Genomic DNA, 288,358 nt, shown 5'->3' with positions numbered 1-288,358 from the left:
AGGTGCTGGGAATTGATTTTGGTGATATTTTTTCTCCTGTTGTCAAGGTAACTTCTATTAGATTACTTTTATCTGTTGCTGCTGCTTTTGATTTTGAGGTAGAACAGATGTATGTGAAGACAACATTTCTTCACGGGGATCTGGAAGAGGAGATCTACATGAAGCAACCTAAAGGCTTTGTGGTGAAGGGTAAGAAAGAACTGGTATGCAAGTTAAAAAAGTCTCTGTATGGGTTAAAACAGTCACCAAGGATGTGGTATTAGAAATTTGATACATTTATACGGGGACTTGGCTTCACCAGAAGCAAATCAAATCATTGTGTGTATTTTAAATTAATTGGTGATCGTGTTATTTATCTGGTCTTGTATGTGGATGATATGTTGCTGGTTGGAAATGACAAAGAAGCTATCCAGGATTTGAAGACCCAATTATCCTCCAAATTCGTCATGAAAGATCTTGGTGCTACAAACTATATTTTGGGCATGGAAATTAAAAGAGATCGGGCAAAGACGAAGCTCTGGTTAAACCAAAGGAAGTATGTCGAGACAATATTGCGGAGGTTTAATATGCAGAATAGTAAACCGGTGAAGGTTCCTATTCCTGTAGGTGTGAGGTTATCTGCTGAACAGTGTCCCAAGACACAAGAAGAGGAAGAGGACATGTCATGTGTTCCATATGTAAGTGCAGTCGATAGCCTAATGTATGCAATTATCTATACTAGACCAGACATTGCACATGCAGTGGGAGTATTGAGCAGGTTTATGTCAAAACCAGGAAATGAGCATTGGACAACAGTGAAGCAGGTTTTCAGGTATTTGCGTGGCACTAGTGATTATGGTTTGTGCTACCAAGGAAGACTAAGATTGGATAGAGTGTTGGATATTCGTGGCTTTGTTAATGCACACTGGGATGGAGATTTGGATCAGAGAATATCTACAAGTGGGTATGTGTTTAACCTATTTGGAGGTGCAGTCAGTTGGATAAGTAAGAAACAATCTGTAGTGGCACTATCAACTACAAAGGCAGAATACATGGCAGCCACTCATGCAAGCAAGGAAGCAATTTGGTTGTAGAGCTTGTGTTCAAGTATGGGGTTAGTACATGAAGCTATAAGGATACACCATGACAGCCAAAGTGCAATTTTCTTGGCAAAGAACCCTGCATATCATTCAAATACAAAGCACATTGATGTCCAGTATCACTTTGTGAAGGATATGATAGAAGATAAAAAGGTGTTGTTGGTAAAGGTGGACACTTTGAAGAATACTGCAAATGCATTGACAAAATTTATGAGCTCTGAGAAGTTCTCTTGGTGTAGAGAAACAATGGGCATTTTAGGGCTGGATAAATGACTAAGCTCTCTTGTGCCCCCCCTGTGGAAAGAAAACAACAAGTGGAAGAATGTTGGGCTGTGTTATATTCTTTCCATGACTAGCCCACGTAGTTAACCAAGGGTTAGAGGGAGGGAGGTCACAAGGGGTTTGAGGGGCACCCGTAACCCCACTTTATGGGGTCCAGGGCAGTACCCCAGAAAATTTTGGTTTTGGACACTATGTTAGGTTGGGCAGACCCACCTATGGTTTTGTGCATGATTTTTGCACATGTTTTTGGACGCGATGGTTTTCGATCCATGGTTTTGGAAGTGATGGTTTTTCGGTCCATGGTATTGGATGCTTCGGCATGTATAAATATATATTGTAAAATTGAAAGGAACATAATGAAAAATCAAGCTGGTAGTCCCAGTTTTGGGATCCAGGGGAAAATCTTTGTGTATATGTGTTTTAAGTGTTATGCTCTCACATTGTTTATTTTATGTGTTTTAGAATTCATATGCAAGTAATTACTGTACGGGGTTAAAACCTACAGATTTAATAGTTAATATTCTATCAATAAATGGGGACCCTTTATAAAAAATCCTCCAAGAAAAACTTAGCACTTAGCACTTTCTTTTTTAATTTTTAGAAATAAATTAAGATATCAAGTCAAATCCATTTAAGACTAGAAATTCTTGCTTGTATCGCATATCGTTGGACCAAGTGTATCAAAGGTTAATTAACAACCAAGATCCATGAATTGTGATTGAAGGGATCACCATAATAAACTTAGGATATCATTAAAGTTTCTATTTAAAACTAAGACTTAAGGCATTTCTTGTGAAATGAAGCACCTATCACAATCACATATCGGCTTTCACAAAAAACACAACTCACAAGGGTTGTTGGAATATGTGAACTGCGATATTATGGTAGATCAAGCCAATACTTATCGCATTACGGCACTTTAAATAAAGTCAACCTTGTGAACTACAAAATTTTGTGGAGTGTGATAGAACCCAGACCCGAAAAAAATAATTGTTATAAACTACAAGCTAAATTCGACGCTTAGTAAAAAGACACTTTACGCAATAATTATTCATTTAAGCAGAGTGCGCTTTAAACATTAAAAGTATGTCACTCACCTCGTGTCTCGCAAAATTCTAAACAACTCCAGAAAAACGCACAACCAAAAATGTGATATTGTGATAATCTTATTGCAATCGCATAATCGGCATTTCGCACTTAAAGTTTTTCCCTTCCCATTTGCGATGCGGTAGTTTAAATGAGTAATAAAGGCAATGATGAAAGATCTTAGTGCGTATTTAATAAGTTTAAAGGCATTTAGGTTAAGAGCGGATCGACGTAATTTGATATATTTTCATCTATGTTTGGAATAAAAGCTCATTTCTTGTCACCTTTCAAGGTTAACTGTATCATTTAAATCTCACTTTCATTATCTCTTTGTGTTTATCCGATAACTTCTATTGCTCCATTTTAGGAAACCTCCGCAGAAAACATCGTTAGAAAGAATGGCGAAGAAGGGAAAGGCGACTACATCTAAGAAATATGACATGGTACCACTTTTCCCCGATACCAAATGCAGCAAGGGCGGAGGAACCACGGCATGGGAAGCCATGTATAACCTGTGAGAAGAAGAGAAGCCCAGACCACTAGTAACAAATGCCACAGCTGATGCTCATGAGTCATCTAACACCTCCTATTTTGAAACAACATGTTCATTCTTACATCGAATAGTTACGAGACCAAATATAATCCCATAAAAAGATATGGTAAAATGGGTAATTAATGAGGTAGACATCTTAGACAAAACTTTCAAGAATAAAAGACAACAAGTCATGGGGTCTGTGTCTGTTGGGCAATTTAATTGCTTAAATTTCTTTCATTAAATTATCAACCAGGGAAACTCGTAAGCTTGTGATGATGCCAGCAAAATATATGTAGGAGTAGGCAACTAACTCTATGTCTAACTAAATGATTTATGATTCAATATAATATGCAAGGGAAGAGGCTCCTAATTGAGGAGGTCCTGGTTGTCCTTCCCTACAGTATTATAGATTGAAAAGAAATCATTGATTACATAAAACTAGAAACTTGAAATAAAGACAAGAGAATGAATTTTATTGTTGTTCAGATTAAAATAGAGAGAGAGACTAACTTAGTCCCTTGATTGTCCCCTCATATACTGATCCAAACTAAACTAAGATTCATTCATAAGCATAAGAAATGAAATAACTTGAAACTTAAAAGCAAAAGAATGAATTTCAACTATCATGCAAATCAAATAGAGGGAGAGCCTAACTTAGACCCTTGGTTGTTCCCTCATATGCTGATAAGATTTTAATTTAAAACTCATTCATCAATCACAAACAAATCCTAAAACATCTAAGCAATGAAATAAGATCTATTATGAAATAAAATGTTCCTTTGATCCTTTTAGAGTGAGCTCAATTCTCCTAAGAACAAAGTGACAAGCTATTCCATAAATTCATATACTACATTAACACAATTTATATCTAAAACTATATAATGGAAATTTATGTAAAATGAAGCTTTATTCTATTCCATCATAAGTTGGATACATGCTCCAAGAGTCCTCCCCTTTGGAATGGAGGAGGTACTCCTATTTATACAAAAACGATGATAACAACCTCATAAATGTAGACCCACTATTCCCTCCTTTGACCCACATATTTCTCAACCAATGGTGACACATAATCCTATCCTCCATGAGGTTCATGATCTTCTCAAATTCAAATTTGAACATAGAGTGCCACATAAGGATGCCTTGGAAGCTTCCTTTGTACCTACACATGCCAACAAACTCATTCTAATTGTTAGGTATAAGTATAAGCATATTATTTTCTAAAGTTTAACCATAAATCCACTTTAAAATGTTAAGAATTAATAAACTTTGGAAAAGCATAGATATAAGCCAATGATGAGGTAAATGTAATGATGTGGAGGTGGAATGGAGGTGACATGAAGGTAATATGGAAGTAATGTGAAGGTATTGGTGAATAATGGAGTGAGAATAAGGACTATTTTGAGGATTTTTCATCCACTATTCTAAACTTATTAAATACGCACTTATTAAATAGTGGTATTTTCAACAAGGAGTAACAATTAGTTTTCTTCAAGGATTTTTCCCCCTTTCTTTATGAGTGCTTTTGTTATGGATGCAATTTCTTTTTGTTCTCAGATTCCCAATATGGGGTGGAAGTGGATTGTACAGAACCCTCTTCCCATCCATATATACCATAAAAATATGTGGGAATATCAATTCCACCCCCATTTTTATAAAATCTGTCAGGATGTTATGCTGCATATTCATAAAGCAGTTTTTTTATAAAATGGCTCCTAGGTTTTTTCTAAAGAGGCCAGAGTAGATAGCTTGCCAATAGTCAAATGGTTTGGGGAAGAGACATTCACCTACATTAGATTTTTTGGGAGCATTGCTTCTCCACATGTCCTCCCATATTATCTCCCCGATAAACTATTGGTCAGAGAAATAGCCTACCAGACAACAGGGGAAGGCGCTTTAACAAGAGGACTGAAAGAACAGAAGAAATCCATTTGGAAAACCTTCCCATTATAATGTGGTGCTTTTGCATTACACGATTATGAACATGCAGTAAAGGAAGCAGAGATTATTATGTCTCTGAAATTTGCTACAGTTCCAAGAAGGAAATACGACCCAAATCACATTGCTAAGGAATTTACTACTATGGTAAAATTCAAACAATTCACCCATGAAGAGGATGCCTTTGATGACCTCTTCCAACAAGCAGAAACATTTTCATAAGTCCTACATATGGCATCATTATTGTTAAGCCCAAAGGATATTAATTCTTTTCATGTGTACAGGAATAAGAGACTATTAAAGGTCCCATTGGACCTACTGCAGATTGAACTAATAAGAGAGCCAACTCCTAGCGTAAGCTTGGAGGGAAGTTCAAAAGAAAATTTTGAAGAAGAAACCCAAGAGAAGTCGACTCATCAATTAGAGCACTCATAACGATAATCTCAAAATGGGGGAGGAAATACAAATAAAGAGTCTGAGAAAGACACAGCTGGAAGTACAGAGGAGACGATCGAGCAGGCCTTGGCAAAGAAATAGGCAGAGGTTGCTTCTACTTCAACTCAGTCAGGTAAAGCTCCAGTCATTGACCTGGAACAAGAATGGGAGAAATTCAATAAGAAGCTCCATACAGACACAAATCTTGAGCAAACATCTGAACTGCAAACCCCCAAGCAAACCCAACATAAAGCAAATCCAGAAACAACAGAGGAAGGAGCTACAGGTACTCAAGATATTGAGATTATTCCTGTTATTCCTACTTCTGAAATTGTCTTAAGAATTGAGGAGATACCTCCATTAGATATATTTTACACTCCTACTCATAAGGTTATAGTCAAAATACAAAGGAAGAAGAGAAAACTGGATGCCATGGCTGTTACAACTCAGGAAAATGAACTAATAGATATTGTGTGGAAGGACATGCCTATCGACCCATCAGAGAATCTCACAAATTTTTCACAGTTCATAGGAGCTTATGCCATAGCAGCCATTGACAAAGCAACAGAAGTCCAAATTCTGCTGAAGGAAACGGAACAGAAAATTTTGCAGCTAGAACAGCAATTAGCCCAAGAAAAAACTAAACAGCAAGCAGAATTACAGGTAGCCCAACTTCAAAGAGAATTTGAGCAGATGAGGGTACAGCACCAAGCCAACTTATCAGAAAAGGATTCGCAAATTCATCAAATGAAAGCCATGATAGATAAATTCAAAAACAAACCGAAAATTGACACATTCATCAAAGAAGCAGTCAATCTCAATTCCCTATTAATGCAGCAAGAAGAAATATTCCGCCAAAAGATCTTGCAAATAAATCCTTACTGCGAGATCAATGATAAATTTACGAACCAAGTAACAGATATGAGGTTTGAGTACGAAGAAATCCACAAAAAGGTTTTTGAATTTATCACCTAGCAAGAATCTGAGGATGGAAGAAAGGCTTACCAACCAAAACTGGAAGAGTCCCACAAAGATATTATGTTTACGGATTGGGATTCTCAGTTGAAACAGACATAAAGGGCAACAACGATAGCAGCAGGAGTAGCAAAGAGCATAATAGAAGCCATAAATGAAAATCTTCATGGTGCCAACCTTGTCAAAGAGTGTGTACCATGGCTTCTACCGAATGTCAAACAACTAGAGTGGCAATGGAAATAGACAGCATAGGAAAAGGAAGAGGCTATTAAACAGCTAACCAGGTTGAATTGTGAGACATACTAGCAATTTCTAGTAAAACTACACAGCTATTGGATGACTCTGTGGTTTTTAACAACCTCTACATAAAAGATGGTGCTAGCGTTGATAGATGCCATATTTTATGGGCAGTTAAAATCTACAATCAACCGCCTCAGCACAAGCCAATGATTGATATTTGCAACCTCAGAGATCAAGTTCAAAGGAGCTAGTCATTAGTTTATTTTACTTTTAATTTTATTTTTTGCTCGTTCTGAGGAAGGTTGTTTGAAACCTCAAGACATTACAATTTTGTACTTTTGAGAAGGTTTTAATGAAATGAATGGAACAGGATCTATTTTTCTTTGAATATCTAGCATGCTCTACTGAAATGCACTTCTGTACTCTTAGAATGTGTTGGATTGAATGACATTGGGTCAATATTGCTAAAGCACATGAGCATGACTTATCATATATGGTACTTTTATCTTATGATTATGTTGTATTTATGTATTAAGAAATACTTCTTCTCTCGATTGTTTTATGTATGAAATGTCAAAATTATAGTTTTGCATTATTGCACTTCTCTCAACTGTTTTATGTATTTGAACGATTTTTATATGCGATATATTTCTCTCAATTGTTTTGTCTAACTATTTACCCAAAACAATTATCGTTAAACAATTTCATTTATTTTGGAAGTTGAATGATATTTATTACCAATTTTTGTAAGACATCATTGTAGATCACATATCTTATTTTATTCTCAGGTATATTTATATTTAGATAATGTTAGATTAAGATATATGCATATGTTTAATACTTAGACTAGATTATACCTAGTTGAATCATTTCCCATTACATCTCATATCATCCCATCAACATTATCAAATCAATTCTCTTTGGGAAATTGGTCCCATTATCCCCAGTCGGAGCCACTATACCAAACAGAAAAGGAGTTGCTTTCAAGGTTCGGACTAGGTGGTTATCCCCCATGTGGTCACAGCGATTTTCGAGGCTTCAACATTTTGGTTCTAGGAGGGCCTAACTATGAATGGCAAGCAAATCTAAATCAGAAATCCATTCTAAGAGTAAAACTCCCTCACCATCACCTCCAACTTCTCAGTCACATTCTAAATCCCGAAATCCTAGGCGTTAAGTTGTGAATAAATCTTTAGAATCCACTATTGTTTTTCCAAATAAATCAGATCAATCTTCTTCTACAGAAACTCTCAAAGTTCAGTCTTTAATCCATAAATTACAAGGGATTTCTCTGTCTCAAGAAGAATCTTAATTATCCCAAGCTAGTGTTTCCTCTCAAAGGCTAACTAGATTGCAGAGCAAAAAAATTTGGATTCCCCCATTTGAATTTCCTCTACCTCACCCTCGAAGGAAAACTAAGAAAACACAATCTAAAACTCATACTGAGATTCTCTCATCATCACCTGAAACACCTTCATTCATTCCATCATCTTCCCCACTAGATCAATCATCCACCTCACAACTCTAGATCATGATTTACACTGGTACTGGAGCACAAGCCTTCTCTACCCAACCACCTTCAACCACTAAAACATATTCCTCTACACAGATACCCATAATGGCTGAAAGACCATGTAAATCTAGGAGTTGTTCGAATGGCAGGACCATTACATCCATTACCTGCACATCCAGAAAAATGGTTGCCAAAATTCAACCCTGATGATGGTCTTCCTACTGAAGAACACATAAATAACTTCATGTTGTCCATAAATCTTAATGAAGTGGTAGAACAAGATGAAGTTGTAAGATTATTCCCTTATACCTTACAAGGATCAGCAAGATCATGGTATTTTTCATTACCATCTGGTTCCATTAATAGTTGGGATGCCTTTCAAGAGTAGTTCCTAACCAAGTTTGGAGATGACCGATCAACAGCTACTCTTCTCAATGATCTCTCCAACTTAAAAGCTGAACATAGAGAACCAATTAATGACTTCAATTCACGTTTTAATAAGTTATTGAACAAAATCCCAACGGCATCTAAACCTAGTGATGAACTTCAAAATGAATGGTACATTTCTTCTCTTCCCTCAAACGCAGTTACTTTTGTCGATAGGGTTGCCAAACCAAATCTGGCAGAAAACATGAAAGAAGCCATAGCTGTAGAAAAACGCATTTTAGCTTTAGAAAAGAAGAATGCATTAAAAGAAAGAAAATCCAAGAAGGTCAGTTTCAGGGATGAATCCAAGAAGAAATCACCTAAATATCCTTTTAATCTTGAAGGTCTACAAAAGGTCCTTAAAACCATGTTCAATGAAATGGTCGACATTAAAAAGTAGGTAGCTAAGACTTCTTCAAGGAAAGCTTACAGACCTTACAAAATAAATCCTTCCTCTGATCCTAAACCTCCAAATACAATATCAAATGCTAAATCAAATTTGGAAGAAGAGGAAGTCTCAATAGCTGAGGAACAAACTGATGACGAAGAGGTAGTTGAATTACAAGGAATGTGGGATTTCATTCTTCCTAATTAATAATCACAAGAAGCATTACCTGTCGCAACTAGGAGCAAGAGCACTATTGATTTTCCACAAACAAATAAAAAATAGAAATCATCAACTCCAGCTCTCAAAGATAAATCAATAGGTAAGAAATATTCTCCCAAATCCACTCAAACGACTCCTCAATCAAATTCTTCACCTTCAGCCAAATCCCTGCTAGTATCTGATGAAATGGAATACAACATCATCGAAGATATGAAAAATAATAGAGCTAATATTACATTCCATGAGCTTAGTAAGTTAAAACATCAACAGTAGCTATTTCTCAAAGAACTAAAAGCAATCCCCGCTTCTCCTCTTCCCACTGCTGTAATCCCACGGGTTGCTCAAGAAATGGGTAGGCCTCCTACTACCTCATCAGACAAAATGAGTTCAACTGATATTTCTCTAATAGGTGGAAGATCCAAATCCCATACACCCCCATTTCTTTTGACTTTTGAATTTTTCAATACGAATTTGCACAATTGTTTAGTAGATTATAGAGCTTCATCCAACATTCTACCAAAAACTATTTGTGCAAAATTAAATGTGGAACCCCAAAAATCTGGTGTTCGCATTGTGACTTTAGATCGATCTCAAGTCGAAGTTATAGGAAAACTCAATCAGGTCACTATTAGACTCTCATCAAACCCGAAAGTATGTCAAGTGATTGACATTCTTGTGGCCAATATCCCGGAATTCTACAGTTTGATCCTTAGAGACTAGTCTGTAAAGCTTCATGGTTATTTCGCAACAGACTAGTTCCATATGTGGCTTCCTTATAACGGTAAGCCAAATCAAATAAGGTTGACCGTGAGAGACATGAAAAGTATATTGTTACAGAACTAGAGGGAGAAAATGAGCTCGTCACATACAGCAACAATATCATTGAAAATTATTCAGTTGAATCATTTCTAGGCAATTTTAATGAAAATACTTCACCCTTTTTGGAAAATTATGTTATATCACAAGTTGAAAACTATTCTCAAAAAGATTCTTCTAAGTGTATAAATTTTGTAGATAAACCTATAGTCAATTCTTTAATTTGGAAAAAAAAAATGATGGATCTAAATCTAACGATGGAGCTGGAGCAGGTTGCATATTGGTTAGTCCTGAAGGGGAAAAACTATGTTAGCATGAAGACTTGAATTTGAATGCACAAATAACACTTTCAAATATCTTCAAGTGTTTAGAGATTAGGAAATTGTAGTTAAACAAGTGACGAATACTATACATTGTCTCTCTGGACATTTGAAACATTATCAATCACGAGTCCAGGACCTCACCCCCCATTTTACAACATTTAACATTTCACCGATTCCAAGACTTCAAAATGCAAGTGTTGATCTTTTGGCTAACGTTGCATCCAAGCTCATTCCACCAGGAGATTATAGTCCTGATCTCTTTTCTATTGAATTAATTTTTAGGCCTCTATTCCCGACAATATCACCAATTAGCAAGGTTTTAATAATGATCCGGATATCATAAATTTTCTAATATTTGAAGGCTCTTATGATGACCAAATAATAGATGAAGATCAGCATGATAGCCAGCGTAAGCAGGAAACAATTGCAAATTTCATACCTAAATCTATGGTTAAGTTGGAAGATTTATATGATCTTAAGGACAGATTCAAGAAGCCTACTAACTCAAAGCTTCAAAGTTCAACTTTGAGGTTTGAATTAGTTAATCTTGGAACTGACCTTAAACCTCAAAATATTAATCTGGGACTTGGTCTTACATCTGATGAAAGACTAGCCTTTATTCATTTGTTAAGGAAATACGAAAATGTTTTTTCTTGGAACTATGAACATCTTAAGACGTATGATACTTCCATCATTCAACATACCATTTCTATGATATCCAATGAAAATTCGATACAACAGAAGTTGAGAAAGATTCATCCGAATTTAGAAAATCAGATCAAATCTTAATTGAATAAGCTTCTCAAGGCCAAAATATTTTTTCCTGTCATGCATTCAAGGTCGGTTTTTAACCTTGTTCCAGTCAGGAAAAAGAATGGTGATATTCGAATATGTATAGACTTTAGTAATCTCAACAAAGCTTGTCAGAAGGACAAATTTCCATTGCCTCATATGGAACAGATACTCCAATCAGTTGCAAGATCTGAACTAATGTCTTTTTTGGATGCATTTTCAGGTTATAATCAGATTCTCGTACATCCAAATGATTGGCTAAAGACCACATTTCGAACCGAATGGGGAACATATGCCTACCAAAAGATGCCATTTGGGCTAATGAATGCTGGTGCAATATTTCAGAGAGCCATGGATATAGATTTCAAAGGTTTGGTGAGTAAGTCAATGGTAATTTATTTAGATGACATAACTGTGTATTCAAAAAAGCGCAGTAATCATTTAAAGGATTTAAAACAAATCTTTGAGTGTTGTCATAGATATGGAATTTCTCTAAATCCCAAGAAATATTTCTTTGCTTTGAGTGAAAGAAAACTTCTTGGATTTATTGTATCTAAAGAAGGAATTCACATTGATCCTCATAGGATAAGAGAAATTTATGAAATCTCTTTGCCTCATAATAAAAAATCCATGCAATCTTTCCTAGTTCAGATAAATATTGTCAAGATATTTGTCCCTGACTTTTCACAAATTGTTTTACCCCTCTAATCTATGATTAAGAAAAAATTTGTTTTTAAATGGGAGCATACTGAGCATGAAGCTTTTAACCTTATCAAACAAACAATCATAAATGCTCCCTCTTTAGCAACTTCGAATTTTTCTAATCATTTCATTTTATATACCTTTGCTTCCGAGAGATCATATGCAGTTATATTGACACAAGTCAATTATGACAAAGCCGAAGAATCAATTTCTTTCTTCAATTCCAATTTGCAAGGGGCTGAATTAAATTATTCATATGTTGAAAAACAAGTTTTTGTTGTTTTCAAATCAATAAAACATTTCAGACCCTTTCTTCTCAAAACTCACACTAAGGTAGTAGTTCCATTCTCAGTAGTGAGAAATTTATTAATGCAAAGAGAAGTAGGTGAGAAAAGAGAAAATTGGGTAACATCACTACAAGAATATGACATTGAGATCAGAACAGCTAAAATTGTTAAAGGTCAAGGTTTTTGCATAATGTTAGCAGGAGCATCGAACTTACCGGCACTACAAGGTTGAGGTGATGATATACAAATATGTGAGGTAAGCCTCACTGATACTAAATCTAAATATGTTGATATCACCTTTTATTTGAAAAATGGATATGCCCCTATGCAACTCAGTTACAAAAGCAAAAAAGATTTGAGGATAAAAGCTAAGAAATATGAAATCATCAATGATGTTTTGTTTAGGAAGAATTATGATTATGTTTTACTTAGATGCCTTGAAAAATCTGAGGCAGAAAAAGTTTTGCAGGAACTCCATGATGGGCCAACTAGTGGAAATTTTGGAGGAGACACAACAGCACATAAAATCTTGCATGTTGGCTATTATTGGCCAACCTTATTCAAAGATGCACATGAATATGTAAGGAAGTGTAAAATTTGTTAAACATTTGTTGGAAGACAGAGGAAACCCGCTTTACCGTTACATTCGGTTAACATTGAACAACCATTTGAACAATGGGGACTAGACATAATAGGTGAGATCATTCCTCACTCTTCAAAGCAGCACAGATATATCCTTACAGCAACTGATTAGTTGACCTGTTTATTATTACCAGATTTGGTCTACCAACTTCCCTCATGTTTGACAATGCATCTTATTTCACAGTTTATGCTATGACAGAATTTTCTCTTAAAATAGGTTTCAAACTTAAATATTATGCTAACTATTATCCTCGGGGAAATGGTTTGACTGAATCTACAAATAAAAATCTCATAAGGATCATTAAACGAATTGTTAGCATAAATCTTTAACATTTGCTCTATGGGCAGATCGAATAACATAGAAGGCCTCAATAGGCACTTCTCCTTTTAATTTGGTCTATGGGAAAGAGATTGTTCTCCCTACAAATGTAGCTATTCCCTCTCTAGCCCTGGTTCAAATTATTGAAGAAACTCCTTCCTCTTCTATGCAATTAAGGAAATTGTAAATCCTCGAGCTCGAAGAAGAAAGAGACAAAGCTATAATCATACATGCACATCATCAACAGTTAGTCAAATATTCATTTGATGCAAATTCTGTAAGTCCTAAATCCTTTCAACTCGGAGACCTTGTATTAAAGTCGGATAAATCACACGAGGAAAAAGGTAAACATACCAAATTCCAAAGAATGTGGCTTGGCCCATTTCAGATTGCAGAACAAATCAGCTCATCAACCTTTTTATTCTAAGATTTATCAGGCAAGAGAGATTCTCTACCTGTTACTGGGTAGATTTTGAATAAATATTTTTCATAGAATATAAACTCTTCTATCCCTTGTACACTATTGCCTTTACCTATTCTAGGAAAATAAAAGTTAAATAGTATTTACTTTTGGCCTTTCAATAAAAATCTGTCTTATATTTTGATTTTTCATGTGTATAAGTAGAGATTGTTGAGAAGATAATTTTCACATTTGAGACATAAGCTAAGTTCTATTTCTCTGAAACTTGCTTGTTTTCCACCAAAATCATTTGTCCTTTGTAAAACGTCAACTTTATAAAGAGACCTTTGTTCTACCATTAGTCAAGAAAAATATCTTTAACAAAGCAAAGGCTCTCTACAGATAAGCACCTTTAACTCTATAATTGTCATTGAGAAAATATTAAGGAGTCAATGGTTCTCCCCATCTAATAAACTTTTCATTTTTTAGAGTGTAATTCTAAAATATGCTTGAGCTTAAAGGATAAGAGGTCTCATCAAGAGTCAACTTACCATGTTCATAGGAAATAATAAATTGATATTACCAATATTGTATATCAAAACAAGGTAATGGCTTGAGATTATTTTAATCATAAGACAAGGGGTCTCATCACGAGCCAACTTGTTCAGTTAAGTTACAATCAGTGAATGGCATTGTCAATTTTGGCCACCAAACCAAGACAATGACCTTTAAGTACAAAAAATGAAATTTTTTAAAGAAAAAATAAAACTATTTAGAAAAGAAAGGAAAAAGAGTAAGTATATGAATCTGAATTTATCGTTAAAAATTGCACTCTTATCTGGATGGGATACTGAATCATTGATGGTTAATAGGTAACCCTGTCAAGGCTATGGACACCTTCTCACAGCAGAGGCTTTACCTGTGACAAATGAGTATATCTAAAAGCTAATCTGCAAGAGCCCCCTTCTTTATCTTTAAAACCAAGTAAAGACTGATGTAGACAAATGAATTTTCATTTTGAAGAGGATGTCAAATGGATGGTAATTAGGTGGATTTTGTTTTCTTATTCAAAGAAATGTTACTTATATTAGATGTCATGTAATTCCTATTTTATGAACTATCTTTATTTTGGAACTTTTAGAAGTTTCAAAAGACTAACAGAGATAACTGGTTCTTCCAGTGAATCTCCAATTGTTGTGTTGTTCAAAAACCCCCCCATTTATTTATTTAATAGTTATTCTATCAATAAATGGGGACCCTTTATAAAAAAATACTCCAAGAAAAACTTAGCACTTAACCGCTTTCTTTTTTAAATTTTTAGAAATAAATTAAGATATCAAGTCAAATCCCTTTCAGACTAGCAATTCTCACTTTTATCGCATGTCGTTGGACCAATTGTATCAAAGGTTAATTAACAACCAAGATCTGCAAATTGCAATGGAAGGGATCACCGTAATAAACTTAGGATATCATTAAACTTTCTATTTAAAGCTAAGACTAAGGCATTGCTTGTGAAATGAAGCACCTATCACAATCGCATATCGGCTTTTACAAAAAACAAAATTCAAAAAGCATGTTGGAGTATGTGAACTACGATATTGCGGTAAAGAAAGCCAATACTTATCACATCATGGCACTTTACTTAAAAGCCAACCTTATGAACTACAAAAGTTTGCGAAGCGCGATAGAACCCGGACCCCATAAAAGTAATTGTTATAAACTACAAGTTAAGTCCGATGCTTAGTAAAAAGGCACTTTACGCAATAATTATTCATTTAAGAAGAGTGCGTATGTTGCTCACCTCGCGTCTGGCAGAATCCTAAACAACTCTGGAAAAATGCACAACCAAAAATGCGATATTGTGATAATCTTATCGCAATCGCATAATCAGCATTTCGCACTTTAAACTCGCCACCTTAAAGTTTCTCCCTTCCTATTTGCGATGTGGTAGTTTAAATGAGTAATAAAGGCAATGATAAAAGATCTTAGTGTGTATTTAATAAGTTTAATGGCATTTATGTTAAGAGCAGCTCGACATGATTTGATATCTTTTCATCTACGTTTTGAATAAAAGCTCCTTTCTTGTCACCTTTCAAGGTTAACTGTATCATTTAATTCTCACTGTCATTCTCGCTTTGTGTTTATCCGATAACTTCCATTGCTCCATTTCAGGAAACCTCCGCAAAAAACATCGTTAGAAAGAATGGCGAAGAAGGGAAAGGCAACTGCATCTGAGAAATCAGACATGGTACGCTTTTCTCTAATACCACATGCAGCAAAGACAGAGGAACCATGACATGGGAAGCCATGTATAACCTGTTAGAAGAAGAGAAGCCCAGGCCACTAGTAATAAAGGCCACGACTGATGCTCAGGAGTCATCTGATGCCTCCTATTTTGAAACAGCATGTTCATTCTTACACCGAATAGCTGCGAGACCAAAGATAATACCATACACGGATATGGTAAAATGGGTAATTGATGAGGTAGACATCTCAGACATAACTTTCAAGAATAAAAGGCAACAGGTCATGGGGTCTTTCTCACTAGACAATCTACGACTAATGTACCAGCTACCAGAGCCTCAAAAGCTCTATAACAAAGAGTTCCTTAAGAATTTCGCCAAGGAGAATGAGGACCCATTGGACGTTACATAGACCTGGAAGTCAAGTGGGGGAAAACTCAAATGGGATAAAACTGGTATGTACTCAATAGCATCCATCTCTTCCCCTCATAGTTTCGCAACAGCAATGATGTGTAGCTTATTTGGTAGACCCGATAGCACCAAATTTTCCATGGAGTGGCTCTTGTTAATAGATGCAATAGTAAATGCAACAATTATGAACTGGGGTCAGATTTTATCAGACAATTTAGCAAAGGCCATTATGGAATATAGAAAGAAAAGAAGTGTTTCTACAAGGATTTTTCCCCCTTTCTTTATGAGTGCTTTTTTTATGGACACAATTTCCTTTTGTTCTCAGTTTCCCAATATGGGATGGAAGTGGATTGTACATAACCCGCTTCCCATCCATATATACCATAAAATTTTGTGGGAATCTTAATTCCACCCCCATTTTTATAAAATCTGTTAGGGTGTTATGCTGCATATTCATAAAGCAGTTTTTTATAGAATAGCCCCTAGGTTTTCTAAAGAGGCCTAAGTAGATATCTTGCCAATAGTCAGATGGTTTGGGGAAGAGACATTCACCTACGCTAGATTTTTTAGGAGCATTGCTTCTCCGCATGTCCTCCCATATTATCTCCCCGATAAACTATTGGCTGGAGAAATAGCCTACCAGACAGTAGGGGAAGGCGGTTTAACAAGAGGACAGAAAGAACATAAGAAAGCCATTTGGCCAACCTTCCCATTACAATGTGGTGCTTTCTCACTACACGATTATGGACATGCAGTAAAGGAAGCAAAGATTATTATGTCTATGGAATTGGCTACAGTTCCAGGAAGGAAATATGACCCAAATCACATTGCTAAGGAATTTACTACGATGGTAAAAGTTAAACAGTTCACCCATGAAGAGGGTGTCTTTGATGACCTCTTCCAACAAGCAGAAACATTTTCACAAGTCCTACATATGGCATCATTACTGTTAATCTCGGAGGATATTAATGCTTTTCATGTGTATAGGAATAAGAAACTATTAAAGTTCCAATTGGACCTACTGCAGATTGAACCAATAAGAGAGCCAACTCCTAGCGTAAGCTTGGAGGGAAGTTCCAAAGAAAATTCTGAAGAAGAAACCCAAGAGAAGTCGACTCATGAGTCAGAGCACTCAGAATGATAATCTCAAAATGGGGGAGGAAACACAAATAAAGAGTCTAAGAAAGACACAGCTGGAAGTACAGAGGAGACGGTTGATCAAGCCTTGGCAAAGAAACAGGTAGAGGTTGCTTCTACTTCAGCTCAGTCGGGTAAAACTCCAGTCATTGACCTGGAACAAGAATGGGAGAAATTCAATAAGAATCTCCATAGAGACACAAATCTTGAGCAAACATCTGAACTACAAACCCAGCATAAAGAAAATCCAAGAAAAACAGAGGAAGGAGCTACAGGTACCCAGCATATTGAGATTATTCCTACTTCAAAATTGTCTTAAGAATTGAGGAGGTACCTCCATTAGATATATTCTACAATCCTACTCATAAGGTTGTAGTCAAAAGAGAAAGGAAGAAAAGAAAACTGGATATCATGGTTGTTACAACTTCCAAAAATGAACCAATGAATATTGTGTGAAGGACACGCCTATCGACCCATTAGAGAATCTCACAAAGTTGTCACAGTTCGCAGGAGCTTATGCCATAGCAACCATCGACAAGGCGACAGAAGTTCGAATGCTGCTGAAGGAAAAGGAACAACAAATTCTACTGCTAGAAAATAAATTAGCCCAAGAAAAAACTAATCAGCAAGCAAAATTACAGGTAGCCCAACTTCAAAGAGAATTTGAGTAGATGAGGGTACAACACCAAACCATCTTATCCGAAAAGGATTCGTCAAATGCAAGTCGTGATAGATAAATTCAAAAACAACCTGCAAATTGACGAACTCATCAAAGAAGCAGTCAACCTCAATTCCCTATTAATGCAACAAGAAGAAATATTTTGCCAGAAAATCTCGCAAATAAATCCTTACTGCGAGACCAGTGATAAATTGACGAACCAAGTAATTGATATGAGGTTTGAGTATGAAGAAATCCACAAAAAGGTTTCTGAATTTATCACCTAGCAAGAATTTGAGGATGGAAGAAAGGTTGACCTACCAAAACTGGAAGAGTCCCACAAAGATATTTTGTTTATAGATTGGGATTCTCGGTTGAAACAGGCAGAAAGGGCAACAATGGTAGAAACATGAGCAGCAAATAGCATAATTGAATCCATAAATGAAAAACTTCATGGCGCCAACCTTATCAAAGAGTGTGTACCAGGGTTTCTACCGAATGTCAAACAACTAGAGTAGCAATGGAAATAGACAGTGTAGGAAAAGGAAGAGGCTGTTAAACATCTAACCATGCTAAATTGGGAGACATACTGGCAGTTTCTAGTAAAAACACACAGCCAGTGGATGACTTTGCATGTTTAACAACCTCTACACAAAAGATCGTGCCAGCATTGATAGATGCCATATTTTTTGGGTAGTTAAAATATGCAATCATCCAATGGCCTCAGCTCAAGCCAATGATTGATATTTATGACCTCAAAGATCAAGTTCAAAGGATCTAGTCATTAGTTTATTTTACTTTTAATTTCATTTTTTGCTCATTCTGAGGAAGGTTGTTTGAAACCTCCTCGACTATTTTTGTAATAATCTATTTTGAAGCAAGTATTTTAGTATTTAAACCCCTCTCGTGCATTTAGAGAGGGGTCCAGAAATTTTATCAAAAACAATTTTCAAGACATTACACTTTTGTACTTTTGAGAAGGTTTTGATGACATGAATGGAACTGGATATTTTTTTCTTTGAATATCTAGCATGCTATACTGAAATGCACTTATGTACTCTTAGAATGTGTTGGATTGAATGAAATTGGGTCAATATTGCTAAAGCACATGAGCAGGACTTATCATATATGGTACTTTTATCATATGATTATGTTTTATTTATGTATTAAACAATACTTCTTCTCTCGATTGTTTTATGTATGAAATGTCAGAATTATAGTTCTGCATTATTGCACTTTTGTATGATGTTAGCTCTGATTTCATTTTGAATACATGAACGATTTTTATATGCGATATATTTCTCTCAATTGTTTTGTCTAACTATTTATCCAAAACAATTATCATTAAACGATTTCATTTCTTTTGGTAGTTGAATGATCTTTATTACCAATTGTTGTAAGACATCATTGTAGATTGCATATCTTATTTTATTCACGGGTATATTTATAGTTAGATAATGTTAGATTAAGATATATGCATGTGTTTAATACTTAGATTAGATTATACCTATTTGAATCATTTCCTGTTACATCTTATATCATCGCATCAACATTATCAAATCAATTCTCTTTGGGAAACTGGTCCCATTATCCCTTGTCAAAGCCACTATACCAAACAAAAAAGGAGTTTCTTTCAAGTTCCGGACCGGGTGGTTATCCCCCATGTTGTCGCAGCAATTTTCAAGGCTTCAACAGGACTTCATGAGAGTTTTAAAATCCTCCCACTTATTTATTGGAGGATATCCCTCCAACTTCAGGGTTTCTTTATGGATTTTCCACCAAATCAAGAGATGGTCCTCTAATTTCAAATAAGCACATGAAATTTTAATTTCCTCCTCTATATTATAAACACTAAAATAAACCTCTAAATCTTGTAACCAATGATTTAATTTTAAAGCATTTATATCACCTTGATATGGCTTTATATACACCTTTTCTTCTATCTTGAAAATAGATTTTGAATGGTTCATGGCACTAAAACTCATCTGCTCTTTTTTAGGTTTTTTAGACTCCTTTGGTTCTTCTTGATTCCCTAGTTTCCTCTCTAAACAAACCTTTGTGTTGGAACCTCCATCTCCGAACAACCTAATCTTATTGGTTAGAATTGTCATAAAGAGACTCACATTACAATTTATATTTGAAACTTGCTCTTCCAACCATGCAAACCTCTCCTTTGTCGAATCTCAAGAGTTATCATAAACTAATCCATCAGTCGCGGTTGGAGTTTTATGACCTCTTCTTAAACATATCTAATCTCATGCGAATTCCCACAAAATACCCAAAGAAATCTGCGCTAATATCAATATGATATGTAAACTAACATGGATATTCCATTGGGAGGTTCGTCACAATAGATCTCATAAAAATAAATTAAAATCTAAAGTAAATACTATGAGGGTTAATTTTCCTTAGATTTTTGGATTGATTTTTTACAACTTATGCATGTAATAGATAAAATGTGAATAATAGAGAACAATGAAATGAAAATTCACAGCAATGGAACAATATGATTTGGGAAACCCTTTCAAGAGAATGTCTGACTAGACGGTGAGACTACTCTACTCTCTTTTGTTTACATGGAAGTGATACAAACACAAAGGAGAAGGCAGTCTCTCTGGATTTATTTGAGACCTGTAGTAATGGGTTGTTACAGAACACAAACCCCCTTTGTTTTGCTCTCTCTATTCATTCTCAGCGACGTTGCTCTACTATAGTACAAAATTCACTTGAATATAATGAAACTCCTTTTCCTCCTAGTGGCTTAGTGATAAAACAGTCTAACAACCAACTAGGATGTAACATGCCCATCCTACCACCAAGACTAAGAGGGTCACCCCTAGGCAGGTCCAACTCTCATTGTGTGGTCATGGGAAAAGAACTATAAAGCTTTGACCCCTTTTTCTTATTTTTTTCTATGCACAGGCAACAATGGTCGCCTGCCTCCCACTACCATGCAGGGGTCTTCCATGGGCCCACCTGACAATTGGTTAAGCGGAAGGGTCGGGAGCACGAAAAATTCCCCATGCACAACTACCATCCAATGTTCCCACCCCTGACCTCTGACTAAATTAGAGTTGGCCTATCTCATGAGCGCAAGACTCTTCTCCTCGACGGCCCCACCTCCAACTTCAAACCAAGTCGAATAGGTATGGGAACTTGCCTCCTTCACAGCAGCCTGACTTTTGACCAAGTTGGGGTCAACATGCCACACCTCACTCCCGCGCCCTTTCTTGCAGGTACACTACTCGACTTCTGACCTAGTTAGGGTCGGCATCACTCCTCTTTTGCTATCGCCATAACATTAGCTTTGACCTCCAATCTGTCACTGGGATTTATATAATCCTCTTGGTCTGCGTACTTGGTTGTGTGATATTAGCAGTGAATCTGGGGTTGAAACGATTATGGTTTATCTCCCCGGGGTTAGGATAAGGTTTAGGAATTCTACTCATTATAAGGTAGATATGCGCTTCTTCGTGTCAAGGTAACTTGCTACCCATGCCATGGCGTGATTAAGGGACTCTACCCCTATCTCCTGTAATGCAACTTAGGAGAGTTTCTCTTATCATTCCTTTAATACATCTCCTTCCCACGTTGATCATCTTGATCCAGCTTTCTCGACCAAGGCTTTGGTCCATAAGTTCTACGGACCTCCAGAATAGCTGCAGATCTTGACCCCGACAACAAGAAGTCATTAACTCTTGACACGGTGCTACCCCTACTAAGCTAGGGTAATGAATTTTGTAATAGGTTTTGGCCCCTCCTATTTTCCTCGTTCCTGAACAAGGAATTCCAAGCATGGAGGTTCTGGCACATTCTTGGTCACTAACCACCATGGGCTTGGTGTGAACTCCTGAAAGGACTTCACCTCTCCTACCACATACCCACAGTACCCAAATCTTCTTCAAGGTTGCAAGCAGTTCCAAGGTGTTATGCAGAACCTCTTGCTTCCCCACCAACACCATGAGGATGCTAGCGAAATATCACCACTTTGTTGAGGATGCAAGGTTGGCTAAGCCTTCCTGCGATACCCTTAGGCTAACCTCACGCTTTAAGGGAGAAATGCCTCCTTCGGTACTCTCATGGCACACTTTGAATAGATGCACAACTTTGAGCTGAATATCAAGGTTAACGGGGAAGTTCAACCCTTCCCCACACAAGTTGGTTATATGTAATCTTTGTGTGAATAAAATGGGTCTCTGAATCCTCTGACTCCCATCAAATTTGTTCCACAGCCCTAAGATTTTTTCCATTTTGGCCAATGGCTCATTATTTCTTTTGTATAGTTTAAACATTTTATTGGACTATCATTCAGGAATGTACTTACTTCAATCTCAAATTATTTATTGTTTATTAGTATATTATAGGCCTTATATCAACTCCAACAACACCTTTTGCACAGTTTTCTACTTCCTGCTCGAAAGCCATGATTTACGTAGTTTATTTAAAAGCATTGCTCATTCAATGATCAACAAAAATGCACAGATAAGCTCAAATTTCCATAATTGTTATAGTTTCACATAGATATCATCATCTACATAGGCCATAACATCATACAATGGACACAAGTCTAGGAAACATCATGCAATAATCATTTATCCATATACAAGGTAATAGGCACAAGTCCAGAACTAAGATAAAATCATGCAATATCATTTTTCAACAAGTGGTAACCTCTAAGGGTAAGTACTTATCTTTGATTTGTAGGGTAACTAAGTCGGGGACAAGAACTCTCCACCAAACTATAGACAGCTGCAGCCACAATTACTTGTTGTCATCATCCCCGAGCCAGATTCTAGAGTCTGAGGGGGATGCTTGCTTAAGGGGATGAACATTAGCTACCAAAAACACAAGGACTCCAGAGGACCTCCTACCTCAATCCCAACAGTTGTCTGCCATCTTTTTGTCAACGTAGAGGGTCCAGAGGTGCTCCACCTCACTTAATCATGCACACAATGATTCACTCATTCTAGGAATCCAGAATCCACTATAACCACGATCTCCAATAAAATATTCATGGTGAACTGAACCACGATGGTCTCTTCCCAAGTTGTTATCGGGCACCAGAGACAATTATCTCAACCCGTGGCTTCCATGGCACCCAAGTTGTTACAAGGCTCCAGAGATTTCATCCCAACCCATAGCCTCCAGGGACCGAAGTTGTTACAGGGCTCCAGAGACCTCTATCTCAACCCACATCCTCCAAGGACCCAAGTTGTTACAGGGCTCTTGGATCTTATCTCAACCCACAATCTCGAGAGACCCCAAGTTGTTAAAAGGCTCCACTCTTCTCTTCTCTTCTATTTTACACTCTGTTAACTACCTACACAAGATGTTTGTGGACATTCTTCTTGGTTTGATCTATCATTTTTCCACTTGACTGGGCTCCCCCTTCTCCTAATGAATCCCCTTTCCATAGGTGTTTTCTTTCTTCTTCCTGGTATCTGTTGTCTTGGAATTCGTTTCTCCCCTTACATTTCCTTTCATCCTCTTTTTCTTGTTGCCATTCCTTAATCACATGGGTTGTGTACTCTTTGTTACAATGTATTTAATTTGGATAGTTTTCTTCATTAAATTCCTACACCAACAACCTTTAATGGTTGTCCAGAAATTATGTTTCTTTATCTACACAAGAACCATAACTTCCCAAGCAAGCCATCCTCTTCCCCAACTCTGGAATCTGTGTCCTTGACTCGATTTTCCCCTTTCTTTCTTTTTTTCAGGTCTTTTCATCATATTTACAATGCCTTTTATGAGATAAACTTAGGTGGGGTTTTCATAGTCCCCTCCCCCTTGCGGGAACATCGCCCTCAGTGTTCTTCCACTGATAAGCCATATCAAAATTTCAAAATGTAAAACATATTGTTCCATGGAGCGTTATATACACAGCTCTATATGATATTTACAATTTATACATGCTTGCTTTACCCAGCAAACAAGAAATGGAAATTTTCTTTCATGGCATCAACCATTTCCCATGTAGCCTCCTCTAGCCCAAAGAGCTTTTGCACCTCGACTTGTTCTATGGCTCAATTCCAGAGCTTGAGACTCCTCCAGTCTAGAATGCACATTGGTTCTGGCTAGAAATCCCATTCCAGTTCCACCTGTAGCACATACCAATCAGTCACGTGAATATAATTCAACACATATCTTTTAATTAAGGAAACATGGAAAACATCATGAACTTTAACTGATGAAGGTAAAGCTAGACTATAATCTATTGACCCAATCCTTTCAAGGACTTCAAATGGTCCACAATACTATGGTGCCAATTTGGCACACGTCCCAATTCTCAGGGAACTCCTTCTAGGTTTGACTCTTAAGTAAACATGTTCTCCAACTTGGAACTCTTTGTGCATTCTATGTTGATTTGCATAGCTTTTCTATCTATCCTGTGCCACCTTCAAGTTTTTATTTATGTTTTGAACCTATTGTTCAATATCCCTAAGCATATCAGGTCCTATATGGATTTTGTTAACTGGGTCACTCCAACTAATGGGAGTGTTACAACTTCTACCATACAATGCCTCAAAGGGGCTCATCTTTATGGACTCTTGGTGTCCATTATTGTATGAAAACTCCACAAGTGGAATATATTCTTCCCATCTCTTGGGATGATGCATCACATACATCCTTAACATGTCCTCAAGGATCTGATTGACCCTCTCTATTTTCCCATCTATTTGTGGATGATAAGTTGTATTAAATGTTAATTTTGTTCCCAATCCTGTAAACAGTTCCTTCCAAAACCTAGAAGTGAACCTAACATCTTTATCTGACACAATCTTCTTGGGGATGCCATGTAGTCTCACAATCTCCTTTATGAAGATTTGTGTTATGTCACTAGCAGAATTGGTGGATTTGACTACCACAAAATGAGTTATCTTGTTAAGATTATCCACCACTACCATGATTGTGTCATGTTGCTTAGACATTTTGGGAAATCTGGTAACAAAATCCATAAAAATTACCTCCCACTTCCACTCTTGAATGGGGATAGGTTGCAACAATCCAGTCGGATCCCTGAACTCAGCCTTTACTTGTTGGCATTCTATGCACCTCACCAAAAAAGTAGCCACTTCCCTTTTTAAAATTCGGCCAATAATAGGACCTTTTGATGGTTGTAATTGTCTTTTGATAACCTGGATGACCCGAATAAGGCTTATTATGAAATTCCTTCATTATTAGCCCTTTTACCTCGCCATTGTTAAGCACATAGATCTTGCCTTTGAACCAGATTAATTCATCCTCAGGGAGGCTATACTCTTCATCCTCACCTGCTGCAACATTTTTTCTCTCACTTGTTGATATTTCTCATCCTGAAGTCCAGCAGCTCTGACTTTTTCTGTCAAATTCGTTGTACCAAAACTTATTGCTTCTAAATGAGTTTCCTAAATTCTTCAGCTTAGAGCATTAGTGACCTTGTTTTCCTTACCATTTTCCTACTTGATTTCACATTCGAATTCACTGAGCATAGCCATCCATCTTGATTTCCTAGCATTCAACTTTAATTGTCCAAAGAAATACTTAAGTCCATAGGGTCTGTCATGAGTGTAAATTTCCTGCCAAGGAAGTAATGCCTCCACATCTTCAGAGCATGAATGATGGCAACCAACTCTAAATCATGAGTGACGTAGTTCACCTCATGCTCATTTAACTTCCTGGATTTGTAGCATACCGCTTTCCCTTCTTGCATCAAGACTCCACTGAGTCCTTCCTTGCAGGCATCTGTACATACCAGGAAATCATTTTCAAGATCCATAATTCTCAATACTAGTGCATTGGTGAGTAACCACTTTAGTTGATCAAAACTTTCTGCACATTGTGCAATCCACTCAAATTTCTTCCCTTTTCTCTACAATGTTGTAATGGGATGGCCTACCTTGGAGAAATTTCGAATAAATCTCCTATAGTATCCTGCCAAACCCATGAATGACCTAACTTCATCCACATTCCTTGGATTTGGCCACTCCCTTATAGCTTTAATCTTTTCAGGATCAACTATGATTCCTTCCTTGGAGACGATATGTCCCAGATAGTGTATCTGTGACTGGAAGAAGTCACACTTGTTGAGCTTCACATATAGCTTGTGTTCTCTCAACAATTGTAGTACTGCAGCCAAATGTTTCTCATGTTCTTCTTCTGACTTTGAGTACACCAATATGTCATCGACAAACACAATGACATACTTGTCCAAATAAGGATACAACATGTTGTTCATTAGGCACATAAATGTAGCTGGGGCATTGGTAAGTCCAAAGGGTACCACTATAAACTCATAGTGCCCATATCTTGTTTTGAACGTGATCTTATGAATATCGTCCTCCTTGATTCTCACCTAATGGTACTTGTATCTCAGGTTGATTTTAGAGAAAATTGTTGCTCCTCGTAATTGATCAAAGAGGTCATCGATTCTTGGAAATGGATATATGTTCTTAATAGTCACTTTTTTTATTTATCTGTAGTCAATGCACAGTTTAAGAGTTCCATATTTCTTTTTCACAAATAGTATTTGTGCTCCCCATGAAGACAAACTTGGTCTTATATAGCCTTTATCAAGCATTTCTTTCAACTGCAATTTTAGCTCAACCAGCTCTGGGGTGCTCATTTTGTATGGTGCCTTATACATCAATTCTGCTTGAGGTACCAACTCAATAGAAAAATCTACCTCTTTGCAAAGGCACAATCCAGAAACTTCCGCTGGAAAGACATCTGCGAATTGCTGCAAAACAGGGTATCTTTGCAGCAATTTGGCTTCCTCTCCTCCTATGCCCTGGTCGACATTCTCTTCCTTGGTAATTTGTACTGCAAATAACATGCATCCTTTTCTACCGTTGCGTTTGGCCTGCATAGTAGTAACTAACCTTACCGAAACGGGCTTTTTCTTGCCCTACAGCACTCTTTTCCTTCCTTTCTTATCCAGGAACTCAATTGTTTTCTCGTAGCAATCCACTTTGGTTTGATGCAAGTACAGCCAGTCCATGCCCAACAATATGTCATATGTTCCCAATGGTAATATATTCAAGTGGGTGGTTGTGGGCATGTCACTAAGCTCGAATGCACATGACCTTACCCAATGGTTGATCCTTCGCTTTGTTCCAGTTGCCAACTAAACTAGCCAAGGTTCTTCATGCAATTCTCTGACTAGATTGCATTTCTCAGTAAGTTATGGGCTAACATAGCTATAATTAGAACCTGGATCAATTAAAATGGAAACAACTTGTTCTTGCAGCTTACCTTCCATCTCAATGATGGACGCCTGATGATCTGCTTGGTGGTTATCCACTGCGACATAGATTCTAGGCATACTGATATGAAAATCACCCTATGAGTGATCTCAGTTAAAGAATTATTAAATGAAGGTATTACAAACTCATGTGCTGGTGTATGTCTATGTTATTTTAGGCAACGGATCGATCGGATTGCAAAATAAACAGACACTGGAAAATGGAAAACAGCAGAGAAACACAGTAAGCAAATACAAACACAAGAAATTAATAAGGAGTTCACCCTATCCTCCAGGGTTACATCTCCGGTCCAGCTCTCAGTGGTGGCCTTATTTTATTGTATCTTAAAGCATAGAATTACAGTGAAAGAGCTAAGTATGAGTCTCCTGAAACAGAATTTGCTTGGTGGGTTGGTTCTTGGATTCCCCAAGCCACTAGAGTGCACAAACTCTTTTCCTCACCAGCTCTTTGACCTATCTGGTCTTTAATGGAAGGAGCCCAGTGTGGTGCTCAGTCCTGACAGATCCTCTCAGGGATAGCTTGAATCTCTCAAGCTCTCTGGTGCTCGATGCTACCTTTGGCCAACTCGACCCTTTGTCTTCTTCCTGCTTTTTTTTTGCTTCATTGTCTTCTTCGCTTTTACTCTCTCTGCCTTTTGTTTCCTTCTTTTCTCTATTCTTCCTCTCCGTGTCTTCTGCTTGTCTGTTCATGGCTTTAAAGCCATTCGATCTCATGGTTTTTCAATTCCCCTTCCAACTCCATCAGATCGCCTACTACAGCTTTACTTGGAGTTCCCTGTCTTAGCGTCATCATCAAGCTCATAGGGAGTGGCCACTTGTCCTCCTGCCAACTGTGCCAGCTTGCTTCGTCGGTTCAGTTTTCCAATTACGTTGTGGAATGAGTCATCCGCCACCTTGGCAGTCAAATCGGACCTCAAATTCTTATAGATTGTGGCTTATAACCCTGTCAATTCTAGTTTCCCCATCGGGCGTGATCTTAGTCGTTAGATCTAGAGCCCCCAGATCCGACACCATTCGCTTATTTTGCACGGTTGACTTGCTCGACCGCTAGCGCGCGATGAGCAGCAGTTTTCTCTCTCCTCCGCTTGCCACGCATCGGGCGTTGAGTGGAATCGCTCCGTTTTCGCCAAATCTGCTTACCGCCCAAGGGTGCCCCTGATAAATACCATTGGTTTTTGGAGCGCGGGTCCCGCCTTAGCCTTTAGCCTTTTCCCCACGGTTTTCCGGCTCCCATGCGACCGAGCGCTCGGGGCCTCTCCTTCTCAAGGGGTTTTTCCCAGCGATGCGCGATTAAAAATTGCCTCCTTTTCCCAAACCAGGCTCCCCAGGGGCTAGTTTCGCCTCCTGCGCAGTCTCCATGGGCCTCGATCAGCGCGCTTTGACCGAGGTCCTCATCGTTCCATGTTGACTGCTAACTGCCATTGTTTAGAGGTGTTTCTGATCGTTGCTCTTAATTCTTTGAACCCTGTCCCGACCTGATACAGTCATGGTTCTTTGATAACTCCTCTTGGATCCAATTCGGATCACGCCTTCCCACTGAAAAATCTTTTGGACCACCAAAAGTTGGTTTTTCAAGCATCGACTAAGTGAGGGTACTGTTGTCTCACTTGTCCAATCTCAATCCACTTTGCACTGCTTGGCTTTGAACCTTTGAGCCCAATTCTGAGGCACTCAAAATCTCCTCTGCGCGTTGTACTCACCTTCCTGTCCAACACTGTGTCTTCCTGCAATTCATTAATATATTCAGGTAGCAGGTCATCAATAGAAGGCAATTGACTCTGATCTTCAGGATCCTCAATCATTGAAAGTTCAAACAATTTCAAGCACTCTACATTTACGACTAAGTAGATGTGCATGTAAGTTGGTAGATCAAGGCGAAAAGCATTTTCACCAATCTTCTCAAGTATTTTGAAAGGTCCATACCTAATAGGCTTTAGATTTTTACCTTCACCTTGCATCCTATCCTTGTTGATATACAGCCAAACCTGGTCACCAACTTCAATCATTGACTCTTCACTTCAGGATCCTCAATCATTGAAGGTTCAAACAATCTCAAGCACTCTGCATTTATGACTAAGTGGATGTGTGTGTAAGCTGGTAGATCAAGGCGAAAATCCTTTTCACCAATCTTATCAAGTATTTTGAAAGGTCCATACTTGATAGGCTTTAGCTTTTTACCTTCACCTTGCATCCTGTCCTTACTAATATACAGCCAGACCTAGTCACCAACTTGGAAACTATGCTCCGTCTGATGCTTGTCATGCCTAGCCTTGTATTTGGCTTGGCTCTTTTCCATTTGTTCTGTACTGCCTGGTGGATCTCCTGGATTTGTTCAATGAACCTAGTTTCCCTGTCCACATCATTGTGTCCCTCAACTGTGGTATCTTTACCAAAGACAAAATCCAAAAGAGACCTTGGTGTGAAACCAAAATAGGTCTTAAAAGGAGATCTCTATGTCAAAGAATGTTTTGCTATGTTGTAAGCATGCTGCACATAACACAAATGTTCATCCCAAAGCTTAGGATGTTTGTTGCAATATCCTTTGAGTAACTAGATCACTGTCCTGTTAATGACTTCTGTTTGGCCATCAGTTTGTGGATGAAAAGTTGTGCTTTTCTTTATTTTGGTGTCCATCAGTTCCCACAAACTTGACCAGAACTTCCCCACAAATCGGGTATCTTGATTAGATACAATAGAAGTGGGTAATCCAAAATGAACCCATACATGTTCAAATAACAGTTTTGCAGTTTGTTCAGCGGTAGTTTGCTTATTACAAGGTATCAAAATACACATTTTGTTGAACCTATCCACAACAACATATAGATAATCATGACCTTTCCTAGATTTAGGTAGTCCTCCAACAAAATCCATGGAAACACTTTCCCAAGGGTGAGAAGGAACTGGCAGTGGAGTGTACAAGCCTAGTTTTCTGTTGCTAGGCTTGCTTTTAGCACACATAGCACACCCTCTTACATATCTAGAAACTGTCTCATTCATTTTTGGCAAATAACAAAATCTTTGCAGTTGTGCAACTGTTTTACTTACCCCAAAGTGACTCGATATCAGAGAAGTGTGTGCTTCTCTAATTATCTTTACTCTCTCAGTTTGTGGAATGCAGAGTTTCCCACAATGATATAAGAGTCGGTCCTTCACATGGTAATCCAATTCTTCTACCCGTTTGCCTTGAATCAAAGTTGCATATACATCTTTAAAGTCTATATCTTGAGCATATTATTCAATGTAGCTTTCGTGTAGCACAGAATTATGCTTAAGTATAGTAGATGCATTTATAATAGGTCTAGATAACATGTTTGCAATGTTATTATGTATGCCATTTTTATATCTGATGACTAAATGAAGCTGTTGTAGAAAACCCATCCATCTGTAATGTCTTGATTGCTGCAACTTAGTTTTGGAGTGTATATATTGAAGAGGTTGATGATCAGTATGTATTACTATCTCTTTGCCCATTAAGTAATGTTTCCACTTTTTCACACTCTGAACTAATGCATACAATTCTTTATCATATGTAGGATAGTTAACTACTACAGGATTAAAAGTCTCAGAATGATAACATATGGGTTTACCGTGTTCTTTCAACACTTCTCCCATGGCATAATCACTCGCATCTGTTTGGATCTCAAATGGTCTTTGAAGATCAGGCAGTGCTAGTACAGGTGTTGTACTAATCTTTTCTTTCAAGGTGTCGAAGGCTTTTTGATGTTTGCCTCCCCGCTAAAACACCTTGTTCAATCCTGTTAAAGCATGTAAAGGAACTGCAACTGAGGAAAAGTTAGAAATGAACTTCCTCCAATATTGTGCTGCTCCTAAGAAGCTTCTCACCTCTGTAGCAGACTTGGGTTTAGGCCAGTTTACAATGACTGCCACTTTAGAGGGATCTATTTTCAATTCACCACCCCCTACTATATGACCCAAATAATTTAGAAATGTTTTTCCAAATTCACATTTTGAGAGTTTAACGTGAAGTTTTTTCTCTTTTAAAAACATCTAATGTCTACTTAACATGCTTTAAGTGTTCTTCCCACGTTTTACTAAAAATCAGAATGTCATCCAGATACACAATAACAAAATCATCAAGAAAAGATCTGAGTACATCATTCATTAATCTCATGAAAGTAGAAGGAGCATTAGTTAAGCCAAAAGGCATAACCAGCCACTCATACAATCCCTGCTTTGTTTTGAAAGCAGTCTTCCATGCATATTGTTCTGCAACTCTGACCTGATGGTATCCACTGTGCAAGTCTAGCTTGGTGAAATAAACAGCTTCCTTCAATTGATCTAAAAGATCATCTATGCGAGGAAGGGGATAACGATTTTTTATTGTTATCTTATTCAGTGCTCGATAGTCAATGCACATTCTCCACGAGCCATCTTTCTTTCTCACCAAAACGATTGGTGACCCACATGGTGATGTGCTAGGCCTAATGAACCCTTTCGCGAGCAACTCCTGCACCTGCTTCTTGATTTCAGCATTCTCTAAAGTAGATAATCTGTACATTCCAATGTTAGGCAATGGAACATCTTGCTGCAAAATAATATCATGTACTATTTCCTTTTTGGGTGGCAGACCTTTAGGTTCTTGAAACAAGACATCATATTCTGAAACAACCTTTTCTAAATCAACTTGTTGTTTAGCATTATAGCCCTCAAATACATTGGTTTTATCAGGTTTCTTTTCCTTTACAACCATCAGTAAGAATTGTTTGCGTGAATTTATCATTCTTTTCATTTACCCTGAGTTTATGAGAGTATAATTACTCTTGAGCTTATGAGCTCTTACAAAGTATTCGATTCCATCTTTAACAAGTAGATACTTGTTCTCAGCTCTATAGAAAATATCATTTCTATCATACAAGTAAGGACTTCCTAAAATAATTCCACATATATCCAAAGGAATTATGTCTAACTCCACCTCATCTAGAAATGTTGACTCAAAAGAAAACTTGAGTTTGCACTGTCTAATCACTTGTAGTTGTGCTTTATCATTCAACCATCCTAACGGGTATGGCTTCTTGTGAGGTGTAGTTGCTAATCCCAATTTCTTTACGATTGCTTCAGAAATTAAATTTACTTGTGAGCCACTATCAAACAAAGTATCAATCTTTTGATATTTGGAAACAACTCGAATATGGAAAAGCTCATGTCTTTTTCTCTCATTCTCTTCATAAATAATAGATTGAGTAGAATTACTAATAGATGCTTCGGAATTCTTACTTTTTATACCTGTGGTTGCAATGGTTGTTTCATCTCCTGAGTCTGACCCCAAATATTTCTGAATAGTTGCAGCAGTCTTCTTCTTCTTGCCCTCGAACTTTAGGTCTCAACTCTGGATGCAGAACCCAACAATGTTCATCATCATGCCCGTCCTTTTTACAATGAGTACATGAAGCTTTGCTTTTCTATGCAGTGTTAGCCTTCCTTGCTTTCCACTTCTGCTTTCTTTTCTCCTTTCTCTTGCTTGCATTGGGTTGGGAGGGTCCCCCAACTTCTGGATTTCCATTCTTTTCTCTAGCTTCTAGATGAGTAGCTTGTACAGATACCTCATCTATACTAGTGGGATTAAACATGAGGATGGTATGCCTCATGTAGCTGTGTAGACCACCAATGTACTTCAACAGAGTTTCTGGTGAGTCTAATGAGATTCCTAGAATCAATGCTCTCTTTCTAAATTCTTGAGTGTACCCTTGCACACTTTGCCCTTTCAACTGCCGAAGAGTTTTCCAACTCATCATGGCTTGTTGCATGTAGGCCAATGGATAGAACTACTTTTTGATTGCAGAAACAAATTCACTCCAGACAGAGATAGTCTTACCATGTCTTTTCATATCAGCTTGGGTTCTACCTTCCCACCAAACCAAGGCAATGCCTCCTAGGCATAGGCTTGCCAGCTGAATCTTGCTCTTGTCTGAGTCAATGTTCTATACTCTGCAATAAACATCAATTTGTCTAATCCAATTGTCCAACTTTTCTGCATTTAACTCTCCATCATATATAGGCAAATCAAATTTAACATCTAGCTTGATCAAAGATGCTTTCTTGTTATGCACAGGGCTATTAGGAGGTGTGAGGAAGCTTTCCTCTTTCCCTTTTCCTTTGGAGTGGTCATGGAAGTGAGACTCATCTTCTTCTTTGTCTTGTTTAGAGCCTGATGAGTCTTCATCCTTATGTTTTCTAAAGTCCCTATACATTTCTTCTACCATGGACTTTATAGCTAAGAAACTTTCTATGAATTGAGGGTATGGTCCTACAGAACCTTCCTCTGACATTGTCTTCCGAGGATATACTCTCCCAATTTCAGGATTAGTTTCAACCAACTCTCCTCCTAATTTGAGCTTTGATCTAGTGAGCATTCACAGCTAAACCAACACAAGCTTGTCTAACCTCAGCAGCCTAAAGCTCTGATACCACTTGATCTGAAAATCACCTTATGAGTGATCTCAGTTAAAGAATTATTAAATGAAAGTATTACAGACTCATGTGCTGGTGTATGTCTATGTTATTTTAGGCAACGGATCAATCAGATTCCAAAATAAACAGACACTGGAAAATGGAAAACAGCAGAGAAACATGGTAAGCAAATATAATAACACAAGAAAATAATAATGACTTCACCCTATCCTCCAGGGTTACATCTCCGATCTAGCTCTCAGTGGTGGCCTTCTTTTATTGTGTCTTAAAGCAGAGAATTACAATGAAGGAACTCAGTATGAGTCTCCTGAAACAAAATTTGCTTGGTAGGGTGGTTCTTGGATTCCCCAAGCCACTAGAGTGCACAGACTCTTTTCCTCACCAACTCTTGACCTCTCTGGTCTTTAATGGAAGGAGCCCAGTGTGGTGCTCAGTCCTGACAAATCCTCTCAAGGATGGCTTGAATCTCTCAAGCTCTCTGGTGCTCGACACTGCCTTTGGTTAGCTCAACCCTCTGTTTTCTTTCTGCTTTTTTTTGCTTCACTGTCTTCTTCGCTTTTGCTCTCTCTGCCTTTTGTTTCCTTCTTTTCTCTGTTCTTCCTCTCTGTGTCTTCTGCTTGTCTATTCATGGCTTTAAAGCCATTCAATCTCATGGTTGTTCGATTCCCCTTCCAACTTCGTCGGATCACCTGCTATAGCTTCGCTTGGAGTTCCCTATCTTGGCGTCATCATCAGGCTCAGAGGAAGTGGCCACTTGTCCTCCTGCCAACTACGCCAGCTTGCTTCGTTGGTTCAGTTTTCTAGTTACGTCGTGGAATGAGTCATCCGCCACCTTGGCGGTCAAATCGAACCTCAAATTCTTATAGATCGCGGCTTATTCCCCTATCAATTCCGGTTTCCCCATCAGGCACGATCTCAGTCATTAGATCTGGAGCCCCCAGATCCGATGCCATTCACTCATTTCACGCGGTTGACTTGCTCGACCGTTAGCGTGCGATGAGCGATGGTTTTCTCTCTCCTCCGCTTGCCATGCGTCGGGCGCTGAGTGGAATCGCTCTGTTTTTTCCAAATCTGCTTACCGCCCAAGGGTGCCCCAGATAAATATCACTGGTTTTTGGAGCGCGCGTCCCACCTTAGCCTTTAGCCTTTTCCCCACGGTTTTTCAGCTCCCATGAGACCAAGCGCTTGGGGCCTTTGCTTCTTGAGGAGTTTTGCCCAGCGATGCGCGATTAGCACTAATCGCGCATCAAAAACTGCCTCCTTTTCCCGATCCGAGCTCCCCAAGGGCTAGTTTCGCCTCCTGCACAATCTCCATGGGCCTCGGTCAGCGCACTTTGACCGAGGTTCTCGTCGTTACACGATGGCTGCTACTGTTTAAAGGTGTTTATGATCGTTGCTCTTAATTCTTTGAAGCCTGTCCCGACCTGATACAGTCATGGTTCTCTGATAACTCTTCTTGGATCTAATTCGAATCACATACTCTAAGCTGCCTTTCCCACCATGCTTTCCTCCTGAGCATTGTAAATAATTGTTCCTTTGTCTTGTTGGTGTGGACAATATCTACTTCTGTGATTCTCACCACAAGTCCAACATTTGAGTGTCTCACGGCCTTCAAACTTGGGTGATGTTGTCATTTGTTGCTGCGTCGTTTTCCTAATAGCAACGTTGGCCTTCTGCTGAAACTATTTCGTCTAAGCTGGATGTTTACCTTATTTTCTTTCTAAGCCTCTCCTAGGCCAATTTCTTGTTTCCAGCATTACCCTTGGCCTACCAATTACTTCTAGTATCAGGTCTGCATTAAGTTTTTTCATAGCGGTGTCCTAGCTTCTTGATAGCTTCAATCATGGTTTGGGGTTCTAGTAACTCAATTTTTTCCTTAAATTCCACCGACAATCCACTGATGAATCTTTGGATTTTAGATTTTTCATCCTTAACATATGGCACATATCTCAATAACTCTAAGAATTTGTTGACATATTCATTACTGGTTAATTGACACATTCTTAGTTCATAAAATTCTATGGCCTTGCCACCATTATAGTGTTCATACAAGCATTGTTCTTTGAAGAGATGCTCAAACCCTTCCCATGTCAATTCTCTTTAAACAATGCCCCTTACGTTTTTCAGGTCCCCCCACCATATATCAGTGTTTCCTTTCAAGCTATAAGAAGTTGTTCTAGCTTTCACGTTCTCAGAATAGTCATGTATCCTGAAGAATTTCTTCATTCCCAGTAGCCATGATTTTGCGTGTTCTTCTTTTTTCATGTCCCCTTCAAATGTAGGTGGTTTGGCCTTCTTGAATTGTTGAAAAAATGCATCAAGAAAAATCTTAGTTTAATTTGTCCTTGCATTAAATTAGGAATTAAATTGTAATTCCAATTCTGATAGCAACTTGTAACAGTTAACTAAGTTAAGTTGACTTAGTCGGCTCAGTAAATTCGAGTTGGGATTCATCTAGAGTCATGTAGAGTGATCCCTAAATTCTAGGGGCCCGGGTTGAGTTTTGATTGAGTTGTAATTATTTAATTCAGTTTAACTAAGTTAAAATCAGTTAAACTAGTTCCAACTGATGGAGAAACTAGTGAGGGTTCAAGTGAATTAAATTGGGTTTAATTCACATGCAGTGATCAATCATATAACTTATAATTCACTCATAAATAACCTATGCATGTCAGTTCTGAGAAAGACCAAGTTGAAATTAGAGTTCAGGGACAATGTACTATCAGTTGTAAAATCATCTAAATTAAACCGATGGTGCATGCAATCAAAGGAATTCCTATGGATGGATGGTGCAGTTATGAATGAGGAATTTCCCAATTAAATATGAGATAATTCCCTAGTAAACTGCGTAAGGAAGTAGCAACTTGGAAGGCAGCAGATTTGGCTAATTATTTGCTTGAGATGGGTTGTGAAGCAGTGAGATAGGTTGTACTTGTGCAGAGATTTTTCGAGTTGGACAAGCATTGTATTTTCTTCTCAGGTCTTCTGATTAATACAATATACAAATAGCAAGGTTTTTTAGTTGTGGCTTTCCCCATAAAATTTGTGTTATGTGTGATTGAAATTCTTCATTTTTCTGCTTCGTGATTTCATCGATCAATTTTTGTTTCCGTTGATGAGTAGATTAGTTCAAGTCAATTGTTTTAGCATATTACAAGCTGCAGTTTGAATCTACCAGAAAATTCTACATGGTATCAGAGATGAAATCATTATAGAAGAGGAGAATACGAGTTTGTTTTGCGAGAGAAATCGAATTTGTAGTATCACACTTCAGATCGAGTAGGATGTCATTCTACAGATTGGTACTTGAGTATGCCCTTGAGGGTATCTCGAATTACATAGCTTGGAAGGACAGAATGGAGGTAGTGTTGGAAGACAACTGGCTAAAGGAATTCATAGATAATGATATCCTGAAGCCTCCAACATCTGATGTTAAATATCTGGCATAATGGAGAAAGTGTGTAACAAAGGCAAGAAGGATTATCCTAGAAGGAGTTCGAGATCATATTGTCCCAAATCTCCATGGCAAGGAAACTCCATTTGCAATGTGGAAGGCCTTGACGGACCTGTTTCAAAACAGCAGTGACCACAGGAAGTTGGCACTGAAGGTCAAGCTTAGAAAGATCAAGATGGAGAAGGGTGATACAATACCAAAGTACTTGACCAAGTTCACCCAATGTCGGGATAAGCTTGGAAGTGTCGTGTTACTATTGCGGAAGACAATCTAGTGAACCTAACACTTCTAAGACTTCCCAAGAGTTGGCACAGCTACTAGGACTTAGTTAATGGGAGGGAGAAGCTACCCGAGTGGGAGCAATTGTGGTCCGACTTGGCACAGGAAGAGATTCGACGAAACACCAGAGAAGGATCCTCATCCAAGTATATGAGGAGGAGAATTGTGCCTTAGCCAGAAAGGCGAAGAAAGGGAAGGGGAAGTCATCCCATTCCAAATCAAATTCTAGTCAGGGCGGAAAGAAAGACATGTCAAAAATTAATTTTTTTCACTATCATGAGCTGGGACACTATGCCACAAAGTGTCTGCACAAGAAGGCCAGTAAGAAGCCCTCTTGAGGAGCAGCAGGCGAAGATTGCTCTTCACAATTCGAACTAGATTTTACCCTCATCACTTGCATGGTGACATCGGTGATGGGTAGTGTGTGGTACCTAGATAGTGGAGCCTCATTCCATATGACCGGAAACAAAAAGCTCTTTAGTGGCTTGGAGGAGAAGGACCTCCAGATGCACATCGAGATGGGAGATGATGGGAGGTATAGCGCGACCGGCATTGGGATTGTTACCTTTTAGAGGGATTCTTGTTCTCCCCTCACATTAAAAGATGTCATGTATGTTTCAGGTTTGAAGAATAACTTGGTTTTTGTTGCCATGTTGGAGAACTGAGGCTACGATGTGATATTTAGTAAGAGAAAGGCTTTCCTTCGTCACATAGCCTCAGGACAAGTGAAGTGGATCGGGGTTGGGGTGAAGAACCTCTACAAATTGGATGTAGAAGACTATGATGCTTTGAGCACTAAAGTAGAGAAGATGCAGAGCTGAGACATCAGTGAATTGTGGCAAGAAAGATTGGGTCACTTGCACCACAGAGCTTTGAAGATCATGTAGCAAATTTCTACAAGACTTCCCAAGGGTACACTAGAGCAGAGAGAGACATGTAAAGGGTGTACATTGGGGAAGTACACCAAAGTTTCCTTTCATGATAAAGACAGACAAGCGCAAGCGATCCTTGATCAAGTCCACTCAGATGTGTGTGGACCATTCTCGACAGCTTCCATAGCCAAGCGCAGGCATTATGTAATATTTGTTGATGATTTTTCTCCTAAGTGTTGGATTTTCTTCATGCAGAAGAAAGATTGGGCGTTCGCTAAATTTTGTGAATTTAAAGCACATGTTGAGAAAGATACTGGCGGGAAAGTTAAATCTCTCAGAAGCAATAACGGTGAGAATATGTGTTGAATGAATTCAAGAACTCATGTGCATCAGATGTCATTCGAAGGGAGTTGATAACACCTCATAACCCATAGCAAAATAGGGTGGTTGAAAGGAAGAACATAAGTATTGTGGGAGCAGCATGAGCGATGTTACATGATCAGGGCCTACGGTTGCAATTGTGGGCTAAAGCATGCAACAAAGTTGTTTATTTTCATTACAAAAGCCCTCATCGAATTCTCGGAATGAGTACGCCCGAAGAAGCTTTTTCAAGTAAGAAACCAGATGTGGCACACTTCAGGATCTTTGGTTCATTAGTCTACTGTCATGTTACCAAGGATGCACGGAAAAATCTAGAGCCAACAATTGAGTTGGGCATATTTGTGGGGTACATTGATACACCTCACAACTATCAGGTGTACCTGTCATCCAACAAGATGACAGTGGTTCGTAGAGATGTGAATTTCAATGAAGATAAGGCCATGAGATGTTCCCTTGAGAGGGAGCTTCAGTTACATGAAAATGAGGAGATTTTAGCTCCAAAGGAGGAACCTCGGGATAATGTGGAGCAGCCACATGTAGAGGAGCAAAGAGTGGAAACACCCACTAATGCAAAGACTTCTAGAGATGGAAGAAAGCGCACCATAGAGGCTGATAGATTGATGCATGATGCTAGAGAGAATGTGGGAGCACCCACATCACAACGTAGGCAAAGGAGGCCACCAGATCAGTACACTTGCTACATGGCTCTGAAGAGTGAGAGTGTAAAGATTGAGCCATCCTCATTCGAGGAAGCAGTGCAACAACCAGTGTGGGTTGATGCCATGGTTGAGTATGACTCCATTATCAGAAACAGTGTTTGGGAGGTGGTCCCCAAGATCAGTAGACAAGTCAGTTGTGAGTTCCAAATGGCTTTACAAAGTAGATCAAGCAGCATATGGGAGTGTGGAGAAACACAAGGCCAGATTTGTGGCCAGAGGGTTCTCTTAGGTGGAGGGAATTGATTATGATGAGACCTTTTCTCTTGTAGAAAGGTACTCATCAATCAGATATATTATAGCATTTTCAATGCAAATGGGATGGAAGATACATTAGATGGATGTAAAGACAGCATTCATGAATGGCATGATTGAAGAAGAGGTGTATATTAAGCAGTTGAAAGGATTTGAGACCTAAACAGAGAGTCGCATGTGTGCAGACTCAAGCAAGCGTTGTATGGAGTGAAACAAGCACCTTGTGCTTGGTACACTAAGATTGACAGCTATTTCACTGGGTTGGGCTTTACCAAAAGTGAAGCAGATGCGAACCTTTACCATATTGTGGTTGAAGGTAAATTTTTGAGTATAGTACTATATGTCAATGATTTGATTCTGGCAGGTGATGAGAAGATAATAAAATCTTGCAAAGAGGATCTTGCAAGAGAGTTTGAGATGAAGGACCTGGGGCTCATGCATTACTTTTTTGGTATGGAAGTATGGAAAGGGGATGAGGAATTGTTTGTCTCTTAGGGTAAGCATGCCAATGATCTATTGAAGAAGTTCCACACGGAGAGAAGCAAACCCATGGAGACTCCTCTAATAGGTAACTGGAGGAAGGAGGATGTTATTTCAGGTGAAGTAGTGGAGTCTACTATTTATAGACAACTTGTGGGTTCACTTATGTATTTGGTGAACACACGACTAGACATGTGTTTTGCAGTTAACCATCTTAGTCAAGCCATGGTTAAGCCAACCAAAATTTATTGGAAGGCAACTAAACATGTGTTGAGATACCTCAGAGGCACCACTCAGTTTGGTCTTTGGTACAAACGAAGAGAGGGATTGAAGCTTCAAGGCTTCACATATGAAGATTGGGTTGGGAGTCCATCCAACAGGAAGAGAACATCAAGGGGAATCTTCAGCATTGGGTCAGCAGCAGTTTCTTGGTATAGCAGGAAGCAGAGATCAGTTGCACTCGGTTCAACAGAAGCAGAGTACATGGTTGCTAGTCAAGCCGCTTGTGAGGCTATCTGGATGAGGAAGAACCGTGTTGGGTTGTTTGGTCAGCAGATGGATCCTCCAGTGATTTACTGTGAAAATTAGAGTTGTATCAAACTCTCTGAGAATCCATTTTTTCATAATCAGTCCAAGCATATTGACATCTGGTATCACCATCTAGGAGATTGTGTGCAGAGGAGAATCATGTTTTTGGAGTACATTCCTAAAGAGGAGCAAGATGCAGATATTTTGACAAAGGAATTGTCAATATGCAAATTCAAATTTCACAGAGGAAGGATCGGGGTATTAGATAATCCCTTTCTTGTTAAGATGGAGTGTTGAAAAAATGGAACAAGAAAAATCTTAATTTAATTTGTCCTTGAATTAAATTGTAATTCTAATTCTCATAGCAACTTGTAATAGTTAACTAAGTTAAGTTGACTTAGTTGGCTTAGTAAATTCGAGTTGGGAGTTTACCTAGAGTCATGTATAGTGATCCCTAAATTTTAGGGGCCCAGGTTGAGTTCTGATTTAGTTGTAATTATTTAATTCAATTTAACTGAGTTAAAATCAGTTAAACTAGCTCAAATTGATGGGGGAACTAGTGAGAGGTCAAGTGTGTTGGGTTGTGTTATATTCTTTCCACAACTAACCCACATAATTAATCGGGGGTTAAAGGGGGTAAGGTCACAGGGGGTTTGAGGTGTACCCATAAGGAAAATTTTGCTTTTGGACCCTATGTTAGGTTGGGCAGACCCACCTATGGTTTTGTGCATGATTTTTGCACATGTTTTTTGGGCGCGATGGTTTTCGGTCCATGGTATTGGAAGCTTCGGCATATATAAATATGTATTGTAACATTGAAAGGAACATAACGAAAAATCAAATTGGTAGTCCCGGTTTTGGGATCCAGGGGAAAATCTCTGTGTATATGTGTTTTATGTGTTATGCTCTCGTATTGTTTATTTTATGTGTTTTAGAATTCGTATGCAAGTAATTTTTGTACGGGGTTAAAACCTACATTTGGTATCAGAGTTGTTTTGGTTTCAAAGGGATACCTTTGTTGATGATGGGTTTCACTCGGGCCTGTGGTAGACCCTGTTCAGTGGGAGATCTGTGAGATCGATTATGTTGGTGAAAGAAGATAGCGAGCAGTGGAAAGATAGAGATCGAGAAATTTAATGGTCAGAGTTTTGAGTTGTGGAAACTCAAAATGGAGGATCTGTTGGTGGATAAAGATCAATGGATCGTGGTAGATCCGGGTACTAAACCAACGGATGTGTCCGATGAAGAATGGAAGAAGTTGGATCAGAAGGGAAAGAGCACAATACGATTGTGTGTCTAAGATTCAGTATTGTTGAATGTATTAGGGGAGGCTATGGCGAAGGCTATGTGGGACAAGTTAGGGACTTTGTACCAATCTAAGTCTCTAGTGAATAAACTATTCCTGCGGAAAAAAAGCTATATAACCTGAGGATGAATGATGGAGACTCGGTGACAGAGTATCTGAACGCATTTAATATTGTGGTAAGTCAGTTAGCATATGTTGATATTAAAATTTCAAATGAAGATAAGTGCATCAGTTTTTTGTGTTCTCTACCAAATTTGTGGGATATTCTGGTTATTGCAATAGCTAGCAATGCAACTGCCTTGCAATTTGATGAAATAGTCTCAGCCTTGCTGACGGAGGAGATGAGACGGAAAAATACGGAGAGCCAGAATGGTGATGCCTTGTCTGTACAAGGATGATCCCAGAACAGAAACAAAAATAATTCATCGACTGGGAGATCTAAATCTAGAGGGAGATCTAAATCTCCAGGAAAACCTGTAAAGGTGGTGTGCTGGAAATGCGGAAAGGAAGGCCACTTTAAAAGGGACTGTAAATCTAAAGCTCCTGACAAAGGAAAGGGATCTGATGAGGCTCCTTCTGCAGAGGCGAAAACCACCTCAGATGAAGGTGGGGATGTGTACTTGGCTTCTTCAAGTACACATGTAGATCATAAGGCATGGTTAATTGACTCAGGTGCATCATTTCACTTCACTCCCCATAGAGAGTGGTTCTGCGAGTATGAGAAATATGATGGTGGTGATGTCTTCTTAGGGGATGACAGGAAGGCTAGAATTATTGGTCACAAAAAAATAAAGTTGAAATTGCAAGGTAGAAGGGTTAGAACACTTCCGGGTGTTCTGCATATTCCTGCATTGGCCAGAAATCTGATTTCTGTAAGCAAGCTGGATGATGCAGGTGTAAAAACAGTGTTCGAGAAGGATACCTGCAAGATGGTTCGGGGAGCACTGGTATTGATGCGTGGAGTTTGAATTGGAACTCTATACAAGCTGCAAGGTAGCACTGTTATTGATGGGTGCAACAGTTCTGTGGTTCCTGAAAGTGGAGCAGAAAATCTAGTGGTCTCTGGAGAGAAAAGCATGTTGTGGCATCAAAGGCTTGGACATATTGGGGAGAAGGGCCTTCAAATACTTTATGGTAAAGGTATGAGTAATAGCTCTCTGGATTTTGATTTCTGTGAAAATTGTGTATATGGGAAGCAAAATAGGGTGATTTTCCCATCTAGTAGTAAGAGGGTGAAACAAATATTATAGCTTGTGCATAGTGATGTGCTTGGACCTGTGAAGGTTCCATCACTGGGTAAGTCTGTGTACTATGTATCATTTATAGATAACTTCTCAAAGAATACATGGATATATTTCCTTAAGAAGAAATATGAAGTCTTTGACAAGTTTAAAGAATTTAAGGCTCTGGTGGAAAACCAGGCAAAAAAGAAGATAAAGGTGTTGAAGAGAGATAATGGTGGAGAGTTTTGCAATAAGGAATTTGAGGAATTCTGCAAAAATTGTGGTATAGCACGGCAAAAAACTACTCCATATACACCTCAGCAAAATGGAGTTGCATAAATAATGAACAAGACGTTGATGGAAAGGGCAAGAAGCATGCTCAGTGGTGTCGGGTTAGGACAGGAATTCTGGGAAAAGGCGGCGAAGACAGCATGTTACCTGGTCAACAGATCACCTTCATCAGTGTTGGAGGATAACACTCCACAAGAGGTATGGACTGGTAAGCAACTCTCTCTTTCACATCTGAAGGTATTTGGATGTGATACATATGTACATGTTCCAAAGGAGAAATGAACCAAGTTGGATAGTAAATCTGAAAAGTGCATCTTTATTGGGTATAAGGATGGTTTAAAGGGTTATAAGCTTTGGAACCTAATAACAAGGAAGGTTGTGTATAGCCGAGATGTGGTGTTCAGAGAAGTGAAAGATGTTATTAAACATGAACTCCAACCAAAGGAACCTGAGAAGATAGATTTTGAGCTAAAGGAGGAAGAATCAGACACTACAGCAGAGGAGGAATCAAAAGATGAAGAGCCACAAACTCCAAGTTTGAGAAGATCAGTTCGAGAAAGAAGGCAGTGAGAAAGGTATAGTCCATATGCTTTTTGTTGAAATTTTGCTTTATCTATTACTGATGATGATCCCAAAACCATGAAGGAAGCAGTGGATTCAGAGGATGGAAAACTCTAGAAAGAGGCCATGGTTGATGAAATGGCATCTTTGCACAAAAATAAGGCTTGGGATCTGGTGGAGTTGCCGGATGGAAGGAATCCCATTGGCAGCAAATGGGTGTTCAAGAAGAAGACAAATGCAGAAGGAAAGGTGGAGAAATACAAAACTTGGTTAGTAGCAAAAGGTTATTCCCAGGTGTCGGAAATTGATTTTGGTGATATTTTCTCTCTTGTTGCTAAGGTAACTTCTATTAGATTACTTTTATCTGTTGTCGTTGCTTTTGATTTTGAGGTAGAACAGATGGATGTGAAGACAGCATTTCTTCACAGAGATCTGGAAGAGGAAATCTACATGAAGCAACCTAAAGACTTTTGCAGTGAAGGGTAAGAAAGAACTGGTATGCAAGTTAAAGAAGTCTTTGTATGGGTTAAAACAGTCACCAAAGATGTGGTATCAGAAATTTGATACTTCTATACAGGGACTTGGCTTCACCAAAATCAAAGCAGATCATTGTGTGTATTTTAAATTAATTGGTGACCATGTTATTTCTCTGGTCTTGTATGTGGATGATATGTTGCTCGCTGGAAATGACAAAGAAATTATCCAGGATTTGAAGACCCAATTGTCCTCCAAATTCGACATGAAAGATCTTGGTGCTGCAAACTATATTTTGGGCATGGAAACTAAAAGAGATCGGACAAAGAGAAAGCTCTGGTTAAACCAGAGGAAGTTTTTCGAGACAATATTGCAGAGGTTTAACATGCAGGATAGTAAACCGGTGAAGGTTCTTATTCCTGTAAGTGTAAAGTTATCTGTTGAACAGTGTCCCAAGATACAAGACGAGGAAGAGAACATGTCTCGTGTTCCATATGCAAGTGCAGACGGTAGCCTGATGTATGCGATGGTTTGTATTAGACCAGACATTGCACATGCAGTGGGAGTATTGAGCAGGTTTATGTCAAAACCAGAGAAGGAGCATTGGACAGCATTGAAGCGGGTTTTCATGTATTTGCGTGGCACCAGTGATTATGGTTTGTGCTACCAAGGAAGACCAGGATCAGACGGAGTGTTGGATATTCATGGCTTTGTTGATGCAAACTGGGCTGGAGATCTAGATCAGAGAAGATCTACAAGTGGGTATGTGTTTAACCTATTTGGAGGTGCAGTCAGTTGGATGAGTAAGAAACAATCTGTAGTGGCACTATCAACTACAGAGGCAGAATACATGGCAGCCACTCATGCAAGCAAGGAAGCAGTTTGGTTGCAGAGATTGTGTTCAAGTATGGGGTTAGTACAGGGAGCTATAAGGATAGACTGTGACAGCCAAAGTGCAATTTTCTTGGCAAAGAACCCCGCATATCATTCAAAGACAAAGCACATTGATGTTCAGTATCACTTTGTGAGGGATATGATAGAAGACAAAAAGGTGTTGCTAGTAAAGGTGGACACTTTGAAGAATACTGCAGATGCATTGACAAAATATGTGAGCTCTGAGAAGTTCTCTTGGTTTAGAGATACAATGGGTATTTCAGGGCTGAAAAATGACTAAGCTCTCTTGTGGCCCCCTATGGAAAGAAAACAAGTGGGAGAATGTTGGGTTGTGTTATATTCTTTCCACAACTAGCCCATATTAATAGAGGGTTAGAGGCGGGGAAATCACAGGGGGTTTGAGGTGTACCCGTAACCCCACTTTATGGGGTCTGGGGTAGCGCCCCAGAAAATTTTGGTTTTGAAGCCTGTGTTAGGTTGGGCGGACCCACCTATGGTTTTGTGCATGATTTTCGCACATGTTTTTTGGGCACGATGGTTTTCGGTCCATAGTATTGGATGCTTCGGCATGTATCAATATGTCTTATAACATTGAAAGGAACATAATGAAAAATCAAGCTGGTAGTCTCGGTTTTGGGATCCAGGGGAAAATCTCTGTGTATATGTGTTTTATGTGTTATGCTCTCGCATTGTTATTTTATGTGTTTTAGAATTCGTATGCAAGTAATTTCTATATGGGGTTAAAACCTACAAAGTGAATTAAATTGGATTTAGTTCACATGCAGAGATCAATCAGATAACTGATAATTCACTCATAAATAACTTATGCATGTCAGTTCTGAGAAAGACCCAGTGGAGATGAAAGTTTAGGGACAGTGTACTATTAATTGTAAAATCATCTAAATTAAACAGATGGTGCATGTAATCATAGGAATTCCTATGGATGGATTGCACAATTATAGTGAGGAATTTCCCAATTAAATATGGGCTAATTCCTTAGGAAACTATGCAAGGAAGTAGGAGCTTGGCAGGCAGCAGATTTGGCTAATTATTGGCTTGAGTTGGGTTGTGAAGTAGTGAGATAGATTGTACTTGTGTCGATATTGTTCGGGTTGAACAAGCATTGTATTTTCTTCTCAAATCTTCTGATTAATGCAATATACAGATAACAGGGGTTTTTAGTTGTGGCTTTCCCCATAAAATTATTGTGTTGTGTGATTGAAATTCTTCCTTTTTCTGCTTCGTGATTTCATCGATCAATTTTTGTTTTCACTGATGAGTAGAGTAGATTCAAGTTAATTGTCTTAGCATATTACAATCTGCAGTTTGAATCTACAATAAAATTCAACATGAATTCCTCAAGCATGTAATACTTTTCATTGTGTCTCGAATGGTGATGATGACAGTGAGAATGGTGATACCTCCAAGCAATGAAATTAGAAGGTTTGTTTGAATGATGTACTTGTGTGCTAGTTCCTCCCCTAGGGATTCTCAAAGGCTCATCCCCAGGTGTCCTCACTCCCTTGTCAGTGTCTCTTTCTAGACATGCTACCATCTAGCGTGTTGGTATTCTCTTTTGTTTCAAGAAGGCTTTTCTTGTCTCTTTGACTAGCTCTCCTTTAATATTTCCTTTGCCTCTACTAATCTGAAATACTTTGCAGGATGATTGCACTGATATTAGCTTGCCTTTATTGAGCTCTTACCAACCTCTCATTATTGGCCTTAAAGCTTCTCACCTCATCGCTTAGGCTTCTTAAGGTGTCCATTCAGTCTGGGGAGTGATTCCCTTCCCTTTGACCAACTGATCCTTCTTATTCGTTAGTCCTAGCCCTGTCAGTTCATTGTGATTGATCATAACTATACTCAACCATCGCAGTCCTCATGGTTGTGTTCCCTTTAAATTTTTATGGTGCTTTCACAATGTTGTCAACCACACACATTGTTAGACACATAATCACAAGTCTAAGTATGGCATGTATGATTCTGCCACGGAAGGCTATGTTGCAACAACCAACCCAGTGAGTGTGAGAACATAATCATAATTCATATGCAATAATCATTTAAACTTGTAATCATAATAGTCAAGAGTAAATCCACCAGAAATAGCACTCGGTAATTCAGAACACCCAACAATCACTTAGCATATTTCACTATAATTACTTCCTCGCAATTAAGCTCATCTAGTCCAAGTGTTGAACTTCGGTCTAATACAACTCTATAACGTACCCATCCTACCACCTAGAGTAAGAGGGCTATCACTAAGCAGATCTAGCTCCCATTGTGCGGTCATGGGAGCATAACAATAAAGCTTGGACCTTTTTTTTTTCCTTTCTTCTCTACGCACAGGGAACAATGGTCGCCTGCCTCCCACTACCACGTAACCGTTTTTCATGGGCCCACCTAACAGCCGGTTAAGCAGAAGGGTCGAGAGCACGTAAACTTCCCCCATGCACAACTACCATCCGACGTTCTGACCCCCAACCTCATACTAAGTTGGAGTCGGTTTATCTCATAAGTGTAGGACTCTCCTCCTTCACAGTGACTCGACCTCCAACTTCCAACCAAGTCGAGGTCGGCATGCCACACCTCACTTTCGTGCCCTTTATTGCAGGTACATTTCCCGACTTCTGACCTAGTCGGGGTTAGCATCACTCCACTTTTGTTATCACCATAGCATCGACTTTAACCTTCGACCTCCAATCTGTCCTTGGGACTTATATAATCCTCTTGATCTATGTGCTTCGTTGCGCAATCTCAGCAGCGAATTCAGGGTTGATACGCTCAAGGTTTATCTCCTTGGAGTTAGGTAAGTTTTAGGCATTCTACTCATTATAAGGCAAAGATGCACTTCTTTGCATCAAGGTAGCTCGCTACCCCTGCCATGGCGTGATTAAGGGACTCTACCCTTATCTCCTGCATTTCAACTAAGGAGAGTTTCTTTGATCATTCCTTTGATACATCTCCTCCCAATGTTGATCATCTTGATCTAGCTTTGTCGACCAAGGCTCTAGTCCAGAAGTCTCACGAACCTCCAGAACAATGGCAGAGCTTGACCCCAACGGGAAGAAGTCATTAACTCTTGACATGATGCTACCCTACTGAGCTTGGGTAATGAATTTTGTAATAGGTTTCGGCCCATCCTAGTTTTCTTGTTTCCGAACAGGGAATTCCAGGCATGGCAGTTTCGACACATTCTCAGCCATTAACCACCATGGGCTTGGTGTGAACTCCTGAAAGGACTTCACCTCTCCTGCCACATGCCCACAGTACCCAAATCTTCTTCAAGGTTGTAAGCGGTTCCAAGGTGCTATGCAGAACCTCTTTGTTCCCCACCAACACCATGACGATGCTAGCGGCAGATCACCACTTTGTTGAGGATGCAAGGTTGGTTAAGCCTTCTTGCGAGACCCTCAGGCTAACCTCACGCTTTAAGGGAGAAATGCTTCCTTCGGTGCTCTCATGGCACACTTTGAATAGATGCACAGCTTTGAGCCGAATATCAAGGTTAACGGGGAAGTTCAACCCTTCCCCACACAAGCTAGTTATATGTGATCTTTGTACGAATAAAATGGATCTTTGAATCCTCTGAATCCGTTCAGATTTGTTCCAAAGCCCTAATATTTTGTCCCCTCTGGCCAAAGGCTCATTATTTATTTTGTACAGCTTAAACATTTTATTGGAATATCATTCAGTAATGTACTTACTTCAATCTTAAGTTATTTATTGTTTATTAGTATATAGAGGCCTGAGACCAACTCCAACGACCACTTTTTCACAGTGCTTCCTACTCGAAAGCCCTAATTTACGTAGTTTATTTAACAACATTACTCATTCGATGATCAACACAAATGGAAAGATAGGCCCGAATTTCCATCACCGTTATATTCTCACAAAGATATCATCATCTACATAGGCCATAACATCATACAATGGACACAAATCCAGGCAACATCATGCAATAATTTTTTATCCACAGACAAGGTTATAGGCACAAGTCCATAACTAAGATAACATCATGTAATATCATTTGTCAACACGCAGTAACCTCTGAGGGTAGGTACTTATCTTTGATTTGCAAAGTAACTAAGTTAGGGACAAGAAATCTCCACCCAACCATAGACATTTGCAGCCACACTTCTTGTTGTCACCCCTGAGCCAGATTCCAAACTCTAAGGGGGATGCTTTCTTAAGGGGTTAAACATCAGCGACCAATAACGCAAGGACTCGAGAGGACCTCCTACCTCAATCCCAACAGTGATTTGTCGTCTTTTGTCGACGCAGAGGGTCAAGAGGTGATCCACCTCACCCGAGCGTGCACACAGTGATTCACTCCTTCTAGGAGTCCAGAATCCATTGTAACCACGGTCTTCAATCAAGGCTTCTTGGTGAACTGCTCCATGATGGTCTCTTCCCAAGTTGTTACAGGGCTCCAAAGATAGCTATCTCAACCCACAGCGTCCAAGGGACCCAAGTTGTTACAGGGGTCGAGATTTCATCCCAACCTACAACCTCCAGCGACCCAAGCAGTTACAGGGCTCCAGAGACCTTTGTTTCAACCCACAACCTTAAGGGACCCAAGTTATTATAGGCCTCTAGGGATCTTATCTCAACCCACAGCCTCCAGTGACACCAAGTATTTATAGGGCTCCAGAGACTAGCAGCTCAACCCACAACCTCCAAGGAACCTGAGAACCGATCCCCTTCTCTTCTCTTTTCCTCTTTTGCACTCTATTAACTACCTCCACAGGATGTTTGCGGACCTTCTTCTTGGTGTGATCTATCGTTTTCCTACTCAATTGGGCTCCCCCTTCTTCGAATGAATCCCCTTTACATAGGTATCTTTCTTCTTCTTCCTGATACATGTTGTCTTGGAATTCACAACTTCTCTTCTCCTGCCCTTAGTCCTTTTTTTCTTCTTGTAATTCCTTGAGCACATGGGTTGTGTACTCTTTGTTACAACTCATTTAATTTGGAGAGTTTTCCTCATTAAATTATTGCACCAACAACCTTTAATGGCTATCCAGAAATTCATTTCTTTCTATGCATAAGAACCATAACTTCCCAAGCAAACCATCCCCTTCCCCATCTCGGAATTTGTGTCCTTGACTCAGTTTTCCCCTTTGTTTTATTTTTCATGTCTTTTCGTCATATTTACAATGCCTTTTATGAGAGAACCTCGAATGGGGTTGTCATATAGGGGCAAAATTTGACCCATTCAACCCTCAACGTGTATTATAACTCAACCTTTCTAGAGTCCCCATGTGGTTAACCCATTTTCCATGAGTAGCAAGTGTTGACCTAGCGTCCTCTTGAATTATGGTGGTCATAACATGATAGGTCAAATTCCAAGAGGCATAACTTATTGCATCCAATGTTTGGTTGACACAATTCTTGCACTGTTGGAAAGGTCTTTTAGTGTAAAGAAAAATCACGAGGTCTGACACTTAAATGTGAATTTTTTACCCCAAAAAACATCGTTTAATTTCACATTATTCCTAGAAGTTTGCATACCCAAATTCTCCAAACTGAGTCCCAACGCTGAAACTACTCCTATAAGTTGACTCCTCGAATTTTTCCACTCTAAAAACATCGAAATGAATGACAAATTCTATAGTGATCCAATCTAGATTAGCTCATAGGATGGGCCACACAGATCCCACAAGAGAACAATTATAAAATCATGCTGAAAAGCCTTACCAAGAGTTGCAATCTAATGCATCCAAAAGGAAAATAGTACAAATCAAACATAACACCTTAATTTATCTTAAGAGGGTCACAATAATTAATATAATAAGATTCAGGACTTTGAAAGCTCAATGTATTGTAGGGGGGCTACACTAAGCTATATAAAAAAAATGCACCATGAAGTCTAGATTTGTATACAATAGTAAAGATAAAGGTTCTTGTATAAGAAGATTGAGGATTATGAAATCAAAATTTATATATCAATGGAAAGGATAAACAAAGGTTCATGTTTTATTCACTACCCACATATTTCTTTGACACTATTAGATGTCAAATAGCATTCAATGTAACCCTAATATTGGACTATGATATTGAGCCTATTCTTCACCACTCTTGCATGTTGAACTTATTGTTGAATGCATATGCTATCATAATCCAGAGTTTTGTTCTTAAGTCCTTGCAATTGTTGTGATCTCACTTATAATTGAATATTAGTTTTCAAGCTTAAATATTGCTCCTCCCAATTGTAATGTTCAATGCCAATTAAAGAAAATTTGAAAGATAAACAGTTACCTCAAAATAAATGCCATCAAGTACATGCTTAACAGCGTAAGCTAGTCTTCTAATCCCATATAATGGATTAATAAAATATGGCCTATAATCCCGAGTTACGATTAGCTTCATCTTTCATTGATAACATATTTTCGTATTCATTTTATAATATTAATATATGATGTAAAATCATGACTTTTTAAAGTGTACTTCTGTAACAAATTCTATATGGTCAAAAAAATCAGAAAGGGTAGTTCTTGCTAAATCAAGGAGAGAACCAGTTTGCTTACACAAAGAAGTTACTTTGCTTACATAAAAGGATAAAAAGGCTAAACAATGTGGATTAAAAAAATTAAATTAAATTTATCAAGACGAATTGACATTTCATCAAAAGCCTTTTATATAAATGATTGTAAATAATGTTGATGGATGCAAAGACATTTATAATCATTGCACATAATCTCTTTTGAATATTTTTAATAAGAGTATGTTGGAAATACTAGGGGAGATGAATCAGTGTTTCTTTTGCAATTGTTATTTTACCAGTTTTTAGATCACTTATAACCAGAACACAAAATGAGCATATAGAATAAATGATTTTATTAATCAAAAATAGCGAGGACTTCTATCATCTTCTTTACAATCAATTGTAATAGTCTGAGTCCTCCTCAGGCTAATATTCATCTTAAAGAATGTTGGAAAGCCTTGATAGGAGTACAAGGATTGTCTATGGCAAATGAAAGTGAATTCTTGTCTGTAATTATTCAAACTTCCTTTCAATTAACAAATACAGTACATCCTAAACTAAAACAACCGGTGTTGAAAGACTGTGTGACAGTCGGGATAGGAAATGCACAGATTGAAGGTGTGCATTATGACAAAGAAACACTACCCGATCACTGGTACATCCAATATAAGTCTTTGGCTTCAGATAATGCAAGTAGTAAAATTAAAAGATTGGCTCTTGAAGATGGAGGGGTAAAAATTATTCCAAACCAGTCTATTATTCCAAACCAGTCTATTTACCCAAGAATTCCTAAGCCAATAGTCTTGCCAGAAAAACATGTATTACCAGTAGAAAGTCTAGTCCAAAGTGGAAGAAAGTCTTTTTACAGACAGTTGACCATACCAAAAGAACAGCCTTCTACTTCCACAAGTACACCTCGGTCTGAAAAAACAGTTGTATATACCTGAAGAAAAACCATTTTTAGCTGTAAATAAAATGTTTAGAACTCATGTACATACTTTTCCACCTATGGAAGAATATAAGTATGCTAAAAAAAGATTTGCTAGAGGGGGAAAATGGCCACCAAAAACAAAACTTTTTGTCTCTTCATCATTGTCAAAACAACCCGCTACAAGAGCAGACTGTGCACCTTTACTAGAACATGACTCTCAAGATCCCAATGATTTAGAGTAGGTATATCAAGTAGGAAATTATTTGACTACTTGGTGTTCTCATGCCGAAGATGTTCTAGATAATTTAGGACAACAAGCAGAATTGATAAATGCAAATCTAAAATTGTTGTATGAAGAGCAACAGGAAGAAAAGAGATAACGAGAAGAGAGAAGAAAAAGAAAAATGAAGAAAAAGGCCAAGAAAATCCCTAAATTTCATGTAGATATGTCAGCCCCAAACCACTGGGATTTAGAAGAAGAAGCACCAGAAAATAGGGGGTGACCGTCCAACAGAGCAATTCAACAGAATATAAACAAGATGAAGCTGGTATACAGAACTTACTTCTTAAAATCTCTCAAATAGGGGGTGACCGTCCAACAGAGCAGCTGGTATACAGAATTTACTTCTTAAAATCTCGCAACTTTCTGGAAATAAAAGTCTGACTCTCTAATTCTTCTCCTCAGGGAACATGCACGAGTCTTAAACGACCTTTCTCCACGGGTCTTTACTCGAGCGCCTTATAGTTCAACCTCTTTCGGCTTTCAGAAACTATCCTCAGACGTGCAGAATTGTCCTCAGACAGACGGCCCAGTAGGCTTCGATATTAATAAAAAGCAAGAACAAAATACAAAGCTTATTACAATAGAAGCGTCTCAGAGTTCATTACAACACACATGCTCTCAATCGAACGATGCCTTGAACTCCAAAGAACTCATTCTTAAATAGACCTAAAACGAATCTAAACTTAGCTAAGACATGACATAAAGTAGAAATAATTGAGGGTCTTGTCGGCATCTTTTTCCACCGACGATGTCTACTTAATCTTTCTTTTGCACAATAGATTCTTGTCACAACATGTGACCAACACTGTCGCATTGCTGACAAGAGATTCTTTTACCAAGGTCCCATCGAACTCCTAGTTTCCCATAAATCTTCTTCAGACGATCCGGCAGATGGTTCGTATTCATCGATGAGCTGTTGATGGTATCTATTCATAAGTCGGTCATACTGTTCTTCGATTCCTTCATTTGGATCTTGTGCATCTGTCATTTCTTCTTTTTCTTTTGGCGACCTTGTCATACGGCGAGATGCTGCAGATGACGATTCTCCCTTTATGATATTTGTTTTGATCTTGTGAAGTCCTGGCTGTTGTGGTGTATGCATCAATTCTTGTTTTTCCCACTTGTTTAAAAAAGGAAGAGCACTTATTTCAATATCCAGGAAAGAATCTTTAAAAGCATTGCGTGTTGCAGGTGATCTTTGTACTGCCAATTCTACACCATCTAATGATTCCCATTTGAATATCTGAAACATATTGGTTGAGCTCTCGATAGCGTGTTGAATCCATAACCTGCAGTTTTCACTCAAACAGTCTCTATGCTGCCATCCTAACTCAAAAATCATTGACGTGCATATCCTTTTGGATATCATCAAGCTAATAATGTGGATGACATTATTGTTCCAATTTGGAGATAAAACTGAGATGGTGATTAATGCCTTTTGATTAATTGCAAATTTTAAAACTTTTGGTTGTCCTTGTAGACTATCCATTTTATTAAGAATTTGAATTTTCTCTACCAGTCTTAAATTTCCAAACTCGTGGAACCATTCAGCATGTTGTTTGATTAACTCTTGATTGTTACCAGTTTCAGAATTACCAATCCTTTCATGACTGAATACTTGAGAAAAAGGATTTGGTTCTATGCTGTCTCTAATTCTTAAACTATGAAAATCCCACTGATAAGCATATGTCTTCAAATACTATAAGGATCTTTGTATGCACTGGGATACTCTGGTAACTTGGATTTTTCTGCATTTTCCTTCTTGAATTCTCCAATCAAGTTTTCATCAAGGCCTAAAGATATGCCCAAATTCTTTGACTGCCATGCTTGGCATCTTCTAATCCACCAATTTCTCCTTAGTCTGAGACCGACCACTTTCTTGATTTCATCTGTCACACAACTTGCATGATTTTCTAAAATTCTAAATCTGTCTACAAACGTGGCAAAATTATCATCTGCAGGGCTTTTGCCCGGAATCTCAAAAACTGAATATTTACAAGTTATGAACATTTTACTCATGTCTCTGGTTAGAACGTCTGTCAAGAAATTTGAGTTGCCTGGTATCCACTCAACTTCAAACTCAAATTGCTGAAACCAGATTTGCCAGGCCAAAATTCTGCCTTTTGCCAGTTGTCTTGAAATCTTTGCTGACAGAAAATACTTAAAATTTTTGGAGTCTGTTCTGATTAAAAACTTAACCGGGGTTAGATATACCTCAAACCGCTGAATTCCGTTGAAGATAGCTAACGTCTCCTTTTCAGCTATGAAGTAGTTTTTCTGACTTGCTGTAAACTCCCCAGAAGCATATCCACACAAATTTTCTTCAATCTCTCCTTTACTATTTCTTCTTTGCTCTAAAAGTACAGCTGACCAAAAATCAAGTGAAGCATCAGTTTGTAAAATTAATAAACCGTCACCTGGTGGTTGAAGCTTTGGTAGATGCTGACATTCTTCTTTGAGCTTCTTTACTGCTTCAGTAGCTTCTTCTGACCATCCTCCGTTGGTGTATCTTCTTATAGGAGTTGTCTTTTCTGAGAGATTTGGGATGTATTTGTGCAAGTAATTCAGAACTCCAATAAATCTTTGAATTGCCTTTTTGTCCTTCAGTTCATCAGGAAACTGTGTCAATTTAGTTAACACATGGGGCTGCATTTGAATAGAACCATTTGCAACATTTATCCCCAAAAAATCAATGCTATCCTAAAATAAGGACATCTTAGTTCTTGACAAAACAATGCCATGATTTTTAACTTCTTCAAGAAAAATCTCTAGATGTTTCAAATAAGTATATACATCTGGACTATGAATCACAATATCATCTATATATGTAACTATAAAATCATATTTAGCAAAAATTTAATCCATCCTTCTTTGGAAGAAGGCTGGAGCGTTCTTCAAACCGAATGGAACAACTTTCCACTGATAGAATCCTACTGGACATATGAAAGTTGTTTTATGTCTGTCTTCTGGTTGAATCTGTATCTGATAGTAACCTGACTTCATATCAAATTTACTGAACACCTTACTATGCTGAATTTTTTGCATAATCACTTCTGGTCTTGGCAATGGGTAATTAAAATTATGAGTAATGGCATTAAGAGGTTTATAGTTTATAACCATCCGTGGTTTACCTCTTACTATCTCAGAATGATTTCTAACGAAAAATGCAGAACATGCATAGTGAGATTCACTAGATTCTATAAGCTGCATCTTTAGTAATTCTTGAATTTGATTCCTCATTTCTTGTTCATCAGCTGGCGTACAAGGAATCACTTTTCCTTTTACTCCATTGTCATGTAAGGTGACTATTTCCTGCATCGGACTCTCAGTTTCCCAAAACTGTTGTGGGTTGTCGGAACAGCTTTTTAGAAGTCTCTGGTAAATATCTCTCTGTTTTGTAGACCAATTTTCTTCAATGCATGCCGATTGTTTATTTATCTTTTCTGCTCTAGCTTCATAAATCTGTAGGACTTCTTGCCAGTCATCTGAATCTTTAGACGGCCTTCTAGTTCCTACTTTCTTTTGGCTATTCTCGTGCCTAGCTTCAAAGTTTGCAATACTTAGCCTAGGCACAGATATAGCTTTTTTCTTCAAATTTATTATCAGCTTGTCTTGGCTGATAGTTACTGGGAGCACAGAGTTTATAAATGGCATGCCTAACATCAAACTTGCTGAAGGGTCATAGTGCTGAATTGCTGAGATTTTTACAATACTCCCCCCAACTTTTAAAGAAATATTGTCTACATAGTGTGTGAGCTGGACAGATCCTCCAATTGTTTCTGAAACTAGTATATTCTTTAATGGTTTCCAGAGAGGTTTGAACAAAGATGGTCTATCTAGATTATTTGATCCTCCAGTGTCTCTGCTTCATTTCTGACTTGTACTTCCACTGGAATATAAATCAAGCTTTCTGTTTTGACAATCTTTTTTAGTAATGTGTTTTGTTCATTTCATGTAATCTCTGGCAAAGGTATACTAGTTGATGGTGCAATTTTCTTTTCGAATGGACATAACGAATTTAATTGAGGCAAAGGTAATGCAATTTGTTTACCTTTGTTTGGTCTTTCTGCTTCTTCTGGTTCTTCCTCTGAATGGGGTTCTTCCTCTGAATCATCTTCTGTCTCACTTGATGACTCAACAGTTGAAGAACTTTCAATTTCACTATAGTGTTGTTCACTAGAAAAATCATCATCAGAACAATTCAAACAAATATTCATTTTCTGTACAGGCTCTTCATCTTCATTATCTGAAACTTCTGTAAGAATATATACATCAGAAATCTCTTCATCCGATTCTACTACAGACCAATCATCTTGAAATTCTTCAATATCTATACAAGCTTTGAGTTTACTGGATGATTTCTGGGGACACTTTCTGGCAAAATGTCCTTCCTTCTTACAAATGAAACAACAATTGTTGTTCCTTGGAGCGGTTCTTTTTTTTAAATATCTGAATTTTTTGAAAGGTCTCTTCGGGTTCGATACTCTTTTGGGTTTGTATCTACCATACCTTTTGTATTTCTTCTTCTTTGATTTAAAAGGCGTCCATGGTAGTACAGTTTTGCAGACATCTGAGCTTGGGGTGATGTCATGCGCCTTCTTCTGCCAACATAAATATTTGACTTTTTCTGACACTCTAAACAGAAGATCAACCCAATAAACTTGATCTAAACTTTTCATTTGAACCTCAAGATCTTTCATTATCAGATCTCCTAAGTTTCCTGGTAATTTTGATAAATAAGAAACTTTTTGAGCAAGGTCATTGAACAGATTAGCTTTAAAGACTCTAGCCATAAAATCTTTACTGAATTGATCTAAATATTTTAGATCTTTTAGTTCCATACGGCTAAGGTCAGTCAATAGCTGTTTCTTTTCATCTTTTGGTTCTGGCATAAACTGAGTTTTCAACAACATTTCTAATGTAGCTAAACCAGCTTCCATGACCGCTATTCTCTCTGCTTCTGAACCTCCCATCCACCAATCAAACACAATTCCTGCCATCCTCTTTTCTGCTAGAATGATGATAGACACATTGTCTAACCTTGTTGTGACCTGCATTTGATATAAGGCTCCTATCCAGATTCTAATAGACTCTCCCGGATTGGATGAGTTATCTAGATCTAGAATGTAACCACTAGAATTTGTAGCAAACAGATCTTCTTCGATTCTAGGATACTTAACAGCTTCTTTCAGGATGTGAGCTTTATTTTGATTTTTTATTGATGGCATAATAAAGGATGGAAACTTTATTGCAGCTTGTTCTAAAGTCATGACTTCCTTCTTAGATTCAAAAGGTTTTTCTGCCTTGAACGTTCTAGAAGATCCACTGGTTAATTTTCCAGTGTCTCTAGAAGTCCCTTCTCCATCACTTGTTTCTGGTGCTTCTTCTTCTAAATCCCAGTAGTTTGGGGCTGACATATCTACATGAAATTTAGGGATTTTCTTGGCCTTTTTCTTCATTTTTCTTTTTCTTCTCTCTTCTCGTTCTCTCTTTTCTTCCTGTTGCTCTTCATACAACAATTTTAGATTTGCATTTATCAATTCTGCTTGTTGTCCTAAATTATCTAGAACATCTTTGGCATGAGAACACCAAGTAGTCAAATAATTTCCTACTAGATATACCTGCTCTAAATCATTGGGATCTTGAGAGTCATGTTCTAGTAAAAGTGCACAGTCTGCTCTTGTAGCGGGTTGTTTTGACAATGATGAAGAGACACAAAATTTTGTTTTTGGTGGCCATTTTCCCCCTCTAACAAATCTTTTGTTAGCATACTTATATTCTTCCATAGGTGGAAAAGTATGTACATGAGTTCTAAACATTTTATTTACAGCTAAAAATGGTTTTTCTTCAGGTATATACAACTGTTTTTTAGACCGGGGTGTACTTGTGGAAGTAGAAGGTTGTTCCTCTGGTATGGTCAACTGTCTGTAAAAAGACTTTCTTCCACTTTGGACTAGACTTTCTACTGGTAATACATGTTTTTCTGGCAAGACTATTGGCTTAGGAATTCTTGGGTAAATAGACTGGTTTGGAATAATTTTTACCCCTCCATCTTCAAGAGCCAATCTTTTAATTTTACTACTTGCATTATCTGAAGCCAAAGACTTATATTGGATGTACCAATGATTGGGTATTGTTTCCTTATCATAATGCACACCTTCAATCTGTGCATTTCCTATCCCAACTGTCACACAGTCTTTCAACACGAGCTGTTTTAGTTTAGGATGTACTGTATTTGTTAACTGAAAGGAAGTTTGAATAATTACAGACAAGAATTCACTTTCATCTGCCATAGACAATCCTTGTACTCCTATCAAGGCTTTCCAACATTCTTTAAGATGAATATCTGTCAGACTGATAGCATAATCAGGATAAATTGTTCCATACTGACAACCAGACATCAGATTTCCAAGTATTGTTCCTATTCTGGCATGATCATATTCATTGTGCCTTGAATCAAACAATTCTGCTATGCAGGGAGTATTTAATCCATGTCTAAATAGAGGAGCCAAACCAATCCTTATAGCTCCAAAATGTAAATAATGAAATCTTCCTTCTTTAGCATATTTTCTAAACTTTTTTATTTCATCTTCTGAGAATATATTTAACCCTATTATCTGTACATGTGGACCTTTAATTCTGATCTTAACTTCAACTTCTTTGAAGTAATATTTCTTTGAAAGCTTAAACATCATTGGAACCGGATAGACTTCTTTAGTATCTAAGGCAGGAGGGTTCCAGCTTTCGGGATCTTCAACTCGTTCGTGTTCATTTATATCTGTCTCAACAGATCTATTTTCTACTTCTGATATAGATCTTTTATCTATGGTAGAAAAGGATCTCAAAAATCTAGCCATAATGGACTGATACAATCTATTCCAGAAATCGATTAAAGGAGCTTTTATCTACTCAGCACAATGTAAAACAAAGATGCTTTTCAAAGGCTTCCTGGCTTTCTTCAAATTCTGTCTATAGAATGTATTTCGTCACAGGAATATTTTTTTAGGAACGGGATATGGCTTTGATACCAAATAGGGGGTGACCGTCCAATAGAGCAATTCAACAGAATATAAACAAGATGAAGCTGGTATACAGAGCTTACTTCTTACCCTATGAGGAGTTAGAAGGTGTGTGATAGCTCGTTGGAAAGAGCTCAATGTCTTCTACGAGCCTATGCTAATTTCATCCTTAAATAAGGTCAATTCACCATCAAGAAAATTTTATTTGTGAACTGTCATCATTATTTTATCCATGGCAACCTTTAGTATTCTATGTTTTGGATAATGCTAGGGCTCCTTCTTCATAGACTTAGGCCTTCAAGCTTATTAGGATTAGGGCATCTTCAACAAGGCATTTAGGGCTTCATGCATTCATGTTAGGGATCTTAGGGCTTCATTGATTTACATTATGCAACAATAATCTAGAGCTATGCATTGTTTAGATAGAGCTAGGGTTTCATGGGCATTTTAGCAAGGCTAGGGCATCATGAAGCTAGGGCTTGTCATCAAGGATTTCTTCAACTTTATTAATTTCCCTAGGGTTGACTTCATTAATGGCTTGACATCATATTGACTTAAGTGATTCTAGGGTTAGAGTATCATGGACATATGCACATAGGAATTTCTCCTAGGGTTTGCATAAAGAGAGTCTTCAATGAGGTTAGGGCAACATCACAAAAGGGTTAGAACATTTTCCATCTCCAACAATGCCATATTGACATCAATAACAAATGATCCCAAGGCATAATGACTTTAGAAGTACATCAAGGCAATCTCCATCCTCCAAGTACCAAAGTATATTTTTTGGTTATTGTTATTCTTGTACAAATTTTGGGCACATGGAAAAATATTATAGGGCATACCACAAGGACAAACATAATAGCCCCCATCAACTCCCTAAAAGCAACTTTGCAAGAATAAATCATGCCTCCTCATCTATGTACAGAATGGAATGCTTCAAATGTCATAACATCGGACATATGGCTCGTAATTGTAACTTGACTTGGGTCCCTAAACAAGCTAAAAACATGACTACCAAGCAAGAAAAGAAAGTTACACAAGTATGGAGAAGGAAGCAACTTGGATCAGAAAGCCTCTTGAACACTCAAGTTACATCTTTGGCAGATATGATATTCCAAGTTTTTGATGATGAAATTCCGCCAAAAAGGAGACCATGCATACTGTTAGGGGAAGCTTGTGATTCTTGATTACTCTTGCAGAAGCTATCTGAGAAGAGCTAGAGGAGTGTATGCAGGCAAGGGAGGTTGGTTGATCATCTACTTCATCCATTTCCATGAAGGCATGCAAAGGCTTAGGGGGGAGCAAGTCCATTAAAGAAAATCATAATGAAAGAGGGAGTTGCAAAGAGCAACATAACAAGGAGTACTATCACAGGGGGAGCAACATATCTATCATGGAGAACTATCATTGATGAAGGAAGGAAGAAAATATGATGGAGCAGCATGTCAAGAAGCAGCTTGATAGGGGGAGTACTTGGACGCTCCATTTTCCATTGATGTCAAAGGGGGAGAGAATGTTGAAAGGGCAAGAATATTGCCATCAATGACAACTTTGACCAACAGGATAGTTTTCAATAATATACGAGATTGACTTGAGAAATCATATTTTTCAAGTTTTTTTCCGTAAAAATTCAAATTCAAACCCTGTGCATGATCCAAATCAATCTGAATTAGATGGTGTCGTCATAATCCACATCAACATAAAACAGACATTGTTAAAGTTAAACCCAAGAAGTAAATCATTTTCCTCCTCTGAATTTAAAGCATAAATTTCAAGACTAAATCATAAAACATGTCATCATAATCCACATCAACATAAAACAAACAATGTCCATTATCCAACTCAATCTGGATTAAAGCATGTCCTCATAATCCAAATCAACATAAAATAAGCAACATTAAATTTAAATCCAAGAACTAAATTATTTTTCTTCTTTTAGGGTAAAAAATTGGGTTATTTCCACTTCTAGGTGCATCTTTATAAGCTTTCTAATTTATAGAATCGATTCCCCTCAACTTCTATATGTCGCAACCCAGATGGTCCCTTGAATCAAAGATTATCGTCAGATATTAGCAAATTTAAAGGAAAAACATTTTCTGTAATAAGGGACTAGTAGAGCATTAATATGTGATATGTTCAGTATCATAGCATCATTAAAAGTTTGTCGTAACCTTATGTGCTAAATGAGACTCAATAGACAGGAACTGCCAAATGAACAATCAAAAGCTATCTTCACAGTTATCTTTGAATCTCCCAACTGCGAATGAATAGGTACAAGTTTATCATAAACTTATACCTATTGTGTCTGATGCAAAGAAAATGAGATTTAACATATGGGAACTGCCAAATGATCAAGCAAAAACATACCTTCACATTTATCTTTATTGCCCAGTACAAATGTATAGGCATGTGTTTTATGTAGAAGCAACAAGCTTTCAAATTTATTCCGTACGACAAGCACAAGGTCCAAACTCTAACTCACCATTTGTTAATCCTCGAAGAAAGTCAATTCAACTTTTATATCATAAGTTCTTGGCCAAACTACCTATACAGGTAAAATCATAAAACACCTCTTCCAAAAATTGGACTGCCAACATATGAGATTGAAAGATCTGAGATTAAAACATCTTACAGGGGCCAATAGCTTCCACAGAATCCTAAAAACACCACAAGTAAAGAAACTGCCACGTGAAGAGGCATCGTATTGACATTATCACCGTACCGGGCAAATATCCTCCATACTGCACAAATGCAATCCAAGATCAAATTTGTTAGATCATGGAAAACCCTTCGCAACTAAACATCATGGCAAAGTCTTGGCAATTAAAACTTTGTTTTTCTTATTCTTTCCCTTCAAATAATCACGAGTCGGATTCCAGAACGAGATGCATAGCAATGTATGCAGTTTCTTGATTACTATGTAATTAATTCATTTACATCTATGTACGTTTTGAAACCAATTCATTTATCAAGACTAACATGCGAAATTCAATTGGGTTGCATTAAGATGAAGATTAGGAAGTGACAACAATAGAGAAAAGAGGAAAGCCGGGACGACTGTGGGAGAAGTATAGATATCATTATTAACCAGCATGATATGAGCATCATCCAGTGGGCAGAATGAAACAGAAGAGAGAATGGTCAAGAGGTAGAAAAGGATGAAAGTTAAAACACAGAGCCAAGTAGATGCAGAGGACACGTGGTTCCCACACATAACAAACATCAATTCTTGTTGACGTAAAAGCCTGATTGTGACACTATATGATTCAAATAAAGCAACATGGTAAAATGCCAAGCTACCTGCAAAACAGCTAATGCACCTTGGAATCAACTGTTGCAATTTCACGATGAATGCAGATTAATCTGTTGCATTCATTACATTCTACAATATGGCTCAACTTTGTTTATCCCAAGAGCCACTGACCTAGTCCAACGACAAAAATATGGTTAACTGCTTTCATATGGATGATACAATGGGAATGCATTAGACATCTTTCTCTGGCTTAAATGATCATGCCACGTAGAGAACAATATACTTACTCTAGTCTGGACTAGAATAGTGAAAAGGGCACTGATGCTACCTACCTATTTCCAAGCACCTCTATGATATTTGTTGTAACAGTACTGCGCTTGTGTTGTTCAAAGGCTAAAGATGCTGCCTTTCTCATGAGTACAGAACCAGCAATAGCTCCCAAAATTACTGGATTTGATGAAAACCTGCAATTTACCAAATTGGATTTGATGAAAACATGTAATATACTAGAGGAATCAAGAGTAACCAGCTTTTATTCTATAACAAAAGAAACTCTGCCAACAACCCAACACTAGATGTAAACCACTCACCTCGACAACTTATCATCTTTGTTAGATGCTGCTCCCTGTCTAGCCCATGAAGAGAATACTGCAACACTGGATTTTAACAGACAAGACAATATGTCTGTTAGACTATGCCATTTAATAGGCGAAAACTCTGTGCTTTGTATGATCCCAAAAACCAGAAACAAACAGAATGTTTTAATCAGAAGATCATAGCGTTGACTTTCTGCATCAAGTGTCCTTTGTCCATCAATGATGAAACACATTGCAACTATGCACCTGTCACAAGGATCTAGGTCATATCCAGGAGAAAGGTTAAACGTTACTTAATTTCTCAACATTCCAAGCAACAACTCCTCTAGGACATTTTCTGGCTTTGCCTTGGCACCTTGTCACTTTCACCCATGGAAGGCCTCTTAAACTCAAAATTGAAATGGACATATTAAGAATGGTATAAATTGAAAGAGACAGAACACCTGAATCTAAGTATAAATTAAAGGTCAAAGGTCATCTTGAGTTCTTGCATCAACCAAGATAACTTCAGCATGCTTTTATCTAGAAAATTCATATTGCAGCCAAAAGAAGGAAAATATGTGGTGGTCTTAACCAAAAGTAAAACATGGGAAAAAATTGTCAAGATAGAAGCATCTGCAACTAAAAGATGGAATTACAGTCAATGAACATAGGATGTTTTGGGGACAGTAAGAAAGTTGGTAAGGAGTCCAAACAAAACCGTGGGGTGTGATAGAACTGCAACATTTATCTTGATGATTAATGTTGAAAGTTGTAACTAGTATCGATCTTCATAATTGTATTTGGCTCATGACATGATGTATCTCTTATGTACTTATCAAAAGAAAAAGAAAATTATTGTAAAAGAAAATTTATTTATTAAAGCATGGGTTTCATGCTCAAAGTTTTTGGTTCCTAGGTCTAAGCACCCATTGAGTGCTCTAGGGTTTTTGTCTTGAGTCAAAGTTTATGTCATGATGTAATAGACCCGATTGGGCTCTTGTATCAAGAAATAAAATATTATTTTGATGTTTAGAAAAGTCTAGAAAGACCCCATGACCAAGTCAGCCATCCATGATAAAGTCAGCCTAGAGAGGCCCACTCTAGCCCTTGTGAAGACTATAAATAAGAGGACTTCGACCTCCACTAGAGACACATCTTGGCATTTGATCTGCGACAGAAAAGTAATGCGAGGAGGCTAGAAGACAAGAAATGACCTTAGCGAAGAAAAGAAAAACCTCAGCAAACAAAGAAGTCTGATCTCCTACTACTATTGGCCCACACGAGTTTCTGTGATTCTTGGATTACTCCAGGTCCAAGTTTTTGGAAGCCAAAGTTGCAGACCTGAATGATGAAGCTGAAATTTTGAGAAGTTACATTCTTGGTGAGGTCAACCTTGTTGACTCGTTGGAGATCTTGTTTTTGTTCAAGGATGATTGTTTGGGGGCTGGCTTGGTCTTGGGAAGCCTTTGTTTTTGGGTCTTGGGTCTTGGGACTTGGAAGTCTCCTTTGAAGTTGATTCTATAAGAAGAGAAGTTCTTTTTGGGTTTTCCCCTTGGAGGGGTTTTGCCCTGGCTTGGAACCTATATCTGATGTTCTTCTTGTTGTTATTTTGATCTTCATTGTTAGGCATTTGTCTTGATGATCAGAATATAATAATAGCAAAGAAGTAATAAAAGAATGTCACAAGAAAGTGTCAAGTTAAGAAAAATCAAATTAAAGAAACCCTAATAAGCTGCCCTAAAGATTTTTCAACAATTAATTGATTAAAATTTTGATATTATATTAATATAACCATGTTGTAGTAATCTATGAGATTATAGATGCACTCTAGTATACAAATTGCACAGCAGTCAGCAAATAACATGTGTGTGTGCTATACTATACAATCAAGGCATATATAGATTGAGGGAGAAATTTGTTATCACAAAGCCAGCAGGGTCTTTATTAGATATCCTTATCACTTGATTTTCCAACCTTACATCAATGACATTGCTGTCTTTATATAACATTTAGACAGGAAGTAGGTAGTTACAACTGCTTCAATTGGTCAGTTAGTCAACTGACCTAGTGATTCAACCGACTTGACTCCACATATCAACTAACACATATGTGATCCGAATGGAAATCCGCCCATGCTATTTTCCCACCCATTGTATTTACCCATGGTAATGTAACTAAAAAATGTTATAAATAACAAGCCTCTTTTTGTAAGAGGACATTGTCAAGCACAATGTTAGTTGCAACTATCGTTTTCTGGTCTAATAAAAGTTAGTTCATGAGTTATTTTCTGGTTTGGTTTACTTTTGTTCTTGTGCGGCAATTACTCAGATCTTGGGGCCTCCGCCCAAGATCCGGACCAGTGGTATCAGAGCAGGTGTTTCCTGACTTAAGTTTTTCCAGATCTACAGATCTAATTTGGTGATGATGGTTTCGATTTAATGTAGACCTTGAATGAGTTCTTGATGAGTTCATGATATGCAGATATGGTTGTTTGATGTCAATTTTCGGCTAGAAATTATGTGTGGCTGCAGGACGTCAATGTTCTACAAGAGCTTATTCAATTGGTTTAAACCCGCTTTCTACCCGAACTTTGGGCATTGTTAAATGCGATGATATCGACCTGTCTGGCTCTATCATGTTCTGTCGAAGTCGTTCATCATGGCCGAGACCAATTTGGTGGCCACGGGACCCTCCATCTACTCACTCAATCGATTGCTTGCCGTGGTTGCCCATTATTCAACCATACGCCACTTGACTCTTCACCAACATTTCCAGGCCGGCTTTCCAAACAATGTATTGCACAGGAAAATCCAATATAAGAAAAGTCAGCCTCTGCTTCCTTTTCAGTAGCCCCCCGCTCATTCAATTCTTCCCACTACGGGCTACATTTGTTAGACACGTTTTCCGCCATTTTCCGCCTGTTTATGCGCAGAATTTGATCAGATTCAGATTGGGATTGAATCAATTGAAAGGATTTCATTTCCAGTATTTCAATCGCCATGGCCAACAGAATCAAGAAGGTCGAGCATCTATACAGATCGAAGCTTCCCGATATCGAGATCTCTGACCATCTGCCTCTTCATTCATATTGTTTTGAGAGAGTGGTGGAATTCGCACAGACCCTGTCTGATCGATGGGGTGACAGACAGAACTTATTTCTTTGCATAGGTGGAGTTGATTTCCTGCAAGGTCGTTGCCGGTCTGGCGAAGTTGGGGTTGCAGCAGGGGCAAGTTGTCATGCTTCTCCTTCTGAATTGCATCGAATTTGTGTTTGTGTTGATGGGGGCCTCTGTCTGGGGCGCCATTGTGACCACAGCCAATCCTTCTACAAGCTGGGCGAGATCGCTAAGCAGGCCAAGGCCGCAAGAGCGCACATCATAGTTACCCAAGTGGCTGATGTTGAGAAATTGGCTGACCTGCAGAGCCACGATGTGCTCGTCATCACAATCAATGATGCTCCTAAGGAAGGTTGCCAACATATTTCCGTTCTGACCGAAGCCGACGAAACCCAATGCGCGGCCGTGAAAATCCACCTGGATGATGTCGTGGTGTTGCCCTATTCTTCCGGAACCACGGGACTCCCCAAGGGCATGATGTTAACGCACAAGGGCCTGGTGTCCAGCGTTGCCCAGTAGGTCGATGGTGAAAATCCCAATCTTTATTTCCATTATGAGGACGTGATACCCTGTGTCTTGCCTCTCTTACACATCTATTATCACAATTCGGTTCTCTTTGTTGGAATTTGACAGCTAATTATGTAAATTTGTGTAAATTGTATTAGTTACTGCCAAGTTGGTTTTATACCGAAGCAGTAGTTATGTAAAGGAGGAGGCTCTTATATAACTTATGAATGCCCGAACTATTGTGATAGTGGAGAATAATTGTTGATTTAATAGAAAATCCAATCCCTTGCCCCATGGATGTTTCCTTGACACCCTGTCAAAGTTTTAGCACGTAAAACATTGTGTTTTTTACTTGTGCCTTTGCATTCAGTTTCATTTATACATTTCTTGTTTAATTAACTACTTAGCCAACAATTGGTATCAGAGCCATTGAGTTGAGTTGAGAAAACTGGGGACGCCCTCGAAGAGAAACGTTGTGTGATAATTTGGAAGCCCTCAAACACGCGTTGAGAGTTGTTGAGTCGCTATTGAAATGAGAGGTTGAAGAATGAAGAGGAAAGAAGCCGAGCACAACACGCCGGTATAATAGAGAAGACGTCAAGCCTTCATCAAGAAAGTGTGCCAGGCATAGTTGTAGCTGCAGATAGAAGGTTGTCAAAAGTGAGCCCGGTGTTTTGTCAAAGCCAGCTGCCGCAGAGAGAGGATTAAAATGCGAATCCAAAGCCGCAAAGAAGAGCCAAGCACGGGGCCCTCGAAAACCAACGTCCGCCTACTGCCATTGTGAGAGCCGATTGTTGAAGTTTTTTTTGATGAAGTCCTGTGACAAGGAAAAGCAAAGCCACCAAAAAGAAAGGAGCCCTACCACTGCTATCGAAGAGAAGGAAGTCTTGAACATAGACAGCACGCCGGTCAAAGTCGAGAGTCACTGTGTGGAGCCTCAATCAACAAAGAGAACCGCAGGGTGACTAGACATCAGAATCGCAACATTGTTTCTCACTGTGGAGGACAGCAAAATCGCAACATTGTTTCTCACTGTGGAGGCCGAGTATTTATTTTTTTCAGTAAAATTTATTGAATAAATTCATTGAATTGAAGAAAAGGAATTTTTTCAGGAAACTGAAGTAGGGTTTGTTTAAGGGTTTCATTAAATTGAAGAATAGGGATTTTTTTCAAAAAACTGAAAGTACACAAAAGGGATTTTTTAGAAAACTGTTGTAGGTTTTTCCAGTAAATTTGAAGAAAAGAAAAAAAACAATTTTTTTTGGAAAGGAACAGAATTCTACTAAACAAGATTACAAACAAACAAAAAAAATGGAGCTGAAAATATTGAAAACCCTAGTTGAAAGAAGAGAAATCAAAATATTTTTTAAAAGAAACCCTAGGAGGAAATAAATGGCTAAGATGACGAATGCAAAGTTCGAGGTGGAGAAATTCACCGGCAAGAACAACTTTGCTCTATGGAAACTAAAAGTTAGGGATTTGTTGGTGCAACAAGGGTTGCACAAAGCATTGGACGGGGCAAATAAGAAACCTGCTAGCATGACAAATTCGGACTGGGAGGACTTGGATGCCCGAGCTCTCAGTACCATCAGGTTATGCTTGGCGGATGAAGTTCTCTTCAACATTGTTGAAGAGAGTACAATGGCAGGTTTATGGGAAAAACTGGAAAAACTATATATGACAAAATCGTTAACCAATAGAATTTATTTGAAAAGACAATTGTACAGTGTTCGGATGAAAGAGGGTACAAAAGTTGCAAAACATTTAAATGTTTTTAATACACTTATATGCCAATTATAAGATATGGAAGTTAAATTCAAGAAGAAGACAAAGTTATAACCTTCTTGTGTTCTCCACCCGAGTCGTGGGACCACTTTGTAACTTTAATCAGTTTGAGCATTGCTAATTGTTTGAAATTTGAATCAGATGTGGGAACTCTCATTTGAATAAGTACGAAGGAAATCCAGTCCTGAAACAGCTGCACCAGAAGCCATGATAGCCAGAGGACGGTCAAAGGAGAGAGGAGAAAAAAAAGGGGCTCTTCCAGATCAAAATCAAAGGGAAAGAAGTGTAAGGCAAAATGTTGGCACGGCAATAAAATTGGACACCTCAACAAAGACTATTGGAAACGAAAAGAGCCTGATAACCCAAAGAAGGAAGCAAATCAGGTTGATTCAGGTATGATAGACAAAGTTTTATCTATTGAAGAATTATGTATGATAGATGAAACTTTACCCGTATGTAATGTCTCTCATGATTTTGAAAGTTGGTTGTTAGACTCTGGTGCTTCTCATCACATGTGTCCACACAGAAATTGGTTTACTTCATACGAAGCTATAAATGGTAGTTCTGTGTTTATGGGTAATAATGTATCATGTCAGACTGTTGGGATGGGAAATATCAGGGTTAGAATGTATGATAACACTATTAGAACATTAACTAGTGTTAGACATGTACCTGATTTGAAGAAAAAATTGATTTCTTTGGGAGTGTTGGATTCAGATGGTTATAAGTTTACAGGTCAGAATGGAGTGTTGAAAGTCTCTAAAGGCACCCTAGTTGTTATGAAAGCAGAAAAGGTCGAAAATCTTTATAGACTCAAAGGAAGTACTCAGGTCAGTGAAGCAGCAATTGTGTCAGAGAAAAAAAAAGAAGGTACTCACCTATGGCATCAGCGATTGGGTCACATGAGCGAGAAAGGTCTTCAGGAACTGATGAAACATAAATTACTTCCTGATTTGAAATTCTTGAAGTTGGATTTCTGTAAACATTGTGTGTATGGAAAACAGTGTAAACAGAGGTTTAAAACTAGAAGTCATAATAGTAAAGAAATTTTGGACTATATTCATTTTGATCTGTGGGGACCATCTCCTGTTGTATCATATGGAGGTGCTTTATATTTTTTAATGTTTATTGATGATTTCTCCCGGAATGTTTGGGTCTTTATGCTAAAAAAGAACGTTGATGTATTCAATGTCTTTAAACAATTTAAAGCAATGGTAGAAAAAAGAACAGGGAAATCAATTAAATGTTTAAGAACTGACAATGATGGTGAATTTACTTCTCTAGAATTTGAACAATAATGTAAGGATGAAGGAATTGTTAGAGACAAAACTGTTGTTTATACTCCTTAGCAAAATGGTGTTGCTGAACATATGAATTGGACTCTTATGGAAAGAGCCAAAAGCATGATCAGCAATGCTAACCTGCAAAAGGAGTTGTGGGCAAAAGCAATATCCACTGCTTGTTATTTAGTTAACAGATCACCTTCAGTGGCAATTAATTGTAAAATTCCTGAAGAAGTTTGGTCAGGTCAGTCTTGTGACTATTCACATTTAAGGATATTTGGTTGTGATGCCTATGCTCTTATTCCTAAAAATCAGCGCTCAAAATTAATCCAAAATCGAAATGTTATGTCTTTGTTGGGTATGACCATGCGGTGAAAGGATACAGGTTGTGGGATCCTACGTCGTGGAAGATAGTCATTAGTAGAGATGTAACATTTGATGAATCTTCTCTTTTAAAATCAAATGTCGAAAGAATTGAACAGGAACAGGTATCACCAAATCAACAAATTCAATTGGAGGTTAGACCTTTTTTTGAAAGTCGAAAGGAAGAAGAGACTTTTGGAGGAAAAGGTGTTGAAAATACAAAGGAAGTTGTTGAAGTTTTTGAACCAATTCAGCAACCAGTCACTATAAGAAGCTCTATAAGGGAAAGAAAAACTCCCAAAAGGTATGAAGATTCTGCTTCATCTTTTGCTTTGATTACTGAAGATGGGGAACCTTCTTGTTATCAGGAAGCAGTAGATGATACGGATAGCGAAAAATGGAAAATGGCTATGGAAGAAGAAATGGATTCCTTAGCCAAGAACAATACCTGGGATCTTGTAGAACTTCCTGAAGGGAGAAGTGTTGTTGGATGCAAATGGGTCTTCAAATTGAAACAGAAAGTTGATGGAAGTATCGAAAGGTATAAGGCGAGACTGGTAGCAAAAGGGTATTCTCAGGTTGAAGGTATTGACTTTCATGAAATTTTTTCACCAATTGTAAAACTTGTTTCTATTCGTACTGTGTTGCCACTAACTGCATTACTTAACCTTGAGTTAGAACAGTTAGATGTTAAAACAGCGTTTCTACATGGTGATTTGGATGAAGAGATATATATGGAACAATCCAAAGGTTTTGTAAAAGGTCGCAGAAGAAGATTAGTTTGCAAGCTCAGGAAATCATTGTATGGCCTGAGGCAGTCTCCCAGGCAATGGTACAAGAAGTTTGACTCCTTCATGGTGAGCCAGAACTTTATTAGAAGTGAGTATGATCATTGTGTATACTTCAAGAGTTTCAGTGGCATATTCATTATCTTAGTTTTGTATGTTGACGATATGCTTATTGCAAGCAAAAGCATGGAAGAGATCAACAGGTTAAAGGCTCAGCTCTCTAGGACGTTTGATATGAAGGATCTTGGAGCAGCAAAACATATCTTGGGCATGGAGATACACAAAGACAGGAAAAATGGTAAGCTTTGGTTATCACAGCAGAAGTATGTGGAAAGAGTACTTGAAAAGTTTTGTATGAACAATGTGAAACCTGTTAATGTTCCATTAGCTTCCCATTTTAAGCTTTCTTCGGTTTTGAGTCCTAGAACTGATGAAGAAAAGCAGTATATGTCTCATGTACCATATGTGAATGTTGTAGGCAACTTAATGTATGCGATGGTATCTACAAGACCTGACATTTCACATGTAGTTGGAGTTGTCAGCAAGTTCATGGCAAATCCAGGTGAAGAACATTGGCGAGCAGTGAAATGGGTGCTTCGATATTTAAGAGGCACAAGTGATCATTGCATCATCTTTAATGGTAGTGAAGGATCAGTCTGTGGATATGTGGACGCTGATTATGCAAGTGATTTGGACAAAAGGAGATCTACTACAGGTTATGTTTTTACTCTTGCAGGTGGAGCAATTAGTTGGATGTCAAAGCTTCAAGAAACAGTTGCATTGTCCACTACCGAAGCAGAATATATAGCTGCTTCAAATGCCAGTAAAGAAGCAATCTGGTTAAAGGGCCTATTTGATGAGATTGGAAGGATGCAGGAGAGAGTGAATGTACTCTGTGACAGTCAGAGTGCTATTCACCTAGCTACAAATCCAGCTTATCACAGCAAGACCAGGCACATTAATGTGAGGTATCATTTTCTGAGACATGTGATCGATGGCGGAAAAGTAGCTCTCAAGATGGTCCATACACGGGAGAATTGTTCAGACATATTCACGAAGCCAGTTACAGTAGAGAAGCTGCGATGGTGTTTAGCTTCTCTTGGCTTGCAGAAGAGACGATGAATGGGCATGGGCAAGGGATTAGGAAAATTGTTGTCAAGGTGGAGTTTGTTGGAATTTGACAACTAATTATGTAAATTTGTGTAAATTGTATTAGTTACTGCCAAGTTGGTTTGTACCGAAGCAGCAGTTATGTAACGGAGGAGGCTCTTATATAACTGATGAATGCCCAAACTATTGTGATAGTGGAAAATAATTGTTGATTTAATAGAAAATCCAATCCCTTGCCCCGTGGATGTTTCCTTGACACCCTGTCAAGGTTTTACCACGTAAAACATTGTGTTTTACTTGTACCTTTGCATTCAGTTTCATTCAGTTTCATTTATACATTCTTGTTTAATTAACTACTTAGCCAACACTCCTCTGTGCGCTCAGAGTCGGGGCCGCGACTCTGATTATGCAGAAATTTAGCCTCACGACCTATCTGGAACTGCTTCGAAGCGAGGCCAATGTGGAATACTCCTACAATTTATCGCGGGAGGAGCTCTGCACAAGGATTTCGCTCTGTGATGCTCTCATCGTGAGGAGCAGCACCAAAGTGACCCGTGAGGTGTTCAAATCCTCTCGCGGGAGAACAAGGTTGTTGAAAGCGCAGGTGTGGGTATAGACAATGTAGATATGCATGCAGCCACTAAGTTTGGGTTTTTGGTCATCAATGCTCCCACTGCCAATACCATTGCGGCCACTGAACACGGGATCGCCTTGATCACATCCATGGCGTGGAATGTGCCCCAAGCTAATGTTTCCATGAAGGCTAGCAAGTGGCAACGCAACAAGTATGTTGGTGTGTCATTAGTTGGAAAGACACTTGCAGTTATGGGGTTTGGAAAGGTTGGAACAGAAGTTGTTGGGCAGGCTAAGGGGTTCGGAATGCATGTTATTGCACATGACCCATATGCTCCTACTGATAAGGCATGCACCATTGGTGTGGATTTGGTATCATTTGAGGAGGCCATAACTATTGCAGATTTTTTTTCACTGCATATGTGGTTGACTCCTACAAAGAAGATTTTCAATGATGAAGCTTTTGCCAAGATGAAGAAGGCAGCTCGTATAGTAAATGTTGCAAGGGGTGGTGTTATTGATGAGGACACACTACCATGGTTTGTAGTTATTGTAGGCGTGACGAGCCAACTCACAAACATTGTACAAAGGATATCAAGTGGGGTTGCTAAATCTCTTATGTCATTCTCTTTAAGTTGGCCAACAATGTTTGGCATCCTTCAAGATTCGTACACGTTGATATGCTATTTGTTTGTGGGAGTTTTGTATTTCTACTTTCCAACTATGTATGTAGGAGTTGGAGCTCTTACACATTATAGCGTAACCAAGAAAATATCTACTATGGCACGAGATCCATTGAACTACCAAATATTTTCAAAATGTGAAATTTGAGTACTTGGAGGAAGTATTTACATCATCTCATTGGATGGTGAGAATTTACAAAGATAAGCCACCAGATCTCTACCGGATAGATCGACAAGTGATCTCAAGGTTCATTACAGGGTATCTCTATCCTCGAACCCTCGTTCATTATGGTTATGGGTCAACCACACAAAACCCTTTGCCAACAAAGTCCATTTGCTCGGCCACACACTATCCACCTCACAGTTGGCCCACCAGCATTACAGGGTATCTCTATCCTCAGCTCTTCGTTCATCATGGTTATGGGTCAACCACACAAAACCCTTTGCCAACGAAGTCCATTTGCTTGGCCACACACTGTCCACCTCACAGTTGGCCCACCAACATTACAGGGTATCTCTATCCTCGACTCTTCATTCATCATGGTTATGGGTCAGCCATGCAAAACCCTTGCCAGTGAAATCCATTTGCTTGGCCACACATTGTCAATATCACAGTTGGCTCACAAGCATTACAGGGTATCTCTATCCTTGGATCTTCGTGCATCATGGTTACGAGTCATCCACAAACCCTCGGTTATGGATCAACCATGCAAAACCCTTGTCTTCGACAACACTTGGTGATCTGATGATGAGATCTGAGACAAATAATAAGGTATTACAAACTCGTGCATGGATTTGCCTATGTTATATTATGCAATGGATCGATAAGATTGCGAAATACTCCTGGGCTACATCTCCTAGTCCAACCTTCAGTGGTGGCCTCTCTATTATGTCTTCAAGTAGACTTTTTCCAACAGTATGAGCTCAATTTGAGACTCAATACACAACAGATACAACAGCAAGAGTTTGCTTGAACCTATCAAGCCTCTCTGAGTGCACAAACTCTCTCAATGACTCTCTGTCTCTGTCTTACCTCTGTCTCGGCACTACCTGTCTTGTCTTCTATTTTCTATGGCTTTAAAGCCAAACTGCATTGCCTGTTCATTTCAGCTCCTCGGCTTTCTGTCTCCCCGACCTCTGTCTGCTCAGATCCCTTTTGAAGCGTTAGCAATCATTGCTAAACGTTTCCAAGGATGGTGGCCACCTGTACTATAACGGGATAGGTCATTGGGCTTTTGAAATCCTTCGGAATGCCAAAAACAACCGTTTTCTGTTTACACAGAGAAGAGCTGCAAAACTGTGAAATTCCGCCAAAACACTGTTCATTTCGGACATCAAATCTTCAAAATTTGCTTTAGAACTCCCATCGGGTCCGCCTTTGTATACTTACATCGCATCTCCACCGTTGATCTAGGAGATCCAGATCCAACGGCTGAGATCCATTTCGGGCAACCCTTTCATATGGGGGTTAACTACCCGATGAGGGTGGTTTCCTCTCTCCTCGCCCTGGAAACATGGCAGCCGATGTGTGGTTTCGGGCGGAGCCCTGTCCAAACCGCTTTCCGCCTTTGACCCGCCCGAAATCCCGCTTATGGCGGATCTGAAACAATATATTTTTCCATTCATGAACCCTTTCGGGTCCGGTTTATCGCATCAGCGCTTTACCCTCTGCATTTCGTTTAATAAACGAAACTGCGAAAATACATTAACAATGGTGTTTGACGGATCTCAAATATTGTGAGATAGCATTTATATTTGTTATTGGGTCCAACTGGTCGCACCGCAGATGTGTATGTGTATAAGTCCTGCTCCATGGTGTTGCTACGATGCGATATCGCGATGCAATTGATCACAATCACATATCGCGATAACCCCGGGCCGCGGTAAGCGCTTCATTGTGGTTGTCGATTGCGATGTTGCAATGCAACGTGGGCCGTCGATCTGCGTGCTTGACCGACACTCCTCGTTGACTCCGTCGATTTCCATCGCAACACATATATGGACTTCGTCGATATCCTTCGTCTGTCTGTGCCGATTGCGATTTTCCGATCAGATCTGGACCATTGATCAACCAGATTTGACGGCTACTGTGCATTCACCGTTGCCACCGCTGATAGCTCTGTTTTTTATGTTTTTTATGTATTTTTGCCTCCCAATAGTATTTTTTCGCCATTCTAAGGGTTCTTCCCATGCGTTCGTTTTGACCTTTGGCATGATTTTAAGAGATTTCGAAGACTTTAGAGAGTGTTTTAGGATCCATTTGGATCACGCCTTCCCACTCAAAAGGCTTTTGGACCACCAAAAGTTGGTTTTCAAGCATCGCTCAACTGAGGATACAGCTTCCTCACTTGTCCAATCTCTATCCATTTTGCACTAATGGGTTTTGAACCTTTGAGTCCAATTCTTAGGTACTCAACATCCTCTCTACGCGTAGTTCTCACCTTTCTGTCCATAACTGTATCTTCCTACAACTCATTGAGATATTCAGGTAACAGATCATCAATAGAAGGCAATTGACTTTGCTCTTCGGGATCTTCAATTAATGAAGGTTCAAACAGTCTTAAATTTTCTGCATTTACCACTGAATAGATGTGCATGTATGGCAGCAAATCAAGGCGAAAAGCATTCTCGCCAATTTTCTCAAGTATCTTGAAAGGCCCATACCTTATTGGCTTCAGCTTCTTTCCTTCACCTTGCATTCTATCCTTGTTGATATATAGCCAGATTTGATCACCAACTTGGAAGCTATGCTCCATCCGATGCTTATCATGCCTTGCCTTGTACTTGGCTTGGCTCTTTTCCAGTTGTTCCTGCACTGCCTGGTGAATTTCTTGGATCTGTTCAATGAACCTAGTTGCTTTGTCCACATCATTGTGTCCATCAACTGTTATGTCTTTACTAAAGACAAAATTCAAGGGAGACCTTGGTGTAAAACCAAAACAAGTCTCAAAAGGATATCTTTGTGTAGAAGATTGTTTAGCACGGTTGTAAGCATGTTGCACATAACATAAATGTTCATCCCAAAGCTTGGGATGCTTGCTGCAATATCCCCTGAGCAACTGGATCACTATCCTATTGACTACCTCTGTTTGGCCATCCGTTTGTGGATGAAAGGTTGTGCTCTTCTTCAATCTGGTGTGCATCAACTCCCATAGACTTGACCAAAACTTCCCAACAAATCGGGAATCTCGATTAGAGACAATAGAAGTGGGTAACCCAAAATGCACCCAGACACGCTGAAAGAACAACTTTGTTGTTTGTTCAGCTATAATCTGTTTGTTACAAGGTATTGAAATACACATTTTGTTGAACCTGTCCACAATAACATATAAATAGTCATGACCTTTCTTGACTTTGGCAGTCCCCCAACAAAGTCCATGGAAATACTTTCCCGAGGATGAGAAGGAACTGGAAGTAGAGTGTACAAGCCTAGTTTTCTATCGCTGGACTTGCTTTTAGAACACATGGCACACCCTTTAATATATCTAGAAATTGTTTCATGCATTCTTGGACAATAACAAAATCTTTGCAATTGTGCAATTGTTTTACTCACACCAAAATGACCTGATATTAGAGAAGTGTGTGCTTCTCGGATTATGTTGACTCTCTTAGTTTGAGGAATGCATAACTTTCCCAAATGATACAAGAGTTGGTCCTTAACATGATAATCCAATTCTTCTACTTGTTTGCCATGACATAAAGTTGCATATACATCTTTAAAATCTATATCTTGAGCATAGTGTTCAATGTAGCTTTCATGCATTACTGAGTTATGCTTAAGTATAGTAGATGCGTTTATAATTGGTCTGGATAACATATCTGATGACAAGATGAAACTGTTGTACAAATCCCATCCACCTATGGTGTCTTGATTGTTGCAACTTAGTTTGTGAGTGTAAATATTGAAGTGGTTGATGATCAGTATGTATAATTGTTTCTTTGCCCAATAGGTAATGTTTCCACTTTTTCACACTCTGTACTAATGCACACAATTCTTTATCATATGTGGGATAATTAACTACTGCAGAATTAAATGTCTCAAAATGGTAGCATATGGGTTTACCATGTTGCATCAACACTGCTCCCATGGCATAGTCACTGGCATTTGTTTCGATCTCAAATGGTCTCTGAAGATCTGGCAATGCTAGTACTGGTGTTGTACTAATTTTTCTTTCAAGCTGTCGAAGGCTTTCTGCTATTTGCCTCCCCACTGAAACACCTTGTTCAATCCTGTCAAAGCATGTAAGGGAGTTGCAATTGAGGAAAAGTTAGCAATAAACTTTCTCCATTATTGTGTTGCTCCTAGGAAGCTTCTAACTTTTGTAGCAGATTTGGGTTTAGACCAGTTTACAATGACTTCTACCTTAGAGGGATCTATCTTCAATTCACCGCCCCCTACAATATGACCCAAACAATTCAAAGATGTTTTGCCAAATTCACATTTTGATAACTTAACATAGAGATTTTCTTATTTCAAAACATATAGAGTCTGCTTTACATGCTTCAAATGTTCTTCCTATGTTTTACTGAAAACAAGAATGTCATCCAAATATACAATTACAAAATCATCAATAAAAGCCCTGAGTGCATCATTCATTACTCTCATGAAAGTGGCAGGAGCATTAGTAAAGCCAAAAAGCGTAACTAGCCATTCATACAGCCCTTGCTTTGTTTTGAAAGCAGTCTTCCATGCATCTTGCTCTACTACTCTGACTTGATGGTAACCACTACGCAAGTCCAACTTGGAAAAGTAAACAGCTTCTTTCAACTGATCCAATAGATCATCAATGCGAGGAAGGGGATAACGATTCTTGATTGTTATTTTATTCAGTGCTCGGTAATCAATGCACATCCAACACGAACCATCTTTCTTCCTCACCAACACGATTGGAGATCTGCATGGTGATGTGCTTAGCCTTATGAATCCTTTCTCAAGCAGCTCCTGTACCTGCTTCTTGATCTCTGCATTCTCTAAAGCGGATAACCTGTACATTCCGATGTTAGGCAATGGAGCATCTTGCTGTAAATTAATATCATGTACAATTTCCCTTTTGGGTGGTAGACCTTTAGGTTCTTGAAATAAGATATCATATCCTGAAACAACTTTTTCTAAATTAGTTTTCTGTTTAGCATCACAGCCTTCAAATACATTGGTTTTATCCGGGGTCTTTTCCTTTACAACCATCAGTAAAAATTGCTTGCATGAATATACAATTCTTTTCATCTGCCTTGAGTTAATGAGAGTGTAGTTATTTTTGAGCTGATGAGCTCTTACAATATATTCTATTCCATCTTTTGTGAGTTGATACTTATTTTCAGCTCTATAGAAAATGGCTTTTCTATCATACAAGTAAGGACTTCCTAAAACAATTCCACATATATCCAAGGAAACGATATCTAACTCAACCTCATCTACAAATGCTAACCCAAAAGAAAACCTAAGTTTACATTGCCTAGTCACTTGTAGCTTTTCTTTATCACATACCCAACCTAATGGATATGGCTTCTTGCGAGGTGTGGTTAGTAGTCCCAACTTCTTTACAATTGCTTCAAAAATCAAGTTCACTTGTGAGCCACTATCAAATAAAGTATCAATCTTTTGATGCTTGGAAATAACTCTAATATGAAAAAGCTCATGTCTTTTCCTTTCATTTTCTTCACTATCAATAGTTTGTGCAAAATTACTAGTAGATGCTTCAGAATTTTTACCTTTTATACATGTGGTTGCGATTGTTGTTTCATCACCTGAGTCTGACCCCAAGTCTTTCTGTATAGCAGTAGCAGTCTTCTTTTTCTTGCCATCGAACTTCTTGGGTTTCAGCTCCGCATGCAAAGACCAGCAATCTTCATCATCATGTCCATCCTTCTTGCAGTGTGCATGAAGGTTTGGCTTTCTGTACAGAATTTGCCTTCCTCTCTTTCCATTTCTGCTTCCTCTTTTCCTTGTTCTTGCTTGCAGTGGGTTTTGATGATCCCCCAATCTCTGGGTTCACATTCTTACCTCTAGCCTCTAAATGTGTAGCCTGAACAGATACCTCATCTATGCTAGTAGGGTTAAACATGAGAATGGTGTGCCTCAAATAACTATGCAAACCACCTATATACTTTAACAAAGTTTTAGGTGAGTCTAAAGAAATGCCTAGAATCAAAGCTCTTTTTCTAAATTCTTGGGTATAGCTTTGTACGCTTTGCCCTTTTAATTGGCGAAGAGTTTGCCAACTCATCATAGCTTGCTGCATATAAGCTAGTGGATAGAATTGTTTTTTAATTGCAGAAACAAATTTGCTCCAGACAGAAAGAATTTTACCATACTTCTTCAAATCAGCTTGTGTCCTACCTTCCCACCATACCAAGGCATTTCCTCCAAGGCGTACGCTGGCCAACTGAATTTTACTCCTGTCTGAATCAATATTATGCACCCTGCAATACACATCAATCTGTCTGATCCAGTTATCTAGCTTTTCTGCATTTAACTCTCCATCATATATTGTCAAATCAATTTAACATCTAATTTAATCAAAGATGTTTTCTTCTAGTTATTTTCAGGGCTATCAGGAGGTGTTGTTTGAGGAGGCTCTTTTCCTTTCCCTTTGCCTTCAAAATGGCCATCTAGAAGAGGTTCCTCCACTCCTTTGTCTTGTTTGGAGGTGGAACAATCTTCACTTTGACCTTTCTTAAATTCTCAATACATCTCCTCTACCATGGCTCTCATGGTCATGAAACTGTCCATGAACTGAGAGTCTGATTCCAAGAGACTTTCTTCTGCCATTTTCCTCCTAGGATAGACTCTTCCTATTTCTGGGTTAGCTTCAACCAATCCTCCTCCTAATTTGAGCTTTGACCTAGTTATCATTCACCAATCCAGCACAAGCTTGTCTAACCTTAGCAACCTAAAGCTATGATGCCACTTGATCTGATGATGAGATCTAAGACAAATAATAGGGTATTACAGACTCATGTGCATGGATTTGCCTATGTTATTTTATGCAATGGATCAATAAGATTGCGAAATACACAGACAATGAAGCAGTAAACAAAACATAATAGACAACACATAACACAAAAAATTTAACAAGGAGTTCACCCAATACTCCTGGTCCAACCTTCAGCGGTGGCCTCTCTATTATGTCTTCAAGCAGAGTTTTACAATAGTATGAGCTCAATTTGAGACTCAATACACAACAGATACAACAACAAGAGTTTGCTTGAACCTCTCAAGCCTCTCTGAGTACACAGACTCTCTCAATCACTCTCTGTCTCTATCTTAGCTCTGTCTCAGCACTGCCTGCCTCTGTCTTCTGTTTTCTATGGCTTTAAAGCCAAACTATGCTGCCTGTTCGTTTCAGCTTCTCGACTTTCTGTCTCCCCGACCTGTGTCTGCTCAAATTCCTTTTGAAGCGTTAGCAATCAATGCTAAACGTTTCCAAGGATGGTGGCCACCTGTACTGTAACGGGATAGGTCATCGGGCTTTTGAAATCCTTCGGAATGCCAAAAACGATCATTTTCTGTTTACACAGAGAAGCGCTGCAAAACTATGAGATTCCGCCAAAACATTGTTCATTTCGGACTTCAAATCTTCAGAATTTGCTTTAGAACTCCCATCGGGTCCGCCTTGGTATACTTACATCGCATCTCCATCGTTGATCTAGTTGATCCAGATCCAACAGCTGAGATCCATTTCGAGAGGCCCTTTCGTACAGGGGTTAACCACTCGATGAGGGTGGTTTCCTCTCTCCTCACCCTAGACATGTGGCAGTCGATGTGTGGTTTCAGGCAAAGCCCTATCCAAACCACTTTCCACCTTTGGCCCGCCCGAAATCCCGCTTATCGTGATTTCCTTTGTATATTAAAAACAATGAAATTAATGTAAAATGGCTTATGGTGGATCTGAAACAATATATTTTTCCATTCACGAACCCTTTCAGGTCCGGTTTATCGCATCGGCGCTTTACCCTTCGCATTTCATTTAATAAACGAAACTGCGAAAATACATTAAAAATGGTGTTTGACGGATCTCAAATATTGTGAGATAGCGTTTATATTTGTTATCGGGTCCAGCTGGTCGCATCGCAGATGTGTATGTGTATAAGTCCCGCTCCATGGTGTTGCTCCGATGCGATTGATCGCAATCGCATATCACGATAACCCTGGGCCGTTGTAAGCACTTCATTGTGGTTGTCGATTGCGATGTTGCGATGCAACGTGGGCCGTCGATCTGCGCGCTTGATCGACGGTCCTCGTTGACTCCGCCAATTGCCATCGCAACACATATATGGACTGCGCCGATATCCTCCGTCTGTCTGTGCCGATTGCGATTTGCTGATCAAATCTAGACCGTTGATCGGCCAGATCTGAAGGCTACTATGCATTCACTGTTGCCACAACCGATAGCTCTGTTTTTGATGTTTTTTTATGTATTTTTGCCTCCTGATAGTATTTTTCCGGCATTTTAAGGGTTCTTCCCATGCGTTCGTTTTGATCTTTGGCATGATTTTAAGAGATTTCGAAGACTTTAGAAAGTGTTTTAGGATCCATTTGGATCACTTGGTCATCAACAACTCATCTTCAACAAAAGCTTCTCCTGAGGGAACTTCACGCAATGGGGACCATTGCTTCCTAAGGAGGGAGGAATGATCCAAATGGAAGTCCGCCCATGCTATTTTCCCACCCATGGTATTTACCCATGGTCATGTAACTAAAAAATGTTATAAATAACGAGCCTCTTTTTGTAAGAGGACATTGTCGAGCACAATGTAGTTGCAACTATCATTTTCTAGTCTAATAAGGTTTAGTTCATGAGTTATTTTCTGGTTTGGTTTACTTTTGTTCTTGTGTGGCAATTACTCAGATCTTGGTGCCTACCCCAAAGATCCAGATTAGTGGTATCCCAAGATCTAAGTAATTGCCACACAAGAACAAAAGTAAACCAAACCAGAAAATAACTCATGAACCAACTTTTATTAGACCAGAAAATGATAGTTGCAACTACATTGTGCTCGACAATGTCCTCTTACAAAAAGAGGCTCGTTATTTATAAAAAAAATTAGTTACATTACATTGGGCGGATTTCCATTCGGATCAATATGAGACAATACTAAGCTTTTTACTAAGATATATATGTGCCTACAACATCTCCCCCGGCCTCAAAACCTCCATCCCAAAGAAGTGAGGAACAAAGCTTCAAAGCATTTACAAGAACAATATTACCCCAGCTCTAATCAAAACATAAAAAATATGAATTCACTTTTCAGACTCTACTCACTAGTTTTGTAGTAGGTCAGCTAGGGTCTGCTTGAATATTTCATATAGTGAAAGAAGGAATCAGCCACTGCATCAGGTGCCTTGACAGGTGGCTCAATTGCAGAGGGTTAATACTAAACTTGTTCTCCAATTGTTCTGTCAGCAACTTTTGTATAAGTGTTGTCGATGTCTGGTGTAATTGTTCATAGTTTGTCTTCAAATTCCTGCCAATTAGTCAATGCTTGCTCTGCGAATTTTTTATGTTTCCCAGTTGAGTTGAGTACTGAAGTTTTTCATTAATTGATGCACTTTGTACTTTTGGCGAAATGTAATCTTTTTGTTAAATGATCTTTCAGGTTTGTCTGTGGGCCTTTCCAAATCCTTGTAATTGATTTCCTTGCACACTACTGAGAAATATTGGCTTCTTGAATTCTCTTTCTTGTGAATCGAGTTCTTTTAACGCTTTCTTTTCTTAGTCAATCAGCTTTTCCAGTATGTTCTTACTTCATCCCTTGTGGTTTTTATTCACTGCTCTAGCTCATTTACCAAATATTTTTCACTCTCAAGCTACTGTAAATGTTGGAATAGTTTGTAGGCCAATTCCCAATGTTGTCTTTGTTGAAAATAGTGAAGGAATGGATTCCTTGATTTGTGCATTAATTCAAGGAATCAAATTTGTGATCTTCTTAATCATGCACGAGTTCCACTGATGAGGATGAGTTCAAGAAGTCATTTGACTAGTGTGAGTTTGTGGAAGACTAAGTTAATTGTCTTCTAGTGTGAGTTAAATTAGGGACTAAGTGAACAAGTGAAGTTAGCCTCCTAATTTTTAGGAGGATCCAATTAACTAAGTGTGTTGACTTTTGTTAACTAGAAAAGCTCCAGTTCAACTCCTACTTTAGAAAAGTCACTAAACATAGCCTAATAGAAAACCTTATAAGGAGACCGAACGCACACAGTTGTCCAACTCCTACTTTAGAAAAGTCACTAAACATAGCCTAATCGAAAACCTTATAAGGAGATCGAACGCACACAATTGATCATTCAATTCTTGAGCACGAGTTTGTGAACGAGAGCTTGTGAGAGGAACAAACAAGAGAATTTATCACGAGAGCTTGTGAGAGGAACAAACAAGAGAATTTATCCTGTGCAAATTGTTGGAGGATAATTTCCCTTGGGAAGCAGATCAATATTTTTGCAGGGTTGTTTCAAGCCTAGTTCAAGGCTGGGAGATCAGATTGCATTCTCTATTGAAACAGTTGGATTTTGTAAGAGATCTGTAGCCTACTTTTCTTCAATTAAATTCTCAAGCAAGCGAGGATTTTCCCTGTTGGGTTCCCTAGAAAAATTGTGTTTTATTGTGTGAATTTTGTGAAATTATTTCTGTTTTATTTTGCTGCTATTTGGTAGAGAAATTTTGTGCCTGTGTGAAAAGAAAAATAATTTTCAGATTGTTCATAACATCAGAACATAATTTCGTGGAAATTCTACATGGTATTAGAGCTTTGAACAGGCATCTATCAGCGCATAATCTTCAAGTTTGCAAGATGACAACTCACACAGGTTTAGGATTGAGAGAGCAAGATAGATTGGATGGCTCTTCAAATTTTGGTGTTTGGAAGGTCCGCATATTGTTTTTGTTGGATGAGTTTGGGCTAAAAGAATTTGCTGAGAAAGGTGTTGCAAAACCTTCAGATCCAAACGAGTTGAGGCTCTTCCAAAGGCAAATGGCCAAGGCCAAGAGAATGATCTTGGATGGACTTCGGGATCATATAGTTCCTCATGTTGCAGGTAAAGATACAGCTAAGGACATGTGGAATGCCTTAGTCAAGCTCTACCAGAACTCTTCAGAGAACTAGTCAAGCTCTACCAGAACTCTTCAGAGAACTGGAAGATCAAGCTCTACCAGAACTCTTCAGAGAACTGGAAGATGATTCTCCAAGGAAAGTTAAGGACAATCAAGATGCACAAGGGTGAGAGTGTCATTGCCTATCTCACCAGAGTTCAAGAAGTTTGTGATGAGATAGCAGCTGTTGGAGAGAAGCCTATAGACACAGAGCTAGTGCGTGTGGCTCTGAATGGGTTTACCAAAGATTGGCATACTTTTGTCCAAAGCATTACTGGACAAGATAAGTTGTTGGATTGGGAACGCCTATGGAGTGACTTCTTCCAGAGGAGCTAATGCTCGGGCTAGTTGAGACTTCTATAAACAGTGGAAAGGGTTCCAAGGTTGAGAAGGAGGAGGAGAATCTTACTCTTGCAAACAAAGGCAAGAAAGTCAAGGTGAAGAGCGAAAACAGTCAAAAGGGTGACAAGAAGACAGATTTGAGTAAGTAAAGTCAAATGCTTCCATTGCCATACTTTTGGACACTATGCTTCCGAGTGTCCTAACCGGAAAAAGAAGGGGCAAAATAAGGAGCACGTAGCTACATCAGCTGAGGTAGATGAGCTTGCCTCTCAGTTTGAAAAGGACTTCTCATTGATAGCTTGCATGGCAAGCTCAGTAGGCAGCAGTACGTGGTATATTGATTCAAGAGCCTCTTTCCATATGAGTGGAAATCGAGAGTATTTCAGCCAGTTGGATGAGAAGGATATGCAGGTGAATATCGAGCTTGGAGATAATGGCAAGTATGCTACCAATGGATAAAGGATATGATGTCATCTTTAGCAGAGGTAAGGCTTACCTCCATCACTTGGCTTCTGGACGTAAGAAGTAGATAGGTGTGAGGGTGAACAATCTCTACAAGTTGCATGTAGAGACTAGTGCAGCCTTGAGCAACAAGACAGGCTGTAAAGATGTAGGTGAAGTTTGGCACAAGCGCATGGGACACTTATATCATGGGATGTTGAAGATTCTTCAACAGATTGCCACAGAATAACTGGCATGAGGTCTTGACAAGGGTGGGGTATGTAAGGGGTGCACGCTTGGCAAGTATGCCAAGTCTTCCTTCCATGGTCAGGATAGCAAAGCCAAAGGTATTTTGGAGTTGGTGCATTAAGATGTGTGTGGGCCCTTCTCTTCTCCATCATTGATAAGGCACAGGTGTTATGTTACTTATATTGATGATTTTTCTCGAAAAACTTGGATTTATTTTATGAAAAAGAAAGATGAGGTCTTAGACAGGTTCATGGAGTTTAAGGCCCTGGTAGAGAAGCAAACCAGGAAGAAAATCAAGGCAGTGAGAAGTGACAACGGTGGAGAATATATCTCAAATGCCTTCAAGGAGTTATGTGCAAAAGAAGGCATTAGGAGAGAGTTGATAGCACCTCATAACCCTCAACAAAATGGGGTGGCTGAGAGGAAGAACAAGATTATTGTTGGAGCAATTAGGTCTATGTTGAATGATCTGGATCTGCCTAGGTTCCTGTGGGCAGAAGCATGCAACATTGTAGTATTTCTGCAGAACATGAGTCTACACATGGTGCTTGGACGAGTCACACCAGAGGAGGCTTTCACAGGCAAGAAGCCTGATGTTTCACACTTTCGGATCTTTGGCACAAAGGTCTACTGTCATGTGTCCAAAGATAATAGGAAGAAGTTGGATGCCACAGCAGAGAAGGGTATCTTTGTGGGGTATAGTGAGACATCTCAAGCATACAAGGTGTATCTTCCAGGACTCAGGAAGACAGTTCTCAGGCGAGATGTGAGATTCCAGGAGGATCAGGCTCTGAGAGTTTCCTTAGAGCGTGAGTAGATTGCAGTACCTGAGGAGGAGCTACTTGCTCCCAAACAAGAGTCACAACTAGCACCTCAGATTCAGCCACAATCCAGTGGCAAGAGAGTAGCACAACAATATTTGCAGTAGGATGAGGAGGACAAGCCAGCCCGAGAGCAAACAGATTAGCCAAAGCCAACCACCATGGTGAGGAAGAAGGCCAAGTGGGCTGAGCGGTTGATCCAGGAGGCTCAAGAGTAGCTCAAGGCTCCAGCATCATGTTTAGGCCGAGTAAATAGCGACAGAGGTACACATGTTATATGGCACTGATGACAGAGTTGGTGGACACTGAGCCTTCGTCTTATGAGGAGGCAGCTCCTCAGCAGGTTTGGCGGGATGCCATGGTGGAGGAGTATTCCTCTACCATGAAGAATAATGTCTGGGAGGTTGTTCCACGACCTTAAGGGGAAATTAGTAGTTGGATTCAGGTGGGTGTACAAGTTGAAGCATGTCACAGATGGGAGTGTGGAGAAGTTCAAGGCTAGGTTTGTGGCCAAGGGCTTCTCACATATTGAGGGCATAGACTATGATGAGACTTTTGCCCCAATAGCACAGTACTCATCCATCAAGACTATTCTGGCACTTGCAGCATAGGACTTCTCATAGATTGAGGGCATAGACTATGATGAGACATTTGCCCCAGTAGCATGGTATTCATCCATCATGACTATTCTGGCACTTGCAACACAAATGGGGTGGAGGATCCACTAGATGGACGTGAAGACAACCTTTCTCTATGGGGCCGTTGAGGAGGAGATCTATATAGAGCAGCCAGAGGGTTTGAGAAGTTCAACAGAGACACAAATGTGTACAGACTTAAGAGATCTTTTTATGTGCTCAAGCAGGCTCTGAGAGCATGGTACAATCGAATTGGCAGCTACCTTTGAGGATTGGGCTTCACTAAGAGTGAGGCGGATGCCAACCTGTACTACATCACGGTTGGAGGGCTTCCACTCATTCTAGTTGTCTATGCCGATCACCTTATATTGACTAGAGATGAGAGCTTGATCCAAGATTGCAAGGACCTTACAAGGGGCACTATTTCCTTGGCTTGGAGGTTTGGCAGGGTGATGGTGAGATCTTCATGGGCAGGGCAAGTACAAAACAAAGATTCTCTGGAGATTTCATATGCAGGATTGCAAGCCCATGGCCACACCTCCAGTCACAAACTTAGGATTACTTGATCGCGCTTGTCGAACTTGTATGACATTTAAACGATGGCGGGCCCACGAAACTTAAAAACAATTAACACTGGTTCATAAAACCTGTCGCATCTACCTTTTCAACGCGCCTTTGACTCCCTTACGAACCCGATAGGACATAAAACTGTATTTAATAATTCATCGGGTCCGATATTAAAGACTAAACCCAATGACTTTGCCGACCCGGTAGGACATAAATTGTATTTAATAATTCATCGGGTCCGATATTAAAGACTAAACCCAATGACTTTGCCGACCCGATCTCTAGACCCAATAGGAAATAAAACTGAATTTGATGATTTATCAGGTCCGATCAAAAGATGAAAATTGATCACTTTCTGACCTAATATTGCAACCCGATATCTGACGAATCTCGCCTCTTCCGATGGACGGCTGAGATTAACCTAGACTTCAGCAAATTTAAACTGTGTTTGATACACCGTCGCGTCTGATCTCCGAAATGAGCCCATTCTAGTTAATGATGTGATTGTCATTGGATCTGTGGCCTGTTGATCGGACGGCCCAGATATTCTCACGGGTTTATTACTTTCAAAGCCCTTGAAAATATAAAATCAACTATTTCTTTCATGTTTTTTGATTTTTCTCTGATTTTGTAATACACTGAAAATAAGACTTAAATAACCATGGACAATGAGTGCTACAACATCTGGCTCCACCTGGGGATAGTGCTTTTACCACAGAAGCACTAAGAACCACAGATCGGTGCCTTCACCTCAATCATGGAGTCATATATTGCTTAATCAATTTAAATTCTATGGCATTTGTACACTGATTTCACTCTAGTATCTACAATAATTGGATGCTTGTGCTTTGATAGCAAAGTGTTGAGAATAGTAGATCAGTAGCCTTAGTTGGGCATGGAGTCCAAAATTCTAAAAACCCTGAAATTTGAAAGACTAAAACCTAACATTCTTTAAATATGAAATCTCTGCAAACCAGTGTCCAACTGGGATAGTCACCCTTAGTTATCAGCTAAAATTAAACTAAAGAACTGCAACTAGAAACCAAATGCTCAACTCCGGAGCTTATTTATGTACAGGTTCCTACCTATGTACATGACTGCTCTCAATCAGGTGAAGTCAATCTCCCAATGATACCAGGTTAGCATTTGAGTGCCTAATCTAGAACCATTCTGCCAGTAAATTTTGAAAATACAATTCATGCTGAACAGAAAATTAACTATGCATGAGGGTAGCTCACAACAAAAATTAGGAATATATCCACAAAATGGTATGTGTAGGCTGCTAATAAATTTCTCCATGTAATCTACCACAGGATCTTCAAAAGTATAAGAAAAAATATGGTCCTGATCAGCTCCAAAAGAAAAAATCTCTATGTATGAAGGTTCTTGCTCGAATAAACCTTCTATTGGGATAATATGCTCAATAGAACAATCAGCAACATCTTTAAGAAAATGATCTATGTCACTTTTATGTCTCCACTTTTCATCTTTGAGCTTTGATTGAAAATAATTTGTAATTATGTCCTCGGGAAATAAAAGAAAATTCTTCACATCACTATATGTCAAATGGCCAACTTCAAATAGATTGTTTACCTTTGATCCATGGGTACCATTGTGTTCTTCAATGCAATGATATACAATCTCTTTATCAGTGTTCTTTTTACATAAGATAGCCTCTTTTGCTATGATAAATGACTCAACATATTGTTGTCCAACATTTCCCACTTGTTGGTTTTCTTCTCTATGTCCAACACCCAACTAATGAACTCGAAGACCTTCATCCTATTCCTTATCTGAACCATTTTTGTTATAAATAGGAGGACCATCAAATTTAACAAAATAAGATCTCTGGGGATTTATTTGCAACTTAATTATTTCTCCCTCTTCTCGACTGCTAGGCAGAAATTCTTGATGCATGTTTGAACTTTTCTCCATTTGAATGCTCTTTTGATTTGCTTGGAACAGGGTCAACCAATTCTCCGCTTGTGAGATTATTGAAGAAAAGTTTTTTTTTAACTTTTCCGCATCATTTTGAGAAAATGATAGTTCTTTGCTTTCAGAGACTTGCTCATAATTAATTTGGTTATAACCTCTCTGAATGCTTGATATATTATCAACATGATCATTAGTTTCTTCAGCAGGATTATCATGAGCTTTTAAAATTTCTTTAGAATCATAATATTCACAACAACCTTCAGAAAGAAACTTGTGTGAATAAGAAGTTCTACAAAAATAATTGAACACTAAATGGAAATCTTTCAAAGATGAAATGCTTGAACGAGGCAGAGACCTGTACCAAACCCTAGCTTCTTGGTCCAAAGAAAACATAAACAACTTCATCTTCACATCTTCATGAATGATGCTCTGCTGCTCCATGCATTCATGAAACTCTTGGAGGTGCTGAACCAGATCTTCATATTCATTTCCACTGAATCTTGGAAGATACTCATTCCACTCATGAAATGTAGGCATATGATGAGGATAGCCGATGATCCCAGTAAAATCCAGTGGGCCAAATTTATTGGCTAAGAATGCAGGGATAGCCATTAAATCCCAGAAAAGAAAACTCCAAAGTGAAGGTCACAGGTGTTAATGTACAACCAACTGCTAAAACTTGTCACCCTCAAGAATCAGCTTCAAACTTAATAAACCAAGGGAAAAGTGTTCTTATTCAATTGTTTTGCAGGCTGTGGTTCTTGTTCTTGTGGAGTCGCCTTTTGTAAGGGAGCTGGAACTTGCTACTCACCTTCATCTTCTTGACTTCTAGATCTTTTCCTTGATCTCAAGTCATATTTCTTATGTAGCTCTGCCTGCATAAAATCAGAAAACCGCTTCCAACATTCATCAATTTCATTGTGATGAACTGTTGCCTGGTGCAAACAGTGTAGGACTTGGTGTAAGTGGAGTTTTAGGCCTTCCAACCCTCTTGAAAACTATCCTCTCAAGATCTGAAAGGGCTTGAACTTTCTGTTATGAGGTGTCTGATCGTGTATGGGGTCTTCTTGGAGCCAGAGTTATTGCTTTTATCCAAAACAGCCAAAAAATTTCCTCATCACTGAACAAACAGAGGAAACTACTGAAAACCCAGGGAAAAGTGTTCTTGTCTTCTCTCCCCGGCAACGGTGCCAATTAATGTTGTACCTTAAGAAACCAATTTCCTGGTTGTGTAGAAATTGTCACTTATTTGTCACTTAATTGTATGTTGTGTTCTCAAATGAAGGACCTGGGTGACTTGGTTTTTAACCCTCAATACTTCGGTGACAAGAAAATATCAAAATGCCATTTGATTGTTGAATATAAATGGTGAATGAAGAAAGCTTGAATAGGTCATAGACAATATGTTGTTTTACACAGAATCTACTATCTGCGACACGTGGAGAAGTTTAAGATAATATGTTGTCTTACACAAAAACTACTATCGCTAACTTAGAAGAATTGTAAAGGTGTGAACTTCAAGTATAAGAGCGCTCTTTTAAGGGATTTTAACTTCATTTACATAAGCAAACAAAGACCTGCAGCTTCATTACTATACTTAAAGGAAGAAAACATAAAATGACACATAACAGAGAAGTCACAAAATCATACCCAACAATGTACGGAAAACTTCTAATCTTTTGATTAATCAACAGTTGTATCAGGAATTCACTAGCCTAGTATCCAGGTTCTCCAAAATTCGAACCCTTTCTTTGTAAATTTTCCTCTTTTTATACATTATGAAACAGTTGGTGGTCTCCAAAACTATCAAACTACTTAACTATTTCCCTAACTGTCTAAGTAAAAACTATTACAGAATATTACACAGAGGGTAAAAGACACCTCAAAGAACATAAAATAACAGGAAATAACGGAACTTAGAAGATTATGGCCGTTCTCTGTTCGAAACTTCTTGAGCCTTAACGGAGCAGTGGATGAAGGGCGGAAAGCTTTGGGAGCACTACGGGGGGTAAAGAGTATGTGAGAGCATCAACGAGGTTGAACCCATGCGGTGATTCCTGGCCACACATTTTGGTCAACCGTGCTAACGTCACGATCAATTGCAGGGGTCGAGCTCTGATTATCCTTTGTACTCATTGCTTCTTCGTAGCGCACCTTAAAGTGCTTATCAAACTATCACTTGATCGCGCTTGTTGAACTTGTATGACATTTAAACGATGGCAGGCCCACGGAACTTAAAAAGAATTAACATTGGTTCATAAAACCTGTCGCATTTGCCTTTTCAATGCGCCTTTGACTCCCTTACGGACCCGATAGGACATAAAACTGTATTTAATAATTCATCGGGTCCAATATTAAAGACTAAACCTAATGACTTTTCCGACCCGATCTCCAGACCCGATAGGACATAAACTGTATTTAATAATTCATCGGGTCCGATATTAAAGACTAAACCCAATGACTTTGCCGACCCGATCTCCGGACCCGATAGGAAATAAAATTGAATTTGATGATTTATCAGGTCCAATCAAAAGATGAAAATTGATCACTTTCCGACCCGATATTGCAACCCGATATCTGACAGATCCCGCCTCTTCCGATGGACGGCTGAGATTAACTCGGACTTCAACAAATTTAAATTGTGTTTGATACACCGCCGCATCTAATCTCCGAAATGAACCCATTCTAGTTAATGATGTGATTGTCGTTGGATCTGTGGCCTGTTGATCAGACGACCCAGATCTTCTCGTGGGTTTATTACTTTCCAAGCCCTTGAAAATATAAAATAAACCATTTCTTTCATGTTTTTTTATTTTTCTCTCATTTTGTAATAAACTGGAAATAAGACTTAAATAACCATGGCCAATGAGTGCTACAACAGGCACAGTGGACTATGGATTGTGGAACAGACAGGTTGATGGAGTGAAGCTTGAGGGCTTCACTGATGCCGATTGGGCAGGGAGCTCCACAGACAAGAAGAGTACTTCAGGTGGCATCTTACATTAGGTCACTTGCAGTCACTAAACATAGCCTAATCAAAAATCTTATAAGGAGATCGAAGGCACACAATTGATCATTCAATTCTTGGGCATGATTTTGTGAGCAAGAGAGCTTGTGAGAGGAACAAGCAAGAGAATTTATCTTGTGCGAGTTGTTGGAGGAGAATTTCCCTTGGGAAGCAGATCAATATTCTTGCAGAGTTGTTTCAATCCTAGTTCAAGGCTGAGAGATCAGATTGCATTCTCTGTTGAAACAGTTCGATTTTGTAAGAGGTTTGTAGCCTATTTCTCTTCAATAAAATTCTCAAGTAAGCGAGAGTTTTCCCTGTTGGGTTCCATAGGAAAATTGCGTGTTTTATTGTGTGAATTTTGTGAAATTATTTATGTTCTATTGTGCTGCTATTTGGTAGAGAAATTATGTGTCTGTGAAAAGAAAATTAGTTTTCAAATTGTTCATGACAGCGTATCAGAATTTCGTGGAAATTCTACAATCTTTGTTTTTCTAGCGATTGTCTCCATTTCTTTTAGTTCTTCATATCAATTCTCCCAGGTGTTCATATTTTGTCTGTAGTATAGCATTTGTCTGATCTTGCTTGATGTTATTTCTTCTACTAGGACATCAAATTCGTGAAAAATGCAAAGAGTTCAATCTTGCAAGTTGTCATGTGGGTCTTTATCTTCACTAAATGAAGGTGGGCCTTTAATAATTGTGGCCCTTTCTTTGCATGATATGAATATTAGTTTTCTTTATGCTTATTCTTATTAATCTTTTTATTCAATCCCTACCATCTTTTATCTTTTCCTTGTAATCACTTTATATAGAAATTTTAACACTTCATCTAATGCATCATTGGTACAGAATGAAAATATTACTGTTCCTGCTTGAACTTGGTGACACTGAAATGTTGTGTTACCAGATCCGTCGATCCACATTTCAGATATGGATATGGATCCACCCAAATCCTTCAAACCATGTAAACCGACCCTTAAAACCTGTAAATGGATTCCATGTTACTGAAATGGATCCTGTGCTAACTAGCCCTCACAACCCGGATCCCAAACAGATAAAAATAAAGTTTTAGGTTTTTAATATTTTTAAGGATATTTTCCACCTGTTTGAAACCCTAAACAACAAATATAATATTTTGACATTTAGTTAGGTTACTTATAACTGTATAAGTTATTAATTACTTGTAGCTTGTAGGTTGTAGAGCGGTTTGAGACATTAAAATTTTAATTTTCAATTTTTTATAATGTTAGCGAGAATGCTCTGGGAAAGCTGAGAGGATATATAGACAATAATATATCGTACATATGTAGTTGTTACTTTTCTTCTCAATTCTACAACATCTATGGAATTTTGCTTATACAACACAGGGGTGTGACAAATATCCATACTTGGCCTATCATTCTGTTGGGGTCCTATAAATTATAGGATCTCACAGTAATTGAGTATTGTATCTCAGGAATCTTATTTTGTAAATACTTGTCAATCTGCCAATGATTTTCAAGACAAACAAACAAACAAACAAAAAATGAAAAGAGGGTATAAATAGAAGAAAAAGAGGAAAAACAAAAAATATTGAAAAAGAAAGAAAATTTAAAACAAGAAAAAAAAACAAATAATGAAAGTGTTGCAAGTCTAAATGCCACTACTAATAGTTAGTTTCCTTCATTATTGTTAAAATAAAAGTTGTGTGTAGCTTGTTCAAAATGCCACAATCACTAGCTTTTAGTTTAATCATACAGTGTAATCATGGTTAAACTTGTTTGAATTTCTGTAAAATAGGTTAGAGAATAAAGAATTGCCCAACAGTTTAATCTGGGTAAATCAGTAGTCAAGTAGAAAATGGCATTGATTCAACTATTTAATCTGGATCAATAGAAGAAATAAGGGATAGGCTAGATAGTTTTTCATTCCGTAATAAAAGAAAATAAACTGGGTTTGCTAGTCTAAGCGCACACTTTTGAAAAATAAAAAATGCTAATTTAGCTAAAAGGGTAGGCAAATTAGATAATTTTGCAAATATATGCATATTTGATTTTTTATCCTAAGTTTAATCATATGGCAAAAGGGCCAATATATGCGCCAGAGGATAAAGTATTTCCACATATATTTCATATTTCCTTTTATCCTAAGTTCAAAAAAGCAAAAGTAAAAAGGCACATGGTGACAAAGCTTGTTTGTTGTATTATGGTTAAAGTACAAGAGTTTGAAAGCCTCGGTATCCGCTCCCGCTCCTCATCCATGGCCCTCATCATCCTTCGTCCCCCCTCTCCATCCTGCCTTTACCACAAGGGGGGACGGTCTAAAAAGTTGTGTCTCCTGCCAGCCCCATCCCCTACGTGTCACCCTCTCATGATTTCGCACCCCCCACCGGCCATTCCCGCTTACTACTTCCTACACCCTCTGAAACGTCATCCCCTCACCCACTTTACCGGGCCCCACCACGAATTCCTCCACCATTCTCCTCTCGCCACATTGCATACCCGTTGGCCAATTGAATGTTCTCCCTGCTAATAATCGTTCGACATTAATTTCATCTTCCCGGGTAACCGTTCGAAAACTAACAGTCTCGCGCCATTTGCAACGGAACCTTCCCCAACATTTAAAAGCCTCTAAACCCATCACTCTCCTTTATTTACTGCTCATCCTATCACTCTCCTTCTTTTCACTGTTTATTTTATGTTATTGACAGTTTTGCACAACGATCACTCTCAAAGCTATTCCGCGACCAGATTACGACAGAAAACTGATAGTTCCCTTTCCTTTCACCTCACAGTTCGTTATCCAAATTGTTGCTCGGTAAGCCCCTCTAATTAATTTCTTCTTGTTTTCCACTCAATTCCTCGTGTTTTCCACATTGTTACAGTCATGCCTCCGAAGACTAAAACCCAAGACAAACATGTTAATCATTTGATTCCCCCTTCAGCAAACTTAGATCATATCCCTTTGGCCGACAGGGATTACAAGATAAATGAAACCAAATGCGACTGTGATTTTCTGGAACTATATTGCTGGTTGGAAGATAAACACACAGACAAAACCAATGAAATTGGGCTCTGGGAGTCCAATATTCCCCAGTAAATTTTCCACCCGACCTTCCAAGCCCCTGAGTTTACCAAAAGGTGTCAGGCATGTTATGTCCCTGCTCAAAGAGCTATTATTGCCCCTACAGGTGACATTCTCTTCACAATTACTACCCAATCCATTGACCAAATGATGTTGGCTCCCACTATGGAAAATAATACTCCTTTCTCCTTAGAAGCCCTCACCCAGCTTTATCAGAAGCTGGATTTCACCACCAGAGCCAGAATCTTTGAGATCTTCTTGCCTAAGAATGCCTAGTTGCCTAAAAAGAATCCTCCATATCCTTCCTCCATCTTCCCTGATCAAGCCAAACAAATCATATCCATGATTTCCTATCTTTTAGGTTATTATTCTGATCAGTGGGTAGATGAGCCCATTTTAGGATTCCTCTCCATATTTTCCACAGACAACAAGCCTTCCTTGGTGTTCAATTTCAGTCAATTCTTGGCTGACAGTATTCATGAACAATTCATAAAGTTTCCCACAGAACAGGTGTTCAATTACACCTCCATTTTGATTTACATGTTCCTCTACTATTAGGTAGACAAATTCAATTTTGCATTGCAGAAGCTTGATGATGCAAAAAACCAGCAGCCAGTGATCTTTTGGACATCCTTGGTCATGAAAGAACAACAGTAGTTTCTTTATAAACAGTTCATTGAGGATTTTGTTCATCCTGCCATGAACATCCTTAACAGTGCAATTCAGCCCAGAATCAGTGAAGAAATCAAGAGAATTATGCACCTAACAGATCAGGCAAAGACTAGGGATTGGTATTTATACCAAAATTACACAGAAATCAAGGTGTATGGTTGTGAATTGGCACCATACAAACTCCCTAAATACCTCCCCATGAGGATTTTTGCCCTAGAGTATATTAGACATATGTTGAATTCGGATGACATCCATTTTGTAGTGGCCAAGAAGAAATCACAATTTAGGATAAAGACATAGGTGGGCCCATTTGTATGCAACACAAAAATAGTAGGTGAAGAAGCAGACAAGATACCTAAACAAATGAAGTTCAGTCTAAGCTTTACATAGTCTTATGACCCTTGTGGCATCATTTCAAAGCTCAGAGTGGATAATAAAAGCACTCCTTACATTCATACTTCAAGACCAGAAATAGAGCAGTATGCTAATCAGTTGGAATGGACAAAAAACACCTTACAGGAAGCTGAAGAACAGCTCATTTCTACTTCCAATCTGCCAACTCCCACTCCTCAAGAAAAATCAAGCAAAAGACAAAGGGAGGAAGGATCTTCATCAACAACTGGGAGTGAAGCCAAAGAGTTCAGAATCAGCTACAGGAAGAGGACAAAGTTGACTCCTAGGGTAGAGTTGGACAAAGAGACTGAAAAGCAGGTTGCCATCATAATCACAGATTCACCACCTGCAACTAGCTAAATTACAACATCTCCTACTGGATCTTCATCTTCACAAGGTCACAAGGAAAGTAAGCTAGAGTCACAGAATGTCCAAACAGAAAAGGAGAAAACAGTTTTTGATAGGTACAGGGAGATTACGCTTAGAAATGAGATTTTAAAAAAGCACCTATAATCAATTCTAGAAGCGGACCTCCAGCTCACAGAGTAGGTTGTTGTTAGTCTTTGACACAGAGCATGACAAAATGCAAATGGTCTTTCTTGAGGCCCAAATTCCACAGCCAAAATCCGTAGCAGACTACAAGAGCACTACTTTTGAGTTCAGTACTAAAAACATACATCACATTGATCAAATGGAGATGCACAAGAAAACTAGTGAAATGATATCCTCCACTTTGACTAACACTGCTATGTCACTACCTAAATTGCATGTTTCATTTGCCAATGTTCAGTCATAGTTGAAAATGGAGAAGGTGTCCTCCTTAGCCAAGGATAATAGGATCAAGTCTTTGGAAGACTTGGTCATTAAGATAGGATATGATCCCAAAGATGTCAATGCTGCTAAGGAGATTATTAAAAAGAAGAATCTGGACATTGCAGCCTTGAGAAAACAGCTTAAGCTGCCAGCAACAGAGGATCCATTGACCAAGGACATTGAAGAAAGTGAAGCACAGAAGGCAGATATGATGAAGCTGATCACAGAGCAGAATATACAGATTAGACAAATGGAGGCAGAGATGGAGAAAATGATAAAGGAGAAAGAAGAGAACCATAAGATGGCCATTGTCCCCCTGGATGCCATACCCATTTCTCAAATTCCAGCAACAGGGACAGCTACTGCAGCTACCTCCTCTACTCAGACTGCAAGTGTTGAACAGGTAACAAAGACATTGTAGAACATGTCACTCCAATCAAAGGAGATTGAGACTTTGCAGGGCCAACTCAAAGCTTTAGAAGTGCAAAAGGCCAAAGCTGAAGCTGCTCGGGTTACTGAAATGCAAAAATCCTAGAGACTGTTGGAGAAGTTGCAAAAGGTAGAGAGAGACACTTCAATTGGTCAGACCTTGGCCCAAGCCAAGGAAACCATTTGGATGAATATACTAGACTCTATGAATGAGATTTGGCCTTCTATCCAAATCATCTTTGAGCAAAAGAAGCTGATAGAAAAGGCTACAAAAACTATTGTGCAGGGAAGAGAGAAGCTTGGAGAGATGCCCACAGAAGCCTCCAACATTATCAGGTTCTTGAACTCTAAGTCCAAGTATGAGCTTGAAGAAGTAGGGATCAGTGATAGAACTGCTACTATTTTGGAAGTCAAGAAAGTCTTGACAAAGAGGAACCTTATTGATCAGTTGGAAGAAAGATGTGAAACCTTGGAGCTGCAAGTAAACAGGTTCACTAACAGAATTGAAGCATTGATCCAGAAAGGACTGCCCAGCATTTATGTAATAAATGACAAATTAATCACTCAGGAAGACTATGTCCTAAAGATGAAAGAAATGGCCAGAAGCAATATCAAGGTCAGTGGAATAAAGGGCAATATGACATCAAGGGAATTTTTGGAAACCATGTCAAATGATTTCTACATACAAAATGAGGTAAAACACAATTTTACTGTGAAGCCGACTTTTGCCAGCACGATAGTCTGTTTAGCAATGCAGCCCAGTTTCAAGCTGACTCAGCAACCGAAACCATCAAAACAGGGACACCTTTCTTTTCAGTTGTCTACGTGGCCTATTCTTCTACTAGGGTTAGATCATATTGTTTGTAATTAGGTTAATAATACATTGTCAGTTTGACAGCGATTTTGTAAAGGATTTTGTAGTTATCAGTATGTATACTTCATTGTTTGAAGTATTAAGGGTTGATTTCTGAATGTAATTTCTTCTGCATATTGTAATTTTCAAAGTGCTGGAGCATCAATAATACAAGGACCTTTCACAGGATTCATGTGGTGTACCAAATGGTGATGTGTCTCTTCTGTTTATCTGTTCAAACATTGTTTTCCTTTCTCTGTTATCCTGAATATCTGAATTATTCAACGAAACTGTGATAAATAGGATTTGTTACCTAGAGCACCCTATTTTGGTTGTTAATATTTTTAATGTTTTCCGTTGAAGTCAAATCAAGGAATTCTTAACTGCTCCTTGATTTCTACCAAACCTTACACTTCTGTTATTCCACAATTTCATTTAATTTCTGAAAAGATCCAGATAGTGCAACCTAGCTTGCCTTGTAGAACTCCTCTAAAAATTGATGCAAAACTCCGGTTTAATTTATAGACTCCATAGCCCAATGGAACTATAACACTCAAATCAACCAAACCAATCAAATCAAAACAAACAAGTACAATCATAACTAGCCTAAAACTTACACTAAAACAAAGCTAAACTAAATAGAAAGATCCCTCTCTGAAGTTGGCAGGGCTAGATCCCAACTTCCAAAGCGGTTTTGATGTTGTCCTATGTGTTTAAACTTTACTCCCTCAACCTCAAAAATACAGAACGACAACATAGTGGTGACCACACTGGGGAGCGAAAACTCTTTAGATTGAACAATCATTATTCCCTGGTATTTAATCAGTATTTCTATAAATCAAAACTTATATATCATTATGAAATACATTGTTGGGCAGCAGATCCCCCCATAGCATGTTTTTGGGGCTTCTGAATTTTGGTCAAGTGTAATGTAAAGACCCCGCGAAATGCGAGCGCGGAGCGCAAGAGTCTAGGGTTGTCCGCCCTAAGATAATATAATTTTATGTAAAGTGTGTCGGCCTACCCATGGTCCGCGGACCATGGGATTGTATAAATAGAGCGAGGCTCTAAGTGTAAAGTCAGTCTTAGGTTTTTGGATGATGAATTAGCTCTGAGTCTGTAAGTCCGAGTCTTGGGTTGTAGTAGTAGGAAGAGGCTCTGCAGCTGAGTGCGCAGAGGCCTGGTAGAGTCCGCAGCTGTGTGCGCGGACCCCTGCAGCTGAGTGCGCAGGGCGGAGTTGGGATTGTACTTGGACAGAGAATTAATAAAAGATAAGATTCTCTGTCCAAGTACAATCCCAACTCCGCCCTGCGCACTCAGCTGCAGGGGTCCGCGCACACAGCTGCGGACTCTACCAGGCCTCTGCGCACTCAGCTGCAGAGCCTCTTCCTACTACTACAACCCAAGACTCGGACTTACAGACTCAGAGCTAATTCATCATCCAAAAACCTAAGACTGAATTTACACTTAGAGCCTCGCTCTATTTATACAATCCCATGGTCCGCGGACCATGGGTAGGCCGACACACTTTACATTAAATTATATTATCTTAGGGCGGACAACCCTAGACTCTTGCGCTCCGCGCCCGCATTTCGCGGGGTCTTTACATTACACTTGACCAAAATTCGGGCTTCAAGCCCCAAAAACATGCTATGGGGGGATCCGCTGCCCAACAGGCCCCCAACACAATCATCGTGACTCGTCCTCAAGTCACTCTGCTGGTGTGGCAATCTTTGCACGAAGTCCATGCACATTGTTCTGCCACTGTTGTACTTGTTGCACACGTATATCTGAACTTTCGTGAGCAGGGTCATATTCTTGTCCAACCGTATACAGTTCCTGCATCTGTGTTAGCTTCCCTTCAATGGTAGCTGTGATTGTGAATGCTTCATCTATCCATGGTTGGATGTGTGCTTTAAGCAAGGTTTCCTTTTGGTGTGCGGCATCTAGGTCCTTCAGTGCCCTTGCCTGCTGTAGTCTGGCGAGTCATTGAGTAAGGGCAACCGTCTGCATGGTGCCCCGGACACTGTCATACTCCCGCTACAACTCGTGCGCCTTTGCCTCTAGGCGCTGTAGGTTCGAGTATTCCTGTAAGTGCGTAAGTATGGTTAGTGCTTGTTCCAACATCCCGGTTCACCCCTGTGTCGCCTAGCTAATTTGTTCCAACCCCATGTGGATAGCGTAGGACCGGGATCTACCTAAGGGATGTCTGGAACCCAAAAAAGAAGGAAATTGAAGAGTGGTTGGACAAGAAGATTCACGAGTTCGTGACACAGGAAAACAGAACTCCGCAGGTATCCGAGAAAAGGTGGCTGGATCACTATGTGTATATAGAAATCCATGAGATCTTCTTCGCATCCTTTCCTTCTGAACTGTATGAGTGGATCGCGAGGTTAGCCGACAGCCAGGGAAGGTATAAGCTCGACCAACCAATAGTGTGGACTCCAGAATTAGTGCGCAGACTAGAGGCATCAGAAGATAAGATCGCGTGAGCTGTGGACCATTGGCTCGACCGGATAATAGGGGGATTTATCACTGAATTTATGGTAGATACGACCGTGAGCTACAACGAAGCAGAACGACATTTTCTCAAGGGACCGCGAGGTAAGTACATTAAATCCTTGAATACCTAGATTAAGATGTTGTTATGTGAAAAGCGGGTTATGCGAATATATTAATGTTTGGGACGACGCGGAGCGGAAAGATCTACAAAGGTAGCGGGGAATTAGGAAACAGTTCCTTAATTTCACCTTCGCGAGAGAGCGAGGAAGAGCTCACTCGGGTCTCTCCGAGAAGTGCAGTCAATTTGATAAGGCAGCGCATTCCGCAGTTACCACCTCTGCCCACGCCACCACCTGCTTCACCTCCTTCACCTCCATCTCCACCCACTCCACCTCCACCAACCCCACAGTTAAGTATGGCGAGCGCGATCAAGCTACCCGTATTCAGAGGAGTAGGCAATGAGGATCCGGACCAGTTCTAGTTCGTTGTAAGAGCAATGTGGGAAGCACAAGGGGTTACGAACGACAACATTTAGAAGGCTACATTGGTGAGCACGTTGCAGGATCGTGCGTTGACATGGTATATCAAGCACTCTAATGACCACCCAAATGCAGGGATAGCAGAGATCCAGAATGCGTTGAACAGAGAATTTAGTCGGTCGAACTCAAAGACAGTGAATCATTGGGTTTAAAGAGATTGCGATGCTTCTAGGCGAGACCCCCTGGGATCTGGATCAGCGACTGAAGAGTACGATCCACGAGGCTAATATGACGCTCACAGATGCACAGCATCGCGCATGGTTTGTGGCATCTCTGACACCGCACCTGAGGATGGCGTTGTCGCAACAGAAACTTTCTACCCAGGCCGAAGCATTGGAAATGGCGATGAGGTTGCATGAGACACCGATTCGAGTTCAACAAATCCACGCGCAACTACAGAATCTCTACCTGGAAATGCAGAGCTTGAAGCAGGATAGGGCACCGCGGCCAAAGGCGCGCGAGGAAGTGTGGTGCATAAAATGCAAAGGCCAGGGCCATGACAAGGACCACTGTCCAATATTCGCGAACTACTTGGCAGGAGGGGGGCCAATGTCGTTGAGACCGGAGGCACAGGCAGGGCCGAGTGTGACACCCGCGTTATGGTGCACGATCTGTCAGATAGGAGGAAAACACACGACGGATAATTGTCACGACACCCCAGCAACTGTTTTGTAATTTTTGTAGGTCGGTGGGCCACGACGAGCGTACTTGTCGCAGCTACGAGTTAATGATGGATCGAACCCCAGCCTATAGAATGCAAACAGAAACGCGAGGCCTCGACCCAGCTGCAGGGATGGCGCGCGCTGGATTTCAGGGGTGAGGTCGAGGACGAGGAGGAATGGGACCAGGAAGGGGCCGCAGACAGTTAATTTGTTACAATTGCGAAGGACCAGGGCACTACGCCCGCGATTGTACCAACCCAACGAGAATATCCTGTTCATATTGTGCTCAATTCGATCATGAAGCAGTAGATTGTCCTACGTTGATCGCACAGATGCGCGAGAAAGGGGTACTCCAGCCTCCTCCGACTCAAAATATCCAAATGATGAGGTTTGAACCGCGCGAAGAAGACCCAAATGTGAACATGATGCTCAGAAGCGGTGCGACCACAGGGGAGGATAAGGGGAAGCAGCCCGAGGAAGATACATGGGTTCGCAAGGCTCCTACAAAGGAACCTGAGTTTGACTTAGAACACGCAAAGGAGACGTTCATGGAAGCTAAGAAGAGCTTCATGGAGGCCTCCACTTTAGGTAGTAAGGATCAACCAAAGCCAGGGATGGATCCTTCTATGCTTACTACCTTTTTGGAGACGTGCATGAAACTGTTGCGCGACAATAAGGCAATTAAGGGACTACAGGAGTTGATCACCAGGTGCGCGGGATCAGGGGAACTACGCGTAGTCCAAAAATTGGGGAAGCATACATTGCGCACCGGGAGGGAAATGAGATTGACAACGCAGATTGGCGAGTATGAAATGGATCAAGTAATCCTAGACCTGGGTTCAGACGCGAATGTATTACCGAAGCAGACATGGGAACGTATGGGCAGGCCCGCGTTACAATGGTCCCCTATTCAATTACGAATGGCAAACCAACAGAAGATTTTGCCCATGGGGAGGTTGCAAGGGGTAACAGTTGATATCGAAGGCGCGAGCACACAGATGGACTTTGAAGTAATAGAGATTGTCGATGACAGCAATCCTTATCCCACGTTGCTAGGAATAGACTGGGCCACTGATATGAATGGAGTCATTAACCTGAAGAAGCGGAAGATGATATTCGAGAAAAAGTCCCTACGCGTAGTAGTTCCGCTAGACCCAGTTGAGGGAGCGTGTTACACTAAACTAGTGCGCGACAATGAAAGTGACGATGAGCTAGATTGTATTTACCAGATAACGGTGCAAGACTAGGATTGAATGAACCCGATCGCAGATGGGAGCATCTCATGGGAGCGCGACAGTTTCTATACCTTGGATTCAGACGAAGAAGTAGAACGCTGGCAAAACTGGTTGCACGAAGTGACAACGCTGAATTGCAACATGATGATTAGATCACTGCGTTGCGTGACGACAGAGGCAAGGGAACTGCCAACATATGATGGAGTAACAGCGGTGGATGAATTCTTGGACAAATTTGAAAGTGCAGTACCGGAACAGCAGTGGTACGATGCACTGGAATGGGCGCTGCGCGCAACACCCTCACGATGGTGGAGTACACATCAAAAGACCATTGTAAACTGGCGTGAATGTAGAAGATGGATGCGCTTATGATTTGGAAGCCCCCAACGTCAAATGAGAGTCGGCAACATACATGATCTGAGGTTGTTATTTTGTAAATATTTTAGTGTGTCATTGATTTTGATTTTTATTTGTGTGATGATATTTAATAGACCCGGCTCCCAAAAGAATTTCACTAAAGCTCACCCTGACCCCAACCCGATTGAATTTGTAGATAATCAAGAAAAAATGGTGAGAAAGAAAAGATTTACAGAGAGTCAAGGTAGTAATAGTCCTTTGTCTAGATTCAATTCTCTTCTTGAGAATAGTCCTTTGTCAAGGTCTAACTCTCTTCCAGAGAAATTTGAAACCATTCAGGATATAGAGTTTGATTTGCCATTCCAGCATAGTTTGTTAAATCTAAATCTGAAACTTTTGTAGATCAAACTGTTATTGACAAAACCCTACTGCAACCATATATATCCCAAATCCAGTCTTTTGCGACAGATCCTGATCTTGAATCACTACAGCAATTTGATAAATTGCGAGATCTAGTCTTGGTTTTGGATCAAGCTATTGAAGAAGCATTTATTCAACAATCTATTAAATTTTTTGCTTTAACAGTTGCAGCAGCTTCTGTATCCACCAAAGCTTCCCAGTTTGTTCATCTACAACCCCCCAGTCCTACCCATTCCAGAGTCTCTACTTCCCCACCTGTAATATCTCAAACAGTTATTCCTACTATCCCTGTAGTTATCCCAACTACACCTATCACAGGTCCATTTTCCAGTCAATCTAACAGACCAGCTATGGCACGTAGGTATGCACCTTTGGTGTTACCAACCAACTGCTATGCCAGCGGATTACCAGTCCAAAATTTTGACCTTTGATAACATTGGTTCTCACACTGCTCAACAGCATGTGAATAGAATGAATGATGTGTTTGACCTTCGAAGGAGTAGACGAAGCTGATGTAAAAATGATATTGTTTGCTCAGAGTTTAGCAGGAGATGTCAAGAAATGGTTTAAGAGTTTACCTGCATGAAGTATAGCCAACCTTGATGCTTTCCATCAAACTTTCTTAGCTAGATGGGAGATCAAGAAAAATCCACTTCAACTCCTAAATGAATATAAAATACTGGAAAGAAATCCAAATGAAAGTGTGGAAGAATATTGTGAACGGTTTAATACTATTTACAATGCCATTCCAACAGACATCAAGCCCTCCCCTGGCCTAGCTTTAATTGATTTTCCTGATGGTTTCGATGTAGACATGGAATATCAACTTAGAGAGAGAGACCTGACAACTTTGGAAGAAATGCAAGCAAATGTTATCAAAGTTGAAGCTAATATCTTAGCCAAGAAGGCCAAATTAAAATCTGAATGCAGGGTTACCATAAAAGAAGAGCCTTCTACTTCTGCCTTTGATCATAAAATTGACAACCTAGTGAGAGTAGTGAATCAGATGATGCAAAGAGTAAACCTAAATGACCAAACTCAAGTGAGAGAAAACCAAAATGCTCCTCAAAATAGAAACCAAAACTTTAGAAGAAATGTTCCCCAAATCAAACAAAGAGAACAAAAGGGTCCAGACCAGCAGGTTCGGCCTCCTTTTCAGGAAAACTACACAGATGATGAGGCGAATATTGTTAAAGATTTGGATGATAATTAAATAAATCTGATGGGGATAAACGATGTTGAAACAGTTTTCCTCGCTCAAGAAGAGCAAGAACTTTTTCTCCTAGCTCAAACTGAACTAGACTCTGAAGAATCAAATGAATATAAACAAGGGTTTGAAAATGTCATAATGGAATTCCATAGGCAGTATAACCTTAGGAGCAAAAAGAACCCAGATACTCTCAATACCAAAAACTCAGATAATCCTGCTAAAAAATCCTCTCTTGAACCTAGGAAAACCACAGACAGTCTTCCTGGGAAAACTGTGGACAATTCTGGGTAAGAAGAACGCAGAAATTTCTGTCAAGAAGATAGTTGACAGTATTCCAAAAACTACTCAAACAGATATCCCAACCACTAGCCAATGAAAAGACCCTATGTCCAAAGAAATTACAGACCAATCTGAACTTCCCAATTTGATTAAGATTCAAACATTGTTCAACATTAAGAATGAATTAGCTAAATTGAAAATTCCTATTCCTCTCACATATTTAATGAACAAAAACATGTACAGAGCCCAAGTAATGAAAGCTCTAAACATAAGGGAAAACACAAACTCTGTAAATCTGAATGATGACCAGCCTGAACTCTTATTTGGACTGGAAGTTGAGGGCAAACCACAGGAAGGAAGGGTTCCTCCATTCTATGTTAGCCTGAATATTCATGACAAGATTCTCCATAATGTTATGTTAGATTTAGGTGCCTCCCACAATTTAATGGCTAAAGTTGTTATGGAGAAATTAGGACTTGACATTACTAGGCAGTATAAAGACTTGTATTCCTTTTATTCCAGCAAAGTGAGTTGTCTAGGTCTTATCAAAGACCTATGTGTTACTTTAGCTCAAATCCCTGCCAAAAGTCTAGTAATGGACATAGTGGTTGCAGATACTCCCCCTAAGTATGGCATGTAGTTGTCACACTCATGGGGAGCAAAATTACAAGGTACCCTACAAATAGACATGGCCTTTGCTACCATACCAATTTTTGGCCAGCAAAGAAGATTGTATAGGGAAACTTTGATGAAATTCATGGTGAGTAGTAAAGAGAAGCCTCACAACTATCCACCTTACTCTGTTCATTCAGATTTAGACTCCATTCTGTATAATGATGGAGATATCAACACTCAGGTGATCAATGCTGAAAATGAAATTTCTAAAACAGACCCAACCCAAGCACAAATTACAGAACCAAATACTCCTCCTGAACCTCCCTGGAACATGAGCTTTGATGGCTCTTGTAGCAAAGATGGTTCTCGAGTAGGAATATGGGTGGTAAACATAGGAAACAATCATACCGAGGGTCACTCATACAAGCTTAATTTCCAATGTACCAATAACATAGCAGAGTATGAAGCCCAGCCCTTATTTTAGGATTGCAGTTGCTAAAAAAGTTAGGTGCCAAGAGAATCTCCATTCAAGGGGATCTTGAATTAATTATAAAATAGATTAAAGATGAGTATGCAGCTAAACACCCTAGAATGAGAGCATACAGAAATGCGGTGCTTGATTTTCTAGAGACTTTTCTTGAATATGACCTTTCTGCAATTCCTAGAAAACAAAATATCATTCCAAATAATCTACCTTTTTCAGCCAGCTCCTGTAAAATGCCTTATCCTAATCAAGAATATGTATTGGAGGTGAAACATCGACCAGCTGTACCAGATAACATGAGGTATTGGCAGGTGTTTGGAAGTGATAAGCAAATTGAAAGTTTTCTGCAATCTAAAAATGAATTTCAAGATGATAATATTGATTTGGAATCTGAAGTAGAGGATCAGATAATTGTACATTCTAGTCTAGAAAGGCAGTTCGAAAATTTAGATGTAAATACACCCATAGATAAAGTTGTGAATAAATTAGAATTGCTTGAAATTGACCCGAAAAAGAAGAGTTTGAAACACTCCAGCTAAAAGATAATGTTTTGCCTAGAGGCCTAGTCCCATTAGAAGAGTTATTTGATTTCAATGATGTCAATAAAAAACCTAAGATTGAGCCCACAGGAACAGCAGTAGAAGACTGTAACATAGGTACTGAAAAAGACCCCAAAATCATAAAACTGTTTGAATCATTCCCTGCTGCTGAAAAACAAAAATACATTGCTTTATTCAAGGAATTTAGTGATGTTTTTGCGTGGAGCTATGAAGACCTTAAAACATATGATACAGAGATTTTATAACACAAAATTCCAATTAAAAAAGATCAGAAACCATTTAAACAAAAGCTTCGAAGAATAAATCCAATTCTGATGCCTTTAATTGAGAAGGAAATTAAAAGAATGTATGACTCTAAAATCATAGTTCCTCTTAGGTACTCTAAATGGGTTTCCAATATTGTGCCAGCTAGGAAGAAAATAGGTGAAATCAGATTGTGCATAGATTTCAGGTTCCTTAATAAAGTCTCCTTAAAAGACAACTACCCTTTACCAAATATGGATCATATTCTGCAGAAGGTAGTTGGCTCTTCTAGGATTTCTTTATTAGATGGTTTCTCGGGTTATAATCAGGTTTTAGTTCCCCCAGATGATCAAGATAAAACAGCGTTTACTACTCCATGGGTACCTTCATATATGTGAAGATGCCCTTTGGGTTAATGAATGCTGGAGCCACATTTCAAAGAGCAATGGATATTGCTTTTGCTGATGAAATTGGCAGATTTATAGTAATCTATCTGGATGACATCACAGTGTACTCTAAAACTGATGAAGAACATATGTTGCATCTGAGAAGAGTATTTGAGAAATGTAGAAGGTTTGGGATTTCATTAAATCCTAAGAAAACAATGTTTGGCCTTGAAGAGGGAAAACTTCTTGGTCCTATCATCTCCAAGGAAGGTATTAAAATTGATCCCAAAAGGATTGCAGCTATTCTCAAAATCAATCATCCAAGAAACATCAAGGAACTTCAATCATTTATTGGTAGAATAAACTTCCTAAGAAAATTTATCCCTAATCTTGCAGAACTTCTCAAAAATATAACAAACATGCTGAAACGAGATTCAGAAATTAGATGGAACGTAGAAGCTAGGCAATCATTTGATCAAGTTAAACAAGCATTGACAAAAGCACCAATCCTTGTCAGTGCAGATTTTACTAAGGATTTTATAATTTTTTCATTTGCTTCTGAACATACTATTGCAGCTGTCCTTTTATAGAAAAATGATGATGGATATGAACAGCCCATTGCTTTCTTTAGCAAGGCTTTAAGGGATGTTGCACTCAAGTACAATATAATGGAAAAACAAGCTTTCGCACTGATAAAAGCAATTAAAGATTTCAGAGTATATATCCTTCATTCTCACATAATTGCTTATGTACCAAATGTTGTAGTTAAGGATATTTTAACACAGAATGGACCAAATGGAAAAAGAGGCAAATGGATTGCCATTATTCTTGAGTATGACATGGAAATCAAGCCAACCAAGCTTATCAAAGGACAAGGATTAGCAAAATTAATGGTTGAATCTAATAAATGCTTTGTATATCAATTTTGTAGCTGAATTGGATGATCAAGAGGAACAGGCGACTCCACAACTAGATGAGGCTTTCATGACCTCACCATGGTATGCAGACCTTATTTATGTTTTATTTAATTTAAATGCTCCTCCTAGTCTAACTAAGACAAAGGCTAGATTTCTGAAGCTAAAAGCAGTTAAATTTTGCATCCTAGAAAGTGTTTTATATTGGAAAGATGTTGGTGGTATTCTACTAAAGTGTCTATTGAAAGATGATGCAAAAAGAACAATGCGGGAATTCCATGAAGGTGACTGCGGTGGCTATCTATATTGGAAAACCACTGCCAATAAAATCCTTAGAGCTGGGTTTTACTGGCCTACACTTTTCCCGAATGTTCATAAGAAGGTAACCTCTTGCCACAAATGTCAAATCTTTGACGGGAAAAGAAAGCTTTTGCCTCTACTTTTAAAGCCCATATCTGTTGAAAGCCCTTTCCAGCAGTGGGAATTGGATTTCATTGGAGAAATCCATCCACCATCCTCTGCTCAACATAAATGGATCCTCTCTACTACTAACTACTTCATCAAATGGATTGAGGTCACACCCTCCAGACTAGCCACAAATGTTGTGATCATCAAATTCTTAGAAACCAATATTCTGTCTAGATTTGGCTGTCCAAAAAAGCTCATTACAAAAAATGCAACAGCCTTTATATCTAAGAAAATGATAGATTTCTGCAACAAATACCATATCACTTTCGAAAATTCAACTGCTTATTACCCATAGGGTAATGGGCTCGCTGAATCTTCAAATAAAATATTGGTAAATATTATCAAGAAGTTGTTACCAAAGAACAAAAAGTCATAGCACAACAAATTGATAAATGCACTTTGGGCTGATAGGCTCACCACAAAGAAATCAATTGACATGTCACCATATCAATTGGTTTATGGAATGGATGTTGTTTATCCATCCTCTTTGGGAGTTCCAATCATGAAGTTAATTCAAGAATTACAGGTTGAGCCAAATGACATCCAAAGAAGGATTGATCAGACAATCCAATTGCAGTAGTCCAGGGAAGAAGTATATAACAAGGCTCTGGTCATCTAAGAAAATGTTGAAGTTTCTAAGTTTACTTAATTTAGAAACCCTTCATGCACTTTTTCTAATTTATTCCTACCTACTTGTTAACTTTTTCTAATTTATTTCTACCTACTTGTTAATTTTTTATTAACAAGTTATTTACAAAGTAAATACTGAAAATAAACACCAATGCATGCTCAACATATTACAGCTCAGCAACTAAGAGAAACAAGAATAAACACACCACATGACACCATTAGTTTTGGACCAATGTCCCCGGAAAAACCCAATGCAGGAAAATCGGTGCAGCTATCTGAGGGTTTTCTTATTAAGCAATATCAGAGTACAATCTGGGTACCGAAACTGGCCAACCCAATAGAGAATTTCCTTAGCAGCTATACCTCACAGTTTTAGAGAAATCTCCTGGCTGAAACCCCGGAAAATCCTTCCGGCAGTTCCTCCGCACAAAACTGCTCCTGCAACGCCAACGTCTGCCCAATCTGGACTGCGTCAGCCCCTCTCTGTCCCACGCTAGCCCTGCGTCAGCCTTTCTTGGCCTGCATCAGCCCCAGGAGGCCCTAAATTAGCTCTGGGAGCCTCTGCATTAGCTACACTGGTCCCTCTGGTGCTCTGCACAACACTTGGCTGCCTTTACGTGGATCTGCGTGAGTCCTTGCTGGCTCTGCGTCACCCTCCTTGGCTATTGCACTGCTCTCCCAGCACAATCTCTGCCTTCTCTGTTTCTCTATACTAAATGCCCCTCAGCTGCTCTCCTGATCACTGATTCTATCTCTCTTAGCAAACCCCGCTCTAAAGAATAGAATGACTGATCATCTAGTGTGCTCTCCAAGTGACCCTCAAGCCTCCTCTTATACTTTTCTTGTTGACATCTCAACAGCCGAGATTAAGTCCCTAATCAACAACTAAGATTAGATCTGGCTTGATCCATGTCTTTTGGACCACTCTAACACAGATTCATATTAATACACATTAATATTTTATTTTCCCTAAGTTTAGACTTAGGGACTCCATTAAAAATATTAATTATTTTAATATCTCCTGATCTGTTTAGAATCTGTCCAAATCCTTTCTGGGTATTAGAGATCTCATGTGCCCCAACCTCTCCACCAAATTTCATGGCTAGAGCACATCCGATGCTACCCCAAATCAACAGAAAATATCAAGAAGGTTTTTGATAGAAGAACCAAAGCAGATGATTTCACCTTGGGTGATAAAGTCTTGAAGTGGGATTCCAGAAGAGAGGACAAAGGGAAGCATGGAAAATTTGACAATTTATGGATAGGACTTTATGTCATTTATGCATAATGCTTTTTTTCTCAGAAATTTAGATGGGACAAAAATGTCTAGTGGACGTGTCAATGGCAGGGTGCTCAAACACTATTTTTCTGAGCAACAGAGATTTTTTCTAGCATTAATCATTCTAAATCTCATTGTCTTTATTATTTTGATTAGGTGACCTATTAACAGAAGTTGAAGCCCGCAGAGAAGGCCCTGAGCTTCCAATGATATGTTACCATAAGTACTGCAACAAAAAGGGATCAGAGGTAGATATTGTTGAAATAGAACACTCAAGGCTACTGATCAAATGTTCTTGGCATCTCACAAGGAGAATGCCATCCCCAACTAGAGCCACTATTAGGGTCCTATAATTTATAGGATCTCATGGTAATTGAGTATTGTATCTTAGGAATCTTATTTTGTATATACTTGTCAATATGCCAATGATTTCCAAATAAAAAGAAAAAATATAATAAAAATGAAAAGAGGGTATAAATAGAAGAAAATGAGGAAAAAACAAAAAATATTGAAAAAAGAAAGAAAAATCAAAAAAGAAATAATATTGGAAGTGTTGCAAGTCTAAATGCCACTACTAATAGTTAGTTTCCTTCATTATTATTAAAATAAAAGTTGTGTGCAGCTTGTTCAAAATGCCACAATCACTAGCTTTTAGTTTAATCATACAGTGTAATCATAGTTAAACTTGTTTAAATTTCTGTAAAACAGGTTAGAGAATAAAGAATTGCCCAACAATTTAATCTGGGTAAATCAGTAGTTAGGTAGAAAATGACATTGATTCAACTGTTTACTCTGTATCAATAGAAGAAATAAGGGATAGGCTAGATAGTTTTTCATTCTATAATAAAAGAAAATAAAGTGGGTTTGCTAGTCTAAGTGCACCCTTTTGAAAAACAAAAAATGCTAATTTAGCTAAAAGGGTAGGCAGATTAGATAATTTTGCAAATATATGCATATGTGATTATTTATCCTAAGTTTAATCATATGGAAAAAGGGCCAATATATGCGCCAGAGGATAAAGTATTTCCACATATATTTCATATTTCCTTTTATCCTAAGTTCAAAAAAGCAAAAGTAAAAAGGCACATGGCGACAAAGCTTGTTTGTCGTATTATGGTTAAAGTACGACAGTTTGAAAGCCTCGGGATTCGCTCTCGCTCCTCATCCATGGCCCTCATCATCCTTCGGCCCCCCCTCTCCATCCTGCCTTTATCGCCGGTGGGGCGGTCCGAAAAGTTGTTTCTCCCGTCTAACCCCATTGCCTACGTGTCACCCTCTCATGATTTCGCACCCCCCCCAGGCCAATCCCACTTACCGCTTCCAAGCCCCTCCGAAACCGTCGTCCCCTTGCCTGCTTTACCACGCCCCACTACAACTTCCTCCGCCATTCTCCTCTCGCCACATTACATACCCTCTAGCCAATTGAATGCTCTCCCGGCTAATAATCGTTCGACATTAATTTCATCTTCCTGGGTAACCATTCAAAAACTAACTGTCCCGCGCCATTTGCAATGGAACCTTCCCCAGCGTTTAAAAGCCTCTAAACCCATCACTCTCCTTTCTTTATTGCTCATCCTATCGCTCTCCTTCTTTTCACTGTTTATTTTCTGTTATTGACAATTTTGCACAACGATCACTCTCAAAACTATTCCATGACCAAATCACAACAAAAAACTGACAGTTCCCTTTCCTTTCACCTCACAGTTCGTTATCCAAACTGTTGCTCGGTAAGCCCCTCTAATTAATTTCTTGTTTTCCACTCAATTCCTCGTGTTTTTTACATTGTTACAGTCATGCCTCTGAAGACTAAAACCCAAGACAAACATGTTAATCCTTTGATTCCCCTTTCAGTAGACTTGGACCATATCCCTCTGGCCAACAGGGATTACAAGATAAATGAAACCCAATGCGACTATGATTTTCTGGTATTATATTGCTGGTTGGAAGATAAACACACAAACAAAGCCGATGAAATTGGGCTCTAGGAGTCCAATATTCCCCATTACATTTTCCCCCCGACCTTCCAAGCCCTTGAGTTTACCAGAAGGTGTCAAGCATGTTATGTCCCTACTCAGAGCTATTATCACCCCTACAGGTGACATTCTCTTCACAATCACTGCCCAATCCATTGACCAAATGATGTTGGCTCCCATTGTGGAAAATAATACTCCTTTCTCCTTAGAAGCCCTCACCCAGCTTTATCAAAAGCTGGATTTTGCCACCAGAGCCAGAATCTTTGAGATCTTCTTGCCTGAGAATGCCCAATTACCTAAAAAGAATCCTCCATATCCTTCCTCCATCTTCCCTGATCAAGCCAAACAAATCATATCCATGATTTCCTATCTTTTAGGTTATTATTCTAATCAGTGGGTAGATGAGCCCATTTTAGGATTCCTCTCCATATTTTCCACAAACAGCAAGCCTTCCTTGGTCTTCAATTTCAATCAATTCTTGGCTGACAGTATTCATGAACAATTCATAAAGTTTCCCATAAAGTTTAGATTTACATTGCAGAAGCTTGATGATGCAGAAAACCAACAGCCAGTGATCTTTTAGACAACCTTGGTCATGAAAGAACAACAGTTGTTTCTTTATAAACAGTGCATTGAGGATTTTTTTCATCCTGCCATGAACATCCTTAATAGCGCAATTCAACCCAGAATCAGTGAAGAAATCAAGAGAATTATGCACCTAACAGATCAGGCAAAGACTGGGGATTGGTATTTATACCAAAATTACACAAAAATCAAGGTGTATGGTTGTGGATTGGCACCATACAAACTCCCTAAATACCTCCCCATGAGGATTTTTTCCCTAGAGTATATTCGATAGATGTTGAATCGGGATGACATCCATTTTGTAGTGGCCAAGAAGAAGTCACAGTTTACGATAAAGACACAGGTGCGCCCATTTGTATGCAACACAAGAATAGCAGGTGAAGAAGCAGATAAGATACTTAAAGAAATGAAGTTCAGTTTGAGCTTTACATGGTCTTATGACCCTTGTGGCATCATTTCAAAGCTCAGAGTGGCTAATAAAAGCACTCCTTACATTCATACTTCAAGACCAGAAATAAAGCAGTATGCTAATCAGTTGGAATGGACAAAAAACACCTTACAGGAAGCTAAAGAACATCTTGTTTCTACTTCCAGTCTGCAAACTCCCACTCAAGAAAAATCAAGCAAAAGACAAAGGGAGGAAGGATCTTCATCAACAACTGGGAGTGAAGCCAAACAGTTCAAAATCAGCTACAGGAAGAGCACAAAGTTAACTCCTAGGGTAGAGTTGGACAAAGAGACTGAGGAGCAGGCTGCCATCATAATCACGGATTCACCACCTGCAACCAACAAAATTACAACATCTCCTACTGGACCTTCATCTTCACAAGGTCACAAGGAACAGGTAACAAAAACATTGCAGAACATGTCATTCCAGTCAAAGGAGATTGAAACTTTGCAAGGCCAACTCAAAGCTTTAAAAGTGCAAAAGGCCAAAGCTGAAGCTACTCGAGTTACTGAAATGCAGAAATCCCAGACACTATTGGAGAAGTTGCAGAAGGTAGAGAGAGACACTTCAATTGGTCAGACCTTGGCCCAAGCCAAGGAAACCATTTGGATGAATATACTAGAGTCTATGAATGAGATTTGGCCTTCTATCCAAATCATCTTTGAGCAGAAGGAACTGATAGAAAAGGCTACAAAAACTATTGTGCAGGGAAGGGAGAAGCTTGGAGAGATTCCCACAAAAGCCTCCAACATTATCAGGTTCTTGAACTCTAAGTCCAAGTATGAGCTTGAAGAAGTAGGGATCAGTGATAGAACTACTACTATTTTGGAAGTCAAGAAAGTCTTGACAAAGAGGAACCTTATTGATCAGTTGGAAGAAAGATGTGAAACCTTGGAGCTGCAAGTAAACAGGTTCACTAATAGAATTGAAGCATTGATCTAGAAAGGACTGCCCAGCATTTATGTAATAAATGACAAATTAATCACTCAGGAAGACTATGTCCTGAAGATGAAAGAAATGGCCAAAAGTAGTATCAAGGTCAATGGAATAAAGGGCAGTATGACATCAAGGGCATTTTTGGAAACCATGTCAAATTATTTCTACATACAAAATGAGGTAAAACACATTTTTACTGTGAAGCCGACTTTTTCCAAATACACAGAGGTAGATGAAATTTACCACAGGGTAACAAAATTGACAATACCAGATGAAAAGAGATGGGAAGAACTGGTCGATTTACTGGATTGAAGGGTAATTCGGGAGCAATAAAACAATTGCGAGTGCAGCAGCCAACACGATAGTCCATTTAGCAACACAGCACAGTTTCGGGTTGACTCAGCAACCGAAACCATCAAAACAAGGACACCTTTATTTTCAGTTGTCTACGTGGCCTATTCTTCTGCCAGGATTAGATCATATTGTTTGTAATTAGGCTAATAATACATTGTCGGTTTGACAGCGATTTTGTAAAGGATTTTTGTAATTATCAATATATATACTTCATTGTTTGAAGTATTAAGGGTTGATTTCTGAATGTAATTTCTTCTGCATATTGTAATTTTCAAAGTGCTAGAGCATCAATAATACAAGGGCCTTTCACAGGATTCATGTGGTGTACCAAATGGTGATGTGCCTCTTCTGTTTATCTGTTTAAACGTTGTTTTTCTTTCTCTGTTATTCTGAATATCTAAATTATTCAACAAAAACTGTGATAAATAGGATTTGTTACCTAGAGCACCCTATTTTGGTTGTTGATAATTTTAATGTTTTCCACTGAAGTCAAATCAAGGAATTCTTAACTGCTCCTTGATTTCTACTGAACCTTACACTTTTGCTATTCCACAATTTCATTTAATTTCTGAAAAGATCCAAATAGTGCAACCTAGCTTGCCCTGTGAGAACTCCTCTAAAAATTGATGCAAAACTCCAATTTAATTTATAGACTCCATAGCCCAATGGAATTATAACACTCAAATCAACCAAACCAATCAAATCAAAACAAACAAGTACAATCATAACTAGCCTAAAACTTACACTAAAACAAAACTAAATTAAACAGAGAGATCCCTCTCTGAAGCTGGCAGGGCTAGAACCCAACTTCCAAAGCGGTTTTGATGTTGTCCTATGTGTTTACTCCCTCAACCTCCAAATACAGAACAACAACACGTTCATCAGAGTCCATTTTAGCAGCTGGTCCTCTAGCTCAGTCTTGATGCCGGTACATCAAAGTTTCATATCTTCTTACTTCAATTGGTATTGTTGAGAAATATAGGGGCAGCCAAATAAGGACATTTCTCTTACTTTGATAGCTGCATGTGATGATCTTTTACTTAACTTGATGTACTTTGTAGTTTGCTTATTCTTTACTTGATTATTATTAGTGTTCTTATCATCAAACAGCTACCAAACTATGAAAATCAATGAGACAAGAGGACACAAAATGTACGATACTAGCCAGAGCCAAAATCTATCCTCTTGAGAGGAAAACCCACAAGAATTCTTCTTCTTATAGAATGTTCAGGTGAAGAATTCCAAGACCTATGACCCTTAACAAAAACTCCTCCAAGACCAAGTCAAATCTCTTCTTGATGAATCTCTATTTCACAAAGTCAACGTTACTCAAACTTGCTTCAATGCCCTAGATTTCGGCTTCACTTCCGAAATTCGGTCACTGCTTTTGATCTATATTTTTCGGCCTGCCAATAACTTTTGTAGTTTCGCACATGTATGTGGTTTAGCCCTAAAACAATGCCAAAACTTTGATTTTTGCTTCTTTGTTTTCCTTCTCTTTGCTAGTTATTAGGCTCCTCCTTCCTTGATCGAGCTGCTTCTTGCTTGAATGTGTCTCTCCAAAAGAGGTCGATGGTGTTCTTATATATATATATAGGTTGAACAGCCCTTTCATGAGGCCAACTTGTCACTTTGTAGGCCAACTTATCATTGTCTTGTAAGCTGACTTGTCTTGGAGGGACCTTGACACTTTTATGACTCAAATAAATTTCTTTTACATGATACAATATGCCCAATAGGATCTTTACATATGACAATGACTTCCTGAATCAATGACAAAACCTAGAAGCACTCAATGTTGATTTGTGTAGCTTGGGAGGTACTCCAATCCCTAGGGTTAAGGGTTTGGAGGGCAAAGCACCACAAAGGTCACTTGTGGGCTTGGAACCCAAGGTTGGGGTTTTGCACCCATCGGGTTTTGGGTCAAAACCATAATGAATTTGAGCACGAGAAAATCTGAGGTGATAGAGCTTGGCATGCCGATTCCAACGCTCAAAGATCACTCAAATCGGAGCTCTAGAAATGAAGATATGAATTTTTGAAGTTGACAATTAATTAATGGATAGTCAAGTCATGTAGGTTTGAAATGAATTCGTCCAAGAGACATGTCTTTTCATCAATTCTTGGAGCCCTCTTTATGTGCATATATAGAGATGAAGTGGAGGACTATTCCTCATCCATCTTATGCAACGCAAACTCAAGGAGAGCAACTCGTTGAGGATGAGGACTCGTTAGAGGAGGACTTTTCTGTGCCCTAGCCACAGCAATAGAAAGAAGGAACAGTGAGGGTATACGATTTGTTTCAGGGGTCTGTTTCAAGGGCAGAATTGTTGGTGGAAGGGTCGCAGCCCTGTTCTTGTAGGTCGCGGCCAAGGCAGGGTCAACGAGGCTGTTTGGAGACTTTTTGGAGGGTGGACAGTCCTCCCAAGAAGTAGTCGCAGCCCTAGTTCGCAGCCCTAGTTAGGGTGTTGTAGGGTGCCGCAGTACTTTTAGGGAGACAGTCCCTTGTTTTGGGCTGAAACTACCTTAAAAGAGCAGCATAAAGGGCAGCATATACTTGGAGGACAGCCGCAGCAAATAGGAGCAATTATGGGCTAGTTTGTTGGGTTGTTAGGGACTGTGGTTAGTGCCCTAACCAGTCCCAGAATTGCAGTATTGCAGCAAGTTCAGAACAGCAACATTTGGAGGTGCGTTGGGTCAAGGAGTTGACCGGATTTGGATCAGAATTGGAGCAGCCTGTGGGAGCCGTGTATTGGGATTGTCTTGAGCGATAAGAAACCCCAATTAGGAGCAGATTCCGCAGTGAAGGATTGGGCATCATTGGTCTGGTGGAGGGCAGTGTGTTGATAGCCCAAAGTAGCCCTAGACGAGCTATCTTGAAGTGACGAAGAGGAGCTGAAGATTGGGTGAAGTTTGGTGCCGAAGTGCAGCACCTTGATGGACAAAGGTGACTGCTAGCCTGGCAGATTGGAGCTCGGGAATTAGGCCTACCCAGAGAGCAGATTAGATCAGCCCATGTACATGCTACAGAAGTGACTTGCAACAGTGTTAGGTGGCAGCCCTCTTGGAGTCTCGATGTGTAGTGGCCTTGATGGACTAAGGCCCCCGCCCTACTAGTGAGCAGTACGGAAGTGAAGGACCAGCAGGACAAGATAAGACATAGAAGTTGCAGCGACGTTTGTCAATGGATCTTATATACCATAGACTGTTGTATTATTGAGATTTGGTTTAATATAATGAAGATTGGTGATTGTACACTTTTGTTAAAAAGTGTGTATATTTGTGCATATGTGATTTACTGATTTATATTTCTGCTGTGAAAAGTAGTTTATGGTTGAGATTCTTGGTTTGGTAGCATCGGTGATTTTAAGACTCTAACCTAGACCCAAGGTCGTGGAAATTTAACACTCAATGGGTGCTTGACCTACAAATAAAAATGACCTTGAGAATGAAACCCATGCTTCAAAATAATAATAAATTTTGTTTTCTCTTTACATCAATTATATAAAATCATGATTACATTAGACATTATGAATACCAAACCTAGTTACACATTTCAACAGGAATTACATTGGACCAGCATCCTCCATTTAGATATTCCTTATGTGTACCTGACCACCTCTTACCAACCAAACAGCAGATGAGTACAATCATCTTTGAGGACATCTATGTTGAGATGTCATCATTGTTGTCGTTGATGTCATCATTGTTGTCGTTGATGGCCCAAGCAAAAGAAGTGCATTAAAAAGCCAAATGGATTGTAGCAGTGTAACATTTTGCGAGAGTTATGCCATTCGTTTTCCTCTATTATTTTGATGGTTAACTCAAAAAATGAAGATAGCCAATGCTCAACTTGTATGTAACATGCACATTGGAATCATCCGAAATCACTAGATCTATATAGCACACTCCTCTGGTAACATTCTATTGTTATTCAGGATTTAAAAGTTAAGACTCAAAACATGTGATAAAAGGAATAACAATGAGCACTGGATTTCATAGATTAAGAAATTACCACTGGCCAAAACAACTGGCCCCTTTCAAATTTACGATGATGCCCTGAGATGATTCTTCTATATGCTGAAGCTTTATACCAATTTCAAATGCTGATTACCTTTGATAATAATCTGGTCGGCCCCTAAAATTAAAACAAACATTATAATTATTTGTTCAAGTCAGCCTACTCATGCCGGCTCCTCCCAAGAGTCATGACATTTCAATACATGATAAACTTATTTAAATAAGAAGGACCTCTCCTCCTATTCGGCCATCCATTCAATCGAGGACAGGAAGAAATACGGATCTGTGAAAAAGGAAGAAGAGGTTCACAACTCATAAACCAAAGGAGCTAATCAAGAAGAGCAAGACAAGGATCTTTTGGAGTTTTTGGTTTAGGTTTTTCTCTGTGGTTTTTGTGGCTTCTTGATTCTTTTGGAGCAGTTCTCAGCCCTCTTAGATTGAACTACAGACCTCTGTTTTGGATTAGACTGTGAGCATACTTGTTGGACCTTGGAGCAGACATAGTCAAGCCTCCTTGTGATCACATATCCAGTCCTGTGGAGGAATTAAAGTTGCACAGAACTCACCTCTTCTTTTTGGATCAGATCTTCAGCCCTGAGGCTAGGAGCAGATTTCTGAAATTTTGGCCCTGGGATAGTAAGTTCAGACCTGTGGAAAATCTGAACCAGACCTCTGTAATTTCAGCCCTGGGATAGTAAGTTCAGACCTGTGGAAAGTCTGAACCAGACCTCTGTAATTTCAGCCCTGTGGAGACCTATGACAAGGGAAATTCAGACCTGTGGAAAGTTCTGAGGTTCGGCCTATAGGAACAGAGCTTACCTCGCAGAATTGTTGACATTTCTTAAGCAGATCTTTGAGAATCTTCTTGAAGCCATAACAGAGGTTGGGTTTAGTTCTTAAGCTAAATTTGAAGATAGTTTTGTAAGTATCATTGGAGCATTCTTGAAGCATTATTAAGGACATATTTGAGGCATTGTTGAAGCATCGTTGGAGAACTACTAGAGCATTGTTGAAGACACTTTTTCTTGTTGTAGCAGCTTGTAGAGGACCTGTTGTATACTCAGTTTTTGGAGCAGCCCATCTTGTATTCTTTGGAACAGAATTGAAGACCTTGAAGCCATCATTGGAGTAGTTGTTGAACACTTGAAGACAGAGTTGGAGCAGACTTGTTGACCCTTTTTGAAGCAGCCTTTTCGGAGAACTTGTTGAAGCTGATATTACTAATTAGAGACCCCTGAAGCAAACTTGTTGAATCTGTTGAAGCTGATTTTGAAGACCCCTTGGAAACATCCTTGAAGAATTGTTGGAAACATCTTCAAGCCTTGTTGAAAAAGCTTTTGGAAGTCTTGAAGTATTGAAACCACCTTGAAAGATTAACGTAAATTGAGAGGGTTGGAGCCCTAGAGGATTGGAGTCCTCATACAAGGTTGGAGCCTTGTAAGAAACCAGGTTGGAGCCTAGATTGATTTTTGAGGATTGGAGTCCTCATAAGAGGTTGGAGCCTCGTTAAGGTCAAGGTTGGAGCCTTGAAGGAGTTAGAATTTTATTGTACAGGTTGGAGCTTGATTATTTGTAAGAGGATTGGAGTCCTCATCATTTTCATTAATAAATTATCTTCTTGTTGTACATCTTGTGTTTTGGTTTAACTAATAATCTTAACTAGCATACTATAACAATTGTAAATAAATATTGATTCACCCCCCCCCCCCGGCACTATTTCCAACAATGTACACGCAATATGTACAGGTCACATGGATAAACCCTCGGTGTGGATTACATCTGAATATGGCCTTCTATGTTGATCACTTCATAATGATGAGAGATGGACTCATTGTTCATCCCCATTACATGCTTCGCCATTAGATGCATATTCCCTTAGAACAATTCAAATTTGGCTCTCATCAAATGCAGAAAGAGATGGATTACTAGAGAGATCATTTACACAAATTCTGCCAGCTATGTCATCTCCAAGAGATTGAGTCAAAGGAGCACTTCATCTTTTGTTGCCCCATTTATTATGAGATATGTGGGAGATTTTATTACCAATTTAGAGAGATCCAGACCCTTTCCAATTTCTTCCAATACTCATACTAGAGATGTCTAACCCTATACATGCAGAAGGTCCTCAGACTTCACACCCACACTCTCCAGCCTCCTCCTAGGTCAGATCCTATTCAATAGATGACCTCCTTTACGACGCTCCCATCAGCTAGGGGCACTAAGAGACAAGTTAATGACCGCATTGCTTCTAGCTCCAATTTAACGTGGACTAGAGGGACCATTCCCCCTCCCCATAGATCACAAAGATGTCATCAAACCATATCCCCTACCAACAGGCAAATCAAACCACCAAGACATCAACAGCAAGTTATGACAACTAAGCAGCAGTGCAGTAAAGGGTCCAAATCCTCCCTTAGCTCTTCTTCAAGGCATCATTCTATCTTGAGTTTTCTTCATTTAGCCTCGAATCTTAGGAGAGGTAGATCTAGTGGTTCATGACCCAATCCCTAGATCCTTTCTCTTTGCACATCTGCCTCCCAATATGGCTCCCCACATTTGGATTTGATGGTTTTCTCATGTTTTCACATATAAACTTCATGTTTCTACTTTAGTTCTTGTTCTTTATATAGAATATTTTTTTAGTCTCTTGCTTGGTTTTGACATCATTGTACTTAGCAGTTCCATTGACCTAACTTTGTGGTCATTTGTTGCACATTAATATAATTTTCCTATCTTATCTTGGGTGAAAATCATTGTAGAACCCTTAGGGGTCACTTAACTTAAGGTAATTAGTTTATTTGATCCCTAAGATGTACTAGAGAATCCTCGCTTGTGTTGGATTGTGTCCATCACTAAAATGAGGGGAGTTATTGTTGAGATGGAAATGGTGACATTCCCATTGTTGCACTTGACATAGATTGCCTAGTGAAGCTTGTTGAGAAATATAACTAGTTTCGGTCTTCATAATTGTTGTGATCATTTCAATGTGTGTCCTATGTAACAAACAAGAAAAGAAAAGAAAAAGTTATTATTATTAAAGCACGGGTTTCAAGCTCATTATTGATGGTCTTTTAGGTAAAAGCATGTTCTTCATGCTTCTAGGGTTTGTTAGGTCGTAGGATTGATTGTCATGAGTCAAAGGAGTCAACATCATGTTTATGAGACTCTTCCGATCAAAATATAAATGTAAAAGGAATTATTTTTGAGTCTAGAAAGCCCTGGAAGTTCCAAAAGTACAAGTCGGCCCTGCGATCATCAAGTCAGCCTAAAGGAGGGAATTAGGGAATTCGACCCCTTGAGAAGGCTATATAAAGAAGCAGTTCGACCTCATTTAGGACTCACTCACTTCACAAGTTCGACCTATCAAGAAAGAGTTTGATCTGAAGCTGGGGAGCAGGAATAAGTGTTGAGAAATCTAGGGGTAGCTAGATTAGGTGATTTCTCTTACCTTGATATCTGCTTGTGATGTCCTTTTACTTAACTTGATTACCTTCATCTTCAACTTGATTATTATTGTGTTTTCTATCATCAAACAGCTACCAAACAATAACTCAAGAAGACACAAGATGTAGGCTATAAGTCAGGGACAAAACCTCTCCTCTTGAAAAGAAAACCCATAAGAACTCTTCTCTTCTTATAGAACTTTCGAATGACCAATTCCAAGACCTAAGACCCTTGTCAAAGACCCCTCTAAGGCCAAGTCAATCCTTCCTCCTTGATGAGATTTTCTTCCAACAACTTTTCTAGCAACTTTGACTTCAACAACTTCGACCTCGGCAACTTCTGCAACTTCAACCCCCAACAGTTTCTCTTGCAACTTCGACCCCCAGCATTTTCTTTTGCAACTTCGACTCCCAACAATTTCTTCTACAACTTCGACTCCCAACAATTTCTTCTACAAAAACCCTAGCTCTTGCAAGTGTGGAAAAGATGGTGATTTCTTCCTCTTTTCTCCTTTGCTTGATTTGATCCTTTCGTCTTGGAAACTCAGCTTGCAAAGTATGTCAATTGATGCCCTAACTCAACTTTTGTAATTCGGTCTTAGTTGTTGCAATAGGTGCCCTGGTTTTCTCATGCGTGTGAAGAAAATAGTCTCAAAATTTCGTTTTCTTCTTCCTCTTTTAGTCCTCCACTTCTTCGCACCTTTTTATTCTCTTCTTCTTGTTTGATTGAATCTCTTGTGTGATGAGTGAGGTCGAATTCTCTAATATATAGGCTTCTCTTCTAGGTTGAATTGCTACTTGGAGTCTAACTTCTCCTCTCATGAAGGCCAACTTGATCTTTGCATGTTGCCAAGGCCTTGGAGGGTCTATTTGACATTTTTGACTTTTCATAAATTTTCCTTACAATATACAACATGCCCAAAAGGATCTTCCATACATGACAATGACTCAAATGACTTGTTGACTTAATGACAAGCCCTAGAAACACTCAATGGGTGTATGACCTAAATAAAATAACTTTGAGCATGAAACCCATGCATCAAGAATGACAATAATAAAATTATTTTTCTTCTTTACATCAAATACATAAAATCATGATTACATATGTCATTATGAAAACCGAACCTAGTTACATATTTCGACAAGAAGAAGAGCAAATGTCTAGCAAAAGGATGAAGGACAAAATATCTTGTTTCTGGGCTCTATCTCTCTCTCACATGTGCAAAGATTTAGGGTTTCTAGTGCTACAAAAGGAGGCCGAAATAACAGGTCCGAGTTACAGTGGGACAAAGTGCAAAATCTTGTCGCTGGAAGGGAGAAAACCCTATAGTGACCTTGTTGACTTTTGGAGAGTTGTCTTTCTCTAGGAAGGTCTCAAGAGGAGGCTAGATTAGGGTTTCCAAAAAATCTGCAAGGTAAAAATTGCAGGGTTGAAGTTGCAGGATGAGTAGCAGTATTGAAGCTCACAAGTCGAAGTTGAAATATTAAAGTTGGTTGGTGTAGAATCAAGGAAGGACTTCAGGAAGAGATGACTTAGTACTAGGAGAAGGACTTGGTCTAGGGTTTGGGTCTTTGTATCTCATTTGAAGTAGATTCTAAGAAGACAAGAGTTTTCGGGTTTTCCCCTTGGAGGGATTTTGCCCTGGTTGAGAGCCTAATATTTGTGTCCTCTATTGTTGCTATTATTGTTCTTGATATTATTTAATGAAAAGATCTAACTAAATAACACAAAGAAGATAAATAAGATTCACAAGCAAATATCAAGGTTAAGGAAAATAAGATTAATAGTTGCCACTATCCATTTTCCAACATGGTATCAAAGCTAAGGTGAACAAGGAAGGCAGTTGAAAGGACACTAATTACTATTAATACTATCATAATTATGAAAGGTTCTTGGAAGAAGCACTATGACAAAGGTTAGTAAACATTCCATGTAATGTGGAATCGATACTGGTAAAGAGATGAAAGAATGCAATGGGCCAAGATGCAGTTTCTTTGTGAGATATATGATTAGCTAGATGATCAAATGAAAGCATAGGAATGCATGTTAGATATAAAACTTTGGATAAGATTCTTCCAAGAACCTTTCATAATTATGGATCTTCCAGGATCATGATAGTCCACCTAAGCTCTGATAGTATTGATAGGTTAATAATAGAGTTCAGGCTTCTGTGATCCATATCAAGTTAGAGAAAGATTCTTTGGCGAAAATCACATGGAATATCATTTGTCGACGCGTTTCGAACCAACTTGTCCTGACGATGAACCACACTGGTTGGTTCGAAACGCGTCAACAAATGATATTCCATGTGATTTTCGCCAAAGTATTGATAGGTTCTTGGAAGAAGCACTATGACAAAGGTTAGTAGACATTCCATGTAATGTGGAATCAATATTGGTAAAGGGATGAAAGAATGCAATGGGTCAAGATGCAAGTTCTTTGTGAGATATATGGATAGCTAGATGATCGGATGAAAGCATAGGAATGCATGTTGGATATAAAACTTTGGATAAGATTCATATGTATAGAATCTTGTGGAAAGAAAGTTGGTCATAAAATATGCTTAGGTATATGGATATATGATGCTTGAAAAGAATAGGATTTGACTTACTTAAGGATGTATAAAGAATTTAAGACTTTCTCTAGAATATATATATATATAATGATTAACATCCAGTATAGTCTTCGGAAGAAAAGTTGTAACTTGGTAATCAAGTTCGATCCTTGGGCACTCTGATGCATGAAGGAAGATTCATATGGAGATGGACCATGAGGATGTTGATGGAACAAGAAGGTCATCATGATGAGGTAAGTCTAATTTTCATTATTGTTGGTTATTTGGTTAACATATTATTTTGCTACCTGGAAGAATGTTGCAGGAATATATGATGGCAGTTAAGGCAAGTTCAACTATATGGATGAAGGATATTGAGGGAAGCTCGATATCTAGTACCTGGCAATTGTGAAGTCAAGATATGGACATCTTGGGATTAAAAGGTAGCAGCGCAAGAAGATAACCTAGAGATCAATGGAAGATCACTTTCAAGAACATGCTATGATCAGCTTGAAGTTGGGAAGGCTCGATATAATTCCTTCATATCGAAGAAAAAAGTGATGAGCAAGAAGATTGGAAAGAAGGAAAGCTCGATGATGTAGAGAAAAGAGGGAGCCGCACAGCTATGAAGAAATGATAGTTGATACCCTTATGAAGACAAGTTGTAAGGCTTGTGATGGTGACTTCCCAAATAGAAAGGAAGTCCGGATCTCCTTTGATTTTGAAAAAGGAGTAAAGGAGTCTCCTTGTATAGGAGCAAGATTCTATTCCCAAGACTAAAGGAGAATAGGGATGTCCTCTTGTTGAGAGGGAGTGATGTTGAACATCACATGTCCATTCTCCTCTTCAGGTGATGAAGAGAGAATGACAAAGGATTGCATAAGAATTTGTGGTTTCCTTGAAGATAAAACATCCAAGAAAGGAAAGGTATCGATCTTTTTGAGGATGTGATAAGTATCCAAGAGAAAAGTGGTCGAAGAGGACTGATATTCTTTGAGGACTCAAGATTGAAGATCCAAGATAAGAATAGTCCTAAAAGGACATACCTTGTAGACATCAGAATGGGGTATGTACCTTGTAGAGGTAGTAGGTATCATACGTAAAGCCTCCCGACATAATGCTCTTGATTAAAGTAGAGCTTGTCTAGTTAGGCCTCAGAGGTAGTGTTGGTCATGATGATGATGCTTATAGTATGGCTTATCAGTTTGACTCTTCTTGTGAAAACTCTTTAGTTTGAGATATGATGTTGTATTGGTTGTACAATTATGAATACCTCCCTAGTTAAGAGAGAGTGTTGAAAAAAGTAACTAGTTTCGATCTTCATAATTGTTGTACTCATTTCAATATGTATCCAATGTAACAAACAAGAAAATAAAAGAAAAAGTTATTACTATTAAAGCATGGGTTTCATGCTCACTATTGATGGTCCTTTAAGTAAAAGCATGTTCTTCATGCTTCTAGGGTTTTTTCGATCTTAGGATTTATTGTCATGAGTCAAAGGAGTCAACATCATGTTTATAAGACCCTTTCGGGGAAAATGTAATTGTAAAAGGAATTATTTTTTAGTCTAGAAAGTCCTGGAAGCTCCAAAAGTACAAGTCGACATTGGGAACATCAAGTCAACCTAAAGGAGGGAATTTGACCCCTTAAGAAGGCCTATATAAAGAAGCATTTCGACCTCATTTATGGCTCACTTACTTCAAAAGTTCAAGCTATCAAGAAAGAGTTTGATCTAAAGTTAGGGAACAGGAAGAAGAAGAGCGAAGGTCTAGCAGAAGGGAGAAGGACGAAATATCTTGTTTCTGGGCTTTATCTCTCTCACACGTAAGAAGATCTAGGGTTTCTGGTGTTGCAAAAGGAGGCTGAAATTGCAGGTCTAAGTTGCAACAGGACGAAGTGCAGAATCTTGTAGCTGGAAGGGAGAAAACCCTATATTGACCTCATTGACCTTGGGAGAACTGTCTTGCTGTAGGAAGGTCTCAGGAGGATGTTAGATTAAGGTTTATAGAAAAGTTGCAAGGCTGAAATTGCAGGATCCAAGCTGTGGGGTGAGTAGCAGTATTGAAGCTGGCAGGTCGAAGTTGCAGTATTTAAGTTGGTTAGTGCAGAATCAAGGAAGGACTTGAGGAAGGGCTAACTTGGTACTAGGAGAAGGACTTGGTGTAGGGTTTGGGTCTTTGTATCTCATTTGAAGCAGATTCTAAGAAGATAAGAGTTTCTGAATTTTCCCCTTCGATGGGTTTTGTCGTGGCTAAGATCCTAATATCTTTGCCCTCTATTGTTGCTATTATTATTCTTGATATTGTTTGATGAAAAGATCTAACTAAAGAACACAAAGAAGATAAATAAGATTCACAAGCAAATATCAAGGTGAAGGAAAATAAGATTAATAGCTGCCACTATCCATTTTCCAACAAGGCTTTGCATGAGTATGCTAGATTTCATGGTAACAATGCCTAGGCAAGAAGAAGGGAAGAGCTTGGTTAATCCGTTGTTAGAGATTGCGAGCAAGTAAATGCTTGAGGTGGAAAGGTGGGAGTCTAATGCAAAGATGAATGTAATGGAAAAAGATCAATGCAAGTGCCAAGAAGCCAAAGCTGCACTTTCCTCATTACATAGTTAGTTTCCTTTTATCTCACACAGAGTTAGTTCAAGCCCTATGATCAAGAACTTTTAAATGGTCATGACTTGCACGCAAAGAACATTGGATATGTGTTGGCATGTTTCCAATGCTGAAAGATGGACCCGATATGAGGTATATTCGTAATGGATGATGGTCGCGTGTGGATAGTATGGCAACTAGAAATGCATCATAAGGTTTGACAAGCAAGAACATGGCTCGATCAAGATTCAAGATGGTGGCAGAACTTTTAGTGGATTAATCCATACTATGGACAGTATTGATGGTGCTAGGGGATGTGGTCAAGCAATAGTGAGAGAAGTTTTGGCAAAGAAGGCAATGAAACAAACCTAAAGGCAATAGCAACAACTAAAGAAATATATACATTTACTATAATGGAGATGAAAATTTGATTGCATGTAAATGGGCATACGATTGTAAGACCTATAAGGCATGCATACCCTTGGTAAATGTTAAATTGGCAACTAGGGCCAAACTCCATGTGGGTCAGCTTATTTATGGCAGATGATATTTTTATTAGATCCCTCTCGTCGAGAGGTGTAGGATTGATCTAAAGATCATCCGATTCCGATAAGTATTTATGGAGATATGAATTTATTTTGATTATGGAATTATTGTCAATGTCGGCCAGCGACTTATGTAGGCTCCAGAAGCCCAAAGATCATGTCTATTCAACCTGTACATTTTAGTATAAATATAGAGGACTTGAAGTCATTTCAACACACATTCTTGATGTGATCTCCTCTCCACGTCTTGGGTTTTTGGAGAAGGAGAGTTACGAAAAAAGAATACGTTAACCTAGTTTGATGATGCCCTAAATCCAATGCAGTCATAACCTTATACGTTGTTCATGGTGAAGCCGCAGTTGGAAGGAGCCCTACCACAGTTATACGCAAGGCATAAAGACTCCTTATACGCTATCACATACACAGTTCATGGAAGACAATTATATGTTGTTCATACGCTGTTCATGATGACCTCTTATACGCAGTTCTTGGAAGCTCATCTATACACAGATCATGAATGTATGAACAGCTAGGAGACCTTATGAAATTAATGGATGAGACCTTATGCAGAAGATATATACACGTTGTTTTAAAAAAAAATGTCATACACTGTAATACGCTGTTCTTACCTAGCCGCAGTCATAAAAGGGTATTGACCACACCATGCTTAGGTGCAGTCATGTTGAGACACTCTCGTCCTATAATATATCAGGCTCCGTCTATAATGGATCTAGCAGCGTGGTACACAGTGCGTCAACACAGTCAGATAATATACACGCAGGCCCTAGATCTGACATTGTGGTAGAGATACGTGGAATATGTACGCATCAACAGATATACGTTGTCCAGAATACATATATACACACAGGCCCTAGATCTCGCAGCGTGGCTACACACAATGATACGAGAGTTCATATATACACTGGGGTGATACAAGTTATACGCTGTGTATGTATATGTTGGTTAATGGACAGTGATACGTTGTCTATAAAGACTCATCATATCGCTGGTAAAGGCAGGCTTATATATGCAGGCTATGGCAATAAATATCTATGAAGGCAGAAGGACGTGTTAGGTGCAGTCATAAGGACGCAGCTATGAGATCATGTGCATGGGCAACACAATGATACATGGAGCATGGGCAACTTCATGAATGTATGTGGATATGCAGCAACAGCACCTCAATAAATATACATACGCACAACCCAGGTGGATGCGCAGCTCTATATATATATATATATATATATACTCGCAATCACTCAGGCAACACGCAGTCACTCAGGTAATATATATATGTACACGCAATCAATATATACACGCACGGCTTTTGGAAACGGATTACTATAGATGACAGCTTGATTGTGTAGTTTGAGACTGCATGGAGGATTTCAGATCTATAGCCTAGCTGCTTTGCTAGGCTGCAAGCCATAGCAAGCAGCTAAGGCTGATGACAATGTTATAGTGTTGCAGCATGATGATGCACAGACAGCAAAGAAGATCTATGAATCCCCACAGCCATACTAAAGGAGTATATTACAATGAAAAGACCGGATCTGTCATTCTCAGCATGCTTGTTGATTTGGGGTAGCAATGTGATGCTATATAATGAGAGCAGCATAACAGTCATTAAGTACACTTCAGATAGGTGCAAAACCATGATGTTGAGAACAGCTCAATGATTTTTGGATGCAGCACTACATAATGAATGGGCAGCGTGATAGAATCATGAAGCAGCACAACACATGGGCAGCATGATGTATGAGGTCATGGACAACATGATGTGTGGGCAACACAGTGATCATGAGCAGCATGATGATACAGCATGATGGTGCTACATGGTCAGGTGCAACAAATGGACGAGATGCAGAACGATGATAGGTGAAGCCGTCACCTTGGAGAATCAGTTGAAGCAGAAGGTCTTCAACCGATCTCATCGTTATACGAAATGATCTATGCTAGATCTGGATAAGTAAAAGTGTTGACTTTTGTTGTAAACGTACTATCTCTCTCTCTCTCTTTCTCTACTGAACTTTGAAGAACATAAAAGAAGAATTGATTAAGGGTTTCCCCACATTATGGGGTTTGTCACTGTTAAATTTGGACAACTAGGTCCAAACTCCATGTTCTGATGCTCAGATTAAGAGGCTAATATTTTTGTTGGATTCCTCTTTCTGAGAGGTGTAAAATCCATATAAAAATAGTCTTAATCCGATGAGCAGAACTTATATTTTGAATTTATTATTCTTAATAAATTATATGTGCAAAGGTCAGCCAGTTTTGTAATGTAGGCTCACATGCCCAACAGATGTGTCACACACCCTCATTGATGGATATATATATACAGGAAAAGTTGGAGAGAATTTGATCACAAAAACAACTCACATCTTCCTCTCTCATCCTAAAAAGTACGAGCTACCTGGAGGACGAATTTCAGCCACACGTGGGAAGGACGAAGAGGATTTTTCTGCTGCTAGGGTTTCTGCTGCTAGGGTTTCGCAGAAGTTTGACCAGCGTTGACTTTGGTCAACGCTTGGTCCAAACAAGCTGAAAACTTGTGGGAGGTTCGATTTTTGAAGGCCATACTACCTGGCACAAAAATCGAGGTCAAAGGGTTGACCGTTTTGCTGCTGCGTTGACTTTTAGCTTGCTGCCCCTGCGTTGACTTTTCAGGACAGCGTTGACTTTTGTAGAACTGACTTGGGTTGACTCATCTACTGGTTGGAGGGTTGTTGTGACACATGCTGGGCTGGCTGACCAAAGGAGACTTTGCTGGTTGAAGCATCCTGTTGACCGCCGAAACAAACACATACATTTTTCTTGTTTCTGATTTGTCTTCTGTAAGATCTGCTTATATGTTCTATCTGCATTTTGCTTATCAACTTGTATGATTGCTGTGAGAAAAGTGAAATTGCTCTTAGCATAGAACATCTACAAAACTTTACATGGTATCGAAGCTGAGGTGAAGACAAACTCTATCTATAGCAATCATCATCGAAGGAAATGGATTCCTCTAAGCTTGAATTCAGGGAGAATGACAAGCTGACTGGAAGTGATGACTTCCATGCCTGGAAGATGTTATTAGATCTCAAATTAGAAGATCATGATCTCCTAGATCATGTGACAGGGAAGATTCAAGAACCTCCATCAAATGCCTCTGCTACTGTTAAACACAAGTATAAGAAGGGAGAAATCAGAGCAAAACTGCTGATCAGGGAATCCATAAATAAGAGTCTGGTTGCCTACATATCTGAACTAGGCACATCCAAGGAGATGTATGACAAACTGATACTTATGTTCCGAGTAAACAATGTGAACCAAGTGCTATTCCTCAAGAACAAGTTGAAGAATATGAAGAAGGGCCGAGACGAGTCTATTCAAACTTTCTTTATGAAGTTGACCGAAACCAGGAACAATCTGCTAGCTATTGGGGAGACAATAGCTGATCGTGAGATGGTTCTCACCGCACTTGGAGGACTTCCATATGAATGGCAAGTATTCACAACTACCATTCTCAACAATAATACCATCCCTAACTTTGATGAGCTTCTGTCTAGATGTATGCAAGAAGAAACAAGGATGAAGGAATTTGATAATGAAAGAAATGCTGCCTATGTTGCTCATTCCCGAAAGAAGAACTCTGGTGGTTCCAAGGACAAAGGAAGGACTAAGACTCAAAAGAAGAAGGGTAAATGTTTCACCTGCCATAGGACTGGACACTATGCTAGAGAATGCCCCTTCCAGAAGAATTCTCCCGATAGTGACGACAACAACAACAACCGAAGGAATGGGAATCAAAGAAATGACAAATCCAAAGGAAAGAGGAAGGCTCACTTTGAAGGAAACCATCCACCTTCTAAAAGGACCAGAAATACCAGGTATGAGGAGTCTAATGTTGTTGATAAAAGAAATGAGTATATTCTAATATCTGCTCTCTCAGCTACATCTCCGCCCGACACTATGGATGTCTGGCTAATCGATAGTGGTGCCTCAAGACACATCACCGGATTCAAGGAAGCACTTTCTGACATGGTTGAAAGGGATACTAATCTAGAAATTACCCTTGGGGATAATGCCACTTATCCTGTGAAAGGGACCGGGACTGTGACCCTCCACTTGTCTCAAGGACAAGTCCTCCATCTACAAGATGTACTCTATGTACCCAAATTGAAGAAGAACCTTGTGTCTGTATCTGCCATGGAAGACAAAGGATTCAATGTAACTTTCTCTGATGGAAAGGTACTCATGTGGAAGAAGAGCTTCAAGGAAGCTATCTCAATTGGTTTTAGAGTTGGTACACTCTACCGGGTTGGAGGGAGTCCGTTGGGAGCTATGACTTGTGATACTATCCGTCAAACCGAACTATGGCACCGAAGATTTGGACACCTTCATTACAAGGCTCTTCCCGAAGCAAGGAAGGTGGTGACAGGGATGCCTGATTTTGGAAATAATCATAAAGGTGTATGTAAGGGCTGTGCTGAAGGAAAACATACAAGGGGACCTTTCCCCTCAAGTGTCACAAAGACATCTGAGATATTGCAACTGGTCCATTCTGATCTTTCCGGTATGTTGCCTGTAACATCCCTGGGGGGATGTTCTTACTATATGACATTTACTGATGACTTCTCTCGCAAAACCTGGATATACTTCTTGAAGAAGAAGGATGAGGCTTTCATGTGGTTCCGTACCTTCAAAGCCTTGGTGGAAAATATGACCGGAAAGAAGATCAAGATTTTGAGGACTGACAATGGCACTGAATATGAGTCAAATGAGTTCAAAGACTTTTGCAGAGAAGCTGGCATTAAGAGGGAGACTACCACTGCATATACTCTTGAGCAGAATGGTGTTGCTGAACGCAAGAATAGGACTATTGTGGAAGCTGCCCGTGCCATGCTATGTGACCAGGGTCTTCCAAAGTTTCTGTGGGGAGAAGCTGCAAATACTGCTGTGTACATTCAAAACCGATGCCCTCATTCCGCTTTGGACTCCAAAACTCCCGAAGAGGTTTTCTCTGGTAAGAAACCTGATGTCTCACATTTTAGAATTTTTGGATGTCCTGTCTATTTTCATGTGCCGAAAGAAAAGAGAAGTAAGCTAGACGCTACTGGGAAGAAAGGAATGTTTGTGGGCTACAGTGAGACTTCTAAGGCATATAGAGTCTATGTACCTGGTCAAAGAGAAGTAGAGATAAGCCATGATGTCACTTTTGACGAAGATGCTTCCCTGAAGAAAGTAGTAGATCTTCCTAGATGTGAAGAAAACCATGAAGAAAGACCTGGAAATCTGGAAGAACCCCAGGATGAGACTATGCCTGATGTTGAAGAGCCAACGGACCCTATTGATCCTTCCCCTTCTCTAGGAAAGAGGCCATCATGGCTCAGGGACACCCTCGAAGATGCTGAGGGTCATGCTGCCCCAAGGGGAACATTCCGAGAAAGCAAGAAGCGGTGTAGATACCAAGGGTATCTAGCTGCCATGAGTACTATTATACAATCTGAACCTGGATCTTTTGAAGAAGCCATCAAGCATCAAGTCTGGAAGGATGCTATGCATGAAGAATATGAGGCTATTATGAAGAATGATGTCTGGGATGTGGTCCCGAGACCGAAGGACAAATCTGTTGTCACCGCTAAATGGCTCTACAAGATTAAACATGGATCTGATGGGAGTGTTGAAAAGTTTAAGGCAAGATTTGTTGCCCGTGGCTTCTCTCAAAAGGAAGGAATTGACTATGACGATATATTTGCACCTGTGGCTCGATATACCACCATCCGATCCATCATAGCCCTTGCTGCTACGCAAGGATGGAGTCATGTCAAGATTGCTTTTCTGCATGGTGCAATAAAGGAAGAGGTGTATGTAGAACAACCTCTGGGATTTGAAGTTCAAAATCGAGACACTTATGTCTGCAGGTTGAAGAAAGCCCTCTATGGGTTAAAGCAAGCACCCAGAGCTTGGTATGAGAGGATGGATAGTTACTTGATGAAGCTGGGCTTCACTCGAAGCAATGCTGATCCAAACCTTTACTTTAAGGTTGAGGAAGGAAAGCCTCTCATTCTAGTGCTGTATGTGGACGACCTCTTCCTGACAGGTGATGACCCTCTCATTCATCAATGTAAGAGGGAGCTTGTTGCTGAGTTCGAGATGAAAGACCTAGGACTGATGCACTATTTCCTAGGCCTGGAGGTCTGGCAGAGACCTGGAGAGATTTTCCTTTCTCAAGGAAAGTATATTGTGAAGCTTCTGGAAAGATTTGGGATGGTGGACTGTAAGTCCGTGTCGACACCAATGGAACTCAACTTTAAGAAGTTGAGTGGCAGCGCTGCAGGGCCTATCTTGGCCAATCCTACTGAGTATCGTCAACTCATAGGAGCTTTGATGTTCTTAGTGAACACCCGTCCGGACATATGTTTTGCAGTGAATACTTTGAGTCAACAGATGGTTGAGCCTCATCATTTTCACTGGGTTGGTGCCAAGAATCTTTTGAGATATCTTCGGGGCACGATAAACCATGGGCTGAGATACACTGCCGGGAGTGTGATACTCCGGGGATATACTAATGCCGATTGGGCTGGCAGTGTGGTGGATCGTAAGAGCACATCTGGATGCTGTTTCAATCTTGGTTCTGCTTCGATCTCATGGATGAGCAGGAAGCAGAAGTCGGTGGCTTTGAGCACCGCGGAGGCCGAATACATTGCTGCTAGTATGGCCTGTTGTGAAGCAGTTTGGTTGAGGAAGCTCTTTAGTGAGCTGTTCCAACATGTGCTAGATACCACTGTAATACTCTGTGATAATCAGAGTGGGATTCGTATGACTTAGAATCCTGTGTTCCACGACCGATCCAAGCATATTGATATCAAGTACCACTTTATCCGGGATATGGTACAGCGAGGCGCCATAAGGCTCGATCATATAGGAACTGATGAGCAGGTCGCGGATATTCTCACTAAGCCCCTGGGGAAGGTCAAGTTCCTAACCTTCCGTGAGAGTCTTGGTGTCGTGGAAAGACCCTATGATGTGGGTCTTGTTGGACAATGAGCTCTGGGAGCTCTGGGGGGCTTTGGGGATAGCTTCTCGGAGCTATAAGCACTCATAATTCTTCTGCCCCACCCTTGTGATTATTGAGCTGGTTCGCCACTCATTTAATCTGTGCCCCGTATGCATCCTACCCATTGAGTTCAGGGCTCATGGGAAGTACCTCTCATTTGGCCAATGAGGTGTGGAAAAGCTAGAGACTATTAGCAAAGACTGATGGACGCATCAGAGATTGCCGTACTCTCTATCTAGGATGGCATGGTCCAACCACTTGATCTGGGATCAAGATTTGTGAGGTCTGGGACCTCTGGACTGATTATGTCAGTCGGGGAATGATGTCTTTGTGACTGACCCACTTCTGTTCTGAAATAAAGAAGCCAGCAAAGCAAGTTTCGGCGGGATGACTCACGATGTTAATTGCACTAATAGATGGAGTTCTCCCTAGTTGAGAGGGAGTGTTAAATTTGGACAACTAGGTCCAAACTCCATGTTCTGATGCTCAGATTAAGAGGCTAATATTTTTGTTGGATTCCTCTTTCTGAGAGGTGTAAAATCCATATAAAAATAGTCTTAATCCGATGAGCAGAACTTATATTTTGAATTTATTATTCTTAATAAATTATATGTGCAAAGGTCAGCCAGTTTTGTAATGTAGGCTCACATGCCCAACAGATGTGTCACACACCCTCATTGATGGATATATATATACAGGAAAAGTTGGAGAGAATTTGATCACAAAAACAACTCACATCTTCCTCTCTCATCCTAAAAAGTACGAGCTACCTGGAGGACGAATTTCAGCCACACGTGGGAAGGACGAAGAGGATTTTTCTGCTGCTAGGGTTTTGCAGAAGTTTGACCAGCGTTGACTTTGGTCAACGCTTGGTCCAAACAAGCTGAAAACTTGTGGGAGGTTCGATTTTTGAAGGCCATACTACCTGGCACAAAAATCGAGGTCAAAGGGTTGACCGTTTTGCTGCTGCGTTGACTTTTAGCTTGCTGCCCCTGCGTTGACTTTTCAGGACAGCGTTGACTTTTGTAGAACTGACTTGGGTTGACTCATCTACTGGTTGGAGGGTTGTTGTGACACATGCTGGGCTGGCTGACCAAAGGAGACTTTGCTGGTTGAAGCATCCTGTTGACCGCCGAAACAAACACATACATTTTTCTTGTTTCTGATTTGTCTTCTGTAAGATCTGCTTATATGTTCTATCTGCATTTTGCTTATCTACTTGTATGATTGCTGTGAGAAAAGTGAAATTGCTCTTAGCATAGAACATCTACAAAACTTTACAGTCACTGGCTTGCGCCATATCTTGTGTCCTCTTGTCTTGGCTTGTCTTCTGCGATTTATATTTATGCTCTATCTGCAATTTACTTTATGCTGATGTGATTGCTAATATGGAAAAGAAAATAAATAAATTGCTCTAGCATAGAACATACCTAAAATTAACATGGTATCAGAGCTGAGGTGAAGGCAATGCCCAAGCAACAGTGAAAGAGCAATCACCAAAGACAGTTGGGACAAGACAAAAGGATCAATGGGTTCTTCACAATTCACTTAGGGTGAAGTCGAAGCAGAGCATATTATCAGAATGGCGCAGGAAAACTGTTGATGGCATACCTAAAGATCACTTCATTGGGAAGTTCGGATCTAAGGGTGGAAGGAAAGGTAGATATCTTGGTTATGAGTTTGGCCCTTATGCGAAGGAGTGTCTGAATAACAGAGATGCAGGTCATCAAAGATACGGCCGACTCTTCAAGGAATCAAGGAACCTCAGTGATGGAAGTCGAAGGTTCAAAGGTGACATTCGTCGATGGAAAGGTACGTGTTTGAAAAATAAATTTTCTAAGATGCTTTTTAGTTCAGGGATGTATTAAGTTACAGGAAGTCCATTGGGGACCATGTCCATTGACACATAGCACCGGAGGTCTGTGAGTCAGATGGTGACAGGGAAGCCTAAATTCAAAAAAAGCATGAAAGTACATGTCTGAGATGTACCGAAGGAAAATCTTAGGATGTAGCAGTTCCACAGGTTTGAAACAACCCGTGGAGTTTGAGATTCATAAACGGGAATCTCATGTATGTAGGTGGAAGAGAGCCCTCTATGGCTTGAAGCAAAACACCCCGGGCATAGTATGAGAGGACTGAACGCTGTTTGATGAAGCTGAGATTCACTAAGGAGTGAAACTGATCCAAATGATTATCCGAAGGCTGTGGATGATAGACCTCTCATACCGGCATCTTATGCGGGCGAACTATTTCTGACAGTTGCAGACCCTCTCATTTGCAGAAGTAAGAGGGAGTTGGATTTCGGACATATGTTTTGCAAGGAACTCATATTTGGTTGAGCCTCACTGGATTGGTGCCAAGAATCTTCTGAGATGTCTTCAGGGCACAATCTCTCATGGATTGAGATACACTACCGGAAATATGAAACTGCATGATTATTCAAATGTTGATTGGGCAGACAGTGTGGAGGATCACTAGAGCACTTCTTAGTGTTGTTTCTCTTTGGATTCTACTTCGATATCATGGATGAGCAGGAAGCAGAAGTCGGTTGTTGTAAGCACCGCCAAGAACGGATACATATCTACGAGTATGATCTCATGTGAAGCTGCCTGGTTGGGGAAGCTCTTCAGTGAGTTGTTTGCACACATGATGAATACCACTGTGATTCTCTGTAACAACCAGAGGTGGAATTCGATTATTGAGGAATTCCATGTTCGACAATTGCTCCAGCAAATAGACATCAAATACTGTCTTATCTGGGATATGGCAAGTTGATGAGCAAGGAGGCTCCATCGCATTAAGATGATGTACAGGTCGATACACTTTGTCAAAGCCCCGGGGAAAGATCAAATTTGTGATTTTCCCGAACGACTTGGAGTCGTCAAGAAACCCTTGTACAAGGGTCCTGCATGTTGCATACATTGAGCTCTGGGAACTCTGGGGGCTTGCAGTTCTTACTGGAGCAACGTACGACCATAGGGTGACTCACCCTCCCCTGGTGGTGCACACTGGGACAAGATGATTCGCTCTCTTGTGGGACAGGATTGATGTGTTCTCCTGTGAGGCCTGGATTGATGTGTTCTCCATGGCGATTATAGCGGGACTAATGTGTTCTCCTGTGAGGCCTGGATTGATGTGTTCTCCATGGCGATTGTAGCAGGATTGATGTGTTCTCCTGTGAGGCCTGGATTGATGTGTTCTCCATGGTGATTGTAGCAGGATTGATGTGTTCTCCTGTGAGGCCTGGATTGATGTGTTCTCCATGGCGATTGTAGTAGGATTGATGTGTTCTCCTGTGAGGACGGGATTGATTAAGTTCTTCTGTCGAGACATCCTACCCATGCAGTCTAGGACTAATGGGAAGTACCTCTCATCTAATCAATGAGCAGGGAAATGAAGTTAGGGACCGTAGTAGTACCGATGGACGCATCGTTGTATCTACTGTACTCCCTACGCTAGGATGAGCTCCATTGATCTGGGATCAATGATACTAGTCTGGGACCAGTGGTAGGAGTGGTACCCACTATGACACTGACTTTGGGTCGGTTGAGACTGGTCTGGGACCAGTGGTACGCACTCTGAGACTGACTTCGGGTCAGTGGAGAATGGTACGAGACATTCTCGATCAATTCTTCTTCTTCATAGTTCAGCAGAGCTAAGCTAGAGCAAAGCAGAGCAGAGTAGAGCCAGCAAAGCTGAGCAGAGCCAACAGAGTTGAACAGAGCCAGCAGAGCTAAACAGAGCTAGCAAAGCCAGCAGAGCAGAGCAGAGCCAACAGAGCTGAGCAGAGCAGAGCAGAGCTGAGCAGAGCAGAGCAAAGCCAGCAGAGCAGAGCAAAGCTGAGCAGAGCTGGGCAGAGCAGTGCAGGGCACTGATGGGAAAGGTAGTATAGTCGGACTTATGGATCAGCAAATGGAGTCCTCCCTAGTTGAGAGGGAGTGTTAAATTGGCAACTAGGGCCAAACTCCATGTGGGTCAGCTTATTTATGGCAGATGATATTTTTATTAGATCCCTCTCGTCGAGAGGTGTAGGATTCATCTAAAGATCATCCGATTCCGATAAGTATTTATGGAGATATGAATTTATTTTGATTATGGAATTATTGTCAATGTCGGCCAGCAACTTATGTCGGCTCCAGAAGCCCAAAGATCATGTCTATTCAACCTCTACATTTTAGTATAAACATAGAGGACTTGAAGTCATTTCAACACACATTCTTGATGTGATCTCCTCTCCACGTCTTGGGTTTTTGGAGAAGGAGAGTCACAAAAAAAGAATATGTTGACCTAGTTCGATGATGCCCTAAATCCAACGCAGTCATAACCTTATACGCTGTTCATGGTGAAGCCGCAGTTGGAAGGAGCCCTACCACAGCTATACGCAAGGCATAAAGACTCCTTATACGCTATCACATACACAGTTCATGGAAGACAATTATATGTTGTTCATACGCTGTTCATGATGACCTCTTATACGCAGTTCTTGGAGGCTCATCTATACACAGGTCATGAATGTATGAACAGCGGGGAGACCTTATGAAATTAATGGATGAGACCTTACGCAAAAGATATATACACATTTTTTTTTTTTGTCATACGCTGTAATACGTTGTTCTTACCTAGCCGCAGTCATTAAAGGGTATTGACTACACCATGCTTAGGTGCAGTCATGTTGAGACACTCTCATCCTGTAATATATCAGGCTCCGTCTATAATGGATCTAGCAGTGTGGTACACAGTTCGTCAAGGCAGTCAGATAATATACACGCAGGCCCTAGATCTGACATCGTGGTAGAGATACGTGGAATATGTACGCATCAACAGATATACGTTCTCCAAAAGACATATATACACGCAGGCCCCAGATCTGGCAGTGTGGCTACACACAGTGATACGAGAGTTCATATATACACTAGGGTCATACGAATTATACACTGTGTATGTATATGCTGGTCAATGGACAGTGATACGTTGTCTATAAAGACTCATCATATCGCTGGTAAAGGCAGGCTTATATACGCAGGCTATGGCAATAAATATTTATGCAGGCAGAAGGACGTGTTAGGTGTAGTCATAAGGACGCAGCTATGAGATCATGTGCATGGGCAGCACAATGATACATGGAGCATGGGCAGCTTCATGAATGTATGTAGATATGCAGCAACAGCACCTCAATAAATATACATACGCACAACCCAGGAGGATAAGCAGCTCAATATATATATATATATATATATATATACTCGCAGTCACTCAGGTAATATATATATACATGCAGTCAATATATACACGCACAGCTTTTGAAAATGGATTACTGTAGATGACAGCTTGATTGTGTAGTTTGAGACTGCATGGAGGATTTCAGATCTATAGCCTAGCTGCTTTGCTAGGCTGCAAGCCATAGCAAGCAGCTAAGGCTGATGACAATGTTATAGTGTTGCAGCATGATGATGCACAGACAGCGAAGAAGATCTATGAATCCCCACAGCCATACTAAAGGAGTATATTCCAATGAAAAGACCGGATCTGTCATTCTCAGCATACTTGTTGATTTGGGGTAGCAATGTGATGTTGTATAATGAGAGGAGCATAACAGTCATTGAGTACACTTCAAAGTTCAGATAGGTGCAGATCCATGATGTTGAGAACAGCTCAATGATTTTTGGATGCAGCACTACATAATGAATGGGCAGCATGATAGAATCATGAAGCAGCACAACGCATGGGCAGCATGATGTATGAGGTCATGGACAACATGATGTGTGGGCAGCACAGTGATCATGAGCAGCATGATGATATAGCATGATGGTGCTACACGGTCAGGTGCAGCAAATGGACGAGATGCAGAACAATGATAGGTGAAGTCGTCACCTTGGAGAATCAGTTGAAGCAGAATGTCTTCAACTGATCTCATCGTTATATGAAATGATCTATGCTAGATCTGGATAAGTCAAAGTGTTGACTTCTGTTGTAAACGTACTATCTCTCTCTCTCTCTTTCTCTGCTGAACTTTGAAGAACATAAAAGAAGAATTGATTAAGGGTTTCCCCACATTGTGGGGTTTGTCCTTGGCTTGCGCCACATCTTGTGTCCTCTTGCCTTGGCTTGTCTTCTGCGATTTATATTTATGCTCTATCTACAGTTTACTTTATGCTCTATCTGCAGTTTACTTTATGCTGATGTGATTGCTAATATGGAAAAGAAATTAAATAAATTTCTCTAGCATAGAACATACCTAAAATTAACAGTAAATTACCGATAAAGTCTAGAGTTAGACCTAGGTGATTGGGGGGGCATGTTGGATTCCCGACTACCACAATTATAAACATTGAGGGGGGTCGGTACTGGAGATCAATAGTGTAGGCTCACTTGGTCGATTTGGTTGGTTTGGTCAGATTTGGTCAAGGGTGTTAATTTTTCTTAGGGCTGAATTGTTCTTTGCTTTGATAATTGCATTTATATACTTTTCATCATTTATATATTCATTCACCCCATAACATCCTTAGCAACATATGCAATTATATAAAAAGAACAACATCGTCAACAATGCAGCGGAAATAAAAGGAACATCAGAAGAAAAAAGAAAAGCACACACATATAGAGACACCAGATTGGTCGGAGACCAGGGCAAAACCCCACGAGGGGGAAAACCCAGAAATTATTCTTCTTCTATTATTAGATTTCATCAATTGTTCAACTGAAATATAAAGTACAAATGACAATAAGTTGCCTAGGGCCTATACTTGACTTGTTCACAACTTTGTTTGTGAACAAGTCTTATCGTCAGACCTGGCATACAATACAATCATCAATAACCAAAATCGTCCCATCTCTTCATATATAATGATTAGGGTTTATGAGATGTCGTACAACGGTAGTGCCATATAATACAACTGTGATGTCCATGATACCATTCACACATTGCTAACAGAGGGTGCCATATATATAATGTTGCCATATTCTCATTAGGGTTTCTCTTCAGGGTTCCAGGTGTTAAAGGGTCTGCATATATAAACTATGCCACACCCATATGATTCTGCCATATTCACCATTACATCAATATGACTTTGCCATGTATACTAATGTGATTCTTCCGCATATAGTTATATTGCTCATACTCATGACAATACTAATTTGCCTGAATATGTGATAGCATACCAATAGCAAGAAGCCATATGTGTTGCAGAAGACATACCATCTCATATATGTATATGATGCCATATATTTCTCTGCACATGATGCCATACTAATATAACTATATATGTGATGCTATATGCTACAAGGGACCGTGCATATCGCAGAGGTATCATATAAGATGCGAGGGAACTGGATGGACTTGAATAAGAAATATGATGGCGGATTGCAGCTTTCACTGTTTTTACCCTAGTCGTAAACCTGATTACGGCTAGCCGTAGACGCCATAACCTCAGAGGCTACCACCGCAACCTGCTGCCCTCGCCTGCACCTGCTTCTCACTGTTGATGGTAACAACCTACCATTCCTAGGCTCAGCATGGAAGGAATGGAGTTGGACGCCATGGATTATTCGTCGGACCCTTACCCGGAGCAGTCCATCTTCTGCCACCCAAACCCTAAATCGGCACCCGTTCCATCCTCAGCGTCGTCCTACTCGAACTCGTCATTAATTGTCTCCCTCCCCGGGCTTACGGCCTCCACCCTTCACATTGGGACTCTCTCCATTGACTCACCTGCCCTAGACTGTCCGTTGCTGTCTCCCAGAACCCTAAACCTTCTGGCCACCTGCTCATCCCCTCCCCTCGACCCCTCTCCCCTTGCAGATCATTGCTTCTCCCAAAACCCTCCCTCTCGTCCGGTTAGCGAGTCTGATGCAATAGCAGAAGCTCAGAAGATCCACGATACCCCCGCCTATTGTGTGACGACCCAGGCCTTGGCTCCTCCTTCTGGTTGTTTCGACACTCCAGTAATTCGAGCAAGATCGGCGGAGCAACAGCCTCATCCTGAAGCAAAAAGGCCCTCGGATCCATTGTTGGATCATCCTACTGCGCCGAGAATAGGGAAAAGGAAAACAAGGTGCGTTAAGGCCTCCGGCAAGGACTACACCATCAAATTTGGGGAAGGACTCACCATGGGTGAAGTGGCAGACAAGGCAGGGAAAGTCCTGGTGGGTAGGGTTCGTGGAAGAACCTACACGGCAGAGCGATTGGGGCTGTGGGTTAAAGAAATCTGGGGGCAAATATTCATACAGCTTCCGAAAGTACAGATTCTCCCACGAGGATGGTTTGCGCTTCATTTTTCCCTTGAAGAATACACAAACATGGCACTCGCACGGTATTGGCATATCGAAATGGCTCCTGTGCTGCTCAAAAGATGGAGTCCTCTCTTCAATCCGGAAAGAGAACAAATAAGAGCTGGACCTTTATGGGTACGGCTACCAAGCTTACCTCTCCAATACTGGTCTGAAGAAGTGTTTGTGCGAATTAGGAATACCCTCGACACCTTCCTGGATTATGACAAATCCATAATACAGTCCAAGAATCGTACCCTAGCTCACATTCTAGTGCATCTAGATACTCGAGAGGGCCTGGAGGAAAATATTACTCTGCAATGGCGTAATTTTACTAGGGTTCAAATCCTAGATTACGAGGGGGTGCCATTAGATGTCGTCGCTGCCACAAGGTCGAGCATCTGTATAAGGAATGTCCACTGGTCCAAAAACCCCCGGAAGTGACTATGGAAAAAGAGGGTGGCAATGGAAGGGCTACCACAGATACCCCTAGGAAGGCACCATCAGCAGCACCCACTCCACCTCGGAAAGCGACCCCAGCTCAGCTAGTCCAGCAATCTACAGGTTGCTCCTCGCGACCCCCATCTCCACCTCTGACTCGAGCCAGGGTAGCAGCTGAAGCAACGTGTACTTCGGGTATTTCTCTCCCCACTCTCCCTGCTCTATCTTCTACTTATGCATTTTCTGCACATCATTAGCAAAATGCATTTGTACAGGATCAATTTACCATTCCTTCATCTATCCCCTGCCCCCTTCTCTCCCATCATCAGGTTTATTCCTCTACCTCCAGAGACATCCTCCTCCCCATCCCCTACTCCCCTGATTCCCCCCCACCCTTACAACCTGCAACCCCATCCCCCCCCCCGCTATTAATACACATTCAATACATTCTGGCCTCGGCCTATCCCTCCTCTCGATGTCCATTAAACCCCTTCGTGGGCGCAAATCTTATCTCTAGCATGTTATACTACGGGCTGGTGCTGAGGTGGCCTCAGGTAGGTAATCTTCATTAGATCGGGTTCTTAGAGCAAAGAACACCCTTGACATGTTACCCCCATGAAGTGCTTATCATTTAACTACAGGGGTATGACTAACTCGCCCAAAAAGCTAGCCCTCCGCAGGCTATCTGAATATGAGCCTGTAGACATTATTTTTCTCCAAGAAACCCTCAGTGAAGCTCAACACATTATCTGTATTTTGAGGAGTCTGAACCCAGGATGGGAATTCCTTGCCCTAGATGCAGTCAGGAGATCTAGAGGATTGGCTCTGGGGTACAACCCACAATCCATAAACCTAACATCGGCCTGGGGAGGAAAGGGCTTCATTGGTATCGACATCTTTTCTGTTGAGCTGGGAATGGATCTCCGTGTCATGAATGTTTATGGGCCTTGTCAAGGGCGGGAGGCTTTCTGGAATCAGCTCCTAAACCTCTCTATTACCTCATATGACAATCTCATTATGGGAGGTGATCTAAATTTTTCTATTGGATTTAGTGAGTCCTGGGGCTCATCGGCACAGATTGACCCGCTCTCTGATACCATGGAAAACCTGCTCGATCAAGCACATCTTTCGGATATCCCCATGAATAGACCCCTGCCCACATGGAGGAACAGAAGAGTTGGAGAGGCGACACTAGCCAGAAGACTGGACCGTTTCATCCTCAAAACCCCGATGTTACAAAGCTTATCCCATTATAGGCAGTGGGTCAGATCTGAAGGTATCTCTAACCACTCGCCTATCTACCTCGAAATCTCTGGCCCTCCTATTAAGCCCAAAGCCCCTTTCAAATTCAATTCATCTTCGCTTCAGGACCCCTCCTACTCCAAACTGGTCTCAGATTTCTGGTAGCAACACCCTCCCTCTCAAGGTCTCACCCGGGCTGAAGGGTTCTATCAAAACCTTCTGCATCTCAAGAAACTAACTATCAAATGGGCAAAGGAAAAAACCCAAAGGGATGACCATACCCTCGCCTCTGTTGAATTCTGCTTGGCCCATCTTATGGATGACCAAAGCAGGGGTTTCTTAGACACAGAAGCCAAGTCTCAATTAATCGATTAGAAAATCAAAGGGCCAGAATTCTGAAGAAAAGAGAGGAAACTTGGCGACTCAAGAGTATAGTGCTCTAGCTCAAAGCAGGGGATGAAAACACCAGTTACTTTCAGAATTTTGCCAAGGGGAGAAAAGCCTCCAACACCATCTGGAAAATGCCCTCACAGGATGGAGGTATTGCTAAAACTTTCAATCAACTATCTCAGTTGGGTATTTCACACTTCAAACATCTATATAAGGAGCCCCCAGCCTCAAACCTTGCCGATATCATTCAAGTAGCAGGGCACTTCCCAAGCTTTGTAGATCCGGATGCGGCAGCTGAGCTAACTACACCCGTCACCAGAGAAGAACTTGAAGGGACATTAAAATGGTTCAACAAAGATAAAAGCCCTGGCCCAGATGGATGGTCCATTGAATTCTACTTAGCCTTTTTTGACCTCATTGGGAATGATCTTCTCAATGTAGTTGAAGAGTGCAGGAACTCCGGAAAGATGTATGAGGCTATCAATGCTACCTTCATTGCTCTTATACCAAAATCTGACTCCCCTACATCCTTCAATGATTTCCAACCAATCTCTCTCTGCAATACCCTCTACAAAATCATCGCAAAGATCATAGCTAATCGGCTCCATCCTATACTCTCCCATCACATCTCTCCAGAGCAATTCGCCTTTCTTCAAAATCGACAGATCCATGAGGCCATAGGCACTACTCAGGAAGCCATTCATTCTATCAAAACAAGAAATATGAAAAGCATTATCCTCAAGATTGACCTTGCAAAGGCTTTTGATCATGTCAGCTGGCTCTTCATTAAGATGATTCTGATCCATCTAGGATTTCCACTCGCTTTCACAGAATGGATCATGTGCTGCATAAACTCGGCATTCTTCAGTGTACTCATTAATGGATCTGCATCCCATTTCTTCCATGTCGAAAGAGGACTTTGGCAAGGATGCCCTCTTTCTCCACTTTTGTTCCTTTGCTATGAAACCAGCTCAAGAAAAGATAGAAAGGATAGATCAACGCCTTAGAGTTTAGCCTCTTCGAGGGGGCAACCTCCTTTACATTACATAAATGAACAATTCTTGGATGATTCAAATGACAAAACCTCCTTTCTATATATAGGAGTCTAAGGAGTCACAATATAACCCAACCGACCTAACAATAATAATATAAAGCCACAAAAATAACAATAAAAGGATTCTATGGGGCATAGTAATAGCAATATGGGGATAATAGGGGCACAACAATATTAATAAGGGATGCAACTACAATAGTAATGGAGTAATTACTAGTATTATAGGGACCCAACATGCCCCTCTCCTTCAAAAAAAGTGTTGTCCTCAACACTTGAGTAGTTCTGGATGCTTCTGTATAAAATTCTCATCCTCCCATGTGGAATCTTCAGCGGATAAGTTCTTCCACTTGATAAGATACTCTGAAATTGATCGAATTCGTAGCTGTCAAATTCTTGTTTCTGTGACTGCTTCCGGTTCCAATATAATTTTTCCTTCCTCGTCAAGTTCTGGCAATATTGTTTCCACTGGGAGCTTGTCGCCTATAACCTTCTTTAAACATGAAACATGGAAAACTGGGTGCAATCGAGAAGCTGCAGGAAGCTCCAATTTGTATGCCATAGTACCAATCTTTTGCAACACCTTGTACGGACCATAATACTTTGGTGATAATTTATTATCCTTCTTAGCTTGCTTGAGGGACATTTGCTTATATGGTTGTAGTCGTAGGAATACCCAATCACCTACATCAAAACTTCTTTCGCTGCGATGTTGATCTACCTATTGCTTCATTCTATTTTGTGCCAACACGAGGTTATCCTTTAAGAGTTGGAGGACTTGTTGTTGATGTTCGACGTGATGTTCCACTGCTTGAACCTTAGAATTTTCTCTTAAATATGATGTGATGGATGGTGGTTGATATCCATAAAGTGCCATAAATGGGGTCATTTTTGTTGCTGTATGGAAGGAAGTGTTATACCACCATTCAGCCAGAGGCAACCATTTAACCCATTGTGTCTGTTTATCAGATACAAAGCAACGAAGATATCCTTCCAAACATTTGTTTACTATCTCAGTTTACCCATCAGATTGAGGATGATAAGATGAGCTATGAGCTAACTAAGTACCAAGACAAGAAAATAATTCTGTCCAAAAATTTCCAGTGAAAATGGGATCTCTGTCACTTACAATAATCTTTGGGTTTCCATGTAGCTTTTGAATTGTTTCCATAAATGCAGTAGAAACCATACTAGCTTTAAATGGATGTGATAATGCACAAAAGTGTGCATACTTGGTAAGTTTGTCAACTACCACCATGATAACACTCTTTCCCTCAGACTTGGGTAAACCTGTGATAAAATCCATTGAAACCTCCTCCCAACGTTGGCTTGGAATGGATAAAGGTTGTAATAGACCCGGTGTCTTAATTGTTTCAACTTTATTTTGTTGGCAAACCAAACATTCTGCCACAAATTTTTGAATATCTGATTTAAGGCCATCCCAAAAAAATTCCTTCTTAACCCTGTGGTAAGTTTTTAAAAATCCTGAGTGCCCTCCTAAGGGAGAAGTGTGAAATTCCATAAGAATCTTTTGTTTTAGTTGGGAATTCTTACAGAGGTATAAGCGATCTTTGTACCATAAAGAATCAATTTGCCAGCTAAATGTATCAGACGTACTGGAATCTTGTTGTAACTTTCGAATAAGTGCCCATACTTCTTCGTCATTCATCCATTCCTCCCTTGCTTCGTTGTTGGATAATAGAAATGGCGCACAACAATGCTTCCACATTTTGTTTCCCTTTTTTGTAGATGATTTCAAAGTCATAACCCAACATCTTTGTGACCCACTCTTGTTGCTCTTCAAAGGATAATCTTTGTTCTAAAAAGTATTTAAGGCTATCATGATCCGTTTTTACCTTGAAGTGTCTTCCCATTAGGTAGGGTCGCCATTTCTTAAGTGCATGGAGTATTGCCAACATTTCCTTCTCATAAAAAGCTTTGTGTAAAAACTTTCCCTTGATTGGATGACTTTCAAAAGCAATGGGTCTTTCATCTTGCATTAAAACAGCACCAATTCCATTTCCTTAAGCATCACATTCCACAATAAAGGTTTTTGTGAAGTCCGGTGTCGCTAAGACCGGTGCTTGGCACATTGCCTCTTTAAGATGTTCGAAGGCCTTTGTTGCTTCTGGAGTCCATGAAAATACATCTTTCTTCAATAATGTTGTTAGAGGTGCTGCTATTCTCCCATAATTCTTAACAAACTTGCGATAATACCCTGTCAACCCGAGAAATCCTCGCAGATGCTTTATGGATGTGGGGATTTTCCATTCCTTAATGGCTTTAATTTTGCTAGGGTCTACCTTAACTCCTTCATGAGATACATTATGACCCAAATATTCCACCTCTTGTTTTCCAAAGAAACATTTGGATCTTTTTGCATAGAATTGTTTCTCCTCCAATAGTTGTAGCACCCTATCAACATGTTCAACATGATCCTTCCAAGACTTGTTGTAGATTAGTATATCATCAAAAAATACTAACACAAATTTTCTAAGGAATGGTTTGAAAATGGAATTCATCAAACCTTGAAATGTTGAAGGTGCATTGGTAAGGCCAAAAGGCATGACCAAAAATTCATAATGACCCTCATGAGTTCTAAATGTTGTTTTCGGAATGTCTTCAGTCTTCATTCTGATTTGATGATATCCTGAACGAAGATCCAACTTGGTGAAGTAAATTGATCCATGCAATTCATTCAGTAATTCATCAATGACGGTAATGGGAAACTTATCTTTAATAGTGAGCTTGTTGAGCTCCCTATAATCTGGACACATGCGCCAAGATCCATCCTTTTTGTGCACTAATACTACTGGAGCAGAGAAAGAATTTTGACTCGGTTGAATTATACCAGCCTCTAGCATTTCTGCAACCATACGTTCAATTTCACTCTTTTGGGCATAGGGATATCTATACGGCCTGATGTTTGGAGGAACACTTCCTGGAATCAAATGAATAGCATGATCATGATCACGAATAGGTGGGAGACCTTTGGGAGTCTCAAATACCTTGGAATGATTGTCCAAGACTTTTTGGAAATTTGGAGAAATAGATGATTGCAATGTGGAAACATCTAGCGAACTTAATTGTGCTATTACACCCCTTTGTTCCTTTTTAGAAGCTTTGTCATACCATTAGAGCTAATTATCTTTCCTGGTTTCCCTGCAATACCCCTTAATTAAACTTCCTTCCCTTCCACGGAAAATTTCATGAAAAGTTCTTGAAAATTGAAAGCTATTGTACCCAAGGATTGTAGCCATTGTACTCCTAGTACAACATCAGCGCCTCCCATTGGAATGGAAAGCATTCAGCTAGTCAATACATATTCTCCCATCGATAGCTTGATATTATGGCACTTTCCAGAGCAATTTATTGTTCCTTCTATCTTGATGGTTTGAGGAGTGGTAATTCCCGCCAATGCATTTACAAGATATGGTCGGATTCATTTCTTCTTTATCTAGGCTTTGTTCCTGGAGTATATCCTCTTCTTTTGACCTTTCTTGCTCCTTTTCTTCTTCCTCTTCACAATCTATGTAGAATAATTTCTTCTCAGCACACTTATGACCTTTAGTGTATTTGCTATCACCACTGTAACAAAGCCCTTTTGCTCTTTTTTCTTCCAATTGTTGTGGTGTCAACCTTATAGGTTGTGGAAGACTAGGAGCAACCACACTTCCATCTTTATAGTTGTGAGTGGTATGCTTCCTGGTTGCCATAATTTTGCTTTCCATTTTTCTTGCTAACCTGAATGCCTTCTCTAATGAATCAGGTTCCCAAAGGCAAACATCATGTTGGATATTATCCTTTAAAGTCCCTATGAACACATCAATCCTATGCTCCTCTGGAATATCTTTTACCCTTATGTTCAATTTTTGGAACTCCTCAATGTGCTCCATTATTGAACCCTTTTGTTTGAGACTTATCAATTGGCTAAAAAAAGTGTTGCTTTTTGTATCCTCATAATGTGCTATCAATTCTTCCGTAAAAATTGCCCAAGTGATAATTTGTTTACGAGAGCAAAGTCATTGATACCATACAAACTGATTTGGTTCCAAATATAAAGTTGCAATACGTACCTTTTGTGTGTTTTGCACATTATTGAGATCGAAAAATTGCTCCATTTGTAATATCCATGTTGCGGGATCCTTGCCATCAAACTTCCTCATATCGATTTTTGGAATATGGTGGGTTTTCGATCCCACATTAGAGTCTAAGAAATCATGATTAACATTTCTTTTGTTCGCATCATGAGTTTCCTTTACTACCTTTTCACCATTGGTAAGTATTTCTTGTAGAAAATTTGTCAAATCTGTCTTCAAATCTGCCATGCCTGTCTTCAAATTTGTGTTCAAATCTATCTTCAAGTTGTCCATCTTAGCTTCCATGCCATTCATCTTAGCTTCCATGCCATTTATCTTAGCTTCTGTTAGCTTTTTTGACAGTGACATTTGTTGCACTTGTTCTTGTAATTTTGATATATCATGTAGCATTTCTTCCTCTGCTTCATGATTCATGCTAGAGCTTTCAGGTTCCTTATTAGGTGTTTGCATTTTCTTTCCTCGGGGCATTAGTTACCGATAATAATGCTCTACTATGCCCTTTGAATTCCTTCAAAATAAATTTTCAAACCAAGCTTAAGCAAAAATTTAAGAAAATCTACACACCTTTTTTCACTTTGTAAGAGCTCGATATTGCCTCTGATGTATCTCTGTACTTTCTGATCATCTAGTTCTGAATTTGTGACCTGCAGTGGCCCTCTGTGTCCTCTTTCCAATGCCACAAGTCTGGCCCAAATTGGATTCTCCAAGGAAGAGTTATGCGAAATCTCCCACAGTGACTTGATTATAGACTAGTTCAGTAGAGCGAACTTGTACGACGTGCCACGAGTCACTGTTTCGACCTTTGGATCTAAAAAATGCATACAAGAAACTACAGTCCATCCTCTTTCTGTACCTTCTTACGAAATTTCACTCCGATCCCCAGAGAGAAAGTTATGATGATTTTCCCCAGGTCACCTGTTCGGAATGTAATTCAGGAGTCTGCAAAAAGACCAACTTCCTCAGATCATATCTCCGCAAATATAGCGCGAAAAGCTCTGAAATTCAGTCCCGAGGTTCAGCGCTATTTCTTCTCAAATGGTTTTTTTGCAACTTCTGAAACGTCGCAGAAAAAAAGTTATAGCGAAAATGCCACGATGACCTGTTTGGAGCAGTGAAACCCTAGAATCCAAAGCTCTGATACCAAATGTTATGAAACCAGCTCAAGAAAAGATAGATCAACGCCTTAGAGTTTAGCCTCTTCGAGGGGGCAACCTCCTTTACATTACATAAATGAACAATTCTTGGATGATTCAAATGACAAAACCTCCTTTCTATATATAGGAGTCTAAGGAGTCACAATATAACCCAGCCGACCTAACAATAATAATATAAAGCCACAAAAATAACAATAGAGGGATTCTATGGGGCACAGTAATAACAATATGGGGATAATAGGGGCACAACAATATTAATAAGGGATGCAACTACAATAGTAATGGGGTAATTACTAGTATCATAGGGACCCAACATCCTTATAGTGATGGAGGGACTCAATAGGCTTATTGGCACTGCAAAAAGGGAAGGTAGACTCAAAGGACTGAAAATGAATGAACTATGCCACCTCACCCACCTCCTTTTCGTTGATGATGTTATGATCTTCCCGGATGGCAGCATCAAGGATTCTACCTCTTTCCATGACATCCTTGCACTATTTGAAAAAGCCACTGGTATGGTCGCAAATCAATCCAAATCTACTATCACTCTCTCTCACACCTCCCCTCAAGAGGACAGAACAGCTCTCCAATTCTTCCATTATCAAATGCATAATCTCTCGGATGGCCTGAAATACTTGGGGTTCTGGATCAAACCCCACAGCTACCAGATTGCTGACTGGATCTGGCTAGTGATTAAAATTGAGAAGAGACTGAAAATTTGGAATCACAGATTCCTGTCAAGAGCAAGGCGCCTAGTCCTTATAAAATCTATGCTAGAAGCCACACCTGTATACTGGATGTCACTCGCCTGGATTCCTCGGGGAATACTCGGTCGCATTCAAAAAATATGCTACAGATATCTATGAATGGATAAAAGGATGGAAAAACTTTTGCTTGGGTGAGCTGGAAGAAAATTGCTCTGCCAAAAAAATGGGGCGGTGGGGGGGTGGGGGCTAAAAGACCTGTCTGTTTTTGCACAAGCCCTTGCAGCCAAGATGAGTTGGACCCTCCTCACTTCACAGAATCTATGGACCACTATGTCATACCATAAATACATCTGGCCGCAACAAATCTTGGACTGGGTTCGCCTACCAGACTGGCCTCGTTTGGGCATCTCTATAGTCTAGAAATCAATCCTACAATCTTTGCCTTTCATCAGATCTGGGCTGGCATGGCGCATAAACAATGGTAACTCAGTGTGCATTGGTATTGAGTCTTGACCCATGGATGGGGGGTGGGGGGGGGGAAGAGGTATCAACTGCCACCTGACCTGATACAATATCTACGACATAGAGATACCACAATGATCGCACATATTGCTGATCGTGAGCAAAGCACTGTCTTCAACCAGTAATGGAGGATAGCCCCTGAAGTGGGCATTCCTATGCAGTGGCAACAGTCCTGGGAAACATATCTAACGGCGTTGACTGAAGCTCATGTGCGTATAAATGATGATCTAAATGAACTTGTATGGATGGTGGCAGAGCATTGAAAATATACTCCAAACTTGGGCTACACCCACCTTCTCTCGGATCGCAACCCTGAACATTCAAATGAATGGGGTGGCAACAGATTTGGAAACTGAAAACACCTCCGCAGGCGCGCTTATTCATGTGGAGTGTCTTAAGCAACAAAACCCCCACAGGCAAAGCCCTCTTGCACAGATCCATACATGGCCCGATCTGGTGTGTATTATGCAAACAAGACTCTGAAACAAACGAGCATCTGTTTTTGCTTTGTCCGACAGTCGCCCAGTTTTGGTAAACAACAACTCAGCAACTCTCTATTCAGAATACATGGCAGGGTCCCTCTATACTACAAGCCTGGAACAATTGGAACGCAGCACACCAGGGCTCAAAGAAACAATGCCTTCCTCTCATCCTCTATTGGACTATATGGCTCACCCGGAATCACATAATTTTCAATGATGCAACTGCCCGATGGCCTTTTATCATTGCAAAGGTTGTGACAGCTTGTCATGACATCCCTGAAGTTGAAAATTCCCACATTCGTAGAACTACTGCCCCCGAACGAATTGACAAAACTAGGCCATGGGCATTTTTCGATGGAGCAACCCAACCTCATGGATGCAGAGGGGGTTTCATTTTATATATCTCTGATCAGTATTTCTATAAGGTCCAATTGGGACTGGGGGAGGGGACAAACAATTATGCCTAGCTCACCCTCAAACATCTGGTCCACTTTGCACTAGCTCATGATTGCTCTACCATTCATATCTATGGGGATTCAAAAATCATTATCAACTGGTTCACCAATAAAAATCAATGTCATGCTATTTCACTCCGAAATATTTTGGATGAAGTCAACATTTTCAAAATAATTTTAAACACAGTCTCTTGTCATCATATATACAAGGAATATAATGAAGATGCTGACATGCTTTCCAAGGAGGGCACGCTACTACCCCGAGGCTTGTGGATGATCTCTGAACAGATGGGAGCAAATTTCTATCAATATCACCACATGCCATATATAGATCAAGATTTCCATAGGGCGAAAAGGCCCTAAATATACATTTTGTTGTTTTATCTTAGTCTATCTTCTCAAAAACCATGTATATATTTTTTTTGATGATACATAGACAATCAGACTGAATACCTCTACGAGGAATATGTACAAGTTTTATCACACTGAACAATCCTACAGGAAATGGCTTAAGCCATCTATATTTTTTTGATACAGTTTTTGAAATGGCAGTGGGCCAACGAACTTGCATATGCCTTGGGCATCTACTACATGTAATTTTTCCATATAATGAAAGATTACGATTTTTCCATTGGAAAAAAAACAACGGGGAACTAAACCATATCAGTGGTGTGAATATATACATCAAAGAGAAATCCCAGGGAATTGAAAAGATATGATATTACAGTCATTACAAAGAAATTGAAATCATGTGCCATTACTAACCATACAGTGTGAAACTTCATAACATTATTGTCTTATGTCATTACAAAAAGAGATCATAGCGACCAACCAAGAACGACAAGATTATTACCATTGAGATCTTTGTGCCATTACTGTCATGCGAGATCATTATGTTGAATATGTGAGATGCTTGCAACAGTGCAAAGGCCCGGTGATGTTCGATGCTTGTGCGATACCGAAACGAATCACAAAGAAATGTGATATATGCGAAATCACAATTACAGTCATGGCCATAGAACATATGCTGAGTGAAAATACTTTTACAATGGGTTTGATTCAAATGTGAGATTGTAATATCCCTTATCAGGGGTATCCCTCAAACACAAGCAAACTCCAACCAGAGATGGACTGGGATGGCGTTTACCAGATATGTCGCCTATGAAAAGAGGAAGAGATCTGGAGGTTACGTGGCCCTTCCCAGACTCTGTCTAAGAGTATAAGAGAAAAACACACGAGTGGTATAGTAGCTGGGTGCTCAAAGAGATAAACAAAATAACAATAGTGCAACATACAATAATGTATACATGGAATATAAGCAGATACTCGAGAAATGCAGAGAGAAATGCTAAGCCATTTTATTATACTGAGTAATGGAAAGAGTACAAGAGGTGATCAGAAAGATAGCACCTCGACTTGCATAAGGCAAGTGAAGAAATACACTCAAAATGGTAAGGAAATGGCCTCTCTTTGAACTGCGTCCAAGCTGCCGGAGAACTGTTGTGCTGCTGCTACTGCTGGAATCAAGTGAGGATTTGGGGTTGTTCCCCTCCTCAGAAAATGTTGAAACTCTGGAATCAACCTCTGCTCAATAAACCCAGAAAAGCCCAGAAAGCTTTTCTAAAATAGCTGACCCCCGAAAATCACCCCCTTGAGGATCTACACTATCCCTCAAGGCTCTGCACTGCCCCTGAAAAGAATCCTCCAAAACTCTACCCAAGACTCTACCAAAATCCTCCAATATGCAAGCGTTGATCCCTTGCTCAATCTCCAAGCTCAAATCCTCCACATAAACCCAATCCGGAGCTCCTACCAAAAGAGACTGCGTCCTCTCCTCTCAAGACTGCGCAATCATCAAAATGCTCAGCTCCTCCTCAACTCCAGAAATCGCTCCTCCTGCAAAATATTGATGAAACTACCTTGCCTGAGCAGACACTCGAAGTCCCCCGGGGCTAAGGGTGAGATCTCCGAACGGAGACACTCGATGCACTAAATAGTGCTGCAGACAGGCTAAACAGCCAGCATGCTCTAAGTCAAAGTGACTAGCTCAAGTGCAACATAATCCAATGCCAAAAATGAGGAGGCTCCTCTCTACTTTTTAGCGTTGGCCTCTCTCAAAACCCTAAGGCCCACCTCCTCCAACGTAGCCTCTCTCTTGCCACATGCTCCTTCTCCATCTACGCAGTCCCTCCAAGTGTCTACCTGGGCCCCCTTCTCTACGTGGTCCCTTGGCCCCCTTGGCTCCCCTTTTAAGTTACAACGTTGTGCTACTAGGGAGTGACTTTATTCAAAAAGTGAGTTATGTCCCCCTTTCCTCACCTTTTTATTTATAAATAACTATAGAAGGCAAAATTGAGCAAAATCGAATATTCCAATTAGCCATGGCTAATTAGGAATATTACAGAGATTATAAAAGACCTATAGCATGATTGTCAAGAGATTGGAGCTAGTTGTGCCTTCGATCAAGAATACGAACCATATATGTACATGAGTAGTTCTCAAATAGATATTGGATCCATAATCGCTAGAGGAGTCTTTACATTATTTATAGAAGAAATTGTTCATCGCAAAGCCAAGACCATGGTTAATATACAGAAGCCATATGAGATCTTAGATATGCAAATTCATGTAAATACAGAGTTGCAAGCTCAAGTGAGATCTTGTCCAGATCAAGTATGTGAGAGAAGTCATGTAGACTGAGCATAGTAGACCATAACCCTTGCAAATAATTACAGAGGGGAGATATGCCCAAAACCCAGAACCAAAGATATGAAACATCCAAATTGCCTTTTGGAGACAAACATAATAGGGTTTATATACTTGTTGACATCCGATCAATTGTAGTCAATATAATGACATTCTTCTATATTTGATTCAATGGATTAGGGGATTTCTCCCTGGCTGCCAAATTTAACACTCCCTCTTAGCTAGGGAGAAATTTCCATCATTATGGTTGTTGCCCAAATTGTACAGGTAAATGTGACAACTCAGGGTAGGGGTTGTCACTTTGATCCTCGCCCTCTCTGTTCTATCTATCTCCGTAAGGCAGGCTATGGGGGGTAGTCCCTATGAAATGTGAGGATGAAAGACTTGTCAGGAAACCGACAAGTTCGGGAGACACAACTTGCCAATCATCTTTAATCGGGAGTCAATTTACTTGCACAATATGGATTAATTTCCAAGTTACCGAATGAACAATTGTTGCTAGGATGAAAACTATTCTATATGAGATGCGACACCTAGAACTAAGTGAAATGCAAACTCTTGGTTAATTTTATATTAAATGTCTATTCTAAGTGAGTCCTCTCTCTCAACTGTTTTGAAGTTAGTCTCAAGTGTAGGTTGTGGAGAGAAACCCAGAGGTAGACAACAATGGCTATATTAACAATACCTCCCCTGGAGTTCTAACCACTTGAATGCCTCTAGCGTTGCATGGACTATGGCCCTGACGATTGCAAGATCACTATGTTAACCACAAGTGAGGGTCTAAACTTCGCAAGCTGGGTGAGAAAGGTGGTCCTATCTTTCTATCAACCAAGCTTATGCTTGGAGGTATATTAATTAATGCACTACTAGCCCTATAATGATATGCAAGATTATGAGTGATAACTTTAAGTGAGATTATTAATGACCCTTTAAGTACTTTGAGTTAAATTACTTGGAATTAGATGTTCAATACAAGAGCATGAATCAAGTACTTAAAGTGAAATTACAAGAACAAATCTCACTAAAGCAATAGTGCCAATGAAACAAGATTTGCTAATTAAAGTGCTTCAAAACCAATGAAACAATGTGACAATGAGACAAGCAACCTCCAATTGATTAATAATGACAATGAAGAACAAGAAGCACCAATTCAACGTATGAATTAGAAACCAAGTGAGACAGTGAGGAATGTAAAGTGATTTTATCAATTAGCAATCTTAATGTTGATGACAAGGAACAAGAACAATGTTATATTACTTTAGCAATTAGACACAATGTTCCTTAATAAACAAGAGCATTAACCATTATCCAAGCTTCTCAACAAGATATGCAATTAGATTCTCTTCACAATGAGGTTGATTTAGAGCACACTTATATGCAAATCTTGAAATGCACAATTATGCCAGTGATGCAAAATGCAAAGAGTGACCAGCAAGACAACAATGATTAGTTTATCCAATTAGAGCAAAACTACTTTGCCAATCCAAACTTATTATGATTTCTTGAATATATCAAGACCGCTTGGATAAAAAATTTAGCACCAAAACTCACAAATTTCACTGCTGCAACACTTATATCAGATTCAGAAGTATTCAGATCAGACTCAGAAATACTTATATCAGCTACCCAAAATTAGCTAGAAAACCATAGAAATCATGAAATAAGTCTTTCTTATCAATTGAGATTAATTGTGAAGTGAATGTAGACTTATGCCAATGATTTTTAGGGCTTATTTAGGGTGTGTATTCAGAGTTTTACTGTTGTTATTAGGAAATATCAGATCTGATCATTAAACAGAAATGAGAAAATTGGGGCTAGAGAGCAAACCCTTGGCCCTAAGGCCTTGCTAGTTGGCTAGTTGACCTTCCAAAGTGCACTAGAGCTCTTCTAAACACCTGCAACACAAGTATTAGCCTTGAATCAAATGGATCAGCCCTCTTGTGACTGAAGCTAGGGCTTCTAGGGCTGGTTGATGGCTTGTTTGGCAACTTTGGCCCTTGAAACCCTTGCCCAAGAGGCTAGATAATCTGCAAAACCAATTGTTAGCCCAATAAACTCAAAATTTATGATCCAAGTCAATAGAAATCAGCTCAAAATAATTTCCAATGATGCCCTAGGCCTGCAACCACAAAGATTAGTCCAAATTTTGATGCCAAACCCCACAAATATGCCCAAAACTGACTACAGCTAGGGAAGAAATGCCCAATGAGGCCTACAGCTAAGGCAAAATGGCATCCTAGGCCCACGGCCTAGGGTTGCAAGGCCTCTAAGGCACGTGGCTGCCTAAGGAAAGCCTCCTAGAGGTTGCGTAAGGGAAATGGCCCCTTTAGGGGTTTCAGCAGGGCTAGACAAGCCCTACAAGGGTTGTGTCCTGCCTCTAGAGACCTGCAGCTGCTTTAGAGAGGCCACCAAGGCCTGTGGCCAAGCCTTATGAGGTTGCCGCTAGGGTTAAGAGAGCCCTAAGGGCTGCAACTACCCTCCAAATGCACTTGGACCCCTGGAAACCCCAAAAAATTCACTGCAAAAGTACTCCAAAGGGGGTCAAAAGTTAGCGGCTTCCTTCTTTTGGCTGAGCGTTGAGTTTCTGAAAGCTGGAGAGGCTAGATCTTACCCTCAAGGGCCTAGATCAACCTTCCTCTTTTGAATGAATAGCCCAGAAAATAATTGTTGCTTCAAACCCTTGAGCTATCACCTGCACAAATGAAAAGAAGAAAACCCAAGAGCCCAATATATACAAAAATTGAAATAAAACCCCAATAATTATTTACAAAACTTCAAAAATAAACAAGGGTTAGATTTATTTACAAATATTCACAATATTTACAAAATTAAAATATTTGCTCTTATTAGCAGATTAAATCTTTAAAACCCCAGTAATAAACTTGAAATAATTTTGAGAAAATAGAATTTTTAAAAATTTTGTGTGATAGCAAAAAGCCCTTTTGTTAGATTAAGACCTAGAGCCAAACAAGGGTGTGATCCCCTCACAGTCTATGAACTTGGAGCCCAAGGGCTAGAGCAACCTGTAACAATGCACTTCCAATGATAGATTATTAAACAAGAGGGGCTTGATTCATACAATAGATCTATAAGCCTAGAGATACCTACTAGACTTCGCTAGATCTAGAGTACTTACTCTCACCCATCACCTAAGGCAAGATACCTATTGACCACTACGTGTCAACGACCCATAGCAATACACCCCCTTTTTTCGCAAAAGTGATGACGCTTGATCAACGTGTTCGTGTCGTTCGACTATCATCATCAGCCTGGTCATGTTATATTGTAAACCCTTTCTGCATGTGTAAATTGTAAATAATCTTAGCAGATCCTTGTCTTGTATGTAATTGCCTAGATAAACCTAATTTTTTGATGACGATCTACATTCCGAAAGGTTTTTGTCTCACCGACCCATGGTTGGCAAAGTTTTCCTTCAGCCTTACCCCAAAGCCAAAATGGATTTTGTCACCAAAATTTTAAGGGAGTCTTAGTGTGCTAGATCAAGTCTATGTAAAAGTGATTTAGGAATAATCCTAACTATTTGGTTAGGTTATTTTATTACAAATTGCTTGATCTGCTAGATTATATTTGTGTCGCAGAAATGGGTAGTCTATGAGGGTCTTGTTCAAATGGGTTTTCCCCCTTGAGATGTAAAAAATGTAAAAAATCATGATGTAAAATGTCTTGAGGGTTAGAAAAATAATTTATCCCCTCATAGGTCCTAGGTCCTTGGTAAATTTAAATTTTCTATAGGTAAAATTCGTAGATCCTTTAAAAAATTAAATCTTAACTAGTCCAGGGACTAAGGTTAGTTGATTATTTTGCTAAATTTTATGTCTTAGGTCCCTGGGGTTAAGTCAAAGTCAAAGTTTTGAGGAAATAAATGCAAAATTTTAATTTTTGAATTTATTAAAATGCATTTAATTGAAAAATTCGAAATGTCCTCAATATTTAAAAAATCAACAGATGAGATTGAAAGAAATTTTGATCCTCATCAACAGTCGAGATCACTTTGACAAGGATCACTCGAACTAGCCGTTGGGAAATTTATCTTTAAATAGGGGGTCAATTGTCAGTTGAGAGTCGAGACCATTCGATCTTTGAGTGGTGTGCTAAGTGAAAGCTCTCTTGTAATCTTTTTTTATGAGCAATAAAGAAAGACTTTGGGGTTAACTTCTGCTGGTGTTACCCTTCGTGGAAATGTTGTAAGATGTGTTATTTTCATGCATAGATTTCCTTTTAGCCATTGATGATAGCTTTATGAAAAGTGATTTAAGCACAGGTATCTTGCTTGATTACTGGGGTTTTAAATGTAATTTAAGTTTTGGATATAATGGCAGGTATCTTTATTAGATCTGAATTTTATTATCGTTTTCTCGCTCTACGTTAATGGTTGAATTGAGTTGTGCAGCGAATGCTTGATTTTGAGATCATCGGGCGTTCGGGGAAGTTTTCAGTTGGACCAGCCAACTCCCAAATAGCATTTTCTGAAGAGCCCAGTTTGATTGAATCCCGGGCTTATCATTAGAAATTTCATTGTTGATGCATGAAGGGTTTTGGCGAAGCACCTCCCTTTGAATTTAAAATTTTAAAATTTTCTGTGCAAATTTGATAAATCTGGCTTTTAAGAGCCTTAGATTTATCAGAACTGGGAGCGGAGTTGGACTCATACTCGCCAAATCTGGTAGATTTGCTACTCCTGTGCATAGATCTGTAAATTTTTTTAATTTTTCTAACTTAGGGTTTCTGGGGTTTCATTTTTCTTGGTATATTGGAATTTTGGGTGTTTGTTTTCAGGAACAGGTTGTAGATCTGAAGGTGAAGTTTAATTTTGAAGCCAGATCTAAGCCCTGGAAGGTAAGATCTGGCCTCAGAACTAGCTTTTGCAAGAGTATTCTTTCTACAGTTCGAGGGTTTGGAAAAATTTTAAATCTGGAAATTTTGTGAAGGTTTTAAGATCAAATCTAAAACAGGTGGATTAAATATTTTAATTAAATCTGGAGAATTTTCTATAAGGGTTCATTCCAATATTTTTCTCCAGTTTTTGGCTATCTGTCTGCTGCCTGGGGTTTTATTTTTATTGCAAGAAAAATTCAAAAAAAAATTCGCAAATCAACTTGAGTCCCTTTGTTTCCCCATTCGAATCCGCAACTCCTCCATTCACTGCCATCAAACCCCCGTTTCTGCTCCTATCTGCAGCTTTTCTTGCTGCCAAGTCTCTGCTCAAACTCCACTCCGTCCAGCTCTCTGCTCCCAAAACCTTTTCCAACGCTGCCTTAGCTCCTACATCCATTCCTCATCATGGACCTGTGTTTAAAACCCTTTATCAAATCCGCATCCTCATTTGCTTGTGCGTTTCCTTTTGCCCTGCGGCTCCCTCCCTCAACGCACCCATACTCCTCCTCGTTGTCTGCAACCTCTCCCACGCACCTGCGTTGAAACACTCTCCCCTCATTGCATTTCTCTTAACCCGCAACCTCTTCATCGATCCTTCCTCCAGATCCGCGTGCCTCCCTTCCGTCGCTGCCCAAACCTGCGTCCTTGCCTCTCTGTCATTTCTATGCTGCCATCCAACCTCCGTCAAAGCGTTAAACCCTTCTATGCATTCACTGCTATAGCATTCGGCCTGCCTTCCCTTCCACGCATATCCAAATCCTTCACGCTTGCAAACCCGCACCTGCACAACGACAAAAACTCGTTCTATTTTCATTCTTGTTTTGGTTTTCGTTTGTCAGGGTAATTTTAGATTTATTATTTCTTTTCTTTCTTTTTCATTAGCATTTTCGATTAAGGTTAGTTTAGATTCTAAATATTTCCTTTTCTTTAAATTTTCTTTAGTTACATTTCATTAGGGTTTTAAAATAAAAAATAATAATATAAATTTCAATTTAGTTTTTTTTTTCTAAAAACATTTGAAAAACCTAAAATCCTAAAAAAAATCTAAAAATTATAAATCCTAAAAATATATATATATATAATAAAAATAAAAAAAGGAAGGGTCTTCACTTTTTAATTGTCATGCGATTGTGGGCCTTCCTGAAAAATTTAAATCAAAAGAATTTTTCGCATTTAAAAAAAAATCTTTTGATTTACTTAGGTCACATTAATCATTTACCACATTTAGTATTGCTTAGCACATCGAAAAGTTTTCCTAAGACTAATCGAATTCATCAAGGATAAAATCTAAAGGTGAACTTTTGTGGTATTAGTGTTTGCCATTTCTCTATAGTTAAGTGTGCTTAAATTTTTATCTAAAGATTAACTATTTGAAAGTGGCGAATTTCCTAGACTTGGGTCATTGAGCATAATCATTTAAATTCTAGGATCTGAGCTGGTTAGGTATTTGTCTCTCCTGAAATTTAATTGCTAATGCATTGTGCATCTAGTGGAATTGATCATTGTTGCTTAATTTATTTAATGCTCATTACATGTTAGACCTTTTTTTTCAAGTGATTGTTAAGATTTATATTGTGGAATTGCAAACAATTTTCATATCCTTGTTTCCTAAGCAGCAGTTGATAATCAATTACTTGGACCATTGACTCATTTAAAATTTGAAGTATTTGATTGCCTCGCTATGTCTCCCAAGCTGGTTGATTCCCAACTGGTTCTCCTTCATCCCATTTATCCACAGGGTCTACCCCCCCTAGCTTGTTGTAGGGAGACAGCTTAAACGGAGAGATCAGGGATCAAGGTGACAACCCCCGATATGAGTGTTGTCGCGGTGCCTAGACAATCTATGCCACAACAATACCTATACCAATAAATGTTCCGTCATGCAGCAATTGAAAAATAATCAACAATATTATAGCTCAAAGCATATCAAATAAACATCCAGCACATACCATAGATCAGCAAATGAGATACACCTTGAATTGAACCCCAAAGACTTTTTATTAAGTGCAAAAAAATATCCAGCAAAGCTTCGCTCAGTTACAAATGATTTTCAAGACTATCCAAACTCAAAGATGACAAGAGGAGCTTAGTAGCTTCCTTATATAGAAAATGAGAGAGAAATAAACCCCTCCAAGTGGAAATAATAGTTGGCTTGATCCTCATCAAAATAATCTCATCCGTTGAAAATAACTTGATCTTCTTTTAATTTTCACTGTCGATCATTTATTTTTTAGGAAAATTTCGAATTTCTCTTAAAAACCATTTTTTTAATCCAAAAATTAATATTTTGGACTAATATCCTCAAAAATTTGACTTTGACTTAACCACCAAGGTCCAAGGGGTCAAATTTTCTTAAAGAATCCATTTTTCCCATGGTGGGGGTCCTCCAAAGAAAAAACCTTTGACCAACGAATTTTTTATTATTTTCCACTCTGAGATAATTTAATTCTCTCAAATTATTTTTTGACTCAAAATTAATTAATTTACTGGCTTAGGAATTTTATTTAATTTTGCTAGAAAAAATCATTAATTGACTAGAGTGGATTAAGTATTTTTTCCACCCTCAAATATTTTAGCCATGGTGTCTAACTATGAGTAACCATGCACTAAAATGTTTTGTACTTTGATATTATTTTAGGTCTAGGAAAGTTCTAGATGCTCTCACTGTTTATGTGGCAATTGACTATAATCTCTACTCTGATTGACATGTCACTTGGTCATTTGTGGACATTCAAAACGATCTTATCTAAGACTACAGCCATCAAGTTATACCTCAAATATTAAACATTGTTTAACCTATTTGATAATCAAACTAAGTTCCATTGCAAGCATACAATCATATTACTTTAACATTCATGGTCACATGTTAAAAGAATATATGCAATAATTTAGAAGCAAATTGTAACGAACAAAGTTCATATACTCAGAGGAATGCTCTGATACCAATGTAATGAACAAAGTTGGTATACTCAGAGGAATGCTCTGATACTAATGTAACGAACAAGGTTCGTATACATAGCGGAAACCTTCAGAATACTTCGAAGACAAAGACATCCATTGTAAGACATGTAATTATATACAAGAATATTTGAATACAAGTGAGATGATTACAATGAGGGTGAGGGCCTGCTTATATACCCTAGGCAGGTGTCCCTTTATGAACGGTCATGTCCTTGGGGACATACCTCTTCATTAACTAATTACTAATTAATTAATTAATTAATCATTAATTATGATTATTATTGTTTACGTTATTTAGATTGTTTTATATATATTTTATTCATAACACAAATGAAAACAACATAAAGAAACTTGAACAAGGTTGCCATTCATCTAGAGAACTAGCAACTTATAATTATGTATACTAAGTGTTCCCTAGTCCTGAGAGGAAATGGTGCTTGACCAACCTGCCTGAAAGGATGTCACCTTGACCACCACACCGACGAGGAGATCCAAACATACTTACACCATAGACTGTACAAAGCCATGCCCAGGTTAGTGGCTGACTATGATTTCCTTGAACTTCAATGAACTACACACTGTAACTTAAAGCTTCATTTAAATACTAAAAAGGATAAGCATACAAAAAATCAAATATTCCTTTATTATTTCCAGCTTCAGGCATTTTCAACCAAATCTTGGACAGCAAGCATTTCACCGGGTTTGCTCAACTCAGCATTGTTCATACCTGTGTTTCCATCGCTGATAAGATCTACTTTTCCCTTTTGCAGGATTGTCAGTCCTCCCATTCTAATTAATCATGACAGAGAACCTATGTAAGTCAAAAAGAAGTGGTAAATAGAAAATTTAAAGTGTCCATGAAGATCATACCGTCTAGCCAGATTTTGTAATTGTTGTGGAGCGTCGTTCTCATCTATTTCCTGTTTTCCACCTACAAGATTCAGATTTTGTTCCATCACCTTTTGAACTAAGCGTTTGTGTTCATTTACATTTGGCGTGAGGATGGCTAGAGGATAACCAGCCACCAGTTCAGGATCATTCGTGACAAGAAATAGTCCATCCTGTTGAAACAGGCAAGGAATCACAAAGAGACAATTGCTTGGCTGAACCCATAGAAATTAAAGTGTGCAATTCAATTTCTATATGAAAAGTCAACATGTCTTATCTTTTTTTAAAAAGGAAAAACAATATACCCCATCAATAACAATTGGAATGTTGCGTTGCCTTGCAAGTTGTATAATTTCTGCCACGCACTCCTACAAGCATTGTCAAATGCTACAAAAATTAGTTCAAATATGCTATGACATGCATTCTACGGCATGAAAATATAACTCCATAATGTTAATTCTCTGGTACATAAAATCTTTTACCCACCTTGTGCAACATCCAAGATTCTTCCACAATTGATACCTACTAATACACTTTCCCTCCTCCATCAATCAACGAAACTTTGAGATTACTTAAGTTATTTATTGTTTTCATCACTAACTAGATGATTAGATTTTGCAGTCAGCACAAAAGGTACAGAAAATTTGGCGGCAGACTTATAAGTTCCTGATCATATCGCCATGGCAATGTCACCTGCAGTAGATGAGAATTTAACCAATGTGTCTCCTAATGGTGGTGGCTCCAAGATGTGACTGATGAGACTTAGTTTAGCATGCATGTGTGAACATGTATAATAATTGCACTGTTGTACCTTAGCACACTTTGTATTTTGTGTATGATAATTGTGCTGTCCACCTTAGCAAACTTTGTATTTTGTGTATGATAATCGCACTGTTCTACCTTGGCACACTTTGCATTTTGTAGTTATCTCTTGGTTTATTTAGTCTAAATTGATTGCTTACACACTTTAATTTATTTTATTTAAGACTTGGTCAACTTTGATTACTCTCCCCATAATTTTGTAATACAAATAAGTGTTCAGCATACCTTTACATTGCAACAATCGCCTCCCTTCTCATACTTGCACAATTGCTGGCTCATGTTCTTGTATGTGAGTACTCGCATTGCTGTTTTGTGCCTGTATGAGTTACTCTCATATAAATCCATGTGTGCTTTATTACAAAGAGCCCTACTTGACAACGTCAATCATAGTAGCTAAACACCTGACCATTTTGACTGACAATGGAGGTGGCTCGGAGATGTGACTCTCATACAAATCCATGTATATTTATTTTAGTGTGACCCAATTGACACTTTGTATGGCATGACACCATTTGAAGACATCCATTCTACGTATAGTGTTAGAATCATATTCATTTATCTAAAATGTTTAATCCCTGATCACTGCCGCTTTAAGGCACTGGACAGTCGAGGACCTCTTGGTTAGAACAACTCAATTGAGATATAGAAGCAAGACACAAGGAGTCCGGCAGGGGGAAAACCAAAGTATGAGAATCGTATCAGAAAGATAGCAAATAAAATGACAGCCATTGTGTGAACCAACAAGGTATATATGGAGGATGATATGGACTAAGAGCATGAAGCAGCATTATCAACAAAGATGGATCACTATCAGCTGAGAATCAAGGATGGAGAACCAATTGCCTAGTCTTGACTACGGTCCAATTTCCCTGATATTTCTAAATTCTGTGGTCTGTTAACAAGGATCCTTGGTCCCAGATTGTGGTATCCTTGATTCCCGAATCCAACTTACCTATGAATCCTCAGGGCCTTTGACTGGCTGTTCAATGCCTTTCGATGACCCCCTCATATTATTTGTTTCATTTGATGCCTTGACATTCAAAATGTAATAGAATCTTTAAACTGTAATTATTTGTAAAGGCAGGTAACCTGCATTTACAACCTTTACTGTTGGCTCCTTAAAAAACTCTCGCAAGTTTGAGATACCATTCCAATATTATGTTAAACAAGAAAGAAAGAGAAAAATGTATTAATGTACACAAATCACCAAATTTGTTCGATGGGACTAAAATGTAGAACCAACTATAGTAGCAATGCAAGAGTGTCAAAGCCATATCCTCGATACAAAATAATAATAATAATAACAATATGTACAAAGGAGTAAACCCGAGAGGTAAATACTAGACAGTAGTAGAGAATACACCTGTACAATATTAGATTTTGGGCACTAGACTCTGTGCACACACACCAGATCTGGTTACAGCATCCTATTAACTTTACAAAGCTAATGAACTGAAACACATTGATGTGTCTAACCAGAAACAAATTTAGAACAATGGAAGTTATAAAACCGGCAATTAGATCATGTATAGTACCATATTACACACAAGTTCTGCCCAACAACAGTTCTACATTAAATTCTTCTCGGAACCTACTCAAGCACCCTTACTGGGATAATGGCCCTCGAGGAAATTACATATACAATAATTTCCTTGGATCTGTTTCGGCAATAAAGCCCTAGATCTGTCCTTGATCTGGCTGATCTGGATCTCCTTTGTTGCTCTGTGCTCTTTCCTCGGACCCAGTACAACTGAATATCTCACTCACAGCAAACTTGCAATATTACTCATGCAAATCTTTTGCTTAGCTAAGAGAATCGCTCTCTCAATGTCTCGTGCTCTTGTACGTCTTTGTACCCTCCTTAGCCCTCTCAGCCCTTCCAGCCCTCTTCGCCCTGCTCGGTGCTCTCTATCCATTCAGCCCTCTTGCCAAGCCACAAGAATGAATCACTCACCCTTGTACTTATACTTTTCCAAAGGGTGCAATACCACGGGTCTATGGGTACAAAGCCCCATCACTTAGCCCACTTGCACCACACATGAGAATACTCCTGATGCTACCCAAAACATCAACATATAAGAAGATAAATATATTACAAGGTAATGTATCCCCTTGCAACTCAAACATTTTGCAATAACAATAGTATTCTTGCAATGTCTGTTATGTTCTTGATCAAATACCAGCTGCTAAACATCTTTCGTATATGCTATTATACTAAAAATCTATTGGTTGAAACAGCTAAGAAGACTCAGGCTTTTCTCCATAAAAAAGAAACATATTTAGACCATGTAACTCCAAAATCCAGCAACCTAGTGCAAAGCCTTACCAAGCAATCTAAATTGAAAGCAACAATGGGATTAGTTAACACTGTCACCTTAGTAACAAGTCCCCTACTTTTGTGATTGGATACAATCCCCACAAGGGACACTTCCCTAGCAGATCTCAGAGATTAGGTAATCCAAATGATTTTAGGCTAAATACCCCCCAAGGGTTCTACTACAAGAATCACCCAAGGACAAGTATGCAATATTGGGGTTTTGGATGACTTTCAGGTGTAATTTCAAGAGAGAAAGTTCAAAGGTATCTATGGCTAAACCTAGAGGGGTTAGTTAGACCTAAAGAGGCTCAAATAGGTAACCAAAAACATGCAATCAAGAAATACACTTTGTTGCTATAAAGTAGTGTTTTAATCAGCAATTTACAATGTGCAAATATTTTATAGCAACAATAAGAAAACAAACCCAGAATCTATGATAAACAAGTGAAAATTAGGGTTATTCAATGAGTAAACAAGAGAATAAATTACAGCAATTTCCAATGCCACATATAACAGCGATAAAAACCCTAGATGTAAACCCTAATTTATAGTTGAAAAATGCATATAAAATGGTTTTTTTACTTTTTCAAATAATGAATGTATAGTCTAGCCCTAGGACTATAAGGTCCAAGGTGGAATTCTCCTTGGAAGTTCTTTTATTTATATAGCTTCTGCAATAGCCAAGAACTGGGTGAGGAGTGAGGACTAATGAGGGGGGTAGACTCTAGAGTTTGGGCTAGTATTTTGTCCATGCACTTTCACTTATCACTGTCAATCTTTTGCATTTTAACATATGGCTCATGTTTATCATTCTTAAGCTTCTTAATTTGCATAGGTATATTTTCATCACGATGCCTAAAACATAAAAATTCTTCAATTTCTGAGTCATCAACTTTACTTTTAATGTTTTGATACTCAAGTTTCTCACTTTTTCATGTTCTAATTTCTTCTAGCAACTTTTGATTAAGACTCTTCAAGTAAGAATTTTCTTCTTCTTGTTCTAATAGGCCATAATTGAGCTTCTTCTCAAGATCTTCTTCTTCTTGTTCCAATTTTCTATTGTACTGCTTCGTAACCTTTGTAATCTTGAGTTATTCAAGTAATTTTTGAGTGTGATCCTTGATATTGATTTTTGATTTCCATGAAGGATCACCTTCAAGATATCTTTTAAGTCTTTTGATGAAGGTATTATTGTAATGTGACGGAATTTCATCATTTTCTTTTTATAGGGAAATATCAAAAAAAAAGCTCTATGTTTAAAATGAAGATACCCAGTTTTTCAAACCAGGGTAAACCGAGAATTATGTTGATCTCTTATTTAGACATAGTTGCAACACTAAATTGAGATATACATTCATAATCATCAATTATTACTTGCGAGTCCTTAATTTCATATTGTGCTTTGAAATAAGAAGCATCTTTACTCTCAATTATATTTGATTTTGGAATGAATAATTGATTTGCCAAATCGACATTAATGTATTTTTTCTCCGAGTTCTCACTAATAACGATATTAATCTCTTTTTCTTGAATAATCCCTTTTAATGTGCATAATTCATAGCATGAGATTATGCAACCTTCATAAGAGAATCATTTTTCCTCATTTTCAAATTATCCCTTTTGTACTTCAAAACCTCTGTTAGAAATGGAATTATGTAGTTTTCTTTTATGTTCGAGTTGAGCTTAGACTTTAAAAGTAACCCTTTTTAACTTTTATAATAATATTTTTTAACTTCAAATTTTCACACACACACACACATATATATATCCTTCACAATTTTCTAACAAGCTTTTATCAAATAACTCTCCTCCTTATTTATATGAAAGGGTTTTTATTTACCCCGGTATTTATCCACATTATATAACCTTATTTAGTTATTTAGTTATTTTTTATTGAAAAGGAATAATTTGACGCTTTGATTTAGACTTTGAATTGGACTTTTAAAAACCCCTTTCCCTTAATTGAATTGACCCTCGATAGGTCATGATGACTCCCTATTGGGCGTGTCCATACCACTTGACAGCGGTAGAAGTTTATTCTGTACGGTGTGTACATAAATGTACGGATAGATGAATCAATGAATGAAAGTGGAGTACGATATTGAATTAAAATTTTAAAAATATATGGAACTTAAATTATCTATAGCTATGACAATACAGATGATACAGCACAATTTAACAAAAAGAAAGAAAAAATATACAATTAGTAATTGTATCGATTGTACACAACAGACCGTACAGATCACAACAGAGAATTGATGGTTATTTGAAACCACACTGTACAAAATTTGCACTGAAATATATGCACAAAATTTGTATGGTGCATTAACAGCAGCACGTGTGGCGGCAGTAGATATGGTGACTACTGCAGGTACAACAGCAACAGAAAATGTGTACAGAAAGCAGTAGTAGTTGGACAAATGAAGGCACAGCTAGTCTGTATGGAACGATAGCAAATTGTATGGATAAACAAGTTGCAGAAGACAAAAATAGTGTTGTGGTTGTACAGTACAAGGTAGATTGTATGGTGATATTGAACCTACAATTATATATCATAAGGTACCCAATTAAGTCATATCAAACTCCAATTAGATAGTGCAGCCCTACAATGAAATCGTTTTAATCTTTTAATTCTATTGTAGAGCACTTGTAATTGTACAACCCTATGATCATATGGTTTTAAAATTTGTAGTTGTACAGTTGTCTGACTCTTTCTCTTGTGACTTTTCTTTTTCCTCTAATTTCTGAATTTTTTATCTGCAGCGAGATACTTTTCTTCAATGGAGTTTTCTGAGCTTAAATGGCGAAAAGTAGATCTATGGTTAAAGACCTGAGACAAAGAAACTCTATTTGATAATTGTAAGGCCAATGGCTAGGATCAGAAACAAGACTCTAATAATAGCATGACAAAAGCCAATGGTTCGTTGCAAAGGGAAATGGACCTTCACCAAAGGTCTAGTGGCCAAGGTCGGGATCAAAGAACGAAGCTCTGATACCAAATATGGCTCACCAATCAAATATCCAAAAGGCATGGAATATAAAGATATCTATGACAATAAAATAATAAATATAAATGTATGAATAAAATTGATATGATATGATTTACAAATGATGGCCACATAATATATACTATGTCAAACTGCCATTTCATAAGAAGTCCCGTATTTTCATTGAGACATGTCCTTTCATGTGTCTCTCCATCAATTATGAATTATTATTATTATTTATATTATTTATGTTTATCACATTGCTAAAAGAAATGTCTAAATTTCCTCTAGAGGGACTATGTTGATGTTCCTCAATGTCTACTATGTGCCAAGTATTACCCCCATCTAGATGTCAACTTTAGCAATCACAAATGCTACAAAGTTGAGAAGGACACCAAGAACATTGTTGCTCTTGGTGTGGAAGACCACGAGTTGTTCAGAACAACAAATACTAGACAGGTCAAAAAGCATGCCCTAGCCACTAAGAGTGCATCTGACATCAGTACCCTATGGCATTACAACTATGGGCACCTCAACTTGACATACCTCTCTCAGTTGACACGAGAAATTGGTAGATGGACTTCCAGACATTCAGCACCAGATCTAAGGAGTTTGCAGAGCTTACCAGGTAGGGAAGCAACATTGAGGATATTTAATGCAGGGCAAGCTCGGAGAGCACAAAGAGTCCTCTCACTGCCCAAATTACAGGTATTGATAAGGTCCTTACTAGATGCTATGGTGATACCACATAGGACAAATGTTCATTGTCACCTCAACACAAGTCCCCACTCTTTAGGCCAACTCCTAAGAAGAAACATGAGGATTCCTTACACAATATACCATCCAACAATGGTCAATAGACTAGTGCCTGTTAATACCACTTGGATGATAGAGTCTAGGAGCTAATTTTAAAGGCCTTGTTGATCTGAAAATGAAAAAGTTGACTACACAAAAATGTAGACCAGCAAGAGAATAACACACCAACTACAAAATATAAGGCCTGAAACATGCACAAAGTTGATTGTTAGAACTTAGAAGCCCTTGTTAAAATAGAGATGAATACCTTGTTGTGGACCTTGGTAAATGGCTGAAGACAAAAAACAAGTTTGTTGCTCTGCAACATCAGATCTATAAAACTACAGAAAATCACAGAAAACAGCAAGCTAAACCTCCTTTTGGGCCCATCCACAATCCTGTAAGTACTCTTTGAAGTTGGATTTAGGGGTGGAAATGTTAGGGCAACGACTAAAGATCAATAATAACAACCCAACACTAAAAATAAGTGATTAAGTTGAAAGATAATACAATCTGGAAATGTTTACTCACTAAAGGGATCAATACCTAGATTTTATTTTTATGCAAAATTTTAATTTTTAGCAAGCTGGAAAGTGATTTTCAGTTCATTTTTGAGCTTGATTCTAACAAAAAGCAACTAGTGGATAGCTTGACAGCCACTAGACCTTATTTGAGTTTCACTGTGAGCTTCATTTCCAGATTCATGACAACGCCAAAGGTAGAGCAATGGACAACAACAAAGCAAGTGTTGAGATATGCAAAATGGCACTTGACTTGGCATTCTATATAGCAAAAGCAAAGATCTTGTGTTGTGCAGGTATACAAATTCAAATTGCATAGGTGATATTGATGACAAAAAATCCACTTCTAAATATGATTTTAGCCTTGGCATGCGTACAGTCACACGGAACATCAAGAAGCAACATGTGGTAGTCCTTTCATCAACAAAAGCAAAATATCAAGGAGAAATGAAAGGAGCGTCAAGGCAATTTGGCTCAGGTGGATGCTTTCAGATATGCAGATGCAACAAACAAACCCAACAAACATGTTACGTGACAATCCAGTCTTCCATAAGTGTACCAAATATGTCGGTGTAAATTGCCATTTCATCAGATAACTTGTAGAAGATGGATCTATCGAGCTACAATATTGTCCTACGGGGGATCAAACTACAAACCAGTGTTGTTAAAAGCGCGATTTAATCGCGCTTTTTTCAAAAACGCGCGCTTTTTTCCCTCTGGCGATTTAATCGCGCTTTTTATGGGAAAAAAGCGGCACTTTTTTATAGCGCTTTTTTCCGAAAAAAGCGCGCCTTTTTCGCAAAAAAGCGCGGGGGCGCGGGTCAGCGAGTTTTATAATGAAAATTTCATTTTTTTTTGGTTCATTTTCACTGTGGGCGCACGTAGGAGGAGGAGAAGGTGTTGGAGAGAGGAGCTGGAGGGTTTGTGAGGAAATCTAAGGGATTGTAGGACAAATTCAAGAGGAGACCACCAATTTCTCCATAAAAACAGTATGTAGATTAAATTTTTTTTTGTTTTCCTTGTTTAAAAACATTGTTTTTCATTGTTTTTGGTTGGGAAACTTTATATGGGCACCATTTTCCTTTTGTTTTCATTGTTTTTAAAGAATTTTTTGTATTTTTTCATTGATTAGGGATGGGTAAATTGGTATGACTATGGGAACCAATTTTTTTTTTTTTCATTTTTTTTGAACATTGTTTATGTTTTTTCATTGTTTTTGGCATTTGCCATTTGGTTGGGTAACTTGGGTTTGGAACTTTGGATTCTGGAAATTTGTAACTTGTAATTTTGTAAATGCTAAATTGTAATCCTAAATTCCTATTTCCTAATCCTTGTTTTCCCATAGGTTTGCAAATTCAAAATTCAAAAACAAACATGCCAAGGAAATTGGATCCTTTCTGGGAATATGGTGAACCTAAAGCTCCGAATGATAGACAAAACTTGAATTGCAAGTTGTGTGGAAAGGACATACGCGGGAGGGTGTACAGGTTGAAGTTTCACCTTGCACAAATCCCTAGACATGATGTGGGGCCCTGTATAAATACAAATCCTGAACTTATCCAAAGAGCCATGAGAGCATTGGGAGAATTAGAGCACACTAGAGAGGCCAAAGAAGAACTCAAAAGGCAACTAAAAAGGTCAGCTGAAGGAAGTGGGCCAAGTGGCACTGGTTCTACTGTAGCATCAGTCAATCCGGTAGCTACATCATCATTTTTTGTTCCTCGAACCACACCTGGTTCACAACCATCTATCGGTTCAATGCTAAAAAGAACTGAAAAAGGACAAGTTGACAGGTTGATGGTAAAATTTCTCCTCTGGAGTGATATTCCTTTCAGCATTGTAAGGAATAATCCATTTTTCCAACCTACTGTTGATGCTATTGCCAGTGTTGGCCCGGGGTACAAAATCCCTTCTTATCATGATTTCAGAGGCCGGATTCTTCAAGATGAAAAGCGTGACTGCACCCAAAGATTGGAGGATTTTAGGGCATCATGGGCACAAACAGGATGCACTGTTATGTCAAATGGTTGGACTGACCAAAAGGGGAGAACCCTTATAAACTTCTTGGTTAGTTGTCCCAAGGGGACTATGTTTATCAAATCTGTTGATGCATCTCATCAAATCAAAGATGCAAGAACTTTATGTGATTTGCTGGATGTGTTTATTTTGGAGGTGGGTGAACAACATGTTGTCCAAGTCATAACGGACAATGCTGCAAATTATGTTGCTGCTGGTAGAATGCTTATGGACAGGCATCCTACTTTATTTTGGACACCTTGTGCTGCCCATTGTATTGATTTGATGTTAGAGGACATAGGGAAAATTCCCTTTGTCAAAGATATTGTTGACTCATCAAAAAGCATCACAAAATTTATATATAATCATACATCTGTGCTTAGCTTGATGAGAAGATTCACCAACAACAAAGAGTTGGTGCGCCCCGCCATTACACGGTTTGCCACGAGTTTCATATCTCTTCAATCCCTCCTGAATTCTATGTGGGATTTGAAGAGAATGTTTCTTTCAGAGGAGTGGCGTGCTATGTCAATGAGCCGCAAACCAGAAGGAGAGGCCGTATGCAGACTAGTTTCATACCAGGAAGACTTCTGGGCGGGAGTGCAGGAGGTGTGCGCCGTTACTGAACCTTTGGTAAAGGTTCTTCGGTTGGTTGATGGTGAGAAGCCCGCAATGGGCTATTTGTATGAAGCCATGGACAGGGCCAAAGAAGCCATTCGGGCCTACTATGATGATAAGGGAGATGATGGGTTTCAGAAACAACTCCTTCTATGGGGAGTGATTGATGAGTGATGGAACAACACACTCCATCGTCCCATTCATGCTGCTGGGCTTTTCCTGAACCCTGCATTTTCTTATGCATGTGGGTTTGATTTTGATGCTGAGATCATGGATGGATTCTTATCCTGTGTCCAGAAGATGGTGCGATCTCCAGAACAACGTATAGAGATCTCTAAACAAATTGAGACATATAAGATGGCAGGTGGCACATTTGGCTTTGAGATGGCTGTCACTGATAGGACGATTAAAATGCCAGGTATTTTTTAGTTTGTAACTTTGTTTCAAATTTCATTGTCTCTTCAAATTCCATTTTTTTCTTATGTTTATTTAAAATTTTATTTGTAATTTTGTTGTAGATGCATGGTGGAAGATGTATGGTGGCAGAGTACCCCTTTTGCAAAAGCTTGCCGTACGCATCCTTAGCCAAACATGCAGCTCCTCAGGATGTGAGCACAACTGGAGTGCATTTGAAAAAATACACAACAAGAAGCGCAACAGGTTAACACTTAAACATTTAAAATATTGCAAATCCAAATAAATTTTTGAATTCATTAAACAATATTTTTTTTATAATATTAATTATTAATTATTATTTCATGATCTTTGTATAGGTTGGAGTCCCAGCGCCTTAATGACATGGTCTATGTCTACTACAATCCTCGATTGTGGGTGAGGCAACTTGAGAGGACACCTGATGTGGATGCCATCTCATTGGATGGGATTGACACCACTGCTGCATGGAGGGTTGAGGCCGAGAGGCCTCTCATGGATTCTGCGGATGATTGGTTAGTGCAGGATGTAGTGGAGGGGGAGGAGGAGCAGGAGCAGGAGGAGGAGCAGGAGCAGGAGCAGGAGAAGGAGGAGCAGGAGGAGGAGGTGACACCGCCTACCCGGGCTACCACTAGGACCAGTAGAGGACGTGGTCTACCTCCTGTAGCTCATACTTCTAGTTCTTCAGCTTCTAGAGCACATCAGACTCCACTGCCATTTCCACCAGCACAGGCACCAGCATCTACATCTAGAGGGAAAGAGAAAGCTGTGACATTTTCTCGCAAGAGGGGCAGAGGAAATCAATAGGATTAGACTTTCATTTTATTGTATATGAGTCTATGACATTATGACATGATGAGATACATTATCATATTTTTTGTTGATATTTTGAGGCTGAGCTAGGACTCAGGAGTCAGGACTTACTATTCAGGACATGATTCAATGTTATGTGTGATTTTAGCGCTAGAAATGATATTAAACATCTTATATATTAGTTTTCTTATCATATTTATGTGTCAATGTATTTATTTTATGTTGTAGATGGTTTATATATTAAAAAAAATGAAAAAAATGAAAAAAAAAAATGAATATTTTTGTACCAAACGCTTTTTTCCCGCTTTTTTCCCGATTTTTCCGCTTTTTTCCGCTTCATTCCCGGCGCCGATTTAATCCTGCTCGCGCTTTTCACAACATTGCTACAAACATTCTCACCAAGGCTTTGGGTCTTAAAAAATATGTAAATTTCTGAGATAAGCTTGGTGTAGTTAGTAGATTAACCATTAAGGGAGTGAATTAAAGTAAATATCAGGTTAATAATGGTCAATTAGGTACTAGACTTAAGCATTCATAAAGTCAATTGGACTTTAGTTTATTTTATGTTTTTCATGTCTTATTTCACTTTAGTGTGCATTTCAGTCCATTCCACATCCATAAAGTGGATTGATTTGACTCCATTGTAATCTATATAACAAAGCTTTTGCTTTCTCACTATTTACTCAATACAAAGAACTCTTTCGTGTTTGCTTGGTTTATTTATGTGCTCAGTTTAATATATATATATCGAGAGAGAGAGAGAGAGAGAGAGGCATTCTAAAGCCCAATATGAGGGCGATGTGTGATTCCATTTGTGCTCGACACGGAGTTGACACATGTCCCTTTAACAAAAAAACACTAAATAAAAAAAATAATGTCTACTATAATAAAAACATAGATGAGTATACATATTTGGTTAGTTTTAATTAAAAACATTACAAAACATCAATAATCCCATTCTCATTGTGATTACATGGTTCGTTGTTAATATTACAATCCAGTATGAAAGAGATGTGTAAAAATATTTCACTTTCACTCTTGGAGTTATATAAAATATTTCAATGTTTGTGTTAAATAATATAATTTTATATCAACTTTACAGAAATAAGGTAATTAATAGTTTTAAAAAAAACTTATATTTCTCTTGTAAATATTTCAATATAGAACTTGAATAAATTGTTTGAATATCCATATTAACTAATAATATTCATTATGAACTATAAAATATATATAAACACACACACACACATACAAAGAAAAAGTGTATATATATATATATATAGAGAGAGAGAGAGAGAGAGTATGTGTGTGTATGTATATATGTTAATGTTGACCCTAGTAAAATATTTCAATGCTCAAAAGGAAGAAGTAACTAAAAGTAAAATAATTTAGTTACTTCTTAATAAAGGAAATGTGTAATTCATTCAATTTTTAATATAAAATATTAATAATAATCGCTAAAAGGGATTCCTCTGGGTAGAAGAAAGAAATGGAGCTAGGGTTTACATTATGCGCCAATGGTTCTCAGGTTTCAGCAGCCATTTTCGGCTCCTTGGAGAGCCTAAAGAACAGACACGAAGACCCCTGTGCAAGGAGGCAAGGACTGGGCCGGGCCTGCGCGGCTACTCCTCCCGACTTACCCAGCGAGCTCCCTACGGACTGCCCTCCCAGGTCATCCTCGTGCAGCTGCTCGCCGACCCAAATGGTTTTGACTCCCCGTTGACTATGGCAAACTTCAAAATCTGGGTAGCTTCGAACATAGGAGATGGTCTTTGTTGGGGTTCTGCTTAATGACTGCACAGACAGACAGGCTCGTCCTTCTCTTGCCCGAGGTCGGCTGCAAGGGGCTCTGAAGTGGGCACAGGGTGGTTTTAGCACTCCTTTCGCCCTCCAAGAGGTTAACGCTCCTGTGAACTCTGCGGCGGCAGAGCGATTGTACCACTGCCCTACCAAGCGCAGACCTGGGTTCCCCAAGAAGCTTCAAGACAGCGTATGTTGGGAAGAGGGGTTTTTGGCATACCCCTGCTTTGTTAGGCCCAAGACACTCTGTTCGGTCCAACTTTTGGCGAAGATCGATCCTCCCCCTCCTGCACAGATAGTCTCTGCCATTAAAGGTGAAGTTGTCTCCTCGCACCAGAAGGATCAACCAGACCTGGGAACTAGGTAAGCCCAAACTGTTTTCAATTTTTTTTTAAAACTCCAGTTGGGGTTTCAGGCTTACTCTGGGTCAAAAACACAGACACAGTTCTAGATCTGAAACAACGCATCATGACGAAATACAGATACCCTGGCCATTCACAGAGTTTGATTTTTGAAGGTAAAATACTACAGGACCAACAGCCCTTGTCGTTGTATCATATTCATGCAGATTCCACCATCATACTAAACCTGAGAATACGCGGGGGGGCTGCATCCAAGGGTAGAACAGGGCTGGGAGGCAGCACACAGTTAGGTTCAAGATCAAAACAGAAGCAAGCACATGAGTGTTTATCATTCAAGAACATTCTACAGGGGAAAAAGAAAGCCTCTAAACCATCCAAACAGATAGGAAATGCTCCAAACCCCTATATAGTGGAGCAGCTGAACTACAACCCAGAATTAAATATTGATATGCCAGAATCTGATGAGCAATGCACCTCCCTTGAATCTCTAGCAATCATTTGTCGATTTAACTGTTTCTGGCCAAAACCAGTAGAGCTCTTCCACTGGATTTTAACAAACTGGTCATTAGATTGCAACATCCACCTCTGCTCCAAAGGATTCTTTGTTGTAAAATTCCCATCCCCTGAAGCTAGAGACAAAATTCTACAGGAAGGACCATGGTTCTGGGGTTCAACCAGCCTGTTTACCACTCCCTGGTTCCCCGACTTCGATGCAAACACCATGGTCGTCTCCAAAATGCCAGTTTGGGTCCGAATGCACAACCTTCCCCTTCATTTCTAGGAGGACAGAGTTCTGGCTGCTATAGGCAACAGCCTTGGACAATTCATAAAAAAGGACTCCCAAAGAATAGAGGAAAGGATTTTCACCTATGCACGCATATGTGTAGAGGTAGACCTCAGCAAAAGACTTCCAGACAGCATCCGATTAATTCACAATAAGCGAATTTGGACACAGAACTTGGATTATGAGAACACAGCTTTCAGATGTAGGAATTGTAGACAAACAGGGAATTTACACAACTTGTGTCCTGAAGCCAAAAAGGACACCAGAAGGAAAGAGAATCTCGGGAAAAAACCTGTAAAAATCTCTGTTTTCCCACCCCGGTTTTCAGTTTCACCTTATTTCTCCCATGTAGTTAAATGCCCTTTCCCATAACCATACATTTAACAAGCTGAAAAATAAATATTGCTGAAAACACAAATTCTGGAAATTTTACAGAGTGCTGGAAATTGCAGAAATAAAAAAACAACAGTCATAAACAGCGATTAAAACACATTAAAACACTTAGATTTTTGGTCAACTTGACCCTGGAAAAACCCCCTACAACTCTTGGGGAAAACCAGTTTGAGAGCTCTTCTTTATTTCTGGAAAATGCCTTTTACAGTGAGAAAATTTTCAGCAAATAAATTTCAGCAAAACAGAAATTTCCAGCAAGCAAAACTTATCTGTTTTCAGCCTAACAGACAATCTGAAAATGTTGTACGAGCTGTACGGACCGTACGGATGTACAGACCGTACGGACTGTACGGACTTGTACAGACAGACCTCGAAAATTGTGCAGAAAATTGCCTCCTCGATATTCGTGCTGAAAATCAATTTTTCACTGTTTTGCTCACAAAAATCTGCCTTTTTCTGCTTGTTCTTTGAGCTGTACGGATTTGCTGAAGTGCTGCCTTGGTATGTGTGCCAAACTGCTGCCTCTTTCTCCTCCTTGTCCAGAAATCTCCCTTGCTCTCTTGCTCTCCTTCTCCCAATCTGCTCATGAAAGAATGAATGATCTTTTCCTCCCTTTCCTCCCTTAACCCAACCCTAAATGACTTTTGGGTGATCCCTAAATCCAATGGCTGAAATAGATTTAGATCAATGGCTGAGATTAAATGCTCATTTAAATCTCACTTTCTATTTTTTTTAATTCACCCCACTTTAATAAAGACCCACTTAGTCATTTATTTCCAAAGTCACTTTTCCTTTCTAATTTTTCATTGACTTTATAAAAGTCACTTTAAAATTAGACTTAGTAACTTTATCACTTAAAGTCACTTTTAAATTAGATTTAACTTTATAAAAATTATAAAGTCACTTTAGGAGAAAAATTAAATTCTTTTGGACACTTTTCCCTAGGCCAAAGATCAAAGCCTTAGGGAACCACCTGTCCTCCGGTACCAAATTTCAACAAAACCCAAAGGTTGGCAATACCCCCCACCTGAAACTGAAGAGGAGGAGGATGAAGCTCTGGATGAACCATCCCCACAAGAGGAAAGTCAGAATCCAATGGAACCTAACGCACAAGGGGGATCTCCACAAGACCAATCAGATGCCAAGAACCACAGGGTGCAAGCAGACTTGACCCCTAACGAGGGGGACATCAATGGGAATAAGCGCTTCCACACATCAGATAACTCAGACTCTAACAAAGACAACACCAAAATGGAGGCAGGAAACCATCTTGCTCTTGTCTCTTCGACACCATCCCAAGGGGAATGGCGCAGGGTAGAAAAAAAGAAGGGGCGGAAAGCTTAGCTTCCCCCATCATGTATTTTTATCTTGTTTTTTTTCTACTTATCTCTTGCCTATCATTTGGTCACTGACCGGATGATGTTGTTTCTAGTTAGTACATGTAATTTTGTTATTTATTAATCAAAATTACGCATTTTTCTCTGGAAAAAAAAATATATATATATATTAATAATAATAAAATATTCAAAAATACAATTTAGACAATGAAAAATTACACGACATATATATATATATATATATATATATATATATAAAAAGAGACAGAGAGAGAACCACTATAGATCCATCTTAACCACAGATTTATCAAGCACTAAAAGGGATTAAATCTTTTGAAGTGCAAACATTTTTTCAAGTTTTTCATTCAGAGGTTTGCATATCAAGATATTTGATCCATCTCGGCGCTTGGTAGATTTGTGGTTAAGATTGATCTATACTAGTGGTATATATATATAAGGTTTTAGCCCCAAGAGTTAGCACAATTGGTTGAGTTCTATTCATAAAGCACCTTGCTAATGGGAGGTCACAAGGTCAATTCTCCTCGACGTTCTTGGGGTTAAGAGCCAGCAAAAATTGATCCCTTCGGGTGGATCTACCCGAAAAGTTTCTATGGACATAGCGGCGGCCAATCTCTGGTGTCTATGAACCACACATACAAAAGATAATAATAATAATAATGATGATGAATATATATATATATATATAACGTTTATAGACACCTTGAAACATGTATATATATCAATGTTACATTTATTGCTATCGGCAACTGATCGTCAGGGGTCTAAATTTAAATTATCGGCAATATCGAGGAAACTATCAGAAGTTATCGAGAAACTTTTAAAAATACAAAATTAATCATTTTTTTTAGTGTTTAACTCCTAAAAGAACATCAACATTAAACAAACACATTGCTACATAAGTATGAAAATAAAATCGATATATAAGATGTATAAGATGTCAAGTGATACATCAGACTTCGATATTGAAATATGATATTTGTCGTAAGTCATAAGATCTAATAAAATGAAACAAAATCATATCAAAACAAAAATAAGTGTATCTCACGAGATGAATCATGGCAATGAAAAGTAAAACAACAAATTTCCCCTTGTTTGCTTGATGGAAAATGGTCACAACATCCTCAACTGGACCAAAATATCGGTCAACCAAAAAATACATAAAATATTCAAATTTTTAAAACAACATATATATATATATATATATATATATATATATATATATATATATATAGGTTTATAGACACCTTGAAACATGTATATATATCAATGTTACATTTATTGTTATCGGCCACTGATCGTCGGGGGTCTAAATTTAAATTATCGGCAATATCGAGGAAACTATCGGAAATTATCGGGAAACTTTAAAAAATACAAAAATAATCATTTTTTTAATGTTTTAACTTCTAAAAGAACATCAACATTAAACAAACACATTGCTACATAAATATGAAAATAAAATCGATATATAAGATGTATAAGATGTCAAGTGATACATCAGACTTCGATATTGAAATATGATATTTGTCCTAAGTCATAAGATCTAATAGAATGATACAAAATCATATCAAAACAAAAATAAATGTATCTCATGAGATGAATCATGGCAATGAAAACAACAAATTTCCCCTTGTTTGCTTGATGGAAAATGGTCACAACATCCTCAACTGGACCAAAAGATTGGTCGACCAAAAAATACATAAAATATTCAAATTTTGAAAACAACATATAATTCATGTGCATCTATATGAATCCAAATTATTATACACAAATATGAAAAATGTCTCATGTATATAGCAAGGGTGCATATAACCAAAATATCATCGAGTGAAAGCCATCTTGAACCAAAAAAGAGCAATAGAGAGGCTCTAAATGGCCTCTGAAATCCAAAGAAAATCATGCTACAACAAATAGCTACATAACATCAAAACCATTTCCTATATCGGAATCCTCCTCATCAAGATCACCCTCTGAGCATTAAAATAAGATAGAAAACGCTTAACATGCTAATCAATGATTTTGCTTGAGTGAATGTATATTTTTACTAGGGTCATGAATAACTGAGTTAAGTGTACATTAATACTACAATCATGAAGGAGGAGTCCAACAGCGTATGCCACCAGCATCGAGGTACATAGAGGGTTTGATCTTGATTAAATGTTAGTTCCATACCTTCATACATCACAGAATGTAATAGAAACATTGCAATCCAGCCAATCTTAAAATCCTAAAAACTGTTAAGTTTGTTGGATTTTGAGTGGGATCTAAAATTCTACTTTCTCCATATGAAATCCAATGAGGTCAAGACTCAAAACCAATCTCAAACATCCTAAGTCAATTAATGGTAATGTTAAAAATTTAAGTAAAATGATGAAAATAAATGAAAATGTCACTTTTACTTTAAGAATTCAACAATACCATTAACTAGTAGATTATGTATCTCATGAGATGAATCATGGGAAATGAAAACAATAGATTTCCCCTTGTTTGCTTGATGGAAATAGTCAAAATATCCTCACAACTCAAGCCCCTAACTCTCTTTTAAAAAATTAGGGTCAAAAGAAAAAAAAAATTGTTAATGAGTTGAAATCAAGGTTACTTGGGAGCAGGAGCGAAAATGGGGAGCAGGAGCGGGAGAGACATTTTCAGAAGCTCTCGGTTTCGGAGCAATTCGAGGAGCTATTTTTTATATAATATATATTTTTTTATACTTTTTTATATTTTGATGCATGTGTCAACAAAAGCATGTAGAATAATGAATTAGATATAAAAAACATAAAAAAGAAAATTAGATTGAACCATATAACAACAATCATCTAGAAGTTATAATCTTCATCAACCACGTCCACAAGTTCGTAACATAATAACATACAACATATTGAGTCTCATGATTCATCAATCTTAAAGTTTCAAGCTTTCAAAATTCAATATATAACATTTATCAAGATTGATCACCAAAGTTGTACTTGTAAGCTAAGTGTAACCATTACAACAAATAATATCTAACATGAAATGAAATGTTATAAAATGAAATGAAATGAAACAACTTTCAACTTTCACGAAGCATCATATTCATAATTCATTACCAATGAGTTATAATTGCCAACTTCAAACTTAAATTGTCATATATTGTTTACAAAAAATATCATAATAAATATGAAAGAGTCAACAGTTATAGAAACTACTAGAAACTAGAAAAGGCAAGTAAATCTATTATCTATTGCTAATGCTTGGGCCTCTTGCTGCCACGAGAAATGTCTAATTTTTTAGTCTTGTTGGAAAATCAGGATTTTTGTCATTAATATCACCCTCCAAGCATTAATATGCAGAGGTATCTCTGTCATTACCTCTGGATCTGTATAGGGATCTTTGTCATTAATATCACCCTCTACGCATTAACATAAGATAGAAAAAACATAGCATTTCAAGTCAAGATTTTGTTTGAGTGATGGGTAAATTTTTAGTAGGGTCATGATAGAAGAGTTCGACAACCAATGTCACTAACATCAAGGTACATAGAGGGATTGGTGTTCTTGATTAAATATGAGTTCCATACCCTAATTCATGACAAAATCCAATGGAAACAATGCAATCCCCCAATCATGAAATCCTGAAAAACTGACAAGTTTGCTAGATTTTGAATGAGATCTAAAATTCTACTTTCTCCATATGAAATCCAATGAGGTCGGAACCACACTCAAACATCCTGAGTCATTTCATGGTAATGTTAAAAATTTAAGTAAAATGATGAAAACGAAGATTAAGGAGAATGTCACTTTTACTTTAAGAATTTAACATTACCATGAATCGCATATCAATACTAGGGCCATAGGCTTGATCATTAGGCCGCCCCACTCAAAAATTATTTGTTTCTTTGAAAAAAAATTGCATTTGGAATGTTACTGCAAAAATAAATTGCAAAAAAGACTAGGAAGCTCCCCTAATCGCTCCCTAAAAACCAGGGAGCATATTTTTTAAAGGAAGCAAACTCTCGACTAGCTCCTGAGCGCAAATTGGGAGCGGGTTCGTGGAGGGGGGCGCTCCCCCGCAAGCCTAGTTGAAATTGACAAAACATGGCGATAATTTCAAAACTATAATGATAAATTGAATTTATCGTGATAATTTCAAATCAAGGAATTAATCACCGATAAATACTGGTGATAGTATCAGCGAGGTGGTTTTCGATGATAATATCGCGATATGTGCAACACTGATATATCATGTTTTAAGGTGTTTATACATCCTAAAACCTAATATATATGTAGAGAGAGAGGGAGAGAGGAGATATAACTTACAACGGTCATGCCAAATGAATTCATATACATTTATATATAATCCTCATTTCATGTGACTTAGGTAGAAGGTGTTGTTTTGTTGTGAATCCTAAATTTTTGCATGTCCATGAATTCATTTGGCATGTACTCCACCTTTGTTAGTTTAAAGAGTTTTAATCTTCATCCCACTCTCATTTCTACAAATGTCTTGAGGTTTTAAAGCATCAAAAAGCTCGGGATATTTGTTTTACAAAGTAAATCCAATTTTTCCTTGAATAATCATCTACAAAATTCAAAACATATTTTGTTGCTCCTATTTATTACATTCTCAAATGACCATAAAGATTATTGTGAATAAGTTTAAGTACCTCACAGGCTCACGTTGCATTGTCTTCAAACTTGACTTTGTGTTGCTTTCCCACTAAACAAACTAATATACACTTCATTCTTCGTGCATTTATGACAAACCTTGAACCATACTCTTTTTTGTTCAGTAAATTGAGATAAAAGAATTGATATGCCCCGATCTCTCATTCCATAATTTATTTTCGGAGTTTTTACTTTAGAGAAAAGCCTGTTCGTTTTCTACCATGACTTAAAATCTGTATAAATTGTTTGTTTTGCCACCTCTTATTTTTCTTTTCTTCTTTTTTTCGAGGAAATATCTGGGCAGATCTACCCGAAGAGATCACTTCCCGCTGGCTTGTTAGAAAAGCCTAACCCTGAGGGCATCAAAGAGAATGGACCCCGTGACCTCCCATTAACGAGGAGTTTTTAGCAACAGGAACTCGACCAATTGAGCTAACCCCCGGGGCTCTGGTTGTCACTCTGTTATTTGAATTTAATTATACATTATTTTTATCAAAAACATCTATGTAATTTTCATGTGCAATTTAATTTTTAAAAAAATTTATGTCATTCCAGGGTACATAAAGAACATTATTAATTTTTCCAACTCTGTTACCAGAACGTTTCATAGTGTTGATTTGGGGTAGCATTGGATGTGCTCTAGCCATGAAAATTGGTGGAGAGGCTAAAGCACGAGATCTCCAAGACCCAGAAATAGTTTTGGAAAATTCCATTCGGATGAAGAGTTATTAAAATAATTAATATTTTTAATGAATTCTTAAGTCTAAACTTGGGAAAATAAAAATATTAATGGGTATTAATAAAGATAAGGATGAGAAGCTTCTAGGAGATGAAGATCAAATCTATTTTAATCTTAGCCGTTGATTAGGGACTTAATCTCGACCGTTGATTCATCAACAGGAAAAGTATAAGAGGAGGCTTGAGGGTCAGTTGGAGATACACCAGTGGGAGACCAGTAAATTCGTTTTTAGGAGAGGGGTTTGCTGAGAAATTCGAACTAGAGGTCTAGATTGCAGTGAGAGGCAGGGATAGTGCCGGAGGACCAGCGCATAGGTCAGAGAGGCAGACGCAGAGCCAATCAGAAAGACGCAAAGGAAGTTGGATTGCGCAGTGACTGGAGGGCCTGCGTGGGTGACGCAGAGAGGCCAAGTGCTGACGCAGTGAGGCAGAGTGCTGACGCAGAGGGTCTAGGAGCTACGTAAAGGCTAGCTGGACTGACGTTGAGCCTAGGGGAAGCGCTAGAGGATTTTATGGTATTACTGCTGTGTGGTTATCTATGTTGGGTGAACCAGTTTGGCACCCTAGTTGTACTCAAGAAAAGTTGATTAATAAAATCCTCCTCTGCTGCACCGGTTTTCCCGCATTGGGTTTTTCCAAGGACAATTGTCCAAAAATAACTGTGTTGATGTGTTTGATTCTTGTGCATGTATTTGTTTCTGTATAATGGTGTGATATCTGCAGTAGAATTTATTTTAATATTTACTGAAGGGATTTCGTAAATAACTTATTGGAAAATAAGTAGGTAAAATAAATCAATTGTTGCAGTAATAGAATTTTCACATGGTATCAAAGCAAAGAATCAAAGACAGGAAGGAAAAATTAATTTAGGGTTGAGATCATGATGCAAAGGCATCTACGTCAGGAGACTCGTGCAGATTTTCAGAAAATTGCACAAGAGATAGAAATTTTGATTTCTCTATGTTGGCTTCCATATTGGAAGAAGAAGTTGCTTGTGTAACAAGCTCTGCATCATCAGAGGTATGGTATATAGACAGTGGAGCCTCCTAGCATATGACAGGAATCCGGGAATGTTTCTCAGATTATCAGGAGGAAAGGATGAATTTTCAAATCACCATGGGGAATAAGGCAAAGTGTACTCCAGTAGGGAAGGGTACCATAGTTTTTCAAACAAAAACGGGAGAGTGGTTCCGAGCTACCAATGTGTTGCATGTGCCAGGACTGGGGATGAACTTACTTTCCGTATCACAACTTCAAAGCAAGGGCTATGACATTTTCTTCATTAAGGAGAAAGTATACGTCAAACACCCGAGTTGGAAAAAGAAAGTGCAGATCGAAATCAAAAGTAACAGGTTGTACAGGTTACAGCTAGAATCACCAATGGCACTGATAGGCAGTAATGGAGACAAGGATTTGAATGAACTATGGCACAGAAGAATGGGACATTTGCACCATGGGGCTCTGAGAATTCTCAGGAAAACTATAACAGGAGTTCCAAATCTTAGTACAGAACGAGACGATGTATGCAAAGGATGTGCTTTGGGCAAGTATGCCAAAGCAGCATTTCCTAGAAGTAAAAACAGGGCCAAGAGTGTACTAGGATTGATACACTCAGATATCTACGGACCAATGTCCACTAAAGCTCTTAGTGGTGTCGAATACTTCGTCATCTTCATCGATGACCACTACAGGAAAACTTGGATTTATTTTCTGAAAACCAAGGACAAGGTTTTCTGTCGATTCAAAGAGTTCAAGGCTCTGGTGGAGAATCTGACAGGAAAGAAAATAAAAGTTTTGCGCTCAGAGAATGGTGAAGAATATGTTGATAAGGACTTCATTGATTTTTGCGCTAGGGAGAGCATCAGAAGAGAGTGGACAGCTCCTTACAATCCGGAGCAGAAAGGAAGAATAGGACTATCATGGAAGCAGTTAGGGCCATGATGTATGATCAAGATATGCCAAAATTCCTATGGGCAGAAGCATGCAGCACGGCAGTCTATGTCCAGAATAGAACTCCTCATAGGGCATTGGGCAAGATTACTCCAGATAAAGTCTTCACCAGGAAGACACCTAAAGTCAGTCATTTCAAGATATTTGGGAGTTTAGCATATTGTCGTATACCCGAGAAGAAGAGGAAGAAGTTAGATCAAACTGCAAAGAAAGGATATCTAGTGGGATATAGCAAGAACGCTAAGGCATATAGAATCTATCTTCCAGGGAGTAGGAAGGTAGTAGTTCGACGAGATGTGAAGTTCATGGAAGATAGGGCCTTCAGAAAATCTTGAGAAATACCTTCCGAGGAGCAGTCAAAAGGTGAGTCGTTGGTCAAACCACTTCAACCAGCGAAAGCCAAGGATTCTCCTTCAGAACAGGAAGAATCACACGAAGAGGAAGAGCTAACAAATGCACCTGCTACCATAGGAAGAACGAGTCGGGAACTCCGACAGATTCTGCGAGATGCAGAAGATTTCATCGGTGCACTAAGAAACAATAAAGGGAGCAAAGACAGCCACATAGATATCAGGCCTTAGTAGCTTAAGATGGGGAGCCTTCCAGTTTTCAGGAGGTCGCTCAACATCAAGTTTGGATGGATGCGATGGTAGAGGAGTACAACCCTATAATGGTGAACGATGTCTGGGAAGTAGTGCTTAGGCTTTAGGACAGATCAGTGGTAAGTTCGAGATCGATCTACAAGATTAAATACGCTGCAAACGGCAATGTGGAAAAATACAAAGCTAGGTTTGTGGCTAAGGGGTATGCTCAGAAGGAAGGAATAGATTACGAAGACACCTTCGCCCCAATAACCAGGTATACATCTATTAGAACCGTGATATCTCTTGCAGCACAGATGGGATGGGAGATTCATCAGATGGATGTCAAAACGGCATTCTTGAACAGGGTGATAGAAGAGGAAGTATACATTGAACAGCCAAAAGGCTTTGAGACACATGAGAAGAAGTCTCATGTATGCAAATTGAAGAAAGCCTTGTATGGGCTCAAACAGGAACCTAGAGCATGGTATGTTCAAATTGATGGCTACTTGCAGAAGATGAGGTTCGTCAAGAGTGATGCAAATCCAAATCTCTATTATCTGGTTGTAGAGAATGAGCCTCTAGTCCTAGTATTATATGTGGATGATATCTTCCTGACAGGATCATCCAGGTTCATCGAGGACTGCAAGAAAAATCTAGCCACAGAGTTTGACATGAAGGATTTGGGACAGATGCATTATTTCCTGGGATTGGAAGTTTGGCAGCAAAAGGGTAAAATCTTCCTTGGACAAAGGAGATATGCTACAGAGATGTTGAAGAGATTCAGGATGCAGGACTGTAGGCCAATGGCTACTCCAATGATAACCAACTGGAAGAAAATTGATGCATCAGAAGACAAAGATGTTGATCCCACCTTATACAAGCAGCTCATAGGGTCCCTGATGTATCTGGTCAATACCAGACCAAACATTTGTTACGCTGTCAACACCCTCAGTCAATTCATGGTGGAACCGAAGAGGGCTCATTGGGCAGCAGCCAAACATGTTCTCAGATATATACAGGGAACAGTCGATTATGGACTCTTGTACACTAGAAGTAATGATATCAGATTGAGTGGGTTTACTGATGCAAATTGGGCTGGAAGTTCAGTAGATTGGAAAAGTACCTCTAGGTACTGTTTCAACATTGGATCGTGGATGACCTCCTGGTGCAGTAGGAAACAGAAATCCGTAGCTCTGAGCTCAGCTGAAGCAGAATATATGGCCGCTAGCACAGCTTCGTGCGAAGCCATATGGCTTAGAAAATTGCTTGTGAACCTATTCAGGAGAAGGATGGAAGCGACCAGGATCATGTGTGATAATCAGAGTTGCATCAAGCTCTCTGAGAATCCAGTATTTCATGACCAGTAAAAGCACGTTGATATTCGGTGTCACTTTGTCAGATACTGTGTCCAACGAGGAGCTGTACAGTTGAGCTACACTCCTACAGAAGAACAGGTAGCAGACATCCTTACCAAGGCTCTTGGAAGAACAAAGTTTGCTTATTTTAGGGAGAAGATGGGGATGATAAAGAATCCATTTCAATAGCAGAAAAGAGTATGTGTCAAGTGTTGTAGTGCAGCAGTTAACAATGTTATGGGCAGCATGATGCAACATTTGAGAGAGAGATGCAGTGTTGGGAGGAAGGACCAGCAGCAGCATGGATGCAGAGGGAGTTGCAGTACAGATGTAGCAGTGGCAGTGGTGGAAGCCATGGGCAGTAGTACAGGAGGCAGCAGTGCAGAGGATGTTGGGCAGTAAGCCAAGCATCAGCACAGGTACCGGTGTCGGATGATCAGGGTAATGTTCAGTGGTGAAGCATTACTAGAGCACATTCCTCGCTAAGAGGGAGTGTTGATTTGGGGTAGCATCAGATGAAGAGTTATTAATATAATTAATATTTTTATATAGTTTTGGAAAATTCCATCCGGATGAAGAGTTATTAAAATAATTAATATTTTTAATGAGTTCCTAAGTCTAAACTTAGGAAAATAAAAATATTAATGGGTATTAATAAAGATAAGGATGAGAAGCTTCTAAGAGACGAAGATCAAGTCTATTTTAATCTTAGCCGTTGATTAGGGACTTAATCTCGGTCGTTGATTCATCAACAAGAAAAGTATAAGAGGAGGCTTGAGGGTCAGTTGGAGATACACCAGAGGGAGACCAGTCAGTTCGATTTCTGGAGCGGGGTTTGCTGAGAAATTCAAACTAGAGGTCTGGATTGCAGTGAGAGGCAACGAGTACATAACAGAGAGGCAGGGATAGTGCCGAAGGACCAATGCAGAGATCAGAGAGGCAGACGCAGAGCCAATCAGAAAGACGCAAAGGCAGCTGGATTGCGCAGTGACTAGAGGGCCTGCATGGGTGACGCAGAGAGGCCAAGTGCTGACGCAGTGAGGCAAAGTGCTAACGCAGAGGGTCTAGGAGTTGCGTAGAGGCTAGTTGGACTTACCCTGAGCCTAGGGGAAGGGAAGAAGGATTTTATGGTATTACTGTCATGTAGTTATCTCTATTGGGTGAGCCAGTTTGGCACCCTAGTTGTACTCAAGAAATGTTGATTAATAAAATCCTCCCCTGTCGCACCAGTTTTCCCGCATTGGGTTTTTCCGGGGACATCCAAAAATAATTGTGTTAATGTGTTTGATTCTTGTGCATGTATTTGTTTCTGTATAATGGTGTGATATTTGCAGTAGTATTTATTTTAATATTTACAAGGGATTTCGTAAATAACTTATTAGAAAATAGGTAGGTAAAATAAATCAGTTACTGCAGTAATAGAATTTTCACACATAGCTATCACACGTTTGCATTCCACTTGCTGAAAGTTGTCATCTCCAAGTGCAATGCTATTAACATTACAACTTTCACTTTTTATAACCAGCCCTTTTTTGCGTAAAATGGGTTTGGCAGTGCCTTGATCTGGATACCAAACACCTTCTGATGAATCTTGTACATAATGTTTCATAGGTTTTCTTCCACCCAATGTCACATGGTTCGAGTTCGAGTTCGGGTTCGGCAATGATTAGGTTCGGCTTGAGTTCAGATTTTATGATGAGGTTGGAATGAGGTTCACCATTAGGTTTGTATATATATATATATATATATATATAATATGTATGTATATGTATATGTATATGTATATGTATATGTATATGTATATATGTATATATGTATATATATATATATACACGATAAAATAGTAGGAAATCAACATCATTAAACATCAAAAATGTTATCACAGACATGGAAACTATAAGGATAAATTACAAGCTTAAGATGTGACATGAGGTTATGAGTTTTGATCTATGCACTTGGTCAATGGCTATGAGGTTCGATGAGGTTCACCAAACCTCAAAAAAATTTAAGGTTTGCAACAGTGTTACTTGAGAGCGGGAGCGAGATTTTCAAAAGCTCCTGGTTTGGGAGCGAATCCCAAAGCGATTTTCATAATATATATATATATATATATATATATATATATATATATATATATATATATATATATATATATATATTTTATATTTGATACATATATGTCAACAAAAACATGTAGAATGATGAATTATATATAAAAAACATAAAGAAACATAGATTGATCATTGAACCATATAACATCAATAATCTAAAAGTTATAATCTTCATCAACCACGTCCACAAGTTAGTAACATACATATTACAACATATTCAGTCTTGTGAATCATGAGTCATCAATCTTAAAGTTTCAACTTCAAGCTTTCAAAATTGAAAATTCAATATATAACATTTATCATCATTGATCACCAAAGTTGTACTTGTAAGCTAAGTTTAACCATTACAAGAAATAATATCTAACATGAAATGAAATGTTATAAAATGAATTATGAAATGAAATGAAACAACTTTCACTAAGCATCATATTCATAATTTAGAATCATTACCAATGAGTTATAATTGCCAACTTCAAACTTCAAACTTAAATTGTCACAGTCATATATTGTTTGCAAAAAATATCATTATGATATGATAGAGTCAAGACTCAACAGTTATGAAAACTATTAGAAACTAGAAAAGACAAGTAAACTGTAAATATATTATCTACTACTACATGTGGCCCTTGCCACGAGAAGTGTCTAATGTATGAGCAGGTTGTGGTGGTCTTCTAGGAGTCTCTCGCACAGACCGACGACCAGAACTAGAAGGCACATGCCCTCTAGGTGAGGGTGTAGATGGAGGTGGCGACAGCAAAGGAACAAGACTCGGAACTTGAGCACTGCTACTGGATGGTGGAGGTGGCATGGTTGTTGCTTCATCTTCCTCTCTTATAAGTTCCTCTTCCAATTCTTCAAGATGTATAGTGCCATCCTCCAAATCATCATCCTCTGAGTGGTTGTCCCAAATTTTATATGTTGGATCCTCATAAGCCCGATCACAGTAATGACTCAACAACCTCAAGTTGTAGTGCACATAAACCAAGCTTTCTGCCCGATTTTCATTGAGTCTGTTTCCTTTCACATTATGTATGAAGTTGTAGATGCTCCAACACCTCTCTGCAGAAGAAGTATTTACAACCTGTGAGGGAAATTTTTTTGCCAATTTTGGCAAAATTCCATGGCCGCCATATGATTCCCACCATGTGAGAGCATCAAATTTGTCTCTATCTTCCATTGCATGAAAGGTACCAAACAAACCAATGCAATTGAAATATCTGCCTATTTCAAGACGCACACTAGCACATTCCTCCCTGTCAGGTATCAACTTTTCTAATGCTTCCAAATATCCTTTAGATACCTCTTCATCTATATGGGGTTTGGTCCTAACCCCACCCCCTAGTGCAAGTTGGCCCTACCAAGATGTAGAGTAGTATTTTGGCGTAAGGATATACGCCAAGCAATGTAGTGGAACATTATGTTTATCCCACTGTACACACACACAACCGTGAATCAATTTGTACAAGTTGGGATCATTGTTATGAACAATATCTTTTATTTGCCCCAACATGGTATCCATCTGCTCATACACCTCGCCAATCACTGGTTTGGTTTATTTGTATCTGCAAACCGAATCATGTGATAAATGGGCTTGGTGAAATCCAATTCTTGCCTCACACGTGCCCAAAACATACCATCAAGAGCGGCTTCCTCCACCAGTTCAAAACCTTGTCTGTCAGCTGCATTTGTAGCCCTTTCCTTTAATACCTACCAGTGTCGACTTGATACCATGCTAGCCAATGACTCTCTTACCTTCAAAAGGCACCTGAAGGTGAGGTCATAGCTACCAAATCTAGTCCCCGCAATCTTCAACAACTCTAATCTTGAGTGACTGCGGAAAAGGCCATGGGTATTGCTATGATTTGTAATAAATTTTATCATTTATTTGCCTTTCTTGTACAAATCACCAATCCATTTGTAATGTTTGCTTTTGTTCTTAACAATATCATTCATCAAAAGGTTCATTGTGTGAACCAAACACCCAGACCAAAATATGTTGGGGTATTTATCCTCAATAATTGCTCCCGCTGCCTTACAATTAGGAGCATTATCAGTGATGACTTGGATGACATTGTATGGCCCAATACAGTCAATTGTTTCAAGTAATGGTTCTGCAATATTGATGGCGGTCTTGAACTTGTCTAAGTAATCATATGCTGAAAGAAAGATGGCACCACTAACAGACACAGCAAGAACACTTATCAATGGCTTGCCTTTTATATTTGTCCATCCATCAGATACAATGGACACCCCATGGTCAGTCCAAGAACTTGTCATTCTATTCAAAAAATGTGATATTTTTGCTTTTTCCTGATCAAGTCCAATGGTTCTTGCCTTGTCATACCCAGGGCTCTTGTATCCTTTAGGGGCATCATTTCTGGCAGAAACCATTTCGTGCCAATAAGGTGAGCGAAGAACATTGAATGGTATCCCACATGCATAGAGAAACCTGTAAACTTTTGAATCCACATCATTCCTACACCCTTCATCAAGGAAATACGATATGGTTCTACGCCTTAAACTTGGTGACCCTGTGCCTCCATATCCACTGCCTTGGGAGGATCCTGAAGGAGTTCTTTATGCATGTGATTGTGAGCTTGGTTCAAAGAAACCCTTTGATTTTTTAGATTTATATTGGGCTTCCTCCTCTTCCCTTATGTATTTGGCTCTATCTGCTGCTGACACACCTGTACAAGTTTTGATTCCGATTTGTTTATCTCCATCCCATGGCATTTTCCCGCAGAGGTGTTTTCTAGCACGGGTGTATGAACCTGTGTAATTATTGTTGCAATGGGGGTAATGAAATTTAGTGTTTCCATACCCTTTCCCTGCTTCAGGGCTGTTAACATATTTCCACAATGGGGTCTGGTCTTGTTTATTTTTTTGAGTTGACTCATGTTCACTCTCCTCCAGCGCCTCCTCACCGGAGTTTTCATCAAATCCACTATGTACCCCTTCTTCATCCCCTTCTTCATTTTCAACCCTCCTTTTTCTACTCTCCAGCACCATAATAACCAAAAAAGGAACCAAGAAGAAGAAAATGCCAAGAAATATAACCATGATGTTTGAAATTTGAAGTTTTGAATCTGCAAAATTTTTAAAAATGGAAATGGAATGGGAATGGGAATGGGAAATAGAGAAAAATTTATTTATTTATTTAGAAATTAGGAATAATTTAATAAACATTGAAAAAAAAATTGATAGACATTCTATTCAATTTTGTAGAGCAGCGAGCCTACCTCAAATGCGTCCAATCTCCCCTTGCTCCTTGGCACCTTGCTCTCTCTCAGTCTCACTCTCTCCTTGCTCCTTAGTCCTCACTCTCACCCTCTCAATCTCAATTGAGCTCTCACTCTAACTCTCACAATGATAATGAAACCCTCTTACCCCCCTCCCTCAATTTATAACCAAAAAACAATTTTTTTCGCCGGAAATTATTTTTTTCCGCACAATTCGCTCTCACTCGTCGTTTTAGTCGCTCCGAGAGCGATCGGGAGTGATCACTCCCTCACTGCTCCCGGGTTATAAAATTCGCTCTCAGAGCGACGCTCCCTTATTCGCTCCTCAAAATGGTAGGGAGCGCAAATTTTTTTAACCCGCTCCCGAGTTGCTCCCACCCAGAGCGCGGATTGGGAGCAGGATCGGGGGGGGGGGCGCTCCCCCGCAACACTGGTTCACAAAAATTTGAACCTCAAGGTTAAAGTTTGACGGACCTTGTGACATAGCTTCCACTTGCTAGGAGTTGTCATCTCCAAGTGCAATGCTACCAACATTACAACTTTCACTTTTGGATAACCACCCTTTTATGTGTATCATGGATTTGGCAGTGCCTGAATCTGGATAGCAAACACCACGGGATGAATCTTGTACAAGGAGATTATATCTTCCTCCCCTACAATTTCCACGTGCACCTCTTCTTCCTCTAGCACATCCTTCTCAACTAAATTGAAAATCTATATCTGCCGCTTGATTATCACATGCAATCAATCTATGTTCCCCCTGCTAAACCATCCCTACAAATTCTTCATATGAAGGACTTAATAGTTCCTATTTGATATTCCTCATTAACTAAATCATCCCTCTATTTTGGGTATGTTGCATATGCATACATACATGTCAACTCAAACAGTTACTAATATAAAAAGAAGGCTCTATCTATGCTCATATAAATAATAAAACACAGGAGAAATATAGTGTGTCTGGAATATAACCAAAGCTACAAGCCTACAACACAAGTATATACAAAATATTTCACCTTGCCCAACAACATTACATACCAAAAGAAATGGATCCCTGCCAAGTCCAGGCCCAACAACGAGACAATCAAACCGTTCGATCCACTTTTTGACATCTTCAAGCACTTTCTTACGGACAGATTCTTTCTCATCAAATCTACATACAATGAACTCTAAGTCAGTATAGGCAACTACTTGTTTCTATGTTGATTTTATTGTTCTCTCTCCTGCAAAAATCTTGCAATGTACTTACACACAATAACAAACATTTTTTAGATAACCTATAAGAGCATTTTTAATACATGTTGGGGCTGCAGGATTGACTTTTGGCTAAGAGTGAGTGTGGTATCTGTGTGCGTGTTAAAACCCAACATAGAGAATGGACCTATTGTGAATGCAGCATAGCTTGCGTAAAACAGTACCACAAACAACAATTTCATGTATAATCCAATATTTGCTACTAGAATGGCAAAGCATGTAGAATTTTAATTTTTCCCAAATAAAGCTTCCTTTAAAGTATAAACTCTATTAAGAGGCAATAGGTACAAGCTTTTATACGAAAATGTGGGCTGTCTACATGGCCTCCACAAGCAAAAGCAAAGATCAAAATCAGGGCTGGCAAAAGCCAAAATATCCCATCCTGGAACCAGCGAAGGAATACAGAATTGAAAATGAATGGCAAAAGAAGATGAAAATAGACATCAGAAGAGAGAAATATGGCAGTAAGAACACACTTGATGTTGTAAGATTCTTCCAGAACAGGATGCACAATCAACTCGGGGCTGTAGCTCTTAATAACTGTTGCTGCATCTTGTGTACAGAAAACATGAGATAAATCTGCACCCTGTGACAATGCGAAACCAAGAGAAAACATGTGATAACTGTATGAGGATAGTGCCTGTCAAAACACATCTTAAACTAATTCCAAAGACAAATAAATCAATCCTTGTACTTCAGCTTACAAGTCCAGTACATTCTGACTACTGAACTTCCATCCAATTTAAATATAGAAAAGTATTCTTTTAATAAGATTTTGGAAGAGTAGAACTAGATACTTAACTATCTTCAAGGCTGATATAGCTGCAAAATACGGTGCCCCGGTGTACTCACGGCAACCACCAATAACAGCTATCTTTCCTGCAGATCACAAACTCTCTCAAAACATGTCAAGCCAATTCAAGCCATTTAGGCAATACACTAATATATTGCTTTCATCATGGCCCAATTTGCCACTAGAATCTGGGTATCCTTAGGAGAAAACATTGAAAATATATTTCCACGAGCTTAAGAAAAAGAAGGGGCATAAACAGATAAGTTGTCCCCTCCAAAAAAACATTAAGTACATAATACAAGTCCACTTTGCAAAAATTCCTGATGATGGACCACAGTAATTTGATCCAATACGTCAAATTTAAAATAGATGCAGCATTCTGGAAGTCTCTCTCTACAGTGAAAATTCCAGCGGAAGTCTCAATTTGCATTTGATATGTTTTCAAACCCTAAACCCAAAATGAGATACTACATTTATAATCAAGCTGCAAAGACATAGAATGGATTAATTGATTTGCCTGCGTTATAAACCATCAATCATCGTCAATTTTATATGGCCAAAATGGGGATCCCTTCTTGGGCAATCTAGTTAAATTACTATATATTTGTTTTCGCTATCTAGCATTCACTTGAAAAAATGGATGAATTTCAATAATAAACACATGAAAATCAGTACTTACCTGCCTGACCCTTGTGACGACCTGGATCAAGTGGCGGAGTTACTGCGTTTATTATTTGATAGGCATCAGCCTGTGAAAGGTTCTCCATGAGAGATTTCGAGTCAGATGCTTTTCCCTGAATACTCGCGGGCGTTTGTTGAACGCACCTAATTATTAGTCGTTGCCTTCCAGGTATAGTGCTCGAATAGGCTACACAATGCAGAATCTGGTAACACGTGCAACGAGTTATGGTGTAATTACAAAAGCTGTAAGAACACTTCAGTGCGCGTTTCTCAGAGCTGCAAACATCTTTCAAAAAGAATTTAGGAAAACTAGCAATTCTATAGAGTATCATTCTAAAATAAGGAGAGCTGAGGAATGAGTTTTCTAAAACTTGCAATACCAAAAATGGGTCATTTAGGGTCATGATATGTCCCTAGAAAATCTTTAAAATATAAAGAATCGAGATGTTGTTTATAAGTAAATAATTAGCTGATTTTGAAAATAAGTAATTTATAAATAAAAATGAAGGTTATAAACTTGTGTAACTGTATAATCAAATTTGATCTGATCTATTAATAAAATACTTAAAAAATTTAAGGACAGTTAATTTAAGGATTCTATAAAGATATTATTAAGGAAAATTAAATATATAATACATATGAATAAAAAATATATGACCTTAGAGCTTGTTGCTTCTGGCACTGGTTAATGTAGGAAAGATGTCTAAGTGTAATGTAAGAAATTATATAAACATTTTCATATGTTGATTCAATATGTTGAATTTCTATTAATGTGTTTAATTTAAAGGATTCGTAAACATTTACATATCAGGTAATTAAATAATAATAAAAGGTTAAAAAATAATATAGCGGCTAATATGGGAGAGATTGTAAAAAGTTAAAAAATAATAAAATTCAATTTGTTATAATGTAATTTTGTTTTTATTAATAAAATTATTAATAAGATGAAAGAAAATATATATATATATATATATATATCACATTAAAATGTATAACATATAAGTAGTAGCTAGAAGTTAAGATCAATTTTACTTTATAAATTAAAATCATGATTATGTAACCACAATTAAATTTAATTAATAAGCACATATTTAATATATCCTTGTTTTTTTAATGTATCTGTTGTTTTCAAGGAGTTTATCATGTGATTGGTGGTTTATCAATTTTTAACTTGGGGTTTTTCCTTCGAATCTTGGGTTCTTCTTATGGATACATTAGTGTTTCTGTTTTGCTATTATTTTGGGGTTTTTACTATTGTTGTGGTAATTTCAAGTTGTTTTCTTCGTTGATCTAGTAGAAGCATAGCGTCTCTTATGGATTATGTGGATCGTGTGGATTATGACACAATTGCCCCCAATAGTGGTTCCATATTTGCTTCAATTGGAGAAGTTTCCTCAAATAGGGGTTTCATCTCTCCATCTTTGGGGGGGTTTTGTTGTGGGTTTGAACCCGACTGATGGGTTATCTTGGAACTCTAGGAACGTGGCTTTGGATGGTTTCCATTATGTTGTCATTTGTCAGTTTATCCCTTTGGTGGCCTCTTGTGTTGGTTTCTATCTTCGGTGGATTTCACTCTTCCAGCATCGACTAGAGTGTAACCACCCTCCTCCCATATTTACCCAAGTTCACCAACCTACCGAGGTAAACATGTGACGAAGAGTTACTATGATATAACTCAACCTCCTAGGTACAATTAAGGAAGTGGAATCAACAAAACGAAACTTGATTGGCCTTCCTCAAGAGCTACAAGACCCCCAAGAGCTAAACCGCCACTTTAGGTGCCCAAACCCTGAGCTAGCTTCTTTTTCACTGATCTGGACTTCCAGTCACTCCCATGACAAGGCAAGTCAGCGACTGTAACCCTCCAATCACATGGATAACCCTGCTTCCCAATTACTGCAATCTAGATTTCCTAATTTTGAGCCTACGACCTTGAAATCTTAGACACTTTTTGAAGGCTAGCACCCAAGCCTCTGCCCATAACTTGATAAAGCTTTCCAGAATGATGAATGACACAAGGACAAAGTCATTAATGCAAAACTTAGTCAAAAACTTGACCTAACCAAGCCTGACCATGATAGACATTTTGTCAAACATTTTGTGAACATGTAATCTACAGGTTATAAATGCATATTTGAATATAGGGGTCTCATACTTATCTGAAAATCATCAAGAAGGCCTGCTACCCTCTCATAATAGTTGCAATAACATCTCTTAGGTAATGCATTCAATAACCATTCATTTACCAATCAAAACATGATGAAAGTCATAACTGAAATCTGTCATAAAATCATGATTATAATTAGCATATAACCAAAATAATAACACTGATAAAAGAACCATCAAAGCCACATCATAACAAGCACATTTACTCATAAAATACAAGAGGAGAAGAGTCCTTATTAACATATGCAAACTCCAACCAAGTCAGGGACTTCCTCATACCACCCGATCATAAATTGGGCTTAACCAAATCTCTATTCAGTCAATCATCGTTGCGCCATATTCCAAGCATGAACGTGGGATCTCATGGAATAACCAAAACAAAACCAAACCAGTGCTTCCATAGGTCAAACCGCCTCAACCCTCAACTAGTGATTCCATGTCACAGCCAAACATCACTAACTATCGCCAGATCGGTCTCTACCCAAGTTGTGTAGGGCTCTAGAGAGTTTGTTCCAAATCATGTTCAAGACTAGTAATTCAACCCACAGCTATCGCAGTCGTCCAACCAAGGCCCTAGGACTAGTAATTCAACCCACCAAGGGCTTTAGAGCATTTGTCCAACAAAGGCTCTAGGAACTAATAACTCAACTCACAGCCATAAAGAACATGAGTACTAATCAAAAAAACAAATGGGAAAACCGATGACACCATGGTTATCCAGGAAATGGCAAGGCTAGGCAAAATCATCATCAATCCAAGTAATCCTCCATACCAATGACAAATCATAACCAAATAACCGCTTGCATACACCATGCATGCCAAAACTAACAAGTAAATCATACATGCATCTCAATACCTACAAAGCAATCCAACAATAGTTGTTGATCTCGTTGTCCCTTTGTGCTCTTTTCTGCTTTCCTTTGCCTTCTTTCTCCCAATCCAATGTGCTCCAAGAATGCTCCAAGAAAACTCTAAGTGTGCAAGAGTGTGAGAGAGAGAGAATAGAGAGAGAGCTCCAAGATAAAACTACCAAAAAGCTATGAACTGGTCCTTAGAAGCCTTTTTATCATTGAGGCCTCAATTTTCTTCATTTTTCCTCTATTTTTCTTCAATTTTCCTCTCATGCAATTATGTGACTTTTCACCTTCCCTTTCTCCTATTTTCCATTATTTTCATAAACAAAATGCCAATTAATGTAACTTTGTCTTTGCCAATTTTCATAGCCGTTTATTAATCACTAGTGATCCCCATCACTATGTGCTTGCCCAACATTTATCTTGGAATACATGTCTCATGACCTTGGCCTTATTTTTGCCTTTATTAACTTTATTACATGGATTTTTAACCAGGGCTATTATACAGAAGTATACCTCTTCCCATTTTCTCAAATGAAGGCATTTTCGATCCAACCAGGCCCTTTGTTAGGGGTTTTCATGGCAGGGGTTTAAATTTTTTAGCTCTATTGGTGGATCCTCCACTTTCATCTTTCCTCCTCCCCTAACTAATGTCAGTCGTGTGGTGCGAACCCAACTAGGGTCTTCTTTACATCCAGGGGGTCGTTTTGTTGAGGGAGTTTTTCCTTAATCTTATGTAAACTAAGCGAGGTCGGTTGTGGATCCTCCCTGGTCCATTGCATTGGAAGTCATTTTTCATGGAGTTTTGGTGGAGGAGACTCTAGAGGAAGGGCTCTCTGGTCTGCCTACAAAAGGCAAAAAGAATTTCAAGGCATTAAAGGAAAATCATACTCCAACTCCTTACAGTTTATGTGGGGGAGACAAGCTGAAAATGGCGAATGCGACTTCTTTGGTGAAAAAATTGATGGTGGTACATGTTGGTGCAAGAAAATTCGGTTTAAACACCATTATGGAATGTCATGATAGGATCACCATGTTGGTGGTGTATGTTGCACTTGTGAAAATTTGTTGGGTCCCTATAATACTAGTGATTACCCCATTACTATTGTAGTTATACCCCTTATTTATATTGGTGTGCCCCTATTACCCCCATGTTGTTATTTCTGTGCCACATGGAATCCCTCTATTGTTATTTTTGTGGCTTTATATTATTATTGTTAGGTCGGCTGGATTATATTGTGACTCCTTAGACTCCTATATATAGAAAGGAGGTTTTATCATTTGAAACATCGAAGAATTGTTCATTTATGTAATGTAAAGGAGGTTGCCCCCTCGAAGAGGCTGAATTCTAAGGCGTTGATCTATCTTTTCTATTTTTTCTTGAGTTGGTTTCATAACATTTGGTATCGGAGCTTTGGATTCTAGGGTTTCACTGCTCCAAACAGGTCATCGTGGCATTTTCGCTATAACTTTTTTCTGTGATGTTTCAGGAGTCGCAAAAAAACCCATTTTAGAAGAAATCACGCTGAACCTTAGGTGCGAATTTCAGAGCTTTTCGCGCGATATTTGCGGAGATATGATCTGAGGAAGTTGGTCTTTTTGCAGACTCCTGAATTACATTCAAAACAGGTGACCTAGGGAAAATCGTCATAACTTTCTCTCTGGGGATCGGATTGAAATTTCATAAGAAGGTACAGAAAGAGGACGGACTGTAGTTTCTTGTATCCATGTTTCAGATCCAAAGGTCGAAACAGTGACTCATGGCACGTCGTACAAGTTCGCTCTACTGAACTAGTCTATAAGCAAGTCACTATGGGAGATTTCACATAACTCTTCCTTGGAGAATCCAATTTGGGTCAGACTTGTGGCATTGGAAAGAGGACACAGAGGGCTACTATAGCTCACAAATTCAGAAGTAGATGATTGGAAAGTACCTAGATACATCAGAGGCAATATCGAGCTCCTACAAAGTGAAAAAAGGTGTGTAGATTTTCTTAAATTTTTGCTTAAGCTTGGTTTGAAAATTTATTTTGAAGGAATTCAAAGGGCATAGTATAGCATTATTATCGGTACCTGATGCCCCGAGCAAAGAAAATGCAAACACCTAGTAAGGAACCTGAAAGCTCTAGCATGACTCATGAAGAAGAGGAAGAAATGCAACATGATATATCAAAATTACAAGACCAAGTGCAACAACTGTCCCTTGCACAAAAAGGAACAGAATCTAAGATGGATGGTTTAAAGAAAGATGTAGAAGCTAAGATGTATGGTTTAAAGAAAGGTGTAGAAGCTAAGATTAGAAGCTAAGATGATTGACGTGGAATCTAAGATGGATGATTTGAAGATAGATTTGAAGACAGACATGGACGAATGGAAGATAAATATGAATAAGTTGCTACAAGAAATGGTCCCTAAGGGTGAAAGGGTACTAAAGGAAACTCATGATGAGAACAAAAGAAATGTTAATCATGATTCCATAGACGCTAATGTTGGATTGAAGACTCACCATATTCCAAAAATCGATATGAGGAAGTTTGATGGCAAGGATCCCGCCACATGGATATTACAGATGGAGCAGTTCTTCGATCTCAATAATGTGCAAAACACACAAAAGGTACGTATGCAAACTGTATATTTGGAACCAAATCAGTTTGTATGGTATCAATGGCTTTGCTCTCGTAAACAATTTATCACTTGGGCAATTTTTACGGAAGAATTGATAGCACATTATGAAGATACAAAAAGCAACACTTTTTTTAGCCAATTGATAAGTCTCAAACAAAAGGGTTCAGTAATGGAGCACATTGAGGAGTTCCAAAAATTGAACATAAGGGTAAAAGATATTCCAGAGGAGCATAGGATTGATGTGTTCATAGGGTCTTTAAAGGATAATATCCAACATGATGTTCGCCTTTGGGAACCTGATTCATTAGAGAAGGCATTCGGGTTAGCAAGAAAAATGGAAAGCAAAATTATGGCAACCAGGAAGCATACCACTCACAACTATAAAGATGGAAGTGTTGTTGCCTCTAGTCTTCCACAACCTATAAGGTTGACACCACAACAATTGGAAGAAAAAAGATCAAAAGGGCTTTGTTACAGTTGTGATAGCAAATACACTAAAGGTCATAAGTGTGCTGAGAAGAAATTATTCTACATAGATTGTGAAGAGGAAGAAGAAAAGGAGCAAGAAAGGTCAAAAGAAGAAGATATACTCCAGGAACAAAGCCTAGATGAAGAACAAATAAATCCGACCATATCTTGTAATGCATTGGCGGGAATTACCACTCCTCAAACCATCAAGATAGAAGGACAAATCAAGAAGAAAAAGGTAATAGTGTTGATTGATTCAAGAAGCACCCACAATTTTATTCATTGTAGGGTAGCAAAAGAATTGAATTGCTTCCTATATCCAGCACCAGAGTGTCAAGTGATGATTGCAAATGGAGGAACAATAAATTGCTCTGGAAGGTGCCATAATATCAAGCTATCCATGGGAGAATATGTATTGACTAGCCCAATGCTTGCCATTCTAATGGGAGGTACTGATGTTGTACTAGGAGTCCAATGGCTACAATCCTTGGGTACAATAGCTTTTAATTTTCAAGAACTTTTCATCAAATTTTCTACGGAAGGAAAGGAAGTTGAATTAAGGGGTATTACAGGGAAACCAGGAAAGATAATCAGCTCTAATGGTATGACAAAGCTTCTAAAAAAGGAGCAAAGAGGTGTAATTGCACAATTATGTTCGCTAGATGTTTCCACATCGGAATCATCTATTTCTCCAGATCTCCAAAAAGTCCTGGACAATCATTCCAAGGTATTTGAGACTCCCAAAGGTCTCCCACCTATGCGTGATCATGATCATGCTATCCATCTGATTCCAGGAAGTGTTCCTCCAAACATCAGGCCGTACAGATATCCCTATGTCCAAAAAAGTGAAATTGAACGTATGGTTGCAAAAATGCTAGAGGCTGGTATAATTCAACCAAGTCAAAGTTCTTTCTCTGCTCCAGTAGTATTGGTGCACAAGAAGGATGGATCATGGCGCATGTGTCTGGATTATAGGGAGCTCAACAAGCTCACTATTAAAGATAAGTTCCCCATTCCTGTCATTGATGAATTACTGGATGAATTGCATGGATCAATTTACTTCACCAAGTTGGATCTTCGTTCGGGATATCATCAAATCAGAATGAAGACTGAAGACATTCCGAAAACGACATTTAGAACTCATGAGGGTCATTATGAATTTTTGGTCATGCCTTTTGGCCTTACCAATGCACCTTCAACATTTCAAGGTTTGATGAATTCAATTTTCAAACCGTTCCTTAGAAAATTTGTGTTAGTATTTTTTGATGATATACTAATCTACAGCAAGTCTTGGAAGGATCATGTTGAACATGTTGACAAGGTGCTACAACTATTGGAGGAGAAACAATTATATGCAAAAAGATCCAAATGTTTCTTTGGAGTCTAGGAGGTGGAATATTTGGGTCATATTGTATCTCATGAAGGAGTTAAGGTAGACCCTAGCAAAATTAAAGCCATTAAGGAATGGAAAATCCCCACATCCATAAAGCATCTGCGAGGATTTCTTGGGTTGACAGGGTATTATCGCAAATTTGTTAAGAATTATGGGAGAATAGCAGCACCTCTAACAACATTATTGAAGAAAGATGCATTTTCATGGACTCCGGAAGCAACAAAGGCCTTTGAACATCTTAAAGAGGCAATGTGCCAAGCACCGGTCTTAGCTACACCGGACTTCACAAAAACCTTTATTATGGAATGTGATGCTTCAGGAAATGGAATTGGTGTTGTTCTAATGCAAGATGAAAGACCCATTGCTTTTGAAATTCGTCCAATCAAGGGAAAGTTTTTAAGCAAAGCTATTTATGAGAAGGAAATGTTGCCAATACTCCATGCACTTAAGAAATGGCGACCCTACCTAATGGGAAGACACTTCAAGGTAAAAACGGATCATGATAGCCTTAAATACTTTTTAGAACAAAGATTATCCTCTGAAGAGCAACAAAAGTGGGTCACAAAAATGTTGGGTTATGACTTTGAAATCATCTACAAAAAAGGGAAGCAAAATGTGGTGGCAGATGCACTCTCAAGAAAGGATGAGGATGTGGAAGCATTGTTGTGCGCCATTTCTATTATCCAACCAGATTGGATAAATGAAGCAAGGGAGGAATGGAAGAATGATGAAGAAGTGTGGGCACTTATTCAAAAGCTACAACAATATTCCAGTACGTCTGGTACATTTAGCTGGAAAAATGATTCGTTATGGTACAAAGATCGCTTATACCTCTGTAAGAATTCCTAGCTAAAACAAAAGATTCTTATGGAATTGCACACTTCTCCCTTAGGAGGGCACTCAGGATTTTTAAAAACTTACCACAGGGTTAAGAAGGAATTTTTTTGGGATGGCCTTAAATCAGATATTCAAAAGTTTGTGGCGGAATGTTTGGTTTGCCAGCAAAATAAAGTTGAAACAATTAAGACACCGGGTCTATTACAACCTTTATCCATTCCAAGCCAACGTTGGGAGGAGGTTTCAGTGGATTTTATCACAGGTTTACCCAAGTCTGAGGGAAAGAGTGTAATCATGGTGGTAGTTGACAGACTTACCAAGTATGCACACTTTTGTGCATTATCACATCCATTTAAAGCCAGTACAGTTTCTACTGCATTTATGGAAACAATTCAAAAGCTACATGGAAACCCAAAGATTATTGTAAGTGACAGAGATCCCATTTTCACTGGAAATTTTTGGACAGAATTATTTTCTTGTCTTGGTACTCAGTTAGTTCATAGCTCATCTTATCATCCTCAATCTGATGGGCAAACTGAGATAGTAAACAAATGTTTGGAAGGATATCTTCGTTGCTTTGTATTTGATAAACAGACACAATGATTCAAATGGTTGCCTCTGGCTGAATGGTGGTATAACACTTCCTTCCATACAGCAACAAAAATGACCCCATTTATGGCACTTTATGGGTATCAACCACCATCAATCACATCATATTTAAGAGAAAATTCTAAGGTTCAGGCAGTGGAACATCACATCGAACATCAACAACAAGTCCTCCAACTCTTAAAGGATAACCTCATGTTGGCACAAAATAGAATGAAGCAACAGGTATATCAACATCGCAGTGAAAGAAGTTTTGATGTAGGTGATTGGGTATTCCTACGGCTACAACCATACAAGCAAATGTCCCTAAAGCAAGCTAAGAAGGATAATAAATTATCACCAAAGTATTATGGTCCGTACAAGGTGTTGCAAAAGATTGGTACTATGGCATACAAATTGGAGCTTCCTGCAGCTTCTCAATTGCACCTAGTTTTCCATGTTTCATTTTTAAAGAAGGTTATAGGCGACAAGCTCCCAGTTCAAACAATATTGCCAGAACTTGACGAGGAAGGAAAAATTATATTGGAACCGGAAGCAGTCACAGTAACAACAACTCGACAGCTACGAAATCGATGAATTTCAGAGTATCTTATCAAGTGGAAGAACTTATCTGCTGAAGATTCCACATGGGAGGATGAGAATTTTATGCAAAAGTATCCCTAACTACTCAAGCGTTGAGGACAACACTTTTTTGAAGGAGAGGGGCATGTTAGGTCCCTATAATACTAGTGATTACCCCATTACTATTGTAGTTATACCCCTTATTTATATTGTTGTGCCCCTATTACCCCCATGTTGTTATTTCTGTGCCCCATGGAATCCCTCTATTGTTATTTTTGTGGCTTTATATTATTATTATTAGGTCGACTGGATTATATTGTGACTCCTTAGACTCCTATATATAGAAAGGAGGTTTTGTCATTTGAAACATCGAAGAATTGTTCATTTATGTAATGTAAAGGAGGTTGCCCCCTTGAAGAGGCTGAATTCTAAAGCGTTGATCTATCTTTTCTATCTTTTCTATCTTTTCTTGAGCTGGTTTCATAACAAAATTTCTAACATGAAATTCTACTGCAACAACTAATTTATTTCTCCTGCTTATTTTCCACAATAAGTTATTTACAAAACCCTTCTGTAAACATCAAAGTAGATTCTACTGCAGTTGTGACATAATAGCATAGAGAAAAGAACAGTGAAATACAAGCATAGGAATCAATCACATCAACACAGTTGTTTTTGGACAATAGTCCTAGAAAAACCTAATGCAGGAAAACCGGTGCAGTAGATGAGGGTTTATTTATTATTCTTCAGCAACAATCTCTTTACCAAGAATGATTTGCACAACATAGAGAAACTTTTGTGAAAAGACCTGAGATAATTTTCCTACAACCACTGGAGAAATTCTAACACTTAAGAGACCCTCCAGCATCCATTGTGTCATCTTTTGCGTGAGGACTACATCCTTTGTTGCGCTGCCTCTCTGAGTTGTCCCTCTGATGCACTGCGTCCCCTCCTCTTCAATCTTCAACTGATGCTAATACCCTCCTCTTCAATCTTCAACTGATGCTAATACCCTCCTCTTCCTTCACCATGCAACTCTCCCTCTGAAATAAAACTCTTTTTTCTTGAAAATCGACTTCCCTCGGGTTACTAAGTATTTGCCCAGTGTGTCTCCAAATGACTCTCAAGTCTTCATTTATACTTTTCCTGTTGAGATATCAATGACTGTGATCTAATCTCTAATCAATGGCTAAGATTAAATTAGACTTGATCCTCATCTCTTAGAAGCTTCTCACCCATATTTACATTAATTCACTTTAATTATTTTAATTTCCTAAGTTTTAACTTAGGCACCATTAAAAATAATTAATTATTTGAAAAACATGCACTCCGGGTGGAATTTCTCCAAATGATTTCTGGGTCTTGGAGATCTCATGTGTTCTAGCCCCTCCACAAAATTTCGGAGCTAGAGCACATCCTATGTTACCCAAAAATCAACACTCCCTCTTAGCGAGGAATTTGCTCTAACAATACCTCCCAGTGGAAGTATCACACTGATCCACGACATTGGTCCTCTACGCTACTGATGCTTGGCCTACTGCCCTTCATCCACTGTGTTGTTGCATTCTGTACTGTTGCCCATGACACTTCCACTGTCACTGTTGCATCTGTAATGCAACTCCCTGTTTGGTCAATTTAGTGTGTTCTAACTTGCTATTTAAAATGTCAATCCGTGGTTCGTAAACTGACGAAGTGAAGTGTACTATATGTACTAGATAACCATTTCCTTAGTCTTTTGTCGTTTTTGAGTTCTTTTTGGTTGTTTATGGATTTATCTTTCCCTAATGTGTGATGGCAAAAATGAAAGTTATGTTGAAAAGTGTGCAACAAGAAATGCTTGTTGAGAGTGCAACAAGATGATGGAGCTTAGTGAAAAGAGTCGCCTTCACTAAGTGGGCCCGCAGGCTATTTTTGGCGCAAGTCTATTTTTAGACATATGGATCATGTCTATGGATTGCAGGTTGTTGTTTATGGATGATTGGTCAAGTTGGGAAAAATAGATGGACTTCTATTTTTGATGAAAGTGTGAGTGATCAAAGTCTATTTTTAGACTGTCTGTCAAAAATAGAAAAGTCAAATATTATTTTCTCATAATAATATTTGGACTATAAACTTGATCTTACTCTCTTGGAGCACTTCAGGATGAGCTACGGATGTGGTACATGCAGATCCCAGAGGGAAATACGTGGTTACCTATGGGATGACTAATATTTGCATGCAGGACTTCAGTTAGAACTCAAGTGAGTTGAGTTTAGTGGACTGGAGGTGCAGTTGATGGAGTTGTGTTCAGTTTATCTTTGTTAAACTGGTTGTATTTAGTCTAACTGATCAATAGACTAGAGATGAGTTGGGTGAATTAGTTATTAATTAATTCACAAGTTATTAACTCATAATACAACTATAGAATACATCAGTTAACTCTGTTGCATGTCAGTGCATGTTCAGTTCAGCAGGGACAAGTGTTAGAGAATCAGATTGCTATCAGTTGTGACTATAGTTGTGCACCAGATCTTGCACAATCAAGGGATTGAGTGTGCCAATGAGTTTGCTCACGTATTTGCACAGTATTGTAGCCTTTGCTCACGTCCAACAAAGTGTGAGTGACTATTTTGAGGTGAAATACGAGTTTGGTAAGCCATTCTCATCAGTTCTTGAGCAGGTATTGAGCTGGAGAGGCAGGCAAGCAATGGAATAGATTTGGAGATCAGATCTGAGTTGTATTGTGTGTAACAGGTGGAGCTGGTACTGGATTGCTTGTGATAAGCATTGTACTTTGTAATGTTACATGATTCAATCAATATAATATACAGATAGTGTGGGGTTTTTAGCGAGCTGCTTTCCCCGGGATACATACTGTGTTGATATGTCTGATTGATGTTTCTATGTGTGCCTGTGAATGTTTATGCTTCTGTAAATTGATGATCAACGTAGAGGAGATTATGTATTATACATGTTCTGCTTATAATTGTATGATCAGGATAATCTCTGTGAATATGTGTTAAATTATTCAAAATTTCTACAAGTTAAGTATGAAATATGGATGGATGGTGATGGTGATTTCTACAGTGATTTTTCAAAACTTAAAAGTGCTCAAAAAGAAAGCTTTAAAACAACTGTAATGAAATCAATTCTTAAGATAAACAGTGAACTAATGACAATGGCCCAGTATCCTTGCTGCTGAATGAAAAGAAAGTAAAAACTGAACTTAAAGCAACTCAAAGTAAAGCAACTAATTCACACTACTTTAACTTTTCTGATCCTTTACCCGTCAGCTCAATCTACCTTGTGGGAAGAAATCATGAACAAGTCAAGCAATATGATATCTAAATGGCAAGAAATTAAATTGCAGAAAAGAAACTAGTCACACTACTTCAACTCTTCTGATCCTTTACCCTTCAGCTCAAGCTACCTTGTGGGAAGCAATCATGAATAAGTTTAAGCAATATGATAACTAAATTGCAAGAAATTAAATTGCAGAAATGAAACTAATCACACTACTTTAACTCTTCTGATCCTTTACCCTTCAGCTCAATCTACCTTGTGGGAAGCAATCATGAATAAGTTTAAGCAATATGATAACTAAATCACACTACAATAAGTAATATTCTGATTTCTTACTAATAGAGTCACTTGACTATAGAAAGAAACCATAAACTAATGAGTAGTATGATGTCTAAATAACAAAAAAAGCAAATCACAACTTGAAAAAGGACAGTGCTGGAATTAAACTTCAGAAAATGAAAGTTAGCAGGAAGGACAAGATGATCTCATATGCCAATAGTTATCAAAAAGATGAAAATTTGCCCGGGCTGCCTAAGAAAACCTGCAGAAAAACATTGATCAGCTGACAGCTACAAGAAAGCAGAAGTGAAAATATAAATAGCAGTGAATTAAGAAGCATCAAAACAACGTGTTATGTACAGACTAATGATTATGAAAACAGAAACGTAAGGAAATCAAATAACAACTATACAGGGCTTTAGTGCGCAGGGGCCCTATGCCAGCTCATCCAGTCAAAGAAAAGTCACAAGAACGAGCCCAGCAAAGTAGTCTTCTCATGTATTACAGCGACAACATATATAAAGCAAAGTACAGTGGGGTAATAACGACAACAGTTCAGAAATTACATATCAAAAAGCTCTTCGACAGCGTTCATCAACGCGTTATTTATAATGAAAAAAAGTGTTGAAACTAACTAACTGAATCCTACGCCATTGAATGTGTTGCCAAAGACACGTAGATCTCCTCAGCCGAGATCTAGCGTAACTGTCATCACGTCTATTAAATCTTCGGAGTGGTAGCTGTTGGATTTAGGTTACGGGGATGATCTCTAGGTGTGCCGGTGTCTTTGTGGGCTGAGGACTGTGACATGTAAACGTTCACATGCTCAAAACAGGGATGTGCCACCGCTGAATTCCTTGGTTGGCTTTGCCTTTGACCCTTGTTGACCGTGACCTTCCATGGCTGATTTGGCTGATTTGAAGGGACACGTTCCATGTACTCGTCACCTGTAGCTTGCCCATGTGGCTCGTTTCTTCATAGGACACCTGTAGCACAGCTTTTAACAAAATAGTTGCAGAATCCTGTGCTGGCTGCGGAAACTGACAAGTTTCCGCAGCTGCATGAACAAAAACTAAACCAAACAACAAGCATAGTCAGAAAACCATGTAAAAAGTTCTTTTTAGACTATAATGCAATGATTTAACAACTGGGTGGATGAAGTAAGTGGAAAAAGAAGGCTGAGAGGGTGTATAGGAAGGTGCAGGTTTGAGGCACACTCCCTATCAAGTATTGTGGTATATGTTTCTGCTACTGAAACAGATTCTCAACCATCCCCATCTTCTCCCTGAAATAAACAAACTTTGTTCTTCCTAGAGCCTTGGTGAGAATGTCTGCCACCTGTTCTCTTGTCAGAGTGTACTGTAATTGTACTGCACCTTGCTAGACACAGTCTCTAATAAAGTGACACCTGATGTCAATGTGCTTCGATCGATCGTGAAAAACTAGATTCTCAGAGAGCTTGATGCAACTTTGATTATCACACAAAATGTTGGTCGCTTCCATCCTTCTCTTGAATAGATTCACAAGCAACTCTCTTAGCCATACGGATTCACACGATGTTGTGCTAGCTGCCATATATTCAACTTCAGATGAGTTTAGAGCTATGGAATTTTGTTTCCTACTACACCAGGAGGTCATTCCTGATCCAATGTTGAAACAATACCTAGTGGTACTTTTCCGACCTACTGAACTTCCAACCCAATCTGCGCCAGTGAACCCACTCAGTTTGATATCATTGTCTCGGGTGTACATTAATCCATGTTTTATTGTTCTTTGTATATATATGAGAACATGCTTGGTTGTTGCCCAGTGTGTCCTCTTTGGTTCCACCATGAACTAACTGAGGGTGTTGACAATGTAACAAATGCTTGGTCTGGCGTTGACCAGATACATCAAGGACCCTATGAGTTGCCTGTACAAGGTGGGATCTACTTCTTTATCTTCAGATGCATCAATATTCTTCCAGTTGGTAATCATTGGAGCAGCCATGGGTCTATAGCCCTACATTCTGAACTTCTTTAAAATTTATGTAGCGTATCTCCCTTGTCTAAGGAAAATTTCACCCTTCTACTGCCAAACTTCCAACCCCAAAAAATAATGCATCCGTCCCAAATCCTTCATGTCAAATTTTGTAGGTAGGTTTTCCTTGCAATCTTTGATGAGCCTAGATGAACCTATCAGAAAAAGGCCATCCACATATAACACCAGAATTAGAGGCTCATTCTCTACAGTCAGATAGAAGAGGTTGGGATCTGCGTCACTCTTGACGAATCCCATCTTCTGCAAGTAACTATCAATTTGATTGTACCATGCTCTAGGCACTTATTTAAGCACATACAAGGCTTTCTTCAACCTAAACACATGAGTTTTCTTCTCATGTGTCTCAAAACCCTCTAGTTGTTCAATATATACTTCTTCTTATATCACCCCATTCAAGTACGCAATCTTCGCGTCCATCTGGTGAATCACCCACCCCATCTGTGTTGTAAGGGATATCATGGATCTAATAGAAGTATACCTAGCTACTGGGGCGAAGGTTTCTTCGTAGTCTATCCCTTCCTTTTGAGCATACCCCTTAGCCACAAACCTGGCTTTGTATTTTTCCACACTACCATATGCAACATACTTGACCTTGTAGATCCATCTCGAACCTACAACTGATTTGTCCTGAGGTCTAGGTACCACTTCCCAGAGATCATTGGTCATTATGGAACTGTATTCCTCCACCATAGAATCTACCCATACTTGATGTTGAACTGCCTCCTGAAAACTATAGGGTTCTCCAACCCAAGCTACCAAATCTTGGTATCTATCTGGTTGTCCACGCTCCCTTTTCTTGTTCCTAGGAACTCCCATGAAATCCTCTATGTCCCGTAGTATTTTTCGAAGTTCTCAGCTCATTCTTCCACTGGTAGTGGGTGGATCTATTTGCTCCTCCTCTTGAGATTCCATCTGTTGTGATGCTTCTGGATTCTTATGCCTTGGAGAAATACTGGTATTAGTTTATGCTAGTCAAAGTGGCTGGACCAATGGATCATCCTTTGACTGTTCTTCGGAAGGCATTTCTTTGGATTTCTCCATGAACTTTACATCACGTCGTATTATGATCTTTCTATTGCCCGGAAGGTAGATTCTATATGCCTTAGCATTCTCGCTATATTCCACAAGATATCCTTTTTCTGTAGTTTGATCCAACTTATTCCTCTTTTCTTCGAGTGTATGGCAGTATTCCAAGCTCCCAAATATTCTGAAGTGACTCACTTCAAGCTTCTTACGGGTGAAGACACACTCTCCGGAGTAATCTTACCTAATGCCCTGGGAGGAGTCTTGTTTTGAACATATATTATTGTGTTGCATGCTTCTGCCCATAGAAATCTGGGCATATCCTGATCATACAACATTGCCCTCACTACTTCAACAATAGTTTTGTTCTTCCTCTCTGCTACTCCATTCTGCTTTGGATTATATGGATCTGTCCATTCTCTTTTGATGCCTTCCCTTGTGCAGAACTCAATTAAGTATTTATTAGTGTATTCTCCACCATTGTTTGAGCACAACACTTTTATCCTCTTCCCTGTTAGATTCTCAACTAGAGCATTGAACTCTTTGAATCGATCAAAAACCTCATCCTTGGTTTTTAGAAAGTAGATCCAAGTCTTCCTAGAATGGTCATCAATGAAGGTGACAAAGTATTTGATGCCACTAAGAGATTTTGTGGACATGGGTCCACATATATATGAGTGTATTAATCCCATAACATTATTTTCCCTATTGTTACTTCCAGAATAAGCCGCTTTGGTATACTTGCCCAGTACGCAACCTCTACATACATCGTCTTGTTTGGTACTTAATTCTGGAACTCCTATGATGGTTTCCCTGAGAATTCTTAGAGACCCATGGTGTAAGTGCCCCATCCTTCTGTGTCGTAGTCCATTCAAATATTTTTCACCACTGCTGCCTATCAGTGCCATTGGAGACTCTAGCTGTAACTTATACAGTTTGTTACTTCTAACTCCAATTTGGGCCCTTTTCTTCCAACTCGGATGTTTGACATATACTTTCTTCCTAATGAAGTATACATCATAGCCCTTATTATGTAACTGAGATACAGAGAGTAAGTTCATTCCCAATCTAGGGACATGCAACACATTGGTAGCTCGAAGTCGATCCCCTACTTTTGTTTGAAAAACTACAATACCTCTTCATATGGGAGTACATTTTTCCTTATTTCCCATGGTGATTTAGAAGTTCATCTGTTCTTCTTGATAGCTCGAGAAACATTCTCGTATTCCCGTCATGCACCCAGAAGAGTCGTTATCAATATATCAAACCTCAGAGGAAGCAGAACTTGACAATCAAGCGACTTCTTCTTCCAGTCTGGAAGCCAACACAGAACTGTCGTGATCCATCATATTATTTGTGCTTCCTTCTTTCTAGGGAGAACTGTGTGAGTTGTCCTTTTGAGTTGTTGCTCTAGCATAATTTCACGACTCATTGCATATTCTATAATCTTGTTGCCCGATCTTTGCTCCGATACCATGTGAAAATTTCTAGCATGAAATTCTATTGCAACAACTGATTTATTTCTCCTACTTATTTTCCACAATAAGTTATTTACAAAACCCTTCAGTAAACATCAAAGTAAATTCTATTGTAGTTGTCACATAACAACATAGAGAAAAGAACAGTGAAATAAAAGCGCAAGAATCAATCACATCAACATAGTTTTTTTTGGACAATAGTCCCCGGAAAAACCCAATGCGGGAAAACCGGTGCAGTAGATGAGGGTTTATTTATTATTATTCAACACAATCTCTTTACAAGGAATGGTTTGAATAACATAGAAAAACCTTTGTGAAAACACTTGATATAATTTTCCTCTGACCATTAGACAAATTATAACACTCAAGAGACCCTCCAGCCTCCACTACATCACCTTTGTGTCATCTTCTGTGTGAGGATTGTGTCCTTTGTTGCATTGCCTCTCTGAGTTGTCCCTCTACGATGTCCCTATGATGCACCGTGTCCCCTCCTCCTCAGCCTCTAGTTGATGCTAATACCCTTCTCTTCCTTCACCCTGCAACTCTCCCTCTAAAATCAAACCCTTATTTCTTGAGAATCGACTTCCCTTGGGTTACTGAGTATTTGCCTAGTGTGCCTCCAAATGACTCTTAAGTCTTCATTTATATTGTTCCTGTTGAGATATCAATGGTTGGGATCTAATCTCTAATCAACGGCTGAGATTAAATTAGACTTGATCCTCGTCTCTTAGAAGCTTCTCACCCATATTTACATTAATTCACTTTAATTATTTTGATTTCCTAAGTTTTAACTTATGCACCATTAAAAATAATTAATTATTTGAATAACATGCACTCCAGGTGGAATTTCTCCAAACAATTTTGGGTCTTGGAGATCACATGTGTTCTAGCCCCTCCACAAAATTTTGGGGCTAGAGCACATTCGATGCTACCCAAAAATAAATAGCACCAAATGTTTTCCTTTTGGCTATCGGTTGGATCCAGTTGTCTTTTTAGTCAAAGGAGGACACAGATCGCATTGCAAAGGGGGTATGGTCCATTGATTTCACACCGTTTATTTTTAAATTATGGACTCCTCTATTTGATTCCAGGAAGGAGAGGATGGATTAAATTCCAGTGTGGGTTCATTTCCCTAATCTTCTATCAAACATGTAGAAATCCGAGAGCTTCATAAATTTGGGCATTTTTTGGATGCAAACTACTCCTTCCTTGAGACACGTGACAAACATGTTACTAAAGTCCTGGTGTGTTTGGATCTCACAAAAAAATTACATGCTACCATTAACATTGGGAAAGATGTTTCTCACCTTGAAGACCTTGAATATGAAGGTCTTTTTGGTGTCAAAGGAGTCATAAGCTTGGCCATGTGGTCAACTAGTGCAATATTTCTTTCAGGGGTATTTCAAATGAAGGTAACATTTCAAAAAGCACAGGACAAATAGGGACGTTGGTGGGTCAATGCAGGGAGAACCTTCTTTGGAAGAGGGATGGGCTTAGGATTTTGTTTCAAATGTATCGGCCATTCCTAGCTCGATGATGGTGACAAATTCAGGTCCTTTGCCAGTTCCTTTTGTATCCTCAACGTCAATAGCGAGGATGGTTATTTCACATGTGATGTCTTTGAATATTGGGAAAGGAACAAGACTATTGACCAACTTTCTAAAGAGTGCGTTCACTTGGATCTGAGATTATGGGTGGTGACTGAGTTCAGGGGCATTGGATAGTTCTGCTTCTTCCATCGACCTTATATGGATGGGCCTTTTTTCTAAATCTTTCATGCATATGTATGTTATCTATATTATGATGCACCACAATGTTTTTGTATGTAATATCTTTTGATAGACATATTTTGGTCTGAGTGATTGTTAGACCAAGAAATTACATTCTTGCTCTCCTTTTTTATATACTTTTTTAATTGTATCTCTATATACATATTGTGGCTATCTTTCCATGGTATTGACTTTCTAGATGCGTGGAGACCAAGCATAATGCACATGAAAATGTGTATACTGGTTTTATTTTCATAGGAAAACAATAAACCCATATTTAATAATTACAATATAACAATATTTTTAACCATGTATATTCACACCCACGTTATCATAAATATTATTAAATTGCAAATAGGTTTTGTTATAATACCATGGGCCAATACCATGACTCATCAATACCACATGCCCAAAAACCATGTCTCTTTTCACAATAAAGATTTTTAATTTAAATTTAAGTTTATAACATTTTTTTAATTAAATTTAAAAGCAAAAATATTATATTACTTTTGAGATATATCTAAACCCTTTATCACATTAAAATATAAATAGTAGCTACAAATTAAGATCCATCTTATCATATAAATTAGAATAATAATTTTGTAACCATATTTAAATTTCATTAATAAACACATCAAAACTTAATATTTACCATATATATTATTAACTTGTAAATAAACTTTGTTACAATACCATTTGCCAATACCATGGTTCATCAATACCACATGCCCAAAAACCATCTCTCTTTTCACAATCAAAATATTTTATAAATATTTTTTACTTTAATCTTATTATTTTTTGAGCTAAGAGAGAGTCTCCAACACAGAGTATAGAAGAGATGTTGTAATGTTCTGTTATGTTATGTTATCTAAACATTTTGACTTAGTCAATTTACATACAATAAAATAAAATAAAATTGTTGATTATAATTAGTAATCAAAACATTTTGACTCCGTAAAATTACATAAAAAGAAAACTAAAATTTAAAAAATAAAATGAAATAAAAATTAAAAATTATTAATCGGAGGGATCAAATCTCTCTAGGTGCAAACATTTCCTCAAGTTTTGTAGAAAAAAGATGTTTGCACCTCGAGAGATTTGATCTCATACAGAGTTAAGATGGATCTAGGCTAGTTATAAATATATTGCATTTTATAAATCAAATATTTTCATTTAAATATATATTTTTATATGTTTGTTTATTAACTATGAATTGTAAATTGTTGTGTATGTATTAGTTATATGTTTATTATATATCTCCAAATGATCTGATAAACATAGCTAAACATCATAAGGGAGGGGGATAAGCTCATCGCCATCACCTTGCTCAACAAAGGGGGGATATGTGGTCGTCCCACCCTCCACCTGTCTCACACACTAATTCACGATGAAGGATGTCAATCACTGCGCGATGCATTCATTGCGCAGGATGAGTCGTTTAACAAAATCTCTAGAATCACTCGGGAATTTCATTATGATTGGTGATGAAATCCCATATGCCCTTTATTCTCTGCTTCTATGGAAACTTGCCACCTCTCAAACTACTTTCTTAGTTTGCTTTGATGTTTCCTCCATATCTTGGGGGTCAGGATAAAGTCCCCCTAACCTGACCTCCCTCACGCAGCGAAATACTCAACCCTTGTTAAATAGCACGAAAGAACGACAATTCATGGGAGCTATGAATTGGTATTGTCAAAAAGCATGTGCCCAAAAATTTCCAGAATGAAGAGAAAGGGGAGCAGAAGCCCGTGGTTATGGTGGTGGGTCTAAACCTATGCAATAGCCATGGAGGTCTCATCTTGTCTTCTATCTGAGCTGTCAACGCATCCAACTACGCATAGTTTCAAGTATACTACTCCTCTGATTCAATATGCACTTAAATTTTCATAGGGGGTGATGGTAGCTATTATGAAACTAGCTCACAAAAAGATAGAAAAGAGAGATCAATGCCTTAGAATTCAGCCTCTTCGAGGGGCAACCTCCTTTACATTACACAAATGAACAATTCTTGGATGATTCAAATGACAAAACCTCCTTTCTATATATAGGAGTCTAAGGGGTCACAATATAACCAAGCCGACCTAACAATAATAATATAAAGCCACAAAAATAACAATATAGGGATTCTATGGGGCACAATAATAACAATATGGGGACAATAGGGGCACAACAATAATAATAAGGGATACAACGACAATAGTAATAGGGGAATCACTAATATTATAGGGACTTAACATGCCCCTCTCCTTCAAAAAGTGTCGTCCTCAACACTTGAGTAGTTCTAGATGCTTCTGTATAAAATTCTCATCCTCCCATGTGGAATCTTCCGCAGATAAGTTCTTCCACTTGATGAGATACTCTGAAATTGATCGATTTCGTAGCTGTTGACTGCTTCCGGTTCCAATATAATTTTTCCTTCCTCATCAAGTTCTGGCAATATTGTTTGAACCGAGAGCTTGTCGCCTATAACCTTCTTTAAACATGAAACATGGAAAATTGGGTGCACTCGGGAAGCTGCAGGAAGCTCCAATTTGTATGCCATAATACCAATATTTTGCAACACCTTGTACGGACCATAATACTTTGGTGATAATTTATTATCCTTCTTAGCTTGCTTGAGGGACATTTGTTTATATGGTTATAGCAGTAAGAATACCCAGTCACCTACATCAAAATTTCTTTCGCTGCGATGTTGATCTGCCTGTTGTTTCATTCTATTCTACGCCAACACGAGGTTATCCTTTAAGAGTTGGAGAACTTGTTGTTGATGCTCGATGTGATGTTCCACTGCTTGAACCTTATAATTTTCTCTTAAATATAATGTGATGGATGGTGGTTGATATCCATAAAGTGCCATAAATGTGGTCATTTTTGTTGCAGTATGGAAGGAAGTGTTATACCACCATTCAGCCAGAGGCAACCATTTGACCCATTGTGTCTGTTTATCAGATACAAAGCAACGAAGATATCCTTCCAAACATTTGTTTACTATCTCAGTTTGCCCATCAGATTGAGGATGATAAGATGAGTTATGAGCTAATTGAGTACCAAGACAAGAAAATAATTCTGTCCAAAAATTTCTTGTGAAAATGGGATCTCTATCACTTACAATAATCTTTGGGTTTCCATGTAGCTTTTGAATTGTTTCCATAAATGCAGTAGAAACTATATTGGCTTTAAATGGATGTGATAATGCACAAAAGTGTGCATACTTGGTAAGTTTGTCAACTACCACCATGATGACACTCTTTCCTTCAGAATTGGGTAAACCTATGATAAAATCCATTGAAACCTCCTCCCAACGTTGGCTTGGAATGGATAAAGGTTGTAATAGACCTGGGGTCTTAATTGTTTCAACTTTATTTTGTTGGCAAACCAAACATTCTGCCACAAACTTTTGAATATCCAATTTAAGGCCATCCCAAAAAAATTCCATCTTAACCCTGTGGTAAGTTCTTAAAAATCCTGAGTGCCCATCCTAAGGGAGAAGTGTGCAATTCCATAAGAATCTTTTGTTTGAGTTGGGAATTCTTATAGAGGTATAAGCGATCTTTGTACCATAACGAATCATTTTTCTAGCTAAATGTATTAGATGTACTGGAATCTTGTTGTAACTTTCGAATAAGTGCCCACACTTTCGTCATTCTTCCATTCCTCCCTTACTTCGTTTATCCAATCTGGTTGGATAATAGAAATGGTGCACAACAATGCTTCCACATCCTCATCCTTTCTTGAGAGTGCATCTGCCACAACATTTTGCTTCCCTTTTTTGTAAATACTTTCCCTTGATTGGACGACTTTCGAAAGCAATGGGTCTTTCATCTTGCATTAAAACAACACAAATTCCATTTCCTAAAGCACCACATTCCACAATAAAGGTTTTTGTGAAGTCCGGTGTAGTTAAGACCGGTGCTTGGCACATTGCCTCTTTAAGATGTTCGAAGGCCTTTGTTGCTTCTAGAGTCCATGAAAATGCATATTTCTTCAATAATGTTGTTAGAGGTGCTGCTATTCTCCCATAATTCTTAACAAACTTGTGATAATACCCTTTCAACCCAAGAAATCCTCGCAGATGCTTTATGGATGTGGGGATTTTCCATTCCTTAATGGCTTTAAATTTGCTAGGGTCTATCTTAACACCTTCATGAGATACAATATGACCCAGATATTCCACCTCTTGTACTCCAAAGAAACATTTGGAGTTTTTTTGCATATAATTGTTTCTCCTCCAATAGTTGTAGCAACCTGCTAACATGTTCAACATGATCCTTCCAAGACTTGTTGTAGATTAGTATATCATCAAAAAATACTAACACAAATTTTCTAAGGGTGGGTTTGAAAATGGAATTCATCAAACCTTGAAATGTATAAGGTGCATTGGTAAGGCCAAAAGGCATGACCAAAAATTCATAATGACCCTCATGAGTTCTAAATGTTGTTTTCGGAATGTCTTCAATATTCATTCTGATTTGATGATATCCTGAACGAAAATCCAACTTGGTGAAGTAAATTGATCCATGCAATTCATCCAATAATTCATCAATGATAGGAATGGGAAATTTATCTTTAATAGTGAGCTTGTTGAGCTCCCAATAATCCAGACACATGCGCCATGATCCATCCTTCTTGTGCACCAATACTACTGGAGCAGAGAAATAACTTTGACTAGGTTGAATTATACCAGCCTCGAGCATTTCTGCAACCATACATTCAATTTCACTCTTTTGGGCATAGGGATATCTGTACGGCATGATGTTTGGAGGAACATTTCATGGAATCAAATGAATAGCATGATCATGATCACGAATAGGTGGGAGACCTTTGGGAGTCTCAAATACCTTGAAATGATTGTCCAATACTTTTTGGAGATCTGGAGAAATAGATGATTTCGATGTGGAAACATCTATCGAACATAATTGTGCAATTACTCCTTGTTGTTCCTTTTTTAGAAGCTCTGTCATACTGTTAAAGCTGATTATCTTTCCCGGTTTCCTTGTAATACCCCTTAATTCAACTTCCTTTCCTTCCACAGAAAATTTCATGAAAATTTCTTGAAAATTAAAAGCTATTGTACCCAAGGATTGTAGCCATTGAACTCCTAGTACAACATCAACACCTCCCATTGGAATGGAAAGCATTGAGCTATTCAATACATATTCTCCCATGGATAGTTTGATATTATGGCACTTTCCAGAGCAATTTATGGTTCCTCCACTTGCAACCATCACTTGACACTCTGGTGCTAGATATAGGAAGCAATTCAATCCTGTTGCTATCTTACAATGAATGAAATTGTAGGTACTTCCTGAATCAATCAACACTATTACCTTTTTCTTCTTGATTTGTCCTTCTATCTTGATAGTTTGAGGAGTGGTAATTCCATCCAATGCATTACAAGATATGGTCGGATTCATTTCTTCTTTATCTAGGGTTTGTTCCTGGAGTATATCCTCTTATTTTGACATTTCTTGTTCCTTTTCTTCCTCCTCTTCACAATCTATGTAGAATAATTTCTTCTCGGCACACTTATGACCTTTAGTGTATTTGCTATCACAACTGTAACAAAGCCCTTTTGCTCTTTTTTCTTCCAATTGTTGTGGTGTCAACCTTATAGGTTGTGGAAGGCTAGGGGCAACAACACTTCCATCTTTATAGTTGTGAGTGGTAGGCTTCATGGTTGCCATAATTTTGCTTTCCATTTTTCTTGCTAACCTGAATACCTTCTCCAATGAATCAGGTTCCCAAAGGCGAACCTCATGTTGGATATTATCCTTTAAAGTCCCTATGAACACATCAATCCTATGCTCCTCTGGAATATCTTTTACCCTTATGTTCAATTTTTGGAAGTCCTCAATGTGCTCCATCATTGAACCCTTTTGTTTGAGACTTATCAATTGGCTAAAAAAGGTGTTGCTTTTTGTATCCTCATAATGTGCTGCCATTTCTTCCGTAAAAATTGCCCAAGTGACAATTTGTTTACGAGAGCAAAGCCATCAATACCATACAAAATGATTTGGTTCCAAATATAAAGTTACAATACGTACCTTTTGTGTGTTTTGCACATTATGGAGATCAAAAAATTGCTCCATCTATAGTATCCATGTTGCAGGATCCTTTCCATCAAACTTCCTCATATCGATTTTTGGAATATGGTGGGTCTTCAATCCAACATTAGAGTCTATGAAATCATGATTAACATTTCCTTTGTTCTCATCATGAGTTTCCTTTACTACCCTTTCACCATTAGTGACCATTTCTTGTAGCAACTTATTCAAATTTATCTTCAATTCTTCCATCTTATTCGTCCATTCCATTCATCTTAGCTTCCATGCCATCCATCTTAGCTTCCATGCCATTCATCCTCACTTGCATGCCATTCATATTGGCTTCATTTACCTTTAGTGAGAGTGAAAATTGTTGTACTTGGTCTTATAATTTTGATATATCATGTTGAATTTCTTCCTCTTCTTCACGAGTCATGCTAAAGCTTTCAGGTTGCTTACTAGGTGTTTCCATTTTCTTTCCTTGGGGCATTAATTAATGCTAATAATTCTTCACTATTCCCTTTGAATTCCTTCAAACTAATTTTTCAAACCAAGCTTATGCAAAAATTTAAAAAAATATACACACCTTTTTTCACTTTGTAGGAGCTCGATATTGCATATGATGTATCTTTGTAATTTCAGATCTTCCAGTTCTGAAATTATGACTTGCAGTAGCCCTCTGCATCCTGTTTCCAATGCCACTAGTATGATCGAATTTAGATTCTCCAAGAAAGAGTTATGCACAATCTCCCAAGATGACCTAATTATATACCTTTTAAGAAAAGAAAAATTGTATGAAGTGCCACGTGTCACTTCTTTGACCTTAGTATCTAAAAAATATACACAGGAAACTACAGTCTGTCCTCTTTTTGTAACTTCTGACAAAATTTCAATCTGATGCTCAAAACAAAAGTTATGACGATTTTCCCCAGGTCACCTGTTTGGAATGTAATTCGGGAGGCTGCAAAAAGTCCAACTTCCTCAGATCATATCTCCACAAATATAGCGCGAAAAGCTCTGAAATTCGGACCCAAGGTTTAGAACGATTTCAACCCAAATGGGTTTTTTTTTTGACATCTGAAACGTCACCAAAAAAAACAAAAGAAGAAGAAAAGAAGAAAAGTTAGAGCGCAAATGCCACGATAACCTGTTTGGAGTAGCGAAACCCTAGAATCCAAAGCTCTGATACCAAATGTTATGAAACCAGCTCACAAAAAGATAGAAAAGATAGATCAATGCTTAGAATTCAGCCTCTTCGAGGGGGAAACCTCCTTTAATTTACACAAATGAACAATTCTTGGATTATTCAAATGACAAAACCTCCTTTCTATATATAGGAGTCTAAGGGGTCACAATATAACGAAGTCGACCTAACAATAATAATATAAAGCCACAAAAATAACAATAGAGGGACTCTATGGGGCACAATAATAACAATATGGGGACAATAGGGGCACAACAATAATAATAAGGGATACAATGACAATAGTAATAAGGGAATCACTAGTATTATAGGGACCTAACATATGTTTATTATATATCTCCAAATGACGTGATAAACATAGCTAAACATCATAAGGGAGGGGGATAAGCTCATCGCTATCACCTCGCTCAACAAAGGGGGGATATGTGGTCATCCTACCCTCCACCTGTCTCACACACTAATTCATGATGAAGGATGTCAATCACTTCCTTCCTCTGGTTTAAGCAGTATTGTCTCGACATACTTCCTTTGGTTTAACCAGAGCTTCCTCTTTACCCGATCTCTTTTAATTTCCATGCCCAAAATATAGTTTGTAGCACCAAGATCTTTCATGTTGAATTTGGAGGACAATTGGGTCTTCAAATCTTGGATAATTTCTTTGTCATTTCCAACCAGCAACATATCATCCACATGCAAGACCAGATAAATAACACGGTCACCAATTAATTTGAAATACACACAGTGATCTGCCTTGCTTTTGGTGAAGACAATTCCCCGTATAAATGTACCAAATTTCTGATACCAGATCCTTGGTGATTGTTTTAACCCATACATAGACTTTTTTAACTTGCATACCAGTTCTTTCTTACCCTTCACCGCAAAGCCTTCAGGTTTCTTCATGTAGATCTCTTCTTCCAGATCCCGTGAAGAAATGTTGTCTTCACATCCATCTATTCTAACTCAAAATCAAAAGCAGCAACAATAGATAAAAGTAATCTAATAGAAGCTACCTTGGCAACAGGAGAAAAAATATCACAAAAATCAATTCCTGGCACCTGGGAATAACCTTTTGCTCCCAACCGAGCGTTGTATTTCTCCACCTTTCCTTTTGCATTTGTCTTCTTCTTGAACACCCATTTGCTGCCAATGGGTTTCCTTCCAGCCGGTAACTCCACCAGATCCCAAGCCTCATTTTTGTGCAAAGATGTCATTTCATCAACCATGACCTCTTTCCAGAGTTTTCCATCCTCTAAATCTACTGCTTCCTTCATAGTTCTGGGATCTTCATCAGTAATAGATAAAACAAAATTTGAACAAAAAGCAGATGGACTATACCTTTCTAGCTTCCTTCTTTCTTGAACTGATCTTCTCACAACCAGAGTTTGTGGCTCTTCATCTTTTGATTCCTCTTCTGTTGTAGAGTCTGATTCTTCCTCCTTTAGCTCAAACTCTATCTTCTCAGGTTCCTTTGATGGGACTTCATGTTTAATAACATCTTTCACATCTCTAAACACCACATCTCGATTGTACACAACATTCCTTGTTACTGGGTTCCAAAGCTTATAAACCTTTAAACCATCCTTATACCCAATAAAGATGCACTTTTTATATTTACTATCAAACTTTTTTCTTTTTTCCTTTGGAACATGTACATATGCATCACATCCAAATACCCTTAGATGTGAAAGAGATGGTTTCTTACCAGTCCATACCTCTTATGGAGTCTTATCCTCCAACGTTGATGAAGGTGACCTGTTGACCAAGTAACATCTAGTCTCCACCGCCTCTACCGATAATTCATGTCCTAACCCAGCACCATTGAGCATGCTTCTTGCCCTTTCCATCAACGTCTTGTTCATTCTTTCTACAACTCCATTTTGCTCAGGTGTGTATGGAGTAGTCTTTTGTCATGCTATACCACAGTTCTTACAGAATTCTTCAAAGTCCTTCTTGCAAAACTCACTACCGTTATCTGTCCTCAACACCTTTATCTTCTTCTCTGTCTAGTTTTCCACCAGAGCCTTAAATTCTTTAAACCTATCAAAGACTTCAGATTTCTTCTTGAGGAAATATATCCATGTATTCCTTGATAAGTCATCTATAAATGATACATAATACATAGACTTACCTAGTGATGGAACCTTCACAGGTCCAAACACATCACTGTGCACAAGCTCTAATATCTGTTTCGCCCTCTTACCACCAGAGGGGAAACTCACCCGATTCTGCTTCCCATATACACAATTTTCACAGAAATAAAAATCTAGAGAGCTATTAGTCATACCTTCTACCATACCTTTACCATGAAGTATTTGAAGGCCCTTCTCTCCAATATGTCTAAGCCTTTGATGCCATAACATGGTCTTTTCTCCAGAGACCACTAGATTTTCTGCTCCACTTTCAGGAACCACAGAACTGTTGCACCCATCAATAACAGTGCTACCTTGCAGTTTGTATATAGTTCCAATCCAAACTCCCCGTAGTGCTCCCCGAACCATCTTGCAGGTATCTTTCTCGAACACTGTTTTTACACCTGCATCATCCAGCTTGCTTATAGAAATAATATTTTTGGCTAATGCAGGAATATGTAGAACACCTGGAAGTGTTCTAATCCTTCCACCTTGCAACTTCAACTTGACTTTTCCGCGACCAATGATTCTAGCCTTCCTGTCATCCCCCAACAAGACATCACCACCATCATATTTCTCATACTCACAAAACCACTCTCTATGGGGAGTGAAGTGAAAGGATGCACCTGAGTCAATCAACCATGCTTCATGATCTACATGTGTACTTGAAGAAGCCAAGTAGACATCCCCACCTTCATCTAAGGAGGTTTTCGCCTCTGCAAAAGGAGCATCATCAGAACCCTTTCCTTTGTGAAGAGCTTTAGATTTACAGTCCCTTTTGTAGTGCCCTCCCTTTCCACATTTCCAGCACACCTTTACAAATTTTCCTGGAGATTTAGATCTCCCACTCGATGACTTATTTTTATTTCTGTTCTGGAACCATCCTCATACAGGCAAGGCATCACCGTTCTGGCTCTCCATATTTTTTTGTCTCATCTCCTCCATTAGCAAGGATGAGACTATTTCATCAAACGGCAAGGCAGTTGCATTGCTACCTATTGCAATAACCAGACTATCACATGAATCTGATAGAGAACACAACAAACTGATGCACTTATCTTCATCTGAAATTTTAATATCAACAGATAATAACTGACTTACCACAGTATTAAATGCGTTAAGATGCTCTGTCACTGAGTCTCCATATTTCAGCCTCAGGTTATACAACTTTTTCCGTAGGAACAATTTATTCACCAGAGACGAAGTAGATTAGTACAAAATCCCTAACTTGCCCCAGAAAGCCTTCGCCATAGCTTCCCCTGATACATTCAACAATACTGAATCTGAGACACATAATCTGATGTAGGAGCATTCAACCCAAGAGAAAATCATTGTAATTAAGTAGACATAGGGGGTCATGTAGCTTTAGAGAAGTAGTTTGCTAAGTCTCAAGTTAATGCAATATTTAGGCCTTTAAGTGATTTAATTAGATAATGGAGGAAGTTATAAATGCTCTCAAATAAATGAGAACATGAGTGGTGAATAAATGACAAGAGTCAGAAGTCAGTTAGGACTCTCAGAATAGTTCATGATTCGAGAGACAAGAGAGAGCTTTAGGAATTAAATAGAGATTGGAAGGGACATAGAGGACAGAGAGGATTTAGGAGTCAGTTCAATAGATTTAGGAGTTGAACCAGGATGAGTTCAACAAAACTTCCTGGCATATATGTAAGCCTACAGGCAGAGCTCAAAGGAGGCCACTGATAGCAGAAGATCAGGCCACGAGATAGAGAGTCTCGTTATGTAATCAACTGTTTATATGTTTATATACAGAGGAATTCGATTCTGAGTGTGGAAATGTGTTAATCGTGTGTTTATTAATTGATTACTGTGTGAACTCGTAGGTTCTCTAACAGAGGGTGTAGGCAGAGTCAAGGTGGAGTATAGAGGAGAAGAACGAGCCAAGCGGGTCATGATGGGTCTTTGAATCCATTGAGAGATTAAACACAATCCATAGTCGGTGATAAAAATCACAGAAATCAAGCTCAGGAGGGAGTCACAGTGGAAATAGTGAAGGAATCGAAACCTTTGAACAGGAGCTAAAACACAGAAAAAATGAAGACTTAGCGTAAAAACTAAGTAAAAAGGAGAAGCGAAGGAGTAAAGCATCAGTGCTCAGCAACTGTTGGATCTTGAAGATCAACGACCAAGATCCAATCGTAGAGGAGCGAAGGAAAATCGCATCGGCGAGCTTTAACGAAGGAAGGTAGTTTCGTAACAGTGAAAGTGGATTACGAGTGGCCTCAAAACCATAAGCGGTATTGAAGGACGAGCGTCGATCCCACTCATCAAATGACGCGTGGAAGTAGAGGACGAGAGGAAACCACTTTATCAGGTGGTTAAACCTCACGCTTTTTGTCTACCCGATAGCAACAACAACCATCGGATCTATTAGGTACAGATCAACGGTGGAGAATAGGCACACACGTTTAAACAATCGAGATCAATCTCAATCGTTGGATTGGGGGATACAACAGACGCTCAAGATTTGATCGAAGGCTACACTGATCGACAATTAGAGATTAGGCTTATCGGAAGTTAAAGTGGAAAGGCTCAAAGGAGGCGGACCCGACAATAAATATAGTCGCAATTGTAATGTTTTTGAGATCCTCTTATGGGTGTTGAAGCAAAGTTTTAATGTAATTTCCTTTATATTATATAAAGTGCATGGCTGAGTCTCTTAATGCAAAAGTGGCGTTAAGGATTCCGATAGTCGCATATCGGAGACAGAGAGGCGATGATATATATATATATATATATATATATATATATGGTGTGCATGCGAAGGAGCCGATTGCGGTCAATGATAAAGGTGGTGTCTTGGGATCTGTGTAAGAATTGTACGAAAAGCAGAAAAAGGTGTGTATGCACATAATTCCTTTATAAAAGGGTTTTAGAGGAAAATAACGCCGATAGAGCATTTCATGCGATATAACATATATGAACCAAGGTTTTGAAAGGGAAGGTTACAGATATGCGGCATTAAAGGTTTTATAAAGGTTGTGAAGGGGTTTTAAGTCTCGATAGGAAGGATTTAATGGAAAGCTTTAATAAAGTCTTATATTAAGGCTCGAGGGTTGATTAAAGTCCCAATAGAAGGTTTAAAATGGGGTGATTGAATTCCAATATAAAGGAACGGATAAAGAGGGTCTTAACCATTAGAGAAGGAAGATTTGACTCCTTTGTGAGTTAAATACCTGGGACATATGTGTTTATGCATTTACATGCATACTGTGGGTGTAAGCGGGGGTAAATTTGCGTCATAGTGGTATCAGAGCAGAATAAAGAAGCTCTGTGTGAACATTTCTTTGAAAGAATTGAGAACAAAGTTCTGCGTTAAGGTGTTTTTACAGGCAAGAGGAAGGATCAGATTCTAATCTGACAGACAGTAAGCACACAGAGGTGATGTGTAGCAGAACTTGCAGATGCAAGAGACAGAGGAAATCCATTCAAGGTACAGGTGGAATGGTGGAACAAGATCATGCAGAGATCTTGAAAGTGAAGTAATATGTTATGTTTTAAATTGAGAATGTGTGTTTTTACACTAATGCATAGGTGACAACAAGAGAAGCTGTGAGAGGAGAACCAAATGTGTTCTTGAAGATAGAGTAAGGAAAATACTTTTATGGAGAAGTGGCAATGAACCTGAAAAATCCAACAAGGGATTAGACAAAGATGATAGATGAAGTGTTCTCAAGAGAGAGTGAAAGATTTCATAAGCCTAGAAGGAGAAAAGGTGTTCCTCAAGAGGAGGTTCTAGACAAAGGACCTATGCTTACCAAAAGACTGAGTGAGGAGAGCTTAGTAAGGTAAGATTGCAGCCGGGAGGACTAGTTGTTGCAGAGGTTTGTTGTAGATAAGTGAGGAGCTCATGAAGAAAGAGGAGAAGAAGATGACTACTGATAGTCATAACAGAGGTTCAGAGAGATGCCACAATAGAATAAAGATGAAGAAAGAGGATGCCAAAGTAGATGGCAAGAGGATGAGTCAAGAGGAAATTGACAAAGAGATTGCAGAGTTGAAAGAACAACTCGATGCATTAAGGAGAATACTTGAGGAAAACCAAAGACTAGGTTGGGTATTAAGGAAGAAGCCAGTGGAATGGCATGAGATGCAAAGAAGGCTACAACAAAATCAAGTAAAGTGGCTGAGGGGAAAACTCAAGGAAGCTGAGTTGGAAATGGAAGAGTCCATTTGTGAACCAGAATAGGGAGAAATTTTGGGAGAAAGTGAAAATGAAGACTTCAAGGCTGAAACTTCAAGTGAGGCCAAAGGGTCACATGGTTTTAAATCTGACAATTTGTGTATGTTTGCAGGTGAAATAGGTGAAGGACAATTTGCTGATATTGTCATAAAGGAGGAAGAATACAAGCATAATCTAAATTCTATTTTGGAAGAGGATGAGATAGATAGGTCTCATATGCAGTTGGGGAAGATATCAAGCAACCAAGTGAAGGGCTTGAAGAGATTGAAGAGGAGATCATCAAAGAATTTCTGAGTCATAAAGAGAACTTGGAACAACAAGGAGACATGATGATTGAAGCATCAAGTGAGACCACAAGGTCTTATGTTTTTAAAACTGATAGTTTGTGTATAATGGTAGGTATTGCAGGAGAAAAGCAGCCTTTTGAAGATATCTTCAGGGGAGATGAAGATCTAGAAATAAAGGGTGTCAAAGAAAGCTTTTCAGAAGAGGAGGAATTTGACTACATACAGAAGAAAAAGTCTATGGATGAGTCTATAGAAGCCGTCATGGAGATGAGGAATCAGGATCTTATTCTGAAGAAGAATGAAGAAATATTGTCTCAGAAAGGTAATCAAATGAGTGTGATTGATGTTATTGATGAAAACCAAATACAAGAGAATGTTAACGCAGATGGTGAGATAAGGATAACTCTGGGAGAAGAGTTACAGAGGGACAACAAGGCAAAATGTATTGAAGAAGAAGAGACTATGTTAGCTGAAAACATAGTAAAGGATCATCAATTCACCATGATGATAGGCACAGTGGAAATAGCCATGGAAGCTGTTGAGGAAGAAGGACATCTACTGAAAGATGTTAAGAAGGAAGAAGTCTATGCAAAAGACTTAGCAAAGGGAGAAGGAACACTAATAAAGGAGTGCTATGTAGAGGATAAACAATCTTTTGAAGCTATCAGAAGTATGGAGAAGTATGAGAAGATAAAAACTCTGAAGTAAAGGAGGATAAAGAATGTCTCTTAAATGAGAGAAGCAGTGAATTATTACAGCAGAAAGAACTTAGGATTGGAAGTGATGATGAAATACTTGCAAAGTGTCACAAAGAAATTGCATTGCTGGAAAATTCAGAGTATGACAGTGTGATTGTAGAAGAAGAAGTTCACTACAGTGAACAAGAGAAGGAAGACATCATTAGAACAAATGATGTGGAAGAGAGACTAATGGGCAATCTCATGAATTGTTTTGAGAATTCAAATCAACATACTGATGTGCTGACAAAGGAGGAAGAAACAGAGCAGTAAACTGAATTGTTGCCAAAGGAAGATAAGGCACAAAAGCCTTATGTTTTTTATTTTAACAAGTGTTTTGTGAGTGCAGGTTTTGTTGCAAATGCTGGAGGAGATTTGGCACAGATGAGCATGAAAGAAGAGAATTCTATGGAAGAATTTAATCCATGGAATAGAGAAGTTAAATTGCTGGATAGAGTGCTGGACAATCATGATTCAGTGTAGACAAAAGTAATCATGAAAGAGGGCAAGGATGATAGGGAGGCAGTCAGCATAAGAGAGCATAAGTGTCAGCATAGTAAACAAAGCAAAAGCTGGAGCAAGCAAAGCAAAAGCAAGAATAACAGGACAAGAAAAAGAACAACAGATTGAAGAATTAGTGAACAACAACAACAACCTAAAACAAAGAGAAGGAGGCAGAAGTAAGAGGCAGAATATGGACCAATCCAAAGATGTGTTGGAAAAAGAAATTGAAGAAATGTGGCAACTGATGATGAAGCAGTTCAAATGGAGGAAAATGGTAGCAGCAGGAAGTATGAACAATCAGAGTTTGAATCTGATTGACAAGAAGAAGAAAATGGAGCAGAAGACAACAAAAGTACAACAACAGTAAGGGAACAAGACATTTGGGCAGTTATAGAACAAAGTATGGGATTCAGGACGACCAAGATCAAAGACATATGATCAGGAGATCATGAATATTTTCTACTTTGGGAGTATGATGCAGGAGCGTTCAACCCAAGAGAAAATCATTGTAATTAAGTAGACATAGGGGGTCATGTAGCTTTAGAGAAGTAGTTTCCTAAGTCTCAAGTTAATGCAATATTTAGGCCTTTAAGCGATTTAATTAGATAATGGAGGAAGTTGTAAATGCTCTCAAATAAGTGAGAACATGAGTGGTGAATAAATGACAAGAGTCAGAAGCCAATTAGGACTCTTAGAACAGTTCATGATTCAAGGGACGAGAGAGAGATATTTTAGGAATTAAATAGAGATTGGAAGTGGACATAGAGGACATAGAGGATTTAGGAGTCAGTTCAATAGATTTAGGAGTCGAACCAGGATGAGTTCAACAGAACTTCCTGGCATATATGTAAGCCTACAGGCAGAGCTCAAAGGAGGCCACTGATAGCAGAAGATCAGGCCATGAGATAGAGAGTCTCGTTATGTAATCAATTGTTTATATGTTTATATACAAAGGAATTTGATTATGAGTGTGGAAATGTGTTAATCGTGTGTCTATTGATTGATTACTATGTGAACTCGTAGGTTCTGTAACAAAGGGTGCAGGCAGAGTCGAGGCGGAGTACAGAGGAGAAGAATCAGCCAAGCGGGTCGTGATGGGTCTTTGAATCCATTGAGAGATTAAATAGAATCCATAGTCGGTGATAAAAATCACATAAATCAAGCTCAGGAGGGAGTCACAACGAAAATAGTGAAGGAATCGAAACCTTTGAAGAGGAGCTAAAACACAGAAAAACTGAAGACTTAGCGTAAAAACTAAGTAAAAAGGAGAAGTGAAGGAGTAAAGCGTCAGTGCTCAGCAACCATAGGATCTTGAAGATCAACGGCCAGGATCCAATCACAGAGGAGACGAAGGAATATCGCATCGGCGAGCTTTAATGAAGGAAGGTGGTTTTGTAACAGTGAAAGTGGATTTCGGGCGGCCTCAAAACCGTAAGCGATATTGAAGGACAAGCGCCGATTCCACTCATTAAACGACGCATGGAAGAAGAGGACGAGAGGAAACCACTTTATAAGCTGGTTAAACCTCGTGCTTTTTTTCTACTCGATAGCAACAACAACTGTCGGATCTGTTGGGTACAGATCGACGGTGGAGAATAGGCGCACACATTTAAACAATTGGGATAAATCTCAACCGTTGGATCGGGAGATACAACAGACGGTCAAGATTTGGCCGAAGGCTACACTGATCGGTGATCGGAGATCGGGCTTATCAGAAGTTAAAGTGGAAAGGCTTAAAGGAGGCGGACCCGACGATAACTATAGTCGCGATTGTAATGTTTTTGAGATCCTCTTATGGGTGTCAGAGTGAAGTTTTAATGTAAATTCCTTTGTATTATATAAAGTGCATGACCGAGTCTCTTAATGCAAAAGTGGTGTTAAGGATTCCAATAGTCGCATATCGGAGTTGGAGAGGTGATGATATATATATATGTGTGTGTGTGTGTGGTGTGCATGCGAAGGAGCCGATTGCGATCAGTGATAAAGGTGGTGTCTCAGGATCTGTGCAGGAGTTGTATGAAAGGCGGAAAAAGGTGTGTATGCACATAATTCCTTTATAAAAGGGTTTTAGAGGAAAATATCGCCGATAGAGAATTTCATTCGATATAACATATATGAACCAAGGTTTTGAAAGGGAAGGTTACATATATGCAGCATTAAAGTTTTTATAAAGGTTGTGAAGGGGTTTTAAGTCCCAATAGGAAGCATTTAACGGAAAGCTTTAATAAAATCTTATATGAAGGCTCGAGGGTTGATTAAAGTCCTGATAGAAGGTTTAAAACGGGGTGATTGAGCTTCGATATAAAGGAACGGATAAAGAGGGCCTTAACCATTAGAGAAGGAAGATTTGACTCCTTTGTGACTTAAATACCTGGAACAGATGTGTTTATGCATTTACATGCATACTGTGGGTGTATGCGAGGGTAACCCTATGTCACAATCGTATTGTTCTCTTTGCCTTCCTATCCAACTTCTTCCCTTCTTCATCAGACACTCTCATTGGTTTAGTACTTGGATCTACCACAATCCACTGATCTTTATCCACCAACAGATCCTCCTTATTGAGTTTCCATAACTCAAAAATCTGACCATTAAATTTCTCGATCTCTATCTTTCCACTACTTGTCATCTTCTTTCACCACCAGAATCGATCCCGCAGATCTCCCACTGAACAGGGTCTACCACAAGCCCGAGCAGAACCCCTCAACAACAAAGGCGTCCCCTTGAAGGAAAAATAGCTCTGATGCCAAATGTAGGTTTTAACCCTGTACAGAAATTAACTGCATACGAATTCTAAAAACAGAAAATAAACAATAGCGAAAGCATAACACATAAAACAAATATACACAGAGATTTTTCCCTGGATCCCAAAATCGGGACTACTAGATTGATTTTTCATTATGTTCATTTCAATGTTACAATACACATATATACATGTTGAAGCATCCAATACCATGGACCGAAACCATCGCGCCCAAAACCATGTGCGAAAACCATGCACAAAACCATAGGTAGATTTCGCCCCACTTAATATAGAGTCCAAAAAAAAATTCCCTGGGGCGCTACCCTAGACCCCATAGAGGGGGGCTACCAGCCCCCTTCAAACCCTCTGGACAGGGGGGGTTGCCGCCCCCCTTTGACCCCCTCGCTACGCAATCGATGCAAGGAAAGAATATAACACAACCCAAGAGGCCTAATGTCAACCTTCGGGAAGTGGATATAGTGTTTTCCTTCCCTTCCCGTCTGTAGACATTGCCACTCTGCAATGCACTCAATCCACCACCCTACTCTATGTTTGTGTGAGTCTAACTCCTCCCTTCCCTCACATCATCATTATGTAAATTTACTTGTATAAAATATTAGGCAAATATTTGTTTGTGATATGTTAAAACTTTATATTTTATCAACCTATTAGTGGAGCGAATTGAAGTCTTATTGCAGAGCACTACCACTAAATTGGAAATAGGAAAAAACACAAAAAAAATGTTTCAAACAATAAAAATGTTAAAAGTAAAAGGCAATAACATTGAAATAGAAAAAAACTATGTGTGTGTGAGTTGTAAAAAACTTTTTAATTATAGTGAAATAAAATTGAAAAAAAATAAAAAATTATGCATGTGTGTTGTACATTTGATATACGTACATATATACGTGGAGAGAGAGAGAGAATGGTGTGTGTGTTGTATCTTTTGCTAATTACACGATATCAATGAGATGGTATGAGTATATTCCACTATTACAATGGTGCTTATGCATAATTTACAAATAATAACTAATCACACGAACTTGTTATTCATAAGATTTATCTAAATTTTCTTTCGCTCTTAAAATAGACGGTTCAATCCTCATTTATAGTGTTTATGTGTAAGTAACATTCTACTTATTTTAATTATCTTTCGACAAAGAGCACCCGTTACTTGTATACTTAGTCATATTAAGTTTGACTATTCGTTATGTATTTTCTAACTTATCTGGTACATGTTCATATATATATATATATATATATATATATATATATATATATATATATATATATATATATATCCATCTTAACTTCTAGATCTACCAAGCGTGTTGGTTTATTAATTATATATATATATAATTTTACCAAGCCAAAATGTTAAAGATTACAACATCTCAACCATACTGGGATCAAATGTTTACATAGGAGATAAGTTCACTTATGTACCTCAAATATAAATAATTTTTATTATTATTAAAAAGTGAATTAGGTGAGGGGAAATCTTGGACAAAATATAATACTACAATATCTATTACCACCCCCACCCAATAAAAGGTGGCCAGGGATGGGTGGAAATACTAATTAAAATGTAATGTTATTACATTTTACCTAATATTTCCCGTCATAGCTAGTCTAAATATTACATTTTACTCAATATTTCCCCTAACCACTGCTAATTTTATAGTTGAGTTTATTTAGTTTCAAACTTCAAATATAAACCCTTGATTGGGGTGTGATGGGAAAGGAGATCCATCGACGGATTGTGGACATGTGTGAGGGACAAGTGGCCAGGGCTAGTGGGCGGCCCACCCAAGGACCCCACATGCGCGTGACAGGAGGAACCGGGAGAGAAAGGCAACAGGTGTCGAACGCCTTGGGAAAACAAAAGGGAAGGTCAGATGTTAAACGAGGGAGAAAGGTGGTGAGGGACGATAGAGCATGCATGCAAGGTTGGAGGTGGAATTTGGCAGCGGGAGATGAGACTGGAAGCTGGGGGGAGGAACTTGCCTGCGGGAGGAGGGATTGCCGCCACCAACGCCTCGGAAGGAAACTGGTATGTAATTCAGGCCTGCCTTAGTCTTGATATGGAGTCAATGCTGCAAGAATGGAGGCTGGTCTGGCAACGAATGGTGGTGGTTTCAAATGTTTCTGAAGAAATTTGGTTCAGTTCTCTGTTGTTGATGTCTGGTATTTTAATTTATGCATTATATGGTAGCCTGTTGGGGAAAAAGGGGATCCATGGAGGGTTAGGGGTGACTCTTGGCTCCTGGGTCGTGAAATTTGCTCCCGCTCTCGTTAATACTAGATGTCTGGGACTAAGAAGGGGTTGAGGCTCCAAAGAGGGCCTGCGGTCGCCTAGAAATTCTCTGAGCCAGAGAGGAATGATTGGGGGGTTTGGGATCCACAATGCTTTCATGTTTGTCTAGTCTAGCTTAGTTTGTTTCTTGGGTGACTTTCAGATCGAGTGGGGTAGTAACAAGGTGTCGGGGCACCACACAGTCGGAAAGCCTTGTAGAAATTTTGAATTATATAAAACTTATTCACAGAGATTATCCTGATTATACACTATTTGTGGAATGCATGCATAATACATAACCTCCTCTACGTTGATCATCAATTTTGCGGAATTAAAAAAAATGAAACATCAATCACACATATCAACACAGTATGTAATGGGGAAAGCATACAGCTGAAAACCCCCAACTATCTGTATATTATAATGATAGAGAACATGTAACAATACATAGTACAATACTCCTCACAAGTACTCAGTACTATCTCCACCTGCTACACACAAACTAGCTCAGATCTGAATCAAGTCACAGGTTCAAATCTCCTCCGTTGTCTGCCTGCCTCTACTGCGCAATCCAATGTGAGAATAGGAATGATCCAAGATCATTTTCCTTTGGCTTGTACTACGCAATCCTCATTGGCAATCTCAATCAATGATTGTGCAAATCTCATGCACAACTATAGTCACAACTGATAGCAGTCTCACTCTTTCACCCACCTCTAACACTTGTCTCCACTGAACTGTCCATGCACTGAGTTAACTGATGTATTCTTTAGTTGATTTATGAGTTAATAATTAGTGAATTAATTAATAATTAATTCACATCACTCATCACTAGTGTATTTGCAGTTAGACTAAGTACAACTAGTTCAACCAAGTCACACTGAACACAACTCCATCAACTCCTCAATCAACTCCACCAAACTCAATCACTTGAGTTCTAACTGAAGTCCATCATGCAATAACTCAACTAACCCATAAGAAAAGTGTATTTCCTTCTGACAGTTGCATGTGCCACATCCATAGCTCGAACTGAAGTGCTGCAAGAGGATAAGATAATGTTTATAGTCCAAATATTATTAAGAGCTAATAATATTCGACTGTTCTATTTTTAGATTGGCAGTCTAAAAATAGATTCCGCCCATATGTCTAAAAATATAATTCCATCTATTTTTACCAACATGACCAATCATCCATAAACAACATCCTGCAACTCATAGACCATGATCCATATGTCTAAAAATAGACATAGTCTAAAAATAGACTTTGCGCCAAAAATAGCCTGCGGGCTCACTTAGTGATGGCGACTTCTTTTCACTAAGCTCCATCATCTTGTTGCATTTTCAACACTCCCTCTCAACAAGATATGGATTATCTGCAACCCCTATCCCGCAACTCTGGAATTTTCTGCATGCAACACATTTGCTCGGTCCACTTGCTCTAACAACACTTGGAACAAAAACACTCCCAACTGACCACTCTGTTGGGCTAGAAACATACTCTGATGCTGAAGCTCTATCTGCTACTGACAAGTGCTCCCTCTCTGACATTTGTACTATTGCAACATCGCCATGCATCTCGCACCATTGCACACTTCTCTGTGCCACCTAGCACTGTGCAAAACACTTGTGCCTCTTGCATTGCTGCAGCCTGCTAGTTATGCGCAGTCCTGGGATTCCCTACACTGTCGCTCTCTCTGCTGCTCCGTCCGCATCTGTCTCTACCCAATCAGTCAGTTCCTGCTACTCCACATTGGGGCTCCTGTAGCAAGGCCTCATACAAGAGGTTGGGTACCTCAAGGATCTTGCCCCTCCTCCTTGGGATGATCATTCTACATCGCCCCACCTCCTACCTGGAGGTATGGCTGCATGTGATCCCTCAGCCCACCTGGCTCGAAGTTTCCCCCTACTGGAGGTCTCTGCATGAGTAGATGTCTCTACTCGATCTCCTCTCAGCTTCCCTTGTTGTGGCTGCTCCACAACCTCCTGAAGCTGCTGCACCAATCTTGGCTCCTCCACAATCGTCTGAGGCTTCTTCTGGCTCTACATGTTGAGAGGTAATATACGCTCCCTCTCAACCACCAAGTCTCCATCTGTTGCCTCACTGCTCAAGGCTTTGCATGCATCTTGAACCTCAAGAGCATACAGGTTCTTGACCCGTGAACCAATCTGCTTCACCTGTTTAGTGATGATGTGTCTAAGGAAAACCTTTCCCTTACTGAAGACTACATCATAGCCTCTGTCTTCCAGCATCGCGATTGACACCAAGTTTCTCTTCAGTCCTGGTACATACTTGACATCGGTCAAGGTAAGGCGAGCTCCATGCTCTCTCTGAAAAACAACTGTGCCTACACCTGAGACACTATACTTCTCATCATTACCCATCGCTATGAGCATCTGGAGATCTTTCTACTCCAAAGTACGGAACAAACTCTTGTCACCGGTCATGTGGAAAGAAGCTCCACTGTCAAGAAACCAACCACTTCCCACCATGGATGAAACCATGCATGCAAAAAGTGTGAAATCCAACTCAAACTATGAAGCAAGTGCCTCACCTTCAAATCCTTCCTCGGATCCCTTCTTGGATTTCCTCCGTGGACAATTTGCAGCATAATGGCCCACCTCATGACAACGAAAGCATCACACTTTCAATTTGTCAACCTTCTTCCCATCATTGGAAGAACTGGATTCGGAAAGAGAACCCTTCTCCTTCCCCTTCTTTTCTTTGGCAGCCAAAGCGCAATTTTCTTCATCAGATGCCTTTGATGAAGATCCGTCCCTGGTATTCCGCCTGATCTCCTCTTGCACAAGATCCGGCCAAAGTCTCTCCCATCCTCGCAATTTCTCCCGACCATTGACAGAGTCCTGATAGGAATTCCAACTCTTCAGAAGACCAAGGAGAGGCAAGCTCACAAAGTCCTCATCATCGACAATCACCCCCACACTTCCCAGCTCATCCCAACATTGGGTGAACTTCATGAGATACTTGGGCATACTGTCTCCATTCTTACACTTAATGTTTCTGTGTTTATCCTTGAGTGCCAACTTCCTCTGTTCGCTCTTGCTTTGGAATAAATCTGTCAACGCTTTCCACATCAAGTATGGAGAAGCCTTTCCATGCAGGCTGGATACAATGTGATCCTTCATGCCCTCCAACAGAATCCTTCGACACTTTGTTGTCTTCTTTTGCCAAGCCTCAACGTGAGCAGCATCAGTAGGCTTTGGGACCTCAGCCTCTATGAACTCCTTCAACCCATTGTCATCTAACACCGCCTCCATCTTGTCTTTCCATGCAATATAATTCGAGCTGCCTTCAAGGGCATACTCCAATCACAATCCGTTGAAAGACATTTCAACTTCGACACCAAGAAAACATTGCTGCAAATTCGAATTCCACCAGCTCAAAACTCAACCGCTTCTGATCTAAAATTCGTGAGAACAAAGTATTTCTCGTACAGAGATTGACTATATGGGCTTTTACCAGATATCTCACCTTCCAAAAGAAGGATGAATCCAGAGGCTACCTGGCCCGATTACAGACTCTGCCTGAAGAAATAAAATGTAATCACTTTCTGAATAATAGATCTGATGATCAACTCTGCTCTGATACCATGTAGAAATTTTGAATAATATAACACTTATTCACAACTATTTGCGGAATGCATGCATAATACATAACCTCCTCTACGTTGATCATCAATTTTGCGAAATTAAAAACAATGAAAAATCAATCACACATATCAACACAGTATGTACTGGGGAAAGCATACAGCTGAAAACCCCAACTATCTATATATTATAATGATAGAGAACATGTAACAATACATAGTACAATACTCCTCACAATTACTCAGTACTATCTCCACCTTCTACACACAAACTAGCTCAGATCTGAATCAAGTCACAGGTTCAAATCTCCTCCGCTATCTGCCTGCCTTTACTCCGAAATCCAATGTGAGAATAGGAATGATCCAAGTTTGTTTTCCTTTGGCTTGTACTGCGCAATCCTCATTGGCAATCTCAATCAATGATTGTGCAAATCTCATGCACAGCTATAGTCACAACTGATAGCAGTGTCACTCTTTCACCCACCTCTAACACTTGTCTCCATTGAACTGTCCATGCACTGAGTTAACTAATGTATTCTTTAGTTGATTTATGAGTTAATAATTAGTGAATTAAGTAATAATTAATTCACATCACTCATCACTAGTGTATTTCCGGAATGCATGCATAATACATAACCTCCTCTACGTTGATCATCAATTTTGTGGAATTAAAAACAATGAAACATCAATCGCATGCGCACATTAACACAGTATGTAATGGGGAAAGTATACAGCTGAAAACCCCGAACTATCTGTATATTATAATGATAGAGAACATGTAACAATACATAGTACAATACTCCTCACAAGTACTCAGTACTATCTCCACCTGTTACACACAAACTAGCTCAGATCTGAATCAAGTCACAGGTTCAAATCTCCTCCGTTGTCTGCCTGCCTCTACTGCGCAATCCAATGTGAGAATAGGAATGATCCAAGCTCGTTTTCCTTTGGCTTGTACTACGCAATCCTCATTGGCAATCTCAATCAATGATTGTGCAAATCTCATGCACAACTATAGTCACAACTGATAGCAGTCTCACTCTTTCACCCACCTCTAACACTTGTCTCCACTGAACTGTCCATGCACTAAGTTAACTGATGTATTTTTTAGTTGATTTATGAGTTAATAATTAGTGAATTAATTAATAATTAATTCACATCACTCATCACTAGTGTATTTGTAGTTAGACTAAATACAACTAGTTCAACCAAGTCAAACTGAACACAACTCCATCAACTCCTCAATCAACTCGACCAAACTCAATCACTTGAGTTCTAACTGAAGTCCATCATGTAATAGCTCAACTAACCTATTTCCTTCTGACAGTTGCATGTGCCACATCCGTAGCTCGAACTGAAGTGCTGCAAGAGGATAAGATAATGTTTATAGTCCAAATATTATTAAGAGCTAATAATATTCGAATGTTCTATTTTTAGACTGGCAGTCTAAAAATAGATTCCGCCCATATGTCTAAAAATAGAAGTCCATCTATTTTTACCAACATGACCAATCATCCATAAACAACATCCTGCAACTCATAGACCATGATCCATATGTCTAAAAGTAGATATAGTCTAAAAATAGACTTTGCGCCAAAAATAGCCTGCGGGCTCACTTAGTCAAGGCGACTTCTTTTCACTAAGCTCCATCATCTTGTTGCATTTACAACAAGCCTGACCAACCAACCATGGCTTGGCTTCCTAGTAATCCTTTGGAGCAAAGGGGCAATAACCAGGGATTGGGGGAATCGAACCCCGGTGCCGCTGGAAATTATGCCATAGCATGTTTAATCCAGTGGAACTAGAGACATGGCAAGGTAGAGGGTCGAATGACTAATCGAGGGGAGGTCCTAGGTATGTTATTCACCATTCTCTCAGCCAATTCAGTGAAAGTCATGTGGCAAGGTAGTTTCAATGAACAGAGGAGTAGAAGTGAGGAACCAAGGCCTCGAGACCTCGACGGGTCGGTAACGTCAGGTATAACCTGGTGAGCCACTTGCATCCTTTTTCCTAAGCATCCCAAACCTTGCTTGTCCGTAGAATTGGTTGTTGATGAGCCTAAGCCAAGAAACCAGCGGACCGGTTTCACCATGGGGGGAATTAAGAGGCAGAGGGTTGAAAATCACTTACATCTGGGCACAGTAAGGATGAAGGCAATCCGTGAAGGGATTGGGGGGAATTCGGGTCATATCCCTCAAACCCGGAATTGAGCCTCTGTAATGGTGCTTCACATGGAATGGTCGGAGGCCAATACTGATATATGGTTTGGTTATAATGTTTCTGCTTATGCTACTGTTATAGGTTTATTTAATTTTCCTCCCCTTCTGACTCCGACGCTACTGCTTCGGGACAAGGAAAGAAATTGTGAGTGGTTGTGGCTGGAAGAAACTCTGAGTGAAAGCGAAATGGTGAAGACGGAAGCGAGGCTGGGAAGAAGAGGGGGTCATCGTGCTTGCAAGCAGACATACAACAAAAAGAAAATGTCGATGGCCTCGACCAGCAAGACCCATCAGAAGAGGGGCAGGAAAACTGGAGAGGAAAACATGTAGAACCTCATGCGTGCATACCATGGAGGAACTCCAGCATAGGTTAAGGCAATAATTTTGACATGGGAGGCGGAGTTGAATGCCAAGGCAGCAACAGAGCTGCTTCGACCGGAGGAATGGGATCCCTTGCTCATAGATCTAGGACACACCCGAGGCAAGCAAACACTATTCAGACAAACCTTCCAGCTTTACTGGGTGATGAAAAACCTGCTGGCTAGGGCCATGAAAGCAAACAAGAATCGAGAGGAACCACAACAAACACAACAAGAGGGGTCAAGCTTAAAGGATATTCAAAGGGAGATTCAGGCTGTGCAGGTTCAACAATATCATCAAAATGTCCGCTTAGCTTGAATGGAGAAACAAATTCAAAGCCTGTTGTAGAATCAAATGCCTGGGTCGAGTGCTAAAGACCCAACTCCCATTGCATCATCAGATGATTGAATGAAGATAAGATAGGAAGTGATGCATTTTTTGTTACTATAATGATCTGGTTGGATAACATTTATTTTGATAGTAGAATGATTAAATATATAGTAGATACAATAGCTTATTGAGCATGGATGGATATTCTCAAACTGTTTAAATTTTGGACGACATATGATGCTAATAGGTGGCCAACAGACTTGGTTTCCCTTGGGCAGGTTGAGGCCACTAGACATATTTTTTGTTATGTGCCTATATATGATTAATAGAAAAAGAAAGTACTGCCATTCTTACACACAAAACAAAACAAAAATTTCAAATATAAAGAAAATTTATAATAAAAAGTGGACCAAGTGAGGGGAAATATTGGGTAAAATTTAATATTATAATATTATATTTTACCTAATATAACCTAGTAAAAAGTGGATAGAGCTAGGCAAAAATATTAGATAAAATGTAATAATTACATTTTTCCTGATATTTCCCCAACCACTTCCCCGATCGGGGTGAGAGACGACGTAATGGCCTTGGTGGGATCCGAACCAAGGATGATGCGTTAATGAAACATAAAGTGAGGTGGTTGAATGACAACCTTCATTTACCTTCTTGCATGGGAAAGGTGGCATTAAACATGGTAAGTTATCTTGGTAGCTGTGGGTTTAGATTTTCAAGTTCGACTTTGAGCTTTGGCTCCAATATAGTTGTTTGCTTGTTGGTTGTGGTTAAGCATTTTCTCCAGGTTTCAAGAGTGATTGTGGACGAGTGGCTCTTTCGCATCCTCGACTCCCAGTGGACAAGCAATCGGTGTGGGTATGCTTTTTTCATTAGTTCTTACCTCATCCTCTCAGGCATGGTTATCTGTCTCTACTTGAACATTAACATGGATGTTTCTAAATTGAGGAATTTGGAAAGTTATGAGGATCCCTGGGTCATTTTTGAAGCAAGCTTTGTCAATTGTGAACCCAGTCTCGTGTTCCTTGACAGTCTTTTTGTGATATATGGAATTCTTCTCTCCTTGATGGCTCTGCATTTTGTAATTATTGTTGAGGTTTTATTTAATGTTCTAGGTTTATGGGCTTTAGAAAAAATCGTCTCCTTAAGGATTCACCATCTACTCTGAGCGGCTTGGGTTAATTCGGAAAAGATTATCCTTGTTCGGTGGATAACCCTGACTACAAAGGGTTTTGAAGGCAAACAATTACGACTCATTGGGTCGCAGTCAGGTCAAAGTTGTGGAGGATTTTGTGTCTCCTAACTCTATTGCTTATTATTATTTTGTATCATTTTTTATTATATTTTCAGGTACATACCACCTTCGGCTTGGTAAAGCTCTTGTGCCTCCCTATCTCTTTGCGGGTCAGGTGTTAGCTCGGTCGGGTTTTAGGTTGGTGGATATTGGAATTCTTTGGTCTTGGTTCAATGTACCCCTACATGGTTTGCAAGCCAGCCCTATGGCCTGACCCGCCTCGCATAAAAATAATTTAGGCCGGGGAGTTCAGGCTCAAGGACGTAGCAGAGGTCGAGGGCATGATGAAGGGCAAGCCCAACCTCTACCAATCAAGGGTAGAGGACATTGTGGTATTGTAGGGAAGACATATGAAGTCATTCAGGCTTACCACTGTAACACGCTACCTCCTATTTGTCAGATGATATCCGGTTGGGAATCAGAGCTAAAGTAGGACGCTGAAAACAATGATTTGGGCTTGGAAGAATGACAGTCCTTAGTCCAAGATCCTAGTGAGTCTCGTGGTTGATACACCTAATTCCAACAGATGGTTTATCTCTACTAGCTAATGAAGAACATTGTGGCCAAAGCAATTGGGTCCAGCTCAATTGGGCCATCAAAACCAAATTATGATCTCGAGGAAATTCATAGGGAATTTCAATTGATCAAGCATAAAATCCAACTCCAAAATGTTCACCTCAGCCGGATCGAGAATCACATCCCATGCTTCCTGCAGACAGAGTTGTCGGGTTCTAACACCAAAGATTCGACGCCTATTGACTCTTATGATGAGTAATTAGCAAATCAACATGGTCATGTTTTGTGAAAATTTTGAGTAGTGCATAGGATGGCTTTACAATTATTCAATTTCTATCTTAGATATGTAGCTATTAGGAGTATTAAGGATATTCATACGTATATTTCATTGCTAGACAATATGAAAACCTTTAAATTTTGGATGGCTTATCATGTAGTTAGATGGCCAACATATCTGGTTTCCCAGTGGGCAGGTTGAGGCCATCTAACACTTGTTGGATGTGTATGTATACCTTGTCTTATTTCTGAAATGAAATAGAAAGGATCTGCCAAGCTTACAAAAAAAAATTCCCCAACCTTTTAACATATCCAGAAAAATGCCTAACGCGAACATATCAATAAAAAAGTTTTACCTTTACAGGCTACGTGGATTCAATGCCATCATTTTCTACAACTAATTATGTATCTAAATATAACATCAAACTAACATGGATCTAGGCTAGTTTAATTTCTCCCTAAAATAAGTTGTATTCCATATGAATACCATGGGTCAATACCATGGATTCTTAAAACCATGTGTTAATACCATAGGTCATTTTTTTATATGGTTATTTTTATTTTATTTTATTTTCACCCAGTTAAAATGTTTACATTACATTATGTTATGTTATACATTTCTAGCATACTATAGGCATTAGATCTTGACTTAATGAAAAAATTACATATATCCCTCATACGATATATATATATATATAGATTGATTAATTTCAATTCTTTATCTCACTATATAAAGTATGATGTAAAATAAAAGTGAAATATTGATTTTTGAAGTAACCTTGTTGTTGTTGTTTTTTTTTTTTGTTTTTGTTTTTTTAAATTAATGTCACACACAACATCTTTCGCATACACATATTTAGCCGACACACATATATTTTTTAATTTTTTTAATGTAACATTACGTGACAATATCTCCCTCATGTACTGGGCTAGAGCACCTCTCGACGCAATAACATTGTCTTCCCCTTAAGAATTGTTTTGTCTTCCAAGCATATTTATGGAAAGGCTTGAGGTCTTTTTCTTTGTCTCGTAATGCCTTCACATATTTCTCTGTTCTTGGAGCTATCATAGTTGATGTTGTGTGACGATATGAACTTCTAGATGCTAAGTAGAATTTCCAAATCATAAAGGAATCTAACCATCCTAATTCAATCCTTTGCGAAACATTACACTTATAGGATTTCCATGACGAAATGCTCCTAGTTGAATTTAGGGACCCATGAAAGTCTTAGACAAAAGTGGAGGCAACTGGTGTTAGCACTCGAGATTCCTTATTTGTCAAAATAACAAAAGGCTTATATAGGAAGGGTTGTGATCACAATCCATAACTAGTAGAGGTAATTATAAGGGCACTATGCAAACCTTCTCTTCACCTCATTAAATTTAAAAATTCATTTTTTTTTCAAATTTCCTCGTTGTTATTAATTGAAAAACAAAACAAAAAATAGTTTACTAGCTTGAGTTTAAATTTTCATCATTTAGCTAGTTTTGACACGTGGGTTTTGCTTCAAAGATTTATGTAATTGGTCCAAAAAAAAGTATAGTGACTTGGAAATAATGCTTACATTAATAAATAGGTAAAATTTGGTTTGTTGATTGGTTTAGTGAGATAGTTTCTCAACAATTAATCTTTTAGTTTAGAAATTGTTGGATCTTATAAACACTTTATATATTTGATGTAATTGTGTGATTTGGTGAAGAATGTTTTAAGTGAATTTGTAAGTAATACCTAATCATCAAATGTATTTTTTGGTATCAAAGCCCATATGGGCTTGACTCCCTCCACGAATATGGAAGATATCTGTAAATTATATACTCAACCCATAGACTAGTGTAAATTATATACTCAACCCATAGAGTAGTGTAGAGTTTTATGAGATTTCCATGTGTTTGTAGGAGTGATGTGGTTGGGTTTGTTGACTGTTTGATTGTCGTTGGGAGAGCTCACCAATATTGTTGCATGTGGAGAATTCGTCGAGTGTTGGATCCTGGTTTTGTGCATTTGTCACTATTGAGAGAAATCGTCGTATGCTCCATCGCGGATTAGAGTCGTGGACCGGAGATCCCTGCTTTTTTTAATATTCGGGAGATTTTGTCATAACTGCGGGATTGAATCCTTCAGCCCTCAAGCCAGAGATCACACACATACACGCAGAAACCAATTTATGTCAAGGCTCTGCCGATTGTTGGGGTCTAAGCAGCGAATTAATAGAGAACGGTGATTGATCCTCGATTCCTGAATTTATCGGATGCAACCATGTCAACATGTTAGTATATGGATCAATCTCATGAAGAGGCTAACGCAAGAGAGCTTGTCGTGGATTTTTTGGTTCCAGGAGATCCATTTTTTGTGTATTTTTTGTTGACTCATCGCACATAGGGCTTATTGTTTAGAACCATTGTCAACCATGGACCTAAGGTGCAAGTGTTGTTCCAGTTCGTGCCACGTTGGAGTCGAGTCTTTGCCACTTTCTGGATCGGTTTTTGCCTGGTTTCACCACGTTTCAGAGGTTTTGAAATCCTTGACATGTTAAGGTGGAATCTAGTGCACCAACCTTTACCTTTCAAGAAATCGACTGCCAATAGAGTTATGGGTAAATGGTTGATAGCGAAGCGCTGGGAGGAATTTGTAGTTTCAGAAGGCACCAATGGCAGCATTAACCGGTTTGGGCCATTGGTGGTGAACTTATACACATGATATTAAAAGAACTGTACGTGGGACAAGTTACATTAGGTGTAGACACAAACGAGTTTGAACGAATGTCCTCTTCTCAAAGCAATATACAACACGTGAACAATTTTACATTTCCCATGACTTCTCCCTCTGACCCAAAATCGTTGAAAATCATCACCAAGGACTTTGGCAACCATGCCCATTATTTGTGGACTAACGAGATGCAATAAGGTAATTTTGTTCATTATTGATGAGATAGCTTGATAAATAATCGCCAACCTATTGGTAGTTATGATTCTGCAATCTTGGATTTATTAAAGCATATTGAGATTCACAACCTAAATATGAAGTTGTGTTAAATTTGGACAACTAGGTCCAAACTCCATGTTCTGATGCTCAGATTAAGAGGCTAATATTTTTGTTGGATTCCTCTTTCTGAGAGGTGTAAAATCCATATAAAAATAGTCTTAATCCGATGAGCAGAATTTATATTTTGAATTTATTATTCTTAATAAATTATATGTGCAAAGGTCAGCCAGTTTTGTAATGTAGGCTCACATGCCCAACAGATGTGTCACACACCCTCATTGATGGATATATATATACAGGAAAAGTTGAGAGAATTTGATCACAAAAACAACTCACAGCTTCCTCTCTCATCCTAAAAAGTACGAGCTACCTGGAGGACGAATTTCAGCCACACGTGGGAAGGACGAAGAGGATTTTTCTGCTGCTAGGGTTTCGCAGAAGTTTGACCAGCGTTGACTTTGGTCAACGCTTGGTCCAAACAAGCTGAAAACTTGTGGGAGGTTCGATTTTTGAAGGCCATACTACCTGGCACAAAAATCGAGGTCAAAGGGTTGACCGTTTTGCTGCTGCGTTGACTTTTAGCTTGCTTCCCCTGCGTTGACTTTTCAGGACAGCGTTGACTTTTGTAGAACTGACTTGGGTTGACTCATCTACTGGTTGGAGGGTTGTTGTGACACATGCTGGGCTGGCTGACCAAAGGAGACTTTGCTGGTTGAAGCATCCTGTTGACCGCCGAAACAAACACATACATTTTTCTTGTTTCTGATTTGTCTTCTGTAAGATCTGCTTATATGTTCTATCTGCATTTTGCTTATCTACTTGTATGATTGCTGTGAGAAAAGTGAAATTGCTCTTAGCATAGAACATCTACAAAACTTTACATGGTATCGGAGCTGAGGTGAAGACAAACTCTATCTATAGCAATCATCATCGAAGGAAATGGATTCCTCTAAGCTTGAATTCAGGAAGAATGACAAGCTGACTGGAAGTGATGACTTCCATGCCTGGAAGATGTTATTAGATCTCAAATTAGAAGATCATGATCTCCTAGATCATGTGACAGGGAAGATTCAAGAACCTCCATCAAATGCCTCTGCTGCTGTTAAACACAAGTATAAGAAGGGAGAAATCAGAGCAAAACTGCTGATCAGGGAATCCATAAATAAGAGTCTGGTTGCCTACATATCTGAACTAGGCACATCCAAGGAGATGTATGACAAACTGATACTTATGTTCCGAGTAAACAATGTGAACCAAGTGCTATTCCTCAAGAACAAGTTGAAGAATATGAAGAAGGGCCGAGACGAGTCTATTCAAACTTTCTTTATGAAGTTGACCGAAACCAGGAACAATCTGCTAGCTATTGGGGAGACAATAGCTGATCGTGAGATGGTTCTCACCGCACTTGGAGGACTTCCATATGAATGGCAAGTATTCACAACTACCATTCTCAACAATAATACCATCCCTAACTTTGATGAGCTTCTGTCTAGATGTATGCAAGAAGAAACAAGGATGAAGGAATTTGATAATGAAAGAAATGCTGCCTATGTTGCTCATTCCCGAAAGAAGAACTCTGGTGGTTCCAAGGACAAAGGAAGGACTAAGACTCAAAAGAAGAAGGGTAAATGTTTCACCTGCCATAGGACTGGACACTATGCTAGAGAATGCCCCTTCCAGAAGAATTCTCCCGATAGTGACGACAACAACAACAACCGAAGGAATGGGAATCAAAGAAATGACAAATCCAAAGGAAAGAGGAAGGCTCACTTTGAAGGAAACCATCCACCTTCTAAAAGGACCAGAAATACCAGGTATGAGGAGTCTAATGTTGTTGATAAAAGAAATGAGTATATTCTAATATCTGCTCTCTCAGCTGCATCTCCGCCCGACACTATGGATGTCTGGCTAATCGATAGTGGTGCCTCAAGACACATCACCGGATTCAAGGAAGCACTTTCTGACATGGTTGAAAGGGATACTAATACAGAAATTACCCTTGGGGATAATGCCACTTATCCTGTGAAAGGGACCGGGACTGTGACCCTCCACTTGTCTCAAGGACAAGTCCTCCATCTACAAGATGTACTCTATGTACCCAAATTGAAGAAGAACCTTGTGTCTGTATCTGCCATGGAAGACAAAGGATTCAATGTAACTTTCTCTGATGGAAAGGTACTCATGTGGAAGAAGAGCTTCAAGGAAGCTATCTCAATTGGTTTTAGAGTTGGTACACTCTACCGGGTTGGAGGGAGTCCGTTGGGAGCTATGACTTGTGATACTATCCGTCAAACCGAACTATGGCACCGAAGATTTGGACACCTTCATTACAAGGCTCTTCCCGAAGCAAGGAAGGTGGTGACAGGGATGCCTGATTTTGGAAATAATCATAAAGGTGTATGTAAGCGCTGTGCTGAAGGAAAACATACAAGGGGACCTTTCCCCTCAAGTGTCACAAAGACATCTGAGATATTGCAACTGGTCCATTCTGATCTTTCCGGTATGTTGCCTGTAACATCCCTGGGGGGATGTTCTTACTATATGACATTTACTGATGACTTCTCTCGCAAAACCTGGATATACTTCTTGAAGAAGAAGGATGAGGCTTTCATGTGGTTCCGTACCTTCAAAGCCTTGGTGGAAAATATGACCGGAAAGAAGATCAAGATTTTGAGGACTGACAATGGCACTGAATATGAGTCAAATGAGTTCAAAGACTTTTGCAGAGAAGCTGGCATTAAGAGGGAGACTACCACTGCATATACTCCTGAGCAGAATGGTGTTGCTGAACGCAAGAATAGGACTATTGTGGAAGCTGCCCGTGCCATGCTATGTGACCAGGGTCTTCCAAAGTTTCTGTGGGGAGAAGCTGCAAATACTGCTGTGTACATTCAAAACCGATGCCCTCATTCCGCTTTGGACTCCAAAACTCCCGAAGAGGTTTTCTCTGGTAAGAAACCTGATGTCTCACATTTTAGAATTTTTGGATGTCCTGTCTATTTTCATGTGCCGAAAGAAAAGAGAAGTAAGCTAGACGCTACTGGGAAGAAAGGAATGTTTGTGGGCTACAGTGAGACTTCTAAGGCATATAGAGTCTATGTACCTAGTCAAAGGGAAGTAGAGATAAGCCATGATGTCACTTTTGACGAAGATGCTTCCCTGAAGAAAGTAGTAGATCTTCCTAGATCTGAAGAAAACCATGAAGAAAGACCTGGAAATCTGGAAGAACCCCAGGATGAGACTATGCCTGATGTTGAAGAGCCAACGGACCCTATTGATCCTCTTATGGGTGTCAGAGTGAAGTTTTAATGTAAATTCCTTTGTATTATATAAAGTGCATGACCGAGTCTCTTAATGCAAAAGTGGTGTTAAGGATTCCAATAGTCGCATATCGGAGTTGGAGAGGTGATGATATATATATATGTGTGTGTGTGTGTGGTGTGCATGCGAAGGAGCCGATTGCGATCAGTGATAAAGGTGGTGTCTCAGGATCTGTGCAGGAGTTGTATGAAAGGCGGAAAAAGGTGTGTATGCACATAATTCCTTTATAAAAGGGTTTTAGAGGAAAATATCGCCGATAGAGAATTTCATTCGATATAACATATATGAACCAAGGTTTTGAAAGGGAAGGTTACATATATGCAGCATTAAAGTTTTTATAAAGGTTGTGAAGGGGTTTTAAGTCCCAATAGGAAGCATTTAACGGAAAGCTTTAATAAAATCTTATATGAAGGCTCGAGGGTTGATTAAAGTCCTGATAGAAGGTTTAAAACGGGGTGATTGAGCTTCGATATAAAGGAACGGATAAAGAGGGCCTTAACCATTAGAGAAGGAAGATTTGACTCCTTTGTGACTTAAATACCTGGAACAGATGTGTTTATGCATTTACATGCATACTGTGGGTGTATGCGAGGGTAACCCTATGTCACAATCGTATTGTTCTCTTTGCCTTCCTATCCAACTTCTTCCCTTCTTCATCAGACACTCTCATTGGTTTAGTACTTGGATCTACCACAATCCACTGATCTTTATCCACCAACAGATCCTCCTTATTGAGTTTCCATAACTCAAAACTCTGACCATTAAATTTCTCGATCTCTATCTTTCCACTACTTGTCATCTTCTTTCACCACCAGAATCGATCCCGCAGATCTCCCACTGAACAGGGTCTACCACAAGCCCGAGCAGAACCCCTCAGCAACAAAGGCGTCCCCTTGAAGGAAAAATAGCTCTGATGCCAAATGTAGGTTTTAACCCTGTACAGAAATTAACTGCATACGAATTCTAAAAACAGAAAATAAACAATAGCGAAAGCATAACACATAAAACAAATATACACAGAGATTTTTCCCTGGATCCCAAAATCGGGACTACTAGATTGATTTTTCATTATGTTCATTTCAATGTTACAATACACATATATACATGTTGAAGCATCCAATACCATGGACCGAAACCATCGCGCCCAAAACCATGTGCGAAAACCATGCACAAAACCATAGGTAGATTTCGCCCCACCTAATATAGAGTCCAAAAAAAAATTCCCTGGGGCGCTGCCCTAGACCCCATAGAGGGGGGCTACCAGCCCCCTTCAAACCCTCTGGACAGGGGGGGTTGCCGCCCCCCTTTGACCCCCTCGCTACGCAATCGATGCAAGGAAAGAATATAACACAACCCAAGAGGCCTAATGTCAACCTTCGGGAAGTGGATATAGTGTTTTCCTTCCCTTCCCGTCTGTAGACATTGCCACTCTACAATGCACTCAATCCACCACCCTACTCTATGTTTGTGTGAGTCTAACTCCTCCCTTCCCTCACATCATCATTATGTAAATTTACTTGTATAAAATATTAGGCAAATATTTGTTTGTGATATGTTAAAACTTTATATTTTATCAACCTATTAGTGGAGCGAATTGAAGTCTTATTGCAGAGCACTACCACTAAATTGGAAATAGGAAAAAACACAAAAAAAATGTTTCAAACAATAAAAATGTTAAAAGTAAAAGGCAATAACATTGAAATAGAAAAAAACTATGTGTGTGTGAGTTGTAAAAAACTTTTTAATTATAGTGAAATAAAATTGAAAAAAAAAATAAAATTATGCATGTGTGTTGTACATTTGATATACGTACATATATACGTGGAGAGAGAGAGAGAATGGTGTGTGTGTTGTATCTTTTGCTAATTACACGATATCAATGAGATGGTATGAGTATATTCCACTATTACAATGGTGCTTATGCATAATTTACAAATAATAACTAATCACACGAACTTGTTATTCATAAGATTTATCTAAATTTTCTTTCGCTCTTAAAATAGACGGTTCAATCCTCATTTATAGTGTTTATGTGTAAGTAACATTCTACTTATTTTAATTATCTTTCGACAAAGAGCACCCGTTACTTGTATACTTAGTCATATTAAGTTTGACTATTCGTTATGTATTTTCTAACTTATCTGGTACATGTTCATATATATATATATATATATATATATATTATATATATCTACCAAGCGTGTTGGTTTATTATTATATATATTATATATATATATATATATATATATATATATATATATATATATAATTTTACCAAGCCAAAATGTTAAAGATTACAACATCTCAACTATACTGGGATCAAATGTTTACATAGGAGATAAGTTCACTTATGTACCTCAAATATAAATAATTTTTATTATTATTAAAAAGTGAATTAGGTGAGGGGAAATCTTGGACAAAATATAATACTACAATATCTATTACCACCCCCACCCAATAAAAGGTGGCCAGGGATGGGTGGAAATACTAATTAAAATGTAATGTTATTACATTTTACCTAATATTTCCCGTCATAGCTAGTCTAAATATTACATTTTACTCAATATTTCCCCTAACCACTGCTAATTTTATAGTTGAGTTTATTTAGTTTCAAACTTCAAATATAAACCCTTGATTGGGGTGTGATGGGAAAGGGGATCCATCGACGGATTGTGGACATGCGTGAGGGACAAGTGGCCAGGGCTAGTGGGCGGCCCACCCAAGGACCCCACATGCGCTGACTGGAGGAAGCAGGAGAGAAAGACAATAGGTGTCGAACGACTTGGGAAAACAAAAGGGAAGGTCAGATGTTAAACGAGGGAGAAAGGTGGTGAGGGACGATAGATCATGCATGCAATGTTGGAGGTGGAAATTGGCAGCGAGAGATGAGACTGGAAGATGGGGGGAGGAACTTGCCTGCGGGAGGAGGGATTGCCACAACCAACGACTCGGAAGGAAACTGGTATGTAATTAAGGCCCGTCTTAGTCTTGATATGGAGTCAATGCTGCAAGAATGGAGGCTGGTCTGGCAACGAATGATGGTGGTTTCAAATGTTTCTGAAGATATTTGGTTCAGTTATCTGTTGTTGATGTTTGGTATTTTAATTTATGCATTATATGGTAGCCTGTTTGGGAAAAAGGGGATCCATGGAGGGTTAGGGGTGAATCTTGGCTCCTGGGTTGTGAAATTTGCTCCCGCTCTCGTTAATACTAGATGTCTGGGACTAAGAAGGGATTGAGGCTCCAAAGAGGGCCTGCGGTCGCCTAGAAATTCTCTGAGCCAGAGAGGAATGATTGGGGGGTTTGGGATCCACAATGCTTTCATGTTTGTCTAGTCTAGCTTAGTTTGTTTCTTGGTGACTTTCAGATCGAGTGGGGTAGTAACAAGGTGTCGGGGCACCACACAGTCGGAAAGCCTTGTAGAAATTTTGAATTATATAAAACTTATTCACAGAGATTATCCTGATTATACACTATTTGTGGAATGCATGCATAATACATAACCTCCTCTACGTTGATCATCAATTTTGCGGAATTAAAAAAAATGAAACATCAATCACACATATCAACACAGTATGTAATGGGGAAAGCATACAGCTGAAAACCCCCAACTATCTGTATATTATAATGATAGAGAACATGTAACAATACATAGTACAATACTCCTCACAAGTACTCAGTACTATCTCCACCTGCTACACACAAACTAGCTCAGATTTGAATCAAGTCACAGGTTCAAATCTCCTCCGTTGTCTGGCTGCCTCTACTGCGCAATCCAATGTGAGAATAGGAATGATCCAAGATCATTTTCCTTTGGCTTGTACTACGCAATCCTCATTGGCAATCTCAATCAATGATTGTGCAAATCTCATGCACAACTATAGTCACAACTGATAGCAGTCTCACTCTTTCACCCACCTCAACACTTGTCTCCACTGAACTGTCCATGCACTGAGTTAACTGATGTATTCTTTAGTTGATTTATGAGTTAATAATTAGTGAATTAATTAATAATTAATTCACATCACTCATCACTAGTGTATTTGCAGTTAGACTAAATACAACTAGTTCAACCAAGTCACACTGAACACAACTCCATCAACTCCACCAAACTCAATCACTTGAGTTCTAACTGAAGTCCATCATGCAATAACTCAACTAACCCATAAGAAAAGTGTATTTCCTTCTGACAGTTGCATGTGCCACATCCATAGCTCGAACTGAAGTGCTGCAAGAGGATAAGATAATGTTTATAGTCCAAATATTATTAAGAGCTAATAATATTCGACTGTTCTATTTTTAGATTGGCAGTCTAAAAATAGATTCCGCCCATATGTCTAAAAATATAATTCCATCTATTTTTACCAACATGACCAATCATCCATAAACAACATCCTGCAACTCATAGACCATGATCCATATGTCTAAAAATAGACATAGTCTAAAAATAGACTTTGCGCCAAAAATAGCCTGCGGGCTCACTTAGTGATGGCGACTTCTTTTCACTAAGCTCCATCATCTTGTTGCATTTTCAACACTCCCTCTCAACAAGATATGGATTATCTGCAACCCCTATCCCGCAACTCTGGAATTTTCTGCATGCAACACATTTGCTCGGTCCACTTGCTCTAACAACACTTGGAACAAAAACACTCCCAACTGACCACTCTGTTGGGCTAGAAACATACTCTGATGCTGAAGCTCTATCTGCTACTGACAAGTGCTCCCTCTCTGACATTTGTACTATTGCAACATCGCCATGCATCTCGCACCATTGCACACTTCTCTGTGCCACCTAGCACTGTGCAAAACACTTGTGCCTCTTGCATTGCTGCAGCCTGCTAGTTATGCGCAGTCCTGGGATTCCCTACACTGTCGCTCTCTCTGTTGCTCCGTCCGCATCTGTCTCTACCCAATCAGTCAGTTCCTGCTACTCCACATTGGGGCTCCTGTAGCAAGGCCTCATACAAGAGGTTGGGTACCTCAAGGATCTTGCCCCTCCTCCTTGGGATGATCATTCTACATCGCCCCACCTCCTACCTGGAGGTATGGCTGCATGTGATCCCTCAGCCCACCTGGCTCGAAGTTTCCCCCTACTGGAGGTCTCTGCATGAGTAGATGTCTCTACTCGATCTCCTCTCAGCTTCCCTTGTTGTGGCTGCTCCACAACCTCCTGAAGCTGCTGCACCAATCTTGGCTCCTCCACAATCGTCTGAGGCTTCTTCTGGCTCTACATGTTGAGAGGTAATATACGCTCCCTCTCAACCACCAAGTCTCCATCTGTTGCCTCACTGCTCAAGGCTTTGCATGCATCTTGAACCTCAAGAGCATACAGGTTCTTGACCCGTGAACCAATCTGCTTCACCTGTTTAGTGATGATGTGTCTAAGGAAAACCTTTCCCTTACTGAAGACTACATCATAGCCTCTGTCTTCCAGCATCGCGATTGACACCAAGTTTCTCTTCAGTCCTGGTACATACTTGACATCGGTCAAGGTAAGGCGAGCTCCATGCTCTCTCTGAAAAACAACTGTGCCTACACCTGAGACACTATACTTCTCATCATTACCCATCGCTATGAGCATCTGGAGATCTTTCTACTCCAAAGTACGGAACAAACTCTTGTCACCGGTCATGTGGAAAGAAGCTCCACTGTCAAGAAACCAACCACTTCCCACCATGGATGAAACCATGCATGCAAAAAGTGTGAAATCCAACTCAAACTATGAAGCAAGTGCCTCACCTTCAAATCCTTCCTCGGATCCCTTCTTGGATTTCCTCCGTGGACAATTTGCAGCATAATGGCCCACCTCATGACAACGAAAGCATCACACTTTCAATTTGTCAACCTTCTTCCCATCATTGGAAGAACTGGATTCGGAAAGAGAACCCTTCTCCTTCCCCTTCTTTTCTTTGGCAGCCAAAGCGCAATTTTCTTCATCAGATGCCTTTGATGAAGATCCGTCCCTGGTATTCCGCCTGATCTCCTCTTGCACAAGATCCGGCCAAAGTCTCTCCCATCCTCGCAATTTCTCCCGACCATTGACAGAGTCCTGATAGGAATTCCAACTCTTCAGAAGACCAAGGAGAGGCAAGCTCACAAAGTCCTCATCATCGACAATCACCCCCACACTTCCCAGCTCATCCCAACATTGGGTGAACTTCATGAGATACTTGGGCATACTGTCTCCATTCTTACACTTAATGTTTCTGTGTTTATCCTTGAGTGCCAACTTCCTCTGTTCGCTCTTGCTTTGGAATAAATCTGTCAACGCTTTCCACATCAAGTATGGAGAAGCCTTTCCATGCAGGCTGGATACAATGTGATCCTTCATGCCCTCCAACAGAATCCTTCGACACTTTGTTGTCTTCTTTTGCCAAGCCTCAACGTGAGCAGCATCAGTAGGCTTTGGGACCTCAGCCTCTATGAACTCCTTCAACCCATTGTCATCTAACACCGCCTCCATCTTGTCTTTCCATGCAATATAATTCGAGCTGCCTTCAAGGGCATACTCCAATCACAATCCGTTGAAAGACATTTCAACTTCGACACCAAGAAAACATTGCTGCAAATTCGAATTCCACCAGCTCAAAACTCAACCGCTTCTGATCTAAAATTCGTGAGAACAAAGTATTTCTCGTACAGAGATTGACTATATGGGCTTTTACCAGATATCTCACCTTCCAAAAGAAGGATGAATCCAGAGGCTACCTGGCCCGATTACAGACTCTGCCTGAAGAAATAAAATGTAATCACTTTCTGAATAATAGATCTGATGATCAACTCTGCTCTGATACCATGTAGAAATTTTGAATAATATAACACTTATTCACAACTATTTGCGGAATGCATGCATAATACATAACCTCCTCTACGTTGATCATCAATTTTGCGAAATTAAAAACAATGAAAAATCAATCACACATATCAACACAGTATGTACTGGGGAAAGCATACAGCTGAAAACCCCAACTATCTATATATTATAATGATAGAGAACATGTAACAATACATAGTACAATACTCCTCACAATTACTCAGTACTATCTCCACCTTCTACACACAAACTAGCTCAGATCTGAATCAAGTCACAGGTTCAAATCTCCTCCGCTGTCTGCCTGCCTTTACTCCGAAATCCAATGTGAGAATAGGAATGATCCAAGTTTGTTTTCCTTTGGCTTGTACTGCGCAATCCTCATTGGCAATCTCAATCAATGATTGTGCAAATCTCATGCACAGCTATAGTCACAACTGATAGCAGTGTCACTCTTTCACCCACCTCTAACACTTGTCTCCATTGAACTGTCCATGCACTGAGTTAACTAATGTATTCTTTAGTTGATTTATGAGTTAATAATTAGTGAATTAAGTAATAATTAATTCACATCACTCATCACTAGTGTATTTCCGGAATGCATGCATAATACATAACCTCCTCTACGTTGATCATCAATTTTGTGGAATTAAAAACAATGAAACATCAATCGCATGCGCACATTAACACAGTATGTAATGGGGAAAGTATACAGCTGAAAACCCCGAACTATCTGTATATTATAATGATAGAGAACATGTAACAATACATAGTACAATACTCCTCACAAGTACTCAGTACTATCTCCACCTGTTACACACAAACTAGCTCAGATCTGAATCAAGTCACAGGTTCAAATCTCCTCCGTTGTCTGCCTGCCTCTACTGCGCAATCCAATGTGAGAATAGGAATGATCCAAGCTCGTTTTCCTTTGGCTTGTACTACGCAATCCTCATTGGCAATCTCAATCAATGATTGTGCAAATCTCATGCACAACTATAGTCACAACTGATAGCAGTCTCACTCTTTCACCCACCTCTAACACTTGTCTCCACTGAACTGTCCATGCACTAAGTTAACTGATGTATTTTTTAGTTGATTTATGAGTTAATAATTAGTGAATTAATTAATAATTAATTCACATCACTCATCACTAGTGTATTTGTAGTTAGACTAAATACAACTAGTTCAACCAAGTCAAACTGAACACAACTCCATCAACTCCTCAATCAACTCGACCAAACTCAATCACTTGAGTTCTAACTGAAGTCCATCATGTAATAGCTCAACTAACCTATTTCCTTCTGACAGTTGCATGTGCCACATCCGTAGCTCGAACTGAAGTGCTGCAAGAGGATAAGATAATGTTTATAGTCCAAATATTATTAAGAGCTAATAATATTCGAATGTTCTATTTTTAGACTGGCAGTCTAAAAATAGATTCCGCCCATATGTCTAAAAATAGAAGTCCATCTATTTTTACCAACATGACCAATCATCCATAAACAACATCCTGCAACTCATAGACCATGATCCATATGTCTAAAAGTAGATATAGTCTAAAAATAGACTTTGCGCCAAAAATAGCCTGCGGGCTCACTTAGTCAAGGCGACTTCTTTTCACTAAGCTCCATCATCTTGTTGCATTTACAACAAGCCTGACCAACCAACCATGGCTTGGCTTCCTAGTAATCCTTTGGAGCAAAGGGGCAATAACCAGGGATTGGGGGAATCGAACCCCGGTGCCGCTGGAAATTATGCCATAGCATGTTTAATCCAGTGGAACTAGAGACATGGCAAGGTAGAGGGTCGAATGACTAATCGAGGGGAGGTCCTAGGTATGTTATTCACCATTCTCTCAGCCAATTCAGTGAAAGTCATGTGGCAAGGTAGTTTCAATGAACAGAGGAGTAGAAGTGAGAAACCAAGGCCTCGAGACCTCGACGGGTCGGTAACGTCAGGTATAACCTGGTGAGCCACTTGCATCCTTTTTCCTAAGCATCCCAAACCTTGCTTGTCCGTAGAATTGGTTGTTGATGAGCCTAAGCCAAGAAACCAGCGGACCGGTTTCACCATGGGGGGAATTAAGAGGCAGAGGGTTGAAAATCACTTACATCTGGGCACAGTAAGGATGAAGGCAATCCGTGAAGGGATTGGGGGGAATTCGGGTCATATCCCTCAAACCCGGAATTGAGCCTCTGTAATGGTGCTTCACATGGAATGGTCGGAGGCCAATACTGATATATGGTTTGGTTATAATGTTTCTGCTTATGCTACTGTTATAGGTTTATTTAATTTTCCTCCCCTTCTGACTCCGACGCTACTGCTTCGGGACAAGGAAAGAAATTGTGAGTGGTTGTGGCTGGAAGAAACTCTGAGTGAAAGCGAAATGGTGAAGACGGAAGCGAGGCTGGGAAGAAGAGGGGGTCATCGTGCTTGCAAGCAGACATACAACAAAAAGAAAATGTCGATGGCCTCGACCAGCAAGACCCATCAGAAGAGGGGCAGGAAAACTGGAGAGGAAAACATGTAGAACCTCATGCGTGCATACCATGGAGGAACTCCAGCATAGGTTAAGGCAATAATTTTGACATGGGAGGCGGAGTTGAATGCCAAGGCAGCAACAGAGCTGCTTCCAACGGAGGAATGGGATCCCTTGCTCATAGATCTAGGACACACCCGAGGCCAGCAAACACTATTCAGACAAACATTCCAGCTTTACTGGGTGATGAAGAACCTGCTGGCTAGGGCCATGAAAGCAAACAAGAATCTAGAGGAACCACAACAAACACAACAAGAGGGGCCAAGCTTAAAGGATATTCAAAGGGAGATTCAGGCTGTGCAGGTTCAACAATATCATCAGAATGTCCGCTTAGGTTGAATGGAGAAACAAATTCAAAGCCTGTTGTAGAATGAAATGCCTGGGTCGAGTGCTAAGGACCCAACTCCCATTGAATCATCAGATGACTGAATGAAGATAAGATAGGAAGTAATGCATTTTTTGTTACTATAATGATCTGGTTGGATAACATTTACTTTGATAGTAGAATGATTAAACATATAGTAGATACAATAGCTTATTTAGCATGGATGGATATTCTCAAACTGTTTAAATTTTGGACGACATATGATGCTAATTGGTGGCCAACAGACTTGGTTTCCCTTGGGCAGGTTGAGGCCACCAGACATATTTTTTGTTACCTGCCTATATATGATTAATAGAAAAAGAAAGTACTGCCATTCTTACACACAAAACAAAACAAAAATTTCAAATATAAAGAAAATTTATAATAAAAAGTGGACCAAGTGAGGGGAAATATTGGGTAAAATTTAATATTATAATATTATATTTTACCTAATATAACCTAGTAAAAAGTGGATAGAGCTAGGCAAAAATATTAGATAAAATGTAATAATTACATTTTTCCTGATATTTCCCCAACCACTTCCCCGATCGGGGTGAGAGACGACGTAATGGCCTTGGTGGGATCCGAACCAAGGATGATGCGTTAATGAAACATAAATTGAGGTGGTTGAATGACAACCTTCATTTACCTTCTTGCATGGGAAAGGTGGCATTAAACATGGTAAGTTATCTTGGTAGCTGTGGGTTTAGATTATCAAGCTCGACTTTGAGCTTTGGCTCCAATATAGTTGTTTGCTTGTTGGTTGTGGTTAAGCATTTTCTCCAGGTTTCAAGAGCAGTTGTGGACGGGTGGCTCCTACGCATCCTTGACTCCCAGTCGACAAGCAATCGGTGTGGGTATGCTTTTTTCATTAGTTCTTACCTCATCCTCTCAGGCTTGGTTATCTGTCTCTACTTGAACATTAACATGGTTGTTTCTAAATTGAGGAATTTGGAAAGTTATGAGGATCCCTGGGTCATTTTTGAAGCAAGCTTTGTCAATTGTGAACCCAGTCTCGTGTTCCTTGACAGTCTTTTTGTGCTCTATGGAATTCTTCTCTCCTTGATGGCTCTGCATTTTGTAATTATTGTTGAGGTTTTATCTAATGTTCTAGGTTTATGGGCTTTTGAACAAATCGTCTCCTTAAGGATTCATCATCTACTCTGAGCGGCTTGGGTTAATTGGGAAAAGATTATCCTTGTTCGGTGGATAACCCTGACTACAAAGGGTTTTGAAGGCAAACAATTACGACTCATTGGGTCGCAGTCAGGTCAAAGTTGTGGAGGATTTTGTGTCTCCTAACTCTATTGCTTATTATTATTTTGTATCATTTTTTATTATATTTTCAGGTACATACCACCTTCGGCTTGGTAAAGCTCTTGTGCCTCCCTATCTCTTTGCGGGTCAGGTGTTAGCTCGGTCGGGTTTTAGGTTGGTGGATATTGGAATTCTTTGGTCTTGGTTCAATGTACCCCTACATGGTTTGCAAGCCAGCCCTATGGCCTGACCCGCCTCGCATAAAAATAATTTAGGCCGGGGAGTTCAGGCTCAAGGACGTAGCAGAGGTCGAGGGCATGATGAAGGGCAAGCCCAACCTCTACCAATCAAGGGTAGAGGACATTGTGGTATTGTAGGGAAGACATGAGAAGTCATTCAGGCTTACCACTGTAACACGCCTCCTCCTATTTGTCAGATGATATCGGGTTGGGAATCAGAGCTAAAGCAGCAAGCTGAAAACAATGATTTGGACTTGGAAGAATGACAGTCCTTAGTCCAAGATCCTGGTCAGTCTCGTGGTAGATACACCCAATTCCAACAGATGGTTTATCTCTACTGGCTAATGAAGAACATTGTGGCCAAAGCAATTGGGTCCAGTTCAGTTGGGCCATCTAAACCAAATTATGATCTCTAGGAAATTCATAGGGAATTTCAATTGATCTAGCATCAAATCCAACTCCAAAATGTTCACCTCAGCCGGATCGAGAATCACATCCCATGCTTCCTGCAGACAGAGTTGTCGGGTTCTAACGCCAAAGATTCGACGCCTATTGACTCTTATGATGAGTAATTAGCAGATCAACATGGTCATGTTTTGTGAAAATTTTGAGTAGTGCATAGGATGGCTTTACAATTATTCAATTTTTGTCTTAGATATGTAGCTATTAGGAGTATTAAGGATATTCATACGTATATTGCATTGCTAGACAATATGAAAACCTTTAAATTTTGGATGGCTTATCATGTAGTTAGATGGCCAACAAATCTGGTTTCCCAGTGGGCGGGTTGAGGCCATCTAACACTTGTTGGATGTGTATGTATACCTTGTCTTATTTTTGAAATGAAATAGAAAGGATCTGCCAAGCTTACAAAAAAAAATTCCCCAACCTTTTAACATATCCAGAAAAATGCCTAACGCGAACATATCAATAAAAAAGTTTTACCTTTACAGGCTACGTGGATTCAATGCCATCATTTTCTACAACTAATTATGTATCTAAATATAACATCAAACTAACATGGATCTAGGCTAGTTTAATTTCTCCCTAAAATAAGTTGTATTCCATATGAATACCATGGGTCAATACCATGGATTCTTAAAACCATGTGTTAATACCATAGGTCATTTTTTTATATGGTTATTTTTATTTTATTTTATTTTCACCCAGTTAAAATGTTTACATTACATTATGTTATGTTATACATTTCTAGCATACTATAGGCATTAGATCTTGACTTAATGAAAAAATTACATATATCCCTCATACGATATATATATATATATATAGATTGATTAATTTCAATTCTTTATCTCACTATATAAAGTATGATGTAAAATAAAAGTGAAATATTGATTTTTGAAGTAACCTTGTTGTTGTTGTTTTTTTTTTTTGTTTGTTTTTGTTTTTTTAAATTAATGTCACACACAACATCTTTCGCATACACATATTTAGCCGACACACACATATTTTTTAATTTTTTTAATGTAACATTACGTGACAATATCTCCCTCATGTACTGGGCTAGAGCGCCTCTCGAAGCAATAACATTGTCTTCCCCTTAAGAATTGTTTTGTCTTCCAAGCATATTTATGGAAAGGCTTGAGGTCTTTTTCTTTGTCTCGTAATGCCTTCACATATTTCTCTGTTCTTGGAGCTATCATAGTTGATGTTGTGTGACGATATGAACTTCTAGATGCTAAGTAGAATTTCCAAATCATAAAGGAATCTAACCATCCTAATTCAATCCTTTGCGAAACATTACACTTATAGGATTTCCATGACGAAATGCTCCTAGTTGAATTTAGGGACCCATGAAAGTCTTAGACAAAAGTGGAGGCAACTGGTGTTAGCACTCGAGATTCCTTATTTGTCAAAATAACAAAAGGCTTATATAGGAAGGGTTGTGATCACAATCCATAACTAGTAGAGGTAATTATAAGGGCACTATGCAAACCTTCTCTTCACCTCATTAAATTTAAAAATTCATTTTTTTTTCAAATTTCCTCGTTGTTATTAATTGAAAAACAAAACAAAAAATAGTTTACTAGCTTGAGTTTAAATTTTCATCATTTAGCTAGTTTTGACACGTGGGTTTTGCTTCAAAGATTTATGTAATTGGTCCAAAAAAAAGTATAGTGACTTGGAAATAATGCTTACATTAATAAATAGGTAAAATTTGGTTTGTTGATTGGTTTAGTGAGATAGTTTCTCAACAATTAATCTTTTAGTTTAGAAATTGTTGGATCTTATAAACACTTTATATATTTGATGTAATTGTGTGATTTGGTGAAGAATGTTTTAAGTGAATTTGTAAGTAATACCTAATCATCAAATGTATTTTTTGGTATCAAAGCCCATATGGGCTTGACTCCCTCCACGAATATGGAAGATATCTGTAAATTATATACTCAACCCATAGACTAGTGTAAATTATATACTCAACCCATAGAGTAGTGTAGAGTTTTATGAGATTTCCATGTGTTTGTAGGAGTGATGTGGTTGGGTTTGTTGACTGTTTGATTGTCGTTGGGAGAGCTCACCAATATTGTTGCATGTGGAGAATTCGTCGAGTGTTGGATCCTGGTTTTGTGCATTTGTCACTATTGAGAGAAATCGTCGTATGCTCCATCGCGGATTAGAGTCGTGGACCGGAGATCCCTGCTTTTTTTAATATTCGGGAGATTTTGTCATAACTGCGGGATTGAATCCTTCAGCCCTCAAGCCAGAGATCACACACATACACGCAGAAACCAATTTATGTCAAGGCTCTGCCGATTGTTGGGGTCTAAGCAGCGAATTAATAGAGAACGGTGATTGATCCTCGATTCCTGAATTTATCGGATGCAACCATGTCAACATGTTAGTATATGGATCAATCTCATGAAGAGGCTAACGCAAGAGAGCTTGTCGTGGATTTTTTGGTTCCAGGAGATCCATTTTTTGTGTATTTTTTGTTGACTCATCGCACATAGGGCTTATTGTTTAGAACCATTGTCAACCATGGACCTAAGGTGCAAGTGTTGTTCCAGTTCGTGCCACGTTGGAGTCGAGTCTTTGCCACTTTCTGGATCGGTTTTTGCCTGGTTTCACCACGTTTCAGAGGTTTTGAAATCCTTGACATGTTAAGGTGGAATCTAGTGCACCAACCTTTACCTTTCAAGAAATCGACTGCCAATAGAGTTATGGGTAAATGGTTGATAGCGAAGCGCTGGGAGGAATTTGTAGTTTCAGAAGGCACCAATGGCAGCATTAACCGGTTTGGGCCATTGGTGGTGAACTTATACACATGATATTAAAAGAACTGTACGTGGGACAAGTTACATTAGGTGTGACACAAACGAGTTTGAACGAATGTCCTCTTCTCAAAGCAATATACAACACGTGAACAATTTTACATTTCCCATGACTTCTCCCTCTGACCCAAAATCGTTGAAAATCATCACCAAGGACTTTGGCAACCATGCCCATTATTTGTGGACTAACGAGATGCAATAAGGTAATTTTGTTCATTATTGATGAGATAGCTTGATAAATAATCGCCAACCTATTGGTAGTTATGATTCTGCAATCTTGGATTTATTAAAGCATATTGAGATTCACAACCTAAATATGAAGTTGTGTTAAATTTGGACAACTAGGTCCAAACTCCATGTTCTGATGCTCAGATTAAGAGGCTAATATTTTTGTTGGATTCCTCTTTCTGAGAGGTGTAAAATCCATATAAAAATAGTCTTAATCCGATGAGCAGAATTTATATTTTGAATTTATTATTCTTAATAAATTATATGTGCAAAGGTCAGCCAGTTTTGTAATGTAGGCTCACATGCCCAACAGATGTGTCACACACCCTCATTGATGGATATATATATACAGGAAAAGTTGAGAGAATTTGATCACAAAAACAACTCACAGCTTCCTCTCTCATCCTAAAAAGTACGAGCTACCTGGAGGACGAATTTCAGCCACACGTGGGAAGGACGAAGAGGATTTTTCTGCTGCTAGGGTTTCGCAGAAGTTTGACCAGCGTTGACTTTGGTCAACGCTTGGTCCAAACAAACTGAAAACTTGTGGGAGGTTCGATTTTTGAAGGCCATACTACCTGGCACAAAAATCGAGGTCAAAGGGTTGACCGTTTTGCTGCTGCGTTGACTTTTAGCTTGCTTCCCCTGCGTTGACTTTTCAGGACAGCGTTGACTTTTGTAGAACTGACTTGGGTTGACTCATCTACTGGTTGGAGGGTTGTTGTGACACATGCTGGGCTGGCTGACCAAAGGAGACTTTGCTGGTTGAAGCATCCTGTTGACCGCCGAAACAAACACATACATTTTTCTTGTTTCTGATTTGTCTTCTGTAAGATCTGCTTATATGTTCTATCTGCATTTTGCTTATCTACTTGTATGATTGCTGTGAGAAAAGTGAAATTGCTCTTAGCATAGAACATCTACAAAACTTTACATGGTATCGGAGCTGAGGTGAAGACAAACTCTATCTATAGCAATCATCATCGAAGGAAATGGATTCCTCTAAGCTTGAATTCAGGAAGAATGACAAGCTGACTGGAAGTGATGACTTCCATGCCTGGAAGATGTTATTAGATCTCAAATTAGAAGATCATGATCTCCTAGATCATGTGACAGGGAAGATTCAAGAACCTCCATCAAATGCCTCTGCTGCTGTTAAACACAAGTATAAGAAGGGAGAAATCAGAGCAAAACTGCTGATCAGGGAATCCATAAATAAGAGTCTGGTTGCCTACATATCTGAACTAGGCACATCCAAGGAGATGTATGACAAACTGATACTTATGTTCCGAGTAAACAATGTGAACCAAGTGCTATTCCTCAAGAACAAGTTGAAGAATATGAAGAAGGGCCGAGACGAGTCTATTCAAACTTTCTTTATGAAGTTGACCGAAACCAGGAACAATCTGCTAGCTATTGGGGAGACAATAGCTGATCGTGAGATGGTTCTCACCGCACTTGGAGGACTTCCATATGAATGGCAAGTATTCACAACTACCATTCTCAACAATAATACCATCCCTAACTTTGATGAGCTTCTGTCTAGATGTATGCAAGAAGAAACAAGGATGAAGGAATTTGATAATGAAAGAAATGCTGCCTATGTTGCTCATTCCCGAAAGAAGAACTCTGGTGGTTCCAAGGACAAAGGAAGGACTAAGACTCAAAAGAAGAAGGGTAAATGTTTCACCTGCCATAGGACTGGACACTATGCTAGAGAATGCCCCTTCCAGAAGAATTCTCCCGATAGTGACGACAACAACAACAACCGAAGGAATGGGAATCAAAGAAATGACAAATCCAAAGGAAAGAGGAAGGCTCACTTTGAAGGAAACCATCCACCTTCTAAAAGGACCAGAAATACCAGGTATGAGGAGTCTAATGTTGTTGATAAAAGAAATGAGTATATTCTAATATCTGCTCTCTCAGCTGCATCTCCGCCCGACACTATGGATGTCTGGCTAATCGATAGTGGTGCCTCAAGACACATCACCGGATTCAAGGAAGCACTTTCTGACATGGTTGAAAGGGATACTAATACAGAAATTACCCTTGGGGATAATGCCACTTATCCTGTGAAAGGGACCGGGACTGTGACCCTCCACTTGTCTCAAGGACAAGTCCTCCATCTACAAGATGTACTCTATGTACCCAAATTGAAGAAGAACCTTGTGTCTGTATCTGCCATGGAAGACAAAGGATTCAATGTAACTTTCTCTGATGGAAAGGTACTCATGTGGAAGAAGAGCTTCAAGGAAGCTATCTCAATTGGTTTTAGAGTTGGTACACTCTACCGGGTTGGAGGGAGTCCGTTGGGAGCTATGACTTGTGATACTATCCGTCAAACCGAACTATGGCACCGAAGATTTGGACACCTTCATTACAAGGCTCTTCCCGAAGCAAGGAAGGTGGTGACAGGGATGCCTGATTTTGGAAATAATCATAAAGGTGTATGTAAGGGCTGTGCTGAAGGAAAACATACAAGGGGACCTTTCCCCTCAAGTGTCACAAAGACATCTGAGATATTGCAACTGGTCCATTCTGATCTTTCCGGTATGTTGCCTGTAACATCCCTGGGGGGATGTTCTTACTATATGACATTTACTGATGACTTCTCTCGCAAAACCTGGATATACTTCTTGAAGAAGAAGGATGAGGCTTTCATGTGGTTCCGTACCTTCAAAGCCTTGGTGGAAAATATGACCGGAAAGAAGATCAAGATTTTGAGGACTGACAATGGCACTGAATATGAGTCAAATGAGTTCAAAGACTTTTGCAGAGAAGCTGGCATTAAGAGGGAGACTACCACTGCATATACTCCTGAGCAGAATGGTGTTGCTGAACGCAAGAATAGGACTATTGTGGAAGCTGCCCGTGCCATGCTATGTGACCAGGGTCTTCCAAAGTTTTTGTGGGGAGAAGCTGCAAATACTGCTGTGTACATTCAAAACCGATGCCCTCATTCCGCTTTGGACTCCAAAACTCCCGAAGAGGTTTTCTCTGGTAAGAAACCTGATGTCTCACATTTTAGAATTTTTGGATGTCCTGTCTATTTTCATGTGCCGAAAGAAAAGAGAAGTAAGCTAGACGCTACTGGGAAGAAAGGAATGTTTGTGGGCTACAGTGAGACTTCTAAGGCATATAGAGTCTATGTACCTGGTCAAAGGGAAGTAGAGATAAGCCATGATGTCACTTTTGACGAAGATGCTTCCCTGAAGAAAGTAGTAGATCTTCCTAGATCTGAAGAAAACCATGAAGAAAGACCTGGAAATCTGGAAGAACCCCAGGATGAGACTATGCCTGATGTTGAAGAGCGAACGGACCCTATTGATCCTTCCCCTTCTCTAGGAAAGAGGCCATCATGGCTCAGGGACACCCTCGAAGATGCTGAGGGTCATGCTGCCCCAAGGGGAACATTCCGAGAAAGCAAGAAGCCGTGTAGATACCAAGAATATCTAGCTGCCATGAGTACTATTATACAATCTGAACCTGGATCTTTTGAAGAAGCCATCAAGGATCAAGTCTGGAAGGATGCTATGCATGAAGAATATGAGGCTATTATGAAGAATGATGTCTGGGATGTGGTCCCGAGACCGAAGGACAAATCTGTTGTCACCGCTAAATGGCTCTACAAGATTAAACATGGATCTGATGGGAGTGCTGAAAAGTTTAAGGCAAGATTTGTTGCCCGTGGCTTCTCTCAAAAGGAAGGAATTGACTATGACGATATATTTGCACCTGTGGCTCGATATACCACCATCCGATCCATCATAGCCCTTGCTGCTACGCAAGGATGGAGTCATGTCAAGACTGCTTTTCTGCATGGTGCAATAAAGGAAGAGGTGTATGTAGAACAACCTCTGGGATTTGAAGTTCAAAATCGAGACACTTATGTCTGCAGGTTGAAGAAAGCCCTCTATGGGTTAAAGCAAGCACCCAGAGCTTGGTATGAGAGGATGGATAGTTACTTGATGAAGCTGGGCTTCACTCAAAGCAATGCTGATCCAAACCTTTACTTTAAGGTTGAGGAAGGAAAGCCTCTCATTCTAGTGCTGTATGTGGACGACCTCTTCCTGACAGGTGATGACCCTCTCATTCATCAATGTAAGAGGGAGCTTGCTGCTGAGTTCGAGATGAAAGACCTAGGACTGATGCACTATTTCCTAGGCCTGGAGGTCTGGCAGAGACCTGGAGAGATTTTCCTTTCTCAAGGAAAGTATATTGTGAAGATTCTGGAAAGATTTGGGATGGTGGACTGTAAGTCCGTGTCGACACCAATGGAACTCAACTTTAAGAAGTTGAGTGGCAGCGCTGCAGGGCCTATCTTGGCCAATCCTACTGAGTATCGTCAACTCATAGGAGCTTTGATGTTCTTAGTGAACACCCGTCCGGACATATGTTTTGCAGTGAATACTTTGAGTCAACAGATGGTTGAGCCTCATCATTTTCACTGGGTTGGTGCCAAGAATCTTTTGAGATATCTTCGGGGCACGATAAACCATGGGCTGAGATACACTGCCGGGAGTGTGATACTCCGGGGATATACTGATGCCGATTGGGCTGGCAGTGTGGTGGATCGTAAGAGCACATCTGGATGCTGTTTCAATCTTGGTTCTCCTTCGATCTCATGGATGAGCAGGAAGCAGAAGTCGGTGGCTTTGAGCACCGCGGAGGCCGAATACATTGCTGCTAGTATGGCCTGTTGTGAAGCAGTTTGGTTGAGGAAGCTCTTTAGTGAGCTGTTCCAACATGTGCTAGATACCACTGTAATACTCTGTGATAATCAGAGTGGGATTCGTATGACTTAGAATCCTGTTTTCCACGACCGATCCAAGCATATTGATATCAGGTACCACTTTATCCGGGATATGGTACAGCGAGGCGTCGTAAGGCTCGATCATATAGGAACTGATGAGCAGGTCGCGGATATTCTCACTAAGCCCCTGGGGAAGGTCAAGTTCCTAACCTTCCGTGAGAGTCTTGGTGTCGTGGAAAGACCCTATGATGTGGGTCTTGTTGGACAATGAGCTCTGGGAGCTCTGGGGGGCTTTGGGGATAGCTTCTCGGAGCTATAAGCACTCATAATGCTTCTGCCCCACCCTTGTGATTATTGAGCTGGTTCGCCACTCATTTAATCTGTGCCCCGTATGCATCCTACCCATTGAGTTCAGGGCTCATGGGAAGTACCTCTCATTTGGCCAATGAGGTGTGGAAAAGCTAGAGACTATTAGCAAAGACTGATGGACGCATCAGAGATTGCCGTACTCTCTATCTAGGATGGCATGGTCCAACCACTTGATCTGGGATCAAGATTTGTGAGGTCTGGGACCTCTGGACTGATTATGTCAGTCGGGGAATGATGTCTTTGTGACTGACCCACTTCTGTTCTGAAATAAAGAAGCCAGCAAAGCAAGTTTCGGCGGGATGACTCACGATGTTAATTGCACTAATAGATGGAGTTCTCCCTAGTTGAGAGGGAGTGTTAAATTTGGACAACTAGGTCCAAACTCCATGTTCTGATGCTCAGATTAAGAGGCTAATATTTTTGTTGGATTCCTCTTTCTGAGAGGTGTAAAATCCATATAAAAATAGTCTTAATCCGATGAGCAGAATTTATATTTTGAATTTATTATTCTTAATAAATTATATGTGCAAAGGTCAGCCAGTTTTGTAATGTAGGCTCACATGCCCAACAGATGTGTCACACACCCTCATTGATGGATATATATATACAGGAAAAGTTGGAGAGAATTTGATCACAAAAACAACTCACATCTTCCTCTCTCATCCTAAAAAGTACGAGCTACCTGGAGGACGAATTTCAGCCACACGTGGGAAGGACGAAGAGGATTTTTCTGCTGCTAGGGTTTCGCAGAAGTTTGACCAGCGTTGACTTTGGTCAACTCTTGGTCCAAACAAGCTGAAAACTTGTGGGAGGTTCGATTTTTGAAGGCCATACTACTTGGCACAAAAATTGAGGTCAAAGGGTTGACTGTTTTGCTGCTGCATTGACTTTTAGCTTGCTGCCCCTGCGTTGACTTTTCAGGACAGCGTTGACTTTTGTAGAACTGACTTGGGTTGACTCATCTACTGGTTGGAGGGTTGTTGTGACACATGCTGGGCTGGCTGACCAAAGGAGACTTTGCTGGTTGAAGCATCCTGTTGACCGCCGAAACAAACACATACATTTTTCTTGTTTCTGATTTGTCTTCTGTAAGATCTGCTTATATGTTCTATCTGCATTTTGCTTATCTACTTGTATGATTGCTGTGAGAAAAGTGAAATTTCTCTTAGCATAGAACATCTACAAAACTTTACAAGTTGTTTTGTTGGAATTTGTGACTCTAACAAATGGCAGGGAAGTATGAAGATTAAGATTAATATCATGATAAGGGAAAAGAGGTTTATGGAATTTGGTCCAATGTAACTATCAATCTTGATTATTTGTATATTTTTGTTTTGTTTTGTTTTTTAAACGGTGCAAAACCAATTAATGAAAAGAGGAATGTAACTAAACTAGTGGTTTTTAATGTTCTTTGGTGTCGAGGGAACATGTTGATAATGTAATTTGGTGAGTCTGTGATATGTTGATGGGTCTTGTTGTGTTTCGGGCTTCAAGACCATCAGTCACAAGTTACTTTCATGAGATCCATGTGTGTGAGATAGGTCAAGTTGTTTGATCAACTTTTGAACACATTCAGTAACTAGAACTCCATCCTAGTAATTGATAGATAACCGAAAGAGAAATAATTGACAAATGGTGGCAGGTCCATAGAGTGGTTCATTACTTGACAACTTTTATTGCATAAACCCCCGAGATGTCAATATTGTTGATCGTGCAAAGTTCGTCAACAATGGTCAGTGTAACAACCCTAGTGAAAATTCCATGTAAAAATATATAAATACCATGGATGATGGGATACATATTCCAAGCTGAATGGTGGGCAAGATATGGGCAAGATATCCTAGTGGGTGTTCATTTGGTTTTTTATGACTAAGGAAATTGGCAAAGGCATTAAAGAGGCAAAAAGGTATTTTGGCACATTTATTTATGAAAATAAAGGAAAATATGATAAAAGTAAGGTGAAAGGTCACATGTTGCATGTGAGAAGGAAAATAATGGAAAATAAAGAAATTAGAGGCCTCATTGATAAAAAGGTTTCTGAGGATCAGTTGGCAAGTTACTCAGTGTAAAGCTTGATTAGTTTAGTTTCGGATCTCTCTTATTATTCTCTCTCTCTCTCTCATACACTTGGACACTTAGAGTTTTCTTGGAGCACTTTGGCATTGGAGCAAGAAAGGCAAAGAAGGCAAGAAGAAGCAAAGATCAAGCAGGGAAAGGTAGGATCAAGCAACTACAATAGGCTTCATTGCAGGTATCGATTCGCATGTGTATTTTCCTTACTATATTTGGCATGCACGAGATTGCATGTGTTTCTTTTCTACCAGGGCATGGGTTTTTCTAGGTGTGACAATATTTTCAGCTTAGCCTTGCCATTTCCTGATAGCTTTGATGATATGGGTTCTCTCATTCGGTTTATGTGGGATGGTCATATTGGATTCAAAGATGATTGGGGTGGAACTTCGAATTAATAAACACATGGTGTAGTGGTCCTTGAACCGGATGAGGATGCACGAAGCCACTGGCCTAGTAAGCCCTGAACCAGACTATGGGTTGCGGTAAAGCCAATTTGTGTGCCTCGGTGGGCCTAAAAATCCTTGTTGGTGAATGACGGGATATACAGTAAAGCCAAGAGGTGGATTTCTCTCCGTTGGGCCTCATGATTCTAGGATGGAATTCACGGTAAAGCTTGGAGAGTATGTCTCGGTGTAGGTCCTAGTGATCTCTAGATCAGACTGCGGATGCACGGTAAAGCCTGAGAGACTAGGAGGCACTCAAATTCCTCACGCTGTAGGTGGAGAACTCTGGTGGCATCCACATTGATTTGTATTTTTGATGTGTTCTATGAGTCTCACATTCATGCTTGGAATATGGCATGACGGTGATTGGCTGGAGAGAGACTTGGCTCAGCTAATCTATGGTCGGGTGGAATGTGGTAATCCCATCTCCAGTTAGTTCATTGTATTCATTAATGAGAAATTCATTTCTTTGATTTTCATGTGTAAATGTACTAATGTATATATGGATTTTGAAGGCTGATATGTTTATTGTATTTATGTTTCTATTATGCTAGTTATATGCACATTTTATGACAACAGTTATGTATTGCTCTTAACATGTTTTTACTTGCATAGGAATGGACAATGTGTCTATGACCTAATAGATGAATATGCAGCAAATGACATGAGGGAACAATGGTTTATAACGATTCTCAGATAAGTATGAGATCCCTACACTTAATTCTGTTGTTTACACCTGTAGGTTACATGGCGATGATATGTTTGACAAAATGCTTGTCATGGCTAGTAGGGGTTTGTTTAAGGTCTTGTTGTGTTGATTGCTTTTGTTTCATTATTTCCCTGTACCTTACTTGATTTCAAGCTTTCATTCCATTATGTGTAGTGGCCTGGGCTTTGGGCCTAAAAAGTGGCTTAAATCGCGGGGTCGGTGGCACAAAACTTGCAAGTTTGGTCCACAGTCGCTAGCATGTAGGCCTATGAGAGAAACTTTAGGTCTTTGGTCACTCCCTTGCCCATAGCATGAGAGCGACTATGGCCTCAGAGGTCTAGAACAACAGTGGGACCCAAGGACAGACTGTCTTGTCTTCTTTGGGTTCCGTTGATGATGTTGGATGACTGTGTGTGATGTTTCATCGACTCCACTTTCTTAAGGTCACATAGAAGGTCGAATATGATCATGGTAGCCTCTCGTCTCATGTTTACCCCGATTGACATAGTTACTTCGGTGGATGTGGGAGGAGAGTCTTACAGAGTGGTATTAGAGCATGGTTCAACTCTCAAACTGGATGGGTTGAAGGTGTTAGTTATGCATGCATGTCAGTTGCATGTGGGTCTCCTACGCTTGCATTTCATGTACTTGTTGCTTTGCTTGATGCTTGAGTATGGTTATCATGGAGAATTTGATATTGATTTCGTGAAATGAATTGTCATAAGTATGTGACTGACTATGTATGGATTATATGTCGCTTACATGTTGATTTTATGGTGCCTACTTACATCATTGTATGTTAGATTACATTTTTGAATATTCTGGATTACATGTATCAGTCTTGTAAGTTGATTACAAGATATGATCGCTTATGTTCGACTATATGCATTTATGCGTAGGTGTAGTTGATTTGGCATTGCTTATGCATATTGTTGGTTGCATGGCAAAGTGTACAATGGAGTAATGGTTGTTGTCATGCACGAGGTAATGGTTTATGTACTTGATATGGTCATGCATTGATGACTCAACTCTAGCTATAAGGATGTGTATATGAGTTATATGTCTATATGCGGTAGTTATCCTTGTATGGTCTTGGTTATAGTTATGCATGAATAGTAGGTAAAAAATGCCTTGTGAAGTCATTGTATGCAATTTAGGTCATCATGGTGCTAGTGGTTGTTATGATGCTAATGTGTTGGCTAAGATAGAGCAGGAGATACAGATCATCATAATGAGGTTGTAGCATTAGACTTTGAGGTAAGAGCAGATTGTCGTACATGTATTGTATGTTTGACATGCAGGTATGTAAGTTAAGGATAGTTATATGCATTATTTATATATACATTAGGTTTATGTACATGTCTTTTGATGTTATGGTTATGTACATGATAGATGAGAATTGATTAGTATAGTCATATGCACATGAGTCAGATAGTCAAGAATGATAATAACATGTGGCTGTAAGCATTGCTATTATTTGTTAGGTTAGATGACTTGATGATTATGTTATATGATATGTTGTTGATGAGTATATTATAGGTTAACTTGTTGTTGCTATATGACAGTTAGCTTGACGATTAGGTTTTATGTTGTTGGTGAGCATGATATATAACTTATTGTTGTTATATGCTATTAACTTGATGATTAGAGTTATTTCAATGAGATCTTAAAGTTGTAATTTGGATTGGTCATATGTGTGATGGTTATGTTCATTGCATTGAAGATCCTGATGTTATATGTATTGTGTTAACCTGGTTTGACCTATGCAGATGGTTATGGTTGCGATATTCAGGTATGACCCGACATCTTTGTGATATGGTGTCGTACTAATCTAGATTGATCGTACATATGTGATTGTTATGCATGAACGACAAATTCTTACGAGCTTATGATGTGAACATGTTAATTAGAGACTGTTATGGATATCATGATTTATGTTTGAGTTGGTATGTTGTGAAGTTGTATTGTGCTAACCTAGATTGGTTGTGCAGACAAGATAGCCTCCCTTGAAATACACTAAGGTATGAGTTTGCTTATGTAGTATACTAGGCGCTTCATTGTTGATTATGTCGTTTATTTGGTGTTTGAGTGTCTGGTGCCTATTATGTCACCTAGTTGAATTATCTGACATGGTATATTTATAGTTTTTTGAATGATTGATTTATTGCATGATATGAGTATGAGTCTATAGGGTGGCATGAAGGATTGATCTTGTATTAAGATAATTATGCTAACACTTATGTGTTGAGATAGTTGATATGTACTTGAGTGTAGTAGGTGATAGTTGTAGCATTATGTCTATTGACTATGAGTTGATTATGGATTATGACATGATTGTTAATTTTGCTAAATGTTGATTTCAAGTTTATAGACATGATTGCCTTGAAACTTTGAACGAGGTTGAGATGTGTGTACAATTACAAGAAGCATGTTGGTATTAGCTTGACAAGGTAATAATTGATGTGGTTATATAACTAACAGTTGGGTGACGTGACTGTACATAGTAAGGCTCAATTGCAACAAGGTAAAGGTAAAAGAAAGGAATTGGGTAAGAATTCCTTTTGCTATGTTTAGAAACCCCAATTCCAAATGAATGAGTGCTTTTCATACATGAAGTATTCTTAACCTTGATTTTGTCTGACATTATGTGGATACATGTTATATTCATGAACATGTACTTGACAGGTATATTAGCCAATCTTTAGTTATAGGTGGATCTGTCAAAGGATGGGAGTCCCTTGAGAGATGGCGTGGATGTGTTCAGTTGCAAGCAGCACACTTGGCACAACAAAATGAGGTAATTGGTGTATTTTTATGTAATTTATGCACTCACAGTTATGTGTTTATGGCAGTATGATGCAGGGAGTTGCATGGAAAGAGAGGTTTCCATGAGATCTCAAAGAAGGCTCAGGTTGAGCTTTCCTTGGGAACCATGGGGATTGAGTCATGGTGTCTATTGTTAATCTTGTGCTTTTGGTCTTTTGTGATTTTTGCGATTGATTTGTGATTTTGATTGTGTCTGGTGCATAGTTATGCCACTTTATTGTGGTATCATGTTGTTATTGGTTTTCATGGTTTTCTTCTTGATTGTTTCTTGGTATTGTCTTTTATGTTTTGAGTCTTGGGAATTGGTTGGGAAAAGAGGAAATTAATGGAGCTCGGGGAGAGTTGTGTGGTACCTAACAGGTAATGTAAGATTCAGATGAAGCTTTATGCATGAGTAAGCATAATGGAAGGTAAGACTATGACAATCGGTTGGACTAGTTGGTCTATAGTGGTAAATGGATGGTGGCAGTACAGACATGTGAAAGGTAACTAGAAAAGGTAAAGTAAATGGATCTAAGGTGTTAGATGCCTTGGCTACGTTGGGAACAACTGTTCCCAATGTTTTGCATGTTGTGCACAAATAAGGAAGTTATCTTAACTAAGACCTTGTGATATCTAGTAATTATGCTATGATCATGATTATGATGATGTTTATATGCGTATCTATATATGTATGTTGTTGTTTGAATAGGCCATTATTATTTTCTGTTAATGTTTATATGTATGTATGTGTATATATGCACAACGTTTTCTGACAAGATCATGATTGTTTTATGCTAATGTTTATGTATATGTATCTATGTATCTATGTCACTGTCTGACAGGGTTATCAAGAATCATTCTTGTGGAGGAATGATTGCTTACGCATGCAAATGACATGAAGAGGTTCCTGGTCTATGAGGAATCAAGTGGGAAGAGTAGACATGAAAAACATATGAGGTCAGTATCATGTGAATATGAATTTATATTGTATACTTGTATTATGCCTACGCTTATGTTATGGACACGTTATACCGATGGATACATCAACAAAGTGAAAGCAGTATGGTATGCGACATGCTGGGAAAAGCATGGATAAGAAACTGGAAGCAAGTGTTACACAATAATTTGTCACTGCCTTCACTCCAGTCCTTCTATTGTGTCATGTGTCCAAGTCAAACATGCTCATATTGAACAAATGCTCTCTTGTGCTGCCAAATGACCCACTTTTCCTAAGTTATCCGCCTCATCATGACTATGGACTAAATATACGCATTGAAGGGCGCTCGTAAACAGTCCAGCTGCGCTACCAGCGTGGAAGTACATTTGATTCCCGTGATGGTCCGATTTTATGCTCCAGCGCGAGGTTACTTATAATCTTTAGCAATGATCTGACTAGCTACATTACTCACTAGCGATGTCAGCGCTATAGCTCAATTATGCCCTCGTGATGATCCAAATTGAGCGTATTTGTTCCAACAGTCGGCCTTCTGGATGACTCCAGACCTGGTTGTTGGCATAGTTTGTGTCGCCTTTCCTCCTCTGGTGTGGCTGTTCCGTCATTTGTGCTACCTTCCTTGGAGATAAGCTCACTCTTCCACCTTTCATGGAGACTCCTTCTCCTATTTAAACTCTCACCATTGCTATGCATTGCTAGTTTTTTTAGTTGGCTAGTTGAGCAGTGCTGTGAGAGTTTGTGAATTTGCTAGATAGCTGGTGTGAGTGTGACAAGTGTGGGATTGTTGATAGCTTGTGGAAGGTTGTGAAGTGCCCTTAATCTTGTGTAAAACTTATGAGTGAGAGAGATCTTGTATGTTGGGAGATCCATCTTCAAAGAGTGAATGCTTGAAGAACATGCTGGCTGGATCCCTCTGAGAAGGCTTGCGACGTCAAGACTTTGGTTGTAAGCTTACTCTTATTTCATTATTAATACAATCAATGATGTTTTCCTATGTCTTGTATGTAATTTACTTGATAGTTCATGACTTCTTGACTTTGTGAGTAAACATATCATTGTTGTTTTCTGGTTACGTGCTTTGTTGTATTTCCTTTGCATTGTTTCAGGTTGATCACTCATTAGGAAAAGGAAGCAGAAGCTGGAGCAGCGTAACGGAACTCCATCGACCATCGGTTGAGGTAGGCCTCCAACTATGACTGTTTAAGGAAAATTATTGTTGATCTGTCCTTGTTTGTGACTAGACCCACTCTGGGGCTAGAGGGGTTGCCTCTGTCCATAGAGGGAACATTTTTCTGCATCACAGCAAGGTTGCTTGGTAAAGAGTCAACGTGTTTTTGGATGTGTGGTACGACTGTTGTGCATATGTTGTAAATGTTGCATCTATGATGATGTGCACATGTGGTGTTGGGTATACATAACGTGTGTACATGTTGTTTATACAACGTTATATACAAGATGGTACAAATAGCATTGTGCGAATATTGCATATGTAGTACTGGGCATAGATGATGCTATGTACATGATAGATATGAAGTGTTGTGTGCATATGGTGTTGTGCACATGTTGGATATGTAGTGATGTGTACAGATGATGCTATATACATGTGGGAAATGCAGTGCTATGTACAAGTGGTGTTGCGTGGATGTTGTACATGTGGTGCTATGTACATATGGTGTTGTGTGCATGATTGTACAAGTGGTGTTGTGAGAATGTGGTGCCGTGTACATGTTGTACATGTGGTGTTGTGTACATGTCGTGCATGTGGCGCAATGTACATGTGGTGTCGCGTACATGTCGCGTGTGTGGTACTAAGTACGTGTGGTATTGTGCACACGTTGTACAAGTGGTGTAGTGTACATGTGGCATTGTGTACATGTTGTGCAGATGGCGTCATGTACATGTGATTTTGTGCACATGTTGTGCAGGTGGTGCTTTTATAGATGGTACTGTGTACTTGTTGTACATATGGTACTGGTGTACATGTGGGATTGAGTGTATTTCGTACATGATGTGCTGCGGACATGTAGTACTATGTATGTGCATTGTGTAGTCATGGTATTGTGACATATGCATTCATTCTATTACACTCTAGACACGTATTTGTGTTATGTTATACATCAGGTGTAGGTGTATGAGTTGTGTTGTATACCGGGTGTACGTGCATGCATTTTGTGCTGAGAAATGACAACAAAAAATTCCAATTTAATTTGTCGTTGAATTAAACTGAGAATTAAAAATTGAATTCTATTCTCATAACAACTTGTAAATAGTTAATTAAGTTTAATTGACTTAATTAGCTTAGGAATTTCGAGTTGGAAGTATTTTTGAAGTCATGTATATGTTCTCCCTAAGTTTTTGGGGTCTAGGATGAGTTTAAGTGTGAGTTGTAATTAGATAACTTAGTTTACTGAGTTATGTTCAGTTAAATTAGTTCCAAATTGTTTGTGGAACTAATAGAGAGTTAACAGTCAGTTGGTGCACTAGTGCATCCACAAGTGTCACTTTAGTTAACTAAGTATTCCCTCATTAGAAACTCATGCATGTCAATTCTGAGAAAAACCCAATTGAGACTAGAGTGCAGCGATAGTGTACTATCAATTGTATGATTTACTGAGTTGTATAGATCATGCATGCAATCAGAGAAGGACCTATGTTTGGATTGCGTAGTTTTGGAAGCATGAATTTCTTTTAAATACAAGCTATTCATCCTAGGAATTGTGCAAGGAAATAGGGGCTTGGAGAGCTGCAGAATTGGCTAAGTGTTGGCCAAGAGCTTGCTTGTGAACTGAGTTGAGCATACTTGTGCGGAATTGTTCTAGTGAGAACAAGCTTTGTATCTTGACTCATATTTATGATATATGCAATGTAGATAGCGGGGTTTTGAGCAATGGATTTCCCCATATACATCTTGTGTTATGTGCCATTGATTTATCTTCTTCTTGTTCATGTTATTTTCATCGATCTATTGGCTTTCGCTGATTGAAAGTAGAAGTAGATTCTTATCCTGTGCTTTAGTACATTTCATGAGCTTGTGAAGCTATAGGATTTTCTACATGGCATCTGAGCTGAGAACAATATACTAGAGGAGATTTCGACGTTGTGAGTTTTGGGTTACAGGTGAAATTCCAATTTTCAATACTACTTTAGGATCGGCTAATGGCGTTCTACGGTTTGCGGCTTGAGTATGCCTTGGAAGGCGGCTCAAATTTTATAGCCTGGAGGGAAAAAATGGAGTATGTGATAGAGGATCATGGCTTGAAGGAATTCGTTGATCAAGAAATTCCTAAGCCAACAACATCGGATGCATAAAATTTGGTCGAATAGAAGAAGTGTGTGGCGAAGGCGAGGCGGATAATTCTTGAGGGAGTTGGAGACCACATTGTATCGAGTCTCCATGGCAAGGAAACTCCGTATGCTATGTGGAAAACATTGACAAACTTGTATCAGAACAATAATGACCAAAGGAAATTGGCAGTGAAGGACAAACTTCAAAAAATTAAAATGGAGAAAGGTGAGACTATTCCAAAATACTTGACCAAGTTCACTCAATGTCGTGATGAACTTGGAAGTGTTGGAATCACTGTTGCCGACGATGATATGGTGAGTATTTCTCTTCTAGGAATCCCAAAGAGTTGGCATAGTTATAAGGGCTCTGTCAATGGTCGGGAGAAGCTTCCATATTGGGAACAACTGTGGTCAGATTTGATGCAAGAGGATATCAGGAGGAACACCAGGGATGGCTCTTCATCAAACACTGATGATGAAGAGAATTGTGCCTTAGGGATTAAGGCGAAGAAGGGGAAAAGGAAAGATTCCCATTCCAAATCATATTATTATCATGGAGGTAAGAAGAAAGATATGACAAAATTTAAGTGTTTTCATTGTCATGAGCTAGGCCATTTTGCTACAAATTGTCCACCAAGAAGAAGTCCTCAAGAGGAGTGACGAGTGAGGATTTGGCCTCTCAATTTGAATTGGACTTTTCCCTCGTTACATGCATGGTGTCATCAATTATGGGAAGTGTATGGTACTTAGACAATGGAGCTTCATTCCACATGTCTGGCGACAAAGAATTATTTAGTGACCTAGAGGAGAAAGATCTCCAAATGCATATCGAGATGGGTGATGATGGGAAGTATAGTGTTACTGGATTGGGCACGATTAATTTTTAGAGGGAGCATGGGGCTCCATTTACCTTGAATAATTTTATGTATGTGCCCGGGCTGAAGAAGAACTTGGTATCCATTTCCATGCTTAAGGATAGAGGTTATGAGATGATCTTCTCGGAAGGAAAGGTGTTCCTTTGACACATAGCCACGGGTCAAGTAAAGAAGATAGGGATTTGGGTGAAGAATCTCTATAAGCTGGAGGTAGAGGAGTGTGTTGCTTTGAGCTCAAAAGCAGAAAGGGTGTAGATCCAAGACATTGGCGAGTTGTGGCACAGGTGATTGGGCCACTTGCATTGTGGGGCTTTGAGATATTGCAGCAGATCTCTACCGATCTTCCCAAAGGTACGCTTGAACAAGTTGATAAGTGTAAGGGGTGTACTTTGGGAAAATACACCAAGTCTTCCTTTCACGACAGAGACAGTTGAGCATAGGCTATTCTAGAGTGAATCCATTCAGATGTGTGTGGACCATTCTCGACAGCATCTACGACCAAACACATGTATTATGTTATATTTTTTGATGACTTTTCTCGAAAATGCTTGATATTTTTCATGCAAAAAAAGGATCAAACCTTCAAAAAGTTTTGTGAATTTAAAGAATTGGTTGAGAAAGAGTCAAGCAAGAAGGTTAAAGCTCTACGGAGTGATAACAATGATGAGTATGTCTCAAATGAATTTAAGAACTTTTGTGCAGCGGAAGGGATTAAATGGGAGTTGATGGCACCCCATAACCCTCAACAGAATGGGGTGGTTGAGAGGAAGAACAAAATCATAGTAGGGGAAGAGAGGGCGATGTTGCATGATTAGAGCCTACCACTCCACTTGTGGGTTGAGGCATGCAACACAATGTTTTATATTCAGAATCGTAGCCCACATCAGATACTTGAGATGAAGATACCAGAGGAGGCTTATTCTGGTAAGAGGCCAGATGTTGGTCGCTTTAGGATTTTTGGGTCATCGGTATATTTCCATGTGACCAAAGATGCACGGAAGAAGCTTGAGCTGACAACAGAGTTGGGGATATTTGTGGCGTACACTGATACACCTCACAACTATCGGGTGTACTTTTTGACTAGCAGGATGATGGTGGTTCATAGGGATGTCAAATTCGATGAGGAGAAGGCCATGTGAGTTTCCCTTGAGAGGGAGCTTGATCTACATACATATGAGGAGATTTTAGCTCCTAAGGTTGAGGAGCCTCATATTGATCTGAAGCAGCCACATGCAGAAGATTCGGGAGTGGAGACATCCACTCAGGCATAGTCTTCCAGAGAGGGAAGAAAGCGCACCAGAGACACTAATAGATTGTTGGATGATGCATGGGATAATGTGGAGCACCCACTTATCATCGCAGGAAAAGGAGGTCACTGAGAGGTACACTGGATACATGGCTCCTATGGGTGAATGTGTTGTGACAAAACCATCTTCCTTTAAGGAAACAATGCAGTAGTCGGTTTGAGTTGATGCCATGGTGGAGGAGTATGACTCCATAGTTCGTAACAATGTTTGGGATGTGGTTCTAAGACCAAAGGACAAGTCAATGGTGAGTTCATGTTGGATTTACAATGTGAAGCAAGTTGCAGATGGTAGTGTGGAGAAGCATAAGGCTATATTTGTGGCTCGTGGCTTTTCATGGGTAGAGGGGATTGACTATGTTGAGACCTTTGCTCCTCTTGCAAGGTACCCATCAATAAGATCTATATTGGCGCTGTCAACACAGATGGTTTGGAAGATACATCAGATGGATGTGAAGACAACCTTACTTAATTACATGATTGAGGAAGAGGTCTACATAGAGCAGCCTGAAGGTTTTGAGACCTTTGACCGTGAGTCGCATGTGTGCTGGCTCAAGAGAGTGTTGTATGGGCTGAAGCAAACACCCCGTGCTTGGTACACTAGGATAGATAGCTACTTCACCAGGTTGGGCTTCTCGAAGAGTGAAGTGGATGCGAACCTGTACCACATAGTGGTGGAAGTTAAACTGTTGTTCATTGTACTTTATGTTGATGACCACATACTGACAAGTGATGATCAACTAATCAAATCTTGCTAGGATGACCTTGCAAGAGAGTTTGAGATGAAGGACATGGGGCTCGTGCATTACTTTCTTGGCATGGAGGTATGGTAGGGAGATGGGGAGTTGTTAGTGTCTCAGAGCAAGTATGCCAACGAGATACTCAAGAGATTCCACATGGAGAGCAGCAAACCCATGGAGACTCCTCTAGCAGGTAACTGGAGGAAGGAGGATGCTACTTCAGGGGAAGTAGTGGAAGCTACTGTTTACAAGAAGCTTGTGGGTTCACTCATGTACTTGGTGAACACATGACCAGATATGTGCTATGTAGTTAACCAACTTAGTCAAGCGATGGTTAGGCCTACCAAGCTGTATTGGAAGGTGACAAAGCATGTGTTGAGATACCTCAGGGACACTTCTCAGTATGGATTATGGTACAGACGGATAGAGGGAGTGAAGCTTCAAGGCTTCACCAATGCATATTAGGCAGGGAGTCCATCTGATCGGAAGAACACATCAGGAGGGATGTTCAGTATTGGGCCAACGACAATTTCTTGGTACAATAAGAAACAGAGATCGTTTGCACTCAGTTTGGTAGAGGAAGAGTACATAGCTGCGAGTCAGGCAACATGTGAGGCCATGTGGATAAGGAAGATCCTGGTTGGTTTG

At 39.1% G+C, this 288,358-nt stretch overlaps 1 protein-coding gene and 1 pseudogene across 2 annotated transcripts; one reads left to right on the top strand and one right to left on the bottom strand.

The window, feature by feature from the left end:
• Window positions 1-62,295: 62,295 nt before the first annotated feature.
• On the bottom strand, window positions 62,296-200,613 carry LOC149256570 (pfkB-like carbohydrate kinase family protein). Of its 2 annotated transcripts, XR_016267281.1 has the most exons (12): window positions 200,206-200,613; window positions 199,536-199,612; window positions 199,210-199,319; window positions 198,518-198,632; window positions 167,150-167,212; window positions 166,827-167,017; window positions 166,684-166,745; window positions 166,403-166,469; window positions 63,791-63,856; window positions 63,533-63,664; window positions 63,248-63,371; window positions 62,296-62,688 (listed from the first exon to the last, which is right to left on the bottom strand). XR_016267281.1 is itself a non-coding variant. In XM_089460784.1 (11 exons), the coding sequence occupies exons 1-11, from the start codon at window positions 200,609-200,611 to the stop codon at window positions 62,661-62,663; spliced, it is 1,317 nt and encodes a 438-aa protein (XP_089316910.1). In that variant the 3' UTR covers window positions 62,296-62,660. The 2 variants fall into 2 exon arrangements, 1 of the variants encoding a protein (XP_089316910.1); XM_089460784.1 differs by lacking the exon at window positions 63,248-63,371 and having other exon boundaries at window positions 200,206-200,611.
• On the top strand, window positions 63,863-68,644 carry LOC149256571 (4-coumarate--CoA ligase pseudogene; annotated as a pseudogene).
• Window positions 200,614-288,358: the final 87,745 nt, after the last annotated feature.

The sequence above is a fragment of the Pinus tabuliformis genome, chromosome 7, assembly GCF_031772625.1.
Source record: "Pinus tabuliformis cultivar Carrire ecotype Pingquan chromosome 7, CPIR1, whole genome shotgun sequence".
NCBI classification, from domain to species: domain Eukaryota; kingdom Viridiplantae; phylum Streptophyta; class Pinopsida; order Pinales; family Pinaceae; genus Pinus; species Pinus tabuliformis.
The sequence above is the reverse complement of the archived record's forward strand: the minus strand, read 5'-3'. Positions and strand labels throughout refer to the sequence as shown.

Excerpts from the sequence above, each read along its gene's own strand:
- LOC149256570 (XM_089460784.1), bottom strand. The coding sequence starts at position 200,611 with ATGACCCTAAATGACCCATTTTTGGTATTGCAAGTTTTAGAAAACTCA. Across the intron at positions 199,320-199,535 it reads CTATATCAGCCTTGAAGATA|GGTGCAGATTTATCTCATGT; the intron begins GTTAAGTATCTA and ends GCATTGTCACAG. Across the intron at positions 63,665-63,790 it reads AAAGATGATAAGTTGTCGAG|GTTTTCATCAAATCCAGTAA; the intron begins GTGAGTGGTTTA and ends GGTAAATTGCAG.